The following is a 272,004-nucleotide window of genomic DNA, read 5'->3' as shown; positions in this document are numbered from 1 at the left end:
CTTTTGGGGGTGCAGAGCTCTCTTTTGGGGCAGAGCTCTCTTTCGGGGGCACAGAGCTCTCTTTTGGGGGCACAGAGCTCTCTTTGGGGGTGCAGAGCTCTCTTTTGGGGGTGCAGAGCCACCTTTTCGGGGGCACAGAGCTCTCTTTTGTGGGCACAGAGCTCTCTTTTGGGGGTGCAGATCCACCATTTGGGGTTCAAAGTTGCCTTTTCGGGGGCACAGAGCTCTCTTTTGGGGGTGCAGAGCTCTCTTTTGGGGGCACAGAGCTCTCTTTTGGGGGTGCAGAGCAGCCTTTTTGGGGGTCAGAGCCACCATTTGGGGCGCAGAATTGCCCTTTTGGGGGCACAGAGCTCTCTTTTGGGGGTGCAGCGCCACCGTTTGGGGATACAGAACTCTCTTTTGGGGCTCAGAGCCCTCTTTTGGCAATGCAGAGTGGCCTTTTGGGGTGCAGAGCCCTCCTTTTTGGGGTGCAGAGCCCTGGTTTGGGGATACAGAGCTCTCTTTTGGGGTTACAGAGCTCTCTTTTGGGGTTCAGAGTTGCCTTTTTGGGGTTCAGAGCCCTCTTTTTGGGGCACAGCCTCTTTTTGTGGGCACAGAGCTGTCTTTTGTGGGTGCAGAGCCACCTTTTTGGGGTGCAGAGCCACCGTTTGGGGTTCAAAGTTGCCTTTTTTGGGGCGCAGAGCTCTCTTTTGGGGGTGCAGAGCCACCTTTTTGTGGGTGCAGATCCACCATTTGGGGTTCAGAGTTGCCCTTTTGGGGGCACAGAGCTCTCTTTTTGGGGTGCAGAGCCACCTTTTTGGGGTGCAGATCCACCATTTGGGGTTCAAAGTTGCCCTTTTGAGGGCGCAGAGCTCTCTTTTGGGGCACAGAGCTCTCTTTTGGGGGGGCAGAGCTCTCTTTTGGGGGTGCAGAGCTCTCTTTTGAGGGCACAGAGCTCTCTTTCGGGGGCGCAGAGCTCTCTTTTGGGGGCGCAGAGCTCTCTTTTGGGGGCACAGAGCTCTCTTTCGGGGGCACAGAGCTCTCTTTTTGGGGCACAGAGCTCTCTTTTTGGGGCACAGAGCTCTCTTTTGGAGGTGCAGAGCTCTCTTTTGGGGGCACAGAGCTCTCTTTTGGGGGCACAGAGCTCTCTTTTGGAGGTGCAGAGCTCTCTTTTGGGGGCACAGAGCTCTCTTTTGGGGGCACAGAGCTCTCTTTTGGGGCACAGAGCTCTCTTTTGTGGGTGCAGAGCCACCTTTTTGGGGGTCAGAGCCACCGTTTGGGGTTCAAAGTTGCCTTTTCGGGGGCGCAGAGCTCTCTTTTTGGGGGTGCAGAGCTCTCTTTTGGGGGCACAGAGCTCTCTTTTCGGGGGCACAGAGCTCTCTTTTGGGGCACAGAGCTCTCTTTTGGGGGGGCAGAGCTCTCTTTTGGGGGTGCAGAGCTCTCTTTTGAGGGCACAGAGCTCTCTTTTGGGGGTGCAGAGCTCTCTTTTGGGGGTGCAGAGCTCTCTTTTGGGGCACAGAGCTCTCTTTTGGGGGTGCAGAGCTCTCTTTTGGGGCAGAGCTCTCTTTCGGGGGCACAGAGCTCTCTTTTGGGGGCGCAGAGCTCTCTTTGGGGGTGCAGAGCTCTCTTTTGGGGGTGCAGAGCCACCTTTTTGGGGTGCAGAGCTCTCTTTTCGGGGGCACAGAGCTCTCTTTTGTGGGCACAGAGCTCTCTTTTGGGGGTGCAGATCCACCATTTGGGGTTCAAAGTTGCCTTTTCGGGGGCACAGAGCTCTCTTTTGGGGGTGCAGAGCTCTCTTTTGGGGGCACAGAGCTCTCTTTTGGGGGTGCAGAGCAGCCTTTTTGGGGGTCAGAGCCACCATTTGGGGTGCAGAGTTGCCTTTTGGGGTGCAGAGTTGCCCTTTTGGGGGCACAGAGCTCTCTTTCGTGGGTGCAGATCCACCGTTTGGGGTTCAAAGTTGCCTTTTCGGGGGCACAGAGCTCTCTTTTGGGGGTGCAGAGCTCTCTTTTCGGGGGCACAGAGCTCTCTTTTGGGGGTGCAGAGCTCTCTTTTGGGGGCACAGAACTCTCTTTCGGGGGCACAGAGCTCTCTTTTTGGGGGCACAGAGCTCTCTTTTGAGGGCACAGAGCTCTCTTTTGGGGGTGCAGAGCCACCTTTTTAGGGGTGCAGATCCACCATTTGGGGTTCAAAGTTGCCTTTTCGGGGGCACAGAGCTCTCTTTTGGGGGCACAGAGCTCTCTTTTGTGGGTGCAGAGCCACCTTTTTGGGGTGCAGATCCACCATTTGGGGTTCGAAGTTGCCTTTTCGGGGGCACAGAGCTCTCTTTTGGGGGCGCAGAGCTCTCTTTTGGGGGTGCAGAGCCACCTTTTTGGGGTGCAGAGCCACCGTTTGGGGTGCAGAGTTGCCTTTTCGGAGGCACAGAGCTCTCTTTTGGGGGCGCAGAGCTCTCTTTTGGGGGCACAGAGCTCTCTTTTGGGGGTGCAGAGCCACCTTTTTGGGGTGCAGATCCACCGTTTGGGGTTCAAAGTTGCCTTTTCGGGGGCACAGAGCTCTCTTTTGGGGTTCAGAGCTGCCTTTTTGGGGTTCAGAGCCCTCTTTTTGGGGCACAGCCTCTTCTTATGGGTGCAGAGCCCTTCTTTGCCGGTGCAGAGCCACATTGTCATGGGTGCAGATCCACCTTTTTGGGGTTCAGATCCACCGTTTGGGGTTCAGAGTTGCCCTTTGGGGGCACAGAGCTCTCTTTTGGGGGTGCAGAGCCACCTTTTTGGGGTGCAGATCCACCATTTGGGGTTCAGAGTTGCCCTTTTGGGGGCACAGAGCTCTCTTTTGGGGTGCAGAGCCGCCTTTTTTTGGGGTGCAGATCCACCGTTTGGGGTTCAAAGTTGCCTTTTTGGGGGCACAGAGCTCTCTTTTGGGGGCGCAGAGCTCTCTTTTGGGGCACAGAGCTCTCTTTTTGGGGGCACAGAGCTCTCTTTTGGGGCACAGAGCTCTCTTTTGGGGGTGCAGAGCCACCTTTTTGGGGTGCAGATCCACCATTTGGGGTTCAAAGTTGCCTTTTGGGGGCACAGAGCTCTCTTTTTGGGGCACAGAGCTCTCTTTTGGGGCACAGAGCTCTCTTTTGGGGGTGCAGAGCTCTCTTTTGGGGGCTCAGAGCTCTCTTTTCGGGGGCACAGAGCCCTCTTTTGGGGGCGCAGAGCTCTCTTTTGGGGGTGCAGAGCTCTCTTTTTGAGGCACAGAGCTCTCTTTCGGGGGCACAGAGCTCTCTTTTGGGGGTGCAGAGCTCTTTTGTGGGGGCACAGAGCTCTCTTTCGGGGGCACAGAGCTCTCTTTTGGGGGTGCAGAGCCACCTTTTTGGGGTTCAGAGCCATCATTTGGGGTTCAGAGTTGCCCTTTTGGGGGCACAGAGCTCTCTTTTTGGGGTGCAGAGCCACCTTTTTGGGGTGCAGATCCACTATTTGGGGTTCAAAGTTGCCTTTTCGGGGGCACAGAGCTCTCTTTCGGGGGTGCAGAGCCACCCTTTTGGGGTGCAGATCCACCATTTGGGGTTCAAAGTTGCCTTTTCGGGGGCACAGACCTCTCTTTTGGGGGCGCAGAGCTCTCTTTCGGGGGCACAGAGCTCTCTTTTGGGGGCACAGAGCTCTCTTTTGGGGGTGCAGATCCACCATTTGGGGTTCAAAGTTGCCTTTTTTGGGGCGCAGAGCTCTCTTTTGGGGGTGCAGAGCTGCCTTTTTTCGGGGTGCAGAGCTGCCAGGACCCCCGCCCCTCTCCGTTTCGCGCAGGGCGCCTCGGATGGCGTTGGCGCGCGGCGTGGGAAGGGCAGGAAGAAGGGCAAAGGCAACCGCAAGGCCAAGAAGAGGAGGAACAAAGACCTCCTGGAGCACCACGAAGCCTCCGAGGTGGTGGTGGACAACCAGGTGGGGAGCGCCACTGACTTAATCCGGATTAACCCGGAGCCTAAATCCCACTTAAAAAACGGAGCTGCTCCGGTTTGGTTTCTTTCTTGGATGGAGCCCGGAGCTCGCGGCGTTCCACTCGTTTGTATCCGAAGGCTATTGGGGTTCCCTTGGGTGGAGATGGGGTTCCCTTGGGTGGAGATGGGGTTCTTGGCTCTTCCTAAAGTGCTCCAGGAGCTATTGGGGTTCTCTTGGGTGGAGATGGGGTTCCCTTTGGTGGAGATGGGGTTCTTGGCTCTTCCTAAAGTGCTCCAGGAGCTGTTGGGGTTCCCTTGGGTGGAGATGGGGTTCTTGGCTCTTCCTAATGTGTTCCAGGAGCTACTGGGGTTCTCTTGGGTGGAGATGGGGTTCTTGGCTCTTCCTAACACATTCCAGAAGCTATTGGGGTTCCTTTGGGTGGAGATGGGGTTCCTGGCTCTTCCTAATGTGTTCCAGGAGCTATTGGGGTTCCCTTGGGTGGAGATGGGGTTCCCTTGGGTGGAGATGGGGTTCTTGGCTCTTCCTGAAGTGCTCCAGAAGCTATTGGGGTTCTCTTGGGTGGAGATGGGGTTCCCTTGGGTGGAGATGGGGTTCCTGGCTCTTCCTAACACGTTCCAAGAGCTATTGGGGTTCTCTTGGGTGGAGATGGGGTTCCTGGCTCTTCCTAACACGTTCCAGAAGCTATTGGGGTTCCCTTGGGTGGAGATGGGGTTCTTGGCTCTTCCTAACGCATTCCAGGAGCTGTTGGGGTTCCCTTGGGTGGAGATGGGGTTCCTGGCTCTTCCTAACACGTTCCAGAAGCTATTGGGGTTCCCTTGGATGGAGATGGGGTTCCTGGCTCTTCCTGAAGTGCTCCAGAAGCTATTGGGGTTCCCTTGGGTGGAGATGGGGTTCTTGGCTCTTCCTAATGTGTTCCAGGAGCTATTGGGGTTCTCTTGGGTGGAGATGGGGTTCCTGGCTCTTCCTAATGCGTTCCAGAAGCTATTGGGGTTCCTTTGGGTGGAGATGGGGTTCTTGGCTCTTCCTAACACGTTCCAGGAGCTATTGGGGTTCTCTTGGGTGGAGATGGGGTTCTTGGCTCTTCCTAACACGTTCCAAGAGCTATTGGGGTTCTCTTGGGTGGAGATGGAGTTCTTGGCTCTTCCTAACGCGTTCCAAGAGCTGTTGGGGTTCCCTTGGGTGGAGACGGGGCAGGAGGCGCCTCCCCACCTCTGCCTTCGTCCTCCTTGGCTCGAGGAATGGTTGGCGGCTGCCGCCGATGAGTCAACCTCGGCTGATCCGGACGGGAGAGCCCCGGCGAGGGGTGGCCGTGCTCCGCTTGGGATGGGATAACACAGCCGCCCCCGCGCTTGGGAGCTGCAGCTGCCGAGCTCTGCTTCGCCTTCCCTTCCGCTGCGAGTCCGCGCGGTGGCTTATCCCGGAAAATGAAAACGGCTTTGGTGTCCCCAAAAGCCAAGTGGTGGGATGGGGACATCCCGAGTCCACCAACAGCAGAGCGTCCCCATCCCCAAGACCCCCATCAAGACTTTTGGGGCCAATCCTGGGTCCCTTTCTCACCCCGCGCCCTTTTCCACCTCTCCCAAGGCCACCGCGCCCACCCCGCCGTCCACAGAGGAGATCTTCCCATCGTTGGTCCCCACCACCGTCAGCGTCTCCCTCAATGGCACCGACCCCTTCGAGGTAGCGCCGGGGCTGGGGCAAGCGGGGAAGGTCCCTCAGCTTCATCCCCTCAGCTTCTCCCCATCCTTTAGGACGCCGGGGAGGAGCTCATCCTTGATCCGGAGGAGGATGGAGTCGCTGGGGTTGGAAGGATGGAGCTGCCGGGCTACGAGGACTACGACGATACGGATCCCGCCAGCCACGAGCGCTTTGGCCCTGCTGAGCGGGAGGAGATGGCGATCCAGGCTCCCCAGGTAGCGCTGGAGGTGAGGATGGGGACCGGGATTGAGCTGGGACCGTGATAGAAGGTCCAGGAACCATGGTTTGGGCTCCAGGAGCCACCACGGAGATGGTTGGGAGCTCATCCCATCCCGGTTCTCCGCTTGTTTTCCCCACCCTGGTGCTTCGCAGGAGCTCGGATTGAAGGGGGAGAAGGGCGAAGCGGCCGTGGTGGAGCCGGTGAGTGGGACGCGGCCCCCGTGGGGACGCGCGATCCCTTGGCCCACCCACCCGAGGTGGCTCACGGGACGGTTCTCCTATAGGGTCGGCGATTCCAGGGGCCACCGGGACCTCCAGGCCCTGCGGTGAGGAGCGAGGAGCTGCTGTTGGGAGGAGGGATTGGGAGCTGCCGAAGCCTTTAATGCGCTCTCTGTCTTCTACGCAGGGGGAAATGGGTCCTCTGGGACCACCAGGGCTTCCAGGGCTGCCTGGAGATCCTGGAGATGAGGTATGGAAGAGACGGAGAAGGTGACGGTGAGGCCAGAGGTGCCCCAGGGGCATGGCGGTGATCGTGTTGCCGCACGCCGGCGGCGCGATGAAGCTGCAAGCTCTGACCTGACAGCTCGGCTTCTGCTGACGTGATGACAGCTTCAATCCTTCTTCTCCCTCCTCCACCAGGGTCCTGCGGGACGGCCGGGACTGCCGGGAGCCGACGGGATCCGGGGCCCGGCTGGGACGGTGATCATGTTGCCCGTAAGTGCTGGAGAAGGGGCTTTGGAGATCCTCTGAGGTGACGTGGAGCTGGTTCTCCTCGAAACTACGGTCTGGTGGCTCCTCATCCCTCACCCATCCACCTCTCCTCCGTCACTCAACGCCTTTCCCGCAGTTCCAGTTCGGAGGAGACTCCCTCAAAGGTCCCACCGTCTCTTTCCAAGAAGCCCAAGCCCAAGCGATCCTTCAACAGGCGAAGGTGAGGACCCCACCACCCCCTCTGCCCAACCTCTCCTCTCCATCTCATCCCTCTCTTTCCTTCTCTTCCCAGCTTGCTATGAAGGGTCCCCCAGGTCCCATGGGGTTGACCGGTCGCCCAGGTCCTCTGGTGAGTCTGGTTGACGTGGAGGATCTGACGTGAGGTGGTCGCCCATCTTCACATGGCAGTGAACCCTCCGTGGTGGGCTCTCCACGCTCTTCTTGGTCTTTGTAGGGTCTACCTGGACATCCAGGCTTGAAAGGAGACGCCGGGGACATGGGGCCACGGGTGAGTCGGGGTTGGGGTTCTCCTGGGAAGTGGTGACATCTTCATCCCTAGAGGGCTTCAAAACGCATGGAGATGGGACACTTGGGGACGTGGTTGAGCAGTGTTGGGTTGATGGTTGGACTGGAAGAGCTGGGAGCGCTTTTCCAGCCTCAACGATTCCGTGAGACTCGAGCGGCGTAGGAGCAGAAGATCTTTTCCAACCTTGATGATTCCACGTGGGACGATGCTCTTGGGAGGCTTCTGCCTGTCCTGACTCCTTGCTCTTCTCCATCAGGGTCCCCAGGGGATACAGGGACCTCCAGGACCTCCAGGGAAGCTTGGCAGGCGGGTGAGCACTCGGGGTCCACTGGTGAACGCCAGGTTCTCCTTTCCCATCCTTGTCTCGAGGAGGATCCCTTCCCACCCTTCGGATTCCCTTGCAGGGTCGCTCTGGAGCAGACGGTGCTCGAGGTCTTCCAGGAGACACCGGACCCAAGGTCTCCTGCGTGAGAGAGGGTGGGAGGGTAGGACATCCAAGGTCCTGGTGTGGTTTGAGGAGGACTTGGGTTCATCCTGACCTTCTGTCCTGCCCCAACAGGGGGACAGAGGCTTCGATGGACTGCCGGGGCTGCCGGGCGAGAAGGGCCACAGGGTAAGGAGGACCACGCCACGTCCCCTCCTGCCACCACCATCCTGCACCCCTTTCACCTTCTTCCTCCCTCAGGGTGACGTGGGGAAGCCAGGGCCACCGGGTCCTCCTGGGGAGAAAGGCACCAAGGTGAGGAACGTGGGGAGGGCTGGAGAAGGATCGCACCCTGCTGCCGGTGGTGGGATGTCCTCAGCTCCGCTCTGTCTTCTCCAAGGGCTCCGATGGCCTCCCAGGACCTCGGGGGCAACCTGGAGAACCCGTAAGTACCTGCTGGTGGCCCAACTTCACCCCTTGCCCCAACGCGGGGGGCAAAGGTGGCTCATGGCTTCCTCCTGGTGGCTTTTCGGAGGAGAAATGTGGGCTCTGGACCCCTCCAGATGGGGTCAGTGCTGCTGTCTGAGCCCCCACCGACCCCTTTTGTCCTTGATTTTAGGGTACGCGAGGCCTCATCGGCTCACGTGGCTCTCCTGGACCTCCTGGGCCACCGGTATGGGACCCTTACTCCTGCCTGTCTGTCTGTCCGTCCATCTCCACCATCTCTGTCACCCATCAAACCCGGTCAACGGCGTCACCTCGGGAGGCGGCGTTGCCCTCAACCTCCTTTTCCGTCCTCCGTAGGGCGCCGGCGGCATCGATGGAGCACCGGGACCCAAAGGCAACGTGGTGGGTGTCCATCAAAGTGTCCCCTCTGAGAACATCCAGTCCCAAAGCAACCAGTGAGAGACCGGGGTGCTCCAGGGATGGGGAGACAGGAGAGCTTCTGGGTGGCCTGGTGGGATGGAGGGCCTGGGATGAAGAAGTGGGAGATCTTGGGGTCAAAGGAGGTGGTTTTGGTGAACTCCTGGACTTTCTTGCCTCCTCTCCAGGGAATCCAAGGGGAACCAGGACCTCCGGGACAACAAGGGAACCCTGGTCCACAGGTATGGTTCAACGAGGGAAAGGAGAACATCCGACACCAGGGTTGGGACAATCCCAAACCCAAATCCAGACTCGGTGGAGAAGAGGAGGATTTGGTGGAGGAGAAGCTCCACAGGAGCCGGCGAAGTGCGCTCACAGCCTGGGAAGCCCAAGCAGATCCTGGGCTGCATCCAAAGCCGTGGGATCAGGAGGGACGGAGGGGATTCTGCCCCTCTGCTCCGCTCTGGGGAGACCAAACCTGGAGCCCCACGTCCAGTTCTGGAGTCCTCAGCTCAGGAAGGACGTGGAGATGGTGGAGCGAGGCCAGAGGAGGCCACGGAGATGATGTGAGGGCTGAAGAACCTCCTGTGTGAGGAGATGATTGGAGAGTTGGGGTTGTTCAGCCTGGAGAAGGCTCCAAGGAGACCTTAGGGCACCTTCCAGGATGGAAAGGGGCTCCAGGAAAGCTGGGAGGGGCTCAGCGATAGGATGAGGGGAATGGTTTGGAGCTGAAAGATGGAGATTGAGGTGAGATCTTGGGGAGAAATGTTCTCCTGTGAGGGTGCGGAGGCCCAGGTTGCCCCGAGCAGTGGTGGCTGCTCCATCCCTGGAGGTGTTGAAGGCCAGGTTGGATGGACCTTGGAGCCCCTGATCCAGCAGGAGGTGTCCCTGCCCATGGCACAGGGTTGGACCTGGATGGGCTTTGAGGTCCCTTCCAACCCAACCCGTTCCATTGTTCTCTCTGGAGAGAGGTGAAAGGGTCCAACCTGGTGTCTCCACAACGCCGAGTGCTTGGTTGCTCCCTCAATCCTTTCCCAACGTCCTCCTCTGTTGTCCAACAGGGTCTGCCCGGCCCCCAGGGCCCCGTTGGGCTTCCAGGGGAGAAGGTGAGTCCAAGACCCAGCATGGATGGAAGGATCCAGAGCTGCCCTCGCTCGGAGCGGTGGAGACTCTGTTTCTCCTGCATCTCCAAATGTCTTCTTCTTGCCCAGGGCCCACCAGGAAAGCCGGGAATCCAGGGAGTGGCTGGGGCTGATGGTCCCCCGGTGAGTATCGAGGTCCAACCCCGGCAGAGCCAGGACCTCAGGGCAACGTCACCGTCCCGGCTTGGAGCTCACATCTCGTGCATCTCTGCAGGGTCATCCAGGTCGAGAAGGTCCAGCTGGAGAGAAGGGCCTCCAGGTAAGGAGCCGATCCCTCCTTCGTGCTCTTCTTATGGGATGAGGTCTTCTTTCCATGACGATGATCCCTGCTGTCCCCAGGGCCCTGTGGGTGCTCCTGGTCCCGTTGGCTACCCAGGACCCCGCGGGGTGAAGGTAAGAACATCTCCTTGCTCCTCTGGGTTCTGCCCAGGTAGGATGTGAGGCTCACGGGATGTCCCCAGGGCTGAGGTCTCCTCTCCAACCTCTCTGTGTCTCCACAGGGAGCTTTTGGCGTGCGGGGCCTGAAGGGCAGCAAAGGGGAGAAGGTAAGAGGTGTTGGGATGGGGTTCCTCAAAGAGCTGGAGAACCTCAGGCTGGGAGGGTTGGGGTTGTTCAGCCTGGAGAAGGCTCCAAGGAGAACTTAGAGCACCTTCCAGGATGGAAAGGGGCTCCAGGAAAGCTGGGGAGGGGCTGTGGATCAGCGATAGGATGAGGGGAACGGTTTGGAGCTGAAAGATGGAGATTGAGGTGAGATCTTGGGGAGAAATGTTCTCCTGTGAGGGTGGGGAGGTCCAGGTTGTCCCGAGAAGTGATGACTGCTCCATCCCTGGAGGTGTTGAAGGCCACGTTGGATGGGGCTTGGAGCAACCTGGTCCGGTGGGAGGTGTCCCCATGGCAGGGGGTGGAACTGGATGGGCTTTGAGGTCCCTTCCAACCCAACCCCATCCACGATTCCATGAAACCATGGCTGTTATTCAGGGAGAAGACGGATTTCCCGGCTTCAAGGGGGACATGGGCCCCAAGGGCGATAGGGTAAGTGGGGCTGTGGGTTGTCTTCTCACGGGGGTTGCGTGGGGTGGCTCCAGCACTTGGGATGGGGTGGGGAGGTTCTCCTCACACCTCTCCGTTACCCTTCCAGGGTGACCAAGGCCGGCTGGGTCCCCGCGGCGAGGACGGACCCGAAGGGCTGAAGGGACAGATGGGTCTCCTGGGGGAACCGGGTGCTCCTGGTCCTGCAGGAGAGAAGGTGAAGGTCCAGCCCCGTGTCCTACTGTCCCCGTGTCCCTCATAACCCAACGTTCAGCTCTTCTCTCTCTCTCTCTTTTCCAGGGCAAACTGGGTGTCCCAGGTCTTCCGGGCTATCCCGGCCGCCAGGGACCCAAGGTAAGCCCAGAAGAACCTTCGTGGTGTCCTCAGGACCCCGAGTGCCTCCTCAGCCCTGGATTGTCTCCTTTCTTCTCAGGGTTCCACCGGCTTCCAAGGTCCCACGGGGCTGATGGGGGAGAAAGGCAAGAGGGTGAGTCAACGCTGTCCCATCCCACCAGGCTGTCCCCCACATCCTGCTCTCCTCTGACCTCTGAGAGGTCGCAGTCAACCGCTCCGTGTCCAGATGGAGCTCGGTGATGAGTAGTGTCCCTCAGAGGTCCATACTTGGTTAATATCTTCTTCAACCGCAAAGCCGGTGAGGTCGAGGGCACCCGCGGCGTGTTTGGAGGTGACACCGAGCTGAGCAGGTGTGGTTGATGCTCCTGAAGGATGGGATGGTATCCCAAGGGAAGGGATGGTGTCATCCAGAGGGACCTGGATGGGCTGGAGAGGTGGAACCATGTGAACCTCAGAAGGTTCAACGAGGATGTGAGCCACCAAGGTTGGATTTCTATCCAATGAGATCCTGGGCTGCATCCAAAGCCGTGGGACCAGAAGGACCAGGGAGGGGATTCTGCCCCTCTGCTCCGCTCTGGGGAGACCAAACCTGGAGCCCCACGTCCAGTTCTGGAGTCCTCAACCCAGGAAGGACATAGAGATGGTGGAGCGAGGCCGGAGGAGGCCACGGAGATGATGTGAGGGCTGAAGAACCTCCTGTATGAGAGGCTGGGAGAGCTGGGGTTGTTCAGCCTGGAGAAGGCTCCAAGGAGACCTTAGAGCAGCCTATGGAGAAGCGGTGGCTGCTCCATCCCTGGAGGTGTTGAAGGCCACGTTGGATGGGGCTTGGAGCAACCTCACCCCGTGGGAGGTGTCCTCCTGGCGAGGGGTGGATCTCAATGGGCTTTGAGGTCCCTTCCAACCCAACCCATCCCATGGGTCGATGGTTCTTGGGGTTGGAGGGGACTCCCCACCGCTTTGGGTGGGTTGGGGACCGCCCTTCCCACCACCTCCCTTCGTTCCTCCAGGGCAAAGCCGGTCCCACCGGGCAGACGGGACAACGCGGACCCCCGGTGAGGGACCACAGGGTCCACCGGGACCTCATTCCGTGCCCCACATCTCCTCATCCCACACCTCCTCATCTCATTCCCTGCCCCACATCTCCTCATCCCATCCTCCTCATCTCATTCCGTGCCCCACATCTCCTCATCCCATCCTCCTCATCTCATTCCCTGCCCCACATCTCCTCATCCCATCCTCCTCATCTCATTCCGTGCCCCACATCTCCTCACCCCACACCTCCTCATCTCATTCCGTGCCCCACATCTCCTCACCCCACACCTCCTCATCTCATTCCCTGCCCCACATCTCCTCATCCCACACCTCCTCATCTCATTCCCTGCCCCACATCTCCTCATCCCACACCTCCTCATCTCATTCCCTGCCCCACATCTCCTCATCCCACACCTCCTCATCCCATTCCGTGCCCCACATCTCCTCATCCCACACCTCCTCATCTCATTCCCTGCCCCACATCTCCTCATCCCACACCTCCTCATCTCATTCCCTGCCCCACATCTCCTCATCCCATCCTCCTCATCTCATTCCGTGCCCCACATCTCCTCATCCCATCCTCCTCATCTCATTCCCTGCCCCACATCTCCTCATCCCATCCTCCTCATCTCATTCCGTGCCCCACATCTCCTCATCCCATCCTCCTCATCTCATTCTCTGCCCCACATCTCCTCATCCCACACCTCCTCATCTCATTCCCTGCCCCACATCTCCTCATCCCATCCTCCTCATCTCATTCCCTGCCCCACATCTCCTCATCCCACACCTCCTCATCTCATTCCCTGCCCCACATCTCCTCATCCCACACCTCCTCATCTCATTCCCTGCCCCACATCTCCTCATCCCACACCTCCTCATCTCATTCCGTGCCCCACATCTCCTCATCCCATCCTCCTCATCTCATTCCGTGCCCCACATCTCCTCATCCCATCCTCCTCATCCCATTCCCTGCCCCACATCTCCTCATCCCATCCCCCTCATCTCATTCCCTGCCCCACATCTCCTCATCCCACACCTCCTCATCTCATTCCCTGCCCCACATCTCCTCATCCCATCCTCCTCATCTCATTCCGTGCCCCACATCTCCTCATCCCATCCTCCTCATCTCATTCCCTGCCCCACATCTCCTCATCCCATCCTCCTCATCTCATTCCGTGCCCCACATCTCCTCATCCCACACCTCCTCATCTCATTCCCTGCCCCACATCTCCTCATCCCACACCTCCTCATCTCATTCCCTGCCCCACATCTCCTCATCCCATCCTCCTCATCTCATTCCCTGCCCCACATCTCCTCATCCCACACCTCCTCATCTCATTCCGTGCCCCACATCTCCTCATCCCATCCTCCTCATCTCATTCCCTGCCCCACATCTCCTCATCCCATCCTCCTCATCTCATTCCGTGCCCCACATCTCCTCATCCCATCCTCCTCATCTCATTCCCTGCCCCACATCTCCTCATCCCATCCTCCTCATCTCATTCCCTGCCCCACATCTCCTCATCCCATCCTCCTCATCTCATTCCGTGCCCCACATCTCCTCATCCCATCCTCCTCATCTCATTCCCTGCCCCACATCTCCTCATCCCATCCTCCTCATCTCATTCCGTGCCCCACATCTCCTCATCCCATCCTCCTCATCTCATTCCCTGCCCCACATCTCCTCATCCCATCCTCCTCATCTCATTCCGTGCCCCACATCTCCTCATCCCATCCTCCTCATCTCATTCCCTGCCCCACATCTCCTCATCCCATCCTCCTCATCTCATTCCCTGCCCCACATCTCCTCATCCCATCCTCCTCATCTCATTCCCTGCCCCACATCTCCTCATCCCATCCTCCTCATCTCATTCCGTGCCCCACATCTCCTCATCCCATCCTCCTCATCTCATTCCCTGCCCCACATCTCCTCATCCCATCCTCCTCATCTCATTCCCTGCCCCACATCTCCTCATCCCATCCTCCTCATCTCATTCCCTGCCCCACATCTCCTCATCCCACACCTCCTCATCTCATTCCGTGCCCCACATCTCCTCATCCCATCCTCCTCATCTCATTCCGTGCCCCACATCTCCTCATCCCACACCTCCTCATCTCATTCCCTGCCCCACATCTCCTCATCCCATCCTCCTCATCTCATTCCGTGCCCCACATCTCCTCATCCCATCCTCCTCATCCCATTCCCTGCCCCACATCTCCTCATCCCACACCTCCTCATCTCATTCCCTGCCCCACATCTCCTCATCCCATCCTCCTCATCTCATTCCGTGCCCCACATCTCCTCATCCCATCCTCCTCATCTCATTCCCTGCCCCACATCTCCTCATCCCATCCTCCTCATCTCATTCCCTGCCCCACATCTCCTCATCCCATCCTCCTCATCTCATTCCGTGCCCCACATCTCCTCATCCCATCCTCCTCATCTCATTCCCTGCCCCACATCTCCTCATCCCATCCTCCTCATCTCATTCCGTGCCCCACATCTCCTCATCCCATCCTCCTCATCTCATTCCCTGCCCCACATCTCCTCATCCCATCCTCCTCATCTCATTCCTGCCCCACATCTCCTCATCCCATCCTCCTCATCTCATTCCCTGCCCCACATCTCCTCATCCCACACCTCCTCATCTCATTCCCTGCCCCACATCTCCTCATCCCATCCTCCTCATCTCATTCCCTGCCCCACATCTCCTCATCCCACACCTCCTCATCTCATTCCCTGCCCCACATCTCCTCATCCCATCCTCCTCATCTCATTCCGTGCCCCACATCTCCTCATCCCATCCTCCTCATCTCATTCCCTGCCCCACATCTCCTCATCCCATCCTCCTCATCTCATTCCCTGCCCCACATCTCCTCATCCCATCCTCCTCATCTCATTCCGTGCCCCACATCTCCTCATCCCATCCTCCTCATCTCATTCCCTGCCCCACATCTCCTCATCCCATCCTCCTCATCTCATTCCCTGCCCCACATCTCCTCATCCCATCCTCCTCATCCCATTCCGTGCCCCACATCTCCTCATCCCACACCTCCTCATCTCATTCCGTGCCCCACATCTCCTCATCCCATCCTCCTCATCTCATTCCCTGCCCCACATCTCCTCATCCCATCCTCCTCATCTCATTCCCTGCCCCACATCTCCTCATCCCACACCTCCTCATCTCATTCCCTGCCCCACATCTCCTCATCCCATCCTCCTCATCTCATTCCCTGCCCCACATCTCCTCATCCCATCCTCCTCATCTCATTCCCTGCCCCACATCTCCTCACCCCACACCTCCTCATCTCATTCCCTGCCCCACATCTCCTCATCCCACACCTCCTCATCTCATTCCCTGCCCCACATCTCCTCACCCCACACCTCCTCATCTCATTCCGTGCCCCACATCTCCTCATCCCATCCTCCTCATCTCATTCCCTGCCCCACATCTCCTCATCCCATCCTCCTCATCTCATTCCCTGCCCCACATCTCCTCATCCCATCCTCCTCATCTCATTCCGTGCCCCACATCTCCTCATCCCACACCTCCTCATCTCATTCCCTGCCCCACATCTCCTCATCCCATCCTCCTCATCTCATTCCCTGCCCCACATCTCCTCATCCCACACCTCCTCATCTCATTCCGTGCCCCACATCTCCTCATCCCACACCTCCTCATCTCATTCCGTGCCCCACATCTCCTCATCCCATCCTCCTCATCCCATTCCCTGCCCCACATCTCCTCATCCCACACCTCCTCATCTCATTCCCTGCCCCACATCTCCTCATCCCATCCTCCTCATCTCATTCCGTGCCCCACATCTCCTCATCCCATCCTCCTCATCTCATTCCCTGCCCCACATCTCCTCATCCCATCCTCCTCATCTCATTCCCTGCCCCACATCTCCTTATCCCATCCTCCTCATCTCATTCCCTGCCCCACATCTCCTCATCCCATCCTCCTCATCCCATTCCCTGCCCCACATCTCCTCATCCCATCCTCCTCATCTCATTCCCTGCCCCACATCTCCTCATCCCATCCTCCTCATCCCATTCCGTGCCCCACATCTCCTCATCCCACACCTCCTCATCTCATTCCCTGCCCCACATCTCCTCATCCCACACCTCCTCATCTCATTCCCTGCCCCACATCTCCTCATCCCACACCTCCTCATCTCATTCCCTGCCCCACATCTCCTCATCCCATCCTCCTCATCTCATTCCGTGCCCCACATCTCCTCATCCCACATCTCCTCATCCCATTCTCTGCCCCACATCTCCTCACCCCTCTCTCTGCCCCACACCTTCTCACCCCCCTCTTCCCCTCCCGCCTCCGCAGGGTCTCCCAGGAGAGCGAGGTCTTCCTGGTCCCACCGGGCAGCCTGGTCCGAAGGTAGGTGAGAACCTCCAAGGTGGGTCTCTGCTGTCCTTCATCTCCCCACATCCCCGCTGGACTCGGTGCCCCACGGCCGTGGGTGCTGATGATGTGGGGTGGTGGAGAGGGGGTCTTTGCTGTGGTCCTCAGCCCCGTTCCCACCTCCCCAGGGAGATCCTGGCCACGATGGAGCTCCTGGAGCGGTGGGAGAGAAGGTGAGATGGAGGTGGTCCATGCACAGAGGAACGTCGCCCTGCGGCGGCGCTTGGAGAACCTGAGAATCATGGAATCATTCGGGTTGCGACAGCCCTTGAAGCTCATCCAGTCCAACCATCAGCCCACCACCTCCAGCCCACCAAACCGTGTCCCCAAGAGCCACATCTCCATGCTTTTTGGAGCCCTCCAGGGATCCCTCTGTAGACCCTTCCTGCTCTCCAACTGATGGATCCACCTTGTCCCGATCCCTCTGTAGACCCTTCCTGCTCTCCAACTGATGGATCCACCTTGTCCCGATCCCTCTGTAGATCCTTCCTGCTCTCCAACCGATGGATCCACCTTGTCCCAATCCCTCTGTAGATCCTTCCTGATCTCCAACTGATGGTTCCACCTTGTCCCAATCCCTCTGTAGACCCTTCCTGCTCTCCAACTGATGGTTCCACCTTGTCCCAATCCCTCTGTAGATCCTTCCTGCTCTCCAACTGATGGTTCCACCATGTCCCAATCCCTCTGTAGACCCTTCCTGCTCTCCAACTGATGGTTCCACCATGTCCCAATCCCTCTGTAGACCCTTCCTGCTCTCCAACTGATGGTTCCACCATGTCCCAATCCCTCTGTAGACCCTTCCTGCTCTCCAACTCATGGATCCACCTTGTCCCAATCCCTCTGTAGATCCTTCCTGCTCTCCAACTGATGGATCCACCATGTCCCGATCCCTCTGTAGATCCTTCCTGCTCTCCAACTGATGGTTCCACCTTATCCCAATCCCTCTGTAGACCCTTCCTGCTCTCCAACTGATGGTTCCACCTTGTCCCAATCCCTCTGTAGATCCTTCCTGCTCTCCATCCATGGTTCCACCTTGTCCCAATCCCTCTGTAGATCCTTCCTGCTCTCCAACCGATGGTTCCACCGTGTCCCGATCCCCCTGTAGACCTTTCCTGCTCTCCAACTCATGGATCCACCTTGTCCCAATTCCTCTATAGACCCTTCCTGATCTCCAACTGATGGATCCACCTTGTCCCAATCCCTCTGTAGACCCTTCCTGCTCTCCAACTCATGGTTCCACCATGTCCCGATCCCTCTGTAGACCCTTCCTGCTCTCCAACTCATGGATCCACCTTGTCCCAATCCCTCTGTAGACCCTTCCTGCTCTCCAACTCATGGATCCACCTTGTCCCAATCCCCCTGTAGATCCTTCCTGCTCTCCAACTGATGGATCCACCTTGTCCCGATCCCTCTGTAGATCCTTCCTGCTCTCCAACTGATGGATCCACCTTGTCCCAATCCCTCTGTAGATCCTTCCTGCTCTCCAACTGATGGTTCCACCTTGTCCCAATCCCTCTGTAGATCCTTCCTGCTCTCCAACTGATGGATCCACCTTGTCCCAATCCCTCTGTAGATCCTTCCTGCTCTCCAACTGATGGTTCCACCTTGTCCCAATCCCTCTGTAGACCCTTCCTGCTCTCCAACTCATGGATCCACCTTGTCCCAATCCCTCTGTAGACCCTTCCTGCTCTCCAACTCATGGATCCACCTTGTCCCAATCCCTCTGTAGACCTTTCCTGCTCTCCAACTCATGGATCCACCTTGTCCCAATCCCTCTGTAGACCCTTCCTGCTCTCCAACTCATGGATCCACCTTGTCCCAATCCCTCTGTAGACCCTTCCTGCTCTCCAACTCATGGATCCACCTTGTCCCAATCCCTCTGTAGACCTTTCCTGCTCTCCAACTCATGGATCCACCTTGTCCCAATCCCTCTGTAGACCCTTCCTGCTCTCCAACTCATGGATCCACCTTGTCCCAATCCCTCTGTAGACCCTTCCTGCTCTCCAACTGATGGTTCCACCTTGTCCCAATCCCTCTGTAGACCTTTCCTGCTCTCCAACTCATGGATCCACCTTGTCCCAATCCCTCTGTAGACCCTTCCTGCTCTCCAACTCATGGATCCACCTTGTCCCAATCCCTCTGTAGACCCTTCCTGCTCTCCAACTGATGGATCCACCTTGTCCCAATCCCTCTGTAGACCCTTCCTGCTCTCCAACTCATGGATCCACCTTATCCCAATCCCTCTGTAGACCCTTCCTGCTCTCCAACGGATGGTTCCACCTTGTCCCGATCCCTCTGTAGATCCTTCCTGCTCTCCAACTCATGGATCCACCTTGTCCCGATCCCTCTGTAGATCCTTCCTGCTCTCCAACTGATGGATCCACCTCGTCCCAATCCCTCTGCAGAGCTTTCCCACCCTCCAACACTTCCACCCTCCCACCCACTTGGTTGTCCTCTCCCAACTCCCTAAGGAAGCGCTCGACCTCCTCCTCCAGATGGTGGATAAAGAGATTAAACGGGACTGACCCCAACGCTGATCCCTGGGGAAGGGATGGAGCGCGGAGAAAACGAGACGCTGGCCATGGGGAGAAGGTCTGGGTCCTCTGGGGCCGTGGGAAAAGCCCTTCTTCCACTCACAGCGGATTTTTCTCTCCCTCCCGCAGGGTCCCCGAGGTCCTCAGGGTCCCAACGGCCACCCAGGAGCGAAAGGACCCCCTGTGAGTGGTGATGGATTTGTTTTGGGGGGCAGAACCTCCTCCTCTGGTGGGACGTGGGCAGTGGAGCAGAGAACTGAGCGTGTTCCTCACCCCGTTCCTCCTGCCCCAGGGTCCCGTCGGGAAGGACGGTTTGCCGGGACATCCAGGACAGCGTGGTGAGCCGGTGGGTCTTCTCTTTGCCTTTTCCTGGGATGGGGACGCCGGGCAGTTCCCAGCATTGATCTCTCTCTTCTCCGCAGGGATTTCATGGCAAAACCGGACCTCCTGGTCCCACGGGAGTGGTGGGACCTCAAGTGAGTGGTGGGCACGGAAGCAGGAGGGGTTTGTGTGGATAGGAGCTTGGTGGGACCCCCAAAAGAAACATCTCCTGGTCTTCCTCCTGCAGGGGAAATCTGGTGAGACGGGACCCGTGGGAGAAAGGGGGCACCCAGGTCCCCCTGGTCCTCCTGGAGAACAGGGCTTGCCTGGAGCTGCTGGCCGAGAAGGAGCCAAGGTAGGAGGTTCTTCAAGGGTCTGAGTGCTCACCGGGACCACCAAAAGCCTGAGCCAAGCGCGATGGGGACCCTTTGGAGCTCCTTGGGGCGCGAGGGCTCTCCTGGGCTTGGTAGGGCTGAAGGAGAACCGCCTTCTTGGTTCTTTGCACCTCGCAGGGTGACCCTGGTCCTGCTGGAATCCCTGGAAAGAACGGCCCACCAGGTGTCCATGGCTTTCCCGGCACCCGAGGAGCACCTGGAGAGACGGTCGGTGCTCATCCAGCCTTGAAACCACCCTCTTATGAACCTGGGAGAGAGGAGTAAGGTCCTTCCTAACCCTTTTCCCTACTTTCCAACAGGGTCCACCTGGGCTGAAAGGTGGGGAAGGTCCTCCTGGTCCTCCTGGACCCACGGTGAGTACGAAGCATGGTGACGTTTGTGGGGTGACCTGGAGTTTTGGGGCCTCCCTTGGAATATTTCTGCTCATCCTGCTTAAAGTTCTGGTTGATAGAGGTTACTTCTGGGAGAAGGAAGTCCACCAGGGCCTTCTTCATTCCTCTGCTTTCTTCTCTCCATCCCATCTCTCTCTCTTCTCCCCAGGGTTCTCCTGGAGAGCGAGGCCCCACGGGAGCTGCTGGAAGCATCGGATTGCCAGGACGGGGGGGTGCACAGGGTCCCCCCGGTCCTGCTGGTGAGAAAGGCTCCCCGGTAGGTGCCGAGAAGATGTGTGGGGTGAAGCAGGAGGTGTGGGGCACCTCTGTGACCCCTTGTTTCTCCTGTGGGTCCCGGCCAACCCCGTTTTCACCTCCTTCCCACAGGGTGAACAAGGTCCTATGGGTCCAGCTGGGCAGGATGGGATCCAAGGTCCTGGGGGGCTGCCGGGTCCCACCGGTCCTCCTGGTCCTGCTGGAGAAGATGGGGACAAGGTAAATCAGAAGGACCCAAACCATCTTCAGCCGTGCCTCCTTGTTGCTCCACTCCCAACAACCCAAGGAATGCCCCCTGGGATGGGTGGTGGAGATGAATCTCCTCGTAGAGGACATGTTCCAAGGCTTTGAGACCTCCAGGATGGGTGGTGGGGACGAATCTCCTCGTAGAGGGCATGTTCCAAGGCTTTGAGACCTCTGGGATGGGTGGTGGGAACGACTCTCCTCGTAGAGAGATTGGTTCCACCTTGTCCCAATCCCTCTGTAGACCCTTCCTGCTCTCCAACCCATGGATCCACCTTGTCCCAATCCCTCTGTAGATCCTTCCTGCTCTCCAACCCATGGATCCACCTTGTCCCAATCCCTCTGTAGATCCTTCCTGCTCTCCAACTGATGGATCCACCTTGTCCCAATCCCTCTGTAGATCCTTCCTGCTCTCCAACTGACGGTTCCACCTTGTCCCAATCCCTCTGTAGATCCTTCCTGCTCTCCAACTGATGGATCCACCTTGTCCCAATCCCTCTGTAGATCCTTCATGCTCTCCAACTGATGGATACACCTTGTCCCAATCCCTCTGTAGATCCTCCCTGCTCTCCAACTGATGGTTCCACCTTGTCCCAATCCCTCTGTAGATCCTTCCTGCTCTCCAACTGATGGTTCCACCTTATCCCAATCCCTCTGTAGATCCTTCCTGCTTTCCAACTGATGGTTCCACCTTGTCCCAATCCCTCTGTAGACCCTTCCTGCTCTCCAACCCATGGTTCCACCTTATCCCAATCCCTCTGTAGATCCTTCCTGCTTTCCAACTGATGGTTCCACCTTGTCCCAATCCCTCTGTAGACCCTTCCTGCTCTCCAACTGATGGTTCCACCTTGTCCCAATCCCTCTGTAGATCCTTCCTGCTCTCCAACCGATGGATCCACCTTGTCCCAATCCCTCTGTAGATCCTTCCTGCTCTCCAACCGATGGATCCACCTTGTCCCAATCCCTCTGTAGATCCTTCCTGCTCTCCAGCCCATGGATCCACCTTGTCCCAATCCCTCTGTAGATCCTTCCTGCTCTCCAACTCATGGATCCACCTTGTCCCAATCCCTCTGTAGATCCTTCCTGCTCTCCAACTCATGGATCCACCTTGTCACAATCCCTCTGTAGATCCTTCCTGCTCTCCAACTCATGGATCCACCTTGTCCCAATCCCTCTGTAGATCCTTCCTGCTCTCCAACTCATGGATCCACCTTGTCCCGATCCCTCTGTAGACCCTTCCTGCTCTCCAACTGATGGTTCCACCTTGTCCCGATCCCTCTGTAGATCCTTCCTGCTCTCCAACTGATGGTTCCACCTTGTCCCAATCCCTCTGTAGATCCTTCCTGCTCTCCAACCCATGGATCCACCTTGTCCCAATCCCTCTGTAGATCCTTCCTGCTCTCCAACTGATGGTTCCACCTTGTCCCAATCCCTCTGTAGATCCTTCCTGCTCTCCAACTCATGGTTCCACCTTGTCCCAATCCCTCTGTAGATCCTTCCTGCTCTCCAACTCATGGAGAGCATGAACGATTCTCCTCGTAGAGAGCACGTTCCGAGGCTTTGAGACCTCCAGGATGGGTGGTTTTCCCCTCTGGCCTCCTGGGACGGGGGATTCGTGGTTGGCCGCAGGCTGTTGGGTCTGGCAGAGTTCCTTGGCACCATGTCCAAGGTGGTGGCAGCTTGGTGGTTGCTTGGCCGGTGGTTTCCAAGCGGTGGTTTCCAAGCGGTGGCAGCTTTTCCCGACCGCCGGCGTTCCCTCCTCTCTCAGCGCTTTCCCTTTGCTGCAGGGTGAGATGGGAATTCCCGGCCAGAAAGGCAGCAAAGGCGACAAAGGCGATGCGGTGAGTGCCCAGGAGATGCTCTGCTTGGGGCAGGGGTCGTAGAATCACCAGGTTGGAGAAGACCTCTTGGGTCATCGAGTCCAAGCATTCCTATCTGCCACTAAACCGTGTCCCTGAGCGCCTTCCGAGCGGCAGAGCAGCTCTGGATGCAACAGGAAGGAGGTGGGAGATGTTGGTAACACCATGATGAGTGGTGTAGTCACCACAGCAGAAGGATGGAATGTCATCCAGAGGGACCTCTGGATGGAGAAGTGGGGCTGGAGAACCTCAGGAGGTTCCTCAAGGCCACGGGCAAGGTCCTACCCCTGGGTCGGGGCGGTTTCCATCCAGGATGGGGGATGATGGGATGGAGAGCAGCCCTGAGGAGAAGGACTTGGGGTGGGACGAGGAGAAGCTCGACGTGAGGCGACAACGAGCGCTCGCGGCCCAGAACCCCCCCGTGTCCCGGGCTGCATCCAGAGCCACGTGGGGATCTGCCCCTCTGGTCCTCTTGGTGAGACCTCATCTGGAGGGTTGGGTCCAGGTCTGGAATCCTCACCCGAAGAAGGAGATGGAGCTGTTGGAACGGACCCAGAGGAGGCTCCAAGGATGATCCGAGGGCTGCAGAACCTCCCGCCCGAGGCCGGGCTGAGAGTTGGGCTCGGTCAGCCTGGAGAAGGCTCCCAGGAGACCTTATAGAGACCTTCCAGTAGTTGAAGGGTCTCCAAGAAAGCTGGAGAAGGGCTGTTCCCAAAGGCTTGGAGTGATGGGATGAAGGGGAACGGGTGTAAACTGGAGAGGGGCAGATTTAGGCTGGACATTAGGAAGAATTTCACCATGAGGGAGGTGAGACACCGCAACAGGTTGTCCAAGGAAGCTGTGGCTGCCCCATCCCTGGAGGTGTTGAAGGCCAGGTTGGATGGGGCTTTGAGTTCCTGATCCAATGGGAGGTGTCCCCACGGCAGGAGGTGGAACTGGATGAGCTTTAAGGTCCCTTCCAACCCAAACCATTCTCTGATTGTTTGGGAGCTGCTCTGACCCTCAGGGTTCTCCTGTCCCACACAGGGCCCCCCAGGACCAACAGGAATCCAGGGACCCATCGGGCACCCCGGCCCTGCGGTGAGGACCTTCTGAGTGCCCTTCCCACCTCATTTCACTCCTTCTCCTGCACTTCCACCCCAAGGCTTTGGGGTCTTTGTGGGGCAGGAGGTGCTGATCCCAACCCCTTCGTTCGCAGGGAGCCGACGGGGAGCCGGGACGCCGCGGGCAGCAGGGAATGTTTGGGCAGAAAGGAGATGAAGGATCACGGGGTCACCTTGGCCTCAGTGGCCCCCCTGGGCTGCAGGTAAGGTGGGATGGGATCCGATGGGACAGGAGGAAACAAATCCCACCAAACGAACCTCGACGGACCTTGGGCAGCCCGATCCAGTGGGATGTCCCTGCCCGTGGAAGGGGGGTTGGAACGAGGTGATTTCTAAGGTCCCTTCCAACCCAAACTATTCTATGGTTCCATGGTTCTAACCCGAGCGCCTTCTACAACAAGGTGACACCTTTACTGGAGGTGGGAAAGGCTGTGGATGGAGTCTTCTTGGACTTCAGGAAAGCCTTTGGCACTGTTGAGAGAGGGGGATTCTGCCCCTCTATTCCTCTCTGGTGAGACCCTATCTGGAAGACTGCGTCCAGTTCTGGAATCCTCAACGTAAGGAGGAGATGGAGCTGTTGGAACGGGTCCAGAGGAGGCTACGAAGATGATCGGAGGGTTGAAGAACCTCCCGTATGAGGACAGGCTGAGAGAGTTGGGGTTGTTCAGCCTGGAGAAGGCCCCGAGGAGACCTCAGAGCGACCTTCCAGTACCTGAAAGGGCTCCAAAAAAGCAGGAGAAGGGCTGTTCGTAAAGGCTCGTGGCCTCCAGCTGGAGGCCCACCACCGGTGGTGTCCTCAGGGCTCAGTGCTGGGTCCTCTTCAATATCTTTATCAATGACCTGGATGAAGGCTTTGAGTGCACCCTCAGCAAGTTTGCAGATGACACTAAGCTGGGAGGAAGTGTCAATCTGCTGAAGGGTAGGGGGGCTCTGCAAAGGGACCTGAACAGGCTGGATTGATGGGCTGAGGTCAGTGGGATGAGGTTCAACCAGGCCAAACGCCGGGTCCTGCATTTGGGGCACAACAACCCTGTGCAGCTACAGACTAGGGGAAGAGTGGCTAGAAAGCTCCTGGAGGAGAAGGGCCTGGGGGCGTTGATTGATACCCAATTGAATGTGAATCATAGATTCACCAGGTTGGAAAAGACCTCTTGGATCATCGTGTCCATCCATAGTCAGCCATCAATGTGGCCAAGAAGGCCAATGGCATCTTGGCTTGGATCAGGAACAGCATGGCCAGCAGGTCCAGGGAGGTTCTTCTGCCCCTGGACTCGGCACTGGTGAGACCGCACCTTGAATACTGTATTCAGTTTTGGGTCCTTCACTCCAAGAAGGATGTTGAGGCTCTGGAGTGTGTCCAGAGAAGAGCAACGAAGCTGGTGAGGGGCTGGAGAACGTCTGACGAGGAGCGGCTGAGAGAGCTGGGGGTGTTCAGCCTGGAGAAGAGGAGGCTGAGGGGAGACCTTATTGCTCTCTACAAACACCTGAAAGGAGGTTGTTGGTGAGTGCTGACCTCTTCTCCCAAGTGATAGGAGAAGGGGGAATGGCCTCAAGCCGCACCAGAGGAGGTTCAAACTGGACATCAGGATGAAATTCTTCACCAAAAGGGTCATCAGGCCCTGGCAGAGGCCACCCAGGGAGGTGGTGGAGTCGCCATCCCTGGAGGTGTTCAAGAGATGGGTAGAGGAGGTGCTCAGGTTTAGAGGCAGATAGGAATGGTTGGACTCAATGATCCAAGAGGTCTTCTCCAACCTGGTGATTCTATGATTCCCGCAGGGCATGCCGGGCCCACCGGGCGAGAAGGGCGAGAACGGAGACGTTGGCCCCATGGTAAGGAAATCTTGCAGTTCTTCCCTCCCAAAGCTCCTCCTCCGCCTCTTCCTGCTCCACCTCCAGCTTCCCACAGTCTTCTTCTCCCATGGGAGCCGCCTTGTCCACACTGACCCCTCTCCGTGCTTCCCACAGGGTCCTCCCGGCGCTCCAGGACCTCGTGGACCGCAGGGACCCAGTGGTGCTGAGGTGAGAACATCCCCGGGGGTTCTCAGCGGGGGCTTCTGAGGAGCACGAGCTGCCCAAAACCTTAGTGCCCCCCATCTTCTTCTCTTTAGGGCCCCCCAGGAATGCCGGGTGGTGTGGGACAACCAGGACCCGTGGGAGAAAAGGTGAGAACGCATTTGGGAGGGCACCGTGGGGCTCAGTTTGGATTCTGGGGCTGGCGCAGAGCTGCTCGCACCGCTCAGCACCCGACAGCATCTGCCCCGTTGCTTTCTTCTCGCCCAGGGTGAACCAGGAGAAGCAGGAGATCCTGGAGACCCAGGGGAGCCTGGACCACCCGTGAGTGTCGCAGAGGGGAACTTTAGGGGCAAGAAAAAGAGAGAGGGGCCAAATCCTGCAGAAAGCATGGGCAGAGGTCCTGGGGAGCCGGAGAAACACGCTCAGAGCCCAGAAATCCAACATCATCCTGGGCTTCACTCAAAGCCGTGGGACCAGCAGGTGATGGAGGGGATTCTGCCCCTCTGGTGGGAACAAACTTGGACCCTGCGTCCAGTTCTGGAGTCCTCAACACGGGAAGGACACGGAGCTGTTGGAGTGAAGCCAGAGGAGGCCACGGAGATGATGTGAGGGCTGGAGAACCTCCCGTCCAAGGAGAGGCTGAGAGTTGGGGTTGTTCAACCTGGAGAAGAGAAGGCTCCGAGGAGACCTTAGAGCAGCTTCCAGCATGGAAAGGGGCTCCAGGAAAGCTGGGGAGGGGATTTTGATCAAGGAGTGCAGGGATAGGATGCGGGGAACGGTTTTAAGGTGAAAGAGGGGAGATTGAGATGAGATCTTGGGGAGAAACGTTCTCCTGTGAGGGTGGGGAAGCCCTGGACCCGATTGCCCAGAGAAGTGGTGGCTTCCCCATCCCTGGAGGGGTTGAAGGCCAGGTTGGATGGGGCTTGGAGCCCCTGATCCGGTGGGAGGTGTCCCTGCCCATGGCAGGAGGTGGAACTGGATGGGCTTTGAGGTCCCTTCCAACCCAACCCATTCCATGATTCCTCTGCAGGGTGTGAAGGGAGACATGGGGGAGAAAGGAGACGCGGGTCAGCCGGGAACAGCTGGACCCCCTGGCAAGAAGGGTCCTCCAGGAGACGATGGAGCCAAAGGCAACTTGGTAAGAGGAGGATCGAGCCCGGAGCGGTGGGAGGACTCTGCCTTGAGCCCCACCTTATCCCCCTGCCTCTGCTTTCCCACCACGCAGAAGGTCTGGGGCTCCTTCTCCATCCCACGCTCATGTTCACCTCTCTCTGCAGGGTCCCATTGGCTTCCCTGGTGACCCTGGTCCTCCTGGAGACCCCGGCATGCCGGTGAGTAGTCCCTGCTCACCCCTCACCCACCCCACGTGCCCCAGTGTCACCCTGGGGTGGTGGTGATGGGCTTGGGAAGCGCCAAGATGCTATGATTGTCTTCCTCCTCCACCTCACCGGTCCTTCCCGGTGTCCTGAGGGTGGGTTGAGGGTCCCATTAGGTGGTTGCTCACCCTTCTGTGTGTCACAGGGTCTGGATGGAGCTGCTGGAGAGAAAGGTGACAGTGGGGATCCCGGATTGCCGGTGAGTGGAGCAGTTGGGAGGCTCTTTCCTGGTGGGACCTCGCTGGGATGGTGGGTTTGAGGAGGTTGAGCGGCGTCCTGGTGCTCTTACACGTCCCTTGCCCTCCACGCTTCCCTCAGTCCTGGCTGTGGGACTCTTTCCTCATCCCAGACTCCCACTGAGTTCCTTTCAGGGTCCACCAGGAGCATCAGGGGAACCGGGTCCTCCAGGTCCCCCCGGCCGGAGGGTGAGTAGGGAAAGGACGATGATGGGATGGAAAGGGACAACATAGGGTGAAGAAAAGAGGCTCCAGGAAAGCTGTGGATCAGGGAGGACTGGGATTGGATGAGGAGGATGGTTTTGAGCTGGAAGAGGGGAGATCGAGATGAGATCTTGGGGAGAAATGTTCCCCTGTGAGGGTGGGGAGGCCCTGGCCCAGGGCAATGGTGGCTGCTCCATCCCTGGAGGTGTTGAAGGCCACGTTGGATGGGGTTTGGAGCCCCTGATCCAGTGGGAGGTGTCCCTGCCCATGGCAGGAGGTTGGACCTGGGTGGGCTTTGAGGTCCCTTCCAACCCAACCATTCCATGGTTCTATAAGTCGGACTGGCGATGAGACCAACACACATCTCCTGATATCTCTGTCTTCTCCTCCAGGGACCTGTGGGACTGATGGGACGTGAGGGACGTCAGGGTGAGAAAGGTGCCAAGGTGAGCAGTGGTTGGGATTCCCCAAAGCACTTCTCCCTCCAGAAGCCTCCGCCAGGATCACGATCCACCCCCAGAGAGGTGGGACCACATCCTGAGGAGCACCAGCCTCAGCCCTCCCTGTCCTCCTGTCCTCAGGGACAACCTGGCACGGAGGGGCCACCTGGAAAGATGGGACCTGTTGGGGCACAGGGACCACCGGGACAGCCGGGCTCCGAAGGACTGCGTGGGATTCCCGGCCCTGCGGTAAGTTGGAGGCTCCGGGAAGGATGTTCCCATTCTTCATGAGGTTCAACAAGGCCAAGGTCCTGCACCAGGATTGGGGCAATCCCAAGCGTTGGGTGGAGAATGGACTGGGAGAAGCCCTGAGGAGGAGGACTTGAGGGATGAGGAGCTGGACAGGAGGTGGCACAATGTGCTCACAGCCTGGAAAATCCAACCGTGTCCTGAGCTGCATCCAAAGCCGTGGGACCAGCGGGTGGTGGAGGGGATTCTGCCCCTCTGCTCCGCTTTGGGGGAGACCAAACCTGGAGCCCCACGTCCAGTTCTGGAGTTCTCAGCAGAGGGAGGACATGGAGCTGGTGGAGCGAGGCCAAACGAGGCCACGGAGATGATGCGAGGGCTGGAGAACCTCCCATCCAAGGACAAGGCTGGGAGAGTGGGGGCTGCTCAACTGGAGAAGGCTCTGGGAAGACCTTCCAGCAGCTTCCAGGATGGAAGGGGCTCCAGGAAAGCTAAGGAGGGACGTTTTGCCGTGGTGACAGGATGAGAGGAACGGTTTTGGGCTGAAAGAGAAGAGGTTGAGATGAGATCTTGGAGAGAAATGTTCTCCTGTGAGGGTGGGGAGGCCCAGGTTGTCCCGAGAAGCGGTGGCTGCTCCATCCCTGGAGGTGTTGAAGGCCACGTTGGATGGGGCTTGGAGCCCCTGATCCAGTGGGAGGTGTCCCTGCCCATGGCAGAGGGTGGAACTGGATGGGCTTTGAGGCCCCTTCCCACCCAACCATTCCATGATTCTACGCTGGTGTGGGGCTCCTTGTGTCCTCGAAGCCGGATGGGGTTCATACCCTCGGTCTCCATGGCTGTAGCTTGAGGTGTCACAGCCTCAGAGCCTCCCCTGAAGTGTTTTAGGGGGGCTGAACCCCAGATCCTTCTTCCACACTGAGTCTCTTCCAGGGTGAACAAGGTCTCCTGGGGGCTCCAGGCCAAGCGGGACCACCCGGTCCCATGGTAAGTCAAGATGAGCAAGCCCTGGGTGATCCAAGCTGGGAATGGCTTGGGATGTGTGATGCCCTCTTGGCCTCTTGCAGGGTCCTCTGGGTTTGCCCGGCCTCAAGGGAGACCCCGGCCACAAGGGAGATAAGGTGAGATGAGGTCCAAGACGCTGGAGTCCCTCACCCTAAAGTCATCGCCAAAAGCATCTCCCTGATGGTGTCCTTCAACCCCCAGGGCCACGCTGGACTCATTGGGCTCATTGGACCTCCAGGAGAGATGGGAGAGAAAGGAGACCAGGGTCTCCCAGGCATCCAAGGCCCCCCAGGACCCAAAGGAGACCCTGTGAGTGTTTGGGGTCTCCCCTGAGCTCAGGGGTTGGGTGAACGTCGGGGGAGATGAGGTAGAAGGGTTCTTCAAGCGTGGGGTTGATGATGTCTCTACCGACAGGGTCCGGCTGGTCCCATGGGCCCCACTGGTCCTCCTGGTCCTCCCGGGCTCTCGGTGAGTATCTAAGGATCTTCTGCCCACCCACAGCTCACTTGGAGCCCCCCCAGGAGAGTGAGAGGGGCAGGGGGGGACCCTGAGCCCCACGGAGGGGTTGGGTGTAGGAGCTGTGGGATCACCACGTGCCTGGTGAGCATCCCACTCCTCTCTTCTCTTCCTCACAGGGACCCTTGGGCCAGAAGGGCTCCAAAGGTTCACCGGTGAGTGCTGCGGTGGGGTGAGAATGGGGGGCAGCCCCCGGTGTGCTCCCAGGGGAGAACCTGGAGGGGTCCAGAAGGGACCTGGAGAGGTGGAACCACGAGAAACTCATGAGGTTCAACAACAGCAAAGTCCTGCAGCTGGGTCAGGGGAAACCTAAACAGATACAGATGGAGCAGAGGATGGATTGGGAGCAGCCCTGAGGAGAAGGACTTGGGGTGCTGAGGGAGGAGAAGCTCCACAGGAGCCACCAAAGTGCACTCGCAGCCCAGAAAGCCCAAACGTATCCTGAGCTGCATCCAAAGCCGTGGGACCAGAAGGACAAGGGAGGGATTTTGCCTCTCTGTTCCATTCTGGAGAGACCAAACCCGGAGCCCTGGGTCCAATTCTGGAGTCCTCAGCAGAGGGAGGACATGGAGATGGTGGAGTGAGGCCAGAGGAGGCCATGGAGATGATGGGAGAGCTGGAGAACCTCCTGTACGAGGAGAGGCTGAGCGTTGGGTTGTTCAGCCTGGAGAAGGCTCCAAGGAGACCTTAGAGCAGCTTCCAGGATGGAAAGGAGCTCCAGGGAAGCTGGGGAGGGGCTCTGGATCAGGGAGTGCAGGGATAGGACGAGGGGAACGATTTTGAGCTGAAAGATGGAGATTGAGATGAGATCTTCAGGAGAAATGTTCTCCTGTGAGGGTGGGGAGGCTCAGGTTGCCCAGAGCAGTGGTGGCTGCTCCATCCCTGGAGGTGTTCAAAGCCAGGTTGGATGGGGCTTGGAGCAACCACATCCAGTGGGAGGTGTCCCTGCCCATGGCAGAGGTGGAACTGAATGGGTTTTGAGGTCCCTTCCAACCCAAACCATTCCAGGATTCTCTGCACCCAGCGCAGGCGGTGGCGCTGAGTCATCTTCTTTTGCAGGGCGCTCTGGGTCCTCGAGGTGACACAGGGCCCCCTGGTCCCCCAGGGCCACCGGTGAGTAAGGGATGCTCTGCATGGACATCAGTCATGTCCTCTTCCACAAGGGCTCCGGTGTCCCCAGGCCCCCACTTCTTGCTGCTCTCACCCTTCCATCCCTCTCCCTCCCTTCCATCCCTTCCATCCCTCTCCATTCCTGCCATCCTTCTCCATCCCTTCCATCCCTCTCCATCCCTCTCCATCCCTCTCCATCCCTTCCATCCCTCTCCATTCCTGCCATCCCTTCCATCCCTCTCCATCCTTCTCCATCCCTCTCCATCCCTTCCATCCCTCTCCATCCCCCTCCATCCTTCTCCATCCCTCTCCATCCCTTCCATCCTTCTCCATCCTTTCCATCCCTTCCATCCCTCTCCACACCCCTCCATCCCTTTCCATCTCTCTCCATCCCTCTCCATCTCTCTCCATCCTCCTCCATCCCTTCCATCTCTCCGTTCCTCTCCGTTCCTCTCCATCCCTCTCCATCTCTCTCCATCCCTCTCCATCTCTCTCCATCCCTTCCATCCCTCTCCATCCCTTCCATCCCTCTCCATCCCTTCTATCCCTCTCCATCCCTCTCCATCCCTCTCCATCCTTCTCCATCCCTTCCATCCCTCTCCACACCTCTCCATCTCTCTCCATCCCTCTCCATCCCCCTCTACCCCTCTCTGTTCCTCTCCATCCTCCTCCATCCCTTCCATCCCTCTCCACCCCTCTCCATCCCTCTCCATCTCTCTCCATCCTTCTCCATTCCTCTCCATCTCTCCATTCCTCTCCGTTCCTCTCCATCTCTCTCCATCCCTCTCCATCCCTTCCATCTCTCCGTTCCTCTCCATCTCTCCGTTCCTCTCCGTTCCTCTCCATCTCTCTCCATCCTCCTCCATCCCTTCCATCTCTCCATCCCTCTCCACACCCCTCCATCCCTCTCCATCTCTCTCCATCCTCCTCCATCCCTTCCATCTCTCCGTTCCTCTCCGTTCCTCTCCATCTCTCTCCATCCCTCTCCATCCCTTCCATCTCTCCGTTCCTCTCCATCTCTCCGTTCCTCTCCGTTCCTCTCCATCTCTCTCCATCCTCCTCCATCCCTTCCATCTCTCCATCCCTCTCCACACCCCTCCATCTCTCTCCATCTCTCTCCATCCTCCTCCATCCCTTCCATCTCTCCGTTCCTCTCCGTTCCTCTCCGTTCCTCTCCATCTCTCTCCATCCCTCTCCATCCCTCTCCATCCCTTCCATCTCTCCGTTCCTCTCCGTTCCTCTCCATCTCTCTCCATCCCTCTCCATCCCTTCCATCTCTCCGTTCCTCTCCGTTCCTCTCCATCTCTCTCCATCCTCCTCCATCCCTTCCATCTCTCCGTTCCTCTCCGTTCCTCTCCATCCCTCTCCGTCCCAGGGCCGCCCGGCTGAGCTGCTGGAGCCGCTGCCCTCCAGCCGGACCGGGAGACACCGCCGGGCACTGTCAGAAGCTTTGGGGGCACAGGGACCCCCCCGAGATTACGAAGGCCTCGAAGAAGTGTACGCATCGCTCAGCTCTCTGCGCACTGAGGTGGAGCAGCTGAGGCGGCCGCTGGGAACCCCGGAGAGCCCCGCGCGGGTCTGCAAAGAGCTGCAGCTTTGCCACCCGCACCTCCAGGACGGTGAGGGCTTTGGGGAGCAGTGGGAGGGAGAGGAGACCCCAAACCCCACCTCTGAGGGACGGAGGGGGGACTTCACATCCCACCTGGCAGCACCCATGTGGCGTTTCCTTGGCCGAGCCAGGAGGGAGATGGAGTGTTGTCTGTCTGTCTGTCCTTCCTGCCCTCCTTCCCAGGTGAGTACTGGATTGATCCCAACCAGGGATGCTCCCGAGATGCCTTCCGGGTCTTCTGCAACTTCACAGCCGGTGGGGAAACCTGTCTCTTCCCGGAGAAGAAGTTTGAGGCTGTGAGTTCGAGCGGACACAGAAAGGATCTGAGCATCCAAACCCAGCGGGAATGTGATGGGGTTGGTGGGATCTCGCTGGTCCCCCCTGCTCCGTGGGGTCAAGGCTTGGAAGAAGCTTCACGCCAACACCATCTCCATCACCCCCAGGTCCGCCTGGCTGCTTGGAACAGGGAGAAACCCGGAACGTGGTACAGCACCTTCAAACGGGGCAAGAAGGTGGGAGCTGCTCATGCTTCGGAGAGGCAGAACTTCTGCTCCGTGTCTGTGTCTCAGCCCTTGTCCTCTCCTCTACCCCCCAACAGTTCTCCTACGTGGATGTGGACGGGAACGCTGTGCCGGTGACCCAAGTGACCTTCCTGCGTCTCCTGAGCGCCAGCGCCCGACAGAACTTTACGCTCAACTGCCAGAACGCGGCTGCCTGGTACGATTCGGGCAGCGGCACCTTCGCCCGTGCCCTACGCTTCCGTGGGGCCAACGAGGAGGAGTTGGGGCACAACCACACGGCTTCTCCTGTCCGTGCCCTCCACGATGGCTGCCAGGTGAGTCCCCAAGCCACGAGGACCCCAAATCTTCTTCTGCAACGCCTGCATCCCCCCTCAGGAGGTTCCTCAAGGGCGAGGTTCTACACTCGGGTCGGGGCAGTTTCAATCCAGGATGGGGGATGATGGGATGGAGAGCAGCCCTGAGGAGAAGGACTTGGGGTGGTGGTTGATGAGAAGCTCGACGTGAGGCGGCAACGAGCGCTCGCGGCCCAGAACCTCCCCGTGTCCTGGGCTGCATCCAGAGCCGCGTGGGGATCTGCCCCTCTGCTCCTCTTGGTGAGACCTCATCTGGAGGGTTGGGTCCAGGGTGGAATCCTCACCAGAAGAAGGAGATGGAGCTGTTGGAATGGGTCCAGAGGAGGCTCCAAGGATGATCCGAGGGCTGGAGAACCTTCCCTATGAGGCCAGGCTGAGAGTTGGTGCTCGTTCAGCCTGGAGAAGAGAAGGTTCTGAGGAGACCATATAGCGACCTTCCAGTACTTCAAGGGGCTCCAAGAAACCTGGAGAGGGGCTGTTCCCAAAGGCTTGGAGTGATGGGAAGAGAGGGAATGGGTGTAAACTGGAGAGCGGCAGATTTAGGCTTGACCTAAGGAAGAATTTCTTCACTATGACACTGGGGAGACACTGGAGGTTGTCCAAGGAAGTTGTGTCCGCCCCATCCCTGGAGGTGTTGAAGGCCAGGTTGGATGGGCTTTGGAGCAACCTGATCCGACGGGAGGTGGAAATGGATGATCTTTAAGGTCTCTTCCAACCCAAAGTGTTCTATAATTCCATGATTCTACCGTACTCCCCGTTTGCCTCCTTCCCTCAGGAACGCCACGGCCAGGAGCGGACGGTGCTGGAGGTGACCTCCTCGCGCCTTGAGTGGCTGCCGCTGGTGGATGTGGCCGTGGTTGACTTTGGAGACGCCAACCAGAAGTTTGGCTTTGAGCTGGGACCCATCTGCTTCAAGGGCTGAAGCCGCGGCCCCAAAAAGGGACAGTTTGGGGTCGTGGGGTTTGTTTTTTGGGGGTGGGGTCTTTGCTCCCTTTGCCGTTCCCTACGCCAAGAAGAGCGCCCCAAAGCTGCTCTGCCATCCTCAGGACTCGCGGCTGCCGCGGTGCCGTCGGCTCCTGCCCGCTTGGAGCTGCCATGGTGCCATCCCTTCCTCTTATTTATACCGCCAGTGGGGAAAAATAGGGTACGGCCCCCCCAGATTGGTGTAGAGAGGGGGGGTCGGAGCCAACCCCCACCCTATGGTGCTACAACGCTCCCCAAGAACCCCTTTAGTGAAGCACTGGACGTGCCCTCGGCACGGCAAACACCGCGAGCCCCATCCCAGTGTCCGCGGGGTCCGGATCGTGCCAGGGTAGGGAGGTGTTAAATCTCCTCTTTTGCCCACCCCCCTCAAACTTGGGGGGGCGAGGGGAGCCCCCCAGCACCTGGGCAGCAGAGGGGATGCGGTGAGGTTGGGGCAAGGCTGTACGATAAACCGACTGTATCGAAGCCGTCCCCCACCCCAAATCCTTGCTGGTTTCCATGGAAATGCGCAGCTTTGGTAAGTGGGGGCTGTGTCCGTGTGTCCCCCCCAAAAAAACTGGGGGTTCGTTGCGCCCTGAGCCCTCGTGTCCTCATTTGCACGAGGCCGGTTGTGCGCGTGGATTTGGTTGGAGCAAATCCCATCGCTGCCGGCACCTCGTGCGCCCCAAATCCCGGAGGGGACTCATGGCTGCATCCCCGTGGGACAGTTTGGGGGGGACCGGGGAGGGTCCCCCAGGGCGGCTGCGAGGGGAGGATGGGGAGCTGTGCGTGGAGCATCGGTGGCAGCTGGACCTGAGCCCAGCAGGATCCTGGCTGCATCCCGCGCCCCAAAGCTCCATCCTTGGGGACAGGAGAGGGGATCCGGGATGGGAGAGGGGATCCGGGATGGGAGAGGGGATCTGGGATAGGAGAGGGGATCTGGGATAGGAGAGGGGATGTGGGATAGGAGAGGGGATCCGGGATGGGAGAGGGGATCTGGGATAGGAGAGGGGATCTGGGATGGGAGAGGGGATCTGGGATAGGAGAGGGGATCTGGGATGGGAGAGGGGATCTGGGATGGGAGAGGGGAATGGGGACAGGAGAGGGAATCTGGGATAGGAGAGGGGATCCGGGATAGGAGAGGGGATCCGGGATGGGAGAGGGGATCCGGGATAGGAGAGGGGATCTGGGATGGGAGAGGGAATCTGGGATAGGAGAGGCGATCTGGGATAGGAGAGGCGATCTGGGATAGGAGAGGGGATCTGGGATAGGAGAGGGGAACCGGGATGGGAGAGGGGAACCGGGATAGGAGAGGGGATCTGGGATAGGAGAGGGGATCTGGGATAGGAGAGGGGATCGGGGATAGGAGAGGGGATCGGGGATAGGAGAGGGGATCTGGAATAGGAGAGGGGATCTGGGATAGGAGAGGGGATCAAGGACAGGGAGAGGGGATCTGAGACAAGAAAGGGGATGGGGTACAGGAGAGGGGACTGGAAAACAGGGAGAGGGGACCCGGGAACAGGGAGAAGGGGACCAGAGACAAGAGAGGGGACAGGAGAGGGGACTGGGGGGTGGGAATCCGGGACAGGAGAGGGGATGGGGGGTGGGAATCCAGGACAGGAGAGGGGATGGGGACCAGGGGGGGGGCCGGGGACAGGAGCGAGGACCCGGGCACCCCGTGGATGGCACCGAGCATCCCTTCGGGTCCCCGGCTTAGGGTGGGAGGAAGGATGCTCGGCCGCCTCCCCCGTTCCCTCCCGCCCCATCTGGCTCTTTCCCGGTTCGGTTCCGCCCCGGCCGGTCCCGCGGCCGCTGTCGGTAGAGCGGGGACAAAGGCGGGGAAGGATGCGGCTGCGGCGGCGCTGAGCGCCTGCGGCTCCGGTGCCGGCAATTCCGGCGGGATCCGAGGCTGCAGGATGCGCTTCTTCCCCGGCCTCCTCCTCTTCCTCCTCTCCTCCGGTTCCCCCGGGATGCAGGTGAGGGCGAGGGGGGGCGCCGAGGAGCTGCGGAGGGGGGGTTGGGGGGGGATTCGGTCTGGGGAGGAAAGGGGGGGTGGGGGGATGGGGAAAGGGAAGTGCCTTCGGGATCCCACGGGGATGGAACCGGGATTTCAGGAGCTGCCCTGGGTGTGTTCCAACCCTGGGGATGCTGGGACACCGAGGTGGCCCGGGTGGGGACAATGGCAACACGAGGTGCCCAGGGTGGGGACAATGGGACCATAAGGTACCCAGGGTGGGGACAGCAGGGACCCCAAGGTACCCAGGATGGGGACACTGGGGCCATAAGGTACCCAGGGTGGGGACACGGAGACACCAATGTACTCAGGATGGGGACAGCAGGGACCCCAATGTACACAGGATGGGGACAAAAGGAACCCCAAGGTACTCAGGATGGGGACACTGGGATTCCAAGGAACCCACAATGGGGACAACATGAACCCCAAGGTACCCAGGGTGGGGACACTGAGACACCATGGTGCCCAGGGTGGGGACAAAAGGAACCCCAATGTACCCAGGATGGGGACACTGGGACTCCAAGGAACCCACGATGGGGACAACATGAACCCCAAGGTACCCAGGATGGGGACAAAAGGACCCCCAATGTACTCAGGATGGGGACAGCAGGGACCCCAAGGTACCCAGGGTGGGGGACACTGAGACACCAATGAACTCAGGATGGGGACAGCAGGGACCCCAAGGTACCCAGGGTGGGGGACACTGAGACACCAATGAACTCAGGATGGGGACAGCAGGGACCCCAAGGTACTCAGGGTGGGGGACACTGAGACACCAAAGTACTCAGGATGGGGACAAAAGGAACCCCAAGGTACTCAGGGTGGGGACACTGAGACACCATGGTGCCCAGGGTGGGGACAAAAGGAACCCCAAGGAACCCAGGATGGGGACACTGGGACCATAAGGTACCCAGGGTGGGGACAATAGGGACCCCAAGGTACCCAGGATGGGGACACTGGGGCCACAGGGTACCCAGGGTGGGGACATGGAGACACCAATGTACCCAGGATGGGGACAAAAGGAACCCCAAGGTACCCAGGGTGGGGACACTGAGACACCGAGGTGCCCAGGATGGGGACAATAGGAACACAAGATGCCCAGGATGGGGGCACTGGGACCACAAGGTACCCAGGATGGGGACAGAAAGAACCCCAAGGTACCCAGAATGGGGACACTGGGACCATAAGGTACCCAGGGTGGGGACAAAAGGAACCTCAAGGTACTCAGGGTGGGGACACGGAGACACCAATGTACTCAGGATGGGGACAGCAGGGACCCCAAAGTACCCAGGGTGGGGACACTGAGACACCATGGTACCCAGGATGGGGACAATAGGAACACAAGATGCCCAGGATGGGGGCACTGAGACCACAAGGTACCCAGGGTGGGGACAAAAAGAACCCCAAGGTACCCAGGGTGGGGACACTGGGACTCCAAGGAACCTACGATGGGGACAACATGAACCCCAAAGTACCCAGGGTGGGGACAATGAGATACCAAGGCACCCAGGATGGGGAAAGTGAGGTGCCACCGTACCCAGGATGGGGACAAGAGGAACCCTAAGGTACCCAGAGTGGGGACACTGGGACCACAAGATGCCCAGGATGGGGACAAAAGGAACCTCAAGGTACTCAGGGGGGGGACACGGAGACACCAAGGTACTCAGGATGGGGACAGCAGGGACCCCAAGGTACCCAGGGTGGGGACACTGAGACACTGAGGTGCCCAGGATGGGGACAAAAGGAACCCCAAGGTACTCAGGGTGGGAACACGGAGACACCAAGGTACTCAGGATGGGGACAGCAGGGACCCCAAGGTACCCAGGATGGGGAAAGTGAGGTGCCACAGTACCCAGGATGGGGACAAGAGGAACCCCAAGGTACCCAAGGTGGGGACAGGAGGAACCCCAAGGTACTCAGGGTGGGGACACTGGGACCACAAGACGCCCAGGATGGGGACAAGAGGAACCCCAAGGTACCCAGGGTGGGGACAAAAGGAACCTCAAGGTACCCAGGGTGGGGACATGGAGACACCAATGTACTCAGGATGGGGACAGCAGGGACCCCAAGGTACCCAGGGTGGGGACACTGGGACCATAAGGTACCAGGGTGGGGACAAAAGGAACCCCAAGGAACCCAGGGTGGGGACACTGGGACACCATAGTGCCCAGGATGGGGACAGCAGGGACCCCAAGGTACCCAGGATGGGGACAAAAGGAACCCCAAGGTACTCAGGGTGGGGACACTGAGACACCGTGATGCCCAGGGTGGGGACAGCAGGGACCCCAAGGTACCCAGGATGAGGACACTGGGACTCAAAGGTACCCAGGATGGGGACACTGAGAACCCCAAAGTACCCAGGATGGGGACACTGAGAACCCGAGGTACCCAGGATGGGGACACTGGGACCCCGAGGCACCCAGGATGGGGACAAGGGGACTCCAAGGTACCTGGGATGGGGATAAAAAGAACCTCAAGGTGCCCAGGATGGGGACAGTGACACTGCAAGGTACCCAGGATGGGGACAAGAGGAACCCCAAGGCACCCAGGATGGGGACACTGGGACCCCGAGGTGTCCAGAATGGGGACAGTTTTGGTGCTGGGCTTCACTTCAGTGTCCCACCACCCTCCCACCCATGGGGGTCCGGGGCTACCGGTGGCCACATAGATATGGGGGTGGTGGCATCTCCCCTCCCAGGGCATCCCTAGGATGGAGGTGGGGGTCCTGGAGACCTCATGGTGGTGAGGACACGTGGCTGTGGTTGGGATGGGACAGAAGCACCTTCACATGTGGAGGATCCAACCCTCCTCATCGGTGCCGCAGGATGTGGTGCACACATGGATGTGGGGTGCCGGCACCCATGGGTGCACCCTGGTGGGGGGACAGATGAGTGACTCAGGTCCCCGAGAGCAGCTACTGAGAGGAACCAAACTCCTCCTTGGTGCCAGATGTTCTCCAGCTGTGGCCGGGGTGGTGGCAGCTGCGTGCGCAGTGCTGAGGTGGGTGTTGCCGATCGTGTCCCAGCGGGGTTGGGGACAACGTGGCTCCATCACCCCATGATGGCACCATCCCAGCACCCATCCTTGTGCCGGGGTGAAGGTGACGAGGCAGGAAGGCCCCAAGGGGGGAGACCACAAGGACGTGGCCCCATGTCCACGTGTCCCTCCATCCTCCAACCTTCTCAGCACATCCCTGGAGTCCATGGGAGGTCAAACCACCACGGATGCCACAACGTCCCCATCATCTCCATGCGACTGAGCCATGATGCCGGGCCTGGTCCTTTGCAATTAAGAGCTTCGTTATTAACAGCCCGGCCCTAATGAATATTCAAGTGGCGGCGGTGCAGCCTGTTGAATATTCATGAGCTGGCCTGGCTGGGTTTTCCCTGCAGTTGCTTCCCAGGAGAAGGTCTTACAGGATGCTGGTGGTGAACTGGGACGGGTTTGAAGCAGGAATTACATCCCCAGGGGTGATGGGGTTGGTGTAGGACCCCAAACCAACCTCCTTGAGGAGATGGTTCCTCATCCCAAGGTGGGATGAGTGGGATGTGGGGATCTGAACGGGGTTGGAGGAGGTCCAGGAAGCTCTTGGTGTTCTCAGCCATGTCCACATCTTCTCCTTTAGCCCCCAAACCAACTGCTCTGCCCCCAACACCCCAGTGGGTGAGAGGTTGGTCCCATCTTCATCTCATTCCCCAGCGTCCTGCCCAGGTTCACCTAACGAGACGGAGTTAATTAGCTCCTGGCAGGTCCAGGGTGAAAGAGAGGGTTACCATGGAGGAACGAAGAGGTGAGGAGGAGGTTTGGGAGCCAAGGAAGGAGTTTCTCTTTTCCTCCAAGGGGTGACGCTGCTCGTGCTGTGGATGTCCACACGGGAGCATATGGAGTGGGTTGGAGTTGGGGGGCTCTGGAAGCCGTGCCCTGTGATTGTGGGGTCACCAGACCCCAACAAAGCCGCATCCCCAGAGGATGGAGACACTCACCTCTTGGGCACCCAACAATGATGCCCCGTGGGGCCAAATGCCCATTTTGGAGGATCCCTGGGTTGAACATGAGCCAGCGGTGGCCCAGGTGGCCAAGAAGGCCACCAGCACCCATGCTTGGATCAGCCATGGGGTGGCCAGCAGGAGCAGGGAAGGGATTGTCCCACTGGACTTGGAGCTGGTGAGGCCACACCTGGAATTCTGGGTTCAGTTTTGGGCTCCTCACTCCAAGAGGGACATTGAGGGGCTGGAGAACATCTGGAGAAGGAAACGGAGCTGGGAAGGGTCTGGAGCCCAGGGGTTCTGGGAGCGGCTGAGGAACCTGGGGCTGTTTATCCTGGAGAAGAAGAGGCTGAGGGGAGACCTCATCGCTCTGAGCAGCTCCAGAAAGGAGGTTGTGGTGAGATGGGTCCTGGGCTCTTCTCCCAAGTGACGGGATGAGAGGAAATGGTCTCAGGCTGCATCAGGGGAGGTTTAGGTTGGATATTGGGAAAGATTCCTTCATGGAAAGAGTGGTGAAGCCTTGAAAGTGGTGGCACAGGGACGTGGTGGGGTCTCCATCCCTGGAGGGGTTCAAAACACGTGGAGATGTGGCTCTTGGGGACCGGGTTTGCTGGTGTTGGGCTGACGGTGGGGACGTGGTTTGGGGGTGGTTGGGCTGATGGTTGCACCGGATGACCTTAGAGAACTTTTCTAACCTTAATGATGGACTTTCCAACCCCGGGGATGCTGTCCTATCCCTTCCATGGGAGTGATGTGGAGTAGGAGCCCCCTGAAACCCATGGGTGGGGGCATCATGGGGTGGGTGGAGGCTCTCGACGTGATGTTCGTGTTTGTGTCCACGCGGTGGAGCTGTGAGACCACACGATGGGGTTTGGGGAGGAGGGGGGGATGCTCTGGGGGGGTCCCATGGGGTGGAGTGGGGGCTCAAGGTGGGCACCCAGAGGTGTTGAGATGGTTTGAGGAGGGACCCCAAGGTGGTCGTTGCTGTGGGGATGAAGGAACCAACAAGATGAGAGGATGCTCGGGGTTCTCGGTGCACCCAATGGGTCAGGGGTCCCATGGGGTGGGGTGGGGGCTCAAGGTGGGCACCCAGAGGTGTTGAGATGGTTTGAGGGGGGACCCCAAGGTGGTCATTGCTGTGGAGATGAAGGAACCAACAAGATGAGAGGATGCTCGGGGTTCTCGGTGCACCCAATGGGTCAGGGGTCCCATGGGGTGGGGTGGGGGCTCAAGGTGGGCACCCAGAGGTGTTGAGATGGTTTGAAGGGGAACCCCAAGGTGGTCATTGCTGTGGGGATGGGGGAACCAACAGGGTGATGATGCTTGGGGGTCTCATTGCACCCCGTGGGTCAGGGGTCCCATGAGGTGGGGGCTCAAGGTGGGCACCCAGAGCTGCTGAGATAGTTTGGGGTCCTGCACCCTCAAACCAGGGGTCTCCAGGGGTCCTGTTCCCCCAAACAGAGGGTTTCAGGGGATCTCTGGGGGTCCTGGTCCCCCAAACAGGAGGTGTTCAGGGGTCCTGGTCCCCCAAACTGAGGTTCTCACAGGGTCTCTGTGGGTCCTGGTCCCCCAAACCGAGGGTCCCTGGGGGTCCTGCTCCCCCAAACCAGGGGTCTCTGGGGTTCTGCTCCCCCAAACTGGAGGGGTCCAGGGGCTTCCTGGTGTCGTGCTCCCCCAAATCGAGGGTGTGTGAGGTCCCTGCTCCCCCAAACCGGGGATCTCCAGGGTTCCTGCTCCCCCAAACCGAGGGTTTCAGGGGTTCTCTGGGGTTCTGCTCTTCCAAACTGAGGGTGTCTGGGGGTCCTGCTCCCCCAAACCAGGAATCTATGGGGTTCTGCTCCCCCAAATCAGTGATCACTGGGGTCCTGCTCCCCCAAACCAAGGGTTTCAGAGGACCTTTGGGGTTCTGCTCCCCCAAACTGGGGGTGTTGGGGGGTTCTGCTCCCCTAAACCAGGGATCTCTGGGGTTCTGCTCCTCCAAACCGGGAGCGTCCAGGGGTCTCCAGGGTTCCTGATCCTCCAAATCAAGGGCTTCAGGGGGTCTCTGGGGGTCCCGCTCCCCCAAATCAGGAATCTATAGGGTTCTGCTCCCCCAAACTGGGGCTCTCCAGAGGTCCTGATCCCCCAAACCAGGGATCTCTGGGGTCCTGCTCCCCCAAACCGAAGGTTTCAGAGGACCTCTGGCGTTCTGCTCCCCCAAACTGAGGGTGTCTGGGAGTCCTGCTCCCCCAAACCAGTGGTCTCCAGGGTTCCTGCTCCCCTAAACTGGGGGTGTCTGGGGTTCTGCTCCCCTAAACTGAGGGTGTCTGGGAGTCCTGCTCCCCCAAACCAGTGGTCTCCAGGGTTCCTGCTCCCCTAAACTGGGGGTGTCTGGGGTTCTGCTCCCACAAACTGAGGGTGTCTGGGCGTCCTGCTCCCCCAAACCAGTGGTCTCCAGGGTTCCTGCTCCCCTAAACTGGAGGTGTCTGGGGTTCTGCTCCCCCAGACTGGGGGTGTCTGGGATTCTGCTCTCCTAAACTGGGGGTGTCTGGGCATCCTGCTCCCCCAAACTGAGGGTGTCTGGGCGTCCTGCTCCCCCAAACCAGTGGTCTCCAGGGTTCCTGCTCCCCTAAACTGGGGGTGTCTGGGGTTCTGCTCCCCTAAACTGAGGGTGTCTGGGCATCCTGCTCCCCCAAACTAGTGGTCTCCAGGGTTCCTGCTCCCCTAAACTGGGGGTGTCTGGGGTCCTGCTCCCCTAAAGTGGGAGTGTCTGGCGTTCTGCTCCCCTAAACCAGGGACCTCTGGGGTCCTGCTCCCCCAAACCGACGGCTTCAGGGGGGTTCTGGGGGTCCTTGCTCTCCCAAACCGGGTGTTCCTGGGGGATCCCCGCTTTTCCTCGCCCCCCCAAGACCGGGGGTCCCCGAGTGGTCCTACCCCCCCCACCCTTCCCCATTGCATCCCTGCCGGGGGATGCTGTGCGGTGCCGGGTGGATGCTGAGCCGGGCACAGCGGGCGGGGGTGTGGGGTGATGATGATGATGATGGAGATAAGGGGGGGCTGGGGGGAGGGCAGGGGGGGGGGCTAAGGCTGCCGACGTCACCCAGGAGCGGCTCTGGCCCCGTTATAAAGGGGAGATCGCGGTGCGGAGGCTCCGCAGGCAGCGGATACGGTAACGGGGGGTGGCGGAGAGAAGAAGAAGAGGAGGAAAAAAAAGGGGGGGTTCGAGGGGGGGTTGGGGGGGGTTGGGGATGGGCATGAGGCGGCGACGGCGGCGAAATGACGGTGCCGCTGCTGAAGATCGGGGCCGTGCTGAGCACCATGGCCATGGTCACCAATTGGATGTCCCAGACGTTGCCTTCTCTGGTGGGGCTCAACGGGACCACCGTGTCCCGAGTCGGTACCTCCGAGAAGATCGTGAGTCGGACCGGTATTGGGGTGGGGGAGTAGCGGGGAGGGGGGGGGTATGGGGGTGGGGAGGGGGGGGGGGAAATGAGAAAGGGGGGAGATGATGCTCGGGATGCAGCGTGGGAGCTGCTCCAGGGGGATCGGTACCCGCAGGGTTTGGGGTGGTGCCGGGATGTGGTGCAATGGGACCCCCCCTTTCCATCCTCCCGGGGATGAGGACCCCCCCTCTGACTCCTTCTGGACACCCCCTGTTCATAAACAATCCCCCCCCACACCTCCTCCCTTCCCTTCTCTCCATCCTCCCTTCTCTCCATCCTCTCTTCATCCCGGGCAGAGAACACCAGGACCCCCCCCTTCCCCACCTCAGGCATGGGGACCCCCCCTCTGCCTCCTCCTGGGCACCCCCCCACCCCCTTCCCTCCATCCTCCCTTCATCCAGGGCAGAACACACTGGGACACCCCCTTTCTCCCACCCCAGGCATGGGGACCCCCCCTCTGCCTCCCCTCCTGCACCCCAGTTCATGTGGACCCCCCCCATCACACTGGGATCCCCCCTCTCCCCACCCCAGGCATGGGGACCCCCCCTTTGCACCCCTCTGCACCCGCAATTCATGGGGACCCCCCCATCACACTGGGATCCCCCCCTCTCCCCACCTCAGGCATGGGGACCCCCCCTTTGCACCCCCCTGCACCTGCAATTCATGGGGACCCCCCCATCACAATGGGATCCCCCCTCTCCCCACCTCAGGCATGGGGACCCCCCCCTTTGCACCCCCCTGCACCCGCAATTCATGGGGACCCCCCATCTTCCCATCCCAGTTCATGTGGACCCCCCCCATCACACTGGGATCCCCCCCCTCTCCCCACCTCAGGCATGGGGACCCCCCCTTTGCACCCCCCTGCACCCGCAATTCATGGGGACCCCCCCCATCTTCCCATCCCAGTTCATGTGGACCCCCCCCATCACACTGGGATCCCCCCCTCTCCCCACCTCAGGCATGGGGACCCCCCCTTTGCACCCCCCTGCACCTGCAATTCATGGGGACCCCCCCATCACACTGGGATCCCCCCTCTCCCCACCTCAGGCATGGGGACCCCCCCCCTTTGCACCCCTCTGCACCCACAATTCATGGGGACCCCCCATCTTCCCATCCCAGTTCATGTGGACCCCCCCATCACACTGGGATCCCCCCTCTCCCCACCCCAGGCATGGGGACCCCCCGTTTGCACCCCCCTGCACCCGCAATTCATGGGGACCCCCCATCTTCCCATCCCCGTTCATGTGGACCCCCCCCATCACACTGGGATCCCCCCTCTCCCCACTCCAGGCAGGGGGACCCCCTCTTTACCCCCCCCCTGCATCCCCAGTTCATGGGGACCCCCATCTCCCCCCCCTAGTTCATAGGGACCCCCCCATCACACTGGGATCCCCCCTCTCCCCACCCCAGGCATAGGGACCCCCCCTCTGCCTTCCCCCCTGCACCCCCAGTTCACGCAGACCCCCCCATCACACCGGGGACCCCCCCTCTCTCTCCCCTCCCAGGCATGGGGATTCCCCCTCCTCATTAATGGGGACCCCCTGCAAGACCCTTCCCCCCCTCCTCAAGACAGGGACCCCCCCCTGATTTCCCTTGACCCCCCCGCTCAGGGCAGACCCCCCCTCAAATTTCCCTTGACCCCCCCCTTTCAGGGCAGACCCCCCCCCGATTTCCCCTGACCGCCCCCCTCCTCAAGACAAGGAGCTCCCCAAATTTCCCCTGACCCCCCCTCTCAGGACAGGAACCCCCTCAAATTCCCCCTGACCCCCCCCCTCAGGACAGGGACCCCCTCAAATTCCCCCTGACCCCCCCTTCTCGAGTTAGAGACCCCCCCCCCCAAATTTCCCATGTGGGTCTTGGGGTATCCAAGGCATCACCCATACAATGAGAGCGGGGCTGGAGGTGCAATTTGGGGGGCTGGGGGTGCAATTTGGGGGGCTGGGGGTGCAATTTGGGGGGCTGGGGGTGCAATCTGAGGGGAACGGATGGGCAATTTGGGGGGGGGGGGTGGGGGCTGTTTTTGGGGGGGCTGCAGCGGTGCCACCAGGTTTTGGCTCTGGCTGGTGGCCAACGGATCCGGTAATACCGGAGCTGGGGGGGTAGTGGGGGGGGGGGAAAGACATCATAATTTGGGGGGGTCCACATCCTCTCGGCATGAGAAAACCCCTCCGGGAGCTGTAATTTTCCAGTGTGGGATTGGACGCCCCGTTTTGGGGAGGAATCTTCCCAATATGGGTGTTTTGTGCCACCGTCATCGCCAGTTTTGGGGGGGGGTGATTTTGATTCTTGGGGGGGTGATTTTGGTTGCAAGAGGGGTGATGATCCAGTTGGGGGGGTGATGATCCTGATTTGGGGGGTGATGATCCAATTTGGGGGGGATGATCTGATTTGGGGGGGGGATGATCTGATTTTGGGGGTGATGATCCGGTATGGGGGGTGATGATCCAGTTTTGGGGGTGATGATCTGATTTGGGGGGGTGATGATCCAGTTTGGGGGGTGATGATCCAGTTTTGGGGGTGATGATCCGATTTGGGGGGTGATGATCTGATTTGGGGGGTGATGATCCTGTATGGGGGGTGATGATCCGATTTGGGGGGGGAAGATCTGATTTGGGGGGGGGATGATCTGATTTTGGGGGTGATGATCTGATTTGGGGGGGGGACTTGATTTGGGGGGGTGATGATCCAGTTTTGGGGGTGATGATCCAGTATGGGGGGTGATGATCCAGTTTTGGGGGTGATGATCTGATTTGGGGGGTGATGATCCGGTTTGGGGGGTGATGATCTGATTTGGGGGGGATGATCCAGTTTTGGGGGGTGATGATCCGGTTTGGGGGGTGATGATCCTGTATGGGGGGTGATGATCCGATTTGGGGGGGTGATGATCCGGTATGGGGGGTGATGATCCAGTTTTGGGGGGTGATGATCCAATTTGGGGGGTGATGATCCAGTTTTGGGGTGATGATCCGATTTGGGGGGGTGATGATCCGGTATGGGGGGTGATGATCTGATTTGGGGGGTGATGATCCAGTTTCGGGGGTGATGATCCAATTTGGGGGGGTGATGATCCGGTATGGGGGGTGATGATCCTGTATGGGGGGTGATGATCCGATTTGGGGGGGTGATGATCCTGTATGGGGGGTGATGATCTGATTTGGGGGGTGATGATCCGGTTTCGGGGGTGATGATCCAATTTGGGGGGGTGATGATCCTGTATGGGGGGTGATGATCTGATTTGGGGGGTGATGATCCAGTTTTGGGGGTGATGATCCTGTATGGGGGGGATGATCTGATTTTGGGGGTGATGATCCGGTATGGGGGGTGATGATCCAGTTTTGGGGGTGATGATCCTGTATGGGGGGTGATGATCCGATTTGGGGGGGGAAGATCTGATTTGGGGGGGGATGATCTGATTTGGGGGGGGAAGATCTGATTTGGGGGGGTGATGATCCGATTTGGAGGGTGATGATCCGATTTGGGGGTGATGATCTGATTTGGGGGGTGATGATCTGATTTTTGGGGGGGATGATCTGATTTGGGGGGGATGATCCGATTTGGGGGGTGATGATCCGGTATGGGGGGTGATGATCCGATTTGGGAGGTGATGATCTGATTTTTGGGGGGGATGATCTGATTTGGGGGGTGATGATCTGATTTTGGGGGTGATGATCTGATTTGGGGGTTATGATCCAGTTTGGGGGGGGTTGGAGGAAGGCGTTGGCACGGCCGATTGACCCCGTGTGCCCCCCAACTCCCGGCAGTGATTGCTCCCATCCTCCCGGAGCCACATTGGGGGTCCCCAAGGTGCTCCCCCCGACCTGGGCTGATGCAGACCCACCCCCAAGGGTCTTTCCCTGCATCCCTCAATCCATCGGGAACCCTGGGATGGGTGCCATTCCCTCAATCCATTGGGATCTCCAGCGATGGGTGCCATTCCCTCGATCCATTGGGATCTCCATGGATGGGTGCCATTCCCTCAATCCATTGGGATCTCCAGGGATGGGTGCCGTTCCCTCAATCCATTGGGATCTCCAGGGATGAGTGCCATTCCCTCGATCCATTGGGATCTCCAGGGATGGGTGCCATTCCCTTGATCCATTGGGATCTCCAGGGATGGGTGCCATTCCCTCAATCCATTGGGATCTCCAGGGATGGGTGCCATTCCCTCAATCCATCGGGATCTCCAGGGATGGATGCCATTCCCTCAATCCATTGGGATCTCCAGGGATGGGTGCCATTCCCTCAATCCATTGGGATCTCCAGGGATGGATGCCATTCCCTCAATCCATCGGGATCTCCAGGGATGGATGCCATTCCCTCAATCCATTGGGATCTCCAGGGATGGATGCCATTCCCTCAATCCATTGGGATCTCCAGGGATGGATGCCATTCCCTCAATCCATCGGGATCTCCAGGGATGGATGCCATTCCCTCAATCCATTGGGATCTCCAGGGATGGGTGCCATTCCCTCAATCCATTGGGATCTCCAGGGATGGATGCCATTCCCTCAATCCATTGGGATCTCCAGGGATGGGTGCCATTCCCTCAATCCATTGGGATCTCCAGGGATGGATGCCATTCCCTCAATCCATTGGGATCTCCATGGATGGGTGCCATTCCCTCGATCCATTGGGATCTCCATGGATGGGTGCCATTCCCTCAATCCATTGGGATCTCCAGGGATGGGTGCCATTCCCTCAATCCATTGGGATCTCCAGGGATGGGTGCCCTTCCCTCGATCCATTGGGAACCCTGGGATGGGTGCCCTTCCCTCGATCCATTGGGATCTCCAGGGATGGGTGCCATTCCCTCAATCCATTGGGATCTCCAGGGATGGGTGCCGTTCCCTCAATCCATTGGGATCTCCAGGGATGGATGCCATTCCCTCAATCCATTGGGATCTCCAGGGATGGGTGCCATTCCCTCAATCCATTGGGATCTCCAGGGATGGGTGCCATTCCCTCAATCCATTGGGATCTCCAGGGATGGGTGCCATTCCCTCAATCCATTGGGATCTCCAGGGATGGATGCCATTCCCTCAATCCATTGGGATCTCCAGGGATGGGTGCCATTCCCTCGATCCATTGGGATCTCCATGGATGGGTGCCATTCCCTCAGTCCATTGGGATATCCAGGGATGGGTGCTGTTCCCTCGATCCGTTGGGATCTCCAGGGATGGGTGCCGTTCCCTCAATCCATTGGGATCTCCAGGGATGGGTGCCATTCCCTCAATCCATTGGGATCTCCAGGGATGGGTGCTGTTCCCTCGATCCGTTGGGATCTCCATGGATGGGTGCCATTCCCTCAATCCATTGGGATCTCCAGGGATGGGTGCCATTCCCTTGATCCATTGGGAACTCCAGGGATGGGTGCCATTCGCTCAATCCATTGGGATCTCCAGGGATGGGTGCCATTCCCTCAATCCATTGGGATGTCCAGGGATGGATGCCATTCCCTCAATCCATTGGGATTGGCGGTCGATGTCAAACCATTAATCATTGAGAAGGATCCTCGTTAATGTGTCTCTAACGGATCGGCGCAACCGCTGCCGCCACAAAAACTGGGGGTCCCAGTACCCCCTGTCCGGGAGGATGTGGGGTCCCCATAAACTGGGGTCCCAGTAACCCCTGTCTGGGAGGACGTGGGGTCCCCATAAACTGGGGGTCCCGGTATCCCCTGTCTGGGAGGATGTGGGGTCCCCATAAACTGGGGGTCCCAGTACCCCCTGTCTGGGAGGATGTGGGGTCCCCATAAACTGGGGGTCCCAGTATCCCCTGTCTGGGAGGATGTGGGGTCCCCATAAACTGGGGGTCCCAGTATCCCCTGTCTGGGAGGATGTGGGGTCCCCATAAACTGGGGGTCCCAGTACCCCCTGTCTGGGAGAATGTGGGGTCCCCATAAACTGGGGGTCCCCAGTATCCCCTGTCTGGGAGGATGGGGTTCCCCGTGAGTGGAAGGTCCCCAATATCCCCTGTTTGGGAGATGGGGGTCCCCACCCATGACTTTTTTGCTTATAAATAGGGCTGAGGGGGGACCCCCAGGTGCTTGGGGACCCCCGTGCCCCCCACCCATGACTTCTTAGCTCATAAATGGCTCTGAGTGGGGACCCCCGGGTGCTTGGGGACCCCCGTGCCCCCCACCCATGACTGCTTTGCTGATAAATGGGGACCCCCGGGTGCTTGGGGACCCCCGTGTCCCGGCTCGGGGTGCTCTGACGGCTCCTCCTTTCCGGCGGCTCCGGCAGCTTTCCCAGGGAGCTCTAATTAATAACCCCGTGACGGATCGCACAGCCCACGTTTGACCTCAGCGCGCCGGCAGCCTCCAGCCCGCGGAGCTGCAGCAGGAGAGCATCTTCCCAGGATCTGGGTCTCCCCCATGGATGCTCAGATCCCATCTTCCCAGGCTGTGGCTCTCCCTCATGGATGCTCAGATCCCACATTCCCAAGGTCTTCTGTCTCTTGCCCATGGATTCTTGGAGAGCATCTTTCCAGCATCTGGCTCTCCCCTATGGATGCTCAGATCCCATCTTCCCAGGGTCTTCTGTCTTTAGCCCATGGATTCTTGGAGAGCATCTTCCCAGGCTGTGGCTGTTGCCCACAGATGCTCAGATCCCATCTTCCCAGGCTGTGCCTCTCCCCCATGGATACTCACGTCCCACATTCCCAAGGTCTTCTTTCTCTTGCCCATGGATGCTTGGAGAGCATCTTTCCAGCATCTGGCTCTCCCCCATGGATGCTCAGATCCCATCATCATCCCAGGCTGTGGCTCTCCGTCATGGATGCTCAGATCCCACATTCCCAAGGTCTTCTGTCTCTTGCCTATGGATGCTTGGAGAGCATCTTTCCAGCATCTGGCTCTCCCCCATGGATGCTCAGATCCCATCTTCCCAGGATCTGGCTCTCCCTCGTGGATGCTCAGATCCCACATTCCCAAGGTCTTCTGTCTCTTGCCCATGGATTCTTGGAGAGCATCTTCCCAGGCTGTGGCTGTTGCCCACAGTTGCTCAGATCCCATCTTCCCAGGCTGTGGCTCTCCCCCATGGATGCTCGGATCCCACCTTCTCAGGATCTGTCTCTTACCCACAGATGCTCAGATTCCACCTTCTCAGGATCTGATTTTCACTCATGGATGCTCAGATCCCATCTTCACAGGATCTTCTATCTCTCAGACCCCATCTTTTCAGGATCTGGGTTTAACCCATGGATGCTCAAATCCCATCTTCCCAAGATCTGGCTGTCACCCGTGGATGCTCTGATCCCATCTTCCTAGAATCTGGTTCTCATCCATGGGTGGTCAGATCCCTTCTTCTCAGGATCTGGATCTTGACCATGGATGCTCAGATCCCATCTTAGGATATCTCTCTTACCCATGGATGCTTGGAGAGCATCTTCCCAGGATGTGGCTCTTGCCTGTGAATGCTCAGTTCCCATCTTCCCAGGATCTGGCCCTCCCCCATGGATGCTCAGATCCCATCATCCCAGGCTGTGGCTCTCCCCCATGGATGCTCACATCCTATCTTCTCAGGATCTGGCTCTCACCCATGGATGCTCAGATCCCATCTTCCCAGGATGTGGCTCTCGCACATGGACGCTCATATCCCATCTTCCCAAGGTCTTCTGTCTTTCACCCATGGATGCTTGGAGAGCATCTTCCCAGGCTGTGGCTCTCCCCCACGGATGCTCAGATCCCATCTTCCCAGGCTGTGCCTCTCCCCCATGGATGCTCACGTCCCACATTCTCAAGGTCTTCTGTCTCTTGCCTATGGATGCTTGGAGAGCATCTTCCCAGCATCTGGCCCTCCCCTATGGATGCTCAGATCCCATCTTCCCAGGGTCTTCTGTCTTTCGCCCATGGATGCTTGGAGAGTATCTTCCCAGGATCTGGCTCTCCCCCATGGATGCTCAGATCCCATCTTCCCAAGGTCTTCTGTCTTTCACCCATGGATGCTTGGAGAGCATCTTCCCAGGCTGTGGCTGTTGCCCACAGTTGCTCAGATCCCATCTTCCCAGGCTGTGGCTCTCCCCCATGGATGCTCAGATCCCATCTTCTCAGGATCTGATTTTCACTCACGGATGCTCAGATCCCATCTTCCCAAAGTCTTCTGTCTTTTGTTCATGGATGCTCACATCCCATCTTCCCAGGATCTGGCTTTCACCCATGGATGCTCAGATCCCATCTTCTCAAGTTCAGGCTCTCCCCCATGGATGCTCAGATCCCATCTTCCCACATTCTGGCTCTCTCCCACGGTTGCTCAGGTTCCATCCTCCCCGGATCTGGCTCTCCATGCATCCCAAGGCCGCTCGCGGTGACCCCTGGGGTTTCGACGCTGCCCGAATCCCAATCTGGAAGGCGAAGGAGCTCTGCCGGCTTCCAAACTGGTGGCTCCGAGCACCGCCTGCGCACATCCTGCCTGACATTAATTATTCATTACCCCTCTATAAAGTATTTATGCTCTGCCACGGCCCGGAGGGTCCTGAGCAGAGCCGAATGGTTCCTCGGTGACTGCAGATGCTTTGCCGGCGTTTGCTTTGGGCTCTTTCATTTCAGGAGGATTTTGGGGGTGAGAAACTGAAGGTTTTGGTGCGCAGGATGTTCCCAGCATCCTGGAGGGGTGGGAGATCGGATGGTGCCTGTGCCTATGGGTGCCCGGAGAACCTGGATGGACCCATCCTGCCATGGAATCCCAATTTTTGCTTTGGTCTCTTTCCTTTCAGTGGGGTTTTGGGGCAAGAGTGGAAGGTTTTGGGGCAAGAATTGAAGCTTTTGGTGCACAGGATGTTCCCAGCATCCCGGGGGTGGGAGATCGGATGCCGTTTGTGCCTATGGGTGCCTGGAGAATCTGGATGGACCCATCCTGCCATGGAATCCCAATTTTTGCTTTGATCTCTTTCGTTTCAGTGGGGTTTTGGGGCAAGAGTTGAAGGTTTTGGGGCAAGAGTGGAAGGTTTTGGGGCAAGAATTGAAGCTTTTGGTGCGCAGGATGTTCCCAGCATCCCGGGGGTGGGAGATCGGATGCCGATTGTGCCGTGGGTGCCCGGAGAAGCTGGATGGACCCATCCAGCCATGGAATCCCAATTTTTGCTTTGGTTTCTTTTATTTCAGTGGGGTTTTGGGGCAAGAAATGAAGCTTTTGGGGCAAGAGTTGAAGGTTTTGGGGCAATAGTTGAAGGTTTTGGTGCACAGGATGTTCCCAGCATCCCGGGGGTGGGAGATCGGATGCTGCTTGTGCCTATGGGTGCCCGGAGAAGCTGGGGGGACCCATCCTGCCATGGAATCCCAATTTTTGCTTTGGTTTCTTTCGTTTCAGTGGGGTTTTGGGGCAAGAGTAAAAGGTTTTGGGGCAAGAGTTGAAGCTTTTGGTGCACAGGATGTTCCCAGCATCCCGGGGGTGGGAGATTGGATGGCGCCTGTGCCTATGGGTACTTGTGCCGTGGGTGCCCGGAGAAGTTGGATGGACCCATCCTGCCATTGAATCCCAATTTTTGCTTTGATCTCTTTCGTTTCAGTGGGGTTTTGGGGCAAGAGTGGAAGGTTTTGGGGCAAGAACTGAAGCTTTTGGTGCGCAGGATGTTCCCAGCATCCTGGGGGTGGGAGATCGGATGCCGCTTGTGCCATGGGTGCCCGGAGAAGCTGGGGGGACCCATCCTGCCATGGAATCCCAATTTTTGCTTTGGTCTCTTTCGTTTCAGTGTGGTTTTGGGGCAAGAAATGAAGCTTTTGGGGCAAGAGTTGAAGGTTTTGGGGCAAGAATTGAAGCTTTTGGTCCACAGGATATTCCCAGCATCCCGGGGGTGGGAGATCGGATGCCTCTTGTGCCATGGGTGCCCGGAGAAGCTGTGGGTACCCATCCTGCCACGGAATCCCAATTTTTGCTTTGGTTTCTTTCCTTTCAGTGGGGTTTTGGGGCAAGAAATGAAGCTTTTGGGGCAAGAGTTGAAGGTTCTGGGGCAAGAGTTGAAGGTTTTGGTGCACAGGATGTTCCCAGCATCCCGGGGGTGGGAGATCGGATGCCGCTTGTGCCTATGGGTGCCTGGAAAAGCTGGGGGGACCCATCCTGCCATGGAAACCCAATGTTTGCTTTGGTCTCTTTCGTTTCAGTGGGGTTTTGGGGCAAGAAATGAAGCTTTTGAGGCAAGAGTTGAAGGTTTTGGGGCAAGAGTTGAAGGTTTTGGGCCAAGAGTTGAAGCTTTTGGTGCGCAGGATGTTCCCAGCATCCTGGGGGTGGGAGATCGGATGGTGCCCATGGATGCCTGTGCCGTGGGTACCAGCCCTGCCCCATGCTCAGAGCATCCGGGGACCCCCATCCTGCCGCGGGGACCCGAATTTTGGGTGGATGTCAGTGCGCAGCACCGTGAATTGAGCCTTTCCCAACGTGTTTATCTGATAATCACACACTATATTAACTCCCCTGCCGGAGGAGCCAGCACGATGCCATCCACCATCGCCTTCCTAAGGGCTCGTTATCCCAGGATGTGGCTCATCATCATCATCCCAGGGTGTTGCCCATCACCAGCCAGAGCTGCCGAGGGCTCCAACCCCATCCAACCTCTATCTCGGCTGCACTGGGTGGAATAAATCCTCTTATTTACCTCCCCCCTTGCAATAACTCAGGAATTTAAGGGCGAATTTTACGCCGTCGTCAGTTAATTTATTCTCGTTGCGCTGGAGGTTGGAGAACGGCGTTCAGCCACGGCCGTGTCCAATAAATCCCTTCCGCTCTGGAACACGAAGTTAAAAGCCGCTGCCGTGTGAAGTAAAGGATCGTCCCTGCCTTGTTACGGGGGAACGGGTCGTTTATCTTCGCCCGGTGCCGCGCGGAGAGGCGCTCGGAGAGCGATGAGTTTGCTCTTGATTTTCATAATTAATAATTATGAATTACCCATGAAATGCTAAATGGCCCCAGCGCAAAAAAAATGCCGGCGTATGGCATGAATAAATCAGGGGAAGCGGAGGAAGGAGCGGGGATGCAGCGGTGGCTCCGCTCGCTTTGTTTTTGGGGTGAGCATCGTGGGAAATAGGAGGGCGATGAGAGCCTGCGGTGGTCACCCTCCTCCTCACTGCTTTGGGGGCTGAAAGGAAAGCCCGGATTTAGTTGGAAAAGGCACATCCGGCTGCAAAAAATCAGCTTTGCGAGGGTGGGATGCATTGTTGCCCACCCGGGTGCTCATAATTCCCCATGGTGGTCAAAAAGACGCGGAATTCAAAGGGAAGGAATGAGTGCGTTGTGCTCTGCTCCCGTCCAAGGGTAAGACGGCCACAGTGGAGGAAATTCCTGCTTTGTCGACGCTGTTAGTGGGAAAGAACCTCAGGCTGAGTCTGCTGGAGGAAGAGGAGGAGGGATGCGGTGGGATGAAGAGCCTGACCTCGTCGCTCCCTCCCATCCTGCTGGCGTTTCGCAGCCGGCGCGGGAGCTGAATTGTCCCTATTTGGAGCAGATTACTGTGATGAAATGAGTCTCGGAGAAGGGAACAAAAAAACCAACCCCAAACCCACGGATGAAATGACCCGGATAAAAAAGCTGAAAGAAAAATGCTAAATGGCTCAGATCCACCGGGATGAGCGTCAGGAAAGCGCGCGGGCAGGGATGTGGGTCTGCACCGGGATGGGATGTGCTCATCATCACATGGGCATCATCATGGGCTTCGCCGGCACCGCGTGGGGATGGGGATTGGGATGGACATGGGGATGGAGATGGAACTGAAGATGAGGATGATTGAGAAGGGTTTGGTGGGCTCATCCTGACCCATCGCATGTCGCTCCCTCGCTTGTTCCCAGGGAGGCATCAAGCGGGAAGGATGCTCCAAGACGATACCCTGCGGTGTTTAGGGAAGCCCGGACGTGCGTGGAGAGCCTGGATAAGGCAGCCAAGCGGCTCTGGCATCCTTTGGAGCCCTGACATCTCCCTTCTTCTCTCCCACAGACCCTTTTCCAGAGTCCGGATGAGGGCTGGCAGGTTTACACCTCGGCGCAAGCCCCTGATGGCAAATGCCTCTGCACAGCCGTCATCCCCGTCCAGGGCACTTGTTCCCGCGACCTGCGCAGCCACCAGCTCCGACAGCTCATGGAGAAGGTGAGCATTGGTCGACCCGGCCAATTAATTAATGAAAGAGGTTAATTTGTGGGTGGGAGGGGGCACAGCCTTGCTCAGCAGCGTGGATCTCAGTGGTGGAGGAACCCCTTCCAGCGTTGGTGCACCCTACTGGAGGGTGTGATGGGTTTGTCCCCTTCCTGGTGGCATCTTGATACCCTCATCTCCTTCCCTGTGGAATATCGGCGTGCAGAGCATCCTTAACGCTCCCGCATCCCTCTGCAAAGAGGAGTGGTCACATTAGGCCATTAGGAAGGCTGGAAGGATGTCACCATGTCACCACCCATTCCTGGTGCCACCACCACCGCCCAAACCAGGGCTGAGATTTATCTGCAGGGATGAAATCAGCCCGGAGATAAATCCCAAGGATGCAACCCTGTGAGCCAAATGAGGGGAGGGATGGTATCCAGAGGGACCTGGACAGGCTGGAGAAGTGGGGCTGTGTGTACCTCACGAGGTTCAACAAGAGTGAGGTCCTGCACTTGGGTTGGGGCAATCCCAAGCACAGCCGCAGGTTGGATGGAGAATGAGTTGGGAGCAGCCCTGAGGAGAAGGACTCGGAGTGCTGGGGGAGGAGAAGCTTGACTTAGAGCCTGCAAAGCCAACCAGATCCTGGGCTGCATCCGAAGCTGTGGGACCAGCAGGGTGAGGGAGGGGATTCTGCCCCTCTGCTCCACTCTGGGGACACCAAACCTGGAGCCCCACGTCCAGTTCTGGAGTCCTCAGCACAGGAAGGACATGGAGCTGGTGGAGCGAGGCCAGAGGAGACCACGGAGAAGATCTGAGGGCTGGAGAACCTCCCGTCCAAGGACAGGCTGAGAGTTGGGGTCGTTCAGTGTGAAGAAGAGGCTCTGGGGAGAGTTTAGAGCAGCTTCCAGGGTGGAAAGGGGCTCCAGGAAAGGTGGGGAGGGGCTCTTGATCAGGGAGAGCAGGGATAGGATGAGGGAAACGGTTTAAAGCTGCAAAAGGGGAGATTGAGATGAGATCTTAGGGAGAAATGTTCTCCTCTGAGGGTGAGGAGGCCCAGGTTGCCCCAAAAAGTGGCGTCTGCCCCATCCCTGGAGATGTTGAAGGCCGGGTTGGATGGGGCTTGGAGCAACCTGATCCAGTGGGAGATACCCCACGGGCAGGGGTTGGAACCGGATGGGCTTTGAGGTCCCTTCCAACCCAACCATTCCATGAATCGATGTTTCATGGAGCCTGGGCTGTTCCCCCATGTGCAATGTTTGGTTTCCCACAATGAGATCAACGCTCCCCACCCCTTTTCCATGGGCGATGCCGGCAGAAACCGTTCCCTTTCTCCTCCCCGTGTGCCTGAGCTGAGGCTCACTTAATTTCCCCCTGGTTTTCACACGTCCGCACGGGCGGGCAGACTGCAAACCCGATTAAACTTTTATTACAACGCGCTGCAAAAAAAAAACGGCCTCTTAAGCAACTCCTTTCCGAGGCAGCGACGGCGCCGTAAATACCAGCGGGGCTGTTGCTAATAAATAAATAACAGTTTGAGGATCGCGGCCACGTTCGCATCATTTGAAAGCATGGAAATGAAATAACTTTGCCGGCTGCGGCAGATGGAATTAAAGAATGAAAGCTCATGGAGCAGTGGGAAATGTGCGCTCGGGTGGTTTAAAAAAACAAATAACAGCTGAAGAAGGATGAGTAAACTGCATTATTTTATACATTAAAGCTGCAGGGGGAAGAGTTTTCTTGCAAGCATTTGCATAAACGAGCAGGGAGCAGCTCGTCCTGTGGCTTCCTGGGGGTGGGAAGAGCGGGATGGGGTCTTCCAGGGCTCAAGGGGGTGGATTGGGTGGCTGAGCATCCTTGTGGTGGGCGAGGGATTGAGTGTTTGGGTGGTGGTCCTGGAGATGAGCATCGCTGGGGTGGTCCTAAAGATGAGCATCCCTGGGGTGGTCCTAGAGATGAGCATCGCTGGGGTGGTCCCAGAGATGAGCATCGCTGGGGTGGTCCTAAAGATGAGCATCACTGGGGTGGTCCTAGAGATGAGCATCCCTGGGGTGGTCCTAGAGATGAGCATCCCTGGGGTGGTCCCAGAGATGAGCATCGCTGGGGTGGTCCTAAAGATGAGCATCGCTGGGGTGGTCCTAGAGATGAGCATCGCTGGGGTGGTCCTAGAGATGAGCATCCCTGGGGTGGTCCTAAAGATGAGCATCCCTGGGGTGGTCCTAAAGATGAGCATCCCTGGGGTGGTCCAAGAGCTGAGCATCACTGGGGTGTTCCTAGAGATGAGCATCCCTGGGGTGGTCCTAAAGATGAGCATCCCTGGGGTGGTCCAAGAGCTGAGCATCGCTGGGGTGGTCCTAGAGATGAGCATCGCTGGGGTGGTCCTGGAGATGAGCATCGCTGGGGTGGTCCTAGAGATGAGCATCGCTGGGGTGGTCCCAGAGATGAGCATCGCTGGGGTGGTCCTAGAGATGAGCATCCCTGGGGTGGTCCTGGAGATGAGCATCGCTGGGGTGGTCCAAGAGATGAGCATCGCTGGGGTGGTCCTAGAGATGAGCATCCCTGGGGTGGTCCAAGAGATGAGCATCGCTGGGGTGGTCCAAGAGATGAGCATCGCTGGGGTGGTCCTAGAGATGAGCATCCCTGGGGTGGTCCTAGAGATGAGCATCGCTGGGGTGGTCCAAGAGATGAGCATCGCTGGGGTGGTCCAAGAGCTGAGCATCACTGGGGTGGTCCTAGAGATGAGCATCGCTGGGGTGGTCCTAGAGATGAGCATCGCTGGGGTGGTCCAAGAGATGAGCATCCCTGGGGTGGTCCAAGAGATGAGCATCGCTGGGGTGGTCCTAGAGATGAGCATCGCTGGGGTGGTCCTAAAGATGAGCATCCCTGGGGTGGTCCTAGAGATGAGCATTGCTGGGGTGGTCCTAGAGATGAGCATCACTGGGGTGGTCCTAGAGATGAGCATCCCTGGGGTGGTCCTAGAGATGAGCATCACTGGGGTGGTCCTAGAGATGAGCATCCCTGGGGTGGTCCTAAAGATGAGCATCCCTGGGGTGGTCCAAGAGCTGAGCATCGCTGGGGTGGTCCCAGAGATGAGCATCGCTGGGGTGGTCCTAGAGATGAGCATCGCTGGGGTGGTCCAAGAGATAAGCATCGCTGGGGTGGTCCTAGAGATGAGCATCCCTGGGGTGGTCCTAGAGATGAGCATCGCTGGGGTGGTCCTAGAGATGAGCATCCCTGGGGTGGTCCTAGAGATGAGCATCGCTGGGGTGGTCCCAGAGATGAGCATCGCTGGGGTGGTCCTAAAGATGAGCATCGCTGGGGTGGTCCCAGAGATGAGCATCGCTGGGGTGGTCCTAAAGATGAGCATCGCTGGGGTGGTCCTAGAGATGAGCATCCCTGGGGTGGTCCTAGAGATGAGCATCCCTGGGGTGGTCCTAGAGTTGAGCATCCCTGGGGTGGTCATGGAGGCTACTCTGCCTTCCCCATCCCCTCTCTTCCTCCGCAATCCAATTTCCCCTGACTTAGGCCTCTTCATTAGCAGCAGGGGGTTGTGTTAATTCGACCAAAGGCTTTATCACCCCACCTTCCTATCCCACCATGCAGGTGCAGAACATCTCCCAGTCAATGGAGGTGTTGGACCTCCGGACCTACCGGGATCTCCAGTACGTGCGCAACACCGAGTCCTTGATGAGGGGCTTGGACTCCAGGCTGAAGGTGGCTGCTGAGAGCCAGAAGAGCCTCAACGCCAGGAGCTTCCAGGTGAGCTTGTGCCCCTCGATGTCTCTTGCACCCCATGGGACCGGTGGCCAGGTTTGGCAGCCCACCCCGAGCCCGTGGTGTTGCCAGGAGCTACAACATGGATGGGCAACCTGGGGAGGGTTCTGCTTTCGGTGGTCTGGGTGTCCAAGGATGCCTGCAGTGGTCCAGGATGTGGTGGTCCAGATGTCCAAGGATGCCTGTGGTGGTCCCAGGGATGAGCATCCCTGTGGTGGTCCAGATATCCAAGGATCCCTGTGGTGGTCTGGGTGTCCAAGCATCCCTGTGGTGGTCCAGGAGCTGAGCATCTCTCTGTGGTGGTCCAGGTGTCCAGGGATCCCTGTGGTGGTCTGGGTGTCCAAGCATCCCTGCGGTGGTCTGGGTGTCCAAGGATCCTTGTGGTGGTCTGGGTGTCCAAGCATCCCTGTGGTGGTCTGGGTATCCAGGGATCCCTGTGGTGGTCCCAGGGCTGAGCATCCCTGCAGTGATCCAGGATCTGAGCATCCCTCTGGTGGTCCAGATGTCCAAGCATCCCTGTGGTGGTCTGGGAGCTGAGCATCCCTGTGGTGGTCTGGGTGTCCAGGGATCTCTGTGGTGGTCCCAGGGCTGAGCATCCCTGCAGTGATCCAGGATCTGAGCATCCCTGTGGTGGTCCAGATGTCCAAGGATCCATGTGGTGATTTGGGTGTCCAAGCATCCCTGTGGTGGTCCAGGAGCTGAGCATCCCTGTGGTGCTCTGGGAGCTGAGCATCCCTGTGGTGGTCTGGATGTCCAAGCATCCCTGTGGTGGTCTGGATGTCCAAGCATCCCTGTGGTGGTCCCAGGTTTGAGCATCCTTGCAGTGGTCCAGGGACTGAGCATCAGGAGAGAGCTTCCAGCCACGATGGGCACTCAGAGAACGCACAAGGCAATCCTCCCACCCCCCAGGGCCGCATCCTGCTGCCTCCCCACACGCTGGGGGAGGGAGCTGTGCCATGGCAGCAGCAATGGCCAATTCCCAGCCCCATCTGGCTGCAAATCAACACCTTTAATTAAACAAAACACAACTCTTCCCAGCAAAGCCACGATTTCCCCCTGATGGGTGGCAGCCTCCGATCGATGCAGCCTCCAAGTCGATGCTGCGGCAGCTCTGCACCCCCAAGAAATCCCATTACCCACCGCCCCCGCCGGGGCTGTAGTTTATTTTAGGAGCCTTTAGGCTCCATCCTGACAGCTGAAGAGCGTTTCTGTCTTGGGAGCGTATGGTTCTTGGCACAGAAACAGGTTGGAGGATGCCGGGGTGGACGCTGAGCGCTGACAGAGACGAGACATTGATTAAACATCTGAGCTGCAGCAAATGCCTCGGCTGCTTTAATCATAGCAGGAGGTGCTGAGCCCTGCGAGCAGGATGCAATCCCACCGAGACATGGGAACCTGGACCGCTATTGTCGCCCTGACGTGAAAAGTGGAGAGGAAGGAAAGGAGCTGAGTTTGTTTCCCGGCAAACCGGCAGAGCTGTGGGGTGGCGAGGGGCCCCTTGGAGTGGGATGGAGGTGCTGGGTCTGGATTTACAGCGTCCTTGAGTGAAGGAGACTCAGCAGAGCAGCTTTGCAGCCAGGGCCAAATCGCTGTTGCACTTCCCACCGCTGCTTCCTCGCCGTGCAGACGTGGGGGCTGGCAGGATCGGGCACAACTCATGGGGGCTGAGCATCCCTTTGGGTGTCCTGGGGCTGAGCACCCCTGCAGTGATCCCGAGTCTGAGCATCCCTGAGGGGTTCCAAGAGCTGAGCATCCCTGTGGGGGTCCCAAAGCTGAGCACCCTTCGGTGATCCTGGGTCTGAGCATCCCTGTGGGGGTCCCAGAGCTGAGCACCCCTGCAGTGATCCCAGAGCTGAGCATCCCTGTGGGGGTCCCAGAGCTGAGCACCCCTGCAGTGATCCCGAGTCTGAGCATCCCTGTGGGGTTCCAAGGGCTGAGCACCCTTCGGTGATCCTGGTTCTGAGCATCCCTGTGGGGGTCCCAGAGCTGAGCACCCCTTTGGGTGTCCTGGGGCTGAGCATCCCTGCAGTGATCCTGGGTCTGAGCATCCCTGTGGGGGTCCCAGAGCTGAGCACCCCTTTGGGTGTCCTGGGGCTGAGCATCCCTGCAGTGATCCCGAGTCTGAGCATCCCTGTGGGGTTCTGAGAGCTGAGCATCCCTGTGGGGGTCCCAAAGCTGAGCACCCCTGCAGTGATCCTGGGTCTGAGCATCCCTGTGGGGGTCCCAGAGCTGAGCACCCCTGTGGGGGTCCCAGAGCTGAGCATCCCTGCAGTGATCCTGGGTCTGAGCATCCCTGTGGGGGTCCCAGAGCTGAGCACCCTTCGGTGATCCTGGGTCTGAGCATCCCTGTGGGGGTCCCAAAGCTGAGCATCCCTGCAGTGATCCCAGAGCTGAGCATCCCTGTGGGGGTCCCAGAGCTGAGCACCCCTGTGGGGGTCCCAGAGCTGAGCACCCTTCGGTGATCCTGGGTCTGAGCATCCCTGTGGGGGTCCCAAAGCTGAGCATCCTTCGGTGATCCTGGGTCTGAGCATCGTGTGGGGGTCCCAGAGCTGAGCACCCCTGCAGTGATCCTGGGTCTGAGCATCCCTGTGGGGGTCCCAGAGCTGAGCATCCCTGCAGTGATCCTGGGTCTGAGCATCCCTGTGGGGGTCCCAGAGCTGAGCACCCCTGCAGTGATCCTGGGTCTGAGCATCGTGTAGGGGTCCCAGAGCTGAGCACCCCTGCAGTGATCCCAGAGCTGAGCATCCCTGTGGGGGTCCCAGAGCTGAGCACCCCTGCAGTGATCCCAGAGCTGAGCATCCCTGTGGGGTACCGAGGGCTGAGCACCCCTGCAGTGATCCTGTATCTGAGCATCGTGTGGGGGTCCCAGAGCTGAGCATCACTGTGGAGTTCCAGAGCTGAGCACCCCTGCAGTGATCCTGGGTCTGAGCATCCCTGTGGGGGTCCCAAAGCTGAGCACCCCTGCAGTGATCCCAGAGCTGAGCACCCTTCAGTGATCCTGGGTCTGGGCATCGTGTGGGGGTCCCAGAGCTGAGCACCCCTGCAGTGATCCTGGGTCTGAGCATCCCTGTGGGGGTCCCAGAGCTGAGCATCCCTGTGGGGGTCCCAGAGCTGAGCACCCCTGCAGTGATCCCAGAGCTGAGCATCCCTGTGGGGGTCCCAGAGCTGAGCACCCCTGCAGTGATCCCAGAGCTGAGCATCCCTGTGGGGGTCCCAGAGCTGAGCACCCCTGCAGTGATCCCAGAGCTGAGCATCCCTGTGGGGGTCCCAGAGCTGAGCACCCCTGCAGTGATCCCAGAGCTGAGCATCCCTGTGGGGGTCCCAGAGCTGAGCATCCCTGTGGGTATCCTGGAGCTGAGCATCCTTATGGGGTTCCAGAGCTGAGCATCCCTGTGGAGTTCCAGAGCTGAGCACCCCCACGGTGCGCAGGATGCTGGGTGCTCACACACCTTCTCCCTGGAGGTGTCACCAATTCCTGGCATCCCCACCCCATAATTGCACCCCATTTCCGTGTCGGCTGCTGGGTACCTGTTCAGCTATTGCCTAAATCCTTCCAGACAGAGGCAAAAAATGCCTCTTAACCCTCTCCTTGGAGACTTTTAAACCCTGGACCTGACGTATGACTCTTCCCGTCGCTCTCATTTCTCCCCATCACTGCATCCTCCTGCATCCCTCCCGTGCAAAACATCGGTACGCAGCCACCCCGCTGCTCCAGGCTGGCCAGGGAAGGGGGATTTCACCCAGGGAGGTGTGGATTTCATCCAGAGAGGGGCCAGATCCTGCCAGGTTCCTGCTCTGCGGAGCGAGACGATAGCATCATCCGCAGCAGATTCATTAGCTACTGCTCCCCAAGCGCCTGGAAGATGCAAAGCCTTGTAATTGTTATTAATTACCAACCCAGGGAATAGAGCTAATCTCCGGTGTGCTAACAAGGATGCGCTCCGCTATCCGTGTGGGAAGGCAGATGGACAGACAGACGGCAGGCACAGAGATAAACACCAGCAGGCTCCAGGCAGGGGGGTTAACTTAAAGGGCGGTTGGTTCTTTTCTTCCTTGCACCCCTTCAACAGGAGCTCAAGGACAAGATGACGGAGCTGCTGCCTCTGATGCCGGTCCTGGATCAGTACAAGTCAGACACTCGGCTGATCGTGCACCTGAAGGAGGAGGTGAGGAACCTCTCCGGGAGCTTGCTGGCCATCCAGGAGGAGATGGGTGCCTACGACTACGAGGAGCTGCAGCAACGGGTGCTGATGCTGGAGGCACGGCTGCACGCCTGCATGCAGAAACTGGGTACGATCCCCTCGGCTCCCGTGTGGGTGGGCACCCAGGTCCTCCTGCTCGCAGCAGCCTCGGGAAGCCTTGGGCTCCCTCCATCCCAGAAGATGCTGCCTCCTCTTTTGGAGAACCCAAGCCTGCAGCTGCCGTGTGCTCTGCCCACGTGCTGGAGCCTCCTGTTTTGCTGCACTGCTGATATCTCCCGAATAATAATATCATCACCGGTACGTGCCGATAGGGCATCGCTGGTGCGGCTGGACCCCACGCAAGAGTCGCCTTTCCTTGCTCTGGAATAGCTCCCAGAGCCCTGCAATGCCTTTGCCTTAAGCATCCTCCCTCCTGCTGCCCTGTCCTTTGAGATATCCCTGGAGAGAAGGGGAGCCCTGGTTCCTCCTGGCATCCCCCATCCTGATGCCCTGTGCCCTGACACATCCCTGGGGTGAAGGGGAGCCCTGGTTGCTCCTGGCATCCCCCATCCTGATGCTCAGCCTCCCAAGAAAGCCTTGGGGTGAAGCAGAGCCCTCGTTCCTCCTGGCACCCCCATCCTCCTGCCCTGTCCCCTGAGACGTCCCTGGAGAGAAGGGGAGCCCTGGTTCCTCCTTGCATTCCTTATCCTGATGCTCAGTCTCCAAAGGCTTTTCTGGGGTGAAGGGGAGCCCTGGTTCCTCCTCACATCCCACATCCTCCTGCCCTGTCCCCTGAGATATCCCTGGGGTGAAGGGGAGCCCTGATTCCTCCTGGCATCCCCCATCCTGACTCCCTGTGCCCCAACACATCCCTGGGGTGAAGGGGAGCCCTGATTCCTCCTGGCATCCCCCATCCTGATGCCTCGTGCCCCAACACATCCCTGGGGTGAAGGGGAGCCCTGATTCCTCCTGACATCCCCCATCCTGACTCCCTCTGCCCCAACACACCCCTGGGGTGAAGGGGAGCCCTGATTCCTCCTGTCATCCCCCATACTGACTCCCTGTGCCCCAACACATCCCTGGGGTGAAGAGGAGCCCTGGTTCCTCCTGGCATCCCCCATCCTGACTCCCTGTGCCCCAACACATCCCTGGGGTGAAGGGGAGCCCTGGTTCCTCCTGGCATCCCCCATCCTGACTCCCTGTGCCCCAACACATCCCTGGGGTGAAGGGGAGCCCTGATTCCTCCTGACATCCCCCATCCTGACTCCCTGTGTCCCAACACACCCCTGGGGTGAAGGGGAGCCCTGATTCCTCCTGACATCCCCCATCCTGATGCCCTGTGCCCCAACACATCCCTGGGGTGAAGGGGAGCCCTGATTCCTCCTGGCATCCCCCATCCTGACTCCCTGTGCCCCAACACATCCCTGGGGTGAAGGGGAGCCCTGGTTGCTCCTGGCGTCCCCCATCCTGATGCTCAGCCTCCCAAGAAAGCCTTGGGGTGAAGCAGAGCCCTCGTTCCTCCTGGCACCCCCATCCTCCTGCCCTGTCCCCTGAGACGTCCCTGGAGAGAAGGGGAGCCCTGGTTCCTCCTTGCATTCCTTATCCTGATGCTCAGTCTCCAAAGGCTTTTCTGGGGTGAAGGGGAGCCCTGATTCCTCCTGGCATCCCCCACCCTGATGCCCTGTGCCCCAACACATCCCTGGGGTGAAGGGGAGCCCTGATTCCTCCTGGCATCCCCCATCCTGACTCCCTGTGCCCCAACACATCCCTGGGGTGAAGGGGAGCCCTGGTTCCTCCTGGCATCCCCCATCCTGACTCCCTGTGTCCCAACACATCCCTGGGGTGAAGAGGAGCCCTGGTTCCTCCTGGCATCCCCCATCCTGACTCCCTGTGCCCCGAGATGCCCCTGGTCTGAAAGGGAATCCCTGGTTCCTCCTCGCTCAGTGCGTGATGCCCATGGGATCAGAGGGACTTGGGTGATGTCATGGTCCTGGGTGCCCCCCTCTAACTCCAAATTCTTTTCCCCCCTCTCCTCCCAGGCTGCGGGAAGCTGACGGGTGTCAGCAATCCCATCACCATCCGAGCATCGGGTTCCCGCTTCGGGTCGTGGATGACAGACACGATGACGCCCAGTGCTGACAGCCGGGTGAGTGGCGCGGACACCTGCGGGGATGGGGGACACATCTGGGCTTCCCGTGCCTCCTGTGAGGCTCTTTTGTGGGTGTTTTCCCTATAAACCCTCCCAGGCCAGAGCAGAGGGGAATTTTGCGGGTGGCATCGCCCCTCTTGGCATCTCCGGCTCTGCGTTTTGGCAAAACTGCAGCACTCCTCGGACTCTGTATCGCCGACAGCTTTCCTGGCTCATGGTGCTGTGTCCCTCCTGGCTGTGCCTCCACAGGACATATCCCTGGGGTGCACCCTGGCCACGCGTGATCCTTGGGGTCCATGCGCCACGGTGCACGCTCCCAGGGGATGCATCCTGCCTGGACACGCTGTATAGGGTCTGTGCATCCCAGTACGTGCTCCCCTGGGGTGCACGCTGCCCATGCACGCTGCCCAGGGTCCATGCATGGCAGTGCATGCTCCTCAGAGTGCATCCTGCCTTTGGATACTCCCTGGGATGCACATTAGCCATGCATGCATGATCCCCAGGGTGCACACTGCTCGTACATGCTCCCTGGGCTGCACGTTGCTTTTGGATGCTGCCTGTGCATGCGCCCTGGGGTCCATGCACCTTGCTGCGTGCTCCCTGGGGCGTATCCTGCCTTTGGATACTCCCTGGGATGCACATTAACCATGCATGCATGATCCCCAGGGTGCACGCTGCTCGTACATGCTCCCTGGGCTGCACGTTCCTTTTGGATGCTGCCCGTGCATGCGCCCTGCAGTCCATGCACCTTGCTGCGTGCTCCCTGGGGTGCATCCTGCCTTTGGATTCTCCCTGGGATGCACATTAACCATGCATGCATGATCCCCAGGGTGCACGCTGCTCATACATGGATGCTGCCCGTGCATGCTCCCTGCGGTCCATGCACCTTGCTGCATGCTCGCTGGGGTGCATCCTGCCTTTGGATACTCCCTGGGATGCACATTAACCATGCATGCATGATCCCCAGGGTGCACGCTACTCGTACATGGAGACTGCCCATGCATGTGCCCTGGGGTCCATGCATGTTGCTGCATGCTCGCTGGGGTGCATCCTGCCTTTGGATACTCCCTGGGGTGCACACTGCCCATGCACGCTGTTTAGAGTCCATGCACCTCATTGCATGCTCCCTGCGGTGAATACTGCCCATGCATGCGCCCTGGGGTCCATGCACCTTGCTGTGTGCTCCCTGGGGTGCATCCTGCCTTTGGATACTCCCTGGGCTGCACGCTGCCCATGCACGCTGTCTGGGGTCCATGCACGTCGGTGCACGCTCCTTGGAGTGCGCGCTGCCCTTGGATGCTCCCTGGGCTGCACGTTAGCCATGCATGCATGATCCCTAGGGTGCCCGCTGCCCATGCATGGATGCTGCCCGTGCATGTGCCCTGGGGTCCATGCACCTCAGTAAATGCTCCCTGGGGTCCATGCACCTCAGTAAATGCTCCCTGGGGTCCACGCAGCTTGGTCTACGCATTCTGGGACGCATCCTGCCCATGCAGCCGGAGTGCCTGTGTACACACTCATAGAACCCTGGAACGGTTTGTGTTGGAAGGGACCTCAAAGCCCATCCAGTTCCAACCCCCTGCCATGGGCAGGGACACCTCCCGCTGGATCAAATTGCTCCAAATCCCATCCAACCTGGCCTTCAACACCTCCAGGGTGCCAACCCTCTGCTGTGTTGCGCGTGGAGCACGTCCTGCCTCCGTGGAGCTCTGCCAAGTGCTCATGATGGAAACCGGGCTGCTGTGGTGGGAGGCAGGGCAGGAACTCCCTCAGAGGGTCTGCAGGCTGAGAGCTTGGGCGTTCCTAACGAAGTACAGCCTCTAATTAAAAATTAGCCAAGCTTTTGGTCTTCAGAAAGAGCAGAAAAAAAGAAGGGGAAGCCCGAAAATTGTTGCGTCCGCACACGCGGCAGCAGCGTAAATGGTTGCATGTGCTGGGGGAGGCTGTGCACGACACGGGTGATGCCTCATGTCCATCTGTCCTGGGAGCTGATCTTGCCGGGGACCTTATTTTGGCCTTGGCATCCTTAACCTGGGCCCACTGCAGGTGTGGTACATGGACGGTTATTACAAGGGTCGTCGCGTCTTGGAGTTTCGGACCTTGAACGACTTCGTGACGGGGCAGAACTTTGTGCAGCACCTCCTGCCGCACCCGTGGGCCGGCACCGGCCACGTGGTCTTCAACGGATCCCTCTACTACAACAAATACCAGAGTAACATCGCGGTGAAGTACCATTTCCGCTCCCGTAGCGTCTTGGTGCAGCGCAGCCTGGCCGGCGCCGGCTATAACAACACCTTCCCTTATTCTTGGGGTGGTTTCTCCGACATCGACTTCATGGTGGATGAGAGTGGGCTGTGGGCCGTCTACACCACCAACCAAAACGCCGGCAACATCGTGGTGAGCCGGGTGGACCCCCAAACACTGGAGGTCCTGCATTCCTGGGACACGGGGTACCCCAAACGAAGCGCCGGGGAGTCCTTCATGATCTGCGGCACGCTCTACGTCACCAACTCCCACCTTGCCGGTGCCAAGATCTACTTTGCCTACTACACAAACACTTCCAGCTATGAATACACGGATATTCCCTTCCACAACCAGTATTCCCACATATCCATGCTGGACTACAACCCGCGGGAGAGGGTGCTCTACACCTGGAACAACGGCCACCAGGTCATCTACAATGTCACGCTCTTCCACGTCATAAAGACGTCAGGAGAGCTGTGACCCCGCGACGGACTCCTCTCTGCTCTCCTTCCTCAGCTCTTTATTTTTCTACACTTCAGCCTCAGCCGTTCTCTCTCTCTCGCGCGAGAGGATGGAGCCTTCCTCCTCTTCCTCCTCCTCCTCTTTGATGTCTATTTTTTTGATATCCTTGGTTTCTCCCCGTGGTTCGGCGCATGGATCTCTTCTGCCTTCATTTGAGCTGCCTTTGGTTGGGGTTTTTTGTTTTGGGTTTCCTTCTCAATGCCCATCTTTATTTCGATGGCAAAATAAAAACCAATCTCTCTGATGTTGGATGGGGCTCACGCTGATATATTTTCGTGTCACTTGGTGGATTGTTTTCCCCCTTCCTCTTCCTCCATCCCTTCTGCTGGTGGATGCCAGGAGGTGGCTGTCACCTCCTCTCCTTCAGCTGCGCGCCGGCAGTCAGCGGTGTTGTTTATGGTTATGTTTAATGCATGCGGGTGCAGCGCTGGGGAAATTACAGCAGAGGAGGGAGGAAGGGAAGGGAAATTATAGCGCAGCTGCGGCGAGGAAGGGGGGAGCGGAGCCTGCAAAGGGGGGGAAGAGAGGCTGAACGGTGGGGGCTCGCTCCAAAATGAGCACCCAACGAGGCTGGGATAGCGCGATCCTGGCCCTGGGGGGAAGAAGGATGAGAGGAGGGATGGAGGAGATGGAAGAAATAGAGGCGATATAGATGGATGGATGGATGGATGGATGGATGGATGGAGGGATGAGAAGTGGAGTTGGTAAAGAAGATAAACGGAGGAGATGTGGAGGGGCTCTAGAAGGTGTAGAGGAGGTGGAAGGGGTGGAGGAGATGTGGGTGGGTGGGTGGATGGATGGATGGATGGATGGATGGATGAGAGGTGGAGTTGGTAAAGAAGATAAACGGAGGAGATGTGGAGGGGCTCTAGAAGGTGTAGAGGACGTGGAAGGGGTGGAGGAGATGTGGGTGTGGGTAAGTGTGTGGATGGATGGATGGATGAGAGGTGGAGGAGGTAGAGAAAATAGATGGAGGAGATGTGAAGGAGCTCTAGAAGGCGTGGAGGAGGTGGAAGGGGTGGAGGAAATGTGTGGGTGGGGTGGGTGGGTGGATGGATGGATGGATAAGAAGTGGAGTTGGTAAAGAAGATAAACAGAGGAGATGTGGAGGGGCTCTAGAAGGTGTAGAGGAGGTGGAAGGGGTGGAGGAGATGTGGGTGGGTGGGTGGGTGGATGGATGGATGGATGGATGGGTGGATGAGAGGTGGAGGAGGTAGAGAAAATAGATGGAGGAGATGTGAAGGAGCTCTAGAAGGTGTGGAGGAGGTGGAAGGGGTGGAGGAGATGTGGGTGGGTGGGTGGATGGATGGATGGATGGATGGATGGGAGGTGGAGGAGGTAGAGAAAATAGATGGAGGAGATGTGAAGGACCTCTAGAAGGTGTGGAGGAGGTGGAAGGGGTGGAGGAGATGTGGGTGTGGGTGAGTGTGTGGATGGATGGATGGATGGATGGATGGATGGATGGATGAGAAGTGGAGTGGGTAAAGACAATAGATGGAGGAGATGTGGAGGGGATCTAGAAGGGGTGGAGGAAATGTGTGGGTGGGGTGGGTGGATGGATGGATGGATGGATGGATGAGAGGTGGAGTTGATAAAGAAGATAAACGGAGGAGATGTGGAGGGGCTCTAGAAGGTGTAGAGGAGGTGGAAGGGGTGGAGGAGATGTGGGTGGGTGGGTGGATGGATGGATGGATGGATGAGAGGTGGAGTAGGTAAAGAAAATAGATGGAGGAGATGTGGAGGGGCTCTAGAAGGGGTGGAGGAAATGTGTGTGTGGGGTGGGTGGGTGGATGGATGGATGGATGGATGGATGGATGGATGAGAGGTGGAGGAGGTAGAGAAAATAGAGGGAGGAGATGTGAAGGAGCTCTAGAAGGTGTGGAGGAGGTGGAAGGGGTGGAGGAGATGTGGGTGGGTGAATGGATGGATGGATGGATGGATGGATGGATGGATGAGAAGTGGAGTAGGTAAAGAAAATAGATGGAGGAGATGTGGAGGGGCTCTAGAAGGGGTGGAGGAAATGTGTGTGTGGGGTGGATGGATGGATGGATGGATGGATGGATGGATGGATGAGAGGTGGAGGAGGTAGAGAAGATAGAGGAGATGTGGAGAGGATATAGAAGGGGTGGAGGCAGTGGAAGAGATGAAGGAAATGGAGAAGATGGAGCAGGGGTGGAGGCGATGTGGAAGGGATGGAGGAGAGGTGGGGGGTTTATAGGAGCTGTGGAGGAGATGAAAGGGATGGAGAAGTGGTGGAGGGGATCTAGAAGTAGTGGAGAAGCGGAAAGAATGAAGGAGGTGGGATGAAGGATATGGGGGGAGATGTGGAGGAGAAGGGAAGAACGGAGGAGATGCGGATGGGGGTGGAAGGGATGAAGAGGATATGGAGGCGATGGAGGAGATGAGATAAAGGGATGTGAAGGAAATGGAAGGGGTGGAGGAAGCAGAGGGACTGGTGCTGCCCGGGGCTTGGCGGGCAGCTTTGCCACTCGGACAAACCTCAGGAGAGCACAGTCAGGTGTAATAAATCCCTGGAACCCCTATCCCCACTGCAAGGATGGGATTGTGGAGCTGCTGCCTGGGTGAAGAGCATGAAATCCAAGTGGGAAGCACCTTGTCACGTGGATTCTCCTCTCCAAAGAGGAGTGGGGGACAAGAGGATAATCCCTGCTAATCCCATCGGTGGCTTGTGAGCTAGAGGAGCAGGTTCAGAGCGCCGCAGCGATGCTGGATCTCAGCAGCATCCTTATTCCGCCTCATCTGGTGGGTTTTGGGGTGCAGGGAAACTGAGGTCTCCCCGGTGAGGAACCAGCGGGGCTGGGAGATCATCGACAGGGCCTGGGGGAGAAGACCATTGCGTGGCCCCTCTGCAGAGCATCATCCTGCCCTCTGAGGAGCACCTTGGCCCCAACACCACCTGAGTGATGGGGTTGCGTTGGGAGTGCTGCTGAGTGCTGGGCTCCCACCCTGCTCCGGCAGCATCTTCTGAAGCCCATCCTTAGTTTTCTACCTTCATTCCCAAATCTTAGCAGGATTGTGACCCCAGGAAGGCGTTTAATCCCCACACTACGAGCTCCGTCGGGCGCGGTTCTGCCCCTGCAAGTGGGACGCCAAGGGCGAGCGCAGCCAAGCCCCCGCCGACCGCTTTTCACGCCGTGGCTTGAGGCTCGCTCACGCAGCGAGTTTAATTTGCTGGCGGACGCGCGTGCGGGATGACGGCCAAGAGCAGTCATCGGCACTGGCACCTGGCTTGGAGCGGAGAGGACGCTTCTTGAGCAAAGCCAGGTGAGGAGGAGGATGGAGGGCTTTGCATCCTCTGCAAGGGGCGAGCGATGGGCAGTCGCACCCCTGCGGGCTCCGGGCAGCGTCTGGCAACCTCCCCGCAGCCGTTCTTTAGGAATTAATGCTGGAGCAAGGCTCCCCAGCTCGGCAGAGCCCGTTTCCAAGCCACTTGTGGATTGAGATATTAATCCAGGCTCAGCCCACAGCACGGATGCTGCTGGCCTGCGAGGAGGGCTTGGTTCTCACCCTGTGGCTTCCAGCAAGGCGAGGGGTGGGATTTGTCCACCCTGGCTGTAGGTGACCACGGCTGGAGGCACGGAGAGGGTGTTGGCTGCTGCACTGCAAGGGGCTGGGAGTGGGAGGGCACTCCTTTTTCCTCAACCCCATCCCATCCCCATCTTCATCCCCATCAAATCCCACCCGCGCCTCCTTCCCCATCGAATCCCATCTCCGCCTCCTTCCCTATCTCCATCCCGATCCCATCTCCTTGCCTCTCATCTCCTCACCACTGCATGCCCCATCCCCTTCCAGTCCTATCTTCATCCTCATCTCCATCCCCTTCCATTCCAATCCCCATCCCATTCTCCAACTCCATTTCCATCCCATCCCCTTCCATTCCAATCCCCATCCCATTCTCCAACTCCATTTCCATCCCATCCCCTCCCATTCCAATCCCCATCCCATTCTCCAACTCCATTTCCATCCCATCCCCTCCCATTCCAATCCCCATCCCATTCTCCAACTCCATTTCCATCCCATCCCCTCCCATTCCAATCCCCATCCCATTCTCCAACTCCATTTCCATCCCATCCCCTCCCATTCCAATCCCCATCCAATCCCTCAACCCCATCCCAACCCCCATCCCACTCCCTTCCCTTCCAATCCCAACACATCCCACCTCCACCCTACGCTACCCCATCCTCTCCCATCCCCATCGTATTCCCTCCCATCCCAACCTCCATCCCCACCCCACCCCAAAGTGTTCCACCCATGACACACAGCTGTGCCAAGGCCACAAGAATGGGCACCAAGAGGGTCTCCAAAAGGAGCCCCCTGGACCTCAGCGTCCTACAGCATCTCCATACGGGAGGTCCTGGTGCCACACTGCCCATTCCCAATGCCAGAGGTTCCGCACCTCTCACTCCATGGCCACCCCACGCTGACACAGAGCTGCAGGGGTGACCGTCCTCAACCAACCCCTCCACCTCAAGCTCTGCCCCACAGCTCCTCTCCAAGCTTCTTCCCACTTTTCCCCCATCCCTTGGTGCTGACAACTGCCCCCCACATCCAACTTCAGCCTTAATTCATCATCACGGGCTCAGGGACGAAGATTAAGGGGTTTGGGTTAAAGCTTTGGGAGAAGTCTTGTGGGGAAGGGGAACACCGGAATATGGATGATGCCATCAAGTCCCACCTTGGTCACCTTCCCTGCAACCCTAAACCTCCGGATGGAGACCCAGGATGGATGTGGAGCCCCTGCTGAGGCGCTGCAGTGAGTGCTGCAGTGCAGCTGCAGTTGGAGGCACATTTGGTCCGAGCCGACAGTTGGGGAAAAGAAGACAAATGGTGCTTTTCCCTCCATGCCGCTATTTATTAGGCTACAAAAGGAAGAAGAGGGGGTGGGAAAAAATAACCCAGGGCACTTAATAACCTTACACATGTCGAAACTCTTCTGGAAAACAGCTTTGCCCGGAATCACTCATCCTGCAGGCTGGGTTTTTCCAGCTTATTGTAATTCACACGAAGGCTCAACCCTAACAGGAGGCGAATTGGTTATTCAGCTCCGATCCCGGCTGGGGATGGAGCCAGAGCGTGGGAGGAGGAGGGGATGCGGGGCTGGAGATGGGGGTGCTGGTGGCTGCAGAACACTCGGATTGAGTTAAAAGAAGGAGATTCTGGAATAATTAGGGATGTTCCCAACATCTGGGATGCCCAGGTCCTCCGGAAAGCGATGATGGACCCGGTGCTGGGTTCCCAGATTGATGCGGGATCTGCTTCATCCCAGACCTCCCATTAATAACTCTTGGGATGCAGGGCTTGAGCTGGGGATGCTGGTGGCTGCAGCTCGTTCAGATGTAGTTAAAAAGGGGTTTTCCACAATATTTGGGGTGTTCCCAATGCCTGGGGTGCCCAGGTCCTCCAGAAGGCTATGATGGACCTGGTGCTGGTTGCGCAGCCCGGTGGGATCTGTCTGGTCCCAGCTCTCCCATTAATAATTCCGGGATGCAGCACTTGAGCTGGAAATGCTGGTGGCTGCAGCTCATTCAGATGGGGTTAAAAAGGAGTTTTCCACAATATTTGGGGTGTTCCCAATGCCTGGGATGCCCAGGTCCTCCAGAAGGCTATGATGGACCTGGTGCTGGTTGCCCAGCCCGGTGGGATCTGTCTGGTCCCAGCTCTCCCATTAATAATTCCAGGATGCAGCACAAGAGCTGGAAATGCTGGTGGCTGCAGCTCATTCAGATGGGGTTAAAAAGGGGTTTTCCACAATATTTGGGGTGTTCCCAGTGCTTGGGATGCCCAGGTCCTCCAGAAGGCTATGATGGACCTGGTGCTGGTTGCCCAGCCTGGTGGGATCTGTCTGGTCCCAGCTCTCCCATTAATAATTCCGGGATGCAGCACAAGAGCTGGAAATGCTGGTGGCTGCAGCTCATTCAGATGGGGTTAAAAAGGGGGTTTCCACAATATTTGGGGTGTTCCCAGTGCTTGGGATGCCCAGGTCCTCCAGAAGGCTATGATGGACCTGGTGCTGGTTGCCCAGCCTGGTGGGATCTGTCTGGTCCCAGCTCTCCCATTAATAATTCCGGGATGCAGCACAAGAGCTGGAAATGCTGGTGGCTGCAGCTCGTTCAGATGGGGTTAAAAAGGAGTTTTCCACAATATTTGGGGTGTTCCCAATGCCTGGGATGCCCAGGTCCTCCAGAAGGCTATGATGGACCTGGTGCTGGTTGCCCAGCCTGGTGGGATCTGTCTGGTCCCAGCTCTCCCATTAATAATTCCGGGATGCAGCACAAGAGCTGGAAATGCTGGTGGCTGCAGCTAGTTCAGATGGGGTTAAAAAGGGGTTTTCCACAATATTTGGGGTGTTCCCAATGCCTGGGGTGCCCAGGTCCTTCAGAAGGCTATGATGGACCTGGTGCTGGTTGCCCAGCCTGGTGGGATCTGCTTGGTCCCAGCCTTTCCATTAATAATCGGGGGATGCAGCACTGGAGCTGGAGATGCTGGTGGCTGCAAATTGCTCATATTGCGTTAAAAAAGAAGATTTTGGACTATTAGGGATGTCCCCAATGCCTGGGATGCCCAGGTCCTCCAGAAGGCTATGATGGACCTGGTGCTGGTTGCCCAGCCCGGTGGGATCTGTCTGGTCTAAGCTCTCCCATTAATAATTCCGGGATGCAGCACTGGAGCTGGGGATGCTGGTGGCTGCAGCTCGTTCAGATGGGGTTAAAAAGGGGTTTTCCACAATATTTGGGGTGTTCCCAATGCCTGGGGTGCCCAGGTCCTCCAGAAGGCTGTGATGGACCTGGTGCTGGTTGCCCAACCTGGTGGGATCTGCTTGGTCCCAGCTCTCCCATTAATAATTCCAGGATGCAGCACAAGAGCTGGAAATGCTGGTGGCTGCAGCTCATTCAGATGGGGTTAAAAAGGGGTTTTCCACAATATTTGGGGTGTTCCCAATGCCTGGGGTGCCCAGGTCCTCCAGAAGGCTGTGATGGACCTGGTGCTGGTTGCCCAACCTGGTGGGATCTGCTTGGTCCCAGCTCTCCCATTAATAATTCCAGGATGCAGCACAAGAGCTGGAAATGCTGGTGGCTGCAGCTCATTCAGATGGGGTTAAAAAGGGGTTTTCCACAATATTTGGGGTGTTCCCAATGCCTGGGATGCCCAGGTCCTCCAGAAGGCTATGATGGACCTGGTGCTGGTTGCCCAGCCCAGTGGGATCTGTCTGGTCCCAGCTCTCCCATTAATAATTCCGGGATGCAGCACTAGAGCTGGAAATGCTGGTGGCTGCAGCTCGTTCAGATGGGGTTAAAAAGGGGTTTTCCACAATATTTGGGGTGTTCCCAATGCTTGGGATGCCCAGGTCCTCCAGAAGGCTATGATGGACCTGGTGCTGGTTGCCCAGCCTGGTGGGATCTGTCTGGTCCCAACCTTTCCATTAATAATCGAGGGATGCAGCACTGGAGCTGGAGATGCTGTTGGCTGCAAATCGCTCGTATTGGGTTAAAAAAAGAGAAGATTTTGGACTATTAGGGATGTCCCCAATGCCTGGGATGCCCAGGTCCTCCAGAAGGCTGTGATGGACCTGATTCTGGCTTCTCATCTCAGTGGAATCCCGGTGGGACCTTTCTGCTGGCTCGTTAAGCCCCGTCCCTCTCGTTAATAACTCGCTTCGTCATTAAGCGTCAGCAATTCCACCCCCGCGCTCGCCGGAGCTGGGAATAAGGCACGAATCCTGTTTACTGCAGCGCCGAATCGTTGCCTTCTCAGCCGTCACAGCCCGCTGGGGACTTTCCCCCTAACGAAAAAGAACAGCGGGAGCTCAATAATTGAGGCTTATTTATGGAAGGAAAGCTAAAATAGGCTGGGAAAGGGGAAAAAAATGGGATTCCAGCCCTGTTAGTGGCTTTAATATACAAAACTCTTATCTATTATATACAAATATAAGCTCTTGTATACATAAATCTCTTCTATAATATATATATTCGCTATAATATATAGGAATCTTGGCTTTAATATTTGCATATTCGCTATAATATATAGGAATCTTGGCTTTAATATTTGCATATTCGCTATAATATATAGGAATCTTTAATATTTGCATATTCACTATAATATGTAGGAATCTTGCCTTTAATATTTGCATATTCGCTATAATATATAGGAATTTTGCCTTTAATATTTGCATATCCGCTATAATATATAGGAATCTTATCTCTAATAGATGCACATCAGCTATAGCATATAGAAACCTTATCGATCAAGTACATATTGGCTATAATATATAAAAATATTAACTATAATGTAGAAATATTAGCTATGGCATATAGAAATAATCCTTCATATACAAGTATTGGCTGTAATAGGTAGAAATTATAGCTATAAGATAGCAATATTAGGTATAATATACAGAAATCTTATCTATAAGATAGCAATATTAGGTATAATATACAGAAATCTTATCTATAAGATAGCAATATTAGGTATAATATACAGAAATCTTATCTATAACATAGCTATAAGAGCAATATTAGGTATAATATACAGAAATCTTATCTATAACGTATACCTATTGGCTACAATAGGGACAAATCTTATCTATCATATAGAAATATTGGCTACAACAGAGAAAAATCTTATTGATCGTATAGAAATATTGGCTACAATAGAGGAAAATCTTATATGGAATATAGAAATATTGGCTATGATAGAGAACAATCTTATCTATAATATAGAAATAGTGGCTATAGTAGATAAGAATCTTATCTGTAATGTATGTTATCAGCTGCAATATGTAGAAATCTTGTCTATAATATAGAAATATTGGCCTGAATACATAAAAGTCATATCTATAATGTATAAATACTATAGATAGATAAAAATCTTATCTATCATATAGAAATCTTAGCTACAATATAAGAATATTGGCTAAAATATATATATATATGTGATATTTAGACATACTTTACATCTCCCTCAGCTCGGGGAGCACTGAGTTTAGGGGTGCTGGGGTCAAGTCGAGCATCTTCAAGCGCCCAGAAGAGGTGAAGACCCCCAACCCCACTCCATGTCCTCCAGGGCTGGGGCTGAGATTCCCAGTTTAGTATGGAATTACAGCTAAATCATAGAATAGTTTGGGTTGGAAGGGATCTTGAAGATCGTCCAGTTCCAGCCCCTGCCACGGGCAGGGACACCTCCCATTGGATCACGTTGCTCTAAGCACCATCCATCCTGGCCTTCAACACCTCCAGGGATGGGGCAGCCACAATATCCTTGGACAATATCCTGTTCCAGGGCCTCCCCACTGTCGTGGTGAAGAGATTCTTCCTTATGTCCAGTCTGAATCTGCCCCTCTCCGGTTTATACCCATTGCCCCTCTTCCCATCACTCCAAGACTTTGTGAACAACACCTCTCCAGGTTTCTTGGAGCCCCTTCAGGCACTGGAAGGTCGCTATAAGGTCTCCTTGGAGCCTTCTCTTCTCCAGGCTGAACAAGCCCAACTCTCTCAGCCTGGCCTCATAGGGAAGGTTCTCCAGCCCTCGGATCATCCTTGGAGCCTCCTCTGGACCCATTCCAGCAGCTCCATCTCCTTCATATGTTGAGGATTCCAGAACTGGACTCAACCCTCCAGATGAGGTCTCACCGAGAGGAGCAGAGGGGCAGAATCCCCTCCCTCCCTGCTGCCCACGCGGCTCTGGATGGAGCCCAGGACACGGTTGGTTTCTGGGCTGTGGGCACATGTTGCCAGGTCACGTCGAGTTTCTCATCAACCAGCACCTCAAGCTCTTCTCCTCAGGCTACCCTCCATCCCGTCACCCCCATCTGGGATTGAAACTGCCCCGACCCAGGTATAGGACCTTGCCTTTGGTCTTGTTGAACTTCATGAGGTTCTCACAGCCCCACTTCTCCAGCCTGTCCAGGTCTCTCTGGGTGACATCCCGACCTTGAACTCTTGCCCAGGTCCCTCTGGATGCCACCCCATCCTTCTGGTTTGGCAACCGCCCCACTCAGCTTGGTGTCACCTCCAAAATTCCTAAGGGTGCCCTCGATCTCGCTATCTATAACGTTGATGAAGATACTGAACGGCACCAGTCCCACCTGAGGGACACCTGAGGGACACCGCCTGTCACGGATCTCCATCTGGACTTTGAGCCAGATAGGAAGGTTGGACTTGATGACCCAAGAGGTCTTTTCCAACCTGGTGATTCCATGATTCTATGACCACTACTCTTCAAATACACCATCCAAACAGTTTCTTATCCACTGAATGGTCCACCCATCTAATCCACATCTCTCCAATTTAGAGAGAAGGATCAATCGAGGGGGGAACTTTGATTTTTTTCCTCCCCCCTTTTTAATCTGCACAAACGGAGCCCCGACTAAAGCTCCGCTTGGGTAAGAGAAGCTTTATTTATGAGCGGATTTTGTTTCGCGAGAGCCTGGAGGTGCAAGGTGGGAATACAGATGAGATCTTCCAGCAGGCTGAGCTGGAAAAGCTGGAGGAATCAATTTTACCTCTTTTATCCCAGCTCCGTGCCCGCATTTTGTTTGTATTTCACCTGATTTAGCTTATTCCAGCAATATTTGCTCTCCGTCTCAGGGGCTCCTCACGGATGCTCCGATCAGGCAAACGCAACCCCAACGTGGCCGCAGAACGACATCGGCTACGAAACTCAGCTATAAAAACACTCAACCCAAGCAAACCTCATTTTATTCGTCTTTAATTCATTATCTCATGCTAATGAAAGCATCCATGACGACCCCGGGGTGACCGAGCCCGGCCCAGCATCGCGGCGACAGTTGGAAATTAAACCAATAAATAATAGATGCTCAACCGTTAACCAATTAATTTAAACTGGAGATTTTTAATGGGGATTTTTCAACCTGCATCTTTTGCCGCTTGCCTGGGAGCAGAAATAAATCGTCGAGCATTGATTGATTCCTTTTATTAACAAATTGAGGGTCGCTTTCATATTTATCGGTTTATTGTTGAGAAATCACCTGGAAGGATGATTTCCTCCCCTTCTCCAGGAAATTTCACTCTGAATCCCATGCAAACTTTCCAGATTCAATTAATTATCAATTAATAATGGCTTCTAATGACTCCTTTGCACAGCTGGAATAGAGATTCCTGATGGGATTTTCCAAGTCGGTAGGAAACGTGGCTGAGGGATTTGGGTTTTTTAATGGCAAAGTCATAGAGATAATGGGAAAATCCGGTCAAGAGCGGCTGAACACGAACCAGCAGTGGCCCAGGTGGCCAAGAAGGCCACCAGCATCCTGGCTTGGATCTGCTATAGGGTGGCCAGCAGGAGCAGGGCATGGATTGTCCCTCTGGACTGGGAGCTGGTGAGGCCACACCTGGAATTCTGGGTTCAGTTTTGGGCTCCTCACTTCAAGAGGGACATTGAGGGGCTGGAGAGCATCTGGAGAAGGAAACGGAGCTGGGAAGGGTCTGGAGCCCAGGGGTTCTGGGAGCAGCTGAGGAACCTGGGGCTGTTTATCCTGGAGAAGAGGAGGCTGAGGGGAGACCTCATCGCTCTGAGCAGCTCCCAGAAAGGAGGTTGTGGTGAGGCTGGGCTCTGCTCCCAAGGCACAAGGGATGGGACGAGAGGAAATGGCCTCAAGTTGCACCAGGAGAGGTTATTGGGAAAGATTCCTTCATGGAAAGAGTGGTGAAGCCTTGGAAGTGGCTTTGCATGGACGTGATGGAGTCTCCATCCCTGGAGGAGCTCGAAACACGTGGAGCTGTGGCACTTGGGGACATGGTCTGGGGGTGTTGGGCTGATGGTTGGGCCATGATGAGCTGAGAGGGCTTCTCCAACCTCAATGATTCCACAATTCTACCCCTTGGTTCACCGGCAGGGTACCGGCTGCACGCCGACGCCGGGTGAACCGTCCCAGCGATGAGACGATGCCGTAGATTTGACCATAATTGATGTTCTGAGGTGGCTCTCACAGTGGCAATAACTCTGCCGCCACCGGAGAAGCCAATCCAAGAGCATTTGCCCCCTCCTGCCCCATCCCATCCTTCTCCCTCTCCACCCTGGAAGGGTGAGCGATGGGGGATAACCCCAATATATCCACCCCACCCGGATTGGGTCCGCGCTGCGGGCGCTGCCGCTTCCCCGCGGCGATTGGCATGCGTTATCCTGACAGTTTAATTCCTGCGCTATCTCCGCTTTGATTTAACGCGGGGCGGATGTCAGGTGGGATCCATAAAGCTGCCGAGAAGCCGCCTCATTCGCATGCTGCAGGTATTTTTCACGCCACGTCAATTCCCTGGGTCACGGAGAGAGAAGCGGCTTTGGAAAACAAATTAGCCCCCATTACGCCAATTAGAACCCATTTGTCTTTATATATATATATATTTTTCCCCCTTCATTTTTCTTCCTGAGCCGCTCAAACGCGTTCTCCACGCTCCCAACCCTCTGCCACCTCGGAAAAGAGAGGAGGTAAAAGCAGCTCAGCTCATTTAATGATGCCAAAGACTGAAATTAGCTTCATTGAAATGCACTTTTTGGCATCGTAGGTCCTTTTGGGCTGCAGCTGCTGGAGGAGAGGGACGGTTCTGGAGGAGATGCTGCCTCGCTGAGCATCCCGGGTGCATCCCTAGAGGTGTTCAAGGCCAGGTTGCCTTAAAAAGCAATAATTCCCTGCGCACCAGCCCAGGCAGCACGGGGAGAAATCAAAGTGCATTTAAAACCTGCTGAGGGACATGGAGAGGACACTCTGGACTGGCATCGAACCCACTGTGCTCACACCGAGTCCCATCCCCGGGAAGAAGAATCATAGAAGATGAATCCACTTCATTGATCAAAGCTGGTAGGAAAATGAAGTCGGGTGGGAAAACGAAGGGTTTTCAATCACCGATCCCTTCTGATGGGACCAGGATTCAGCATCGCTTCTCTCCGGTGCGAGACACCCAACAGCACCTACAGGGGTGAGGGTGGGAGCTAGGACACGGGCAAGCGCTCCTCAAAAGGAGTGAACCCCCAGTTCTTCTTCTTCTTCCTCTTCTTCTTCTTCTTCTTCTTCCTCTTCTTCTTCTTCTTCCTCTCCTTCTTCTTCTTCTTCTTCCTCTCCTTCTTCTTCTTCCTCTCCTTCTTCTTCTTCTTCTTCCTCTCCTTCTTCTTCTTCCTCTCCTTCCTCTTCTTCTTCTTCTTCTTCCTCTTCTTCTTCTTCTTCCTCTTCTTCTTCTTCTTCTTCCTCTTCCTCTTCTTCTTCTTCTTCTTCTTCCTCTTCTTCTTCTTCTTCCTCTTCTTCTTCTTCTTCTTCCTCTTCCTCTTCTTCTTCTTCCTCCTCTCCTCTCCCTCCCCTCTCCTCTCCCTTCCCTCTCCTTTCATAGAATCATGGAATGGTTTGGGTTGGAAGGGACCTCAAAGCTCATCCAGTCCCACCCCCTGCCATGGGCAGGGACACCTCCCACTGGATCAGGGGCTCCAAGCCCCATCCAACCTGGCCTTCAACACCTCCAGGGATGGGGCAGCCACCACATCTTTGGGCAACCTGGGCCAGGACCTCCCCACCCTCACAGAACATTTCTCCCCAAGATCTCATCTCGATGTCCTTCTTGCAGCTCAAAACCATTTCCCTCATCCTATCCCTGCACTCCCCGACCAAGAGCCCCTCCCCAGATTTCCTGGAGCCCCTTTCCATACTGGAAGCTGCTCTAAGGTCTACCTGGAGCCTTCTCCTCCACGCTCAACAATCCCATCTCTCTCAGCCTCTTCTCCCCATCCCAGCATCCTGCTGAGACCTTCCAGCTCCTCCCAGCCCAGGTGGGTCAGGATGACCCTATATTAGGAGCTCTGCAGGCAGAAGCTCCTCAAGGCTGGGCTCAGGGAGGACGTTCTGGTTGTATCTTGAGCTTTCTCCTCCTTCTTCCAGAAGATGCAGCCATGCGACGGCAGCTCTCGCCCATTCAAGCAGAGGAAAAGCCTCGGTGAGTTGCTGGGGGTGAGGGGAGTGGGGACAGGGGACACGGTCAAAGACAGCAGAGTGGTTGGAGTTGGAAGGGACCTTAAAGATCATCCAGTTCCAACCCCACTGCCATGGGCATCTCCCACTAGATGGGGTCAGCTGAGCTTATTGCTCTTTCTTTTCTCTTCCACAGCCACCAGGATGCACGAAGTGACAGAGATCCGGATAAAATATCCCAACAAGATCCCGGTAAGGGCTGCATCCGCTCTCTTTGTGGCCACCTGGAAGGCAGGCTTTGAGAGTCCTTGCTCAAGGCTTTGTGGCTCAACTCTGAAGACCACAGTTCTGCTTCTCTAGATAAGAGAACCTAAAGTGTCCCAGTCCCTGTGTCTCACCTTCCGGAACCTTCTCCCTGCTGCAGGTGGTTGTAGAGCGCTACCAGAAGGAGAAGACCTTACCCCCCTTGAACAGGACCAAATTCCTGGTCTCCCAGGATCTGCCCCTCTCCCAGTTTGTTGTCACCCTGAGGTAGGTGGGTCAGGACGGGATGGGGCCAAGGCTTGGATCCACAGCCCTGGATCGGTGCAAAATCCCAGCCTGGGTTGGGAAACACTTGGAAGCCCATTTGACTGCTCTAACGTGCCAGTGATTAGCCTTAATGCAATTAGCCCTTGCAATTAGCTCGCTGATGCATGGGGTGCCTTAGAGCCTCCTCCTCCTCCCTTGGCTCCTTCCCCAGGGTCCGGCAGCTCAGGTCAATTGCTAATTAGGGATAGGTGATTAACAGGCCTGCAAACGAGCAGCAGGGTTGCTGTCGATTCTGAAACCTTTGTGCTCTGGGGTCCGCTTGGAAGCCCTCCCAGCGACCAATGTGTCCCAGAAGGAAGGGTTCTGGATGGATGGAGAGGTTGTGGGTGGTCTTTATGGGTGTTTTTGGCTGTGTCCTAGCAGCCGCCTTGATGCCTGTGGGAGGTGATCACAGAATCCCGGAGTGGTTGGGTGGGAAGGGCCCTCTTGAGCTCCGCCAGTCCCACCTAAGTTAATATGATTCTATGAACGGATTGCACCGATGGCTCTTGGGCAGCATCGCTGGAGCACAGCGTAGGCACCAAAGATGCTTTTGCAGGAGGTGATGTCTTCAACCGGATGAGGCTTGGAGCTCCAGTGGAAGGTCTCCCTTCCCATGGCAGGGGAGTTGGAACTGGATGGGCTTTGAGGTCCCTTCCAACCCAACCCATTCCATGATTCTATGGTGTCCAAAGCTTTGCTGAAGTCACGATAGGCAACATCCACTGCTCTTCCCTCATCTACCCAGCCAGTTACACCATCAAAGCATAGTTTGATCCCTTGAGGAGGAGCCACTAAACATCTCCATGTTCCCATGGATGGGTTTAGGGAGCTTCTCTGAGAGCCACATTGCCCGGTGCTGGGCAGTCCTCACCCACCCACGTCTTCACCTTCCTCTCTGCAGGACAAGGCTCTGCCTGGCCTCCTCCCAGACCTTCTATCTGCTGGTGAACAACAAAGGGCTGCCAAACATGGCCATCACCATGCAGGAGCTGTACCAAGACAACAAGGATGAGGATGGCTTTCTCTACTTGACCTACGCCTCCCAGGAGATGTTCGGCAGTGAGCCCGCAGCTGCTTGACCGCGAGCTTTGCCACCACTGTGTCCTTGTGGCTCCTCATCTCAGAACTCCAACGCTGATGAGGTTGGGGACGTATCCATTCAAAGTTGGCTTCAAACCTGTGTGGAGCCCCAAATTGTGGCTGGATCGAACCTCATCTTCTCTCTGGCTGCAGCTTGACAGGCTCGGTCTTAAAACTGATGCTCAACGCCCTCTTCATCCGTTGGCTTTAGCTACAAATTACTCTCCCACTGCAGCAGATGGTGTTGGTTTACTCTGATCAACGGGAAGGTTCTTCTAACAGGCTCTTCAAAAGGGCTTTACAGGCTGTCCTCCCTCCTCGGAGGAACATAGGCTCCTTTTAAACGCTCCTCCTAACAGGATTGAGGATGGGGAGCCGCAGGGTTTGAGGAGGTTTGTGTTAAGCCGCGTGTCCGTCCTCGCTGCTACAGAAGCATCAGTGCTTTTGAGATGTGGAATAAAGGAAATTCTGGCTGATGCCTCTGGTTGCAGCTCATCCCTCGGATGCGAAACCACCTTTAACCTCAGGGCTTTGTCCCTGGCTTTGCTGAGCTGGGATCTAAGGGAGAAAAAACCCATAGAGGGGGAAAAGACTTTGCTCCTCTTATGGCAAAAAGAACCTGGGAGAGACCCTTCTGCAGAAAAGCCATCTCCCCATCTCGTTCCCCTCTGAAGAATTAGGGGGTGACCCTCCTCAACAATTCCAACCAACCCCGGACGGAGAGGGCACGCAGCGAAAAGCCGCAGCGGAGGTTTAGCTGAGCTCAAACGTGAGTCAAACAGAAACGCTCCTGAAATATTTAAGGCTTCCCTCGCCAACAAATGCGTGGCCACACTGGGGGAATATTTCAGGCACGTTTCATCTTAAAATGTTAATAAATAAGCTCTAAAATTAGCTGCCACGGGAGCTGAGTGCCTGATGGGGAGAGATGAGAGCCTCCTCCTGCAAAGAGGTGGAGAATGGGACCTGGGGGCTGTGCTGGACCCCCCCCGGCCGGATGCAACCCCCAAATTGTGGAGGAGCAGGTTTGTTCTTGAGGCTTTGAGAGGGGTTTTCAGGAGGAGATGATGGCTCTGTGCCTGCTGAAAACCCCTCTTCTGCACAGGGATGGAGAATGAGAGCTGGGGGCTGCGCTGGACCCCCCGTCCGGATGCAGCCCCCAAATTGTGGAGGAGAGGGTTTGTTCTTGAGGCTTTGAGAGGGGTTTTCAGGAGGATACAATGGCTCTGTGCCTGCTGAAAGCCCCTCTTCTGCACGGGGATGGAGAGTGGGTGCTGGGGGCTGTGCTGGAGCCTCCTGGCTGGATGCAGCCCCCAAATTCTGCAGGAGAGGGTTTCTTCTGGAGGCTTTGGGGTGGCTCCAGGCTGAGCTGGAGCACTGGGGGTGCTGGGGAGGGGGCTGACATCTCCATGCCTGTTGATTGTTGGAGACCAGGAATGAGTCCTAGTGATGGGGAGCCTGGCTTGGCACCTCGGGGTGCAGCGGGTGCTCTGCTCCTGGTGACCCACGTGGCTCTGGGGCTGCTGGAAGAGGGGAAAAACCAGCAGAGTTGCCCTTTCCCAAGCCAGGGAACAGCTGGAAATGCTGATGGGTGCTCTGAAACCTGCCCAGAGGTGCAACCCTTACAGTGAAGAGCAGAGCAGGGTTGGTGCAGAGCAGAGGATCCACAGCCCTACTTCCCCCAAGGAAAGGAGATTAAAAGAAACCCTTCTGGCACCGCTGTGCTCTGCTTTTGTTAGTTGAGCGCTGCAGACAGGGAGAGCGCCGCCGCCTGCTCCATCATGGAATCCTGGAATGGTTTGGGTTGGAAGGGACCTCAAAGCCCATCCAGTTCCACCCCCTGCCATGGGCAGGGACACCTTCCAATGGATCAGGGGCTCCAAGCCCCATCCAACCTGGCCTGGAACACCTCCAGGGATGGAGCAGCCACCACTGCTCTGGGCAACCCGGGCCAGGGGCTCCCCACCCTCACAGGAAAACACTTCTCCCCAAGATCTCATCTCAATTTCCCCTCTTGCAGCTCAAAACCATTCCTCTCATCCTATCCCTGCACTCCCTGATCAAAAGCCCCTCCCCAGCTTTTCTGGAGCCCCTTTCCATACTGAAGCTGCTCTAAGGTCTCCCTGGAGCCTTCTCTTCTTGAGGCTGAACAACCCCAACTCTCCCAGCCTCTCCTTGGACAGGAGGTTCTCCAGCCCTTGGATCATCTCCATGTCCTCCTCTGGCCTCGCTCCACCAGCTCCATGTCCTCCCTGTGCTGAGGACTCCAGAAATGGATCCAGGGCTCCAGGTTTGGTCTCCCCAGAGCAGAGGGGCAGAATCCCCTCCCTCGCCCTTCTGGTCCTGCAGCTTTGGATGCAGCCCAGGATCTGATTCCCTTCCCCCCAGCTCCATCCCTCCATCCTTTTTTTCCCCCCATCTGTTATCCCAAGCGCAGCGTTTCCCTCTGCAACCACCAGAGCTTCCCAGGCAGATGCTGGGAGGCAGTGCTCCCGCACAGACACCTTCCTGCTTGGGTGGTTGTTTTCTTTAAACCCCTATATTTAACTTTGTCAGCCCGCAGCTGATCTGCAAATACTTAAACCCATCTCTTCCCCCACTGGAAAGGGGCTGCCACGCCTCGGTGTTTGCACACTCACAGCCTCCACGCTCCTCTTACCTCCAGGCATCCTGTAATTAAAACTGGGAGCTCTTCAGGGCAAGGACACAGTTCTCCGTGTGGATATTGGTTATCAGGTTCCCTGCAGCTCATAAGCTGGAGAGAAGCAGCCTGGACCTCTTTCAGCTGAAAACCGTTCCCCTCGTCCTATCTCTGCCCACCCTGATCAATGCGCTCCCAGCTTTCCCGGAGCCCCTTCCCATAGTGGAATCTGCTCTAAGGTCTCCCTGGAGCCTTCTCTTCTCTGGGCTGTTGGTTTTCTTGGCCACCTGGGTCACTGCTGGCTCGTGTTCAGCTGCCGTCAACCATCCTCCCCAGGTCCTTTCTCCTGGGCAGCTTTCCAGCGGCTCTTCCCCAAGCCTGGAGTGTTGCCTGGGGCTGTTGTGACCCAAGGGCAGGGCTGAGCTTGGCTGAACCCCATCCTGTTGGCCTTGGCCCATGGATCCAGCCTGTCCTGATCCCTCTGCAGACCCTTCCCACCCTCCATCCATGGATCCAGCCTGTCCTGATCCCTCTGCAGACCCTTCCCACCCTCCATCCATGGATCCAGCCTGTCCTGACCCCTCTGCAGACCCTTCCCACCCTCCATCCATGGATCCACCCTGTCCTGCTCCCTCTGCAGACCCTTCCTGCCCTCCATCCATGGATCCACCCTGTCCTGCTCCCTCTGCAGACCCTTCCTGCCCTCCATCCATGGATCCAGCCTGTCCTGATCCCTCTGCAGACCCTTCCCACCCTCCATCCATGGATCCACCCTGTCCTGATCCCTCTGCAGACCCTTCCCACCCTCCATCCATGGATCCAGCCTGTCCTGCTCCCTCTGCAGACCCTTCCTGCCCTCCATCCATGGATCCAGCCTGTCCTGCTCCCTCTGCAGACCCTTCCCACCCTCCATCCATGGATCCAGCCTGTCCTGATCCCTCTGCAGACCCTTCCTGCCCTCCATCCATGGATCCAGCCTGTCCTGCTCCCTCTGCAGACCCTTCCCACCCTCCATCCATGGATCCAGCCTGTCCTGACCCCTCTGCAGACCCTTCCCACCCTCCATCCATGGATCCACCCTGTCCTGATCCCTCTGCAGACCCTTCCCACCCTCCATCCCATGGATCCAGCCTGTCCTGACCCCTCTGCAGACCCTTCCCACCCTCCATCCATGGATCCAGCCTGTCCTGATCCCTCTGCGGACCCTTCCCACCCTCCATCCATGGATCCAGCCTGTCCTGACCCCTCTGCAGACCCTTCCTGCCCTCCATCCATGGATCCAGCCTGTCCTGACCCCTCTGCAGACCCTTCCCGCCCTCCATCCATGGATCCAGCCTGTCCTGACCCCTCTGCAGACCCTTCCCACCCTCCAATCCATGGATCCAGCCTGTCCCGACCCCTCTGCTGTCTCAATCCCTTTCCATCCTGAATTACCTCAATGTACGCATGTTTGCATACATTATTTTTCCATGCGCATCCTCTGGATACCAGAAAACTGCCCGGAAGCCCATAGTCTTTCGGAAGCGAAACAGAGAAGCACCGCACATTGCAGGGGGAGGGGGGGAGACCTCCATCCATCCATCCATCCTGGCCCAAGCTCGTGTCGGAGCAGGATGGATGGGACTGGCATTTTGTTAGATGAAAGCATATTTTTCACTACCGCGGGAGAATTGCTTCTGCATTCCAAAGGAGAGGAGTGGAAGCGAGAAGAACCCAATTAGACTCGCAGCCGCGCTCCCCCATGAAAGCTTTTGCCGCTCACAGCATCACCCGTCTGCTTCTTGGAGAAGGATGGGGTGGTTTGCAATGCCAGGAAAGCAAAAAAAAAAGTCTTATTTATAGGTTGAATTAACGCTGAAGGCTCCCAGGGCTGTGAGATGCGGCACCTTGAGGGTTCAGAGCTGGTTCAACTCCTTAATTAACTCCCAGCGAGGAAGAAGGTATGAAAACAAAGGGGTCTGGAACGGAGTTGTGGGGGTAAAGAAGGCAGAATGCAGCCCTGGTTTCATCTATCCCATCCCTGTCCTCTGCCCATTTCCTTTTGTCACCAGGAAGGAGGTAGAACCCAAAAAGCTGTTTCCTTGTAGACCTCAGGTCTTACTCCATGAGGATGAATCTGATGGGGAAGGCTGTGTTCAAGCATGAAGCGTGAAGGGTTTCCCATCACTTGGCCCATTTCAGTGGGACTGGGAGAGTTGGGATTGTTCAGCCTGGAGAAGAAAAGGCTCTGCGGAGATCCCAACATGGCTAGAGCTCCACAAATTGTTGTCCCTCTGCTCTGGGGAGATCTCATCTGGAGCCCCGCATCCAGTTCTGGAGTTTTCAGCACAGGAAGGACGTGGAGTGAGTCCACAGGGGTCCACAGAGATGATCCAAGGGCTGGAGAACCTCCTGTACAAATCTGGGGGAGTTGGTGTTGTTCAACCTGGAGAAGGGAAAGCTCTGGGGATACCTTAGAGGAGCTTCCAGTATGGAAAGGGGCCTCCAGGAAAGCTGGGGAGGGGCTCTTGATCAGGGAGGGCAGGGATAGGATGGGGGGAATGGTTTTGAGCTGAAAGAGGGAACATTGAGATGAGATCTTAGGGAGAAATGTTCTCCTGTGAGGGTGGGGAGGCCCTGGTTGCTCCAAGAAGATGTGGCTGCCCCATCCCTGGAGGTGTTGAAGACCAGGTTGGATGGAGCTTGGAACACCCTGATCCATTGGAAGGTGTCCTTACCCATGGCAGGGGGTGGAACTGGATGGACTTTGAGGTCCCTTCCAACTCATTCCATCATTCCAAGCGCCAGCAGTGAAACCTCCAGGTGCAGGAGGAACAAAACTGTGATGCAAATCAACGCCGGACACTTTATGTGACAAGCCACAAAATATCTGATGGGTACAAAAAGCCTCCAGAGGATTGGAGGGCTTAATCACCTCCATCTAGAGGTGGTTCATTATCGCGGCTGTCATGGATTCAGGTCTTCAAGGGCTGGAGGAAAGGAACCGAGCGTAATCAGGAGCCGGTTTGCGTCTCCCAGCATCTTCAGAGATAAAAGAACAATTTACCGAACGAAAGCGAGGCAATTCTTCCATCCCATAAAGAGCCCCACAATAGATATTTAACTGCTAATGAAGACACAAACCGAATCTGAAGGGAATCTTAATGAGGAGCGGGGAGGTGAAATCCTGTCCGGCAGCACCTGGAGAGAAGAATTGGGTGCAGGGTTCCCTTTGGTGGCTCTGGAGATTAACGGAGCGACGTAGGGTGAGAAAGAAACGGGGGAGAAAACGGCTCAGAACCTCCTTTACATCCAAATATTTCACGCCCCTGCTGAGGAAATTAGTTGCTGTATAATTAACTGAGAATTATATTGGCAATAAATATGTAATTATATTTGTCCTGGCGCGGGCGGCTCGTGATTCCAAATGGCATTTAGCGAAATAAATGAAGCGGCAAAAAGTCCATCGGCATCCCGTAAACGTTGTGTGGCATTTGTCGAACCGATTTAGCAGAAGAAATGAGAGACGCGAAGATCGACCTTCAGCATCTCCGTATCTGGGGTGGGGGAGAGGGGCTCCTGGTCTGCCCAGGTTGGGTTGTGTGGGTTCAGCGGCTCGTTTTGGGAATCGGGGAGTTGTTTGGAGTCTGAGGAGGATCCACATCTTGGGGAGCACCGTGCTGGTACTGGGACGAAGCCTGGAGATTATGATCCAGGGGATGAGGCAAAGCTGGTGTCCTGTCTTGAAGAAGTGGGACCCTAAGGGAGCTGGAGCCAGGTTCTCCAGCACTCTGATGTGTCCTGCCTGGCTGCTGGATCATGGAATCATGGAAGAGGTTGGGAAAGACCTCCAAGCTCATCCAGTCCAACACCTCCAGACCGCTAAACCACGTCCCCAAGTGCCGCATTCCCAAGTGTTTTGAACCCCTCCAGAGATGGAGGTGTCACCACTGCCCTGCAGAGACACCTCCAAGGCTTCACCACTCTTTCCATGAAGGATTCTTTCCCAATATCCAACCTAAGCCTCTCCTGAGGTGCAACTTGAGGCCGTTTCCTCTCATCCCATCCTTCCTTGGGAGAAGAGCCCAGCACCCACCTCACCACAACCTCCTTTCTGGGAGCTGCTCAGAGGGATGAGGTCTCCCCTCAGCCTCCTCTTCTCCAGGTTAAACAGATCCATGTCCCTCAGCTGCTCCCGCAGCCCTTGCTCTCCAGACCCTTCCCAGCTCCGTTCCCTTCTCCAGATGTTCTCCAGCCCCTCAATGTCCCTCTTGGAGTGAGGAGCCCAAACCTGATCCCAGGATTCCAGGTGCAGCGCTGAGTCCAGGGGGACGATCCCTTCCCTGCTCCTGCTGGCCACCCCATGGCTGATCCAAGCCAGGATGCTGGTGGCCTCCTTGGCCACCTGGGCCACCGCTGGCTCACGTTCAGCTGCTGTCAACCAAATCATCTGTAGGACTTTGCCATAATTCTATGATTTTATGAAGTTTTTCATCTATTGAGGGTCAGGCACTCATCTCCTGCCCTTCCAAGGCTCCAACCATGCCCATGAAGAGCAGCCCGGCCAGCAGAGCCCCTTTCCCCTGCCCTGTGAGCCCAGCCCTGATGTTCTCTCCTCTTCAGAGCCATTTATTCACCTTTATTTATTCTGGGATCCCCCAAGGCTCTTTAATTTCAGAGCTAAATCCCAGTTGATCCAACAGCCGTGATATTTCCTGCCCGCATTCCTCCTCTTCTCATTACTTTATATTAAAAGCGATTTCACTTGCAGTCACATCTCACGCTATTTATAACCTACAAGAGGGGATAGTTTATAGCAGAGCGGGTACTCGAGGTTCTGACTCCCACCCTGGAGCTCGGACCAGGACCATGTGGGCCTGAGGAGCATCAAATCCCAGAGCATCCCTCCGGAGGGTCCAGAGTATCATCATTGGAAAGGGATTTATCCTTATCCCATGAAGGTCTTGGAGCAAGAACCCACGCTTGAGTGCCCTCACGTATCTTCAGGACCCACATCTATCCAGGACCTCCCACCACCTTGAAGCCCCAGCATGGGAAAGGCAGGATTATGTTTTGCCTGGTGCTGGTTTCTCCCAGTTGAAGGAGTAAGGAACAGCTTGGGAATGACTCACCTTCCTCATCAGGCAATTAGCAGCAGATTTGCAGCTAATGAGCTGTCCTGGGCAGAGGTAGGAGATTTGTTTAAAGAGATCTTGAAAATAAAACACCTCCTCCCACCGCATCGCAGGGTATTTTTAAAGCACAGCTTAATTATCCAGATGGGAAAGCGCTGGGATGAGCGGAGCCGGATGCCCAAGGGGCAGGAGGACCCACACATGGTCCCAGCATCATCCATCAGCTCCAAGAAGGAGCAGATGAGAGAGACAGCTGAAGACATCAGCTCCTCTGAAAGCGTCTGGGTGCCTACGCTGAGCTCCAGCGGTGGTGTCCAAGAGCCGTTGGCACAGTCTGTCCATAGAACCAAAGAATTATGGAATGGTTTGGGTTGGAAGGGACATCAAAGCCCATCCAGTTCCACCCCCTGCCATGGGCAGGGACACCTCCCTCTGGATTCGGTTGCTCCAAGCCCCATCCAACCTGGCCTTCATCCAGGGATGGAGCAGCCACCACCACTCTGGGCAACCTGGGCCTCCCCACCCTCACAGGAGAACGTTTCTCCCTAAGATCTCATCTCAATCTCCCCTCTTGCAGCTCAAAACCGTTCCCCTTGTCCTCTCCCTGCACTCCCTAATCAAGAGCCCCTCCCCAGATTTCCTGGAGCCCCTTTCCATACTGAAGCTTCTCCAAGGTCTCCCTGGAGCCTTCTCTTCTCCAGGCTGAACAATTGCAACTGTCAGCCTGTCCTTGGACGGGAGGTTCTCCAGCCCTCACACCATCTCCGTGGCCTCCTCTGGCCTCGCTCCACCAGCTCCATGTCCTTCCTGTGCTGAGGACTCCAGAACTGGACACAGGGCTCCACGTTTGGTCTTCCCAGAGCAGAGTGGAGGGTCAGAATCCCCACCCTTGTCCTGCTGGTCCCACGGCTTTGGATGCAGCTCAGGATCTGGTTGGGTTTTCCGTGCTGTGAGCGCGCTTTGACGGCTCCTGTGGAGCTTCTCCTCCCCCAGCACCCCAAGTCCTTCTCCTCAGGGCAGAATCATTCTCATCTGGAACTCATATAATGAACTTTTCTAATTGATGCTCGTGATGAGTAGAAACCTTCTAGGAATCCAGCATCGTCTCCGCTGGTTCATTGATGATTAATGGCAGGCTGCCTTCCCAAATAAAGCCTTCAGATGTGATTTAGGGGTGGGGGGATGCACCTCCTCAGCTCACACGGGTTCTTCTTGCTGCTGAAAGCGAGAAATGAGAGGTGAGGGGAAAAAAAAAGCCAAGGGGGGATCGGCTCCAAATTGCTCCGTTAACGCTGCTACTAATTGCGTTCCTGCTGCTCAACACAGCAGCAGCCAAAAAGAAAGAAGAAGAAAAATTCAAGGATTGCTCCTTGAATCTGCAGCTCCAGCGCAGTCAGTGGAGGGAGGAGGAGTCAGAGAGCACCAAAGCCATCACAATACCATCAAATCTGGGATGGGGACGAGGGCAAACCCAGCAGTAAAGAGAGGAAATGAGCAGCGGGAAGTGGGTTGGAAGAAATGACCGTCAAGAATAATGACCGTGGAGAAGGGTGGATGGGGACAGCCTGGGGGGAGGCAGGGAGAAGGGGTGAGAAGAGCTTGGGCTTGTGCTGAGCTGCTCTGAGCTCAGGCTCTGTCCATCCATCTCCTCTTGCAGAGCGCTCACCAGCAGCACGTTGGAGGAGGACATGGAGCTCGAGCTGTCCTGCTGCCTGGGTGGATGAGAAGAGGAAGACAAAGCTGGAAGGATGCTTCTCCGGCTGCAAACCTCTGTTGGATTTATCCCTGACTTTACTCTCAATCCCACAAACCCATCGCTCTCACCCTCAGTGTCCTTCACACCCACCTGGTCCATTCAGTGGGGACCTTGTGGGCTCCTTTCACCACCCCTGGCATTTTGATCAGAAGTTTGAAGTGAGCACCACTCCAGATCTTTGCAAAGGCTGAATGGGATCATTGGTGGTGAGGACTGTAAAACATCTGGTAGAATCATGGCATGGTTTGGAAGGGACCTCAAAGCCCATCCAGTCCCACCCCCAACACCTCCCACTGGATCAGGGGCTCCAGGCCCCCATCCAACCTGGCCTTCAACACCTCCAGGGATGGGGAAGCCACCACTGCTCTGGGACACCAGGGCCTCCCCACCCTCAGAGGAGAACTTTTCTCCCCAAGATCTCATCTCAATCTCCCCTCTTTCAGCTCAAAACCGTTCCCCTCGTCCTGTCCCTGCACTCCCTGACCAAGAGCCCCTCCCCAACTTTCTTGGAGGCCCTTTTCCATACTGGAAGGCTGCTAGAAGGTTTCTTTGGAGACTGCTCTTCTTCAGGCTGAACAACCCCAACTCTCCCATCCTCTCATACAGGACGTTCTTCAGCCCTCACATCATCTCTCCATGGGAGAAAGGTCTCCCCAGAGCCTTCTCTTCTCCAGCTTGAACAACTGCAGCTCTCCCAGCCTGTCCTTGTGCAGGTTCTCCAGCCTTTGGATCATCTCTGTGGCCTCCTGTGGACTCACTCCACCAGCTCCATGTTCTTCCCGTGCTGAGGACTCCAGAACTGGATCCAGGGCTCCAGGTTTGGTCTCCCCAGAGTGGAGCAGAGGGGCAGCTTCTACCTCAACCCAGCTTGGATGACATTTACCTTGACTTGGGTGTCCCTGCAGGACGTTGGCACTAGATGGGTTTTGAGGTCCTTTCCAACCCAACCCACCCCATCATTCCATGATCCCACCCCAGGGGCTCATCCTGACGGAGCGAGCGCACTCATTCTGCATGAGGAGCACATTCCTTAGAAGTAATAAAAGCCCCTCAGGTCATTAATATGGAAATGTATTCCTGCTCCACCGCAGTGAGATGTTTGTGCAGATTGGAAGCAGCTTGCTGAGATTTGCTTCTCAATGTGTGGACATTAAAGGCTCCCATTACAATGTTGATGATTTCTTCCCTTTTTTTTGATGAATAGTCTGCCATAAATAGACTCTGATTAATTGCGGCTGCACTCGGAGGGGCTGGAAATGCATCATTTGCTGCTATGGATTGGGATAATGGTCATCATCTGCCTTTGAGAGCCATTCAGCTCTGCCTGGTGGAGCCAGGTGGCTCCTCGCACGTCTGTGCGCCAGGCAGAGTCCTCTTCGCACACGCGGCTCCAAAGAAAGGGGCTCGGGGGCCTCGCTGCGAGCTAATCGCCAGTTCTCCCTCATTTCTCATCTTCAGAAGAGCTGGAAGGAAGTAGAGGTGGGCCAAGTATCCCAACGGGACCGGTGGGTTTAAAGAAGTGAGTTGCGGGGAGGAAGGAGATGTGCACGGAATCATGGAATCATGGCACGGTTTGGGTTGAAAGGGACCTCAAAGCCCAACCAGTTCCACCCCCTGCCATGGGCAGGGACACCTCCCACTGGATCAGGTTGCTCCAAGCCACATCCAACCTGGGCTTGAACACCTCCAGGGATGGGGCAGCCACCACTGCTCTGGGACACCAGGGCCTCCCCACCCTCACAGGAGAACATTCCTCCCCAAGATCTCATCTCAATCTCCCCTCTTTCAGCTCAAAACTGTTCCCCTCATCCTATCCCTGCCCTCCCTGATCAAGAGCCCCTCCCTAGCTTTTCCTGGAGCCCCTGCCCATACTGGAAGGCTGCTAGAAGGTCTCCCTGGAGCTCCTTCTCCTTCTCCTTCTCCTTCTCCTTCTCCTTCTCCTTCTCCTTCTCCTTCTCCTTCTCCTTCTCCTTCTCCTTCTCCTTCTCCTCTCTTCCTTCTCCTTCTCCTTCTCCTTCTCCTTCTCCTTCTCCTTCTCCTTCTCCTTCTCCTCTCTTCCTTCTCCTTCTCCTTCTCCTTCTCCTTCTCCTTCTCCTTCCTTCTCCTTCTCCTTCTCCTTCTCCTTCTCCTTCTCCTTCTCCTTCTCCTTCTCCTTCTCCTTCTCCTTCTCCTTCTCCACTCTTCCTTCTCCTTCTCCTTCTCCTTCCCCTTCTCCTTCTCCTTCTCCTTCTCCTTCTCCTCTCTTCCTTCTCCTTCTCCTTCTCCTTCTCCTTCTCCTTCTCCTTCTCCTTCTCCTTCTCCTTCTCCTTCTCCTTCTCCTTCCTTCCTTCTCCTTCTCCTTCTCCTTCTCCTTCTCCTTCTCCTTCTCCTTCTCCTTCTCCTTCTCCTTCTCCTCTCTTCCTTCTCCTTCTCCTTCCTTCCTTCTCCTTCTCCTTCTCCTTCTCCTTCTCCTTCTCCTTCTCCTTCTCCTTCTCCTTCTCCTTCTCCTTCTCCTCTCTTCCTTCTCCTTCTCCACTCTTCCTTCTCCTTCTCCTTCTCCTTCCTTCCTTCTCCTTCTCCTTCTCCTTCTCCTTCTCCTCTCTTCCTTCTCCTTCCTTCCTCCTCCTCCTCCTCCTCCTCCTCCTCCTCCTCCTTCTCCTCCTCCTCCTCCTCCTCCTCCTCCTCCTCCTCCTCCTCCTCCTCCTCCTCCTCCTCCTCCTCCTCCTCCTCCTCCTCCTCCTCCTCCTCCTCCTTCTCCTTCTCCTTCTCCTTCTCTTCTCAACATCCCCAACACTCCTACCCTGGGTTCAAAGACTTTGGGCCATGGTCTGGTGATGTTAGGTTGATGGTTGGACTGGATGAACTCAGAGGGCTTTTCCAACCTTAATGATTCCACGATTCTAAGTACTTGAGCCATCTAAAGGACAAGGCACGCCACCCCACCACGCTGAAGCCTTAGTCTCTGGACATTCCAGCTGTGGATACTTTTGGATGTCCTTCATCACATCCTCATTATGAGCATCACATCCTCATTATGTCCAAGCACTGCGACCAAATTCCCCCCATCCACCATCCCAGAGGGCTCTTAGAAATGCGTATAAAGTCATATATAAATATAATATCATAGATGAATAAATACATATAAACAAAGCCCAATATTTGGGTACATTGAGGAGCTGCTGAGTCCTCCCCGAGCTCAGGCAGGGCCGGCAGAGGAGGGACAGATCTCCACAGCGTGGATGCTCCAGGAGTTGCCATGGAAACCTCAGAGCTGTGGGATGCAGCTGAGCATCATTGAGGGATGGGACAACCTGCCAGGCTGTGCTGGGTGGTCAATGGGGCTCAGAGGGCTCTGTCTCTCTCCTCAAGAGGAACCCGTGGTACCTTTGCTCCTGGCTAGCTGGAGGAAACCATTCCTTTCCTCATCCACCCAGTTTATTCACTTTCCAGTTTGTTTAAGGGACTGAAACGCTCCACAAATGGATTTGGGCATAAATAAATTGGTGGGGAGGCCCTGGCACACGTTGCCCAGTGAAGGTGTGGCTGCTCCATCCCTGGAGGTGTTGAAGGCCAGGTTGGACGGGGCTTGGAGCAACCTGATCCATTGGGAGGTGTCCCTGCCCATGGCAGGGGGTGGAACTGGATGGGCTTTGAGGTCCCTTCCAACCCAATCCATTCCGTGATTCTATGACATCTGCAGAGACATGAGGTGGCGTAGGGCCAGGATTGGTGACCACAAACACGTCCCAAGGAGCCGAACATCTCCCACCTGTCAGATATACCCCGGGTCTCCTCATCCTGCCCATCCCAACCCCTCTGAGCTGTCTGAAGCATCACCTGAAGTTCATTTTGGAGAGGAAAACCAGGAAGAAATGACTATCTAAGAAGAGAAGCAGCAGTGGATGCAAATAATCCTGGATGATCCTAGGCAAAGAGCCCTTTTCCAACAAATCCCTTCATCATCCAGGCGCTGTTAATCTCCAGGAAGAAGAAAACGAGCCCACCACATCGAGTTTTCCGGAGCAAAAAAAGCTGAGGGAAAGTTCCCATTGCTCATCTCTAAGGGATGAGAAGGGTTTAAACAGCTCCTTAAAGAGTGGCTCCTCTTTTATCTCCCTGAGGGTCAGCAGGGTCTAAGCCTCCAGGCGGTTTCATGGACTTCAAAGCCAGCAGATGCCAGCGCATCTCCCTGCTCCGGCACAGCCCCGGCACAATTTGGACTCAGATGATCTCAGAGATCTTTTCCAGCCTCAATGATTCTATAATTATCCAACCAGCCTCATCAACAGCCACTGGCTGAGCTAGGATGTGTATCCGAGGAGGAAACACACAGCAGAGAAGGCACGGAAAGCCTCCCCTTGCCTTTTGGGAAGCTTTTTCCATCCAAAGCAGTGGTGTTGAACATCTTCTTTGCTGACGTGGATGGTGGGATTGAAGGCAACCTCAGCACGTTTGCTGACGACACCAAGCAGTGTGATGTAGTCAACACGATGGAGGGAAGGGATGGATCCAGAGGGAAGAGATGGGTCCAGAGGGACCTGGATAGGCTGGAGAGGTGGGATCATGTGAACATCATGAGGTTCAACAAAGGCAAAGTCCTGCACCAGGGTAGGGCAATCACAAGCACGAATCCAGGCTGGATGGAGAATGGATTGGGAGCAGCCCCGAGGAGAAGGATCTGGGTGCCCAGGGAGAAGATGCACATGAACCAGCAAAGTGCATTCACATCCTGGAGAGCCAACCTGATCCTGGGCTGCATCCGAAGCTGTGGGATCAGCAGGACAAGGGAGGGGATTCTGCCCATCTGCTCCACCCTGGGGAGACCAAATCTGGAGCCCTGGGTCCAGTTCTGGAGTCCTCAGCATGGGAAAGACGTGGAGCGAGGCCAGAGGAGGCCACAGAGACGATGTGAGAGCTGGAGAACCTCTGCTATGAGGACAGGCTGGGAGAGTCGGGGTTGTTCAGCCTGGAGAAGAGAAGGCTCCGGGGAGAACTTAGAGCAGCCTATGGAGAAGTGGCAGCTGCCCCATCCCTGGAGACATTCAAGGCCAGGTTGGAAGGGACTCGGAGCAACCTGATCCAGTGGGAGGTGTCCCTGCCCATGGCAGGGGGTGGAACTGGATGGGCTTTAAGGTCCTTTCCAACACAAACCCTTTTATAATTTCTCTTGCTTAAAGCTTCCAGTCCTTGCGTCTCACCCCGGCTTTTCCCTACCGGAGTCAGAGATGTGAGCACCCCTCCCAGAAGAACCTGACACCAGGCAGAGATGCAGGAGAAGCCTCCAATCCCCTTAAAAAAACCCGGAACAATCCTTTCCAGGGTGTTTTTCCAATGCTGTAGAGTTGGAAATATTTGTTTGGAGCTGGTGGGTTTAATGGGTGAACCGAAAGCCATAAACCCAGGCATTAATTGGCTCAGGGAAAAAATGAAACAGGCTGAGCTCTGACTCTGGATGTTCTGCAGCTCCCATCAGCTCACCGGGGCTGACGAGGACGTGGAATGTGCAGAGCGAGTGGTGATTAATCATTACGGTCGGTACTTTAGGAGGAAGGGAAAATAAGCAAACAACCCACTAGGAAAAAATGGGTTGGCAGCTGGGAAAATGTATAACTTCTCTGTAATGAGGAGGACTGGAGGGTTCGGTGCTGCAGAGGGGGAAGAGCAGCAGGCAGCTCCTTTCCTGGACATCTCCAAGCTGGTCCTGCATCCCAGGGCTGCTTCCATGCTGCTGCATCGCCTGCCGCGGCTGGATTGCTTCCAGGAGGGAGCTCGGACCTGGCGTCCTCAGGGACAGGGACCAGCAGAGCCCAGCTGGTGCCGGTGCCCAAAGCAGATGGAAGCCAAACCTTGAGGACAGCAACCACCTTTGGAAAGAAGAAGGTTTAATTCAGGTGTCTGAGCATTCTTTCCCTCTGGCAGGAGAAGCCGGGAGCGCTGGGGCTGCTCAGCAGGAACCAAGCGCCGGAGCCAGGCAGCGCTTGTGCTTCTACACTGAACCAACACGAGCAGTTTTCTAAGCCTTCCGTCCATCCCAGGGCCTTTCTCCTCCATCCCAGAGCTTCCTCCTCCATCCAACTGCCTCCCAGCTCCATCCCAGAGCCTTTCTCCTCCACCCTAGAGCTTCCTCCTCCATCCAGCTGCCTCCCAGCTCCATCCCAGAGCCTTTCTCCTCCACCCCAGAGCTTCCTCCTCCATCCAACTGCCTCCCAGCTCCATCCCAGAGCCTTTCTCCTCCACCCCAGAGCTTCCTCCTCCATCCAACTGCCTCCCAGATCCATCCCAGGGCCTTTCTCCTCCATCCCAGAGCTTCCTCCTCCATCCAACTGCCTCCCAGATCCATCCCAGGGCCTTTCTCCTCCATCCCAGAGCTTCCTCCTCCATCCAACTGCCTTTCCATCCCATCCCAGGGCCTTTCTCCTCCACCCCAGAGCTTCCTCCTCCATCCAACTGCCTCCCAGATCCATCCCAGGGCCTTTCTCCTCCACCCCAGAGCTTCCTCCTCCATCCAACTGCCTCCCAGCTCCATCCCAGGGCTTCCTCCTCCATCCAACTGCCTTTCCATCCCATCCCAGGGCCTTTCTCCTCTACCCCAGAGCTTCCTCCTCCATCCAACTGCCTCCCAGATCCATCCCAGAGCTTCCTCCTCCATCCAACTGCCTCCTAGATCCATCCCAGAGCCTTTCTCCTTCACCCCAGAGCTTCCTCCTCCATCCAACTGCCTCCCAGATCCATCCCAGAGCTTCCTCCTCCATCCAACTGCCTCCCAGCTCCATCCCAGAGCCTTTCTCCTCCACCCCAGAGCTTCCTCCTCCATCCAACCGCCTCCCAGCTCCATCCCAGGGCCTTTCTCCCCCACCCCAGAGCTTCCTCCTCCATCCAACTGCCTCCCAGATCCATCCCAGAGCTTCCTCCTCCATCCAACCGCCTCCCAGCTCCATCCCAGGGCCTTTCTCCCCCACCCCAGAGCTTCCTCCTCCATCCAACTGCCTCCCAGATCCATCCCAGAGCTTCCTCCTCCATCCAACTGCCTCCTAGATCCATCCCAGAGCCTTTCTCCTTCACCCCAGAGCTTCCTCCTCCATCCAACTGCCTCCCAGATCCATCCCAGAGCTTCCTCCTCCATCCAACTGCCTCCCAGCTCCATCCCAGAGCCTTTCTCCTCCACCCCAGAGCTTCCTCCTCCATCCAACCGCCTCCCAGCTCCATCCCAGGGCCTTTCTCCCCCACCCCAGAGCTTCCTCCTCCATCCAACTGCCTCCCAGATCCATCCCAGAGCTTCCTCCTCCATCCAACTGCCTCCCAGCTCCATCCCAGGGCCTTTCTCCCCCACCCCAGAGCTTCCTCCTCCATCCAACTGCCTCCCAGCTCCACCCCAGAGCTTCCTCCTCCATCCAACTGCCTCCCAGATCCATCCCAGGGCCTTTCTCCTCCACCCCAGAGCTTCCTCCTCCATCCAACTGCCTCCCAGCTCCGTCCCAGGGCCTTTCTCCTCCATCCCAGAGCTTCCTCCTCCATCCAACTGCCTCCCAGCTCCGTCCCAGGGCCTTTCTCCTCCATCCCAGAGCTTCCTCCTCCATCCAACTGCCTCCCAGCTCCATCCCAGAGCCTTTCTCCCCCACCCCAGAGCTTCCACCTCCATCCAACTGCCTCCCAGGTCCATCCCAGAGCTTCCTCCTCCATCCAACTGCCTCCCAGCTCCATCCCAGGGCCTTTCTCCTCCATCCCACTGCCTCCTCACCCCATCCCATCCCAGATCCATCCCCACCAGGCAAGCTTCCAGCCTGGCTGGGAGCAGCACGGAGCCTGTGGACGGTGAATGCCCACCACCCTTCTCTTTTCCACCTTCAAAGCAACCAGGGATGAAGGCAGGAGGCTGGATCAGAATTAGGGTAACGATCTCCCCGTTAGTATTTCCCTCCTCATGTCCTGTTAGAAGCAGAACGACACGCAGGAAGGCGGCTGCGATGCATTCGGGACAGAAAAGCAGCCGCTTTCAAATAACGAGAGTAATAAAATAACGTTGGAAAGCAAAGTTGGCGAATTTTGTGACCTAGCAAGAACAAAAGGTGCTTTAGAATCCCCCGTGGGGGCTGCTGTCAGGACAAGGGCTGCCAACCCCCGAGCATCCGGATAAAGAAGGAAAGGCAGGAGCAGTGACGAGGGGGGAGAAGGAAACCTCGCTCGGCTGAAGCGAAGGCCACCGGAATCTTCGTCCCATTTAAATGTTCTTTGAGACCTTTGATGGAAATAACGACCTAAATACCAGCCAGCGCTGGTGAAGATGAATAAATCATGGTTCCCCATCTATTATAGAGCAGCCGTCGGGCACACGGCACCCCAGGCTCCCTGCTCAGGTCCTGCTCCCACCGCTCACGTGGGCAAAGAGCAGAGGTGGCAAACGCCTGGAGGAACTCAGCTGTATTGCTGAGCCGATATTTCTCTTCCCTGTTTTTACGTCTCCGAGTCCGCGGGAGCTCCTGTGAATTGCTCAATTCAGCATTGGTGGAGACTGGAAAGCATCCAACACGGCTCGGTCGTGCCGTGGGTGGTTTGTTATGGGGATAAAGCTGCGGCATCGAGACAGACATCGCCGAGACAGACAGACAGCCCTGGGACAGACAGACAGCCCCGGGACAGACAGACAGCCCTGGCCACGGGGCAGCTCACCAACTGGGAACGGACCCGGGAAAGAGAAGCGAAGTCAGGAGCTGAGCTGGGAAGGGACAAGGGAAAGAGAAGCAAAGTTGTTCAACGCGGAGAAGGCTCCAAGAAGACCTTAGAGCAGCCTCCAGCATGGAAAGGGGCTCCAAGAAAGCTGGGGAGAGGCTCTTGATCAAGGAGTGCTGGGATGAGGGGAACGGTTTGGGGCTGAAAAAGGAGAGATTGAGGTGAGATCTTTGGGAGAACTGTTCTCCTTTGAGGGTGGGGAGCCCTGGCGCCGGCGGCATCATCCCTGGAGGTGTTGAAGGCCAGGTTGGATGGGACTTGGAGCAACCTGATCCAGTGGGAGGTGTCCTTGCCCCATGGCAGGGGGTGGAACTGGATGGGCTTTGAGGTCCCTTCCAACCCAAACCGTTCCAGGATTCTGTGATTCTCAGGCAAACCCAGCACGTTGCAAACATTGGGCTCGAGCATCCCAACCCCTCTAAGCACATGTGGGGCTTTCCGGCAGCCCCTCTGCTGTGCAGACTCAGCTCCCAACCCTGCAGCAAACGCGCTACACCCTTCCAAGCCCAGGAAAAGCCAAAACACAGTGGAACAAGAAAATCCATCCCATCTCCAAGAAAGAACCTCACCCAAACCATCACTTCCCTCCCCAAAGCCTCCAGGATGCACAGAGCCCGCGGAGACGCAGAAGCCCAGGTCGTAGCAGCCAACCCTCGCTCTTCTTTAAGCTGGGAGTGCTGTAAACTAATTAGCAGGAAAGTTCATTACAAGCAGAGCTTAAACGCTCCAGCATCATCCTTGGAAGCTGCCAGCAGCTCTCCTGCAGCTGGCGGTGCCGTGCACGCCGATGGTTTGCCCAGACCCGGTAATGAAACGTGGGGTGGGGAGGGGGGGGGAAAACTCGGCAAATTAGATCCAGTTGATGATCCAATTAAGGTTATGTTTGGAGAAGGATTGGACGCAAACGACAGTCCCTGGGCAGATGGCACGCTGAGAGGCAGCGCGCACAAAATGGCCCTGCAGGGAGCGCGGGGGGTTGGGGAGATGCGTGTGGTTCCGTCTTTGTACAACAGCTCAAGAGCTACATCTAGAGGTCCAGGAGCCTTTCAAAGTGGGACCTGCAAAGGGCTTAATGAGGGATATCGCCCTTAGAATCATAGAACCATTAATGAGGGATATCGCTTCTCAGAATCCTAGAATCGTGGAATACTTTGGCTTGGAAGAAACTTCAAAGCTCATCCAGTTCCGCCCCAGGAACACCTCCCTCTGGATCAGGTTGCTCCAAGCCTCATCCAACCTGGCCTTGAAGACCTCCAAAGCACATTTTATCTTAACACAACGGCTTAAATGATCACAACGGCTGCTGCTGGTCAAGTGGTCGCCCTTTGCTTTCTGCTGCTGAACCCTCATTTTAAGGTGAACGGCTGCAGTTTGGCCAAAAATCCTCATGGCTTGAGAAACACAGTGACCTCGTGTCTCACTGGTTAGAGAGAAATAGGGTGGATTCATAGAATCATAGACTGGTTCGGGTTGGAAGGGACCTCAAAACCTATCCAGTTCCACCTCCTGCCATGGGCAGGGTCACCTCCCACTGGATCAGGTTGCTCCAAGCCCCATCCAACCTGGCCTTCAACACCTTCAGGGATGGAGCAGCCACCACTTCTCCAGGCAACCCATGCCAGAGCCTCTCCACCCTCACAGGAGAACATTTCTCCCCAAGATCTCCTATCAATCTCCCCTCTCGCAGCTCAAAACCGTTCCCCTCGTCGTGTGCCTGCACTCCTTGACCAAAAGCCCCTCCCCAGCTTTCCTGGAGCCCCTTTCCTACTGGAAGCTTCTCTAAGGTCTCCCTGGAGCCTTTTCTTCTCCAAGCTGAACAACCCCAACTCTCCCAGCCTGTCCTCATAGCAGAGGTTCTCCAGCCCTCGCATCATCTCCATGGCCTCCTCTGGACTCGCTCCAACGGCTCCATGTCCTTCCTGGGCTGAGGACTCCAGAACTGGATGCAGGGCTCCGGGTTTGGTCTCTCCAGAACGGAGCAGAGGGGCAGAACCCCCTCCCTCACCGTGCTGGTCCCACAGCTTTGGATGCAGCCCAGGATCTGGTTGGCTGTGAGTGCACCTTTCTGGCTCGTGGAGCTTTGTTCCCTGCTCCACCGGAAGCTTTTTCCCCTCCAATGAAAAAAAAAACTTGTGTTTTTTTCTGGGGTAGAAATGACAACTACGAGCACTCTGTGTCCTCCTGAGCTCACCTTTCCACATGGAGCCCCAGCACCTTCTTCAAAGCCCGTCCAGACCCACCTGTGCACCCAAGCTTCCTTGTTTCCTCCACATAAACCTCTCAGTTGGTGCCAGAGATACATTTTTAATGGGACCGACACTGCTCCGATCCCTTCCCCAGGCTGAAAATGGGGAGCTGCTGCGTCACCAGCTCGAGGACAGGACTCTGGAGTCCCACCACGCCGCTTTAATAAGGCCGTTTGACAGAGATGGATGTGATTTCCTGCACCACGGTGATCACCAGCTGGCGCGGGCTGCCCTCTCCGTGGGCACAGAAAACATTCCATGGATTTGGCAGGCAGAAAATGAGATGAGCTCGGTCTTGGGGAAGCAGCAAGGGGGCTTCCCCATCCCTGCCTCCCTCGTGCCTTCAGCCTCCTTGATCCCACATGATTCCAGGCAGAGAGAGCTGGAATAAAGCATCCCTCTTCCATGCCTGCCTCCAACCCGGTTCCTGATCTCCTGGGATGCGACAGCCTCTTCCTCAGGCTCTGGAGAAGAACCAGAAGACATCCCTTAAATGATGCTTCTGAAGAAGTGAAGGCTTCAAACGCACTACAGTCAAAAGTGGTTACTGTTAGTGTCACGGCTCCAGCAACGTGTCCAAGGGTTGACACTTGCTTGGAGGACCCACGCCAGGGTTCCCTGCAGGAACGGGGTTAGATGGAGCTGCTCCATGACTCACACCAGGAATGACACTGGGATGTGAAGGCGAGCCGTGATGGCACGCCAAATCAGGTTATGATGGCACAGATGCTCACTGAGGGCAGCAACAAGCTCGTGTTCCCTGAGGAAAGGGCACGAGTCCAGAGCAGTTCACGGTTCAGGACCTTTGCAAAGCGATAAAGAACCCAAATCCTGAGACAACCAACACCAACGGGATGAGAGACCTGGCTCTGCTGAGGATGAGGGGAGACCTCATTGCTCTCCCCAGGAATAAGCGATGGGATAAGAGGAAATGGCCCCGAGTTGCGCTAGGAGAGGTTTAGGTTGGATATTGGGAAAAATATCCCAAGAAGATACTGGTGGTGAAGAGTGGTGAAGCATTGGAAGCAGCTGCACAGGGCAGTGGTGCAGTCTCCATTCCTGGAGTGGTTCAAACCATGTGGAACTGTGGCACCTGGGGACACGGTTTGGTGGTGTTGAGTTGATAGTTGGACTGGATGAGCTTGGAGGGCTTTTCCAACCTTGATTCCGTGATTCCAAGCTATGCACAGAGCCATGGGAGAAGCTCCCATCCTCCTTGCTCTGCTGAGTGTTTCAGCAAGATCTTGCTGCCAGGAGATGGAAGGGCCAAGCCAAAATGGCATCACCAAAGACCTAACTACCCCGGCGTAGCTCTCCTCGGCACAGAAAAGGTCTGGATGTGGCCAATTCACAACAACACTGAGACCCGAGAGCCTCTAAGCTGACTTACTACACAAATTCCACCTTTAATGCCACTGGCAGGGTATTCCAAGGGCATTTATTCTTCCCTGGGGGGTTGCTTGGACCCCAAGATAGCCAGAACCCCACAAACTGTTGCCTCTCTGCTCTGGGAGACCTCAGCTGGAGCCCTGCATCCAGTTCTGGAGTTCTCAGTAGAGGAAGGACATTGAGTTGTTGGAGTCTAGAGAAGGCCATGGAGATGATGTGCGGGCTGGAGAATGAGTCTGGGAGAGTTGGGGTTGTTCAGCCGGGAGAAGAGAAGGCTCCAAAGGAGATCTTAAAGCAGCTTCTTTTACGGAAGAGGGGCTCCAGGAAAGCTGGAGAGGGGCTCTTGATCAGGGAGTGCAGGGATAGGACAAGGGGAACAGTTTTGAGCTGCGAGAGGGGAGATTGAGATGAGATCTTAGGGAGAAATGTTCTCCTGTGAGGGTGGGGAGGCCCTGGCCCAGGTTGCCCAGAGCAGTGGTGGCTGCCCCATCCCTGGAGGTGTTGAAGACCACGTTGTACGGGGCTTGGAGCAACTGGGTCCAGTGGAAGGTATCCCTGCCCATGGCAGGGGGTGGAACTGGATGGGCTTTGAGGTCCTTTCCAACCCAAACCATTCCGGGATTCTGTGAATTGTCATGTTTTAGGGTGCTTGCAACCATCGTAAACGTCCCAACCATAGTCAAAGACCTTTTTGAAGCCAGCGCCTTCCCACAAGCTCCTCATCCATTCCAAGCCTACAGCAGTAAAAGAAAATCCCCAGTAGCATCTTAACGTCCACCATCGTGATTTTTCCTGGCCACAGACATCTCCTCAACCCTTCACTCCCTGCCCTGCAACGAGGCTCCAAACCAGCACCAGGATCACCTCGACGCAGCACGAACGTCGAAGAAGCAAAATCCCTGCAGCCATAAAATTCCACTCACCTGCCGCTGCTTTTGCTGCATCACCACATCTCCAGGCAGAGATGACATCTTCGCTTCCCTTGGTTTCCCTTTGATCCCGCTTTCCTGATACCACGCAGCTATTTGAAGTAATTTCTCTTTTTGAAGTTCTCACCTGCTTGTCACCCTGAGCTGGATATTTCTCATTTGAGTTTATTTTATTGTTTTAAATCGATGCGTAGCTATGGAAACCAACTTTTAGCCGATGCACGGGAGCTTTCTGTCTTCCCCAGCACAGCCAGTGAAAAGCAGAACTGCAAACGATAGTTATTTTGGTGTCAATGAGCACAGGAATTGGAGAGAGGATGGAGATGCTGCCTTTTCCAGCTCCAAGATGGGAGTTTTTAGGGCAAAAAAAAAAGTTAGGAGCCACTCACCGTAATGGTTGATTTCATACCAGGAACACCTGAATCTGGAGAAGTGAGAAGAGGGAGGAAGCACCTATTAAATCACAGTGGAGTCATTGTGGGTGGAGAACGGATTGGGAGCAGCCCTGAGGAGAAGGACTTGGGATGCTGGGGGAGGAAAAGCTTCACATGAGCCAAAGTGCACTCACAGCCCAAAAAGCACAACCAGATCCTGGGCTGCATCCAAAGCAGCCCCAAAGTGGGACCAACAGGAGATTCTTCCCCTCTGCTCCGCTCTGGAGAGACCAAACCTGGAGGTCCGCATCCAGTTCTGGAGACCTCAGCATGGGAAGGACATGGAGCTGGTGGAGCGAGACCAGAGGTGACCATGGAGATGATGCGAGGGCGGGAGAACCTCACCCCTATGAGGACAGGCTGAGAGAGTTGGGATTGTTCAGCCTGGAGAAGGCTTTGAGGGGACCTCAGAGCAGCTTCCATTATGGAAAGAGGCCTCTAGGAAAGCTGGGGAAGGGCTCTTGATCAGGGAGTGCAGGGATAGGATGAGGGGGAATGATCTTCAGCTGTAAGAGGGGAGATTGAGATGACACCTTAGGGAGAAATGGTTCACCACGAGGTTGGGGAGGCACAGATTGCCTTGAGAAGTGGTGGCGGCCCCATCCCTGGAGGTGTTGAAGGCCAGGTTGGATTAGGCTTGAGCAACCTGACCCAGTAGAAGGTGTCCCTGCCCACGGTAGGGGTTGGAACTGGACAGGCTTTGAGGTCCCTTCCAACCGAAACCACTGCCATGATTCTGTTTCCATGATTCTGTTTTACCTTTTCTGCAGTAGCGCCTCGTCCTGGGATTGAAACGACTCTCATGAAACAAGGCGTCACCTTGATAAAGCACCACAACCAAGAATAAAAACATCAGCTTAAGACCAAGTTGCAGATGTTTTTTTGTAACGCATTTCCATTTTGGGACTTCAAATTAAACCCCTCGCAAGCCCCAACTCAGCACAAACCACAGAGGGTTTTGTCTGTTCCAATAGAAGCAACGAGATCTCTGCAGGCAAAGGAAGAGAAATAATCAATACTGGAGCTCTTGAAATGTTTAACTGGAGAGGGCTTTATTTTCTGCTTAAGAGAATCAGAACTCGACAGCTGGGTTGCACTGGACCAAAGCTGGGATTTGGGTTTTCCCTGTTTTTGTATTTCGCTAAACAGAAGCAATGCGGTGAAACCAGAAAACAACAACTTTACAGTGCTTAAACCACGAGCGGATTGAGAGGAGCTTGAGAACAAAAGAAAAAGAGCCTTCTAGCTACAACTGAAAATCCACAACACAGCCCGCCCTACGGAATGGCACCGCCGTGGCTTAAGAATGGAGTGGTTTCGGGCTGGGATGGGAAGCACACAGCATCTTACGTACCGCTACGCAGCTCAGGGCTGGCTACCGCTCTTCCTGCAGTGGGAACTACTGGCCATTAGCCTCTCGCGTTTCGGAATCAGAACCAAAAGGCATCTTCAAGTTTTCAAGTCAATGGCAGGAGCAGAGAAAGCTCCTGGTGCCACTGCGGGAGGGGACGGAGGGAGGATCCTTGCGAAGACAGCTGCATTACGGAAGCTACGGACGGAGAGCGAGCCTCACGCTAAGCTGGCTCACCCTTTGATATCTTAACGGTCAATTTGTGGATGGCTTTGATAAATCAGTTCTACAAACGGAGCAGAGCGGGCTGCAGAGCAAACGCCGTCCCATGGGGTTAAGCAAACATGCAGAGGGAGGGGGGAGTTCATTCCACCGTAGCGCCGGAGTTCTCCAGTCGGCTTCGCTGCAATAAATACTCGGCGTCTCTACCGGGGGTGGATGTGGGAAGCGCTGAGGGGTGACCTTTAGCATCGACGATTCCTCGGCTTCGAAGCCGCGTCAGTATAACTCAAGCAGCTGTGGCATGCCAGAAACGTCGGGTTTGAACATTCTCTCTGCCGATGAAAGATGTTGCTGTCTTAATTTCGATTGCATTCTCACCCTCGGCTACGCATCTCTGCAGGTGACAAACACGGTGTCGGGTGCCACAGAACAGACTGAGATATGAAATGAGCTTGGTGTTTAAACTGGATATGAAGTTCACTTGGGAGAATGTAGGGTTGGAGTAGGTTTTGTGTTTCGTTTCCTTTTCTTCCCCTCGCCCTTTCCTTTCGACGTGGCACCAAGGCACTTCACTCTGTGCGTAGGATGATGTGGATCCCTGATTCTGTGAAAACCGGTCCGCTCATCTCGCCAGCCCTCAGTGCAAATGAGGCATCTTCAAAAGGTTTCTGCATCTGACCTGCAGAGAGCAGACAGCACACAGTTCAATTAAAGCCCCGCAACGAATAGAAGAGCTTTTGGAGCAAAGCCTCAAACGAAGGCAGCTTCCAGGCAAACAACAAAGTCACCAATTAATAACTCGCAGGGGGCGTTTGTTTTCATCAGCTACCAGAAGATGATTCAAAACAACTCATTCACACATGCACGTACACAGAGCTTTTAAACAGGGGGTGCGGGGTGGTTGACAGGCTGCAGGGAAGGGATGGAATCCAGACGGAAGGGATGGATCCAGAGGGAAGGGATGGAATCCAGAAGGAAGGGATGGAATCCAGATGGAAGGGATGAATCCAGACGGAAGGGATGAATCCAGAAGGAAGGGATGGAATCCAGAAGGAAGGGATGGAATGGAATATAGAGGGAAGGGATGGAATCCAGAGGGACCCGGACAGGCTGGAGAAGTGGGAATGTGTGAACATCACAAAGTTCAACAAGGCCAAGTGCAAGGTCATACACTGGTGTCAGGACAATCCCAAGAACAAATCCAGGCTGGGTGCAGAATGCATTCGGAGCAGCCCTGAGGAGAAGGACTTGGGGTGCTGGGGGAGGAAAAGCTCCACAGGGGACCTTAGAGCAGCTTCCAGTATGGAAAGGGGCTCCAGGAAAGCTGGGCAGGGGCTCTTGATCAGGAAGTGCACGGACAGAATGAGGGGAATGGTTTTCAGCAGAAAGAGGGGAGATTGATATGAGATCTCATGGAGAAATGTTCTCCTGTGAGGGTGGGGAGGCCCTGGCACAGGTTAACCAGAGAAGTCATGGATGTCCCATCCCTGGTGGTGTTGAAGACCAGGTTGGATGGGGCTTGGAGCAACCTGATCCACTGGCAGGTGTCCCTGCCCAGGGACCCTGGAGGGTGGAACTGGATGGGCTTTCAGGTCCCTTCCACCCCAAAGCATTCTACGACTCAGATCTCACAGCCATCGACGCAGCAAGGAAAGGCACTTGGAGAGCTGCAGACCCAAAAGGCAGAGGAGATCTGCTCTGCAGCCTCGCTGGCACAAGCGAATGTTTGTCTTCCAGGCTCCTGTGCCCTCCAGGTTGGCAGGGGGAATGGATGCGGTGTGCATTACAAGCTGTGCTAAATAATTGACAAGGCACATGCGGATAATGTCATGACCCAGATAAGAATCGCTTTCAAGGTTCCAGTCTCCAAGTCAGGAGGTTTAATAATCCAGGCTCAGGAAAGCCAGAAGAGCTCAGGGGAAGGACCCTGCACAGGGATCGAGAAGCGGAACTACTGCAGCTCTGCGGCAGGAGGAATATGTGGCACAAGCCTCAGCCAGAATAATTCAAGTCAATAGGACACCAGCAAGCAGAGAGGGGCTCAAGGGGGATGGTATTTCTGCCCTGTTTCCTGGGACAGAAATGAAAGCAGAGAAACCAGACAAAATCATCATAGAATCATGACATGGTTTGGGTGGGAAGGGACCTCAAAGCCCATCCGGTTCCACCCCCTGCCATGGGCAGGGACACTTCCCACTGGATCAGGGGCTCCAAGCTCCATCCAACCTGGCCTTGAACTCCTCCAGGGATGGAGCAGCCACCACTGCTCTGGGCAACCTGGGCCAGGGCCTCCCCACCCTCAAAGGAAAAAATTATCCCTAAGATCTCACCTCAACATCTTCTCTTTCAGCTGAAAACTATTCCTCTCATCTTACCTTTGCACTCCCTGATCAAGAGCACCTCCACAACTTTCCTGGATCCCCTTTCCACACTGGAAGCTGCTCTAAGGTCTCCCCGCAGCCTTCTCTTCTTGAGGCTGAACAACCCCAAGTCTCCCAGACTCGTACAGGAGGCTCTCCAGCCCTCGGATCATCCCCGTGGCCTCCTCTGGACTCGCTCCACCAGCTCCATGTCCTTCCTGTGCTGAGGATTCCAGAAGTGGACACAGGGTAATAAGGTTTTACTGTTCCACACAGGTCTCAGTGCCACCAGGGAACTCTCAGAGGGAGATGATGCCTGTGAGAGAAGGCCAGGAGGTGAAGGAACCCAGAACAGAGGGAACCTTCACTCTCTGCTCCTAGCACCACCCACGCTTGCAAAGCTTGCTTCGAGACACCAGAGAAGATGTTCAGCCAAAACCACACCATCCTGTAAGTTGATGACACTGTCTCCAAGCTCCGAGGCAGTGCGGTAGCTTCACCCTCTGCAGCACATTAGGAAAGGGCTGCAGGAAGATTCCCGACAGCCTGATCAGCAACAGATTGCAATGATATCCTCATCTCTCTGCAAACTAAACCTTCCCAATCCCTCTAACAACCAGAAATCCCAGCAGCAGCTCCAGAATTTATGCTTTCTTTCAGGCCCTCCAACCATCCGTGCCCTGCTCGAGGCAGCTGGATGCCTCAAAGCCATTTAGGTCCTCTTTCAGGATCAATCACAGCTTCAGCTCGGGATCTTCCCCCTTCCAGAAGTGTTTTATTACTGATGCATTCGGCTTTGCAGAGTTTCTCTTCTCTCACTTCAGCATTTTGATTAATTACGAGGTGACACAGGCAGCTTGCCTGGCTCCCAAGCTCCAAGTTACAAAGCCACCGTCATTCATTTGTCAGGTAGCCCTGAATTTTTGGGTTATTTTCCACTAGGACCTGAAATCTTTCCTTCAGCTGAGGGAACAGCCTCCCCGCTGCGCCACCATGGTCCTCCTTGAGCAGAAACATGACTTATGTGAAGGGTTTCAAGAAGACAAATTGAAATGTTTTAATAACTTCAGCTCCAACGTACCCAGAGCACCAAGTTCTAAAAAATTAGATTTTCAGCCTAGGATTATAAAACCCAAAAAGGGAGGAAGGGAGGGAGGGGGATGGAGCAAGAACTTGGATTTTGGCCACTGCGCAGGGTGTCAATGCCATCTAGTGGAACCCACTTCTGGCAATATTTTGGAGGAAAAAACTGAATCTTTCTGTTTATCTGCATAGAGCTCAAAGAGCTGAGCATCTGCTGAAGCCCAACCAGCAGATGTGGCACCCCAGGATTAAAGCTTCGTTACCTACGAATCCATAAATCGTTCCTGTTCAGCCCTGTCTGAGAGAATCTGTGAGGCAGCAACTGCTGAATAATAGATTCAGTTGGGTTGGAAGGGACCTCAAAGCCCATTCAGTTCCAATTCCATGGGCAGAGACACTTCCCACTGAATCAGGTTGCTCCAAGCTCCGTCCAACCTGGCCTTCAACACCTCCAGGGATGGGAGCAGTGATTAAAAACAGTAGCTTGGAGGTAGAAAATCACCCCAAAATACATTCCTGAATGCAGCTTCTCCTATCAAAGTCAGGTGGACTTCAGGTAACAGAACATGAAAGAACAACTCAGGAGCACAACGGTTCTGGGAGCGGCTGAGGGCCCTGGGGTTGTTTAGCCTGGAGAAGAGGAGGCTGAAGGGAGACCTCATTGCTCTGAGCAGCTCCCAGAAAGGAGGCTGCGGTGAGGCTGGGCTCTTCTCCCAAGGAAGAAGCGATGGGATGAGAGGAAATGGCCTCAAGTTGCGCCAGGGGAGCTTTAGGTTGGATATTGGGGGAAAATTCCTTTACCAGAAGAGCGATGAAGCCTTGGAAGTGGCTGCGCAGGGCAGTGGTGGAGTCTCCATCGCTGGAGGGGTTCCAAACTTATGAAGAAGTGGCACCTGGGGACATGGTTTAGTGGTATTGAGCTGATGGCTGGACTGGATGAGCTGACCGGTTCCAACCTCACTGATTCCATGACTGTATAACTCAGAAGCCCCTTCCGTGACTCCATCTGCAGCGAGCCTCACAGAACTCTATTTCTGAGTGTTTTCAACATCCCCAGGATATCCTACACAGGAGAAGAGCCCGGCACGGCGAGGGGGCTATGCCAACCCTCCTGCACAGGGTGGGAGCCTGAGAGGAGCTTCCAAATGCTTCTGTCCATGAACTGTGAGCGCAGGAACGATAATTCCTCTACAATAACACGCCAGGCTGCTGCTCACCCTTTCTGATGTCGCAGCTCTTCCTACAGATCTTCCTCTGGGACTGCTGCCAGCCCTAATAGCTTTGGAGCATGGATTAGAACAATAAATACGGCATTTTCTCTCCCTGGCAAGAACCTTTCTTGCCCATCTCCAAATAAAATATGCATGGGACACTCCCGCTATAAAGAGATTTGGGGCTGTTCTTTCGATATTGCAGCTGCACTCATGACATCGTTGCTTTAGATTTTCCTCCTGGTGGAAATGACTGCAAAAAGCAGCCAGAAGATCAAGCAAATGAGGTTTCAGCGATACGTATTCGCAGCCCCAAAGCTTCTCCAACAAATCTCATTAATGAGGACGCACCAATGAGCTTTTTGTTGTCACTCCAATCAATAATCCTGTAACAAAATCCTTCACTGACACCGTTATTGCAGCACGCTGCGGATCATTCCCGCTTCCACAATGTGTTAATAGCTTTCTCATCAAAGATTCCAATGTCAAATCATTTCTCTGACGTTAGACTTACCCGCTCCTTCCTTATTCACGGCTCATTATGCTGGGCAGCTGGATTGTCATTCAGTGTTGCTGGAAAATCCTTTTCCAGAGGGAAAAGCCAATTTCACGAAGGGCTTTTGCACAACATCTCCTCCCTGCCTAAGATAATATTATGGTTGCATTCCTAATCGGTTTAACTTCTCGGCATCAAGCTACATTTCCCGCACAGCGGGCTGCCTAGCACATCAATCCCATTTCCACGTTGATTCCTGAAGCAGTGGGGTGCATTCTTCAAGCCCTCCCCTGCCAAGATGATCAGCATCATCCCTGTAATCTCGATCCGGTGTTCACGCCACTTGGCCGAGCTCCACTTACCTCTTCCAAATGCACCGAGATCGCCTCCTGCTTTTGCCGAGCTGCAGTCACTGAACTGGGAAGCCAGGGATTCAAAATCCTCCTCTCCTGATTTTATCTTCTGGATGTAGCCTGTAAATAGAGGGAATAATTCAGTTAGGGGGAAGCAAAATGGGGAACGTCTCCCTGAAAAGCCTCATGTTAACCTTCACATCCGACATGAAGAATCATGGAACCACTGAAGTTGGAAAAGACCTTCAAGCTCATCCAGTCCAACTTTCAGCCCAATACCACCAAAACCTGTCCCCAAGTGCCGTGTCTCTTGTGTTTTGAGCCCCTGCAGGGATGGAGACTCCACCACTACCCTGCAGAGACACTTTCAAGGCTTGGCAACTCTTTCAGTGAAGGAATATTTCCCAATATCCAACGTAAACCTCCTCTGGCACAACTTGAGGCCACTTCCTCTCACCTCATCACTTGTTCTTTGGGAGCAAAGCCCAGGACCCACCTCACCACAACCTCCTTTCTGGAGCTGCTCAGAGCGATGAGGTCTCCCCTCAGCCTCCTCTTCTCCAGGATAAACAGCCCCAGGTTCCCCAGCCGCTCCCACAACCCTGGGCTCCAGACCCCTGCCAGCTCCGTCCCCCTACTTCTCCAGATGCTTTCCAGCCCCCAGTGTCCCTCTTGGAATGAGAGGCTCAAAACTGAACCCAGGATTCCAGGTGTGACCTCACAAGCTTCAAGACCAGGGGACAATCCCTTCCCTGCTCCTGCTGGCCAAGCCATGGCTGATCCAAGCCAGGATGCTGGTGGCCACCTTGGCCACCCAGGCCACTGCTCGTTCATGTTCAGAAAGGCACGAACAGCCACAGATCAAGGCTTCCAAACCTTTGGACTGATGGCAGAGCCAAAACTAAACCTCCACAACACCAAAAAGCACTTGTCCTGGGTTTGTTTTTCCATCTTTGCATCGTGGTGCAGTTCTACTTAAGATTCTATTAAATAAAAAAAATTGATTCCACCTCCCCCTGAAGCATGGGAATTCGTTATTGGGCTGGAAAATAGATGAGTTTTGATATCAGAAGGGCTCTCACCTTGGCAGAAGAATCCCCAAGGAGGGAATTATTTGTCAAGAGAGCTTTTTAAAAGGTCAGTGAAGAAATATTCATAGTCTTAACCAAGAGCTCTGGTTCTTTCCGGACTAGGGGAAACCTCCCTGAACCAGAAATCTGAAGACATGGATCAGATTTTCTAGCCAAAAGCTCACTATCGCTATTACAGAACCATTAATTACAGAAGAAAAGCCTCCTCCACAAAGTGGCATTCCAGCTTCCAACCCAAAGCAATTCTCCATCCCAAGTGAAATCCAGCTGAGCTTGGTTCTCACTCCAGATTTAAAGAGTCTTTGCTAAATAAACCTCAGCATGGGAAGGACACGGAGCTGGTGGAGCGAGGCCAGAGGAGGCCACGGAAATGATGTGAGGGCTGGAGAACCTCCCATCCAAGGGGAGACTGGGAGAGTTAGCCTGGAGAAGAGAAGGCTCCGAGGAGACCTTAGAGCAGCTTCCAGTATGGAAAGGGGCTTCAGTAAAGCTGGGGAGGTTGTCTTGATCAGGGATTGCAGGGATAGCATGAGGGGAACGGTTTTGAAGTGGAAGAGGGAAGATTGATGAGATCTTGGGGAGAAATGTCCTCCTGTGAAGGCAGGAAGGCCCTGGCCCAGGTTGCCTGGAGAAGTGGTGGCTGCCCCATCCCTGGAGGTGTTCCAGGCCACGTAGGATGGGGCTTGGAGCAACCTGATCAAGTGGGAGGTGTCCTCGCCCATGGCAGGGGGTAGAACTGGATGGGCTTTGAGGTCTGTTCCAACCTCAACCATCCCATGATTGCCTGATTCTATGAATCCATTCCATTTCACTTCAACTGGTGAAATACAAAGTCACGGTGTTTCTCAAACCATGGATGTTTTGGCCAAACTGCAGCCGTTCACCTTAACATGAGACTCCGGCCGCAAAGCAAAAGGTGACCACTGGACCAACAGCAGCGTTTTTATGCCATGAAGATCATTTAAGTCGTCACGTTAAGATAAAACTTCATATCCCAAACCCTGATCCCACCAGCTCGTTCCATAAGGGCACAGAGCAAACCAGTCACCTCCACGCCGGGTTATTAAAGACTCCGAATTTTATGTTAGCGAGCAGCCCGAGAGGAAAATACGCCTGTCAGTTGGATGAGGGTTTCCTTGGATAAAGCCTGAGGTGGCTGTTTCAAGGCATTTTCACCAGCATCTCACATCAAAACTTCAGTTCTGCAAAGTGGGATTAATGAGCCTTAACAATCTCAGCCACTTGGAACAAATTACGCGGATCAGGTGGTGTCCAGGTTTTAATAAACCACCCCTAAAAACGCTCCAGGGATAAGCAAAACAGAATAAGGGACGATTAGTGCCAAGAGGAAGAACGGATTGCACTGAAATGGGGAATTCTGGGGAAAAAGAACTTTCCAGGATTGAATTTTGGGATGAATCCCGCATAATTCTGCACCAAGGAACAGCAGGAAGATGCCGCAAGATGCTGATAACAAGCTGGAAGGCAGGGAAGTGCTGTGGGCAGGAAGGTGGATTGGAGGATTATAGGAGACCTGAATGCCAAGCAAGATCCGAGAACTCCAGGAGAAGGAACACAAGGATTCACAAAGCAATCTGCTTTAGCAGGAAGCGGAAGATGTAAAGGCGGAGTAATAACTCCAAAACAGGCTGTGTGGCTTTTAAATGAAGGAATGTGGCTCTGAAGTTGTGGAACTCTCTGCAGAGAGGAGAGCAGGGGTAGATGCCACCGGGGAAGGCGCTGCCGGGAACCAATCTGTACGATCAGACATCAGAACAAACTCAGGCTGGAGGAAGATTAATCGGAACTGAAGTGCAAAGGAGGGATGGAAACAGCAAAAGAGCTGACCTACATTCCAGATACTAAAAACCAGCATGCAAAGATGGACTGGTGAGGAGCAGGGCTCTCCAAGTGCACCGAGGGGTCAGCATCAATGAGACATTTCATGTAATTCCAAAATTAAAAGGGGGTCCAGGAAAGCTGGGGATGGGTCTTGATCAGGGAGTGCAGGGATAGGACAAGGGGAACGGGTTTGAGCTGAAAGAGGGGAGATTGAGATGAGAGCTTGGGGAGAAATGGTTCCTTGTGAGGGTGGAGAGGCCCTGGCCCAGGTTGCCCAGAGAAGTGGAGGCTGCCTCATCCCTGGAGGTGTTCAAGGCCAGGTTGGATGGGGCTTGGAGCAACCTGATCCAGTGCAAGGTGTCCCCACCCATGGCAGGGGGTGGAACTGGATGGGCTTTGAGGTCCCTTCCACCCAAACCATTCCCAGATTCCACAAATGCATCCTGTTTAACTGGTGACACACAAGGCCACCATCTTTCTCAAACCACGAATTCTTTGGAGGAACTGTGGCCATTCGCCTTAAAAATCAGACTCCAGTGGCAAAGCAAAGGGTGTCTGCTTGACCAACAGCAGGTTTTCTACACCATGAAGATCATTTAAGCCAACATATTAAGACAAAATGTGTGTTGGAGGTGTTCAAAGCCAGGCTGGATGGGGCTTGGAGCACCCTGATCCAGTGGGAGGTGTCCCTGTCCATAGAACTGGATGGGCTTTGAGGTTCTTTCCAATTCAAACCATTCCACGATTCTATGAATAAAACACTAACATAAGAAAGGACAGAAAGAGATCATAAGCATTATGTAGCTGGAAACTGGGTTTGTACGTGTCAGAGTAGAAATGGTTTGAAGTAACCTTCACAGGAAATTCAGGCAGAGTCCTCTCTGCCTCTTTAATTTCCAACGGATTAACAGTTATCCACAGATACCGAAGCCTTCCAGCCCTCCTGACTCGCTCCCCTTATTACCAGAGAAAAGCCAAAGGGAATATTTGACATCAGTCATGTTCACCTACGAAACCCATTTGTTTTTAGCATCATCTCCTTTCCTGTGGGAAGAAAGCACTCCCTGATCCAATTTCTTCCTTGGATTTTTATTGCACAGAGCATCAACACCAGAAATCTTGGACATAACCTATCGCCAAACACAACACGAACCGTGTAGTTTCAGCTGAAAACTGTCCCACTCATCCTACAACAATCTGATTCATTAAAAGAAATGAGAGAGAAAGGAGACAGACAGGGAATTCACAGCTCGAATCACAGAATCATTAAGGTTGGAAAAGAGCTCTCAGTGCATCCAGTCAAACCATCAACCCAACACCACCAAACCCTGTCCCCAAGTGCCACGGCTCCACGCTCTTTGAAACCCTCCAAGGACGGAGACACCACCGCTGCCCTGCGAAGCCACTTCCAAGGCTTTACCACTCTTCTAGGAAAGGAATGTTTCCCAATATCCAACCTAAACCTCCCCTGGTGCAACTTGAGGCCATTTCCTTCCATCCCATCGCTTGTTCCTTGGGAGAAAAGCCCAGCAACCCACCTCACCACAACTTCCTTTCCGGGAGCCACTTAGAGTGATGAAGTCTCCCCTCAGCCTCCTTTTCTCCAGACTAAAACCTCACATTCTACATCTCTCAGCTGTTCCCAGAACTCCTGTGCTCCAGATCCTTTCCGTTCTCTGGACGTGCTCGGACCCCTCAATGTCCCTCTTGGAGCGAGTGGCCCAAAACTCAATCCTGGATTCAAGGTGCTGAGCACAAGAGGACGATCCCTTCCCTACTGCTGGCCACACCATGGCTGATCCAAGCCACACCTCCCTCTATTTATCTCCACGCCAGTCTCAACTCCCTCCGCACAGCTCTCAGCTCCAAGCGTGCGTTCCGCTTTATCGCCTCCACTCACACCTTCTCAGCCACCCTAACCTGAAGGAGACAATTCCCAAAGACAATTCCCGTCTTCGCCAGTGAATTCAGTCAGAAGGTGGAAGCAGATACCACCTGCTGGCCACTGCCTTGCTGCTCCAAGTTATTTAGCAAAGACTTTTTCCTTCCCAGGGCTTCCAAACAAGGATTTATTGTTGTTTGGGACCGAGGGAAGGGCCAAAATACCCTCCCAATCTTTTCTCTCATCGCTGAAGCCATAAAAGATTCCCAGCCTGTATCCGCGTGCTCACAGCCAGCCTCGCTGCTGGAAAAGCTAGAGCTGCCTGCTTAAAATGGTCTCAGTTTCATCAACTCATCACTGGAAACGATTTAAACCTCACCCTAAACTCCTAAATTCTGCAATCCCAAGAAGTCAAAGACAGCAGGAAGAGCTGGAACTCACTTCCCCAAGATCAAAACTGACACTGACTCAATCCGACTGCTGGAGCTGTGAGGAGAAATCCAGGCTGCAGTTTCACCACCGCCTACTGTGAAGGTTCCTGACCTAGAACGCATAGGAAAAATCCAGAGCCGATCCCCTCTACAGCCTCCTGCGAGGATGGAAACATCAAGCAACTCAATTTGAAGCAGATGTTTAATTAGCACTGAACCTAAGCAGCTATTAGGGCAAGGAGGTGTGACATTAAATAAAAAGAAATGGTTAAAGATTTGATTTTAGCTTTAAATTATTTTATTTTCGATATAAAATACACATTTACAAATAGAAATACAAACAAACCTCAGATCACATCACAAATGGCCCCAAAAGGGATGACAGATGGGCTGGGACCTACCTTGAGTCAGTTAAAATCATTTATTCGAGTGGCTGGGCCACAGAGAATTCCAAGTTTAAACCACTTGGCTCAAAATCTATGCTCTAAACAAACCAAATTGCTCATACTGGGCACTAATTCCAGCCTCAAAATGCCTTTTCCCCCTTCAAAAGCCTCATCTCCTCTCTCTCTCCTGTATTTACTTGCCATTTATAAGCTCCAGCGCCTCATCTTTGGTCCGTGTGATCTTTTCCTGCCTCCAGGACGAGGGTCTCCTGGACTGGTTGTGTTTCACCAGGAGATGGGAACACCGCACTTTGCTGGGCTCCCCTTGCCCGTTCTTCCCGCTCCCGCTGGGCCGTTCCCACTGGCTGGCATTCGTGATGTGGTTGAAGTAATAAACCCGGCCTGTGGACAGAGAGAGGCAGCCGGGGTTAAAACAGCTCCTGGCAGACCCCCAAAATCAGTTTCTGACCCCTCCTCGTCCCCCTGAACCAGTTCATGACACCCAGAGTTCATTTCTAACCACAAGAATCAGCTTCTTAACACCACAATCACTTTCTGACACTGAGAATCTGCTTCTCAACCCCCAGAATCCATTTCTTAATGCCTAAAATCAATTTCTGACCCCGAGAAGCAGCTCCCCAGCCCCCCAAAGCAGCTTCTGACTCTCAAAACCAGCTCCCTGAGCCCCCAAACTAGTTTCTAAACCTGAGAATCAGATCCTCATTCCCCAGAATCAGTTTTTCACCTTGCAGATATGCTCTCCACCTCCAGAATCAGTTTCTGACCCTGAGAATCTCCTCCCTGGCCCCTAGAATCACTTTCTGAACCCCAGAATCTGCTTCTTGACCGCCAGAATCTACTTCTTGACTCCAATAATCAGTTTCCCAGCTGCATAAGTATAGATTTCTGCTCATCCTGGGCTGCATCCACATGATCGACTCAAACACACAAGGAAGGAAACACAACTTTACAACCTCACATAACTTCCTACGCAAGCGTTTCCATCGAGAAGGGCCTTTATTCACAGCAACAGCCCCAGCTGCCCTTCACCATATCGGTGTAAGCGGCGGCAAAATCCCCACTGACACAGCCAGAAACCACAAACAACCCCATGCAACCCCTGGCCATGGCCAAGAAGATGGAGAGTTGAGGGATTTCAGCACAAGGATAAGATTGTATTATCCTCCAGCCCAAATCCGAAGAGAAAAATAGTGTAAAGACTCTCTGAAGCACATCCGACAGCAAACAGAGAATCCTGGATTGGTTTGGGTTGGAAGGGACCTCAAAGCCCATTCAGTTCCAGCCCCTGCCATGGGCAGGGACACCTCCCACTGGATTCGGTTGCTCCAAGCCCCATCCAACCTGGCCTTCAACACCCCCAGGGATGGAGCAGCCACTACTTCTCGGGGCAACCCAGGCCAGGGCCTCCCCACCCTCACAGGAGAACGTTTCTCCCTAAGATCTCATCTCAATCTCCCCTCTTGCAGCTCAAAACTGTTCCCCTCGTCCTATCCCTGCACTCCTTGATCAAAAGTCCCTCCCCAGCTTTCCTGGAGCCCTTTTCCATACTGGAAGCTGCTCTAAGGTCTCCTCGCAGCCTCCTCTTCTCCAGGCTGAACAACCCCAACTCTCCCAGCCTGTCCTTGTATGGGAGGTGCTGCAGGCCCCCACCCCAGCCCCACAGATCCCACTAAGGCCCAGGACCGGGACCCCACTGGCCTCACTCGCAGCCCCCACTGAGGGCCAGAAGCCACCCCCCAGGTCCTGGGTCCCATTCACAGTCCCTCAGATCTCAATTGCAGCACCTCAGACCCCTCCTGACATCCAGCAACCCCCCCCAGCCCAACTTGCAGCCATTCAGACCCTGCTGAGCCCCAGACTGAGCCCACTCTGCTGTCCCCCTGCCCCACGCACAGCCCCTCAGACTCCACTGAGCCCCAGACCAAGCCCACCCTGCTGCCCCACAGCCCTACTCCCAGCCCCTCAGGCCCCACTAAGGCCCAGAAGCCACCCTGTAGCCCCACTCGCCACCCCACATTAGCCCTCCCATCCTGCTGCCCAACAGCCCTGTTCACAGCCCCCAAGGCCCCACAAAGTCCCAGATCACACCTCCTCAGCACCCCTTTGCAGCCCCCAGACCCCACTGAGCCCCAGATCAAGCCCACCCTGCTGCCCCCCAGTCCCACTCGCAGCCCCCCCAGGCCCACTGAAGCCCACTCTGCTGCCCCCCAGGCCCACTCGCAGCCCCCCCAGGCCCACTGAAGCCCCTCAAACGCCACTGAGCCCTAGACTGAGGCCACCCTGCTACCCCCCAGCCCCACTCCCAACCCCCCAGGCCCCACTGAGCCACAGACCGAGCCCTCCCCACCGCCCCCCGGCCCCATCTGCAGCCCCCCCGGCCCCACAGAGACCCAGACGGGGTTCATTCCGCCGCCCTCCCAGGCCCACAGGCCCCATTGAAGCCCAGAAGCTGCCTCCCATCCTCACTTGCAGCCCCCCCAGCCCCCCAAAAGGCCCAAATTACACCCCACCATCACCTTCCCCCACCCCACTCGCAGCCCCCTAGGCCCCACCGAGGCCCCACCGAGGCCCAGACCGGGCCCATCCCGCCACCCCCCGCCCTCGGCCACGCTCGCGTTCCCTGCAAGGCCCCAGGCCGGGCCCTCCCCGCCGCCCCCAGCCCCACTCGCAGCCTCCCAGGCCCCACCAAGCCACCGCTCGGTCCCTCACAGCCCCTCGTACCGGAGCTGCGGCTCATGCGCTTCTCCCAGCCCGCGGGCAGCTTCTCCTCCTCCGCCATCTTGCCTCGCCTGCACCGCCCGCCCTCGGCCCGGCCCTTAGTGGCGCTGGAGTGGGAGGGGCTAAAAACGCCGTTCCCGGCTTTCATTGGTTGCTGAGGAGGCAACGCCCACGCGTCTCGCATTTCTATTGGCTGAAACGCCTGCCCGTCAGGGGCAGCGCGAGGGCTGCCCGCACGTGACGCAGAAGCGGACGGTGGCCGCGGGTGGACAAAAGTCGTCGAGGAACAGCGCAGCGTTGCTCCAGTCCCGTTTACTGGCTCCTCGCTCCCCCGCGGACTCACAAAACGTGGAAAAACACCTTTATTATAAACCAGTTCAAGGCTCCAGCGTCACTCTTGCAGTGTTACAACCTCAACATGACTCCAGCTTGGCCATACCCACAGATAACAGGAACCTGAGCCCTCCAGCACCAGTTCTCCCAGCCTAGTTTGTTTTAACAATGTAATAATTGATGAACTTTTCCCTTCTGTGTTTTTTTCCAAGGCTTCTCGATGCAGCTGGGATTTTGTCCTTTGTTTCCATGCCTCAAATGCCCCTTGGGGTAAAATGTGGTCTCCTGGAAGCTGCCATGCACGTTCCCTCCCAGTTGCCTGTTCCCACTCCCCACAGAGCCACACAACAATCAGAGCCTGGAAAAACACCTTTATTATAAACCAACTCAACACTCCAGGGTCACTACTGCACATTTAGAGCTTCTGCTGCACGTTTAGAGCTTCAACATTGCTCCAGCTTGGACATAACGGGATTTAGCAGTGGATAACAGGGATTTCAGGATGTGGGGTGGGGGTGGGGGGTTCCCCATGATTCACCAGAACAAACTGGGAGCCGTTACTGGTAGTAGAGCTCCAGGTTCATCCCATCATGGATCTCATCTGGAGGAGGGAGTTAAGAAAAAAGTAAGGAAATGGATGGGGTGAGGGTTTGTGGGGAGAAACACCTGCTTGGAGAAGGATACAGTCGCCAAGAGTGACGTGATCCTTGAAAATGGTGTACCTGTACGAATGGAAAACATAGTTGTGAAGGTTCCAAGACAGATTCCAGCACCCTGAGATGATGGAGGGGGTCCCAACAGACCTGGATGGGGCCACTGTCCCCTCCCATCATCCCAGGACAGAGGCTTTTTCTACCTGTTGTCTCCACTCACCACTTCTTGAGCACAATTTTATCCCAACGGGTTCCAGTTTGCGCTGCTATCAGCTTCTTCAGATCCCGGATGGAATCCTCAGTGCTAACAGAGCCGTTAAGGAAAACCAGGAGAGGAAGAAACCAGGAGGAGCCCCTCTAACCTCCCCCCAAGTCCCCAAACATCCCGATTCCCAGTGGATACTTGCATTTCACCCGCACTTTCTTGCCCAGTCGATCGTTGCAGACGACTTCAATCATGGTTGCCTGAGAGAGGAGACAGTGAGGCTTAACAGGGAGGGTAGAATCCTCCCCAGCTCCATTCCCTTTCTCCGGACACACTCCAGCCCCTCAAAGTCCCTCAGCCCATGGATCCAGTCTGTCTTCATCGCTCCGCAGAGCCCTCCTGCCCTCCAGCCCAAGGATCCAGCCTGCCCCAAGCCTTCTGCGGAGCCTTCTTGCTCTCCAGCCCATGGATCCAGCCTGCCCCAAGCCTTCTGCGGAGCCTTCTTGCTCTCCAGCCCATGGATCCAGCCTGTCCCGATCCCTCTGCGGAGCCTTCTTGCTCTCCAGCAGATCCATACTCCCTCTCAGTTTAGTGTCATCCGCAAAGGGGACAATAAGGGAGGGGGGAGAGGGACGTGAGGGGAGAGGGGAAACGGGACGCGAGGGGGGGAGGGGGGAAAGGGACGCGGGGGGCAGGGAAGGGACGCGAGGGGAGGGGGGAAACGGGACGAGAGGGGAGGGGGAGGAAACGGGACGCGAGGGGAGGGGGGGAAACGGGACGAGAGGGGAGGGGGGGAAACGGGACGAGAGGGGAGGGGGGGAACGGGACGAGAGGGGAGGGGGAAACGGGACGCGAGGGGAGGGGGGAAACGGGACGAGAGGGGAGGGGGGGAAACGGGACGAGAGGGGAGGGGGGAAACGGGACGAGAGGGGAGGGGGGGAACGGGACGAGAGGGGAGGGGGGGGAAACGGGACGAGAGGGGAGGGGGGGAAACGGGACGCGAGGGGAGGGGGGGAACGGGACGCGAGGGGAGGGGGGGAACGGGACGAGAGGGGAGGGGGGGAAAGGGGACGCGAGGGGAGGGGGGGAACGGGGACGAGAGGGGAGGGGGGGAAACGGGACGAGAGGGGAGGGGGGAAACGGGACGAGAGGGGAGGGGGGGAAAGGGCCCAGAGGGAAGAGGGAAACGAGTCAAGGAGGGAGGGGAACCGGAAAGCGGAGGGAAGAGGCGCCAAGAAGGAAGTGGCGGAGAAAGGGGCGCTGGGAAAGGGTGGAGAGAAGGAATTGGATGGGTTTGGGCCCCCCCGAGGTCCCCCAGCGCCCACCGAGCTCTGCGCGCTCCGCCACAGCCGGAACCGGAAGTGCCCGGAAGTTCCGGGTGCCTAAACCGGAAGTGGCGCTCCCCCATCCGGGCAGGATGGTGGCGGCAGTGGCGGCTCTGCCCGATTCGGTGTTGGTGCGGATCCTGACGCTGTTGCCGTTGAAGGAGCGGCTGAGAGCGGCGAGGTGAGAGTTGTGAGGGGGAAAAGGAGAGGGAAAGAGGAGAGGGAAAGGGGAGAGGGAGCCGCCATGACCTCTTCCGGCCTCTCCTCAGCGTCTGCAGGCGGTGGCACCGGTTGGCGCTGGACCGGGAGGTGTGGAGGGACGTGGATGTGAGCCCGCACCGGGTACGGGGGTGCTGCGAAGGTGGGGGGGGGTGCTGCGAAGGTGGGGGCGTGCTGCGAAGGTGGGGGGGGGTGCTGCGAAGGTGGGGGAGGGCTGCGAAGGTGGGGGGGTGCTGCGAAGGTGGGGGAGGGCTGCGAAGGTGGGGGAGGGGACGAGGGGAAGGAGGGGAGGCGGCCGAGAAGGAGGGGGAAGATGAGAATGGGGAGCTGAAATGGGGTGGCGGGGGCTGAGAAGAAGGGAGGGGATGAGAAGGGGAGAGAGAGGAAGGGGGGCCTGAGAAATGGGGGGGGGTGGGCTGAGATGTGTGGGGAGGGGTCTGAGGAGGAGGAGGAGGAGGGGCTGAGGAGGTTTGAGGGGGGCCTGGGAAGGGAAGGGGGCGTGGGGATGGGGGGGCTGGGAGGTGGAGAAGGGGCTGAGAAAGGGGTGGGGCTGAGAAGGGTGTAAGGGCTGAGGAGGAGGGGGGGCTGAGAAGAGGAGGAGGTGAGGAGGCTGAGAAGGAGGGGAGGGGGCTGAGGAGGAGGAGGGGATGAGGAGGTTTGAGGGGGGCCTGGGAAGGGGGCATGGGCATGGGGATGGGGGGGCTGGGAGGTGGAGAGGGGACTGAGAAAGTGGTGGGGCTGAGAAGGGTATAAGGGCTGGGGGGGGTGGGGGGGCTGAGAAGGAGAGGAGGTGAGGAGGCTGAGAAGGAGGGGAGGGGCTGAGGGAGGGAGGGGCTGAGAGGAGGAGGAGGAGGGGGGATGAAAGGGGGGGGATGAGAAGAGGGGCTGAGATGGAAGAGTGGGGGCACTGACGTGTGAGGAAGGGGCTGAGATGGGGAGAAGGGGAAGGAGGGGTTCAGGGTGAGGAAGGGGCTGAGGAGGATGGGGGGCTGAGAAGGAGGAGGGGGGGGCTGAGGAGGAGGAGGGGATGAGATGGGGAGAGGGGGCTGAGATGTAGGGGTCACTGAGAAGGGGAAGAGAGGCTGAGGAGGAGGATGAAGGAGGGGGCTGAGAAGTAGGGGAGGGAGTTGAGGAGGAGGAAGCGGGGCCTGAGAAGGAAGAGGAAGGGGGGGTCTGAGTTGGAGGGGAGCGAGCAGGGGACTCGATGGGGTTTCCCCCACTGTGGGCAGGCTCTGGGGGTGCCCCTGCCACCCCCTAACAGCCCCTTTTCCCCCAGCTCAGCTCGCGCTCCCTGTGGCACCTTTTACGCCGGCGCTTCCAGCCCAGCATGCGGTCGCTCCGGCTGCGAGGGACACTGCGCTCTGCTCTCAAGCCACGTCTCCTCTCCCCTGCGCTGCTGGCCGCCCTCGGAAAGCGCTGCCCCGAGCTCCACCGCCTCTGCCTGGTGGAGACAGATCTCCGCTTCATTCCCTACGGCAGCATCCCTGCTTCCCTCACTGTGCTGGAGCTGAGCTGTTGCGAAATCCCTTCTGCCTGGTTCTCCGCCGCCCTTCCCCACCTCCGGCACCTCGTTATCCGCGACGTCCCAGCTTTTTCCGATCGCCATCTGCTGAACGTCTCATCCTGGAGCCGCTTGAAGACGCTGAGCGTTTTTGGTGCCTACCGCCTAACGGACGCCGGGATTTGCCAAGCGGCTCCGCGTCTGGAAGAGCTCGAATGCCTGAGGCTGTGCCAGTGCGGCATCGGCGACTCGGCCGCTGGCTCCATCGGGCGCTACATGGAACGCTTGCGCATCCTGGAGATTGGTGAGGATCACGCGCTGACAGAAGCGGGTCTGAATTCCTTGGGATCCCTGCGGAGCCTGGAGATGCTCAGCCTCAACCTTTACCGTACGGTTTCTCCCAGCGCCGTTATCGCTTTGTGCCGAGCACTGCCCGGGCTGAGGAGCCTCCAGCTGCACGGGGTTCGCTTTGAGGATGGAATCATGGATGAAATCCAGGCGGATTTTCCCTTCTGTAGCTTTTCCGAGGCTCCTTGACATGCAGCGAGGTACAGCAGGGATTTTGATCTTCGTTTACATGCCTTAAGTGCCCTTTTTGTGGTAAATTCTGCTTTCTGGGAGGCTCCATGCATATCCTGGGAGCCACGGTGTCTGCTTTTGGGACAGAATTTCCGTAGAGGCTAAAGCAGCAATCTTGTCACACAAAATGGTTTGTCGGAAACTTGGGTTTTGTAGGATCCACCATGGATCTGGGCAGTCAGAAAGCTGGGGAGCACCCAGCTTTGAGAACAGAGTCACTCCTCAGAAGGATATTGGCGAGGATGTTTTTAAACCAAATATTGCCTTTATTTAATAAAAAACACTGTCTAATTCTGTTTCCTCATACTGCAGCGTTTTAATTGAATGAAGATTTTCCTTCAACTGTCTCAATGCTTTATATTACGACCCCTCGGGTGTTGGAGACTGTGGAGTCGATGGCCTGAGGCCACGGAGTCAGCGCCAGAGCCAGGCTGCAGTGATCCAGAGCGTGGATTTCTCTCCTGATTTCACCCTTCGGTCCTAGCAAGGCTTTTCCCTTAGGCAGGAAAGCTGGGGAGGGGCATTTAATCAGTGAGGGCAGGGATGGGATGAGGGGAATGGTTTCAAGCTGAAAGAGGAGAGTTTGAGGTGAGATATTGAGAAGAAATGGTTTCCCATGAGGGTGAGGAGGTCCAGGTTGCCCCGAGAAGCGGTCGCTGCCCCATCCCTGGAGGTGTTGAGGGCCAGGTTGGATGGGGCTTGGAGCACCCTGATGCAGTGGGATGCTCTAAGTCTGCTAATTTGCTCCCAGTCATTCAATATTTCCAGCTCCCCTCCTGCTTCCAGACCTGCAAAGCCCCTTTGGTGCTGCAGGAGCTCGGAATCACCTCTTCTGTGTTTAGCAATCAGGTGCTCCTGGAGCAAACTGCTCAGTTGGGACCATCAGATATGGAATCGCCTTGGTCGGAAGGCTGTGCCACCGGTCTTGCTGCTGTTCCACTGGGAACGCTGAGGTTCTTCCCCATGTTGAGCGACGTCTTGGCTGTCTGATGGGTTTTTAATTGGTTTAGTGTTATACCTTCGCTCTCCAAGCCTGGAGGGCGCTGGGAGAGACAGCGCTTGGAGTTTTAATATCACTAATTACCGCAGCGTAAATCCCTGAGCCAGTTGTTATTAAGCCAGCAGCCTTGGGATGAGTTCCAAAGCCGAGCTGGGACATTTATCCCTTGTTTATTTGCCCTAAAGCTCCTGAGATTGTGTGTAGGAGCGGAAAGGAGGTCAGGGCACAAAGACCGGTTGCTAGCGAGGTGCAGAGCAACGAGGGTTTCGTCAGGTGCGGGGTCACTGCCACCCAGGTCTGTCCGAAACCCAGCGGTGATTGCAAAAGCGGAGTAGAGGGCGGGGGGAAAAGAGCTTCATCCAGAGGCAGACCCAGAAACGGCTCAGCTGAGACATTAATCCTCTCAGGGGAACGCTCTGGTCTGAAGGGAGGGAGAAAAACCCAATGAGGAAGGGTAGGGAACATCAGGTTGCATCTGGGGTGGTCTGGGGAAGTGGAAGAGTCTCTTGAGGAGTGTTAGGAGGATCCAGGAGTTAGAGAGTTTCATAATTCGAATCCTGGAATGATGGAATAGTTTGGGTTGCAAGGGGCTTCGAAGATCACCTGCCATGGGCAGGGGCACCTTCCACTGGGCCAGGTTGCTCCTGGCCTTGAACACCTCCAACACACGTTTTATCTCAACGTGATGGTTTAAGTGATCTTCATGGCACAAAATTGCTGCCGTTGGTCAAGTGGTCGCCCTTTGCTTTGCTGCTGGAGTCTTGTTTGGCAAAAAAAATTCATTGTTTGAGAAATGTAGTGGAGCTTCTCACCAGCACCTCCAAATCCTTCTCCTTAGGGCTGCTTCCAATCCGTTCTCCGTCCAGGCTGGATTTATGCTTGGGTTTGCCCCAACCCCAGTGCAGGACCTTGCAATGATTGTGTTGAACTCCATGAGGTTCACATGGTCCCGCTTCTCCAGCCTGTTCAGATCCCTCTTTGCCCAGCTCTGTTTTCATGGATGAGCACTTCTGTTGGGTCTCTCCTTGTGCCTTCAGCTTTGGTTTCCGAATGAAAGACCATTCCCTATTTTCCTGACCTGCTCGTTCCTGCGTTTGGAGGAAACGCCTTCAAAATTTGAGAATTTGCCCCTTTTTAATGCAAAGGGATGGGGGAAAGTCATAAACGAAGAGGGCGTGTGGGGAAAACTTCTGGACTGATGAATTACTGGAGGTGGACACAACCCAAGCTGCTATTTTGAGAGGACAAACCAATAGGACCCGGCTTCAAAAACTGCTTGGTTAAATTATAACCTTTGGGTTGACCATCCCTAGAGGTATTGCAAATCCTCTATTCCAGAGATCTGGGTGAAAAAGCAGCTGCTGGCTCAGTCGGAAGCTTCATCCCCCCCACTTCCCCAACCACAGCTTTCCAGGATGGATGAGGAACATCTTCACGATGATCTGCATGTGTTTAAAGGTAAAGGTCAGCCACACCAGCCCTTCATCCCATCAGCTTGGGGAGAGAGGGGAACGAGGCAGAAGCTTGTGGCATGGTCTTCTACCAACTTGCTTGTTTTCTGAGGGAGAGGAGGGTCCATGCTCTTCTTCCTCCTCAGCTTAGGCAGCTTGGCTACTCCAGGATCGATGGGTTAGGATGGAGAACCCAACCCTAGCGAGCCAGGAAGGGAAAGGGACGTTCCCGTAGGTGTGGGTCATCACTGAGGATTGCTGGTGACGTGAAGCGGATGGTCCCCAACCAGCAGCACCGGGGAGGGTTCAGCCTTGGAAGTATCTTGGACCGGAGTAAAATTAGGTTCTTCTGAAGCTTTCGCAAGTTGATCTCCACAAACCAGGTGGTCCTTGCGGAACCCAAGGGCATTTCCAAGACCGAACCGTAGAATCCAAGGGCATTTTGCAAGGTTCAGCCCTTCCGAGAAGTGCGCTTGAGCCCTTCAAAGAGCCCTCCAGGTTGTGGGCTGTCACCTGGGGGGCCATATACCTTTTGGGAAGGGGAACGAGGAAGCCAGGAGGATTTAGAAACGCAACACAGCCTAAAAAATGGGACAAAACCTTCTCATTCCTGTTTATTTTGCTGATGTGGTGGCTGAGATCACCCGCCTTGTCCCTGAGCAAGGCCACTCAGCTGCTAACGCAACGTGTGGTGTGACGGCGGTGTTTGGGTTGGGGTGTCTGAACAAGAGGGACCATCGATGTTTTGGCTTCTGTAGCAAATAGTTAACTATTAGGGGTTATTGATTAACCCTTCTATAAATGGAACCACAGAAACCATGATAAATATCCCGGTGACCTGAGGGAAATTGGGAACCTGGAGAAGAGAAGGCTCTGGAGACACTTTAGAGCAGCTTCCGGCATGGAAAGGGGCTCCAGGAAAGCTGGGGAGGGGCTTTAGATCAGGGACAGGACGAGGGGAAGGGTTTTGAGCTGTAAGAGGGGAGGTTGAGATGAGATCTCGGGGAGAAATGTTCTCTGAGGATGGAGAGACCCAGGTTGCCCAGCGAAGTGGTGGCTGGAGGTGTTGAAGGCCAGGTTGGATGGGGCTTGGAGCAACCTGATCCAGTGGGGGCTGTCCCTGCCCATGGCAGGAGGTGGAACTGGATGGGCTTTGAGATCCCTTCCAACCCAACCCATTCTACGACTTGATAAATATTGTCACATCCCTTTTGTTTTGTTTTCAAGACAGAAACGTCTTCCAGCAGAAGATGAGATCCTTTTCCACCGTCTACCTGCTACTGGCCCTCTCCTTGCTCCTGACCATCATCCTCTTCGCTGTGTCCCTTTCCAGAGGTACTGGGTCATCTTTGAACTCATTAATTAAGCAGGGAGGACCAAGAGAGACGTGAGGTCGAAGTGCATGAGGTCCCCCTCAGGCTCTAGGGGACATTATAAGACCTAATTCCACAGGACAGGAGGACCAGAGGAGCTCCCAGACTGTCCCATGTAGTGACCACTGATGTCCATGCCACCGTCCAGCTATGAAACATAAATAAATGTGCTAAATATTTAAGATGTCGTAGAAAAATATATCAAAAATATATAAGTACATAAGGGTGGATGAAGAATTGATTGGATGGTCGCATCCAGAGGGTACCAAGCAATGGTTTGATGTCCAGATTGGGATCAGTGATGAGTTTGTGTCCCTTAGGGGTCAGTACTGGGACCAGTGCTGGTTAATAGTGTCACCAACAACACAGACAGCGAGATCAAGGGCACCCTGAGCGAGCTTGGAGATGACATCAAGCTGAATGGTGTCCCTCCAGAAGGATGGGATGGCATCCAGAGGGAAGGGACACCATCCAAATGGTTGAGGTGTCGGTCAGTGAGACCTGGACAGGCTGGAGAGGTGGGACCATCAAACCTCATGAGGTTCAACAAGGGCAAGGTCCTGCACCGGGGTTGGGGCAATCCCAAGGACAAACACAAGCTGGTTGGAGAATGGATTAGGAGCAACCCTGAGGAGAAGAACTTGGGGTACTGGGGGTGGAGAAGCTCTACAGGAGCCACCAAAGTGTGCTCGCAGCCTAGAAAGCCCAACCAGATCCTGGGCTGCATCCAACGCTGTGGGACCAGCAGGGAGAGGGAGGGATTCTGCCCCTCTGCTCCGCTCTGGGGAGACCAAACCTGGAGCCCTGCATCCAGTTCTGGAGTCCTCAGCACAGGAAGGACATGGAGCTGGTGGAGCGAGGTCAGAGGAGGCCACGGAGATGATCCGAGGTCTGAAGAACCTCCTGAATGAGGAGAGGCTGAGAGAGTTGGGGTTGTTCAGCCTGGAGAAGAGAAGGCTGCGGGGAGACCTTAGGGCAACTTCCAGTATGGAAAGGGGCTCCAGGAAAGCTGGGGAGGGGCTCTGGATCAGGGAGTGCAGGGATAGGATGAGGGAAATGGTTTTGAGCTTCAAGAGGGGAGATTGAGATGAGATCTTAGGGAGAGATGTTTTCCTGTGAGGGTGAGGGCACACAGGTTGCCCCGAGAAGTGGTGGCTGCCCCATCCCTGGAGGTGTTCCAGACCAGGTTGGATGGGGCTTGGAGCACCCTGATCCAGTGGGAGATGTCCCTGCCCATGGCAGGGGGTGGAACTGGACGGAGGTTGAGGTCCCTTCCAACCCAACCCATTCCATTCCTCAATGATTCTATGAAATCTCTCTGTAGATATCTAAATATGTAAATATATGCACATATAAATATATAAAATACGAGATGAGCTCTGAGTTTTAGGTTTCCTGGGATTTCTTTGCTGGAAACGTTCATCCCAAAGCCAGAAGAAGCCCACTTTTAGCCTTGTCGGGTGAGGTCCCTGCAGGCGATTGCTGCCCAACCACTAACCCAACATCTCTCCCTTCCTCCTAACAGTTTCAGCTGTTTCTTCTAAACTCCACGAACTGCACTCGGAACGGAAACAGAACTTTTCTGGCAGGGATTTTCTCCGTAAGTCCTGGCTTCTGCCCAAACCCATGAGCTTTCCTCCCCCTTTGGACGGTCCCTAAGTTGTTCCCGCTCTGGATTTTGCTGCTGAGCATCCATCCCCATCTGGGTTTGCTGCTCTGCCCTTTGTTCTTTAGGAAAATCCATTTTTTTTCCATGTTGGAGAGGTTTTTCTGAGTGCAAGTCGCCAACTTTGTGGCATCCCAACATCTAGCAAGCTTCCCAGTCATGCCGTTGTCTTTCCCAGTTTGGCACAGAGCGCTGCTGGGAAAACCCTCCTGCTCCATCCAGAACCATCCTGGTTGCCTCCAACTCCCCTGACCTCCTCTCCCTCTTCCTTTTGCCAGTGTTTCCCTGCGGAGCCGGATCCAGGGAATGGGAATACTTCGACGGGAAATGTTACTACTTCTCCCTGACCAGAATGAGTTGGCACAAGGCGAAGGCTCAGTGCGAAGAGATGCACTCGCACTTGGCGATCGTTAACAGCTACGCCAAGCAGGTAAAGATCCCAGCAGGAAAACCCAGGCTTCCCGAATCCTGAATCTTATCCCAACCTCCCGCAGGGAAGCTCAGGCTTCCCAAATCTTATCCCAACCTCCTACAGGAAAGCCAAGGTTTCCCAAATCCTGAATCCTAGCCCAGGCTTCCCATATCATCTCCAAACCTCCCGCAGGGAAGCTCAGGCTTCCCAAATCCTATCCCAACCTCCTGCAAGAAAGCTCAGGCTCCCCAAATCCTGAATCCTATTCCAACCTCCTACAGGAAAGCTCAGGCTCCCCAAATCCTCTCCCAGCCTTCTGCAGGAAAGCTCAGGCTTCCCAAATCCTGAATCCTATTCCAACCTCCTGCAGGAAAGCTCAGGCTTCCCAAATCCTGAATCCTCTCCCAGCCTCCAGCAAGGAAACCCAGGCTTCCCAAATTGTGAATCCTATTCCAACCTCCTACAGGAAAGCTCAGGCTTCCCAAATCCTCTCCCAGCCTTCTGCAGGAAAGCCCAGGCTTCCCAAATCCTGAATCCTATTCCAACCTCCTGCAGGAAAGCTCAGGCTTCCCAAATCCTGAATCCTATCCCAACCTCCTACACGAAATCTCAGGCTTCCCAAATCCTCTCCCAACTTCCTGCAGGAAAGCCCAGGCTTCCCAAATCCTGAATCCTATTCCATCCTCCTGCAGGAAAGCTCAGGCTTCCCAAATCCTGAATCCTATTCCATCCTCCTGCAGGAAAGCTCAGGCTTCCCAAATCCTGAATCCTATTCCATCCTCCTGCAGGAAAGCCCAGGCTTCCCAAATCCTGAATCCTATTCCAACCTCCTGCAGGAAAGCTCAGGCTTCCCAAATCCTGAATCCTATCCCAACCTCCTACACGAAATCTCAGGCTTCCCAAATCCTCTCCCAACTTCCTGCAGGAAAGCCCAGGCTTCCCAAATCCTGAATCCTATCCCAACCTCCTGCAGGAAAGCCCAGGCTTCCCAAATCCTCTCCCAAGTCCTCCCTGCTCCCATCCTGCCACCCCCGAGCCTCGCTGGGAGCCGGTGCTGTTATCCTTTGGATCAGCCAGCAGAGAGCAGGCGCTCCCTGCATCCCTGCATCCCTGCATCCCTGCATCCCCTGCCCGTGTGCGGGATGCTCCGGGCACAGCACCAGCACCTATCCTGCACCTCCGCCGGGTGGATAAATCCCCACCTATGGAATTGTGCCCCTCCGGCTCCTCCACTATGCAAAGCTTTGCCCCCGAGGAGCCTTTTCCTGGTGCTTTTCCCTCCTGATCCCTCTCCCCGCTGCAGAATTTTATCATGTTCAGGACAAGGAATGAGCGGTTCTGGATCGGGCTGACGGATGAGAACTCCGAAGGGGAATGGGAATGGATTGATGGCACCGACTATAAAACCACCTTCACGTGAGTGAAGCATCTAAATCCATGTAAAATCAGACAGGTTTAGTGAATCCAGGGAAAGCTGCTCTGCTCAGCCACCCTCTCTCAATTCCCTCCTTCTCTGCCCAGATTTTGGAAGGAGGGAGAACCCAACAACAGCGGCAACAATGAGGATTGTGCCCACGTTTGGACCTCCGGGAAGTGGAACGACGTCTATTGCACCTACGAGTGCTACTACGTCTGCGAAAAGCCTTTGCCCAACTGAGCGAAGCCCCGCGTGGAGATGACGGACGATGCTCTGGCATCGCAAATGGTCCTTTTTCTTCTTAATTTATACTATCCAAGTGCCCACGCCCTGCTCTCCCTCTCCACCTTCCTCTCCCTCTCCACCTTCCTCTCCCTCTCCACTTTCCTCTCCCTCTCCAAGAGCAGGGATGGATTTCGATGGTCCTAAGCGAAGGGATCCAGGTTCTCCCTGGGGAGCTCAGCCTAATAAAGGACAATTATTGCTCTGCTTAACGAAGCTTCTGCCTGGGAAGGGGTGAGGGGGAGCTGGAGTGGTTCAGCTGGGATGCTGGGAGCAGGTTGGGGCTGGGTGGGGGCTTTGCTGCCCAACGGTGCAACCACCGGAGCGAGATGGGATCGTCTGTAGGATCAGGAAAGGGAGGCTTGGGTGGGCTAGAGCAGAGCTGAGCCGCATCCGAGAGGGTTTGGCGTCTCTGCTGGGAGATCTCCTGCTCCTAAAGAGGTTTGGTGCTAAGGATGGGGCTTCATCCCTATGGGCATCCCCGCTGGATCCCTAAAAGCAGCCTCTTTGCATCCCCAAATGCAGCCCCTCTGCATCCCTAAGAACAACCCCTCTGCGTCCCTAAAAGCATCCCCTCTGCGTCCCTAAAAGCAGCCTCTTTGCACCCCTAAAAGCAGCCTCTTTGCACCCCTAAAAGCAGCCTCTTTGCACCCCTAAACCAGCTTCTTTGCATCCCTAAAAGCATCCCCTTTGCACCCCTAACAGCATCCCCTCTGCACCCCTAACAGCATCCCCTCTGCACCCCTAAAAGCAGCCTCTTTGCATCCCTAAAAGCATTCCCTTTGCATCCCTAAAGCAGCTTCTTTGCATCCCTAAAAGCATCCCCTCTGCACCCCTAAAAGCAGCCTCTTTGCACCCCTAAAGCATCCCCTTTGCACCCCTAAAAGCATCCCCTCTGCACCCCTAAAAGCAGCCTCTTTGCTCCCCTAAAGCAGCTTCTTTGCATCCCTAAAAGCATCCCCTTTGCACCCCTAAAGCAGCTTCTTTGCATCCCTAAAAGCATCCCCTTTGCACCCCTAAAAGCATCCCCTCTGCACCCCTAAAGCAGCTTCTTTGCACCCCAAAAGCAGCTTCTTTGCTCCCCTAAAAGCACCCCCTCTGCACCCCTAAAAGCAGCCTCTTTGCTCCCCTAAAGCAGCTTCTTTGCATCCCTAAAAGCATCCCCTTTGCACCCCTAAAGCAGCTTCTTTGCATCCCTAAAAGCATCCCCTCTGCACCCCTAAAAGCAGCCTCTTTGCTCCCTTAAAAGCAGCCCCTCTGCACCCCTAAAAGCAGCCTCTTTGCTCCCCTAAAGCAGCTTCTTTGCACCCCTAAAGCAGCTTCTTTGCACCCCTAAAAGCAACCTCTTTGCTCCCCTAAAGCAGCTTCTTTGCTCCCCTAAAGCAGCTTCTTTGCATCCCTGAAAGCATCCCCTTTGCACCCCTAAAAGCAGCCCCTTTGCACCCCTAAAAGCATCCCCCCTGCACCCCTAAAAGCAGCCCCTTTGCCCCCCTGCTGCTCCCATCTCTACCACCGAGCACAGAACCCACATTAAGCAGCTCCAGGACACCGACAAACACAATGTGTGTGTGCCCTGCAAGGGGTGTGTGTGCCCTGCAAGGGGTGTGTGAGCCCTGCAAGGAGTGTGTGTGCCCTGCAAGGTGTGTGTGAGCCCTGCAAGGGGTGTGTGAGCACTGCAAGGGGTGTGTGTGCCCTGCAAGGGGTGTGTGAGCCCTGCAAGGGGTGTGTGTGCCCTGCAAGGGGTGTGTGCCCTGCAAGGGGTGTGTGAGCACTGCAAGGGGTGTGTGCCCTGCAAGGGGTGTGTGAGCACTGCAAGGGGTGTGTGTGCCCTGCAAGGGGTGTGTGAGCACTGCAAGGGGTGTGTGTGCCCTGCAAGGGGTGTGTGCCCTGCAAGGTGTGTGTGAGCCCTGCAAGGGGTGTGTGAGCACTGCAAGGGGTGTGTGTGCCCTGCAAGGGGTGTGTGAGCACTGCAAGGGGTGTGTGTGCCCTGCAAGGGGTGTGTGAGCACTGCAAGGGGTGTGTGAGCACTGCAAGGGGTGTGTGTGCCCTGCAAGGGGTGTGTGAGCACTGCAAGGGGTGTGTGTGCCCTGCAAGGGGTGTGTGAGCACTGCAAGGGGTGTGTGTGCCCTGCAAGGGGTGTGTGTGCCCTGCAAGGGGTGTGTGAGCGCTCTAAGGTGTGTGTGTGCCCTGCAAGGGGGGTGTGTGCCCTGCAAGGTGTGTGTGTGCCCTGCAAGGGGTGTGCACTGCTGGTGTGCACAGAGCTGTGCATGGGCTGCAAGGGGTGTGTGTTGCAGGAGCAGATGTGCCCATACGTGTGTGCACAGCGCAAGATGTGTATGTGCACAGCAGGGAGCCGTTTTGCACACGCGTGTGCCTGAATTAGAAGGGGGGGGGTGTGCGCATTGGTGTGCCCACACCTATGCACGCACACGGAAAGGATGTGTGCACACTGCAAGGGCTGCGTGTGCAATGCAAAGAGGGGTTGTGCAAGGCAGGGAGCAGGCGTGCACACGCATGTGCATTCCCTGCAAGGTGTGCATGTGCACTGCTGGTGTGCACGGAGCTCTGCATGGGCTGAAAGGGGAGTGTGTTGCAGGAGCAGACGTGCCCATATGTGTGTGCACAGCGCAAGATGTGTATGTGCAGAGCAGGGAGCCATTTTGCACACGCGTGTGCCTGAATTAGAAGGGGGGTGTGTGCACATTGGTGTGCCCACACCTGTGCACGCACACGGAAAGGATGTGTGCACACTGCAAGGGCTGCGTGTGCAATGCAAAGAGGGGTTGTGCAAGGCAGGGAGCCGTTTTGCACACGCGTGTGCATGCCCTGCAAGGCGTGCGTGTGCCCTTCAGGGAGCTGCTGTGCACACGCGTGCACGTGTGTACTGGGAATATGTGTGCACATTGCATTTCCCCCTATGCCCCCCCCTTGGTTATCCCAATTCCCCCCTTTTCCCTCAGTCCCCCCCCGTTCCTCCCATTCTCCCCCAATTCCCCCCTTTTCCCTCAGTCCTCTCCCGTTTCTCCCATTCCCCCCCGTTCCTTTGTTTCCCTCAATTTCCCCCCGTTTTCACCATTCCCCCCCAATTTGCTCCGTCTCCCCCGGTTCTTCCACTCCCCGTAGTCCCCCCCGTTTTCCACATTTCCTCCCAATTCCCCCCGTTTCCCCGTTTCCCTCGGAACTCCCCCATCCTCCCCTGTTCTCCCATTCCCCCCCAATCCCTCCCGTTTTCCCGGTTCCCCCCTCTCCCCCAATTCCCCCCCTCTCCCCCAATTCCCCCCCTCTCCCCCAATTCCCCCCGTTTCCCCCAATTCCCCCCATTTCCCCCGTTTCCCCCAATTCCCCCCATTTCCCCCGTTTCCCCCCCTCTCCCCCAATTCCCCCCCTCTCCCCCAATTCCCCCCGTTTCCCCCCCTCTCCCCCAATTCCCCCCATCTCCCCCAATTCCCCCTCTCTCCCCCAATTCCCCCCGTTTCCCCCGTTTCCCCCCGTTTCCCCCCGTTTCCTCCGGTCCCCCCGCTTCTCCCATTCCCCCCCGCTCACTCCCCTCCCCGTTTTCCCTCTTTCTCCCCAATTCCCCCCAATTCTCCCGTTTCCCCCGGTCCTCCCATTCCCTCCAGCCCCCCCCCCCCCCGTTTTCCCCGTTTCCCCCCCGTTTCCCTCCACTCCTCCCCTGTTCTCCCATTCCCCCCGTTTTCTCCCAGTTCCTCTCGTTTCCCACATTCCCACCGTTTCCCCCCGTTTCCCTCCGGTTCTCCCAGCCCCCCCCATTTTCCCTCTTCCCTCACCACCTCCCCCCGTTTTCCCCGTTTCCCCCGTTTTTCCCATTTCCCGCAGTTCTCCCCGTTTTCCCCCAATTTCCCCCCTTTCCCTCGGTCACTCCCGGTTCTCCCATTCCCCTCAGTTCTCCCCGTTTCCCCCTAATTTCCCCCTCTCCCCCCCACCCCCCCGTTTTCCCATTCCCCCCCATTCCCCCCCGTTTCCCCCAATCCCCCCCCGTTTTCCCCCAATTCCCCCCTTTTCCTCTCATTCCCCCCCTTTCCCTCGGTCATCCCCGGTTCTCCCATTTCCCCCAATCCCCCCCGTTTCCCCCAATTCCCCCCTTTTCCTCTCATTTCCCCCCTTTCCCTCGGTCACCCCCGGTTCTCCCATTCCCCCAATCCCCCCCGTTTCCCACCAATTCTCCCCATTTTCCCCCAATTCCCCCCTTTTCCTCTCATTCCCCCCTTTCCCTCGGTCACCCCCGGTTCTCCCATTCCCCAAATCCCCCCCGTTTCCCCTCAACTCCCCCCGTTTCCCCCCAATTCCCCCCTTTTCCTCTCACTCCCCCCCTTTCCCTCGGTCACCCCCGGTTCTCCCATTTCCCCAATCCCCCCCCTTTCCCCTCAACTCTCCCCGTTTCCCCCCAATTCCCCCCTTTTCCTCTCATTCCCCCCTTTCCCTCGGTCACCCTCGGTTCTCCCCTTTCCCCCAATCCCCCCCGTTTCCCCCCAATTCCCCCCTTTTCCTCTCATCCCCCCCTTTCCCTCGGTCACCCCCGGTTCTCCCATTTCCCCAATCCCCCCCCTTTCCCCTCAACTCTCCCCGTTTCCCCCCAATTCCCCCCTTTTCCTCTCATTCCCCCCCTTTCTCTCGGTCACCCCCGGTTCTCCCATTCCCCCAATCCCCCCCGTTTCCCCCCAATTCCCCCCTTTTCCTCTCATCCCCCCCTTTCCCTCGGTCACCCCCGGTTCTCCCATTTCCCCAATCCCCCCCTTTCCCCTCAACTCCCCCCGTTTCCCCCCAATTCCCCCCTTTTCCTCTCATTCCCCCCCTTTCTCTCGGTCACCCCCGGTTCTCCCATTCCCCCAATCCCCCCCGTTTCCCACCAATTCTCCCCATTTTCCCCCAGTTCCCCCCTTTTCCTCTCATTCCCCCCTTTCCCTCGGTACCCCCCGGTTCTCCCATTCCCCCTCTTTTCCCCCTATTCCTCCCGTTTCCCCCGTCCCGGGAGGCGAACGGAGCCCGAGCATCCCCGACGGCGCCCGAACGCGCCTCCTCCTGCCCTGTCGGCGACACACCTGTCGCGACAGGGCCCGGCGAGCGGCAAACCAGAGCCTAATGAACAAACCCGGTGGCTCTGAGCCTCTCCCCCCCTCTCCCCTCCCTACGGGACGGACCCCGGGGCCGCGACAGCCGCGAGGGGCGCAGCCTCTGTCGCGACAGCCGCTGCCGTCGGGGTCGCCTCTTCGGGGCTCCCCAATCCGGATCGGGCTTTAGAAGGGGGGGTTCGCAGCCTGGATGGGGTCCTCGGCGCGTTCCCGGTCCAGGCGCGCTCCCGGGGGAGGCGGGGAGCGCGCACGGGCGGGGGCTGCGCGTTCCATCGCGCCCCTCTGCTTTGCTTCGCTCTCCCCTCCTTCCCGGGAGCGCTGTCGGGAGAGGCATCCCGGTAAGTGCTCCGTGCGTGGGCGAGCGAGGGGATGCGGGGCTGGGAAGGACCGGGAAGGGTGTTTGGGAGTTTGGGGGGGGATACACATGTGTGTGCGCCCCGTCTGTCACCGGAGACACCGACACCGACACCGACACCGACACCGACACGAGCAGCCGCACCGACAGTGGAGGGATGGGGAACAGAGTGGTTGGGATGCTCGGGATGTGTGTGTGTGTGGACACCCACGCGTGTGTGCCCCGTCTGTGACCGGAGACACCGACACGAGCAGCCGCACCGAGAGCAGAGGGATGGGGAACAGAGTGGTTGGGATGCTCGGGATGTGGGGGTGTGTGTGTGTGTGGACGCCCACGCGTGTGCGCCCCGTCTGTGACCGGAGACACCGACACCGACACCGACACCGACACGAGCAGCCGCACCGAGAGCAGAGGGATGGGGAACAGAGTGGTTGGGATGCTCGGGATGTGTGTGTGTGTGGACACCCACGCGTGTGTGCCCCGACTGTGACCAGAGACACCAACACCGACACGAGCAGCTGCACCGAGAGCAAAGGGATGGGGAACAGAGAGGTTGGGATGCTCGGGATGTGTGTGTGTGCGGACACCCACGCGTGTGCGCCCCGACTGTGACCGGAGACACCGACACTGACACCGACACCGACAGAAGCAGCCGCACCGACAGTGGAGGGATGGGGAACAGAGCGGTTGGGATGCTCGGGATTGTGTGTGTGTGGACACCCACGCGTGTGCACCCCGTCTGTGAGCGGAGACACCGACACCGACACAAACAGCCGCACTGAGAGCAAAAGGATGGGGAACAGAGCGGTTGGGATGCTCGGGATGTGTGTGTGTGTGGACACCCACGCGTGTGCGTGTGTCTGTGAGCGGAGACACCGACACCGACACAGGCAGCTGCACAGAGGGCAGAGGGACGGGGAACAGAGTGGTTGGGATGCTCGGGATGTGTGTGTGTGTGGACACCCACGCGTGTGTGCCCCGTCTGTCACCAGCGACACCAACACCGACAGCAGAGGGACAGGGAACCGAGTGGTTGGGATACTCGGGATATGTGTGGAGAGGGGGGGGATACCCACGTGTGTGTGCCCTGTCTGTGACCAGAGACACCAACACCAACACAGACAGCCGCACCGACAGCGGAGGGACTGGGAACCGAGTGGTTGGGATGCTCCAGATGTGTGTGTGTGGACACCCACGCGTGTGCGCCCCATCTGTGTCCGGAGATCCCAGCAGTGCAAGGACCCTTCGAGCTCCGTGTCCCAACAGGACAGGATGGGGAGGGGGAAACACAGCAGTCGTAGACCCCAACGTGGGCTCCGGTGATGCCGTGGGCAAATTTGGTCCTAACCCCAAAGGGATGGTGGGGAGTGAAGTGGGTGGATGCCGCCACCTCCGTGATTTCGTTGCCGTTCGTTAAGCAGAGCTCCGGGACGCGGCAAACGAGCAACCCTGACTCACTGGGAGGGTTCTGGTCCTTAACGCTCCTCTCCGTCTGCAGCCACCGGGATGAAGACGGAAGAGGCTCCGTCCTGCTTGCAGCAGGCAACGCCGGTGCTGGGATTCGGTGAGTGCGGGAGGGACTGGGAAGGGGTGCCGGGCACCGGGAAGCAGGGACCCCCTCAATCCCCCCCAGCCTGGGCTGCTCAGACTCCATCCATGGTTGTCTTCCTCTTATCCTCTCCGAGCTGCTCTGAGGGTCTCGGTGCATCCGCAAGTTGCAGCGGGACCAACGGACCCTGCTTGCACTTCCCATTTTTCCCCTATCCGTGTGATCCCATCTGCCGTAAGCAACGCTCCCGGCTTCCCTGCAGTGTTTATTCCTCCCTCGGGAAGGAGATTCCTTCCCTCCTGGATGGTTGGGGTGAACGGGGAGAGGAAGGGCTCCCTTGCTTTTTCTGGCTCTGTGGATTTAGAGGCAGTGGGATGCTGGCACGCTGCACAATTCCAACTTGTGATCCCAAAGCAGCTTCTCCGTGGGTTGAGGTTGTTCCTAGCGGCATTTAGCAAGGAGCCAGGAAGGGACAGGGACACAAGCATCCATCCATCCATCCATCCATCCATCCATCCATCCATCCATCCATCTTTTTTGTGCCCCGACTTGGATAAATCCCTTTGGTGCCGTAGTTTATCCCGGTCCTTCGCTGATTTTAGGGAGCTTCCCAGGGCCAGGCTGTGGCTGCGTAGCCCTTGGCCATCCCAGCCGCAGCCGATACCCGGCTTCCCACCCCTGGATTTGAAAGCACAGCAAGGATATCAACCCAGGAGACCCAACGGGGAATTCCTGTGCCGTGGGAGGACCTGGATACGCGGGGGTGATTTGGGATAAGGCTGGGATGAAGCACCCGGAGCTGCCTCCTAGGTGCCAGGCTCTCTGGATTGCATCCTCCTTGTTTTCCCTTTTCGCGGAGAAACCCTGGTGGGTTGGGATTGCTCTTCGTTAATGTAATTGTGGGTCCAAACTGTTGTGGTTTTATGGTGTCTTTAAGTCCAGGATCTCCTGTACTTTCAGTTTTGCTTCTTTCTCCCCGGCTGATGGGGAATTCGGGGAAGCCAACAGCTTTCCCGGGGATTTTCACGTTCCCTTTTTTCCCCTCCAGAGTTGGGGATCCTTCCCGTTGTGTCCTGGTATCACTATATTTGTGGGGAGCAAAACTCGGGTGTGATTTATTGCCGGGCACTTCCCTCTGTATCCAGAGCTGCGACGTGGGCAGGATTCTGCCTCCAGCATCCCAAATCCCTGATATCCTCGCTGGGACAAACATCCCCGGGGCTGAAGTTTGGGGTCTCTCTCTAAGCCCACATTCCTGGAGCTCCCGGCAGATTTAACTCCCTGCTCTCAGATTAATTCACTCTTAGACCCATTTCCCGCTTTTCCTCCTTAAATTAAAAAAGAGGTGGGAATTTTTAATTCCAGATGCCTGTAACCCCCTGGAGGTTTGGCCTCGATGACCTCTGTGGGTCCATTCCAACTCAGGACATTCTGACATGGAGCCCATGGGGCCAAAGCCAAGAAGGGTGAAAATATTTGATGGCAGAAGTTAATAATAGAGGAAAAAATGAGACGGGGGGAGAGCTCAATGTGGGATAAATATCCATGGAAAACCTCTGCGTGAGCCCACAGCCCCTGGGATGAGGTTGCTTAGTGCCTTAGTTATCCATGTGGTGTTCCAGAGCTGCGCTGTTACAGCTCTGCTCCGGGACCACCACCCCTACGTGCATGGCACACAAATTGTCCTCTTTTGGGGCTGAAAAAAGACCTCAGAGCAGCTTCCAGTATGGAAAGAGGCTTCCAGGAAAGCTGCGGAGGGGCTCTTGATGAGGGGGTGCAGGGATAGGATGAGAGGAATGGTTTTTAGCTGAAAGAGGGGAGATTGAGATGAGATCTTGGGGAGGAACGTTCTCCTGTGAAGGTGGGGAGGTCCTGGACTGGGTTGCCTGGAGAATGCCCCATCCTGGAGGTGTTGAAGGCCAGGTTGGATGGGGTTTGGAGCAACCAAATCCAGAGGGAGGTGTCCCCGCCCATGGCAGGGGGTGGAACTGGATGATCTTTGAGGTCCCTTCCAACCCAACCCATTCCAGGATTCTACGAGAGGCATTGGGAAGCTGGAGAGGACAGGGAGGAAGGCTCGTAAAACGCGAGGAGCTTGGCAGAGCGGAGGCTGTGGACAGTGGAGAGGGTGCCGCTGCCTGGCTCAGCCCGCAGCCCAGATCCAGCGCACCAGATAGGGCGTTTATTACTCCCTCCTTTACCTCCGAGTTATCGCGACAAAGCCTTTGAAGAGCAGCCATAGATTTCCACGTCGATAGCACCAAGGAGGAGAAAAAAAAAAACCCATCCCAAAGCTCTGAAGTCTTTTCCAGCAGCTCTCAGCCCCAAATCTGGCGTGAAACTGGAATAAATCCAGGCACAGGTCCGGGCTCTGACCTGGACCAAGGTTACCGAGAAGCTTGGCACCTTCCTGCCCAGAAGGACATATGTTTGCTCTCCCATTTTCCACGTCCCACGGGGGGAAAGGAGGGGAACGTGGGAAACAGGAGAACAGGGGGAAATGTGATTTAAATGCAGGCAGAGCCGTGGGCTTGGGGTTCACCTGGGATTCACCACCTGCAAAACCCAGAAGGTTGCTTTTGGAGGGCCAGCTTGGACATTTATGGTCAAGGTTGTGGTAAGCAAGTCCATGCTGAGCCTCCTGTCCCCCTTTTCTACTCCGATGCTTCAAAAAGGAAAGGAAAAACCAGCAGCAGGCTATTGCAGGGAGTGATGTGAGGGTGAGCATCACCCCCAAAAAGGAAATCGAGTCATAGAAGGGTTGGATGGGACCTCCAAGCCCACCCAGTTCCACCCCCTGCCATGGGCAGGGACACCTCCTACTCAATCAGGTTGCTCCAAGCCCCATCCAACCTGGCCTTGAACATCGTGGGGCATCCGCAATGTCTCTGATCAACCCGTGCCCGTGGTCATGGTCCCCATCCCCAGCAAAGGAGAACTTCTCGTGCGTCTTTTCCCCGCTGCGCAGGTTCAGACTCCAAGATGCGGGAGGTGTGCGCTGGCTGCGAGACCCCTATCTCCGACCGGTTCCTCCTGCGAGTCAACGACCGCTCTTGGCATGAAGGTTGTGTGAAGTGCACCGTCTGCCTCCAGCTTCTCTCTGGGACCTGTTACTGTCGCAACCGGCAGCTCTACTGCAAACACGACTACGAGAAGTAAGTGCCCACCGGTGTTCTTTGACTTTACTTCCCCTCTCCACTCATTTTTGACTGTGTTGGTGGGAGTCTGGAAGGGTGGATTGGGAAAGGACATCGTGGTGTCGGTGTCACATAGGTTGGTGAGGTCCAGGTGGGATGAGGACACCAAAGAGGTGTCCTGCGATGCGATGCTGTCCAAATGGAGCTTGGATTTAAGATGGTGACGTGTCAGGGAGGAGGAGGAAGAAGGGATGAGCTGTTGGTTGAAGAGGCAGAACGGAACTGTTGGCTGTTAGGATGTGTTTTCAACAAATGAGGGACATCTAGGAGATGACAGCACTCCATCCCTTGTCCTTCTGGGACGCGTGGGCCGGTAGATTGAACCCGAGGATCTTTGCTTTGCAGAGTAGGTCCTGCTCATGGGGTGAACAACAGATCAGACGAGGACAGGAACAAGCTCGCTGTCCCCAAACCGTGACACCGGGAGCTGCTCTCTCTTGCGTTGTGGTGACCCTTCTTCTTCGGTGTGAAGGAGCCCACGTCCGTGGTTGCGCCGTGGGGCTGTGGTGGGCTTTGCTGTGGTCAGGTTGCTGGGCTCCGCTCTGCTTGTGGTGGCAACCCTGTGCCTTCAGGAATGGGAATAGAACGGAACGGATCAGAGTACGATAGGATGGGAGAGGAGAAGCTCCGCAGGAGCCAGCAATGTGTCCTCACAGCCCAGAAATCCAACCAGATCCTGGGCTGCATCCGAAGCTGTGGGACCAGCAGGGTGAGGGAGGGGATTCTGCCCCCTCTGTTCCACTCTGTGGAGACCAAACCTGGAGCCCCGGGTCCAGTTCTGGAGTCCTCAGCACAGGAAGGACATGGAACTGTTGGAGTGAGACCAGAGGAGACCATGGAGATGATGCAATGGCTGGAAGGATTGGGAAAGGCTGGATCCATGGGATGAAGGGCAGGAAGGGTCCACAGAGGGGTCAGGAGAGGCTGGATCCATGGGCTGGAGGGTAGGAAGGGTCCACAGAGGGATCAGGAGAGGCTGGATCCATGGGCTGGAGGGAAGGAAGGGTCCACAGAGGGGTCAGGAGAGGCTGGATCCATGGGCTGGAGGGCAGGAAGGGTCCACAGAGGGGTCAGGAGAGGCTGGATCCATGAGCTGGAGGGCAGGAAGGATTCACAGAGGGGTCAGGAGAGGCTGGATCCATGGGCTGGAGGGCAGGAAGGATTCACAGAGGGGTCAGGAGAGGCTGGATCCATGGGCTGGAGGGCAGGAAGGGTGCACAGAGGGGTCAGGAGAGGCTGGATCCATGAGCTGGAGGGCAGGAAGGGTCCACAGAGGGGTCAGGAGAGGCTGGATCCATGGGCTGGAGGGCAGGAAGGGTCCACAGAGGGATCAGGAGAGGCTGGATCCATGGGCTGGAGGGTAGGAAGGGTCCATAGAGGGATCAGGACAGGCTGGATCCATGGATGGAGGGCAGGAAGGGTCCACAGAGGGATCAGGAGAGGCTGGATCCATGGGCTGGAGGGCAGGAAGGGTCCACAGAGGGATCAGGAGAGGCTGGATCCATGGGCTGGAGGGCAGGAAGGGTCCACAGAGGGATCAGGAGAGGCTGGATCCATGGGCTGGAGGGCAGGAAGGGTCCACAGAGGGATCAGGAGAGGCTGGATCCATGGGCTGGAGGGCAGGAAGGGTCCACAGAGGGATCAGGAGAGGCTGGATCCATGGGCTGGAGGGCAGGAAGGGTCCACAGAGGGGTCAGGAGAGGCTGGATCCATGGGCTGGAGGGCAGGAAGGGTCCACAGAGGGGTCAGGAGAGGCTGGATCCATGGGCTGGAGGGCAGGAAGGGTCCACAGAGGGATCAGGACAGGCTGGATCCATGGGCTGGAGGGCAGGAAGGGTCCACAGAGGGATCAGGAGAGGCTGGATCCATGGGCTGGAGGGCAGGAAGGGTCCACAGAGGGGTCAGGAGAGGCTGGATCCATGGGCTGGAGGGCAGGAAGGGTCCACAGAGGGGTCAGGAGAGGCTGGATCCACGGGCTGGAGGGCAGGAAGGCTCCACAGAGGTATTGAGACAGGGTGGATTCATGGACTGAGGTCAATTGTATGAGATTCAACAAGACCAAGTGCTGAATTTTGCTCCTTGGTCACAGCCGCCTCGTACAATGCTCCAGGCTTGGGGAAGAAAGGCTGTGACCTCTAAGCCCATGTCAAGTTTTGCCCTCCAAGCCCATGTCAGGTTGTGTCTTCCAAGCCCGTGTCTTGTTGTGACCTCCAAGCCCATATCTGGTCGTGACCCCCTGTGGCTGGTGCTGCTGGGAAGAGCTGGTGACACGCAGCCATCCAAGGATGCTGGGAAGATGCTCCTCAGGTTTAGCAGCATCCACTAAAGACTTAAGGCTCCATTCTTATCTTCCCCACGCTTCATAAAGGAGAGCGCAGCCTCCGCCCGGCCACTGACGCAAGCGCTTGGCAACGATGGGAATGGGATTATAAATACCAGGGCTTGCCCACTTCTCCAGCGTGGCTGGGAGAGGCAGGGACAAGGAGCTGAGCATTGTCCCACCAAGGGGTGAGGGTCATCGGGAAGCTTTGAAGCAAAGGGTGAGGACCTCCAGATGGTTTTGACTTTGGTCGCTGAGCTGCTAGAATGGAGCCAGGTTTTGGAGGGGGTTAACCACCATGGTTAAGAGTAACCAGATAAAAACGTGTTTGCAAAACCATAAGGAGCATCATCTCCTCCTCCAGGCAGTTGAGTCCTTGACCGGAGGCCAACGATGACATTCCCGCATGGAGAGATCTCAACCTCCAGCACTGCTTTTTACGCTGTTGATTTTGGGGCAGGATTGTGCGGCCGTGCTCTTCTCCCGAGCACCGTGCTCTGCTCATCCGTGGAGCTGCAGATCCCCGGGTTTGCTCCACCTCGCTTCCACTCTCCAAAGTATCTCAGCTGCTTTCAAAACCACCCCATAGCGTTTCCAGCTCCTGAAGTGCTTTTGAAGGCATCTCCGCTCAGCACCTTTGTGCTTCCAGCATGGGAATTTGCAGGGAGGCAAACTCTCAGTCCCGCTGTTTGGAAATCTCATCCCCCCCAGAGGATTCATTCTTGGCCTTGACTTCCCAAAGTCCGTCTTTTTGGCCCAGCGATGAATCTCAAACGGCAGAACCCAGCGTCGCCCTCGCGCTGCGGCGTAGCCCAGGGCTTGCGGCGCGGTGACCTGGAGGGGAGAACCCATCTGGCATTTTATTCCTCCTCTCCGCGAAACTGCGCAATAAGAGGAAAATGCTTTAATGGAGAGATAAGCCGGCAGCTGCAGCTGAACGTGGGGGAAGGAACGGGCTGTTGATCTAGAGATGAAATGTTAAGCCTGAAGATGGATGTTGTTCTGCGGTCCCTATCGTATAAAAACCATAAGCTGAAGGCTCTTGTGAAGTTCTCCTCTTCCCCCTTCTCCCTGGGGCCCTGCCAGCTCTCCTGGGCTTCGCTCAGGCACCTGCCCTGTAAATCCAGCTCGGGGAAACGCGACGGCTCGGGAGAAAGGAGGGGGGGTGAGGGGAAAGCGAAATCCTCCTGGACGATGATAGAGTGGCTGCAACGGCGCTTTGTTTACTTTGAAGTTTGTTTTGTGGAATGACAGGCGCTGTGGGGGCTGTTGGGGAGTTGTCAGGAGGGATCTGAACCGCAGCCGTGCGCTGGCAGCCTTCCCCCTCTCCTCCACACTCTCCTTTTTGCCCATGTGGAGATGATTTGCTCGTCCTCTCTAAAGATACGGGGTGAACTCGGCTCGAACCTGCCTTGTAGCTTCTCCATCGCCCAGCAGCACGTGACCGGCACAGCTGAGCACAGACCGAGTCCTCCGAGTGCCCTCGCGGTCCCCGGTCTTTGCCTGAATCCAGGGGTTTCTCCATCTGGTTGTAGGAGAGCCTTGAAGAGGGGTTGGCCAGCACAATCCCAGCCATCTGCATCCCTTTTGGGGTCCTTTTGGAGCTATTCCTTGCTGGGTGAGATGTGCGGAACCAACATGCCCTGGGATAATATTCCCAGCTATGAGGGTTTTGAAAGGGTGGCGAAGGTTGAGGGAGATCCTTCTCAACCGGGAGCAGCAATTATGGCTTTTGGAACCCACCACAGATAACCTCACCTCGGAGCCCTGCATGCAGTTCTGGAGTCCTCAGCACAGGAAGGACACGGAGATGGTGGAGCGAGTCCAGAGGAAGCCACGAAGATGATCCAAGGGCCGGAGGATCTTCTGTCCAAGGACAGGCTGGGAGAGTTGGGATTCTTCAGCCTGGAGAAGAGAAGGCTGCAGGGAGACCTTAGGGCAGCTTCCAGCAAGGAAAGGGGTCTCCAAGAAAGCTGGGGAGGGGCAGGGATAGAATGAGGGGAGACAGTTTTGAGCTGCAAGAAGAAGATTGAGATGAGATCTTGGGGAGAATGTTCTCCTGGGAGAGTGGGGAGGTCCAGGTTGCCCGGAGAAGTGGTGGCTGCCCCATCCCTGGAGGTGTTGAAGGCCATGGTGGATGGGGCTTGGAGCAACCGGATCCGGTGAGAGGCGTCCCTGCCCATGGCAGAGGGTGGAACTGGATGGGCTTTTTGGTCCCTTCCAACCCAAACCATTCCAGGATTCTATGATACGAATGGAGTTGCCTAAGAAATAAGAGTGAGCAGGTTAGAGGTCCGGGCACCGCTGGGATGTGGACAAGGGACTAAAAGTCTCTTGTGCATCCAGAGAATCAGTGTTGGGCAGCCAAGGAGAAGCCGGGACCGCGGTCCTCCCCGCAGGGAGCGAGGTAGGACTCTCCCTGCCTGAACATCGGAGCCTGAGCCAACCCGAGCGCTTTGGCAACTCTTCTGAGCGAGCTGGTTAATGTTTAAAACCATGTGGGAGGGCTCCTCGTCCGAGCAAAGATCTCCCGGGTAGGAGAATCCAGGATAGGAGTTGGACGAGAGTGAGCTCAGACGCTGTGTGCAAACCCCATCGCATTCCAGGAGCAGGAGTCAGGCTCTAAAAAGGATGAACTTGGGGTTGAAACCAGAAGGGTTTGGGATTTTCTTTTTTCCTCATGGTAGGATTGTTTTGGGGGTTTTTTTAAGCCTAAGAGCGTCTCCTTCCCCTTTGCTGCCATCGGGACTTTTGGTGGCAGTCAGCTCGGGAATTCTCAGAGCCATTCCTAGGTGCGAGGGTGGGAAAACGTGAAGCTTGAGATGTCTTTGTAACCCAAAAACAGAGAATTGAGGACAAATCGGTGCTCAAATGTGATGGATCGCAGGAGCTGATGGTGGCTACTGGTCTTAAAAAGGGGCCTTTGGTTGCCCACCCAGCCCTGCTCTACCAAGAGCTGCTGGTCTGGCAGTGATGGACATCCCGGTCCTCTGGTGTTGAAGGCAGCAGGAAGGGATCCATGCAGGATCTCCAAGCAACAGGGTTCCCCCCTCAAGTCATGTCTTCTCCAGGCCCTCCTTCCCTGCTGGGCTGGAGGAAGGTAATGAAAAGTGACAGCGACCTGGAAAGGGAGCAAATAAATGAGATAATGTGCGCCCTTGACGAGGCAGTGATGGATGGAGCCCACGTGTCCGCCTAACGGACCCTGCGGGGACCTCCACAAGGAGAGCAATGCGAGGTGAGGGAAGGGGAGGTGGGAAGGAAAGAGCCCGCGACTCGTTCCGGGCTGGGTGGTGGGACCAACTCCAGATGCCCTTTGGGAGTGCCCATTAGCAGGGGGAGTTGTGCTTATTGCTGGTCCTCCAAGGAACATCTGAAGCTCTTGAGATACGTTGCTCCTCCAAACTGGGGAGGTCATCCCTGCTCCACTGGTGGGACCTGTGGGACCTCAATAGTGCAGAAAGTAGGAGATGACTGCAGCCACCCCGGCTCTATTGGTGGGACCTGTGGGATCTCAGTAGTGCAGAAAGTAGGAGATGACTGCAGCCACCCCGGCTCTATTGGTGGGACCTGTGGGACCTCAGTAGTGCAGAAAGTAGGAGATGACTGCAGCCACCCCGGCTCCACCGGTGAGACCTGTGGGACTTCAGTAGTGCAGAAAGTAGGAGATGACTGCAGCCACCCCGGCTCCACTGGTGAGGACCTGTGGGACCTCAGTAGTGCAGAAGGAGGTGACTGCAACCACCCTTGCTCCACCGGTGGGACCTCACTGATGGAACCTGGGCAGCCTGAACCTGGGAAGAAACCTGGTCTCCTCTTTTTAGGGCAGGCCTGGTGGGTTTGCACCTTTACATCCCTGTTGGACATCCAGGATCGCCACCACAGAGCAGGATCCGTTCCCAAATCTGCACCAAACAACCCGACCGCAGAAACTCATCCCTTTTTTACCCACCCCAAATATCTCCTCCTTCTCCACCGGGTGGGCGGTTGAGCCCCATCTCCCACTGCAAGCGAAGCCCGCCTGATGATTAACGACGTTAATTACACAAAGCCATTCCTACCCCAGTTCTCCTCGTTCCCTCGCCTTGGTTTGTTCACGCGGCCCCGGAAATTAAACACTAACTCTATAATCACTGTGAAATGAAGGAGATATGCAGATGCGCCTTGAGCGTGATTAAGATCCAGCCACCACGTGCTGTCTGCTCCCCATCGCTCTCGGGCTGTGGTTGTTTTTTCTAATGCGGAGGGGTGAATTCATGGGGGAAGACGAACTTTTTCTTTATATGCCGCACATTATTTTTTTTTAGTTTAATTAAATGTCATTTACTTCGATAGAGATTCTTTCTTTTCGGGGCTGGTTTTGGGTTTTTTTTGCAGTCCGTGTTTTGTGTCCCATGGCTTTGAGCTTCTCCTGGACCCCACATCACTAAGGTTCATTACTGGGCAGAGCTTTCTCACCCCGCAGTTCCTGGAGCTCTGTGGTCGTAGTGCGATATCAGCTGTTATCAAAAACAAAGCATCAGATGGTGCCCCACATGACGTTCTGATCTCTAAATTGGAGAGACACGGATTTGATGGATGGACCACTTGGTGGATAAGAAGTTGGCTGGGTGGACACACTTTAAGAGTTGTGGTCAATAGCTCAATGTCCGAGTTGTGGTCGATAGCTCAATGTCCAGGTGGAGACTGATGATTAGTGGTATTCCTTAGGGGTCGTTATTGGGACTGGTGTTGTTGAACGTCTTTGTTGGAAGCATGGACAGTGGGATTGAGGGCACCTGCAGAAAGTTTGCCGATGACACCAAGCTGTGTGATGTAGTAGACGCGCTAGAGGGAAGGGATGGCATCTAGAGGGAAGAGATGGCATCTAGAGGGAAGGGATGGCATCTAGAGGGAAGGGATGGCATCTAGAGGGAAGGGATGGCATCTAGAGGGAAGAGATGGCATCTAGAGGGAAGAAATGGCATCTAGAGGGAAGGGATGGCATCTAGAGGGAAGGGATGGCATCTAGAGGGAAGGGATGGCATCCAGAGGGAAGGGATGGCATCCAGAGGGAAGGGACACCATCCAGACAGAAAGGATGCCACGCACAGGGCTGTGGACAGGCTGGAGAGGGGCCTCTGTGAACATCATGCAGTTCAAGAAGGCCAAGTGCAAGGTCCTGAACATGGGTCAGGGCAATCCCCAGCCCTGGAGGTGTTAAAGGCAAAGGTTGGATGGGGCTTGGAGCAACCTGATCCAGTGGAAGGTGTCGCTGCACATGGGGGTCTTTAAGCCCACTGGGTGGGCTTTGAGGTGTCTTCGCACCCAAACCATTCCATGGTTCCTTGATTCTTTGCATGCCTGCGGACATAATTTGCTTTCTGTTCTGATGAAGATAAGGAAACTATGAACCCCAAAAGACTCAGATATCAGAGTAAACACCCATAATCCAAGCTATCGTCTCCCCCCAACCAGGGGACACAGATGTACTTGAACAAAAGAGTTGTTGTGAACGTTTTGGATGCTCAACCCTTCCAGTGAAAGACATTTCTTCTTCCCGCCAGGCTGCAGGTGACTTTATGGGCACACAGCAGGGATTTTTGCCCTTTGAGGATGCTCCCAGCTGGCACCTGGGTTCAGGGAGGTGGACATGGTCCAGCGGGATGCAGTCTTGGAGCAGGACGGGGTTGGGACAGGTTGTTCTTCAGCGCTGAGCTCATTAACGGGGCGCTGACAGACGTACAACAGAGCTGCCTTTCCGTGTGCACGGCCTCGCGGAGCTGGTGCTGGGCTTGGACACGGTTCGCTGGGCTGGGGAAGGAGGAGGGACATTCTTCTTGGATCCGTGGTGGCTGGAAGGGCGAGGATTTGCACTGGACAGGATACCTGGCTGTGTTCTGACGGTGTGACGGTGTCCCCGAGACCAGTTTGGTTTATCATAGAATCATGGAATGGGTGGGAAGGGACCTCAAAGCCCATCCAGTCCCACCCCCTGCCATGGGCAGGGACACCTTCCAATGGATCGGGTTGCTCCAAGCTCCATCCAACCTGGCCTTGAACCCCTCCAGGGATGGGGCAGCCACCACTTCTCCAGGCAACCTGGGCCAGGACCTCCCCGCCCTCACACAAGAACATTTCTCCCCAAGATCTCATCTCAATCTCCCCTCTCGCAGCTCAAAACCGTTCCCTTCATCCTATCCCTGTACTCCCTGACCAAGCCCCTCCCCAGCTTTCCTGGAGCCCCTTTCCATACTGGAAGGCTGCTAGAAGGTTTATTTGGAGCCTGCTCATCTCCAGGCTGAAGAACCCCAACTCTCCCACCCTGTCCTTGGTGCTCCAGCCCTCACATCATCTCTGTGTCCTCCTCTGGCCTCGCTCCACCAGCTCCATGTCCTCCCTTTGCTCCAGAACTGGACGTGGGGCTCCAGGTTTGGTCTCCTCAAAGTGGAGCAGAGAGGCAGAATTCCTCCCTCTCCCTGGTCCCACAGCTTTGGGTGCAGGTTTAGATCCAGCACAACCCCAGCTGGCCTTGGGGGTTCCTAGTGGTGTCTGGGCAAGGAGCAGGGTTAAAACTCCAGCTGTGGATGCTCTTCTCATCCCAGCACCTCCGTTACCCTCTCCACGCCTGCAGCACCACTCGTCCCTTGCAGCGGTGGGGTCTGGATGTTCTCCTCATGCTCCGAGCGCTGCAGCTCGTGGGCAGGAGAAGCGCCGCCCCACTCTCTTGGCTCCAACCTTAGGAAAAGCTCTGGGACACAGCCTGATGGTTTGGAAGGAACCAAAGGCTTGGAGGCTGTCCCATGCTCCTGCTTCTGGCCACAGCATCTCTCTCTGTCCAGAGCCAGGAACCAGCAGAGGGCAGCCGCGAAGGCAAAGGTGCCAGAAATAAACTCCCGAGAGCCAATTTCCAGCAGTGCCAGGGACTGCGGAGCTGGAAAAAGCCATCAGAGAGGCAGCAGGAGCCGTTCCCATGAGTATTGGCAGGCAAAGGGGAGCCCTGAGAGCTCGTGCTTCAAGAAACCACTTTTATTATCCCAGATGAGAGGATTCCTGGCATATGGCAAGGAGACGTCAGCCCCCGTTCTCCTCTCTCATAAGAGGGCATCCAGGAAAGCTGGAGCTCCCTGAGCTGCATCCAAAGCCGTGGGACCAGCAGGGTGAGAGAAGGATTCTGCCCCTCTGCTCCTCTCTGTAGAGACCAAACCTGGAGCCCTGGGTCCCGTCCTGGAGTCCTCAGCACAGGAAGGACATGGAGATGGTGGAGCGAGGCCAGAGGAGGCCACGGAGATGATGTGAGGGCTGGAGAACCTCCTGTATGAGAGGCTGGGAGAGTTGGGGTTCTTCAGCCTGGAGAAGAGAAGGCTGCAGGGAGACCTTAGAGCAGCTTCCAGTATGGAAAGGAGCTCCAGGAAAGCTGGGGAGGGGCCGTTGATCAGGGAGTGCAGGGATAGGATGAGGAGAATGGGTTTGAGCTGCAAGAGGGGAGACTGAGGTGAGATCTTGGGGAGAAATGTTCTCCTGTGAGGGTGGAGGCCCTGGCCCAGGTTGCCCCATCCCTGGAGGTGTTGAAGGCCAGGTTGGATGGGGCTTGGAGCAACCTGATCCGGTGGGAGGTGTCCCTATCCGATGCAGAGAGTGGATCTGGAGGTCCCTTCTACCCAACCCATTCTGTCACTCTACCCTCTTATAATTCCTTTATTTCTGATTCTGCCGAGCTCTGCAGGTGTAGCTCTTACAATCCATCACTCAGTTTCTCCATCCCATATTTCCTTCTTGGCAAAGTCTGTGTGAGATCAGAAGCTCACCAACGCGCCGTCAATGCTGAACTGACGCAGCACCCTGAAAATGTGACCTTTGCTCCCAGGCACCCGGCGGGCGTGAAATTCCTCTTTCTTCCATTTTCCCCACAAGGTCTTTTCCTGCTTTCACGCTCTCTCTCCCCTTTTCCTCCGCTGTCTCTGCACCCTCGGGACTCCCGGCTGCCCCACGCCTGCACCGTTGCCAACGCGCTGCCGGAGAATGTGGCCCCGTCTTGTGAAGCTGCTACACAAATTGAATTAGAAGCCTGATCCATAATCTGCTTCTAGCTTTCATTCCACTCCCTAACCCCCCCTACCCCCCCGGTCTTAATGCAATTAAGCTTAAATGAGGTTAATTACAGTTTATCCTAACTATCTTGGTGGCGGCTTCACACATCTTTGATTGCTCACATGGGTTTCTCTGTTAGTGGGGTCTCGCTGCAGTCAAATCAGAGCCTGGCGTGAGGAAGCACCATCCCAAATCCCTTTACTGATGCTGTGATGTCGGAAAGAGGAGAGATGGAGATGAGGTCTTAGGAAGAAATGTTCTTCTGTGAGGGTGGGGAGGCTCTGGCCCAGGTTGCCCCATCCTTGGAGGTGTTGAAGGCCAGGTTGGATGGGGCTTGGAGGAACCTGACCCAGTGGGAGGTGTCCCTGCCCGTGGCACAGGGTCAGAACTGGATGGGCTTTGAGGTCCCTTCCAACCCAAACCAACCCATGATTCTATGAATCCATCCCGTTTCGCTTGAAGTGGTGACACCCAAGGTCCCCGTGTTTCTCCAACCATGAATTCTTTGGCCAAACTGTGACCATTCGCTTTAAAATGAGAATCCAGCAGCAAAGCAGAGAGCAACCGCTTGACCAACGGCAGCACTTCTGTATTGTGAAGATCATCTAAGTCATCCCATCAAGATAAAACATTTGGTGGAGGTGTTCAGGGCTACTGGTTTTGGGTCATGCTTTGCTTGCCTACAGCTGGCCAGTGGTTCTGTGGGCCAGGAGAGCCTACGCCGCTGTTTGTGACCTGGTCCCCGAGGCTTTGGTTGCTTTTTTTCCCCTCTTCTTTTCTTTCTTGTCTTAACTTCCCTTCTCTTTACCCCTATCCGCTCCACCCCAAGCCAGGCTGCTCCATAAGTGGTGTCCCTCAGCGGTGAGACAGACGGTTCCTCCAGTTAAACAGGCAGGTTCCTACGAAGCGACAGCTTAACAGCTTTCCCCCCACTTAACAAATCTCTTTAAATCTGGATTATATTTCACCGATTCCTGCTTTAAGAGCATCCCCGCAGAGGGACGCAGGAGCTGCCTGCGTGGATCGCTCATCAAAGTCCACCAAGCCACGGTGAGGGACCACACTTTCTCATCCCAAGTTGCTGATCAGCTCATCCCCCAGCGATGCCCAACTCAACCTTGGCTGCAGAGCTCTGAAACGTTCCAGACAGGGGGTAGTGGAGGTGTTTTGCCCAGAAACGTTGGCTTTGCTCTCCCCGACACTAGGGTAGGATGGAGCTAAATGTCAACCCGAGCAGTCGGAGCAGCTCTGCTGCTCCCAAACCATCCCTTGTGCCACCACACGCCCCATCCCTCCTTTAAAACTGCGCGAAGAGGGCGAGAGCGCAGAGTTTAATTTAAATCACAGCTCCCCAGCTTGTTCTTTTCTCAATCAATATTGCTTTTTACATCATATCTAATCTCTTTTTTTTTTTTCCTTCTCCTTCCCCCCCCCCTTTTTCCAAAGTAAAATTTAATTAAATAATTCTAATGAATGTTTAATGACGTTCTTTTGTCATTATTAAATCTGTAATAAAAGTGTCGGCGGCCCTTCTACCGCCCTCCCCCTCGCTTCCCCCGTTAATACCCCCTCCGCCAGCCGTGCACACACTGTCCCGCTGTCTCCCTTTCTCCCTGCCTTCCCCCCCTCGCGCTGCGACAACGCCGGCATTCAGACCCGCAAACAGGAAATGAGAAACGGAGAAACAGGATATTGAGTTGGGATACTTATCAGGATGGGTAATATCACCCCTAGCTACTGAGCAAAAAGAAGCCTTCTCCTGCCAGGCATACTAATGGAGATGAGGAGGCTTCTCGGAGCCGGGCAATAAGGCAAAGATGAAATCAATATGAGTTGAGAACTCCCATCTCGAAACCCGCCGACCCCAAGCGAGCGTTCGGTTTGCGTCTTCTTAAGTAGAAACGGGGCAAATCGTAGCATCACACGATGGGTTGGGTCGGAAGGGACCGCAAAGCCCATCCAGTTCCACCCCCTGCCATGGGAAGGGGCATCTCCCACTGGATCAGGTTGCTCCAAGCCCCATCCAACCTGGCCTTCAACACCTCCAACACACGTTATGTCTTTATGTGACAGCTTAAATGATCTTCACAGCATAGAAACACTGCTGTTGTTTAAGTGGTCGCCTTTTGCTTTGCTGCTGGAGTCTGATTTTAAGGTGATTGGCCACAGTTTGGCCAAAAAAATCATGATTTGAGAAAAGCAGTGACTGTCTGTGTGACCAGTGAAGGTTAAACAGGATGAATTCATAGAATCATGGAATGGTTTGGGTTGGAAGGGACCTCAAAGCCCATCCAGTTCCAACCCCTGCCATGGGCAGGGAGACCTCCCACTGGATCAGGTTGCTCCAAGCCCCATCCAACCTGGCCTTCAACTCCTCCAGGGAAGGGGCAGCCACCACTGCTCTGGGCATTCTTTGTCTTTACTCTGTTGTCCCCTCCAAGATCTCCATAATTGTGACAGGAACTTTGCGTGGGCAGGTGTGGTCCTGCCATGCTCTTTCATCACTGGAGAAGTCCCATGGCAAGGGTTGTCCTGCCATGCTCTTTCCATCATTGGAGAAGCTCCCTGCAAAGCATGGTCCTGCCATGCTCTTTCCATCATTGGAGAAGCTCCCTGCAGAGCATGGTCCTGCCATGCTCTTTCCATCATTGCAGAAGCTCCCTGCAGAGCATGGTCCTGCCATGCTCTTTCCATCATTGGAGAAGCTCCCTGGAAAGCATGGTCCTGCCATGCTCTTTCCATCATTGGAGAAGCTCCCTGCAAAGCATGGTCCTGCCATGCTCTTTCCATCATTGGAGAAGCTCCCTGCAAAGCATGGTCCTGCCATGCTCTTTCCATCATTGGAGAAGCTCCCTGCAAAGCATGGTCCTGCCATGCTCTTTCCATCATTGGAGAAGCCCCCTGGAAAGCATGGTCCTGCCATGCTCTTTCCATCATTGGAGAAGCTCCCTGGAGAGCATGGTCCTGCCATGCTCTTTCCATCATTGGAGAAGCTCCCTGGAGAGCATGGTCCTGCCATGCTCTTTCCATCATTGCAGAAGCTCCCTGCAGAGCATGGTCCTGCCATGCTCTTTCTGCCACTGCCATCCAGAAGGACCTGGACAGGCTGGAGAAGGACCTGTGTGAACCTCACGTAGTTTAGCAAGGCCAAGGTTCTGCATCGGGGTTGGGGCAATCCCAAGGACAAACTCAGGTTGGGCAGAGAATGGATTGGTAGTGGTCCTGAGGAGAAAGACTGGGGTGCTGGGGGAGGAGAAGCTCCACATGAGTGTGTTCACAGCCAGGAAATCCAACCATATCCTGGGCTGCATCCAAAGTTGTGGGGCCAGCAGGGCAAGGGAGGGGATTCTACCCCTCTGCTCCACTCTGGGGAGACCAAACCTGGAGCCCCATGTCCAGTTCTGGAGTCCTCAGCACAGGAAGGACATGGAGCTGGTGGAGCGAGTCCAGAGGAGGACACAGAGATGATGTGAGGGCTGAAGAACCTCCTGTATGAGAGGCTGGGAGAGTTGGGGTTGTTCAGCCTGAAGAAGAGCAGTCTCCAAAGAAACCTTCTAGCAGCCTTCCAGTATGGAAAAGGGCCTCCAAGAAAGTTGGGGAGGGGCTCTTGATCAGGGAGTGCAGAGATAGGACGAAGGGAATGGTTTTGAGCTGAAAGAGGGGAGATTGAGATGAGATCTTGGGGAGAAAAGTTCTTGTGTGAGGGTGGGGAGGCCCTGGCCCAGGTTGCCTGGAAAAATGGTGGCTGCTCCATCCCTGGAGGTGTTGAAGGCCAGGTTGGATGGGGCTTGGAGCAACCAGATCCATTGGAAGGTGTCCCTGCCCATGGCAGGGGTTGGAACTGGATGGGCTTTGAGGTCCCTTCCAACCCAAACCATCCCATGATTCTGTGCTTCCAAGTCCCTTTCCTGTGGATTTATGGGATTTGGGAAGGGCTGCTCCTCTAGGAGAGAAAGCATCTGGGGGTACAGACAGATAAAACTTATTTTTGGGGACCTGTTTTCCCCACCGCTGAGCTGTGTCTGCACGGAGCAGCTGTGGGATGTGAAAGGAGATGCCTTGAGGGGCTCCAAAAGTCCTTGGAAAGGGACACAACTCCCTTTTCCCACTGTCTTATAGCTGGTAGCATCCATCCCACCTCTCCTTCACCTGGAAGAAACACAGCAGCACCATCCCTTCCCTGGCAGTACTTGGTGAAAAAAAGTGTGGGGAGGAGGGATGTGTGAAAGAAAACCCAACCCCACATTTTTGTGTTAGCATTCACGGCGATATGACAGTCGCCCGTGGAATGCCGGGAGATTTTAATAAAGAAGACAGGCCTGTGAAATTTAATAAAAGAGTTCATCAGATTATATGGTGATGGCTCGGTGCCACCGCGCTGGCGGTAATATCCTCGCCGTGGGGGGGGTTAACCCCTTGAGGGACAGAGCAGCAGCGCGGTATTAAATCTTTCAGTAGCGTTTCACTCGTGTCACTTTAATATTTATGAAGCTCTGGCTTTGGGAACCTCTTTGGTGTTGTTTTTGCTTTTTTTTTCTGATGGTTGATGAGAAGCTCGACGTGAGCTGGTGATGTGCGCTCGTAGACCACAAACCAACCCTGTCCTGGGCTGCATCAAAAGACAGGGAAGCAGGGAGGAAGGGGATTCTGCCCCTCTATTCCTCTCTTGCGAGACCTCATCTGGAGGGTTGTGTCCAGTTCTGGAACCCTCAACATAAGAAGGAGATGGAGCTGTTGGAATGGGTCCAGAGGAGGCTCCAAGGATGATCCGAGGGCTGGAGAACCTTCCCTATGAGGCCAGGCTGAGAGAGTTGGGCTCGTTCAGCTTGGAGAAGAGAAGGCTCCGAGGAGACCTTATAGCGACCTTCCAGTACTTGAAGGGGCTCCAAGAAACCTGGAGAGGGGCTGCTCACAAAGTCTTGGAGTGATGGGAAGAGGGGGAATGGGTATAAACTGGAGAGGGGCAGATTTAGGCTTGACATAAGGAAGAACTTTCTGATGAGGGAGGGGAGGCACTGGAACAGGTTGTCCAAGGATATTGTGGCTGCTCCATCCCTGGAGGTGTTGAAGGCCAGGTTAGAAGGGGCTTGGAGCAACCTGATCCAGTGGGAGGCATCCCTGCCCATGGCAGGGGGTGGAACTGGATGGTCTTTAAGGTCCTTTCCAACCCAAACTATTCTATGATTCTAAGTCAGAAATGAAGAAGGATGGAATTTGTTCTCCTCAGTCCCCCAGTGTCGCGGAACTGGGAAGCGACGGCTGCCGCTGCAGGGAATGAAAGAGCAGATTGTGCTGCGGCTGCCTCCTCCTTTCCCTTGGGTGTCCCCTTCTCCATCACCACCCTCGCTCCCAGCCCAAAAGCCGGCAAGAGGCTTTGCAAGCTCCACTTCAATATTTCAGGTGGCTACAATGGATTTTGCAGCTCAGTGTTAAGTCAACAGACCTTGCTTGAGCCTGGACTGCTTCATTTTGGCTAAACCCTAACTAAATAAGCTCGTTTCGTGAAGCGCAGCCCTCCCAGCTTACTCCTTGCTTCATTAACACCTTTTAATCCCATCAGGACAATCGTGTACCCCTCAAATTACCCTTCCCAGGCCTGGGTCAGCGTCTTCTCTGTGCCACGGGAGGTCAGAGAGGTTCTCAAATAACTCGTTGCTCTGCTTATCCCCATCTGGAGAGCTGGGCTGAGCTTCTCCTCCAGAGCTGCTGGCAGAGCTGGGACAGAGCTCTGCAAGGATTAACGGAGAGTTGGACCTTGGGGTGATTCGCCACTGCTAAAATCTGATCAAGGAAGTCCATGAAATCATAGAATCATGGAGGGGTTTGTGTTGGAAGGGACCTTAAAGCCCACCTAGCTCCACCCCCGCCTCTGGCAGGGACACCTTCCACTGGACCGGGTTGCTCCAAGCCCCATTCAACCTTGAACGACTCCAAGCTGGGGCTTGAAGAAACCTCATCCAGCAGGAGGTGTCCCCGCCCATGGCAGGGGGTGGAACTGGATGGGCTTTGAGGTCTCTTCCAACCGACCCATTCCATGATTCTATGAGTGTCCACCAGTATGAAGAACCTGCTGCCAGAAACTCTCCCTGTCACCTCAAACCTCTCGCGTGATGTTCCTCTTGCTCCAGAACTGCTGCTCTTGCAACTCCCAAAGCTGTCCACACTTACAAGCCCACTTCCCTTCCTGCTGCTGACACTTTTTCCATCAAGTGGAGCCCTTCTCCAGCAGGAAAACAAAATCCTATCATTTGCCAAGGCAATTAATTTGCGGCAAGTGGGTGAGAAGGATGTCAGATATGGATCTGTCTCTGCTGCCACCAGCATCCTGGCTTGGATCAGCCATGGGGTGGCCAGCAGGAGCAGGGAAGGCATCACCTCCCTGGACTCAATGCTGGTGAGGCTGCACCTCAAATCCTGGGTTCAAGTTTGGGCCCCCCACTCCAAGAGGGACATCGAGGGGCTGGAGAGCATCTGGAGAAGAAAGGGAACTGAGCTGGGAAGGGTCTGGAGTCCAGGGGTTGTGGGAGCAGCTGAGGGACCTGGGGCTGTTTATCCTGGAGAAGAGGAGGCTGAGGGGAGACCTCATCGCTCTGAGAGGCTCCTGGAAAGGAGGTTGTGGTGAGGTGGGTGCTGGGTTCTTCTCCCAAGGAACAAGCGATGGGGTGAGAAGAAATGGCCTCAGGTTGCTCCAGGGAAGGTTTAGGTTGGATATTGGGAAGAAAGAGCGGTGAAGTGGCTGCGCAGTGCAGCGGTGGAGTCTCCATCCCTGGAGATCAAAACACGTGGAGCCGTGGTACTTGGGGAAATGGTTTAGTGGGCTGGGGGTGGTGGACTCATGGACTTGATGAATTTGGAGGTCTTGGGCTGATTGAACTTGATGATCTTAGAGATCTTTTCCAACGTTAATGATTCCGTGATCCTCCGAGGCTCAGGCTGCTTAGGAACAGAAGTGGGATGTTGTTGTCATGAGTCATTTAGACGCGGTCCTGCTGCTGCTGAAGATCTGCTTATCTCCAGATTCACCTGAAGATCACTGCCGTTCCTAATTGCGCTTTTCACCACGAGCCTGGGAGCGTGTTTATTTTCCAGACCATCCCTCCGTGTAATTTCTGCCGCTCCTCGACATCCCGGAGCTGCGACCTCGGCGCATCCTCCCAAACCTCCTCGCAACCCACTGCCGGCACCGGGGATGCATTTTGTTCCTATGGCAACCCAAACAATATTACCTTGACTTAAACGGATTCAGGCAATATTAAAACCAGCCTCTTTAGGAATTCCTGGTGTTGGAGGGGGCTGAGAATTTTAATTTTGTGTAATGCGAGCTGACACCGTGTTTATGAGCTCCTTGCTGAATGTTTTCTTCAATTAGTACAAAGCAGAGTGGATTTGTTTTCGGGGCTTAGTGAGGAGATGGGAGGGTGCAGACCTTGCAGTGCCCAAAGCGTTATTGAGTTACGCAGCACGAACGGCGCTTCCCTCACCTGAAAGCTGCAAAAAAAAAAAAAGCCTTTTTTTAGGGCAAACTGGCACATGGCAGAGGCTTTAACTAAGGTTGCTCACTGCCTCGTCCCAGCTGTGGCCGGGGAGACCTCAGAGCAGCTTCCAGGATGGAAAGGGGCTCCAGGAAAGCTGGGGAGGGGCTCTTGATTGGGGAGCACACGGATAGGAGAGAGGGAACAGTTTTGAGTTCAAAGAGGGGAGATTGAGATGAGATCTTGGGGAGGAACGTTCTCCTGTGAAGGTGGGGAGGTCCTGGACCGGGTTGCCTGGAGGATGCCCCATCTTGGAGGTGTTGAAGGCCAGGTTGGACGGGTTTTGGAGCCCTTGATCCAGTGGGAACTGGATGGGCTTTGAGGTCCCTTCCAACCATTCCATCATTCTATGTTTAGGAATATGTCCCACGTTCCTGTCTGATCCCAGACAGCCGTGATCATGGACTGACCCAGCCATCGGTTCTTTTTAATTGTCTTTCCTATTCAAACTCTGCTGTAAGAGAAGGGGTGGCCTCGTTAGGAAAGTCCTTGTTGGACTTAGCCCAGATTTGGACTGGGATTGCTCCTAGAACACGCTCCCAGTTCGCTCCTCCGTGAGACATTGCGGTGCAAAGGCTGCTCTTCCCAGTTTTTCATTATTCAATGATTATTTTCCGAGTACGACCTACGGAAAGACAAAGAAGAAAGCGGGGCGAGAAGGAGAGACGGGGAGGGAGGGGTGAACACGCAAACACGCTCACACAAAAGAGAGCAAAATCCCACCCCATTCCAGTTGGAATGTCCCAGACACTTCACCAAAAGCCACTGCGCAGCACAAATCCATGGTGGTATTTGGAAGGGATGAGCCCACCCCTGTAAGCCTCTTCATCCTGCTCCACAGAGTTTGCCAGGAGGATTAACCCAGTCTTGTTCTCAATCCCAGTTTATGAGTTCCCTGCTGGTGGGGAAGATCCTGTGTGTTTAAACAACAGCCTAATTAATCCCTATTTTATTACTTTCTCTTGTCAAGTGGCTAAATAGAAGCTGTCAGCCGGCAGCCACCGCTGCTCACATTTGTTTAGATCCCAAATTACTTCATCAGAACCATCTGCTCGCTACGCGGGGCGCTCAGTAGTTGTTTGTTTCTCTCTCTGGACACGGTGTGGGGCACAAACAGCCTCCGCCGTGGGACTGTCAGCGTGAGGCTCCTCCAAGTCCTGGGGAAGGTCCAGGAGGGGTACATAAAGCTCTTTCACCTAACAAAGCCAGACAGCGAAGAGCTCTAGAGAAGAAGAGGGGACGTAGACCTCTGTCCTGTTGGATCAAGCAAGTTCTTGTTGCTTCCCGGGGCTAAAGAAGGGCAGAAAGCCCCAAAGCCCAGTTGGGACAAACATGTGTGGTGAACGGAGTTCAATCCAGTTGGTGGCCGGTCCCAAGTGGTGTCCCTACAGCTCAATGATGGGGCTGATTCTGCTTAATCTCTTTATCCATGACCTGGATGAGGGGATTGAGTGTTCCCTCAGTGAGTTTGGAGATGACACCAAGCTAGGTGAGAGTGAGGGCAGGAAGGCTCTACAGAGGGATCAGGACAGGCTGGATCCATGGGTGGGAAGGGTCTGCAAAGGGACCGGGATGGGCTGGATTTATGGGCTGAAGAGCAGGCAGCCCAGGGCAGTGGTGGGATCTCCACCCCTGGAGGGGTTCAAACACTGTGGAGCCATTTGGGGACACAGCTTAGTAGGCCAAGGGTGTTAGGCTGATGTTGAGCTGAGAGGTTTTTTCCAACCTCAGTGATTTTGTGATCCTATGATTCTTGCTGGGACGTTCTAGCACAGCTCCAACCATCCATCCCTTTCTTCCCTTGGCGTCCCAAGCCTCAGGACAGGGCTGGTCTTCCCTGCCCAACTCTCTAACCACCAGGACCTTCTTTGCAGGCTGTTCCAGACCAAGTGCAGCAGCTGCTTGAAGGCTATCGCCCCATCTGAGCTCATCATGCGGGTGCTGGAGAACGTCTACCACGTTCACTGCTTCTACTGCTGCGAGTGTGAGCGGCGCCTGCAGCGGGGAGATGAGTTTGTGCTCAAGGAGGGGCAGCTGCTGTGCCGCAGCGACTATGAGAAGGAGAAGGAGATGCTAAGTGCCATCAGCCCTGCGCCCACTGAGTCTGGTGAGAACCTGGGACCATACCGAGGGTGGGGAACCAGGGTGAACTTTGTAGAGAGCAGGTATTTAGTCCCTAATTAACTGTGGGCAAGGTGGCAGAGGGAGGAGATGTAGGTAGGTGGATGTTGTGGCATCTTTTCCTCTTGGTGATAGGGAGCCAAGGGGGTACAAGGCTGCGGAGATCCACTTGGCTGATCTGGAGAGGTTTGGGTGGGCTGAATGGATGATACGGGGCCAAGGTGGCCTTGCAGCTCTGTCTCTGAGTTGACAGCGTTCCTTGGAGCCACAGCTCAGTCCAGGAGCTTTGCTGGCTTCGTTCTGTGCTCCTGCTCTAAATTTCACCTTGGAAGAAGCAGAACTTGGACAAGTTCCTCTGAATCCTTGCCCTGGGAGATGGTCCAGAGAAGCTGTTCTCTGCTGAATCACCACTCCTGATATTCCATTGCAGTGAAAAGTGAGGATGAGGATGGCAGCCACTCGCACGGCAAAGGCAGCGAGGACAGCAAAGACCACAAGCGCTCCAAGCGCCCACGCACCATCCTGACCACGCAGCAGCGTCGGGCGTTCAAGGCCTCCTTCGAGGTGTCCTCAAAACCTTGCAGAAAGGTATAAAGGAGGTCACTCAGCACAACTGCTGGCTTGGATCCTTTCAAAGTGCAACTTAAGTTCTGATTCAGCTCTCTGGGTTTTGAGGACAGGTAAGAGAGACCCTGGCAGCTGAGACGGGCTTGACGGTGCGGGTGGTACAGGTCTGGTTCCAGAACCAAAGAGCCAAGGTGAGTGGTGGTTCTTGTGCTATCGGTGGGGTCTGGATTCCTGCGGGATAGCTCGCTCGTTCAGTCAAAAGGAAACATGCAATAGCTTTGAAAAGGAGGAAAAAGTGAGAAAAACGGCTATGCAGGACCGTACTATGGGTCCACCTTGTCCTACCACGTGTATCCAGTAGCAAAAGCGTAAAAAGAAATGCAAAAACCAATTAATTATTGATGTTTTCAGGACTGAACATATTTCACATCGGGCTTTTTGTGTTGATTTCTCTTTTTCCACTTGCTTTCTCCCTTTTTATTTTCTTGAAAGACAAGAAGGATGAGGCTATGAGCAACCACTCTATGATTTCATAGACTCATGGAATGGGTTGGGTTGGAAGGGACCTCAAAGCCCATCCAGTTCCACCCTCTGCCATGGGCAGGGACATCTCCCACTGGATCCGGTTGCTCCAAGCCTCATCCAACTTGGCCTTCAACACCTCCAGGGAGGTGGGTCAGCCCCATGTATCTCCAGCAGAGAATGTTGACTGCAGAGGAGTCGCCCACAGAAGTCTGAGTAGGGTTCTGTGGTGGCACTGCTCGATCCCTGTGAAAGGCAGGCAGCAGCTGTCCTCTGCTGGGTTAAATGCAACCCATTCCCATCCTTTCTCAGTCAGAACCTCAAATCCAGGCTCTCAATCTCCTTGCAGATGAAGAAGATCGCTCGTAGGCAACAGCAACAGCAGCAGCAACAGCAGGAGCAGGACCAGCTGGGCAACCCTCGCTTGGGGAGCGGGAGAGGGACCGGGCGCAACAGCAGGCAGAGCAACGATGATAGCGAAGGTGAGGAACTGCTGTGGACAATGACAGCACCAGGGACAGCTGGGTGGGATGGAGAGGATGGACTTGGATGGGTTTGAGAGAGAATGGGGTCAGGAAGAGATCAGAAAAAGCACAGAGAAATAGATTCTTAGAATGCTTGGGTTTGGAAGGGACTTTTGGAGGTCATCCAACCTTCCTGCAGGAGCAGGGACATCTTTAACCAGATCAGGTTGCTCATGAGTTGCAACTGAATTGGTATGGAGATGGGGTAACCACCGGCTGGAAGAACTAGGTGATGTTCAGCGAGACCCGTGGGTACTTGGGACACGGGATGTATCTCTTTTTGAGGAGATGATGGTTCTTTTATGTTGAATATAAGCCCTGAGCCCAGTACCGAGTGGTCCAGAGTCTGTAGAATCAGAGAACTGCTTATATTGGAAAAGGCCTTTAAGATCATGGAGTCCAGCCCTTAACCCAACACTGCCAATTCCACCACTAAACCAGGTCCCTAAGCACCACATCACTACGGCTTTCATACCCCTCCAAGGATGGAGACTCCACCACTGCCCCGCACAGCCACTTCCAATGCTTGGCAACTCTTTAAAGGAAGGAATTTTTCCTAATATCCAACCTAAACCTCCCCTGGATCATGGAATCATTAAAGCTGGAAAAGACCTCTAAGATCATCAAATCCATCAGTCCAACACCCCCAGCCCACCAAACCATGTCCCCAAGTACCATGGCTCCATGTGTTTTGAAGCCTTCCAGGGGTGGAGATTCCACCACTGCCTTGCGCAGCTGCTTCTCTTTCTTCCCAATATCCAACCTAAACCTTCTCACATGCAACTTGAGGCCATTTCTTCTCATCTCATCGCTTGTTCCTTGGGAGAAGTCCAACACCTACCTCACCACAACCTCCTTTCTGGAGCTGCGGAGAGCAATAAGGTCTCCCTCATCCTCCTCCAGGCTAAACAGCCCCAAGGCCCTTAGTTGCTTCCAGGACCTCTGTGCTCCAACCCCTTCGCAGCTCCGTTCCCCCTCTCTGGACACGCTCCAGCAGATACCAAGTTAGCCCATCAAATATCACTGCAGTGATGTCCATAACATTATGGCAACAGTTCTGCTGCGCATCCTTTGCTTCAACCCATCCCACCGGTTGTGTCTTTAGACGGTGCCAGCGTTCATGGCCTGGATGGGCTCATGGTTCCCTACCCCAGGATCCCCCAGCAGCAGCTGCTGCCCCTGGATCAGAACGGCTACAGCACGGACTTGTACAGACAAGGGCTGACGCCGCCCCAGCTGCCTGGAGACCATCTGCATCCCTATGGTAGGAGATCACCTGCATCTCTACGGTAGGAGAGCTCTGTGGAGGTTGTCCTGTCTCTGCACCGAAGCTGCAGGTAGCAGTCCAAGATGGGAAAAGCCAACTCTGCCATGACTGCTGAGGTGCTCCACAGGACTTGGCTTTGTGCTAAGCCCTTCTCAGATGTTTGGTGGGGCCAGAGTCATAGAATCATGGAATGTTTTGGGTTGGAAGGGACTTTAAAGCCCATCCAGTTCCAACCCCATGCCACGGGCAGGGACACCTTCCACTGGATCAGGTTGCTCTAAGTCCCATCCAACCTGGCCTTCAACACCTCCAACACAAACATTATCTTAATGTGATGGCTTAAATGATCTTCACGGCATAGAAACGCCGTCATTGTTCAAGTGGTCCCCCTTTGCTTTGTCACTGGAGTCTCATTTTAAAGCAAACAGACACATTCTGGCCAAAAAATTCATGGTTTGAGAAACATTGTGACCAGTTAAAGTTAAATTTGATGGATTCATAGAATTATAGAATCATTGAATGGTTTGGGTTGGAAGGGACCTCAAAGTCTATCCAGTTTCAGTCCCTGCCGTGGGCAGGGACACTTCCCAATGGATGGAGATGCTCCAAGCCCCATCCAACCTGGCCTTCAACACCTCCAGGGATGGGGCAGCCACCACTGCTCTGGGCAACCTGGGCCAGGGTCTCCCCACCCTCACAGCAAAACGTTTCTTCCCAAGATCTCTTCTCAATCTCCCCTCTTTCAGGTCAAAACCGTTCCCCTCGTCCTTTTCCTGCACTCCCTGATCGAGAGCCCCTCCCCAGCTTTGAGGTCCCAAGCCTGAGCTCTGCTTGGGGCCAGAGAGCAAGCCTGGGGTCTTCCCTCCATCCAACATGAAATATTTGGGTTAGGGAGGAACAAGTTATGCCTAAAGCTGGTTCCATGTGTGGGGCTCACCTTGTACCAGGCCTGTGGGCCACCAGGTGAAACATGACCCTGGTGTCACCTGCAGCTCCCTGTGGGACGTACTTTTGTCCCACTCTTTTCCTTCCTCTTCCAGATTCCGAAGGAGTTTTTCACGACATGGACAGTGACAGCATCAGCCACCTGGGAGACTGCCTGCTGTCAACGGCTGAAGCCAACCTCCTCCAAGCCCGCGTGGGCAACCCCATTGACCGACTCTACTCCATGCAGAGCTCCTACTTCACCTCCTGACCATAGCAAAGCTCCCAGCTCTTCACGAGCATCTTGGATGGATACCGCTTCGAAGTCAGAATGAGGGTGAGGGAGAAAAAACAAAGCCTGAGACCTTCAGAGACGTTCCTCGAGCGCTGCACAATGGAGGAGGCAACTAACCTATGGAGCATTAACCCATGGAGACCTTTCCCAGCCCGAAGGACTTTGGATTGCCTCTCTCCTTTTTTCTAGTCACCAGTAGAGCGATCGTATGATGTTGTTTAGCTGTAACTTTAGCAGTTTGTCCAGTGTTTAAGCTTTTGAGCATTATGTCCCGCAAAACAAAGACTGGCCAAGTTAAGCAGAGCCACCCCTGGAAGCAGGAGGTGCCCTTCCCACAAGAACTCTGTTTATTTAAGTTCTGGTCGCAGCCACGCCACTCGCTGGGCTGGTTTTGCCTCATTTCCCACTCCCAATACAGGCTTCATGGGACAAGGTTAACATTCAACAGTGAAATCCAAGCTCATGAGGCATCTCAGGATGCTACTTTGGAGATTCTCTATGTGGTTGTGGATCAGTTGGACCAGGATAGGTTTTTTAACATTTGATGTTTCAGAAGTGCCCATCAGTTTGGTCCTTAGTTGAAACGGCCACACTCATGTATCTGCTTCAAGAAACCACGGAACACATTCCCTGTCACGTTGAGGGAAGCGCAACGCACCCAGTGACTTCTCCACCACCTTTATGCCTGTCGCTCTGGAAAAGGTCAGTTTTACTCCCTGTACAGACACAATAAAGACGTGTTCTCACAAAATCATGGAATCATTTGGTTGGAAAAGACCTTTGAGATCATCGAGCCCAACTGTACCTGCCCACTACTAAACCATCTCTCCGAGCACCTAATCTGCTTTTAGATACCTCCGTGGATTGGGACTCAATCCCTTCTCTGTGCCGGCCACACTAATTCCTCTTTGTTTCTTCTTTAGAGCAGCAAAGTGAAATGCTTTGACTCTAAACACGTTCCTGCTAGAAAGCCCTTTTTCGGTAGCTCCATCCGCAGGATTTCCCACCTGACTACGTCCTCCCAGCACCTCACTTCCCACCAAGTGAGGAGAGAAAGGAACCGGATTGCAATCACAACGCATCCCTGCTGAGTCACTTAACTCCATTTGGGTTTTGAGAGCAACCCAGGACTCAGCCAAGGGAAAAGCACATCCCTGCCACAGACAGAAAGGAATAATCCAAGTTCTCCACCCATCCTCCTGCCATGAGGCAGTGAGTTACGAGAAGCAGTTGGGCACCTACACAAGAGGCAAGAAAGAGAGGAGAGAACAGAAATCTGGGTTCTTACCAAAGGGAAACGTTATTCTCCTGCCTAGGACCCAGCTCCGTGGTTTGGTTCTTCATAAAAGCGATGGAGACCATGGAAAGGTCCATTTTTCCCTGCTAACGGCCGAAGGAACGTGGTCCTCCAGAACCGACCTGCTCACGTCTGGCTGAACTGAACAACGGGAAGACAACTCTGCAATGGAAATAACGACTGCTTTTTAAACCTCAGAGCTCTGGGAGTCCCAGGACCAGGCTGATTGGTGTCTCTGTAGACGGTGTTTCACTTCTAAGCCTCTTTAGGCTTGTCAGTCAGATTTGAAAGGCGTGTAGACTCCCAAAAAAGAAAGAAAAAAGTTTATTTTTGTTGTTCGCAGTTCCCTGGAACCACACAATCCTGGATTTGGAGAGGAAAGGAGATGCAGTCCTAATCCGTTTTGCTTTTTATCAGGACTTTTTCACCTTCTTGACTACTTCTAGAGAATGAGGAACGCCGGGCGACAGAACCACAGCCTGTTTAAAGTTCACTCCACACTTCTTCACCTTCAATAAAGCTGTGTGAAGGCGACCTGTGCTGATGTGCAGTCACTTCTCCCGGTGTCCTCAGTGCCAGCTTCTGGAGCTGGACTTCCCTTTGCTCTCCGATGATGACGGTAGCCACACACAGAGTTTACAGACACTTTGACCTTTCTTTTGAAGAGGGAAGGGGAAGCCTTTTGCAGGAACAGCTCTTTATGACGTGTGCGCCCAGGTAGATAAGTCCTAGACTGAGGTGCTGCAGCTGGTTGATTCCACCTTGGTGGGACAGTCACCCAAACCACAACAGATCAACTCCTCGAGCTCTTGCACTAGAGACGGGCTCGGTTTAGATTAAGTTTTAAGACAATGTGACGATGAACTCTGTGCAAATTGATGTTTCTCCCGACTCTCGGAGCCAGCTTCCCGCACTGAACCCCCTTCCTTTCCTTCCTCGTGACCCCGTGCTGTGATGTGCCAATGGTTTATTATTTTTTTTTTTCATTGCATGTACATTTGGAAATAAAAAAGAAAAAAAAGAAGTAAATTAAGTGGAAATGTGAAGTTTGCCTCAGCACAGCCCGCACGCACCAGCAGGCAGCTGGCTCCCTGCACGTCCTCATCGGGACAGCCCATCCCTTTCCCAGGAACTGGGTCTCCTGGAGCAAAGGAGCAAGTGGTGTTGGTGGCTGGCAAACTCAACAGGGTCAGTTGCAAAAGGAACAAGAATCCCAATGGGAATCAATAAACTGCAAAGCGTATCCAGAGCTGCGCCCAAAGCTGTGGGACCAGCAGGGGAAGGGAGAGATTCTGCCCCTCTGCTTTGCTCTGGGGAGAACCAACCTGGAGCCCTGCATCCAGTTCTGGAGTTCACAGCACAGGAAAAAGATGGAGCTGTAGGATTGAGGCCAAAGGAGGCCACGGAGAAGATGCGAGAGCTGGAGAACCTCCTGTATGAGAGGCTGGGAGAGTTGGGGTTCTTCAGCCTGGAGGAGGCTGAAAGGACACCTTAGAGCAGCTTCCAGTGTGGAAAGGGGCTCCAGGAAAGCTGGGGAGGGGTTCTTGATCAGGGAGTGCAGGGACAGGGTGAGGGGAAGGGTTTTGAGCTGAAAGAGGGGAGACGGAGATGAGATCTTGGGGAGAAATGTTTTGCTGTGAGGGTGGAGAGGCCCTGGCCCAGAATGCCCAAAGCAGCAGTGGCTGCTCCATCCCTGGAGGTGTTGAAGGCCAGGTTGGATGGGGCTTGGAGCAACCTGATCCAGTGGGAGGTGTCCCTGCCCATGGCAGGGGGTGGAACTGGATGGGCTTTGAGGTCCCTTCCCACCCAAACCATTCCATGACTCTGGAGCCAATCATGAGCACAAGGAAAACGGTGTGGGCAGAGGGAAGTGTTTTGCATCTTTTTGGTCACTCTGTGATCACTTCAGCATAAAACACCTTCTTCTCCCCCTCCAGCTTTCCTGGAGCCCCTTTCCATACTGGAAGCTGCTCTAAGATCTGTCCAGAACCTTTTCTTCTCCAGGCTGAAGAACCCCAACTCTCTCAGCCTGTGCTCATAGGGGAGGTTCTCCATCCCACTGATCATCTCTGTGACCTCCTCTGGCCTCGCTCCATCAGCTCCATGTCCTTCCCAAGCTGAGACCTCCAGAACTGGACCCAGCGCTCCAGGTTTGTTCTCCTCAGAGCAGAGCAGAGCAGAATCCCCTCCCTCGCCCTGCAGGTCCCATGGCTTGGGATGCAGCCCAGGACACGGCTGGCTTTCTGGACTGCGAGCGCGCTTTGCCGATCACCTGGACAGGAGCCAAGCAAAGCAGCCGTGTGTGGGGATGGAATGTGGCTCCGCACAGTGCTCTGCCCTCGGCAGTTGCCCGTTTCAGACCCGGCTCTGCCAGCAGCACTAAATCTGTCCCTGTGACTGCAAAGACCAAAGGAAAAACGCTGATTTATGGTTCCTTTAAGTAAGAGAAGCAGAGTGTAAAACAAGACTATTTTCTGGATGAAAAATTAAAGAGATGGTTTTGTTAGTTCCTCATTCTAAGATCGTGTGTAATTTACCTGATTCGTTTTCAAGTTCCACTTGAAAGAAAAAGTGACATCAACAGGAGTTACAGCAACAGGCTGAACAAAGTCCTGCCACAGTTCACTTCTGGAGATCCAAACCACACAGAAATGGAGGAAAAACAAAGACAAGAATTAACCAACCTCATACACATGGTTTGGGTTGGGAGGGACCTCAAAGCCCATCCAGTTTCACCCCCTGCCACGGACAGGGACACCTCCACTGGATCAGGTTGATCCAAGCCCCATCCAACCTGACCCTCAACATCCCCAACACATATTTTATCTTAACGTGATGGCCGAAATGATCTTCACATCATAGAAACGCTGCTGTTCGTCAAGCGGTTGCCCTTTGCTTTGCCTCCGGAGTCGCATTTTAAGGTGAATGGCCAGTTTGGTCAAAAAAATGCACGTTTTGAGAAACACAGTGACCTTGTGTGTCATCAGCTCATGATGACCACAGCGAGAACCTGGCAGCTCCGTGGTTAATGTGTCAGAGCAAGGAATAACAAGGGAGAGGCAAAACTGGGCTTAAGAGGGGGGCCCAGGGCACCTTAAATGTAATGAGAAATGGCTTTGCTGCCGACAGGCTGACGTTTCAATCCAATGTCAACATGTAGAGCAACTTCGCCCTTGTCTCGCGGCATCCTCGATAAAGCCATCCCCACCACAGCCCTTTCTGACTAACGGGACTGCCTAGTTTCCATAAAACTCCAAAAACTCCCTAAAAATAGAGTTCTCCCCCTTTTCCTGTAGCATTTGGCCTCTCCAAATTCATTTTGAAGCAACCCTCAGCTTTTTCCCCCCAATTTTTCTACCAGAAAACTGCTCTTGATGTTTAAAATGCATTTGATAAAGGGAAATAAAGAGTTTTCTGCATGCTTGTGTGTGTTTTCTTAGCTGTCCACATGCATCCCCGTCACTGCTGAAACGCAGCCAGTCCTGCGAGACACCAGCTTGGTGATTCCGGCTCTGTTGGAAGCTGGAACAGATCAGCTTGAATCTGCTGCAGAGTTAAAACTCTGCCCAACTGCAAAATGCCAAGCACTGCTTGCCAGCCCCAAGGCTCAAAGGCGAAGGCTTGGACTTGTGCCTGGCTGGAACACCAGGAAGGATTAACGCATCCCAGGAAGGGGGTAGGAACCCCTGGGAACCAGGTCCAAGGCAAGTCGCCCTGTCCTCACCCTCTCTCAGAGGTATAAAACACCCTCAGGCACGCAGCAAAGCCATGCTGAACTTCCAGCCAAATACTCTGGTGCTGTACCCACAATTTTCGTGTCATTTCCTCCCTTTTGAGGGTTTAGTTCCCTGGAACTTTTCTGGGAGAGCAAATTCCTGCTTCAAAGAGCAGTAAAGTCGTCACACCGAAGCTGCATTTGTATAATGAGGCGATAGCAGCTCCTTTCTCCCTCCTCAAAACTGGTCTTCAGTGCCCCGAAGGACTCTCCAAGGTTAAACTATTGTTTCTTGTACTGGTTTTTAACTGTTTCCCAGTAGCTACAGCCCCTAAACGCCCTCTTTTTGGAGCTGGGGGTCTGTTCCCCTGTGGGAGAAGCACAGATATACCTCCCACCCTCCTGCTCTGTGGACAGGACGCTCAGTGTGCTGAGGTCAGCAGTTTTCCTGCCGGTGGGAAGACTCCCTCTGCTGTTCTAAACCAGGAGAAGACCTGAACCTATGAACCTCTCCGAGCAACCTCAAAACTGAGATGTTTTCAACCAAAACAAAGTCCCTGTGGTGGGTCCAGCTCTGAGAGCAGCTTCCATCCTCAGTGGGAAAAGCCTGAGCTTCTCTGGGCAACCTGGGCCCCCCCACCCTCACAGAGGAACATTTCTTCCCAAGATTTCTTCTCAATCTCTCCTCTTGCAGCTCAAAATCATTCCCCTCATCCTATCCCTGCCCTCCCCGACCAACAGCCCTTCCCCAGCTTGCCTGGAGGCCCTTTCCAATACTGGAAGCTGCTCTGAGGTCTCCCTGGAGCCTTCTCTTCTCCAGGCTGAACAACCCCAACTCTCCCAGCCTCTCCTCAGACAAGAGGTTTCCTGCCCTCACATCATCTCCGTGGCCTCCTCTGTATCTTCCAAAGTGGTTTGTTTATTGGGATAATAAATATTTTGCTTAATTACCAAAGGAGCTGTTGAAGAAAAGATTGCAGAAGAGAGGTAAGGGTTGATTTTAGCTTTGGACTCCTGGCCGAGCAGGTTGTTGCTGATCCTTTGGTGTCACTTCAACACAGTCTTGTGATTTATTTACTCATAAACGTTTTTAGATGGACAAAACCCAGCGTCATCAACGCATGAGTGAAGAGCGAACGCTCTGACATCTAGCGAGAGCCCTGCTGTCCACTGAAGCTGAGCATAGTGTGATCAGAACCCCACAGGGGCAGCGTTTAGTTTGTCAGCGGAGCGAAAACCCACCCAATCGAGCACAGGATGGATCCTCCTGAATCCAGAAAGGCTTCTCCTTCCCCTCTGAAGATGGATTTATCATTCCAAGGCTCCTCTATGGAAAAAAGAGCACAAATAAAAGCATCAGATAGGCTCCACGCACGCGCAACACCCTCGTTACGATGCGCAGTAGGTTACTACATGCTTAGGAGCACAACATTCTCTTTAACATCGCTCCACAGGCATTTACAGGATCATTATCCAAGCGCTGCAAGCTGATCTATGCTAACAAAACCACTCTATGCAATTACAGCAGGATTGCTTCCAGCCTAGAGCCTTTTCTCACAGGGAATTGGTTTAGCCTGACCTGGATAACAACCAACTCTGTGGCATTCCCATCCACCATGGCCACACATTTATAGCTGCGGACAATTCATGCCACTAAATTCCCACCGTTTTAGCTTAGATAAACTTCCTGGCTGTGCTCTGGGTTCTCCTGAGATGAGAAGGGAGGGCGGGTAGGGGAAAAATGAAGGTTGGTATCTATTCCAGGCTGTATTATTCCATTCCAGCCATTTAAATGAGCTGCTGTGGGACACAGGAGGGCTCTGGAATGCAGGACTAGGAAGAAAGCAGCCCTGCTCGGCATTTGGACACTCACCTCATGTGGAGAGCTTCACCTGGTCGGCACAGAGCAGGAAGGCGTTGACGTGGTCGCTGCAGTTCATGACGGAGGTTTGGTTTTCCTTCAGGCACTGCTCGAAGGCGGTGAACGGCTCCGCACAGTCCTGACGGATCTGCCGTATGATCGGGCTGGGGGATGACAGCAGGATCTCAGCTCCTGGGAACTGCATGTCCTGAAACACCCTGAGCTGACCCTGAAACATCTAGATCTGCACCACCGGGCCCCAAAGCGACCCAGAGAGCCCCCACCGGGCCCCAAAGCGACCCAGAGAGCCCCCACCGGGCCCCAAAGCGACACAGAGAGCCCCCACCGGGCCCCAAAGCGACACAGAGAGCCCCCACCGGAACACAAAGCGACCCAGAGAGCCCCCACCGGGCCCCAAAGCGACACAGAGAGCCCCCACCGGAACACAAAGCGACCCAAAGAGCCCCTACCGGGCCCCAAAGCGACCCAGAGAGTCCCCACCGGGCCCTAAAGCGACACAGAGAGCCCCCACCGGGCCCCAAAGCGACCCAGAGAGTCTCCACCGGGCTCCAAAGCGACACAGAGAGCCCCCACCGGAACACAAAGCGACCCAGAGAGCCCCCACCGGGCCCCAAAGCGACACAGAGAGCCCCCACCGGGCCCCAAAGCGACACAGAGAGCCCCCACCGGGCCCCAAAGCGACCCAGAGAGTCCCCACCGGGCCCCAAAGCGACCCAGAGAGTCCCCACCGGGCCCCAAAGCGACCCAGAGAGCCCCCACCGGGCCCCAAAAGCCACCCGGGCGGCCCCCACCGGGCCCCGACGGGATTCGGGAGGCCCAGCCCGGCCCCAGGCCGCCCGCTCCGCACTCACTGCGCCGCCGCACACCGGGAGATCCCGAGCCGCAGCCGGTGGCAGTCGCTCTGCCAGGTAGCTGGGCTAGCAGCCACGCAGCGCCCGTATTCCTCCATCTCCTGACGGCAGTAGCGGGCCGTGATCTCCAGGGCCGCTTCCCTGCGAGGAGACACCAACGTTAACCGGGGGCAGCGCTCAGTGCAGCCTGGCCCGGTGTCCGCACCACCCGGTACTCACATGCTGCTATTGCACTGGGCTCCCGCACCGCTGTGCGCATGCGCAAGCCGCTTCCGTACGGCTGAGACCATCCGTGCGGCTCTGCGCGTGCGCAAACCCTACCCACATACTCCCCTTCTGGTTCTGCGCATGCGCAAACACCGCCCATATGGCTTTGCGCAGGCAGGGACACCTGGGCCTATGCGCACAGACCATATGGCTCTGCGCATGCGCAATGGTATACGTACGTCTCTGCAGGGACACGGACGGCAGGGCTATCGGCGCCCGTGCACTGCATGAACACGGCCTGTAAGGCTTTGCGCATGCGCAGTGCACCGCTCATGCACACCACCCCCCCTCCTTCCTCCCCCCGGAAGCGGAAGTGTCTCGTTGCCGTCTGTCGGAAGATGGCGGCGGCCGGGCCGGCTGCGGCTCCCTCGGACGAGCTGGTCTCGTCGGTGACGCTTTACCGGCGGCGGCCGCGGCTCCTTCACGGCACCGTGCTGCCCTTCGTGGCGGGGCTCTACCCGGCCTGGCTGTGGCTGTGGGGGCCGCGGGTGTGGGCGGCGTGGTGGGAAACGGCGGCGGCGGCGGAGGAAGAGGAGGCCGCGGGCCCGGGCCCGGCGCCGCCCGAGGCCGCGTTCCTGGCGCTGGCAGCGATCGGTGCGGTCCATCTGCTTACGGCGCTGTCGGGGCTGTGGTCGGTGCACGCTCATTGCGCCCTTACCTGCGTCAGGGTGAGTTCCCGGGGCTGCCGGTACCGCGAGGCCACCCATACATAGAGCCATAGAATGGTTTGGGTTGGAAGGGAGCTCAAAGCCCATCCAGTTTCACCCCCTGCCATGGGCAGGGACGCCTCCCACTGGATCGGGTTGCTCCAAGCCCCATCCAACCTGGCCTTCAACACCTCCAGGGATGGAGCAGCCACGACTTCCCTGGACAACCTGCTCCAGTGCTTCACCATTCTAATGTGAAGAAATTCTTCCTTATGTCAAGCCTAAATCTGCCCCTTTTTGGTTTATTCCTGTTTCCCATTGTCTTTTCACCACAAGCCTTTGAGAGCAGTCCCTCCCCAGCTTTCCTGTAGTTAATGGAAGGTTGCTCTAAGGTCTCCTTGGAGCCTTCTCCAGACTGAACAAGCCCAACTCTCTCAGCCTGTGCTCATATGGGAGGTGCTCCAGCCCCCCAGTCATCTTTGTGGCCTCCTCTGGACCTGTTCTGACAGCTCCATCTCCTTCTTATGTTGAGGGTTCCAGAACTGGGGACAGTCCTCTGGATGAGGTCTCACAAGAGAGGAATAGAGGGGCAGAATGCCCTCCCTCGCCCTGCTGGCCACGCTGCTTTGGATGCAGCCCAGGACAGGGTTGTTTTCTGGGCTGCAACTGAATGTTGCCAGCTCATAGAATTATAGAATCACTAGGTTGGAAAGGACCCACTGGATCATCGAGTCCACTATTCCTAATACTCCCTAAACCATGTCCCTCAGCACCTCATCCACTGTCCCTTAAACACCTCCAGGGAAGGTGACTCAACCACCTCCCTGGGCAGCTGTTCCAGTGCCCAGTGACCCTTTCTGTGAAAAATTTCTTCCTGATGTTCGGCCTGAACCTCCCCTGGCGGAGCTTGATGCCGTTCCCTCTTGTCCTGTCCCCTGTCACTTGGGAGAAGAGGCCAGCTCCCTCCTCTCCACAACCTCCTTTCAGGTAGTTGTAGAGAGTAGTAAGGTCTCCCCTCAGTCTCCTCTTCTCCAGGCTAAACAACCCCAGCTCTCTCAGCCGCTCCTCGTAAGACTTGTTCTCCAGCCCTTTCACCAGCTTCGTTGCTCTTCTCTGGACACGTTCCAGAGCCTCAACATCCTTCTTGTGGTGAGGGGCCCTTAACTGAACACAGTACTCAAGGTGCGGTCTCACCAGTGCCGAGTACAGAGGGAAAATAGTCTGTAGCACTGCACAGGGTTGTTGTGCCTCAAGTGCAGGACCCGGCATTTGGCCTTGTTAAACCTCATCCCATTGGTCTCGGCCCAGCAGTCCAGCCTGTTCAGATCCCTCTGCAGAGCCTCCCTACCGTCCAGTAGATCCACGCTTCCACCCAGCTTAGTGTCATCTGCAAACTTGCTGAGGGTGCACTCAATGCCTTCATCCAGGTCATTGATAAAGACATTGAACAGGCTGAGCTCTGAGGAACTCCACTTGTGACCGGCCTCCAGCTGGAGTTAACTCCATTGACCACCACTCGCTGGGCCCGGTCATCCAACCAGTTTTCAACCCAGGAGTGTGTGCGCCCATCCAGGCCAGAGACAGACAGTTTCTGAAACAGAATGGTGTGAGAAACTGTGTCAAAGGCTTTACTGAAGTCCAAGAAGACTCCATCCACAGCCTTTCCCTCGTCTAGTAGTCGAGTCACTTTGTCATAGAAGGCGATTAAGTTAGTTTGGCAAGACCTGCCTTTCATGAATTCATGTTGACTGGGCCTGATCACCCCGTTCTCTTGCATGTGCTTCATGATAGCACTCAAGATCTCCTGTTCCATGACTTTCCCTGGCACTGAGGTCAGACTGATAGGCCTGTAGTTCCCCGGATCCTCCCTGCAACCCTTCTTGTAGATGGGCACAACACCAGCCAGCCTCCAGTCCAGTGGAAATGTCGAGCTTCTCATCCATCAGCACTCCCAGGTCCTTCTCTGCAGGGCAGCTCTCAATCATATCATCCCCTGTCGTGTATTGAAGTTGGGGATTGCCCCAACTCAGGTGTAGGATCTTGCCCTCGGCCTTGTTGAACCTCCTGAGGTTCTCACAGCCCGACTTCTCCAGCCTATCCAGGTCTCTCTGGATGATATCCCGTCCTTCCGGTGTGGAAGGACACACCAGGGACCCGCACGCAGGGAGGCTCCTCCTGCTGCCCATTGGCTTTGATGATGAAGGCACAAGGGTTTCGGTTTCAATGGTGCTTTTTGCGATGTGGCAGAAACAGTCCGGGGGGGAAGGGGGCAAAGCTTTTCCGGGGAAACACTTCTCCCTTTAGTGGGGATCAGGCAGTGGCTGCTGCTGGTGGGGGTGGAGTGGCAGAGGTTCTTATTCCACCTCCCACTGTATCTGGTTGCTCCAAGCCTCATCCAACCTGGCCTTCAACACCTCCAGGGATGGGGCAGCCACTACTTCTCTGGGAACCTCGTTTAGGGCCTCCTCACCCTCACAAGAAAACATTTCTCCCTAAGATGTCATCTCAATCTCTTCTCTTTCAGCTCAAAACCATTCCCCTCGTCCTGTCCCTGCCCTCCCTGATCAAGAGCCCCTCCCCAGCTTTCCCAGACTCCCATTCCATACTGGAAGCTGCTCTAAGGTCTCCCTGGAGCCTTCTCCAGGCTGAACAACCCCAACTCTCCCAGCCTGTCCTCAGGCGGAAGGCTCTCCAGCACTCGCATCATCTCCGTGGCCTCTTCTGGCCTCTCTGCACCTGTTCCATGTCCTCCCTCTGCTGAGAACTCCAGAACTGCACGTGGGGCTCCAGGTTTGGTCTCCCCAGAGCGGAGCAGAGGGGTAGAATCCCCTCCCTGACCCTGCTGGTCTCAGCTTTTGGTGCAGCTCAGGATCTGGTTGGGCTTTCCAAGCTGGGAGCCCACTTTGCTGGCTCCTGTGGAGCTTCTCTCCCCCCACCAGCATCCCAAATCCTTCTCTCTGGAGGTGTTGAAGGCCAGGTTGGCTGAGGCATTGAGTAACATGATCCAGTGGGAGGTGTCCCTGCTCATGGCAGGGGATTGGATCTGGATCATCTTTAAGGTTCTTTCCAACCCATTCCATGATTCTATAATCAGAATGACTTCCATTCTCACAACGGCTCCACAAAGCACTCAGCTGCCAAGCGCTCTTTTCTCCAGGTGCGATCCGGCCGGGATTCCTCCCACCTTGTTGAAATCCAGGCTCTGTGACTGTTTTCTGAACCGTGTCTCGTTTGTATTGCAGGAACCTTGCCCGAAGAAAGCCACATTGGCTAAAGTTGTGCCAACCCCCAATAATGGATCAGTTGAACTGGTTCCGCTCCACAGAGACTGGGTAAGGATGTGGCTGTCGGGAGCAAAGCGATGTTTATCCCACTCTAGGGAATGCTACGAGCCTGCAGTTTATTCCCTTTTAACTTCAGTAATTCTGGAAGAACCAGTTGCAGGCAGTCAGAAGCGGGGGTGTTAAAAATTCAGTGGCATTTCCCGGTCATGGATCACAAGCAGAATCCATACCATAATGAAAGATATGAGGGACTGGGGTTCCTTCCCCTCTTCGATCCAGGTGATGCGCGGAACAAAGCCTTCAGAGCGTGCTCAACTGGTTATTTTTCCCACTTTCCATAGGATGAGGATGGGCAGGAGGCTCTTTCCTTTGAATTCCAGAAAATCAAATACTCCTATGAGATAAATGGCAAGAAACAGTTCCTCCCTGTAGCTTTTCCTGTGGAACATCCCCTTTCCTACTACCAGAACGCCCGCGGTTATCAAGAGGACAAAGACATCCGGGTGGCTGAGAAGAAATACGGCACAAACAAGTAAGTTTTCCCGATGCGGGTCTCTCCCTGATGGAATATCCCAGAGTGAGGAACAATGGTGTAGAACTGCAGTCCTGGTCCTGCTTTTCACATCTCATTTACTCCCAGGGCTTCATTCAAATTCCTTTCAGGAGGGCAGTCTTGGATCAAGGGGGTTTCTCTGGAAGGGGATTATAGGTGGGAATGAATTGCATATTGCAAATTAACTGGATCAAAGGAATTGAAAATAGGAATATTGTGGAGTACAGCCTGGTCTGACAGCAGACCTGCAGGTGGGTTTTGGGCTGGGCTTTTGCTGAGAATCTGAACTGTTTAGGTTAGTAAGGATTCTGTTCTTTCCCAGGGCGGAGATGGTGGTGCCGGAGTTCTTAGAGCTCTTTAAAGAAAGAGCTACAGCTCCATTCTTCGTCTTTCAGGTAAAACAAAGAAACAAAAAGAGCTGTAGATGCTTTTCCCTGCTAAAAATGGGAGAATCCCTGTCTTGAGAGGCAGAAATACATGGGCAGCATTCAAAAACTGGGACCAGGGGGTGTCCTTGTGCTGCAAGATTGATTTTATTGCTGGGAGTGACCCTGTTTCTCCCTGATGAGTTCCTGGGATTTTCTGTTTTCATGGCTGTTTTCTGTTTTCTGATATATTCAGTGTATCCCAAAAACTCCCAAGAAATGGAAGGCTGTTATTTTTAGAGTGGGATAGAAATAACTTCCATGTTCTGCTCTCCTGCAGGTGTTCTGTGTGGGTTTGTGGTGTCTAGATGAGTACTGGTATTACAGCGTTTTCACCCTCTCCATGTTGGTGGCATTTGAAGCTTCGCTGGTCCAGCAGCAAATGAGGAACATGTCGGAGATCCGCAAAATGGGCAACAAGCCGTACATGATCCAGGTAATCAGAACCAGAGGGGATTGTGCATGGAATCATAGAATCAACAAATGGTTTGAGTTGGAAGGGACCTCAAAGCCCATCCAGTTCCAACACCTCATCCCATCCCTGTGCTTCCTGATCAATAGCCCCTCCCCAGCTTTCCTGGAGACCCCTTTCCATACTGGAAGCTGCTCTAAAGTCTGCCTGGAGCCTTCTGCAGGCTGAACAACCCCAGCTCCAGCCTCTGCTAGCTGATTTGCTGTTCCTTGTTCCCATCCTTTTCCTCTCATCCTTTTCTGATGCACACAGCGATTCTTAAAGTGGTTTTTTTTTCCGTTCACAGGTTTACAGGAACCGCAAGTGGCGCCCCATTTCCAGCGATGAGATTATCCCAGGGGATATTGTTTCAATAGGTAAAGATGGCTGTAATCAAAAGCTTGTTCAAATCAGATTTGTTCCAGTGCACTGAGTTTCCTGGTGAATTGAATGAGGCACAGCAATCTAACGGCCACGGTTGGCTGCTGTTGAGGACTTTGGTTCCTACGTATCACAATGCAAGGGTCCAAGAGATTAATGTGTGGGCTGGATCTCTCAGACCTGCCTGAAGGAAAGGATAAATTGGCCTGATATCTTTCAGCTTAGGACTGTGAGGATGAAGACTTCCCTTCCTCCTGATAACATCGTCCTAGAAGAGAAAGGGCAGATCTCTCTCTTAACCCTGCTCTCCTGTTTAAGCTGGTGATCCCAGGCCTGGACAGTAATGAGAACGATGGTTTTAAGCTTTCCAGCTCCCAACAGAGACCTAAATACTGTGAAACGCTCTTGGTTCTCAGCAGTGCCAAGTGTGTATGTGCTGCAGAGGTGGGTTTGCAGCCCAGAGGGGGTTTGAAGATTTAGGAGTCTCCTTTCTCTCAGCTAAACTGAGGGAGAGCTGTGCCCTGCCAGACAAACAGCAAACAACAATCACTAAGAACCATAGAATCATGGAATGCTTTGGTTGGAAGGGATCTCAAAGCCCATCCAGTTCTACCCTCTGCCATGAGCAGGGAAACCTCCCACTGGATCAGCTTGCTCCGAGCCCCATCCAACCTGGCCTTCAACACTTCCAGGGATGGGGCAGCCACTATTTCTCTGGGAGCCTGGGCCAGGGCCACCTCACCTTCACAGGAGAACATTTCTCCCGAAGATCTCATCTCCAACTCCTCTCTTTCAACTGAAAACCATTCTCTCTCATCCTGTCCTTGTAGTCCCTGATCAAGAGCCGCTCCCCAGCTCTCCTGGAGGCTCCTTTCCATACTGGAAGCTGCTCCAAGGTTTCTCTGGAGCTGTCTGTTCTCTTCCCTCCTGTCTCTGACTTTCTTCTCAGTGTTAATATATTTATTACAGGCCGATCTCCACATGAAAACCTCGTGCCGTGCGACGTGCTGCTGCTACGTGGGAGGTGCATTGTGGATGAAGCCATGCTGACAGGAGAATCCGTGCCGCAGATGAAGGTCTGTGTGACACGTTCTCTGCATTGTTGCTCTCTTTCAGCTTGGAAAAGTAAAGAACATTCAAACCAATGCAGTATTTCTGAGGGCAACTTACCTTTTTTTGTGTGAATGCTGGCCCAGGCAACCCGGTCTGTTCGTTATCGGCTCCCTGTTGGTGATTGATGGTCTCTGGTAAATGAGAAACAGAAATATCTGTTTTGTCTGGCAGTGTCTCTGGCCTCTAGGTCTGAACCGCATCATGCGGGCACGGCATTGCCCTCCTACACATTCCCCAGTCTGGATTCCTTTGGCTGGAGAGTGATGTGAGGAGGAACAAGTATAAAGAACCTCAAACCCCTGAATATTCCTTCTTTTTGTGCCAGTCGGGGACTTAAAAATGATCAAGTAGTGCTTGCAGAGCCTTCCTTGCCGAGTTCAGCGTTCCAAAGAGTGAACTAACCCAAAAATCAGAATTCCAGGAAGCAGTCGTGGTGCCAAGCCTGACAATATTCCGGAAGCATTTGGAAAACACCCTCAAATAGATGTGGTGAATTTTGGGGTTCTCCTGTGCAGGGACAGGAGTTGAACACGATGATCCTTGTGGGTTCATCCAACTCAGGACATTCTATGATACTATGACTATTCCCCAAAACCGAAATAACAAGGCCAAATGAGTCCCCCAAAAGCCACAATGCCAAGGCCAAGTGAGTCCCCCCAAACCCACAATTCTAAGTCAAAACAAGTTCCCCAAAACCACAATTCTGAGAGTGAACGAGTCCCCCAAAACCAGAATTCCCACAGATTCCAGGCCTTAAGCCCGGGCTGCTCCGGAGCTGAATGGCGAGTTAAGGTCTTGATTCAGTTCAGACACATCAAGAGCATCTTGTGTGATAGGAATGGAGAGGAACACTTAAAATTTACTTGTTGATAGCTGTGAATCCGAGACCTGGATGTTGTCCTGTAGGAGCCCGTGGAGGATCTAAGCCCAGAGCACGTCTTGGATATGCAGACAGATTCCCGCCTCCACATCATATTTGGGGGAACCAAAGTGGTGCAGCACATCCCGCCCCAGAAAGCCAGCACGGGACTGAAACGTAGGTACCTGTGTAAATTCTCTGAGAGACGGCACGTCGTATGCTCACTGCTTGATGCGATCAAGTCGTTCTCCCTCACTAATGGTTTACATTGATAATAATGCTGCTGTCAGACTATTAAAGCTGACAGGATCCCCTTGTAAGCGAGAGAAGGGTGTAGCTCCTGTGTTTTCTGTCTGATAAGCCTATAAAAGATCTACATTGAGCTTTCTGTCTTCGTTGCAGCGGTCGATAATGGGTGCGTGGCGTACGCCCTGAGGACCGGCTTCAACACGTCTCAGGTAAGACGTGAACGTGCCCTCTTACCACTGTCCTGTCTGTGGTGCTGGTTCTGTCGTTCAGCGCTTCGCTGTAAGGAAATCCTTGTGAAAGGTTTGATCATAGGTGGTCTAAAGCCTGGAGTATCTCCCTTCTGAGGACAGACTGGGAGAGTTTGAGTTGTTGAGCCTGGAGGAGGACACAGGGAGAATTTAGAGCAGCTTCCAGTATGGAAAGGGGCTCCAGGAAAGCTGTTGAGGGACGTTTGATCAAGAAGTGCAGGAGATAGGACAAGGGAAACAGTTTTGAGCTGAAAGAGGGGAGATTGAGATGAGATCTTGGGGAGAAATGTTCGTATGTGAGAGTGGGGAGGCCCTGGCCCAGGTTGCCCAGAGCAGTGGTGGCTGCTCCATCCCTGGAGGTGTTGAAGGCCAAGTTGGATGGGACTTGGAGCAACCAGATCCAGTGGGAGGTATCTCTGTCCATGGCAGGGGGTGGAACTGGGTGGACTTCATGGTCCCTTCCAAACCAAACTGTTCCATGATTCTGTGAAATACAGCAGTGGGAAAATATAAATCAGGGCATCAAAGTTCCCTGTTTTGTTTGGAAGAGGAATGAATAGGTTGGTCTCTGTGTGTCAAATAAGTAATCTGGTGTTTGATGGAGAAGCCTGGGAGTCAGGATTCAGAGTTTCTGTTGTGACTGACCACACCACACACACTTCAGCTCCTTGTGATCCCTGATTCTGTGATGATAATTGTTGGGAAGGGGCACTTGAGAGTGTTCATAGGGACTGAAGGTCGGAAGGGGAGCTTTTCCAATTGAAAATTGAAGATTGCTTCAAAGAAGTCATCGGCTTGAGTGACTTGAGTTTGAGGTTTTTAGTAGCTTAATTATAGAATCATTAAGGTTGGAAAAGACCTCTAAGCCCATCCAGTCCAACTGTCAGCTCAACACCCTCCAGCCCACTAAACCACATCCCCAAGTGCCACGTCTCCGTGCTTTTTGAACCTCTCAGGGAAGGAGACTCTACAGCTTCCCTGGGCAAAGTGATTCTAGGGTGCTTCCCTCAGTGACTCCAGGCTGCTGCCTGTTAAGAGGATACAGAAGTGAGAATCGTTTTCAGACTCTGGCACTAAAACACCAGAGTGTGATTTGAAAACTGGGGTTCATAGATCTTTGTAACAAATTGCTGCTGAGAGAACTTCTTGCACTGAAGGCCCTTCTTCCCAGGGGAAATTGCTACGTACAATCCTCTTTGGGGTGAAGAGAGTGACAGCCAATAACTTAGAGACCTTCATTTTCATCCTCTTCCTGCTGGTCTTTGCCATCGCTGCTGCAGCATATGTCTGGATCGAAGGTGAGTTTCCTTCTTGCCTCTTCCAGGACACATTCCAAAGCTTATGGGGAGCAGAGTTGGAATGCTTTGAGTTATAATATCCAGTTTGGGTTGTGCTGGTATTTCAGTGTAGGGGCTTATGCTGCGTTCGGGATGCTTTTCTTGTCCTTCCTGGGTAGCTGAGCTGCTTTGAGGGACTCGGTTCCAGGGGTTGCACAGTCTGAGGCTGAGGAGGTACATGGATTTCCCATATCATTCCACAGGCACCAGGGATCCCAGCAGGAACCGTTACAAGCTCTTCCTGGAGTGTACTTTAATCCTGACATCAGTTGTTCCACCTGAACTTCCCATCGAGCTCTCCCTGGCTGTCAACACCTCCCTCATCGCCTTGGCCAAGCTCTGTAAGTCCCGAGCCTGAACACAGACACAAAACCGGGGCTTGCTGCGTCTGGGAAGATAGGAGGGAAGATACTCGTATGAAAGTCTGCTCGTTCGACAGTCCTGCAGTGAGCAGGTTCCTATACACACGGGCTGAGTGGAAAATAGATTGGGAGCAGGCCTGAAGAGAAGGACCTGGGGTGTGCTGGGGGAGGAGAAGCTCAGTATCAGCCAGCAAAGTGTGCTTGCTGCCCAGAAAACCAACCGTGTCTTGCTAAAACTCCAGAGAGACCTTAAAGTAGCTTCCAGTATGGAAAGGGGCCTCCAGGAATGCAGGGGAGGGGCTGTTGATTAGGGACTGCAGGGATGAGATGAGGGGAATGGTTTTGAGCTGAAAAAGCAGAGGTGAAATCATAGGGAGAAATGTTTTCCTGTGAAGGCAGGAAGGCCCTGGCCCAGATTGCCCAGAGCAGTGGTGGCTGCCCCATTCCTGGAGGTGTTGAAGGCCAGGTTGGATGGGGCTTGGAGCAACCTGGTCCAGTGGGACATGTCCCTGCCCATGGCAGGGGATGGAACTGGATGAGCTTTGAGGTTTCTTCCAACCCAAACCATTGCATGGTTCCGTGCGGAATAGGGAGGTCATCAGGGAGGTCATCGACTTCAGGGTCGGACAGCCTCACTGCTACCACCTGGTGTCCATGTTTCAAATGCTGGGAGAATGCAGAACTGGGAGGTTTGGGTTCATTAACTCCAAGATCTGTGTCAGTAGCTCCTGTTTTATGATTAAAGCCCCTCAAGATCCTGCTCTGGCTTTGTTGCAGCTGCTCTCTCACGAATTCCCTCTTCTCTATTCCAGACGTGTACTGCACGGAGCCTTTCCGTATCCCCTTTGCTGGCAAAGTTCAAGTTTGCTGTTTTGACAAAACTGGCACCTTAACCAGCGATCACCTCGTGGTGAGAGGAGTGGCCGGGCTTGGGTAGGTCCTGGGGGATGTTTTGTACACGGTTTTCTGGCTTTTGGCACTGTGGGGATTCCTCAGGCAGAAGCAAAACCACATTCTGGTGGGGAAGAGAAGGTAATCAGAGATTCTGAAACTGGAAGAAGTGGGTTGAGCTGGAAGGAGAGAGGGTTTTGGTCTCTGGCAGTGACTCTGGACTCAGAATTGTGAATGTAATTGTCCAGGGGGGTTTCTTCCCCAGGGATTTTATGTGACTGAGATCTCTGCTGCTCCATGCAGTAGGATCCTGCCTTTTCCTGCCACCGAGTCATGTTTGAGGGCTGGATGGCACAGCAGAAATGCATTCGAATCCTTTGATTCTGCAATAACTCCAGTGCGTTCATTCCAGCCCAGACTTTGGGTGTTCTATTTGAATCAAGAGTCAAAAATTAAGGGCTTTGGCATTGTTTGCAGTTGAGATGGTGCCAGATTTCCTAAGGCTTTGATCTTGCCATGAGAAGCTCCGGTGTTTACTGTGTTAGAGCAGGAATTTTTCACTGGGAAGAATTCCAGAGCTTATCTGCGATAACGTGAATGGGTCTGTTAACACGGACAGTCTTTTTTTTGTGCCGCAGGGATGGGAAGGAAGTGACCCCGGTATCTGACATCCCCGTAGAAACCCACCGAGCCATTGCTACTTGCCACTCGCTGGTCCAGCTGGATGATGGGACTCTGGTGGGAGATCCGTTGGAGAAGGCCATGTTGATGGCTGTGGACTGGACCCTGACCAAAGGTAAAACCGGCTTCCAGTTCCTCCTTGGCTGATTCCTGAGCGTCATTCACATTCACTCTGGGTTTTTTTGAACACCGATTTTCTCAATTCTGAGCATGAAATTATCTCGACTATGGAGACTTCCTGTGCCCTGAGTCAGCCGGTGTGGGTTTTCCTTCTGGATTTTTACCTGTATCATGGAATGGTTTGGATTGGAAGAGACCTCAAAGCCCATCCAGTTCCAATCTCCTGCCATGGGCAGGGACGCCTCCCACTGGATGTGGTTGCTCCAAGCCCCATCCAGCCTGGCCTTCAACACCTCCAGGGATGGGGCAGCCACCACTGCTCTGGGCAACCTGGGCCAGGGCCTCCCCACCCTCACAGGAGAACATTTCTTCCTAATATCCCGTCTTAATCTCCCCTCTTTCAGCTCAAAACCATTCCCCTTGTCCTATCCCTGCACTCCCTGATCAAGAGCCCCTTCCCATCTTTCCTGGAGCCCCTTTCCATACTGGAAGCTGCTCTAAGGCCTCCCCGCAGCCTTGTCTTCTCCAGGCTGAACAACCCCAACTCTCAGCCTTTCCTTGGACGGGAGATGCTCCAGCCCTCACATCATCTCCGTGGCCTTCTCTGGCCTCGCTCCAGCAGCTTCATGTCCTTCCATGCCATTCATGCTACAAATGCCCCTTCAACCATTCATAACAATGCAAATAGGTTATTCTGATCAATTATATCCCTTAATTCTTGGCACTGGAATTTCTACCTCTGTGTCTTTGTGTCTAGGGAGAGGGAATTCCGCTGATCTCAGTGGCTTCCTTTGGGACCCAAAGGGAGGGATGTTGCTTTTCATACCAAGAAACCTTTCAGGATTTCCTGATCTGTTTGTTTCCAGATGAGAAAGTTTTCCCCAGAAGTATTAAAACTCAGGGACTGAAAATTCACCAGCGCTTTCATTTTGCCAGTGCCCTGAAAAGAATGTCTGTCTTGGCGTCCTACGAGAAGATCGGCTCCACTGATCTCTGTTACATTGCAGCTGTGAAAGGGGCCCCGGAGACGCTGCACAAAATGGTGAGCGCGTCTCTAGGTGAGGAAGGACTCCTCCAGCATGCGTGCTCGGCCCCTTCCACCTCTTCTCCCTCTCTGGAAAACCTGGATGATGTAGAGATCATCATAGAATCGTGGAATGGTTTAGGTTGGAAGGGACTTCAAAGCCCATCCAGTTCCACCCCTCTCTGGGCAGGGACACCTTGCACTGGATCTGGTTGTTCCAAGCCCCATCCAACCTGGCCTTCAACACCTCCAGGGATGGAGCAACCATCATTTCACTGGACAACCTGTGACAATGCCTCCCCACCCTCAAAGGAAAACATTTCTCCCTAAGATCTTACCTCAATCTCCCCTCTTTCAGCTCAAAACCGTTCCCCTTGTCCTATCCCTGCACTCCTTGATCAAGAGCCCCTCCGCAGCTTTCCTGGATGCCCTTCCCATCCTGGAAGCTGCTCTAAGGTCTCCCCAAAGCCTTCTCGTCTCCATGGTGAACAACCCCTAGTTAACCAGTGCCTGAAAAACTCCGCCTGGGAGTTTCAGTCTGATCCCAGTGGAGACTGAATGTGCCTTCCTGGTGTTGTTGCTTTTCCTGACAGCAGAGGGCCCAATCTTTAGGATCTCCTCCTTTATGGTGAAGGACCCTTTCAAAGGCTCCTCTTTCCTCCCATCCACATATTTAATGCGAGATGTGCTATGGAATTGTGTTTAGAACTGCGTTAATATGCTGCGTTTCCTTATACCTTCTCCAGTTGTCCCAGTGCCCAAGCAACTACCACTCTGTCCACACGGAAATTTCACATGAGGGAGCAAGAGTGCTGGCCCTTGGCTACAAAGAACTGGGACACCTCACTCACCAGCAGGTAAGTGTGTCTATTTAGTCCTTGTAATTCAGCACCTATAAAGGAAATGGAGGTGGGGAGAACAGGGAAGAGGAGTGGGACTCTTTTGGGATGTGGTTGTCCAAAGCTGCTGAAATCGTGGTGTTGCGATCAGGATCTTCTGGGAAGATCGCAGGCTCTGTATTGTGCTCCCAGCTTTGAATTCTGGTGAATCGTAGAATCCTGGAATGCTTTGGGTTGGAAGGGACCTCAAAGCCCATCCAGTTCCACCCCCTGCCATGGGCAGGGACACCTCCCACTGGATCAGATTGCTCCAAGCCCCATCCAACCTGGCCTTCAACCCCTCCAGGGATGGGGAAGCCACCACTGCTCTGGGCAAGCTGGGCCAGGGCCTTCCTGCCTTCACAGGAAAACATTTCTCCCTAAGATCTCATCTCAATCTCCTCGTCCTATCCCTGCCCTCCCTGATCAAGAGCCCCTCCCCATCCTTCCTGGAGCCCCTTTCCATCCTGGAAGTGGCTCTGAGGTCTCGACAGAGCTTCTCGAGGCTGAACAGCCCCAACCTGTCCTCATATAGGAAATCCTCTCCCACAGTGAGTGGTTCTTAAATCTCCCAGTTCCTGCCTTTGCCCTCTGCGTTGTTGAGCAATGCTTCTGTTTCCCTGCTCATAAAGCAGGCTCAGCTCTTCCGTGTAGGAATTGAGAGTCTCGACGCTGAGGTTCTCAGTTGTGAATCTGTTTTTCTGTGAGGATGAGCATATGTAACTATTCTTGGGGCTGTCTCTGCGGAGCTTTGTGCCAAAGAAGTCTTTCTTCTAGAGCAGCCAGGCCTTTCCAGGGTTGCTCCGTGGATCTCGGAGCACCGGTTCTGTTCCTAGCGATTCTTTGTGATTGCAAGAAACCATCCTGGAAAGCACGATTGCTGCTATGGAGCATCAGGTAACTCTGTTTGCTGATTTGCTTTGGCAGGTGAGAGAGATGAAACGTGAAGCTTTGGAGTGCGATCTTCGATTTGTGGGATTCATTGTGGTTTCCTGTCCTCTCAAAGCTGATTCCAAAGCTGTCATCAGGGAGATCCAGAACGCATCCCACCACGTAAGCATCAGCAGCATCCAAGTGTTTAGGATGTGGAATTCCAGTACCTTTGCAAAGTGAGGGCTTTCCTAGGGAGAACTGTGGACAGGATGTGATTTTTGTGGTGGAATTTGCCTCGATGCAGAGGGAAACCATTCCTCTGGGTGCTGCTCAGAGCTCCCTTCTTGTAGGGAACATCACCGGCGTCCATGCTCAGCAGAAATCTTTCCAGTGTGAATAAGACTCGCTGAGAAGCACTGTTTATCTCCCGGCGCTGATTTTTGACCCCTTTTACTTCCCCTTCAGGTAGTGATGATAACAGGAGACAATCCTCTCACCGCCTGCCACGTGGCGCGGGAGCTGCACTTCCTCCAGAAGGAGCACACCCTCATTCTGCAGCCTCCTGTCAGCGAAGGTAAGCGATGCTGTGCAGGAAATGCCTCTATTTTGGAGGACAGCAGCCAAAGCGGTGACCATTGTGTCCGTAATAGTAGAATCATAGAAGAGTTTGGATTGGAATGGACTTTAAAGATCATGTAGTTCCAACCCCGCTGCCGTGGGCAGGGACATCCCACTAAATCAGGCTGCCTGATGGCGAGGGGCTGCGAATACCGGAGTCAACATCCGTCGAGTGGCTGGGAGGGTTCTCACAGGTGTGCTCCGGCCAAGCCCGTGCTTGTCTTTCCAGATTCCAGCTGGCAGTGGCGATCCATCGACGGCGCCATCGTGCTCCCAGCCTTGCCATCCTCTTTGCGAGAGCTGACGCAGCGATATGACCTGTGCGTAACTGGGGAGGGGCTCTCTCACCTCCAGTCTGTGGACAAACAGCAGCTGCTGAAGCTCATTCCACATATCCAGGTGTTTGCCAGAGTGGTGCCGAAGCAGAAGGTGAGAAACGCCACAGAAATGCCTTCAGGAAAGCTGGGATGGGGCTTTTGATCAGGGAGGGCAGGGATAGGACGAGGAGAATGATTTTAAGATGAAGGGAAGGAGATTTACATGAAATCTGAGGAAGAAATGTGGGTGCAGAGGGCCTGGCTGTGATTGCCTCGAGAAGTTGTGGCTGCCCCATCCCTGGAGGTGTTGAAGGACACGTTGGGTGGGGCTTGGAGCAACCAGATCCAGTGGGAGGTGTTCCTGCCCATGGCAGGGAGTTGAAACTGGATGGGCCTTGAGGTCCCTTCCAGCTCAAACCATTCCATAGTTCAATGACCAAGCCCAGAACATGGTGCCTTTTAGATTCTTACGACACCTTTATTTTCGCAGGAGTTTGTCATCACTGCTTTGAAGAGCCTGGACTACATCACGCTGATGTGTGGGGATGGCACCAACGATGTTGGAGCTTTGAAACACGCGGATGTGGGTGAGTCAGCGTGCAGGACTCCATCACGTTGCCTCTGCCTAAGTTTAGCTCTAAACACAAAACCAGGGTTGGTTTCTCTGTTGGTTTTGGGGCCGGGACCTATCTGACCAACATCCTATGGTGACATAAAGCAATGTAAAGTAGATTCTCTGTGTCAGTGGAATACCTGGTGGGTGTACACCAGCAGGATTTCAGCTGAAAACAGTTTCCCTCATGCTATCCCTGCACTCCCTGATCAAGAGCCCCTCCCCAGCTTTCGTGGAGCCCCTTTCCATACTGGAAGCTGCTGTAATATCTCCCTGAAGCCTTCTCTTCTCCAGGCTGAACAACCCCAACTCTCCCAGCCTCTCCTCAGATGAGAGGTTCTCCAGCCTTTGTGGCCTCTTCTGGACTCGCTCTAACAATGTTTTTGTGCTCCTGCAGGAGTAGCACTGCTGGCAAATGCTCCCGAGAGACTGCCCGAACGGAAAAAGAAAGCTCGAGATGGCCCCAGCGATGGAAGGCCGGCCCTGCCATCGATGGGGAGTGGGTCGGTGAAGCCCACATCCCGTGGTGCCAAGCACAGAGTCCTGTCCCAAAGAGAGGAACAGCTGGCCATCCATAGGGTTGGTATCAAGATGTTGAGAAGCCCATTAACCTATTCTTGCTCTTCATTTACTGCTAACTCACGAGGACTGGGAATGGCAGGATATATTGGGAAAAGACCATCCTGAGGTGGCAGAATGGATTTGAGCAGGGATGTTGAAGCTTTTCCAGCCAGCTCTCAAGCTAACGCTGCAGCCTCACCTTGTAACAGGGACGTAGGAGAGAATAACATGAGATCGGCTGTGGTTCTGGTGAGGAGGTGAACGTTTGAGTCTCTTTTATTCTCCCGCAGGAGCGGCTCAGTCAGGTCCTGAAGGATTTGGAAGAGGAGCGCGTGCCGGTCGTGAAGCTGGGCGACGCCAGCATCGCGGCTCCATTTACCTCCAAACTCTCTTCCATTCAGTGCAGTAAGTGCCTGGTGGGAACCAAACACTTGGGGTGGGTGGATCGCATCGTGTCCTTGTTCCCAAGGGGGATAGCTCTGGATTCAAAATAATCATGGAATAGTTTGGGTTGGATGGGACCTCAGTGCCCGTCCAGTTCCACCCCTCTGCCATGGGTAGGGACACCTTCCTCTGGATCAGAGGATTGGTCTCTCTCCGCGGCGAGAGAGAATTCTCTCTGCCCTCCTGCTTAGTGGCAACTGGAGAAAGGAGAAGTCATAGCCGCCTCATCCCTGGAGGTGTTGAAGGTCAGGTTGGATGGATCCTTGGATCCCTGAATGGGTCCTGGGTGTCCCTTGAGGAGACCTGGGTGTCCCTAGAGGGGTCCTGAGGAGCCCTAGAAGGGCACTGGGGGTCCCTAGAGGGGTCCTGGGGGCTCTATATGGGTCATGGGGGTCCCTAGAAGAGTCTTGGTGTCCCTAAAGAGGTTCTGGAGATCCTTAGAAGAGTCCTGGGAGGCTCCAAAGGGGTCCTGAGGATCCCTAGAGCATCCTGGTGTCCCTGGAAGGGTCTTGGGGAGGCTCCAAAGGGGTCCTAGAGAGCTCCTGGGGTCATGGAGGGCATGGAGTGGTGAGAAACGTCCCCAAATGCATGGCTTTGGCAGCTTTTTGTGTGGAGCAGCCGTGTGGGGGTTTCTTGGATGGGGTCACAAGCAGTGATGGGTTAACTTCACTTTGTCCTGCTTTGGAAAAGGAGGGGGCCTGAGGAACAGAGCCCCGGAGCCTGGTCTGTTCCCTTCCCAAACGCTGCTTCCTCTTGCTCCGTAGTCTGCCACGTGATCAAGCAAGGTCGTTGCACGCTAGTGACCACCCTCCAAATGTTCAAGATCCTCGCCCTGAACGCCCTGATCCTTGCTTACAGCCAGAGCGTCCTCTACTTGGAAGGGGTGAAGTTCAGTGATTTTCAGGCCACTCTGCAGGGGCTGCTCTTGGCCGGCTGCTTCCTTTTCATCTCCAGGTCCAAGGTAAGGGGTGGGAACTGCGTTGGAAAGGTGGCTGCTCCATGTTGGTCACATCAGGATGATTGAGGGAGCGTCTGTCTCCAAGAAAAGCCATTTATTTTAAGAAGTTAACAATCCACAGTGCTGGATGGGGTGGGATTTTTGTGTTCCCTGGGATTTGGGAGCCTCTTGTGATTGCAGGTGGCTTTGTTGAGGCTACAGAAAAAGCTGGAATAGGGGTTTGTGCTCCCTGGGATTTGGAAGCCTCTTGCGATTGCATGCAGCTTTGTTCAGGTTACTGGAAGAGCAGATGGAAGAGCTGGGAAGTGTAAAGGGTTCCGTTGAGGCTGTTCCTTGCTCCAGCCAAGGGTCTCCTGTGCGCCTGAAGCAGAATTCCTGCAGGCATCTCCCAAGCAACAAAAATATTAGTTAGATTCTGCTGGAAAACTCCCTGGAGATGCTCAAAACCCTTCATGTTTGCTTTTCTCTTCCAGCCTTTGAAGACTCTTTCCAAGGAGCGCCCACTGCCAAACATCTTTAACCTCTACACGGTCCTGACGGTGCTGCTGCAGTTCCTCGTGCACTTCCTCAGCCTTGTTTACCTGTACCGTGGCGCCCAGGCACGCAGCGATCCCAAGTAAGTGTCTGATCTTCCAGCAGTGGAATAGTTTAGAATCATGGAATGATTTGGGTCGAAAGGGACCTCAAAGCCCATCCAGTTCCACCCCCTGCCATGGGTGGGGACACCTCCCACTGGATTGGGTTGCCCCGTCCAACCTGGCCTTGAACACCTCCAGGGATGGGACAGCTGCGACTTCACTTTTCTCCAGTTGCTGCTGAACGGGAGGGCAGAGAGAGTTCTCTCTCGCAGAATTCTTTCTGCGAGCACCAGGCGTCAGGAGTTTAACGTATTAGACACATCCAGAAAAAGCTTCTCCAAACTATCCAAGCGTGTTGGCAAGGATGTGATGGAACTGGGTGGGAATACTGCGATACGTTCCGTTTCTGACATCTGCTGTCCCCACATGGCCATGCGAGGGAAGCTGAACGTTCCCGGTGATTGGGAGCCAAATCCACTGATCTCCAGCTTTGTTTTCTCTCAGACAGGAGGAGTTTGTGGATCTGTACAAGGAATTTGAGCCCAGCCTGGTGAACAGCACCGTCTACATCATGTCGATGGCGATGCAGATGGCCACGTTCGCCATCAACTACAAGGCAAGCCTTCTTTAAATCCCATCTCCAGCAGCACCGGAGAAGCTATTTATGTAATTAAGGCACAATGATGCAAAACAGTGCTCTTCTCTAATCACAAACTACATTTTTGGCAGTGCTCTGTGGGGAAAAACTCCCTCTTTTTGCTCTGTTGGAATGAGCCAAACTGTGTCCCGATGGCTTAGACAGGCGCGTGCCTCGCTAGGTAAAATCTGCTTGGATGTCTGAGCCCAGAGAGCGGTGGGGACTGGAGCTGAATGCCGCTGTCAGTGTCCCCAGGGATCAGTGTTGGGGCTGCTTCTGTTTAATGTCTTTATCCACGATCTGGATGAGGGGATTGAGTGCTCCCTCAGTGAGTTTGGAGATGACAACAAATTCGGTGCGAGTGTGGATCTGTTGGAGGCAGGAAGGGTCTGCAGAGGGATGGAGACAGGCTGGATCCGTAGATGGAGGGCAGGAAGGATCTGCAGAGGGATGGGGACAGGCTGGATCCGTAGATGGAGGGCAGGAAGGATCTGCAGAGGGATCAGGACAGGCTGGATCCATGGGCTGGAGGGCAGGAAAGGTTTGCGGAGGGATCAGGACAGGCTGGATCCGTGAGCAGGGGTATCAGATTCAACCAGGCCAAGTGCCGGGTCCTGGCCTTGGGTCACAACAACCCCAGGCAACGCTGCAGGTGTGGGGAAGAGCATCTGGAAAGATGCCTGGTGGAAAGGTACCTGGGGGTGCTGGTCATGAGCCAGCAGTGGCCTGGGTGGCCAAGGTGGCCACCAGCATCCTGGCTTGGATCAGCCATGGAGTGGCCAGCAGGAGCAGGGAAGGGATTGTCCCCCCGGTCTCAATGCTGGTGAGGCCGCACCTGGAATTCTGGGTTCAATTTTGGGCTCCTCTCTCCAAGAAGGACTTCAAGGGGCTGGAGAGCATCTGGAGAAGAAGAGGAATGGAGCTGGGGAGGGCCTGGAGCCCAGGGGTTCTGGGAGCAGCTGAGGAACCTGGGGCTGTTTATCCTGGACGAGAGAAGGCTGAGGGGAGACCTCATCGCTCTGAGCAGCTCCCAGAAAGGAGGTTGTGTTCAAAACAAACGGAGGCATGGCACTTCAGGACATGGTTTAGTAGGCTGGACTGACAGTTGGCCTGGATCTTAGAGGGCTTTTCCAACCTTAGTGATTCTACGATTCTACAAATTGCTCCACATCCCCTGTCTGAAGGAGCACAGCCTCACCTCTGCTCACTGTTTCTCCCTGCTGTGTTCCAGGGCCATCCGTTCATGGAGAGCCTCCAGGAGAACAAGCCATTGCTGTGGAGCATTGTCCTCTCGGGATTTGCCATCGTGGGTCTCCTCACAGGCTCCTCTCCGGAGTTCAACGAACAGTTTGGCTTGGTAGAGATCCCCACCGAGGTGAGCAGACAGCGTCTCTCTGCGCCTGCTACTCTTGTGCCGTTTTGCCTGGCATGACAGGACTCGGCCTGGGGAATCTTAAGGTTTTAGGAGAACGTCAGGCAGGTGGTGACTCACCATAGCTTTAAGGGAGAGGATGTGGTGGTGTTTCCTGGGGTACCAACACAGGAGAATGGATCAGGAGCAGCCCTGAGGAGAAAAACTTGGAGTCGTGGAGGAGTAGAAGCTCCAAAGGAGCCGGCAAAGTGGGTTCGCAGCACAGAAATCCAACCAGATCCTGGGCTGCATCCAAAGCCGTGGGACCAGCAGGGCGAGGGAGGGGATTCTGCCCCTCTGCTCCACTCTGGGGAGACCAAACCTGGAGCCTTGTGTCCAGTTCTGGAGTCCTCAACACAAGGACATGGAGCTGGTGGAGCGAGGCCAGAAGAGGCCACAGAGAAGGTGCAAGGGCTGGAGAACCTCCTGTACAAGGAGAGGCTGAGATCTGGAATTGTTAAGCCTGGAGAAGAGAAGGCTCCAGGGAGACCTTGGAGCAGCTTCTTGTGTGGAAAGAGGCCTCCAGAAAAGCTGGGGAGGGGCTTATCATTAGAGAGTGCAGGGACAGGACAAGGGGAACGGTTTTGAGCTGAAAGAGGGGAGATTGAGATGAGATCTTGGGGAGAAATGTTCTGTGAGGGTGGGGAGGCCCTGGCCCACATTGCCTGGAGAAGTGGTGGCTGCCCCATCCCTGGAGGTGCTGAAGGCCAAGTTGGATGGGGCTTGGAGCAACCTGATCCAGTGGGAGGTGTCCCTGCCCATGGCGGGGTTTGGAACTGGATGGGCTTTGTGGTCCCTTCCAACCCAAACCATTCCATGATTGTGTGGGGACTGTTACGGAAGAGAGGGAGGAGCGGGACTAAGGTGTTGCATTTCCTTCCCCAGTTCAAGATGGTCATCACGCAGGTGCTGCTGGCCGACTTCTTCCTCGCTTTGTTAGCGGATCGGATCCTTCAGTTTCTGCTGGGGAGCGCGAAACTTAAAGTGCCTTCCTGAATGGAATTGTGAGGTCCTCACCCCCAGCACCGTGCCGGGAACGGCAGCACCCAGCGCTGCGTTCCACCGCCACAAGACTCCTCCTTAATTCTCTTGACAATAACTGATCCCGTTGGGAAACGGGCGTGGGGAAGCTTTCCTCCAAATCATATGGAAACCAAGCACCTCTCTGAAGAAAGATTTGACTTTTTAATGTTTCCAGGATGAACCGCCAACTGCCGGGAGTTTTGTATCGCCCCAATGCTTAAGGAAACGTTTTGGTAACTAAAAAGCAGAATCGGTGTCTTTTGAAACACGTTTGGGGCTGAAAGATTTGTGATGTGCGAGCGCGTGCAGGAGAACAGCAACAACGCAAAGGGGATTCCGAGGGGCCGGAGCTCTCCCACAACAGGAATCCCTGTGGGAGGGAACATTTGGGAATAAAGAAGCGTAGAGTGACCAAGCATAGGACAAACACTGCCACAACACCTGTAGCGTGCACTGCTGTCCTGCCAACCCTGTGTTTCAAATTCATTTCAAGGCAGGTGAGAAGAGAAATACATTTATTTTTTGCCCTAAGCAATTCCTGGAAGCATTATTGTCGGGATTTCTTCAGGCACAGCGGAATTTAATCAAGGAAAGAGGGGAGAGCCCAGCCCAGCCGGGTGTTTGGCTGCAGTTTCGATCCTCTAGGTAGGCTCCACCGCTAACAAACGCTGGGAGGGAGCCGAGCAGCAGCCGTTCTTTCCACTACAAAAGCATAATGGTACTGGAAACAAAACATAATCCAGTCAGGAGTGAGGTACTGGGATGTGGGAAAGTCAGAATGCGACTGCTCTCTGCCCCAAAAGAGGCGCAGGAGCAAAGCCGCTGAGCTCGCTCACCTCTCTCTCGATGTCAGCAAGCGACTTCACAGTCAGGTCTGCAAGGAGAGCCTAGAAAAGAGAAAGTTTTCCGAGTTAGGGATAATCCAGAGGTTGGATTGAGGAGGGGGAAACGGGAAAACTCACGGTGCTGCCAGGACTGAGCCTGCTCTCAAATCTGGGGTGCAGGGTGAAAGGCACACCATCCATGGCTGGAAGGGAAGTGAGAGAGGCGTTAGGGAGAGCAAAGAGTGGAGTAATTAGTCGCTGCCTGAGGGAGCTGAGTGGAAGGGATGGGCCTGAGCTTCGTCAGGAACATCTTTAATTGTTGAACCATTGAGGTTAGAAGAGCCCTTCGAGCTCAACACCTCCAAACCCTGTCCCCAAGTGTCTCCATGTGTTTTGAACCCCTCCAGGGATGGAGACTCCACCACTGCCCTCTGCAGCCGCTTCCAATGCTTGGCAACCCTTTCCATGAAGGAATCTTTCCCAACATCCAACCTAACCACCCCAGCACAACCTAAGGCCATTTCCTCTCATCCCATTGCTTGTTCCTTGGGAGAAGAGCCCAGCACCCACCTCACCACAACCTCCTTTCTGGAGCCACTCAGAGCAATTGAGGTCTCCCCTCAGCTTTCTCCAGGCTAAACAGCTTCAGGTCCCTCAGCCGCTCCCAGAACCCCTGGGCTCCAGACCCTTCCCAGCTCCGTTCCCTTCTCCGGATGCGCTCCAGCCCCTCAATGTCCCTTTTGGAGTGAGGGGCCCAAAATTGAACCCAGGATTTGAGGTGCAGCCCCACCACTGGCGCTTCAACCCAAACAAGGAGTAACTTTCAGGAAGGGAGAAGCCTTGAGGAAAGCCCTCCTCTAAAATTTCCATTCCAGTCTAAAGGGAAAAACTGGGCAGAAATCTGGTGTGTGAGCCCACTTTTTTTGGTTGTAAAGGACCCCTTAAACACGGATGTGCTTGCTTTGTGCCGCTTCCGCCTCTGATTCCTGATGGATAAATGCTTCTTTACCTGAGAGGCCGTAGATGCCAGTGCTGTCATACAAGGATCCAGTCTGAGGTGCACGTTTCAGGCTGCCGTGAGCAGCAGGTACCCTGTAGCAATCACAATTAACTCACAGCTGATAATGAGCCCCGGGGCCAGGGAAACAGAAGCAGGATTTATTCCCACTCCTGGACTATTCCAGGTAGGATAGGGAACACAACTCGGCTCCTACGTACTGCTGGGGTGAGTCAGGAGTGTGGAGCGAGAGCTGCTGCAGGCCAGTGCTGAGCATCTGCGGCTCGGCGAGGGGCTGGGGACCGCGGCACGCAACCGGCCCCTTCTTACACCAGATGGCAAAGCCTCCAATTTCCCTGGGGAAAGAACCCAGAGGGAGTTTGGCGAGAGAGATGGGAGTGGAAGGTGGGAGCAGGGGGTGCGGGCAGGGCCCTCTACCCTATTTTCATGTAGTGCGGGAGGGCTCTGTTCTTGGCACTGAGCTGGATATCGAACACAGCCGTCTCAGCGGCTTCCCGGGGCTGCAGCCTCACGTAGATCCGCTTCTTCCGGGAAACAGCGGTCCCTGTGGAGGGAAAACGGGAGATGGGACCGGGAAACAAGGGGCTGGAAACCAGGGAAAGAAATTCCCGGTTCTGGGGGGGGGGTCACTTCCCACTGTTGAGGTGGCACTTCCCGGTCTCAGGGGGGAGCAATTCCTGGGATAGGGGGATCTTCCTGGAGTCGGGTACTTACGAGGCTCTGGGAACTCGGAAGCGTGGGTGTAGCCGGCAGGTTGGGGGCTCCGGTCGCTCAGCACCTGCACATCGGTGACCACAGGAGCCACCTGGACAGGACAGGGACCTCGGTACCAGGAGAGGACCTTGGGACTGGGATGGGGACCTCAGGACTGGGATGGGGACCTTGGTAGAGGAATGGGACCGTGCTACCAGGATGAAGTCTCGGGACTGGCACCTTGATATCGAGACAGGATCTCAGCACCATGCTGGGAACCTTGGTACCAGGATGGGGCCTCAGTACCAGGACCTCGGTATCAGGACAGAACGTCAGTACCAGGATGGAATCTCAGTATTGGGGTGGGACCTCAGTACTGGTGTAGAGACTCCATAGCAGGACAGGGCCCTTGGTACAGGGATGGAGAAGTTGCTACTGCGATGGGACCTTGGTACCAGGATAGGGCCTCGGTGCTGCAATGGGACCTTGGTACCGGGACAGGGACTCCACAGCTGGATGGGGCCCCATTACCGGATCAGGCCCTTGGTACCGGTCTGGGCCGTGTGCCCCCCTGTTTCCTCGCACCTGGGCTCCACCGGTTCTCACGCACAGGTACCCGCTGCCCTTGTGCCCGAAGCCCTTGCCCAGGCCGGCGGCCGCACCCTCCACAGTAGCGGTGATCTGCGGGCACAGGGAGCGTCAGGCTGCCACTGAACCAGAACCGGATGGCACAACCAGGCGGGAGGGGGCTCTGACACGCTTACCGCAGTCCAGCCGGGGGGGACCGCTGACAGCCCGTTGGCCCAACCCACACCGGTGAGCGGGGCCCCCTCTGCCGCCGCCATGGCTGCCGTTTCCAACCAGGAAGTGGCGGAGCCCAGCCAATGAGCAGCCATTGGGTGGCGATTGGTTTGCACCCTGAGCGACGCGAGCAGCAACCAACACGCAGCGACCGACGGTGTGGAGCGCGTTCAAACATGGAAGCGCGGAGCCCATACCGGGTGCTCATTGCCTTTTATTGCCCGCAGCAGTGCGGCTGCAGCCCCCAACCCCTCAGCCCTCCGGCGGATCCCTCGGCGGGGCGGCGAGTAGTTTGCGCACAGGGGAGTTCTCCAGCTGCCGAAAAGTCCTGGAGGCTGGAGGGGAGGAAAAACACTAGTTAATCTCCATTAACGATCCCGGTGGAGGCTCCCATTCCCCACCACTGAGGGCTTCCCACTCACCGAGCTGCTCGGACAGGTGCCGCAGGTACAGCCTGCTGTCCTCGCTGAAGGCCTGCAGCAGCCGCACTGCCTGCTGGAGCTCATCTAGCTGCAAAACCAAAAGATCATGGAATGGGTTGGAAAGGACCTCAAAGTTCACCCAGTTCCACCCCCTGCCATGGGGAGGGACACCTTTCACTGGATCAGGTTGCTTGAACACCTCCAGGTACCGGACAGCCACCACTGCTCTGGGCAACCTGGGCCTCCCCACCCTCAGAGATCATCTCATCTCATCTCATCTCATCTCATCTCATCTCATCTCATCTCATCTCATCTCATCTCATCTCATCTCATCTCATCTCATCTCATCTCATCTCATCTCATCTCATCTCATCTCATCTCAATCTCCCCTCTTGCAGCTCAAAACCATTCCCCTCATCCTGTTCCTGCACTCCCTGATCAAGAGTCCCTCCCCAGCTTTCCTGGAGCCCCTTCCATACTGGAAGCTGCTCTAAGGTCTCCCCGCAGCCTTCTCTTCTCGAGGCTGAACAACCCCAACTCTCAGCCTTTCCTTGGATGGGAGATGCTCCAGCCCTCAGATCATCTCCGTGGCCTTCTCTCGACTCATTCCACCATCTCTGTGTCCTTCCTGGGCTGAGAACTCCAGAACTGGAACCCCAGAGTGGAGCAGAGGGGCAGAATCTCCTCCCTCTCCCTGCTGGTCCCACGGCTTTGGATGAAGCCCAGGATACCATTTGCTTTCTGGGCTGCAAGTGCACTTTGCTGACTCCTGTGGAGCTTCTCCTTCCCCAGCACCCCCAGTCCTTCTCCTCAGGGCTGATCCAAATCCATTCTCTGCCCAGCCTCAATTTGGGATTGCCCCAACCCTGGTGCAGAACTTTGCACCTGGCCTTGTTGAACTTCATGAGGTTCGCATGATCCCACCTCCCCACGTCCCTCTGGATGCCATCCCTTCCCTCCAGCGTGTCGACCTAGCTTAGTGCCGTCTGCAACCTTGCTGGGGGTGCCCTCAATCTCACTTTTTGTGTCTCCAACAAAGATGTTAACACTGGTCTGGATGGAAAACCACCAGATCTGCTCTGGGAATGGGATGTTTTTTTGCTTCCACAGCTGCAACCAACTCACCACAAGCTCCATGCAGCTCAAGACCTCCTCCTGGTCATCCAGGATCTGCTGGTAGTTGGGTTTGCTGCTGAGGACTGCGGCCTGCGAGGTCTGCAGGTAACCCAGGGGTGCTGCCTGCCCTCCGTTCTGGCGGCATTCCTCCAGCTGCCTGCAGAACAGAGCACATTTACCCATCAGGATTGGCATCATTCCATGTTCTTTCCAAATACCATGGCAGTAACAATCCCCACCTGGACATCTCTTCAGCACTGGCCTGGTAGTGCAGCAAGAGCTGATCCCAGGATTGGGATTCGGCAGCGAACCTGTGGAACGGGAAGAGAAAGCGGGCCTGTATCCGAGTGTTCCCTGTGCAAAGCTCAGTAACAGTGCAGGAAAAACTCCTCAAAAGCATTAAATATTCCCCAAATCCCCCTGAGGAAAGGGTGTCTGAGCCCGTACCAGTGTCAGGAGCTGCAGCCGGTCTTACCTGGCAATGTATTCCTTAATCTGCGCCACCGATTCATCCAAAGCAGAGTCCAGCAAGATCCTAAAGCAGAGACATGGCATCAGTGGGATACAGGGATACTGATGCACTCCAGACACCACTGCATGGGGCTCTGCTCAGTGCTGATGCACTGCGAAGGCTCTGAATTCCAGAAAATAACTATACCCACAGGGATATCTTTACAGATTTAAGGACTGGGCAGGTTTTAAAAGACCCCCCTTCCCCAAAAATGAAGGTTTATTCTCTAATGGTTGCATTTGGCAATTCCCTACCCATTGGGATCTTCCACACAGCTCTTGAGTGTTCCATCCAGTTTCAGCTTCTGCACGTATCGCTTCAGGTCTTCTGCAACGGAATGCACTGTGGGCAAAGGGAAACCACACTGGGATAAACCCCACAGTAGGACAAAACCCATGCCAGGATAAACTAAACCAGGATAGAACACACTAGGATAAATCCTCACCGGGATAAACGAACACTTGTACCCACTGCCTGTGAAAATACCAAGAAATGAAGCCATTTCCCAGCCTGCAGCCACTGCTCCGATTCCCAGAATCACAAGCTGGTGGGGTGGGAAGGGCCCCTAGTCCCACCTGTGCAGGGTCACCTGCTGCAGCAGGGCACATCCAGGTGGGTTTGGATCCCTCCGGAGAAGGAGACCCCGCACCCTGCCCGGGCAGCCTGGCTCTAGGCTCCCTCATCCGCACAGCAAAGTTTCTCCTCGTGCTCAGGTGGAACTTCCTGGACTCCAGTTTGTGCCCAGCGCCCCTTGTCCTGGTGCTGGGTGCTGAGCAGAGTCCGGCTCCCTCCTTCTGCCCTCAGCCCCTTGGAAATGGATCAGCACAAACAGGATCCTCTCTCCGGCGTAAGCAGCCCCAGCCCTCCTGGCCTTTCCTCCAGAGGGAGATGCTCCAGCCCCTCCTCATCTCTGTGCTCTCCATTGGGCTCTCTCCAGTGATTCTCGGTCCTTCTGGAGCTGGGGAGCCCAGAGCCGGACCCAGACTCCAGCTGGGGCCTCTTTAGAGCCAACAAGACGGGGAGGAGAACCCTTCCTCACCTGTTCCCCACGCAGGGCCCAGGTGGGACTCTGTGCCCACAGGACTCCTTGCTGGAAGGCGTTCCAGTGATTCCATACACCGTTTCTAACAGAATACCTCATCCCTATGCCCAAATTTTACTTCAACATCTCCATGTCTTCTGTCCCAGCAGATGCACCCACCCCTCTGGAAGCAGCTGGATTTGGATGCTGGGGAAAGATCCCTATTTTATATTCGGGATCACCCTTGCATGCTGGATGCACATGGAGCAACTCACCGTTGGCTCTGAATGCCTCAGGGCTAAAGCCATCAGTTTCCTTCAAGATGTGTTCAAACTTCTGCGCAGAAAACTACAGGAAGACAGGAAAGGTCTTGGCAGCCTTTCCTGAGGTGTTGGGAAAGCCAAAGGATCTGTTACAGGAGAACGGATTCCCTCCTGCCCCAGCCCACACTCCACAACTTCATCACACAAATCATTTACATTTAGTGGTAGAAGAAAGACAAGAGGAAAACAATTCCATTTTAAAGGAGTGGCTCATACCTGGAAGCTGGATAACAACAGCATGCAAAGCCTGTCCATCTCTGGCAGATCCAGGTTGATCGATTTGCATAATTCTGAAAAATCAGAAACAAATTGTTTATGAACAGTTAAATTCCCACCAAGCTGCAAAAGGCTGAAATGCTCCCAAAGGACTAAAAGTGAGGAGATGGAAAGAGCAGGGAAAAGAGGGAGAAATTGAGGTTCTAAGAAGGGAAGAACAGGCTTAGGGCTCAATGATGGAAAAAAAAAGGCAGAGACAGCAAAGCACCGGTACTTGGACCTCTGAGATCATGGATATCAGCGGCTCCTAGTCTGGAATAAAGGACTCTGGCTGTGACGAGTGTAAAGATCCTGCCCTGAAACCAGATTACAACTTGCCACCCTAGAGGTTTCTCTTGGAGTGCAACAGAGGGAGGATGTGGAAGACACACCGGTGACGTCTTGGTGCACAGGAGGTAAGGATTTTCGGCGCTTTGTCCCCTTCAGGTTGGAACGGCACCAGGAGCGACGCTTGGATCGAGGAGTGGGGACGAATGGTCTCGGGGAGAAGTTAAAGGAGCTCAGGCTGTGGTCGTTCCTGGAACTACTTCTCCAGGGAGACAGTCTCACAGGACTAGGTCCAGAGGGGCTTTTCCTGAGGCTGGGACTCTGTTGGGATCTTCTCCTCCGAGCTGGTCTGCTTGTTACATGGGGACTAATGATCTTCTTGTTCACTGCAGTTACGTCAGGTAGCTTCTGGAATTGCTCAGGATCCGCCTCCTTCCCTCCAGGGTCAGGATCTGAGGAAACCAGATGATAAACAGAGAGGAAAGGGCATTTCCCATGGATTCAGGGGCACTAAACCTATTTTTTGTGCTTTGCTTTCCAGCTTGGAAGAAGCAATGGCTGCATCAAAGCTCTGCAGCCTCCTGAGACTCCTGCTGCCTCTGCTTTTCCCTTCCAACTCTTTCTTCTGCAAGCCCATGGATCCATCCTGTACTGATCCCTCTCTAGACCCTTCCCTCCTCCAGGCCATGGATCCAGCCTGACCCAATCCTCCGCAGAGCCTTCCCACCCTCCAGCCAATGGATCCAGCCTGTCCTGATCCCTCTCCAGACCCTTCCCGCCCTCCAGCCCACAGATCCTGCCTTTCCCCATCCCTCTGTAGACCCTTCCCACCCTCCAGCCCATGCATCCACCTTGTCCCAGTCCCTCTCCAGACCCTTCCTGCCCTCCAGCCCATGGATCCAGCCTGTCCTGATCCCTCTGCAGATCCTTCCCACCCTCCAGCCCATGGAACCAGCCTGTTCTGATCTTCTGTAGACCCTTCCTGCCCTCCAGCCCATGGATCCAGCCTGTCCCCATCCCTCTGCAGATCCTTCCCCCCCTCCAGCCCACACTCCCACCCAATTCAGGAACAACCCCGAGGTTCCTGGCTCGTTACCGTCCACCCCTCCTCTCTCCCACTCCCCTCTCTTACCTGACACTGCACCTTCAGCCACAGTGCAGGCTCCGTGGGGAGAACGCTAAGGGAAGAAACATAGAATCACTACGTTAGAAAAGACCTCTTAGATCATCGAATCCAACCATTCCTATCTGCCACTAAACTATGTCCCTGAGCACCTCATCTACCTGTATTTTAAATACCTCCAGGGATGGTGACTCCACCACTTCCCTGGGCAGCCTGTTCCAGTGCCCTTTAGATGAAAAATTTTCTCCTGACATCCAGTCTGAACCTCTCCTGGTGCAGCTTGAGGCCATTCCCCCTTCTCCTATCACCTGTCACTTGGGAGAACAGGCCAGCTCCCTCCTCTCTACAATCTCCTTTCAGGTATTTGTAGAGAGCAATAAGGTCTCCCCTCAGCCTCCTCTTCTCCAGGCTAAACAACCCCAGCTCTCTCAGCCGCTCCTTGTAAGACTTGTTCTCCAGCCCCTTCCCCAGCTTCGTTGCTCTTCTCTGGACACACTCCAGAGCTTCAACATCCTTCCTGGAGTGAAGGACCCAAAACTGAATACAGTATTCAAGGTGCGGTCTCACCAGTGCCGAGTCCAGGGGCAGAAGAACCTCCCTGGACCTGCTGGCCATGCTGTTCCTGATCCAAGCCAAGATGCCATTGGCCTTCTTGGCCACCTGGACACACTGATGGCTGATTATAGTTGGACATGATGATCCAAGAGGTGAATCTATGATTCACGTTCAATTGGGTATCAATCAACGCCCCCAGGCCTTTCTCCTCCAGGAGCTTTCTAGCCACTCTTCCCCTAGTCTGTAGCTGCACAGGGTTGTTGTGCCCCAAATGCAGGACCCGGTGTTTGGCCTGGTTGAACTTCATCCCACTGACCTCAGCCCATCAATCCAGCCTGTTCAGGTCCCTTTGCAGAGCCCCCCTACCCTTCAGCAGATTGACACTTCCTCCCAGCTTAGTGTCATCTGCAAACTTGCTAAGGGTGCACTCAAAGCCTTCATCCAGGTCATTGATAAAGATATTGAACAGGACCCAGCACTGAGCCCTGAGGACACCACTGGTGACGGGCCTCCAGCTGGAGTTAGCTCCATTTACAACAACATCTAACCAGTTTTCCATTCAGGAGAGGGTGCGTCTGTCTAGGCCAGAGGCTGACAGTTTCTGAAGCAGAATGCTGTGAGAAACCATGTCAAAGACTTTACTGAAGTCCAAGAAGACTACAGCCACAGCCTTTCCCTCATCCAGTAGTTGAGTCACCTTGTCATTGAAGACGATCAGGTCAGTTTGGCAGGACCTGCCTTCCATGAACCCATGTTGACTGGGCCTGATCACCCAGTTATCTTGCATGTACTATATGATAGCACTCAAGATCACCTGTTCCATGATTTTCCAAGGCACTCAGGTCAGGCTGACAGGCCTGCAGCTCCCCGGATCCTCCCTGCAACCCTTCTTGTAGATGGGCACAACATTAGCCAGCCTCCAGTCTAGTGGAACTTCCCCAGTCAGCCAGGACCGCTGGTAGATGATAGAAAGGCAAGCATATCCACCAGCTCCCTCAATACCCTCAGGTGGATCCCATCCAGCCCCAGACTGGTGAGTGTCTAAATGGCCAAGCAAGTCTCTAACCACCTTCTCTCGGATTGCAGGAACTTTGTTCTGCTCCTCTAGCTCCTGGGGATGTACAAACAGGGAACAAATTTCCTTACCATTAAAGACTGAGGCAAAGAAGGCATTAAGTACCTCAACCTTGCCCTCATTCTCCCTGGTCCATCTTTTACTATTGATGTATTTATAGAAAGACTTTTTTATTACCTTTCACCGAATTGGTCAGTCTGAGTTCTAGTTGGGCTTTAGCCCTCCTCATTTTTCCTCTGCATGATCTCACTTCCTCCCTGTAGTCTACCCAAGACCCACGTCCCTTCTTCCAAAGGCCACAGACGTTCCTCTTCTTTTTGATGTCCACCCCCATCTCCCTGCTCAACCAAGCTGTTTTATTTCCCTGCCAGCTGGCACATGGGGACAGCTTACTTCTGCGCTGCAGGATTTCCTTCTTGAAGAGCACCCAGACCTCTCGGGCTCCCTTGACCTTAAGGGCTGTCTCCCACGGGACTTAAATCAATCAGCTTTCTGAACCGTCCAAAGTCTGCCCTCCGGAAGCCTAAGGTGGCCCTTCTGCTAACTCCCCTCCTCCCCTAGAACTGAGAATTCTACCATCTCACAATCGCCTTAACCCAAGCATCCTCACCTCTTCCCCTGGTCCGCAGGGCCCCTCCTCAGCCGCTACCGCCGCCGCCATGACAGCGCCTCCACAGCCGTTGGGGCGCGGGGGATGCCGGGAAGAGGCGTTTCCCGCCCTTTTCTCCGCCCCTCAGGGTTTCCCGCCTTTTTGCCCCCCTCCCTTCTTCCCCCAGAAAACTGAGAGGAAAAAAAGACTTTATACATCGTTTATCTTCGATAATAATCTCGATTAAAAACGGTGCCCTCTGTGCTGAAGCTGAAAAGCTGCTTTGCACCCTCAGGGAGCCTCTGGCTTCCCCTCACAAGCCTTCCCCCAGGAAAACTGAGAGAAAAAGGGGAAAAAAAAAGGCTTTGGAAGTTTATTATCTTTGATAATAATCTCGACTGAAAGCGGTGGACTCCATGTTAATGTACAAAAAGTGATGATGCATGGAATTCAGGCTTTTTTTTGTTGCTGTTTTTCACTAGACGTTAAATTAGAGTTACAGGGTAGGGAATCAAGGACTGCAGGGTTATAAACGAATCCATGGAAGTGCTCATCTTAGAAGAGCCAGAGGTGAAAAGCTACCTCCTGCCCTTTCCTGCCTTTTTGCCCTGTCCTTAGGGCTTCCCACCTTCCCTTCAGGGAGACCCCGGCCTGGAAAACTGAGAGGAAAAGGGGGAAGAAAAAAAAAAAGGCTTTGGAAGTTTATTATCTTTGATAAAATCTCACCTGGAAGGGGTGGACTCTGTGTTAATGCACAAAAACTGATTATCCATGGAATTCAGGTGGGTTTTGTTGGTTTGTTGTTTTCTTTTTCTTTTTTCATTAGACATTAAATTACGTGGAATGACACAGGATGGAAGATCCGACCCGAGAGCAAAGTCCAGTGAGAGGTTTGGTAAAGCAAGGTTCTGATTAATTAGCTCAGAATGAAGTCTAATTAAGAAAAGCTGATTTTCCTATACAAAATTACCATACAGAGAACGCATACAATTACAATACAGGGGGCTTAACTGTTAGTAGCTATCACCTAGAACAGAAATTTCATCGTAAAAAACTTCATGGAAATTAAAATAAGTCAATTCTTTCACACTGTAAAACTTGAGACAAATGCCAAGTTCTAGAAGAGACGCTTTTTTCCGCTTCTTACCATAAAATCCATAGTTTAAAAAAATTTAATTTGGTTAGGAAAATGAAGCAAGTTCTTTTAAACCAATTTCACATCATAAGGAAAAAAAGAACTTGACTGCGTGAGGCTGAGAGGTAGAGAGGTATCGGCGCGCTCACAATCTTCTCTTGGCTCCAGGGAGGGGTTTCTGAGGTATCAGCTGTGTGTCAAGTTGTACAAACAATAGTATTGACAAATTATACCAACGACCTCTTTCCTCTCATCAATAGGTCCTAAAAACTTAATTAGACGCATCTGAATTAACGCTTCCAGGGTCTCCAGCAGGTGAAGTGATTGATGAAGGGGTAGTAGCATCCTGCCAGCTGCCATTAGCCTGCAGGGAGAATAAATATTTCCTTTAATTAAACCTTTATGAAACCACTTGCAGAAACCACAAACGCCTTTATAGATTCGCACCTTACAAGTGAGGGTGCTTTTGAAAGAAAATAACTGCACATCTGCTCTGGTAAGGCTCATGAATATCATCATCGTCATCACAGAATCACCATACAACGGGTTTGGGGCAGAAGGGACCTCAAAAGCCCATCCAGTTCCACCCCCTGCCATGGGCAGGGAGACCTTCCATTGGATCAGGTTGTTCCAAGCCCCATCTAACCTAGCCTTCAGCACCTCCAAGGATGGGCATCCACAACTTCTCTGGGCCTCCTCCCCGCCGAGATTTTATGGTGTTACTCTTATTCCTTATAGCAAGGATTAACCTAACTGCACCCATTTTCTGCGGGGCAAAGCCACAATTTTAAATCCAATCTCCAGGAGGAAAAGCCTGGTGCATTAAACTACATCTTTTCCAGCTTTTTCCCGTCCCCAGGAGACGACAGGAAATAGAAGCTCAACTTTTATTCACAGATCATTAACCAATTTCAGCAGAATCTGTGTTCCTAGTGTCACACTCATCTTACATCTATGCGTTGCGTCGTGTACAACGGATTCCCCACAATTGTGTCGTATCTTCCCGTCTGGTGTATGACGTGATGTAAGGAATCCATCTGGAACAAGATCCCGCAGAACAAGAAGGGTAAGGATAAAAAGTGAAGTTAAAGAACCGCAGTACTACGTGGTATGGATCAATTGGGCCAAAATATTTTCAAATAAAGGGTGAGTTTTCTTGCAAAAAGTTTTCTTTACAGGTTCTTGTTATTTACCCAGCTAGGTCATTATCAAGCAAAATCAGAACTTTGCGCCCATAGCTTTTATGAGAAAGGAACAGATTCAATGCAGTTTGTGCTAAAACAGAATCAGTTTTCCACCTTTTCAGCTAAGCCTCACTTAAGTAACTTCATTTTCTGAAAGTTAACTGCAGGTTTTTCAGGCAGTTTCTCTCTATGAGTGATCACAGAATCACCAGGTTGGAAAGGACCCACTGGATCATCGAGTCCAACCATTCCTAACACTCCCTTAAACCATGTCCCTAAGCACAGTCTATTTTTTATTTCCTCACTGACCTGGGACTGCACATTGGCTCCCACCGGGGAACTCTGGTAAGAAGTCAATGACTGCAGGTTTACAAATGAATCACTGGAATTTGTCATCTTGAAAGAGCCAGAGGAAGCTGAAACGAAAAAAGAACACGTTTTAGTAAGAAATAAAACCCACCCAAAAGTGGTTCTTCGCTGCATATTCCATAAGTTTGAAAGAAAAAGAAAACCTATGACTGCTTCAAACACTGGTATTAATCCTCACAAGAAATAACCAGACCCTCCAAAGCAGCCAGCTCTTTCCCATCACTCCTACTCACCCGAATTTGGTGTAGATGGAGAATTCGCCTGGTTGCTTTGAGCCACGACGTTGGTAGCATCCACTGCTGTTTTTGCAGCATAAATATTAGCTTCTTCCTGAAACTTCCCCATGTTCTTTTTGTATCGAATTCTTTTGTTACCAAACCAGTTGGAAACCTGGAGACAAACAGGGCTGTTAGATTGGATCAAATTATCCCACTATTTTTGGAAGTTACCAGCAAAGGAGATCACAGAATCCTGGAATGGTTTAGGTTGGAAAGGACCTCAAAGCCCATCTAATTCCAACCCTGTGACACGGGCAGGGACACCTCCCACTGGATCAGGTTGCTCCAAGCCCCATCCAGCCTGGCCTCCAACACCTTCAGGTATAGGGTAGCCACCACTTCTCTGGGCAACCTGGGCCAGGGCTTCCCCACCCTCACACAAAAAAGCACAAGTCCAGGTAGATGATGTCTGTTACTCCGCCCTTATCCACCAACACTGTAGCCCCACTGTCTGGCCACCAAATTTGTCCAGAAAGATGTTTTAAAGTAGGCTTAAAGCAGAAAACACCTACTCCTAAACCCTTCTGAATAACCTAAATCCTATATAAAGCCGCAGTGACAGGAGCCTGTTGTTAATTATGGGGGGGCGGTGGGAATTCTAAACCATTTTTTGAGGAAAAATCAGCCTTGAATTCTGGAGAAAACACTCTGTACCTGTGAAACTGTGATGCCGCCTTTCTTTGCGAGCTCTTCTTTGGCCTCTTCACTGGGGTAAGGATTACTCAGATGTGAATAAAAATACTCATTCAGCACTTCTGTTGCCTGTTTGCTGAAGTTGCGCCTTTTACGCCTAAAAAACAGCAGTTATTCCTGATTATAAAGCTGTGGAGTGGAGCGGACAAAGCACAAAGTTGGCTTTTCTCCCTCTAAAATATATTTATTCTGGAGGAGAATGTAAGAATTGAGTGGAATTCAACCGATATTGATATCGGAGCAAGAAAATCAGACCTGAATTCTTAAAATTTGAACTAGATTGACACTGGGAGCAGCGGATATGAGGTTTCTTACGCAATCACTGTGCTTTTTGCAGTACCTCGCATCGAGGAAGCGTGAGCGCAGGATCATCACGGCCTCACACGTACTCTGTTTCAGCTGCATCTGGATGGTGCTGAATTTGCCATGGATTATATTCACCATGCGCTCGATTTCTTTTGGTGAGATGGGTCGGGTTCTACTCTGCTCCCTAAGCAGGTTCATAACGTGGGTGGTGAACTCGCTGCAGGCCTGAAGAGACATAGATTGGTATCGACAAATAAAACACCTTGGGGTTCCTTGCCCAACAAGAATATATCCCATAAAGTTCAGGAGTTTCCATGCTTCAGCTTTACTCTATTTCATAATCATGGGATCATTTAGGTTGGAAGGGACCTCAAAGCCCATTGAGTTTCCCCCTCCCCTACCATGGGCAGGAACATCTTCCACTGGATCAGGTTGCTCCAAACCACATCCAAGCTGGCCTTCAACACCTCCAGGGATGGGGCAGCCACAACTCTGGGCAACCTCAGCCAGTGCATCACCACCCTCACAGGAACATTTCTTCCTAATATCTCAACGAAGTTTCCCCTCTTTCAGCTGAAAATTGTTCCCCTTATCCTATCCTTGTGCTCCCTGATCAAGCGCCCCACCCTAGCTTGGGTTCCCTCACTCTACCTACAGCTTCACACTCTCTTTTTACCATTAACAATTTGCTTTTCTTTTAATAACAAAAATCATAGAATAATGAAATCATAGAATCATAGGATGGTTTGGGTTGGAAGGGACCTCAAAGCCCATCCAGTTCCACCCCCTGCCATGGGCAGGAACACCTTCTACTGGGTCAGGTTCCTCCAAGCCCCATCCAACCAGGCCTTCAACACCTCCAGGGATGGGGCTGCCACCACTGCTCTGGGCATTTACTCTTAAACACTTCCACCAAAGATAAACGAGACATTTATTAATTTGATATCCGGTCCCTCTATCTTCACCTTCCTTCTGTAACACCGAGATACGTTTCCAACCAGACTTGACATCCTCGCGAATTCATTACACTGCCTGTTCCGTTCTCAAACCGACAGCGAAGGAAAAAAGGGTTATTTTGAATGGAGATGATAAAAACTCTTCCATGCAGAAAGATCACCTGTTCATATTTCTCTAGCTCAGAGTGGTAAATCTGTCGGATCTGTGACAGCTTGGCCCTGTAGTCAGAGTGCTCAATGCTATTGTCATTTGGACAGCCACCTGATGTTGCTGCTACAGCCATTGGTCCTCCTCTTCCTCTTTTCTCGGGCCCGGAGACGCCCTCTGCCAGCAACATGTTATCTAGTCTCATTAGCTGGGCATCTGGGGGGTCTTCTTCCTGAATACCACGAATACTTAACACTAGAGAAATACAAAGAGGGAAGAAAAAGGTTATTTCTGAAACAGGAAAGAACATCCACTTCCATTCCAGCAAAGCATTTCAATGCTTTGATGTCTGAGCACGTCTTGAGCTCAAGGGAAAGCCGTGAGACAACACATCCAAACAAAGAGGTTGAGAAACATCAAAAGATAAGGTATGTTTTGAAATGGGTGCAGATAAGACAGCTCTTCTGGGTCATCCTGGTTTCTATATCATTCCCAAATCATTGCAGCAGCCTATTAAAATTAGAAGAGGTTCTTACATAGATTCAGAGAACGGTTTAGGTGGAAAGGGACCTTAAAGCCCATCCAGTTCCACCTCTTGCCACGGGCAGGGACACCTCCCACTGGATTCAGTTGCTCCAAGCCCCACCCAACCTGGCCTTCAACACCTCCAGGGATGGGGTGGCCACCACTCCTCTGGGCAACCTGGGCCAGGGCCTTCCCACCCTCACAGGAGGACATTTGTCCCTAAGATCTCACCTCAATCTCCCCTCTTACAGCTCAATAATATTCCTCTCATCCTATCTCTGCACTCCCTGATCAAAAGCCCCTCCCCAGCTTTCCTGGAGCCCCTTTCCGTACTGGAAGGCTGGACAGAGGCCACGTACAGAGGCATTAAACACACATTTATAACCACTTTTAGCATTTTATAGGCAAAAAAAAAAGCTCATCTGAAAAAAACTAATAAGATTTTGAACACGCAAGCAGCCTAAACTTACAATCACATCCCTGAACCTAATATTTTGCAGACTCTACAGAAACTGGCACCCAGTCCTGAAGGAAAGCAGAGTGGCACAGACCCTGATTCCCTCTGTCACAGCACTCCAGGTCTCCTCCAGCACACACAAGTGGAAAAAGGGAAGGCAGAGGGAGCTGTAACGGAGCACGTGGGTAACTGTGAACTCAGCTATGAGGAAATGGTTTGTTATTTTCATAGTTAATGGCTTTTATAACTCATTATGCAATTAAGATTAATACCTTTTCAGAAAACCATCACAACATCTACCACAATGTTGCCAGAAATGAAACAAAAAGGGGTTTTAAATTTATCGGTGGGGTTTTGTTTTTATAAATCCCCAATTCTCCTTTTTTTTTTTCCATAGAAGAGCCAGCAGAGACTTTGCCAGCAGCCATTTGCTCTTCATCTTTTTGCCAAAATTCATATTATTGACCCAGACTGGCAAGCGGAAATTCAGCGGAACAGATATTTTGGTGTCACCTTCTCATCTGAAGGTGCTGCTGCCAACATCTTTGTATGCAGACGTTGCTGCACATCAGAGCACCTCGTGTTGAAGTCAAGCTCCCAGCTGCAGCTTAATTTTATGTCACTTGTCTAATTATGGCAATTAGACATTAGTTATCATCAATTACATGTAAGCTTATCTCAAGCTGACTGCTGAAAAGCTTGTCTAATGCTCCTTCCTAATATGGTGGGAAGAACCTAGCTGGCAGGGTCAGGGGAGAAACTGGACAGGATTGAACCATCGTGATGCTTAGTAAATAGTATTTCCAACTGAGTGGTTCAAACTTTCCTTTAGTGACCTCTCTCAAGGGTGAGAAAACCAAAACCATCATAGAATTATGGAACGATTTGGGTGGGAAGGGACCTCAAAGCCCATCCAGTTCCAACCTCCTGCCATGGGTAGGGACACCTCCCACTGGACCAGGGTGCTCCAAGCCCCATTCAACCTGGCCTTCGACACCTCCAGGGATGGAGCAGCCACCACTTCTCGGGGCAACCTGGGCCAGTGCCTCCCCACCCTCACAGGAGAACATTTCTCCCCAAGATCTCACCTCAATCTCCCCTCTTTCAGCTCAAAACCGGTCCCCTTGTCCTCTCCCTGCACTCCTTGATCAAAATCTGGTCTCCAGCTTTCCTGGAAGCCCCCTTCCATACCGGAAGATTCTCTAAGGTCTCCCCACAGCCTTCTCTTCTCTAGGCTGAACAACCCCAACTCTCAGCCTCTTCTTGGATGGGAGGTTCTCCAGCCCTTGCATAATTTCCATGGCCTCCTCTCGACTCATTCCACCAGCATGTCCTTGCTGTGCTGAAGACTCCAGAACTGGAGACAGGGCTCTTGGTGTGGTCCCACCAGAGTGGAGCAGATGGGCAGAATCCCTCCCTCGTCCTACTGGTCCCATGGCTTTGGATGCAGCCCAGGATCTGTTTGGCAATTTATTGATTCCCATTGGGATTCTCATTCCTCTTGCAACTAGCCCTGACCCTGTCGACTTTACTGATCCCATTAGGGTACAAACGGCTGCCTACACACATGGAGCTTCTCCTCCCTCAGCACCCCAAGTACTTCTCCTCAGGGCTGTTCTCAGTCCATTCTCCTTCCAGCCTCTACATAAAGTTACGACAACCGAAAAAGTCTCTCGGTCAACACCAACGTCTTCATGTGCCTCTTCTGACCCTCCTGGCTGATGACACTTCAAGGAGAACACTTCTCTGGAGCACCCGCCTTTCTTAGTATTCTTTTGGCCACCAAATATTTGACATTTCCAGAGTAGCTGAAGAACAAATTACAACTCTATCAACGACCAAGGCTTTGAGTCGAGATGCTGAGACTGGAGTTATGGCAGAGTTAGTGTTTTAAGTGCAGTTTAGAAAGCCCTTGCGTAATGGTAAAATCCTTCACCCTTAAATCCTCCATAATCCATCACTCTTATGGATTAAGGAACCCCTGCACTGGCTCAGGAAGCTGGAATAGAAGCTCCTGCCCAAGTACGGACACGATACTGTGTTCTCTAGTACATCACCTCCTCGAATCCATCAAAGACATGTAATAATTATACTAAGCAAAATGAAATAATTTCTAATTAATCTTTAATTAAACTACATCAGAACCTAAGGTGCTGCAGCTTCACTCAGTATGCAAATGCAATCACTACAATATATTTACATCTCATTAATTAAAGATTTGCAGTTCTGTAATGAACTGTACGAGCTCCCTGGTACAAAAATAAGTGAAGCAGACTTTGCTTAGACTCACTTTCCTTCCCATATTTCCCTTCATGGAGTGCATAACACAGAAGAGCAGGATGAACGACGGAATACAAAGTTAGACCCAAACCTGCCATGTTTGGGCCCAAAATGCACAGCCACACCGTAGGAAGTAGAAAATTCCTACGGAGAGTGTGAGGAAGTGGGCAGGTGGGTCCTTGTTTTTCAAGTGATCCTACCCAGTGTTATCCATGCCAATCTTTATCCTGTAATTCAGGCAAACTCCTGACTCTACATGAGACTGCAAAGGGTGCTCATAGCTCAGAAAGCCAAGCATGTCCTGGGCTGCATCCAACACCGTGGGACCAGCAGGGAGAGGGAGGGGATTCTGCCCCTCTGCTCTGGGGAAACCTCACCTGGAGCCCTGTGTCCAGTTCTGGAGTCCTCAACACAGCAAGGACATGGAGCTGGTGGAGCGAGTCCAGAAGAGGCATGGAGATGATGCAAGGGCTGGAGCACCTCCTGTACGAGGACAGGTAGGGAGATTTGGGGTTGTTCATCCTGGAGAAGAGAAGGTTCCAGGGAGACCTTAGAGAAGCTTCCAGTAGGAAAAGGGCTCCAGGAAAGCTGGGAGGGGGTCTTGATCAGGGAGTGCAGAGATAGGATGAGAGGAACAGTTTTGAGCTGAAAGAGGTGAGATTGAGGTGAGATCTTAGGGAGAAATGTCCTTCTGTGATAGTGGGGAGGCCGTGGCCCAGGTTGCCCCTAGAAGTGGTGGCTGCTCCATCCCTGGAGATGTTGAAGGCCAGGTTGGATGGGGCTTGGAGCAAATGGATCTAGTGGGAGGTGTCCCTGCCCATGGCAGGGTGTGGAAACACATGGGCTTTGAGGTCCCTTCTGACCCAATCCATTCCATGATTCTGTTTTATTCCAACAGGATTTGGCAGCCCACAAATCCAGCTCTTTGGTGAGAAGACAGGAGCGTGGTTTTTAACGTCACGTCACCTAAACGAATCGTGAACCCCTCCAGAACCAAACCACCCCTTTCGTGTAGCACCAAGCAGTTTTTCAGCCTCCTTGGAGACACCAACCTCCCCAGCATTCCACTCGGAGAACAACATCACCATGGGTTCTGCTGCTCTCAAAGCCTGCTCACAGCTATCCCCAGTTCCGAGGGAGTCTTGGACACTCACAAAGCAAATGCAACCCGAAGACAAAAGCCAGCAGGGTTCTGAGTGCTGAGGATCACAAGTCAGAACATGAACAAACTCAGCAACAAAGAGAAATCGCGTTCTCCAGCCACACTCCTTCTCAAGTTTTATATTAGGGTGAAAAGGTACCCAGGGAATTAAAGGCATTAAAGATGGGATAAGGGGCTGCAGCCAGAAGCGATGGGAAACAATAGGGAACAGCGCTCCGTGTTACAATGCTGTGATTAATACAGCCCAGAAACATGGAATCAGACTCCAGACCATGCAGCGCAATCCACAATTGTGGGTGGAAATAGATATTTCCCTGCCCCAAAGGGGATGGGGCAGACTGAGGGACAGGGACCTCAAGGATGGGCATGGGGGGAGATGGAGGACAGAGACCCCAAGGATGGGGATGGGAGGAGCTCAGGGGGAAGGGAGGAGCCCCCCATACCCTGGATCCCCTTGGGCTGCAGCTGGAGGCAGGCAAACTCCATCAGGACGGTGCAGCTCGGGGAGGGGATGTGGGGTCACAGGCCCTGTGAAGTGGGTTGCAGCACCCCCCGAGCCCCACCCTGTCCTAGCAGGATCCCCCTGAACCCTCTTTGACCTCCTGGGACAAGTCAAACCCCCTCCCACAAACCCTCTCCCAGCCCACCACAGAGTGGTTTTTCCCTCGCATCCATAAGGAACGGAGAAAAAAAAGCCTGGAATTTAATATTCAGCACCAAAGTTCGTTTACCACTACGGATGTTTAATTCTGATTTATGCCATGTTTGGATTCACACAGCTCAAAAATATCTGAAATGGAACTCAATCTGCAAAAACCCTGCTGCAAGGGTTAAAAATGCTCCAAATGCTTCTCTGAGTTCCCGAAAAACCTATTGGATTAGACACCTCTTCCGATAGCTCCTTGTACTCCAGGCAAGTGTTGAAAAAGGTTTGAAATAAGAGAAATTAAAACCATTTTGGGACTCACACAAAACACTAAACGTGGCAAACCTATTTTTTTTCATTAATTAACATCATCAGGGAGGAATTTCCATCCCCTTTCGGCCGGCTGCTCGTCGCACGGCTTATCCCAAGCTATTGTGACCGATTGGAGCGCTCCAACAAAGAGGCAAAGGAAAATGGGAGGGGGAATGTATTTTAAACCCATTTCCGAGCCAGGGAAGCTGCTTGTGTGCCTGGGTCACAAAGAAATCCCAAACCTTGGGCTCCAGCACCTCCAGGCTTTTGTTTGCTCCGAGCCGGAACATCTGCTCCCCGTAATTTAAATAAGGAATAGACAGAGCATCAGACATTCAAAAACCTACAGGACCAAAACAAATCCAGCGTCACCGCGACAGCGGAGCCCGTTCCCGCAGTGCATTTCGCGCGGAGAAGTAGCAGCTTCCATCAATAAAACACAGGAGCCGCTTCCGATGAAGAAAAGCAGAGGGAAGCTCTTCTTTAAGAGCAACAATCCTCAGATAGAAAAGCCCACCCAGACAGCACAGACGCTGCCATAACAGCTTTCTCCGGAAGCAAACTGCTCTCCACAGAGCGCAAAGTATCCGTGAAGGAGCAAGCCATGCCTGTCTCCACGCTGCCTTCAAGGGAACCGCTTGGTCCCCCACCTGAGGGCAACCCAGTTTCCATACACTTTTAGGAAACGGAACACAAACGCAAGTTCAGGCTGTTAAATAGAACTGAAAAATAAGGAAAACGCCACCGTTTTAGTAAGGGATAATTAGTTATTCCCTAAAAGCACCCCAAAATTCACTTGGTATATACAAATGAGATATTCAAGCAACGACACTTAGGTGTTCACATGTGAGCATCTGCTGAGTGACTCAAACTCGAAATCCATTGCCCTCGGAGATCCTGCTCCTCAGAGGAAGCTGTGGGATTCCCGATCCCATTCCCTGCTCTTTCTGCATTTCCCAGTCTCATCTGGGCGTTCTCCTTCTCCACAACAGTTACTCGTCTACTCTGACCTCTTTCTACCATCACAGTCCATAAAGGGAGAAAAGAGCACCGCACCACAGCAGGATTATCCAGGATTCTCCAGGAATCCAGACAGACATCAAAATCCCAACCCATGGATTCTCCACGTACACAAACAAGCAGCACTGCTTTCTCCAAATCTGCATTATAAAATGCGTTTCCAGCTTACAGAAGAATTCCAGCTTAATCCAAATCAAATAGCCTTAAATTGTAGAATCTATCTGGGAAACACAGATTGGGATAAATGAGAGCAGAGCAGGAGGCAGAACATGGGGTTCCAGGAAAGCCGAGGGCAGCGGAGGCACTGCCGTACCTGTTTTCTCCTTGATCTCGCAGAGCACGCTGAAAAGAGCCGGCTTCATCCGGTGGCAGTTCAAGGCGTGTTTCCTGCAACGGGAGAAGGAAGAGGGAGTGAACGTCAGCAGAGAAGACTTATGGAGAACCGGACTGCGCCTTGGTGGGATCTGGAATGAAAGGCCTGGTGCTGTATTTCATTTCCAATCACCACCAGAGACGACTGTTGTAGAGACGCTGGCCTTAAAACCCAGAATTCTACTTCTGGAAACTGTCAGCACCTTTGGTTCTTCCCAAAGAAGATACAGGAGATGTAGGTTTTGGATACATGAGGATAAAAAGTTCCTGCTGGAGTCAGGTTGCATCTACAAAATCCATCCAAAAGGCAGCAAACCTCAGTGGTTTTAGAGCAAAAGGAACAACATGGGATACAAACACTCCTCATAGGCTCATCCTGCTTTACCAGCTGGCGGCCCCTGATCCAACTGCATTTAACGGTATCACAATGTGAGTTTTACCACCGAATTTTACCTTTTTGAAGATCTTCCGCTGTTTCCCGCCTTCCCTCCCCCCTCTTTCTCCACAGGAATAGACAGCAGAAGCACAGAAGCCACCCTAATGTCTAATTCCAACAGGGAATTACACTCCAGCTGAGCTGGAAACCCACTCCTCCAGAATGTACAAAGCAGAGCTGAGCTTTCCCAGAGCAGTGTTTTCCTCAGCCGTCACCCATTTCCAAGGGCAGCCAGCAGCAAGGAGCCCAACTTCCACTGGGATTCAGCAGAAAAGAGCATCTGGCTGCCTCAAAAAAGCCTCGTTTGCCACTTGTCACCCCTTTTATAATTCAGAATTAATATTTAAATCGCATTTATAGCTCAGTTTCAAGACGGATTTTATATTAAAACAAACTGATAGCTTCTCCAGCTTTTGGGAATGACAGGAACACAAGCGCTTGGCTTCCTCGTAACCCCGAAAGCTCCCAGCGAACATAGGAACACAAGCTTTGAATAAAAACCTCAGCAGCTGAATTCCATCGGCCGCTTCCCTTCAGGACACGGCTGCGGCGTTATCGGAGATGTCCGATAACACCGACCCCAAGCCAAGCAGCCAGAGAACAAAGGCAGCTGTGAAGACAGAGAGTGGAGTCTATTGTCCTTGCCTGATGAGGGAAAGAACAGGAAGAGAGAAGGAAAGAGGGAATGAATTCTGAGCCTCCAGACTATGCTCCCCATCTGGGTCTAAACCGCGGTGTTTAGGTTCGTGGCAGCACTGATACCAAACCCAGAGGCAACTGCAGAATTAATCCAACCACGAGCTCTTGTGGAGACCAAGTTGATGATGTTAACGCCTTTAAGCGCAGCATTAAACTCATCCTTGCTGGACTTGTTTCCTTTCCATGGAACTTCCACTCAAGTTTTCAACTTGTACCTAACAATTCGCATCATGGGTGCTGGAAGAACCCTCCAGCGCTAAAATGATACATAAAAACCACCTAAAAGTGCATTTTTAGTATGAAATAATAAAGTTAAGTCCAAACAAACACCAGTCTGAGCCGTACCAGCCCTATCTACGGCCCCACGTCACTTGTGGGATGGGTGAGATTTTCCTTTCTCAGCAGCATCTTCTCCCAAAGATGACTCCAGAAAGCCAACAAACTTCTTCTCCAGGGGACAAAAGTTCGTTTTATGCAGATACACATGAAAGTAACACCAAAAGGGCCTCCTTTTGGTGTTACAAGGGGGTCTCCAAAGCCTGTGGTGCTCCTGGTGGAACTTCAATGTTAAAGGTATTCAAGACCAGGTTGAGGGAGGCTTGGAGCAAGCTGATCCAGTGGGAGGTGTCCCTGCCCATGGCAGGGGGTTGGAACTGGATGAGCTTTGAGGTCCCTTCCAACCCAAACCATTCCATGATTCTATGAATTCATGCTGTTTAACCTTAACTGGTCACACAGAAGGTCGCCGTGTTTCTCAAACCATGATTCTTATGGCCAAACTGTGGCCAATCACCTTAATATCAGACTCCAGCGGCAAAGCAAAAGGCAACCACTTAAACAACAGCTGTGTTTCTATGCTATGAAGATCATTTAAGCTGACACAAAGATATAACATGTGTTGGAGGTGTTGAAGGCCAGGTTGGATGGGGCTTGGAGCAACCTGATCCAGTGGGAGATGCCCCTTCCCATGGCAGGGGGTGGAACTGGATGGGCTTTGAGGTCCCTTCCAACCCAAACCATTCTATGACTCTATGAAAGTCACTTAAGCCATGAGCAGTCCATTTTCCAAAGCCCATTCCTCAACTCTTGCTCAAAACTGAAGCTCCTGACAAATTTATTCTGCTCAAAACAACCTTAAAAATGAGGTTGGGAGAGAAAACTGCAACACACAGGGAAATCCGTGCCTCTGAAATCTACATCAGAGCTGCAGGTGGTTATTTTGGAGCCAAGAAGGAAGGGATAACCCAAGTTTTGGGCAGCAGAAATCACTGCAAGAGATCAGGACACAGGCAGGGAGCGGTGCCCAAAAAAGAGCAATGCCAGAACAGCAAAAAAAAAGGCCAAACCCCCATTTTGCCGATGTTTATGAACCCACTCCGTGAGTCTTCACCTTCTCCATAAGCACTTCGTGGGGTGAGCTTCCCCTCTCTGAGCCACGCGTGTTAATTATGTGTAATTAACCCACCCCAATCAGGGCTGGACACAAGAACGCATGAGAGGATGCTGAACCCTGTTGACTTCCAAGCTGGTTTTGCCATGTTTACATCCCAACGGAGTCAACGAGATGGGGAAGAACAATTGGAATACATTTTTTCCTGGAAATATGATTATGGAGAATCTCCCTGATGGCAGGGAAAGCCTTCAGAGCCCCTCACAACCATTCTGAGGGGCTCCAGGGATCTCCAGCTCAAATCACTTTCCAACTGGACTCAATAATGGCTCTCAATAGCAAGTGGGTTTCCCATTCCCAGTGCCCTCAGGCAGGACAATCCCACTTCCACCAGCATAACAGCTGGAATTGCCATCTTCCCATCACATTCCTTAAAGAAGGACAGATGCTTGGAAAATTAAATTCCAGCAGCCTGGGTGCCTTCCCAGTGCTGGATACTGGGACCAGTGGGCACCCGAGGATGCAGAGCCACAGGAAAATTGGGATACAGGCAAGGAATGGGGAACTTCATGCCTCTGGAAGGCGATTTCCCACCAAACCCCGCTTGCTTTTGCCATGTTTACATCATGATGAAGTCAATGACACAGGGAAAGAATGAATGGAATGCTTTTTCCTTGAAATGTGATTACGGAGAAACTTCCTGATGGCAGGGGAAAAACCTTTGGAGCCCCTCACATCCGAGCTGAGGGGCTTCAGGGATCTCCAACTCCTCTTGCTTTCGCTTTGGAGCAAACTCCGGCCCTCAACGTCAGCCACTTCTCCCATTCCCAGTGCCCTCAATGGCAGTTGTTGCTCTGGTTTTCCCATTCCCAGCAGCATCAGGCAGGACAATCCCACTTCCACTGGGATAATAGTTGGAATTGCTGCCTTCCCATCACATTCCTTCATAAAGGAGGTGCACGAAACAAAATCCCAGTAGCCTGGGCATCCGCCCGGTGCTGGACACCAGTACGGGTGTGCACCCCGGGATATGAAGAGATGGGAAAACCGGGATACAGGGAAACTTTCACCTCCGGAGAGGTGATTTCCCACCTCTTGTCTCATGGAATAGACGGCACAGGAGGCTCACAGCCCCTCTCCCCCACTCATCACAGCCCTGGGGGGTGGAGGGGGGGAACTGAGCCCCCGGGATTCATGATGGGGAGGAGGGGGGGCAACTGAGCCCCCGGGGTTGATTTGATGGAGGGGGGCAACTGAGCCCCCGGGGTTGATTTGATGGAGGGGGGCAACTGAGCCCCCGGGGTTGATGGTGTAGGGGGAGGAGGGGGGCAACTGAGTCCCCGGGGTTCATAGGGGGAGGAGGGGGGCAACTGAGCCCCCGGGGTTGATGGTGTAGGGGGAGGAGGGGGGCAACTGAGCCCCCGGGGTTGATGGTGTAGGGGGAGGAAGGGGGGCAACTGAGCCCCCGGGGTTGATGGTGTAGGGGGAGGAGGGGGGCAACTGAGCCCCCGGGGCTGATGGGGGGCGGGGAGGGAGGAGGGGGGCAACTGAGTCCCCGGGGTTGATGGAGGGCGGGGAGGGAGGGGGGCAACTGAGCCCCTGGGGTTGATGGTGTAGGGGGAGGAGGGGGGCAACTGAGCCCCCGGGGCTGATGGGGGGCCGGGAGGGAGGAGGGGGGCAACTGAGTCCCCGGGGCTGATGGGGGGCGGTGAGGGAGGAGGGGGGCAACTGAGCCCCCGGGGTTGATGGTGTAGGGGGAGGAGGGGGGCAACTGAGCCCCCGGGGTGCATGGGGGGGAGGAGGGGGGCAACTGAGCCCCCGGGGTTCATGGAGGGGAGGAGGGGGGCAACTGAGCCCCCGGGGTTCATGGTGTAGGGGGAGGAGGGGGGCAACTGAGCCCCCGGCGTTCATGGGGGGGAGGAGGGGGGCAACTGAGCCCCCGGGGTTGATGGTGTAGGGGGAGGAGGGGGGCAACTGAGCCCCCGGGGTTGATGGTGTAGGGGGAGGAGGGGGGCAACTGAGCCCCCGGGGTTCATGGTGTAGGGGGAGGAGCGGGGCAACTGAGCCCCCGGGGTTGATGGAGGGCAGGGAGGAAGGAGGGGGGCAACTGAGCCCCCGGGGTTAATGGCGTAGGGGGAGGAGGGGGGCAACTGAGCCCCCGGGGTTAATGGCGTAGGGGGAGGAGGGGGGCAACTGAGCCCCCGGGGTTGATGGTGTAGGGGGAGGAGGGGGGCAACTGAGCCCCCGGGGTTCATGGGGGGCAGGGAGGGAGGAGGGGGGCAACTGAGCCCCCGGGGTTGGTTTGATGGAGGGGGGCTACTGAGCCCCCAGGGCTGCTGGGGGGGGGGGAAAGACAACTGAGTCCCGTTTCCCTCCTATTCCCGCAAGGAGCTGAGTCACGGCGACCGGTACCGAGCTCCCCCCCCAGCCCCAGTACCTGGCCTGAGCCTCATCCAGGCTCTGGTCGGTGATAGCCATGATCTGCTGCAGGACATCGCCCGTGTCGTGGTGTCCGGGAGGAGGCGGCGGCGGCCCCGGCGGTGGAGCAGCAGCAACCGGATCCCCAGCAGCTGGAGGAGGCGGGATCCCGCCAGGCAGGGGCACCGCGGCGCCGTGCAGCCGGGACGGGTCCTCCATGGCCGGGGGTGGGGGGAGCGGCGGGGCCGGTCCTGGAGGCCGCGGCACCAGCGCCTCCAAACACAACAGGGCCCGGGTCCCCCGAGCCCCCCTCCGCGCCGCCGCCCGCCGCGCCCCCGGCACGTGACCTGCCCGCAAGCCGCGCCTCTTATAGCCACGCCCCACGTGACCCGCCAACAAGCCACGCCCCCTTATAAAAGCACGCCCCTTGCAGCCAGGCCCCTTACAGCCGGGCCCCTAGCCAAGCCCCCAGAACCACGCCCCCTTACAGCCAGACACCCTCATAGCCACGCCCCTTACAGCCAGGCCCCCTCATAGCCACGCCCACACACTTGACCACCTCTTCAAGCCACGCAATTTACAGCCACAGCAGTCACGTGAACAGCCGACAAGCCACGCCCCCGTATAGCCACGCCCCCAGGTACCAAACTACGCTCTTTATGGCCACAGCCTCCCCACGTGACACGCCCACAAGCCACGCCCCCACATCCACGCTCCCTATAGCCCACGCCCCTACACCGTGTTGTGCCCCATCAAGTGACTTTCCTCGTAAGCCACGCCCCCTTCCGAGCCAGCCGATACTGCTAAGCCACACCCCTTGATCCGCGATAAACCACGCCCCATCCGCTAAGCCACGCCCCCGCACCAAGGACACAGGCCACGCCCCCTCCAACACCCCCGCCTATAGCCACGCCCTCATTGTATCTGGCCACTCCCCCACAGCAGTGCAGGGAGAGACTCTCCCCAAACAGGCTACACCCCCTGCCATTAGACCACGCCCCCAAGGGACCCACTCCCCATCACAGAGCCACGCCTCATATCCCACTAAGTCACGCCCCCTTCGCCTATAGCCACACCCCCATCGGCTATAGCCACTGCCCCCTGCAGCCGGGACTCAGACCACGCCCCCTGCGATGTGCACTCCGCCTATAGCCACGCCCTCATTATACCTGGCCACGCCCCCACCAAATGCAGTGGGTGACAGACCACGCCCCCTTTTCCTTAGACCACGCCCCCATCACGGAGACACACATCATACCCAGGTAAGTCATGCCCCATCCCACTAAGCCACCCCCCACCGGGGGCCAAGCCACACCTCCATTGTATCTGACCACGCCCCCTGCCCTTAGACCACGCCCCACCCTGGGAGCTCTCCCGTGGGCTCTCCCTTGTGCCCCCAGCTGAGCAGGAGCTGGGAAGGGTCTGGAGCTCAGCGGTTCTGGGAGCATCTAAGGGACATGGGGCTTCCAGCAGCTCCTGGAAGGGAGGTTGTGGTGGGTGCGGGGCGCTTCTCCCCAGAAACAAGCAAATGTAGGAGAGGAAACAGCCTCAAGTTGCGTCGGGGGGAGGCTTAGGTTGGATATTGGGGGAAATTCCTTTATGGAAAGAGCGGTGAAGCTTTGGAAGCAGCTGCGCAGGGCAGAGGTGGAGTCACCATTGCTTGTGGGGTTGAAAAACTGTGGAGCTGTGGGGTTTTGGACTGGTGGTTGGCCTGGATGTGCTGAGCGGTCTTTTCCAGCCTCAATGATTCCATAATACTGAGCCCTTGAAGCCCCCAAAGGCAACAAACACAGCTCCTGTCCATCATTTTCCCATCTCATGCAGCTCAACAACCCCAACCCCATAACTCTAGGAATGCTGATGGATGAGATACGGAGCGATCCTCACCGAACAGAAGCTGTAGAGCTCAGCCATTCACTAAAACGATTAATAAACCATCTCTTTTTTTTTTTGCCTTCCCAGCCTGGAAAGGAAGCTGGATTAACGGATGACAAGGAATTAAATTGTCTTGCAAGCATTCTTGCTGATGCAGCCGAGGGACTGGGAGAGCTGTCTCCAGCGCCCTGATAAATGGACCCACTGGAAACGGACTGGGGTATAATTAGCAAGTGAATTCTCTTCCGTCAGCACAAAAAAAAAAGGGGGGAGGCGAGGGGGAAAAGCTCATTTAAAAACATATTCAGGGCTTCAGCTGCCAACTGACAAGTTCCAACCTGAGCCTGAAGCTCGGAGCATGAACGCAGAGGGAGATGCACCTCGACGTCGTTGTTCCTCGTCTCTCGGCAGCTCAGAGAGGAGTTTGTGCTGTGATGGGGTTAAGGGAGATGAAATTAGATTAAATCCAATCATGACGAAGCCCACAACCTCTGCTTTTGGGGTAGCACAGAGACGATGAGCTCCAAACATGAAGCTCATCTTCACCAGCTGCATCCTCATCTTCATCTGGACCAACAGCTCTGGATTTGTGTTCGCCCTCAACCCAGGGGCAATTAATTATTCCTCAATCTCACTGTACGCAGCAATTTAGCTCAAAGTAGAAGCCCTCAGCATTTGGGAACGCTGATGAACCCCAAATACAAAGGCCAAAGCCGGAGCATCCCATCAGAAACGGCGTGGCCGGCAGGTCCAGAGAGGTTCTTCTGGCACTGGTGGGACCACACCTCGAATCCAGGGTTCAATTCTGGGCTCCAAGAAGGATGTTGAGGCTCTGGAGTTGCTCTTCATGGATGGGTTCATGGTTCTCTTCCAGAGAAGAGCAACGAAGCTGGTGAGGGGCTGGAGAAGAAGTCTTACGAGGAGCGGCTGAGAGAGCTGGGGTTGTTTAGCCTGGAGAAGAGGAGGCTGAGGGGAGACCTTATTGCTCTCCACAACTGCCTGAAAGGAGGTTGTGGAGAGGAGGGAGCTGGGCTCTTCTCCCAAGTGACAGGTGATAGGACAAGGGGAATGGTCTCAAGCTGCACCAGGGGAGCTTCAGACTGGATGTCAGGAAAATTTATTTCACAGAAAGGGTCATCGGGCACTGGCGGAGGGTGACTGGGGAGGTGGTGGAGTCCCCATCCCTGGAGGTATCTAAAAGACGGGTAGATGAGGTGCTCGGGGACATGGTTTAGTGGCAGATACAAATGTTTGGTCTCCACGATCCAATCACTTTCCTAAGCTAGCGATTCTATGGTTCCATGCAGATGGGGAACCCTCAGGGTGTTAGTGGTGGGACCTGGGTGAACTGGGCAGTTGTCTTCATCTGCTCAAACAGCGCTTGGTGTTCCTGAGGCTGCATCGGCAACTCAATGCTGGAGCTGCATGAGCCACCCCAAACTCAAGTCAGGAGCAGCGTGACTGCACAACGTGATGGGATGCAGCTCCCCGGAGAGCTCACCAAGTGGAGCTTTGAGATGGTGAGCGTACGCTTCTCCTCGGAAGCAGCCCACCAGTCCCGTCACTGGCAGAAGCAGCTTGGCAGATGGGGGAAGCTGTCGTGTTGTCCTTCCCTGGGAGGCACCACAAGCCAAGCTTTCCTTCCCCATAGGTTTCCCTGCTCTTCACAGGAGGCTTCAAGCACCCTCAGCCACCTCTCCTGTTGGCACTTTAATGCTCGTGGACACTTTCCATGCTCTGGGAGGGGCTGTCCCACCCATGCCGTCAACCTTGGAGTTGGGTGACGTTAATTGTAGCAGTGGAGCCGGTTTCTTACAATTTCCCTGTTAATCTCAGGGCTGAGCCAAGACTTGGATGGAGCCACAAAACCAAGGTGATGCTCCCACCACCGGCGATGGTCACAGCTCGGTGAGCAAGGCAAGCGTTCCTTATCAGATGGATGAAGGGGCAGGGATTTCACATACGTACGTAGAATTTAGACATCTTATGGACTTGGGGTGTTGGAGGAGAAGCTCCACAGGAGCCCCCAAAGTGCGCTGCAGCCCAGCAATCCAATGGACATGGGAACAGCAGGGTGAAGGAGGAGATTCTGCCCCTCTGCTCTGGAGAGAACTCACCCGGAGCCCTGGGTCCAGTTCTGGAGTCCTCAGCACATGGGGGACGTGGAGCTCTTGGAGAGAGTCCAGAGGAGGCCACGGAGATGATCTGAGGTCTGGAGCACCTCCTGACTGAGGACAGGCTGAGAGCGTTGGGGTTGTTCAGCCTGAAGAAGAGAAGGCTCTGGAGAGACTTTCTAGCAACTTCCAGTATGGAAAGGGGCTCCAAGAAATCTGGGGAAGGGAACTCATGATCAGGGAGTGCAGGGACAGGATGAGCTCAGAGAGGGGAGATGAGATCTTGGGGAGAAATGTTTTGTTGTGAGGGTGGGGAGGCCCTGGCCCAGGTTGCCCAGAGCAGTGGTGGCTGCTCCATCCCTGGAGATGTTGAAGACCAGGTTGGATGGGGCTTGGAGCAAATGGATCCAGTGGGAGGTGTCCCTGCCCATGGCAGGGGGTGGAACTGGATGGACTTTAAGGTCCCTTATAGCCCAAACCACTCTATGATGACTCTATGAAATGTGGCTCAGCCAATTCTTTCTCCATCCCCGGTTAAATCCCCCACACATGGGAGGATTTAACGTCCTTTTGGAGTCTCCCACCCCTCCGGACACATATGGACAGTCCTGTAGGATGCTCTCAAGGCAACCTATGGAGAAGGCAGAGCAGCAGCAGGGCAACTGTAGAGCAAGTCATGATGATGCAGGCACAAAGCTGGTATCCCTCCCTCCCAGTATCCATCCCTCCCTCCGAGTATCCATCCCTCCTTCCCAGTATCCATCCCTCCCTCCCAGCACCCACCCTCACCTCCAAGTCTCTATTCCTCTCTCCCAACATCCCTCCTCACCTCCCAGTATCCCTTCCTCCTTCCCAGCATCCTTCCTCACTTCCCGGTATCTATCCATCCCACATCCGGGGAAGTTCACTCTTCCCAGCTCCTCGGAGTCGGGAGACAGAGGACAAATTCCAAACCATCTTTTCTAAAACCCAGGCCAGAATATTTATTCAACAAGTCGCCGGGAGCCGGAGATGGGACCCTCATTCCAAGCCTCGTTTAGTCAATCCAGGAGATTCTTACCTTAACCCGACCATGTTTTTCAAGACCAAGTCCATGCACGCATTTGAGTAACAAAGCCTCCAGGTAGTTGTCTTCTCAGGTGGTGACCACGCAGGAGCTGATCATGGTCAGAACAGGGCTGGTTTATTTATAAACCCCCTAAAACTATAAATTTAGATGATAAATCAGACCCTGCCTTCTGGCAGCCTCTCTCTGCAAGAGAGAGCCACTAAACTTTGGATTTTGGATCAACATAGCCACGTTTGCTGTGAAAACAGAACACCCTGAAGGTGAAGGAGGAGGACTTACAGTTGAATTCTTCCACCTGCAGAGCATCCATCCCCCAGTCGTGGCCTCACCCATCACGAGGGCCATTTACACTGCACATCCCATGCAGCAAATGGGACTTCATCAGAAAACTACCCCCTTCATGCGTGAATATTAATTAATATTGCTAATTTATCACACCGTGCAGCGCAAAAGACGACATTTGAAGAGACTTGATACTCGAAATCACGTCTTAAGGTACAAACTGCACATTAAAACCTAAGGCAAAATAGTGCTTCGCCTTGGAATCCACCCTAAACCTATCCCAAAGGGAGGAGAGCGATGGTTTAATGGGAACATGACTCATTCCACATGTATGAATAAGCACGGAACTTGCAAAGCCCACATGGTATCGCTTAGCGGAACGCAAACACCACGGCAGTCACAGCACCGCTCTCCACGGCCGGAAAGAATCCTGTGCTCTACAACATCCTCCAAAAGCTCGGAGCACTTTGAACAGCCGCTTAGGAAAGCTGGAATCGGCTTCTCAGGAAGCAATTCAGATTCCTCCTGGAAAAGAGCCTTTATGACTTCTGGGGCAGGTGGAACACAACCTGAATAAGACTCCCTGGGGGGACACCACAGCTCTGGTTAGGAAGCGACCACGTAAAGCTGCGGAGCTCGGGCTCTTTGAAGTGTGCTACCCTGGGAACAACTATTCCTGAAGGCATTAATACTGAAGGACCAGGAAAACACTTTGCTCATCGAGAGATCGCACCAGATTCCCATCACGCATCGCAAACTTCTAGGTGCTAAATGAAATCGACTTTGCATTGGAAACAGGAGTCTTTAATGAGACTACGACTCAAAGTATGGTTGTCCCAAGTAACTGCACCATCCTTAAAAGCATCTTGTCCGTCATCGGTGACAAGGATTGTATGGAAATATTCGTGGTTGAGCTCATAACGGGAGTCTGTGCTGCTTTAGGAGGTCACTCTTAGCCTCTGCCTTTCTGCTCGGATCAACCCCAAGCTCCTCTCGCCAAGCGAGAGCTCAAATTGAGGAATCCACCGTGAAATGCCCGTTCTGAGACAGCGTTCTGCGGTCGGTGGTGTTCAACTTCACCACCGTCGGGGTGTATTTGGAATTCCTATAACAGACAAAGCAGAGAATCCTCCGGAAGGTGTTGCGCATCTCATTGTCCCTGTAAGAGTAGACAATAGCGTTGATCAACGAATTGATCTCGGCCAGCAAAAGGACGTATTTTTCCACTGCCAGAACGTTGCAGCTCTTGCAGCCCAAGCCATCCAGGAGGAGCACAACTTGACCCGGAGTCCAGCAGATGACAAAAGCACCTGGGGAGAGAAGAAGCTATGTTAGAGAAAGTAAGTTCCTGGCTCTCCCCCATCTGCTCACTCAGTGGAATCACTGATCCTCTTGTGAAAAACACCTGAAAGGGGTAGGAAAAACCTAATTTCACTCCAGCACCCACCTCCACAACCTCCTTTCCAGGAGCTGCGGAGAGCTACAAGGTCTCCCCTCAGCCACCTCTTCTCCAACTAAACAATCCCAGGGCCCTCAGCTGCTCTTCGAGCAGAATAATCTCTCCGGTCCATATAATTTATGGGAGCTTTAGTTGAGACGAGGAGTTTAGAAGAGCGTGGAGAAGTTTCCCTCACAGAGCTCTAAGCTGAGCAGAAAAGAGCCAAGCCAACACAAGTTGGCCAACACAAGGACCGAGCTGGACAGGTTCCATCACTGATTCACTCTGAGTTCTGGCCACCACCTGCAAAGCTTGTTGGCACAAGGATAATTGCTGTTTTGCATGATGGAGTGGGAGGCGCCTGCTCCTCCTAAACCTCTTTTTACGCTTGTGATTTTACAGCTGACGTAAGTGGAGCACTCGCCCATCAGTGCTCCTGGAGGTCAGGCTTTAGGTTGGATCTTAGAGCACAGGAGCTGTACCCTGAAAGGTCTTCTGGGAAGCGGTGGAAGAAAACAGACTGGCTGGGAACTTTCAATGTACGACCTTGACTGAAAACCATCTGGCAGCCAGAGAAGCTGCCCAAAACTGAGAGTAAAGCTGGTGTCGAGCAAAACACCGCACCGGTGAAGAGTCTCCCGGGTTCTCCTGGGCTTCTGGCAGCGTTCCCCGCTGGTTCTAGGCCACTGCGTCATGTAACCATTATATTGAGGCAACTCATCCTCCCAGGTGCTCAGTGCTGCAGCCACCAGACCTGGGACAGGCAGCTTCCCCGCACTTGCAGACGTGGGGTTGCCCCCTTTAAGTTCAGCAGATGCAGAAAACCAGACTCTTGGTTGCCACGAGGAAGGTCTGACACCTCCATCCGGAGTGAGCCTGCAGGAAAGGGACCTCCTGATTTAGTGACGTAACTTCATAGAACCACGGAATGGTTTGGGTTGGAAAGGACCTCAAAGCCCATCCAGTTCCACCCCTGCCATGGGCAGGGACACTTCCCACTGGATCAGGGGCTCCAAGCCCCATCCAACATGGCCTTCAACACCTCCAGGGATGGGGCAGCCACCACTTCTCAGGGCAACCTGGGCGAGGGCCTCCCCACCCTCACAGGAGAACATTTCTCCCTAAGATCTCACCTCAATCTCCCCCTTTGCAGCTCAAAACTGTTCCCCTCCGTCTGTCCCTGCACTCCTTGATCAAAAGTCCTTCCCCAGCTTTCCTGGATGCCCCTTTCCATACTGGAAGCTGCTCTAAGGTCTCCTCAGAGCCTTCTCCAGGCTGAACAACTCTGACTCTCCCAGCCTGACCTTGGACGGGAGGTGCTCCAGCCCTTGGATCATCTTCATTACTCAACTGGTCTGTGGGAACAATTAATACTGGTTTTCAAATGTACTTTGGACTTATTATTGTTTCCAACTCCGTTCCTAGACCTGTTCTTAACACCCTGGACCTGCAGGATTATCTACAGCAGAAACCTCGCCTTGCAACGCGACCCACGGCTCCTACCGCACCCTCTGCTTCCTCGCATGCTCCCCAGCAGCTACGCCCTATGATGCATAAGGCGCAAAGTATTCCTCTGTGCGGAGTCCAAGTTTGCAGAGGGCTGAGGAACAAGGGCGGGGAAGGAATTACACCAGGCCTTTCAGAGGGAGGGGGGGAAAAAAAACCCTCTGCAGACTCAACTTTCCGTATGAAGAGTCCAAAATGGACAGTATTTTCCCCAAGTTGAGCAATTCTTCCCCCCCTTTTTCCCTCCTGTGCAAGGAACCTGCACAACCTGCTGCTCCTCTCCAATACTGCCCTGCAGAGGAAGGGAAAAATTCCTTGGGTTACAAGAGTCCCAAAGTCCTAATGAACCCTTGAGGTTCCTCCCCACTCTGTCCATGCACCGACACGAGCCCCAACCCCTGTGAAACCCCAGCAGCTCTTCAGAGCCTCCTCTGATCCAAGCTTCTCCCACCTTTGAGGCAGAAGCAAGAAGGCTGAGCTGGTGGGGGGCTGACACCGAGGGGAGAAGGATCACAGAATCACGGAATGGTTTGGGTGGGAAGAGATCTCAAAGCCCATCCAATCCCAACCCCTGCCATGGGCAGGGACACCTTCCATGGATCCAGTTGCTCCAAAAGTCTCATTCATACACCAAGCTTGAGCTGCATTTTCCCTCTCGGCCAGCATCCATCCTGCCAACCCTCTCCCAGTTGACGTGGTGAAATCCCATGAGATGCAGCAGCCCTGCTGACCCCATGGCATCACCCTCCAATACGAATCAGGAAGGACAGGGGGAACAAAGCCACCTCTCTGCTGTACACTGGGCAAAACCATAGAATGGGTTGGAAGGGACCTCAAAGCCCATCCAATTCCACCCCTTGCCATGGGCAAGGACACCTCCCACTGATTCAGGTTGCTCCAAGCCCCATCCAACCTGGCTTTGAACACCTCCAGCGAAGCCACCACTTCTCTGGGCAACCTCACAGGAGAGCACTGCTCCCCAAGATCTCATCTCAATCTTCCCTCTTTCAGCTTTCACCTAAAGTCAACCACCCTTCATCCCAACCCCTCTGAGGCAGTAATGAACACCAAGAAACCGAGAGGCTGCAAGGCAGGGAAGAAGACCTCACAGGAATGGCAGGAACGGGCAGAAGACTCCAGGTTTGACACTCACAAGTTGGAACAGGATCCAGCAAGCGTGCTGTGAGCTGGGCTGCACCCAGCAGCCCCCCCACCCTGCCGAGCCAGCCAGTTCCCAAGGCAGGAGTCTTTGTTTGCAGCTCCAAGGTTTCCCTGACGGAGCAAATTCTGGGCTTATCAGGAAAGATTTGCAAGCAAGGGGTTGTGACCGTAAGCCCAGAGTGGAGAGCTGGGCTGCGGCAGATCTGAGCACGTTCAAAAGGAGGTTGTTAGAGCATGAAAGGCAAAACCAGATTAAAGCAATCACAGAGTGAGAGGTTGTTGAAAGCACAACGCGTGGAGCAGCCTCTGCTCTTCCATGCCCAGCACATATTAAAGTTAAATCAGATATCCTGGAGAAGCAGACCCCCCCCAGCAACCGCTTGCAGTCCTTGATCTGCTCCCGTTTGCGCTGCCGGCGGCAGATCAGACAGACTGACAGGCACTTAGCACCCAGCTGGAGATCCTGTTCCCCCCCAGAGAGCAGCTCCAACCGAGAGCTTCCAGAGAGCCATTTACCCAAGGAGATGAGACTCGGTACAGAGCTGCTCAAAGAGAGCAGAGTTCAGGGCTTTGTCCCAGTAAACATGGAGAAATTTGGATGCAGCTCCCTGGAATCATGGAAAGGTTTGGGTTGGAAGGGTCTTCAAAACCCATTCAGTTCCATCTCCGTGCCATGGGCAGGGATACCTCCCACTGGATCAGGGGCTCCAAGCCCCATCCAACATGGCCTTGAACACCTCCAGGGATGGGGCAACCACCACTGCTCTGGGCAACCTGGGCCAGGGCCTCCCCACCCTCAGGAGAACCTAAGATCTCACCTCAATCTCCCCTCCTGCAGCCCAAAACTGTTCCCCTCGTCCTGTCCCTGCACTCCCTGATCAAGAGTCCCTTCCCAGCTTTCCTGGAGGCCCTTTCCATACTGGAAGCCGCTCTAAGGTCTCCCTGGAGCCTTCTCTTCCCCCATCACCTGCCTCAAACCTCTCTCTTTGATGCACCAAGTGGTGCTTCTTGATTAAGGCCCAATTACAGCTTTTAATTGGATGCTTCTCTTCTATGAGGGAAGCATGGAGCACGTAGAACGACCTTCTTGCCCAAAGCACCTTCAGCAGTCCGATATTACCAAGTCACATTTATAGCAGCCCCCGTGTCCCTGTGACCCAGAGGAGCAGCCACGCCAGAGGTGAAGACATTGAGGAGCTGCTTCTCCTCCCCCACCACGTTGCTGAGACTACAGAACTAAACACAGGGCTCCAGGTGAGGTCTCACCAGAGCGGAGTAGAGGAGCAGAATGAGGAGCAGAGCTCCTATTACAGTTCATGCCAAGACCTGAAACCATTGAGTTCCTCCACAACCAAACCAATCCATCACTCCAGGATCTTCAGAGAACAGGAAAGCAGAAAGTCACTTCCTGGTCCTCCCTGTTGTCCCAAACACCTCTCCAGCCCCACACAACCCGGGATCAAAGCATCCTTTAGATTGACCACAGCAAGCAAACTTACTTAGGATAATGGTGACTGTCTTGACCAGGCTGATCATGGTCTCCCTGTAGCGAGGGTGGAAGCTAGTGTGCTTGGACATCCGTGTCATCTTCCTTTTGACGTAGATAAAGATGTGTGTGTACACAACCACCATGATCAGGAAGATGACCAGGTTGGAGATGGCCCAGAAGGTCAGGTAGCTCCTGCTGTAGAGCGGTGCCATGCTGGAACACTTCTCCAGGGCACAGAGACAGTGCCAACCATAGGATGGGATGAGCCCCAGGAGCAGCGCCGTGACCCAAATACAGAAGATGAGGATCATCACACGCTGGTTGGACATCTTGCTGTGTAACTGCATAGTGAACACTGTCTGGTGCCTCTCTACAGCAATGGCCAGCAGGTTGACCACAGAGGCTGTCAAACTGGTGTCCAGCAGGCTCTGACGGATGAACCAGGTCTTCAGGGAGAGCTCTGCTGTCCTTGGCCCCGTGTGGAACATGAGGAACATATATGCGATGCCAGCAAAGAGGTCGGCAGCTGCCAAGTTCCCCAGCAGGTAGTAGATGGGGTAGTGGAAACGCCGGTTGATGATGATAGCGGTGATGACCAGCAAGTTGGTCAGGAGCACAATGACGCTCACCGTCAAGCCCAAGGCAACCACCAAGACATCCTTTGTCCTCCAGTACGTGGTCAGCTCTTTGCGGCTGTTGTTGTAGAAGAACCCCACGGTCTCATTGTAAAAGCAGTGCTTCATCGCTGCTGTCCTAAAGAGGGACAAGAGTATCGTTAGCTCCTCATGTCCATGCACACAACTACTGCAAGCTGGGGAGATACTGAGCGACACGATAATGCCTTTGCCACAGGCGGAGGCTGGGAGGAGCTTGAAACCCACAGAGAGAACCACACAAGCAACAGGAAACCACTTCGAAGCAGAGCTACCCATCTTGCAGGCTTTGTCCTCATCTGTCCTCAAAGCCATACTGAGGATGCAGGAAGACCTTGAACATTCATTGGAGGAGGAAAGGTTTGCCAGATCTGATAAGGGATTCTCCCCATCCGGCCCACGCAGCTTCACGGGGACGTCAGACTAAATTGTTTCTGTTGTCCCAAATGTCCGATGTAAGGAATGTGAAAACAAAGCAGGGTTATCAGGGAATCACTAAACACCACTTGGATGAAGACCGGGAGCCTCCGTGGCTGCTGTGAACCCCAGCAGGGCTGCTTCTGGTTCCATGAGCACATCACTCATCTGTCCTAAGTAGTTTTAGTGCTTAAAGGCTGCTTCTGAGCACTGCTCCACGCACAGTGCTGGGTAACCCTTCCAAACCAGATGAGCACTTCCCAAACTATACCAAAAGCATGAAGAGCTGGGGAGAAACCAAGTCCTCGGCCTTGAAAAGTCACCACCAGCAACGTCAGCATGTACAACCATGGAGCTGGATTGTCCCCAACCCTTGTGGCACTACCACAGTACACAACAGCAATGAGGCAGGACCCACGCACCACTTTCAGCTTCGGAGAACCAGCCAGGAAGTCAAGGAATCCTGGAATGGTTTGGGTTGGAAGGGACCTCATAGCTCAACCAGTTACACCCCTGCTGTCGGCAGGGACACCTCCCACTGGATCAGGTTGCTCCAAGCCCCATCCAACCTGGCCTTCAACACCTCCAGGGATGGGGCAGCCACCACTTCTGTGGGCAACCTGGGCCTCCCCACCCTCACAGTGGTGTCACCTTTGCAACGGAGCATGCAACCTGCTTCTTCCCTTCCAGGTCTGGAACCTGGCTGCAATCCAAAACTCATTGAGCTTGATGGAAAAAAAGCAGAGGGAACAACAGGGTGAGTGAGGGAATACACCCACCTCTGTTCAGTGGGCTCACCTGGAGCCCCGCGTCCAGTTCTGGAGTCCTCAGCACAGGAAGGACATGACTCTGTTGGAGCGAGGCCAGAGGAGGCCACGGAGATGATGCAAGGGCTGGAGAACCTCCTGTCCAAGGACAGGCTGGGAGAGTTGAGGTTGTTCAACCTGGAGAAGGCTGTGGGGAGACCTTAGAGAAGCTTCCAGTATGGAAAGCTGGGGAGGGGCTCTTGATCAAGGAGTGCAGGGATAGGAGGAGAAGAATGGTTTTGAGCTGAAAGAGGGGATGTCGAGATGAGATCTTGCGGAGAAATGTTCTCCTGTGAGAGCGGGGAGGCCCTGACCCAGGTTGCCCAGAGCAGTGGTGGCTGCTCCATCCCTGGAGGTGTTGAAGGCCAAGTTGGATGGGGCTTGGAGCAACCAGATCCAGTGGTAGGGGGGTGGAGCTGGATGGGTTTTGAGGTCCCTTCCAACCCAAACCATTCCATAATTCTACAAAAAGCTTAATAAGAAGAGATGTTTGAGTCCCAAGAAGGACTTTTCGTGTTTCTTTGACACCCCAGGCACCGCAGGGAGCAAGACCAGACACGCAGTCATCTGCATCATAATGTTAAGTATTTCTTTTCAAAGCCCCGGTACTATAACAACACTGCAACAACTTCCTGACCCATGGGCAGCCCAACGTGAAGCTCAAGGACTCTTGCAGAGTCATAACTTCAACCCAGTAATTGATGCTTGTGTTACTCATCCATAAAAAAATACACCATAACCAAATCCAAGGAATGAGAAGAAGCCAAATCATCGCATCCCCCCAGCAAATCTTTGTGTTCCCTTCCTATCCAAGAGCTTGGAAGTCTCAAGCCAGGGCTGGCGGCGGTCCCCGCTGGGATGGGTCAGCATGGAGCCTTGAGGCACCAAAGTGCTGACAAGTGACACAGTTTTTCCTTCCCCTGGTGTGTCCTGCACATGAAGTCATTGGTTCTCCGGTTCCTCTGAACTCAGCCACCACCCTTTAGAGAGCGCTCAATGCCGACCATGCAGGACAAGAGGGAGAAACCCACAGCACCTGACCCACCTCTCACCTTCATCATCCTCAAAACCAAAACACAGCTCAGGGGCCCTAAAAGAATCACGGAATCAAGGTTGGAAAAGCCCTGTAAGCTCATCCAGTCCAACTGCCAGCCCAACACCACCAAACCCTGTCAGCGAGTGCCACGGCTCCACATGTTTTGAACCGCCTGGAGTCTCCAGGGATGGAGATGCCACCACTGCCCTGTGCAGCCACTTTCAAGGCTTCACCGCTCTTCCAGGAAAGGTGGTGTTCCCAATACCCAACGTAAACCTCCCCTGGCAAATCGTGAGGCCATTTCCTCTCGTCCCATCGCTCGTTCCTTGGGAGAGGAGCACAGCACCCACCTCACCACAACCTCCCCTGCAGGCGCTGCAGAGAGTGATGAGGTCCCCCCTCAGCCTCTTCTTCTCCAGGCTAAACAGCTCCATGTCCCTCAGCTGCTCCCAGAACCCCTGGGCTCCAGACCCTTCCCAGCTCTATTCCCGTTCTCTGGACACTCTCCAGCCCCTCAATGTCCCTCTTGGAGTGAGGGGCCCAAAACTGAACCCAGGATTCGAGGTGCAGCCTCACCAGTGCCGAGTCTGGGGGGGATGATCCCTTCCCTGCTCCTGCTGGCCACACCACGGCTGATCCAAGCCAGAACGCTGGTGGCCTTCTTGGCCACCTGGGCCACTCTTGGCCCATGTTCAGCCGCTGTTGACCAGCGCCCCGAGGTTCCTTTCCACCAGGCAGCTTTCCAGCCGCTGTTCCCCTCGCCTGAAGCATTGCTGGGGTTGTTGTGACCCAAGGGGACAGCCCGGCTCTTGGCCTGGTTGAGTCCCATCCTGTTCACCTTGGCCCATGGATCCTGCCTCACTTTCCTCTGTCTGCCCTCCAGGCAACATCTCTGTTTTCCAGGACCCTTCAGCAGGAGCTCATGGCATAGCAGCAAGGTTGCTGTTGGCAACAGGAAGACCGGCTTGTTATCTATCACCTGCACCACACCCACACCAAAGTTGTGCAAACAGGACTCTCGAGTTGGGGAAACCCCATAGCTGCAGCTGAACTTTTGATCTCTGTTGCCTAATGGGCTCCATCAACCTCCTCCATCAACCACAGGGTTGTCTTCATCGAGGGGCCAAAAAGCCACAACTGAACTAAGCCACTCTAAGTCAATAAATCACTGCAGCCAAAGCTGTGGGACCAGCAGGACGAGGGAGGGATTCTGCTCTGGGGAGACCAAACCTGGAGCCCTGCATCCAATTACTGGAGTCCTCAGCACAGGGAGGACATGGAGCTGGTAGAGCAAGTCCAGAGGAGGCCACGGAGATGATGTGAGGGCTGGAGAATCTCCCGTACAAGGCCAGGCTGGAATCACTAAAGTTGGAAAAGCCCTCTAAGTTCATCCAGCCCCACATCTCCAGCCCACCAAACCATGTCCCCAAGTGCCACATCTACACAACTTTCGAACCCCTCCAGGGACGGAGGCTCCATCACTGCCCTGCACAGCCAATTCCAAGGCTTCACTGCTCTTCTGATAAAAGCATTTTCCCCAACAGCCAACCTAAACCTCCTCTGGCACAACTTGAGGCCGTTTCCTCTCATCCCATCACTTGTTGCTTGGGAGAAGACATCAGCACCCACTCCAACACAACCTGCTTTTAGCTACTCGTAGGGAGCAATAAGGTCTCTCCTCAGCCTCCTCCAGGCTAAACAGCCCCAGGTTCCTCAGCCACTCCCACAACCCCTGGGCTCCAGACCCTTCCCAGCTCCGTTCCCTTCTTCAGATGCTCTCCAGCCCCTCAATGTCCCTCTTGGAGTGAGGAGCCCAAACCTGAACCCAGGATTCAAGGTGCAGCCTCATGAACACAGAACACGGGTGGACAGTCCCTTCTCCACCCCTCCTGGCCACACCGTTTTTGCTCTCAACTCGCTGCTAAGTTGTGGTGACCAAACTGATTTTGTTTGCAAATGAAGATCCCACAGCTCTGAAAGCTCAAACCTCCTCTGCACGTTCTCTCGAACTCGCTTCCACGCGTTACGCCAGCCTGCGTGCATTTACAGCAGAAGGGCTTGGAGTTTGGGATTAATCCTCATCCCAGCTGCTTCTCTAGGCAAGACCCAGACAGAGCACAGAGAGGAGTTTGGGAGCTGCCAAACCCTTGGAAAGGTGCAGAGGTGACAAACTAAATCCGTGCAATCTGGGTGGGACTGACAGTTTGTGGCTCCTCCTGGGAGCCACTTCCCGGCTATCCCGCTGTGGGAAAACTGACCTTGGAGCTCAGCATCAAGGGCAGACAATGCCACAAATCGGGATTTAACAAGGGAAGAGAAACTCTGCCCGCAGCGGATCCAGAGCCATGATGCACAAAGGAGGCGAGGAGTCTATTGTTCAGGATTCAAGCAGCCCCTTCCGTGGCCTTCCAGGATCATACGGGATTTTTCCTTACTGGCACTGTTTACTTGTTAAAACAAGACTTGTGCTACAGCAACTCTGTGGCCCCGTTCCTCACAGGACGGCAAACACTGACTCTCCTCTGATAGCGCTCCCCCAAACTCTTCTCAAGTCTCTCCCTTAAAACCGAGCTCGGTCGGATCTACCACACGGAATGAGCGCAGGATGCGTCCTTCCAGCCTTATCCATTCGCCTCCACCACCTCCCCTCTCCCTCAGTTATTCCTATCCCAGGTTCCCAGGAAGTTGAGTCCTTTGGCACAGAGAGGGAAAGGTAGAAGCGTTCCTCCCTCCTCTCTGTTCCCTCTTCCTTAAGGTGGAAAATGCTCGTCAGCTCCTTGGGATCTGGGAAGCCATTCAGCTCTTTGCAATCCAGGAAGGTGTTCAGCGCTGGAGCAGGGATGAATGGCTGTATTTATGCTCCCACTAATTAGCACAGTGTTGATTAAGGCAGAACAATGGATCTAGAAAGGCTCCCAGATCCAACCTGGTTTATCCATGCCCACCACAAATGGATTCCCACGGCCACGCATCCAAACCAGCAATGAATTTAAGCCCTGAACAATCCAAGGCTTTACTCCAAGGGGCAGCATCCTTACCTGGAGCCACAAGCACCGCATCCAAACCCAACCTCAGCATCGCTCTCCCAATCCCAGGAAGCCAGGGCAGCTCTGCAGCCAGGAGATCCCCATCTCCAGAGGGAGGAGGTGTTCTCCAAGCAAGGGAAAAGCCAAAAGAGAAGGTTCAGAAGAGTGTCTCAGCCCCGGAGCGCTCGGAATCCCTGGGAAGTTTGGGATTCGGGAGGGTGCGGAGCCCGTCCCGCCCCGGATCCTCCCCTAGGCGGGTCCTGGTGGAGCTGTAACCCGAATCCTTCTCTCTTCCAGGAAAGCCAAAGAAAGCACCTTTAAACCCCTCCGGTTCTGGCTGGAAGGAGGCAGCTCCATTCCGCAGCATCATCCTGCTCAGCTGGATCCGGCACTCTTGGTCCCAGCACCCCCGGGTTTCTCCTCAACCGCTGCCCCACAGCAGGGGAAAAGAGAATCCCCTTCCCAAGGACCAGGAAAGGTCCCATCCTGGAGGAGCTGCCTCCTCTGGGCACCAGAAGGGTCTGTTCCCAGCCTGGAGGTCCAGCACCCACATCTCCAGGGGACCCTGGGGTCAGGATCTGGCCCCACACACTCACACTGGACCCATGTGGGTCAGGATCCGGCCCCGCATCCCCTATCCCATCCACACCAGCGCAGTATGGTCAGGATCCGGCCCCACCTCCCCTATCCCATCCACACCAGCACAGTATGGTCAGGATCCGGCCCCACCTCCCCTATCCCATCCACACCAGCACAGTATGGTCAGGATCCGGCCCCACATCCCCTATCCCATCCACACCAGCCCAGTATGGTCAGGATCCGGCCCCACATCCCCTATCCCATCCACACCAGCACAGTACAGTCAGGATCCGGCCCCACATCCCCTATCCCATCCACACCAGGAGTCCTGCAATGGGCAAGAAGCAAGGAGAAGATGTCATTAGACACAAGGGAAACTGAGGCACGGACTGGAAAGGGTTTTCCTTCTCCACCTTCATGTAAGCCTGTGTCCCTTGTAGAAAAACCTCCTGTTTCTGTCAAGCTCATCCTTGACACCTCAAAGGTTATCTCACCTGTGCAAACACCCCCAGCGCCCTCGATGTTAACAGGACAGATCTGTATCAATTATGAAGGAAAAAAACCTTTTGCACCATCCATTCGGTGGATGTAAAGGCCCCAGTGGTTCCCAGTTACCTCCAGTTTCCCATTCTCCCGGCCTCCTCCTGCCATCAGCTGCTCCCCGAGGAACAATGTTATCACCACCACCACTCTAATCTGTGCCAGGAGACCCAACCAGAGCCGAGTAACGTCACGTCAATGAGGCTGGAGATTGATGCAACACAAAGAGGGAAGAGATAGAGGCAAAGATCCGAGGAGAATGGATTGGGAGCAGCCCTGGGTAGAAGGACTTGGGGTGCTGGGAGAAGAGAAGCTTCACATGAGCCATCAAAACGCACTCATAACCCAGAAAGACAGTGGTATGCGGGGTTGCATCCAGAGCCATGGGACCAACAGGGCGAGGGAGGGGATTCTGCCCCTCTCCTCTGCTCCAAGGAGACCAAACCTGGAGCTCTGGGTCCAGTTCTGGAGTCCTCAGCACAGGAAGGACATGGAGCTGTTGGAGTGAGTCCGGAGGAGGCCACGGAGATTATATGAGGGCTGGAGAACCTCCCATCTGAGGGGAGGCTGAGAGAGTTAGGGTTGTTCAGCAGTTTTGAGGTACCCCTCTATCTCAGCCCACCCCACTCATCCATCTCTCCGTCGGCACGCATCCCCACTGCTCCACTTACATTAACAAAGGAAGATGGCGAATAAATGCGTCATTGACACAGTTTGAGTTGGAAGGGAGCTCAAAGCCCATCCAGTTCCACCCCCTGCCATGGGCAGGGACACCTTCCACTGGACCCATTTGCTCCGAGCCCCATCCAACCTGGCCTTCAACACCTCCAGGGATGGGGCAGCCACCACTTCCCGGGGCAACCTGTTCCAATGAACACCACCCTCATCGTGAAGAAGGCCACACCAGGTAATGATATCTTAAAGACCAAAGCCTCTTCCAACAGGGACGCTTCTGGGGTGGAGCAGCAGCTGCTGAGCACCAGAAGACCACAGAGAGCAGAGACCCATGGCATCAGCCTCTCTGCCTCCCTCCAGGTTCTCAGTGAGCTTTCCCAGTTCAGAAGGGGCTCAGAGGGCGCTGGGCAGCGCTGTTCCCCAGTCACCAAGTGGCTGGAGCTCGATGCAGACGGCAGATCCCACCACATTCCGGTGCCCAGCAGAGAACGGTAGGGAAACATTTCCAAAGACAACAGACTTTCTCTTCCCCTTTTACACTTCTATTTCTCAATGTGATATTAAGCGTTTCAATACATTTTGCATTTTCTAACACATCTAAAGCCAATATTTTTCCTTCCAGCTAGGACGAATCCCATGGATGACAACCTGAAGGGGGTTTATTTTTGCTGCGACCCTCTCCTGGAATCCTAGGAATGTTACGAACCTCCTGGAAGGAGTCATGTCACCATCTCCCCCCCCCTTAAATTTCTGCAGAGAACCAGTTGTTCCGATTAATTCTTCCCAAGTCCCAGCTGGCCCAGCGATTCCCAAGCCCTGGTGAGGAGCACTCCCCTCGAGTACAAACAGCCCCACAGCACTGCTCTTGCAGCCAAGGCTTCCTTAAAAATGCAAGAATTCCATAACACCCACTGCTCCCGAACCCCAGGCGGTGCCAAGGTGGAGGAGAGCCCTTGTTTGCAAGCCTACGGCATCAAAGAATACTTCCCAACAAAGAGGTAGGGAAGAAATCCATGCCTTCTGCTGCCTTGCCTACAATAGGAATTTTCTTTTCCAGCAAGTTAGCAACGAATTGCTCCTGAATAAATCAAAGAACCTGGAAAATTCCTTTCCCCTTCCCAAGATTCTGCATTTGGACGCCTCGAATTAAAGCAATTCCCTATGGTAGGCGTTAAATCGAAGTGGGGAGACCACAGAGGCAAAGCATTGGATCTTGTCACCTGGAGACAAGATGGAAAACCAGCTGAGAGAGAGTATTCCAGGATATTCCCTCAAACGCAGCTGGGTCTTGGCGAAACAACACTCTTACCTTCCCCCAGGTAACTATTCCGGACACGGAATGGGGTGGGCTACCTCCCCTCTGCACGGTTCCTGCCTATTCCGGCCCTCTCCAAGATGCAACCATTTGTTCTGCAGCAGCGGAGAGAAAGCAGGGGAGGGGAGGGAAGCGAGGGTTCTTCGTAGCGGTGTTTTCTTTGGAGTCGGGATGGTCTGGGGGGCCCCTCCGCTGCTGCTCCTCCTAATTCACACAGGAAGGAGGAGATTACCCTGCGCGGAGCCGAGCAACGCCGAAGGCAGAAGCGGAGCAAGAAGAGCTTGGCCCCTGCATGATGTCACACAATCAAAAGCCACGGCGAGGTTAAAATCCAGTCGGGATGCTGTGTTTACCAAGCGGGACTCAACCTCGGCTTCACCCAAAGACAATTTCATCTGGCACCTCACGCTATTGTCAATAAAAACAAAGGCGGGTGGAAATTCCCTCCCTGCCAGCCACATGCAGGCGGCTCTCCGCTCAAGGCTCCCTTTGGAAGGCGGCTGCACGCTGCCCTGCTCCGAACTCCTCCGGTCCTGGCTGGCACCCAGCAAGATGAAGTCTCCCTGTTCCGTTGGCAAGGGAAGTCAGGGAACTTCACAGGCATTTGAGCTCTGCATGCCTTAGCTTTTGCTTTTATAGGGATTATTACTAAAAACCCACTTCCCCCGTGTCTCTGTTGGGTTTCATGGCAGCCGCCTGCAGCTCGGGGCTGGAGAGTCATAAAAAGCATTTAACATGCCTTTCTGCTTAAGTCTAGAGCGAAAAAAACAAAGCCAAGGCAGAAAAGCCTCCAGCTACAGCGTAAGCAGATGCAACACAACTACAGCTTTATCCCGAGTCGAGGATCGATGCACAGCAGCTCTCCCCGAGTGAGAAGAGTGAAGATCATAGAAGCACAGAACAGTTTGGGTTGGAAGGGACCGCGAAGGTCATCCAGTCCAACCTCCCTACGGTGAGCAGGGGGTTGAATATCTGTCCCTTCCAAGGAATGTGACTTCCTCCAGAGTTTGCCTTTGTGGTGGTTTGGGCAAGCAAAGCTTGTGCTTTTTCACAGTTGGGTGAAGATGAGCCAGCAACACGCTCTCACAGCCCAGAAAGCCAAACGTATCCTGAGCTGCATCCAACGGGACCAGCAGGGTGAGGGGTTGATGGATTCAGCCTGGCCCATAACCTTCAAGACTTCCATTCCAAATGGTCTTTTCTATTTTCCTTTGCTTAATTCCTGAACTTCTGATCATTTTTGGTGATGCTTTAACAACTTCCTAAAGCCTTGAGTGGAAAAAACCTCCTTCAGATGCCTTCTTCTGCTGGAAGGCTCTCGCTCCTTCTGAAGATAAATGTTTCCTTTACTAAGATGTTCTTGTAAAGGGCGTGGAAGTCTACGTGTTCATTTATTAAATTGATTTATACTGACAAATACGACTCTCAAACCCTGTTGATAGGTAGCTATTATAGATACCTACAGAACCAACCATTGCCATGGTCCTGGGTGCCAAATTTCTCAAAGCTGCTGCCTAAGCAAAGCTTGAATTACAGCTCTGCACAGCTTTTTTTAACGTTAATGATAGAGGAGAGCAGCCAGCGCCCTGAAAGCCTTCCAGCCACAAGCTGTGGTCCCAAGCATGTGGACATGGACATTTCACCGAGTTCATTCCAGACTTCCCTTCACAAATGTTTTTCTTGAATGCCCTGAGGTGCTCAACATTGGGATATGAATGGAAGGATGGAAGCATAGATTCCATGCCTTCATGGTCAGGGCAATCCCAAGTACAAATCCAAGCTGAGTGGGGAATGGATTAAGAGCAGCCGTGAGGACTTGGGGAGCCAGAGGAGGAGAAGCTCAGTGTTGGCCATTGTGCTCACAGCCCAGAAATCCAATTGTGTCCTGGGCTGCATCCAAAGCTGTGGGACCAGCAGGGCGAGGGAGGGGATTCTGCTCCTCTGCACCGCTCTGAGGATACCAAACCTGCAGCCCTGCATGCAGTTCTGGAGTCCTCAGCATGGGAAGGACTTGGAGCTGGTGGAGCGAGTCCAGAGGAGGACACGCAAATGATGTGAGGGGCTGGAGAGCCTCCTGTACGTGGACAGGCTGGGAGAGTTGGGGTTGTTCAGCCTGGGGAAAAGAAGGCTCCAGGGAGACCTTAGAGCAGCTTCCAGGATAGAAAGGGGCTCTGGGAAAGCTGGGGAGGGGCTCTTGGTCAGGCAGTGCAGGGATAGGATGATGGAAACACTTTGGAGCTGAAAGAGGGGAGACTGAGATGAGATCTTGGGGAGAAATACTTTGCTGTGAGGGTGGGGAGGCCCTGGCCTGGGTTGTCCAAAGCAGTGGTGGCTGCTCCATCCCTGGAGGTATTGAAGGCCAGGCTGGATGGGGCTTGGAGCAACCTGTTCCAGTGGGAGGTGTCCCCATGGCAGGGGGTGGAACTGGATGGGCTTTAAGATCCCTTCCAACCCAACCATTCAAGGATTCTGTGATCTTTAACAAAACCGAGCCGAGCTAAGGGTTTTCTCCATCTCAGATGCAGGGGTTTGGCTGATGGCAAATTCATCCTCCTGGTTGACTCGCTCTCCCTCTCCCCTACCGTTATAGGTACCATCACCCCCCGTGTGCACAAAGCCAAGACTACAAAACGCGCTGGGGCAGGAAGGGAGAGGAGAAGAAAACAAAAGCTGTTTGTCTGCAGCAGCGTGAACTCCCAGCAAGACGCGCAGAGAAGCTCACTTTTCACTGCCTCATCTGATCTGCTGATTGAGCGTCGGGAGACGGCTTTCAAAATAAAACAAACCAGGAATGTGAGAATACTGATGGAGTTGACACACTGTGGTATTCCAGATGTGTTCAAGCCAGTGGACAAGGTAGGGGTAGGAATCATCTCCAACACCACACACAGCTGCTGAGCCACCCGCTATGGTGCGGGAGAACCAAACAGCTCAGGAGAAGGAATAGAAGTAAGTTTGAAGCCTACAGGTAGGATGGTGAGGTAGAACCCAACAACCTGAGCTGGTCCTCAGTGATAACCAAAGAAGGAAGATCCTACAGAAGGGAACATTAGTGCCGCTCACTCGTAGGGCTGGAACCTTCCAGAAAGTTGTGTCTAAGCCTCAAGAAGACAATGTTTATGGTTTATAAACCCATTCTTGACTCAGAGAAAGGCTGTTCCTACCTGCTCGCATACATCCAGGAACCCCTTGCTCCTCACGAGCACTGCTCTAAGGTGTGCTTGCATCCACGCTACGCAGAGCTTGGCTCCCCGTGAGCACAGATGTCCCAGGGGTTCCTCAAGGCCATGGACACCCTGAGAGGCTCCTCAAAGCAGGTGGCAGGTAACTCCTAAAGGGGCCCCTGATCTACGAAACAACTTCTGGCCACGCTACTTGAAGTTTGGATTGGTTTTAATGACAAACACAGACTCCACCACATCTCCCAAAGCACAGCCAGACAACTGAAGATTTCTTACCTTTAAGAAGATGGAGCGTGCAAGACATAAAGGCTCCTAGAAAAAGCCTACGCTTGGGAAAGCAGCAATAATACCACCAAAGACCCATATTCATCCACCAAAGCCTCAGGTGATCCTGGCTGCTCACCCCCACCTTCCACCAGGTGGAAGTGTATTCCAGGGGTGCTGGTCCAAAGGTGAAGGAAGAAGAAGTGCTAATGGTTCAAAAGGAAACACCTGGGAATAATTCCCTTTCCAGCTGGTAAATAGCCTGAAGTCTCGTTTTCTTGCAAGGGCTCAGTCTGGGGCCTGTTCTAAGGAATACCCATCAGGTATGTTTTAATCTCCTCGCTTACCTTCTCCAGTTTGCTAATAAATAACAGCATGGGCCAAACCTGACACAGATTGCCCAGAGAAGTCATGGATGTCCTGTCCCAGGGGGTGTTGAAGGCCAGGTTGGATGGGGCTTGGAGCAACCTGATTCAGTGGGAGGTGTCCCTGCCCATGGCAGGGGGTGGAACTGGATGGGCTTTGAGGTCCCTTCCAACCCAAACCATCCTATGATTTGTTCTCTGTAGTTTGCTCTAAGGTCTCTCTGCAGTGTACTCTTCTCTAGGCTGAACAACCCCAACTCTCCCGGCTTGTCCTCAGACGAGAGGTTCTCCTGCCCTTGGATCATCTCCGTGGCCTCCTTTGGACTCGCTCCAATAGCTCCACGTCCTTCCTGTGCTGAGGACTCCAGAACTGGACCCAGAATCCTTTCCCTTGTCCTGCTCATCCCATGGTTTTGGATGCATTTCAGATTATGGTTTGGCTTCCTGGGCTGCGAGAACAATGTTGCCGACTCCTGTGGAGCTTCTCCTCCCCCAGCACCCCAGGTCCTTCTCTCCAGGGCTATTCCCAATCCATTTAATTCCTGTGAGCAAGGGTTACCTTTGCTTTAGAGAGACCCGAGTGCACTTTGTTCTTCTAATAACAGCCTGGCAGTGTTTACTTAAGGCTTCCCTATTCACATGCCGCAAATACAGGAGAAGCTCATAATTAAACACCCAGTAATTTATTACAGATGTAAAAGATAATTTAGTATTCAAGAACTCAAAGCGCCACATTAACAATTATACATTGCTCCAGAGATGTGAATTCCCTTTAGCCTGAACTGTACAAGGGCTAAGATTGAATCCTTAGCATTTCTTCGACAACTTTATCTTTTGGTCCTCTTCCTTAGACGAGACAGAAAATATTTGTGACATCGGTAGTTGAAGCTGATTGGGGAAAAGGGTTTTCTTTTAGCGTTTAACTCTGGCGCCTTCATGTGTCTCCCAGTGTCTCTGCAGCTGCTGGCAACCACTGCAATCTGCCCTAATCCAGAGGATTTTATGCCATCGGCTGAATTTCATGCCGTATCCACTACCAAACACCAAGGAAAGGTCACCTGGAAAAGTCGTGGCTGCCTCATCCCTGGAGCTGTGCAAAGCTGGGTTTGATGGGGTTTGGAGCAACCTGATCCCGCGGGAGGTGTCCCTGCCCATGGCTGGGGGTTGGAGCTGGATGGGCCTTCCAACCCAAACCATTCCATGATTTCTCCAACTCAAGAAGTGAATTGTATCTACCCTGGTGACTTTATTTCTTCCACCTCCTTGTGGGTTTGTTAATGAATGAAAAGCAACTTCTGGGTTAGCTCAGAGCCTGCAGGGAGTTCCCAGCAGGTGCCTGTGCTCCAGCCTGCATGGTGGGGATGGGATTCTTACTCCACCGCTATTCCTTTGTCCAGCAGGGTGGGATTTCTGTCCTATCTCCCTTCCCATTGCCATTATCTGGTTCATTCCAGGGGGTTCTATAAATACGTCCCTGGGCTGAGGTCCTCTGCTTTCTCAGCAGATCCTGCGCTCTCCAGAGAAGGCTCAAGGGATGCAGAAGCATCATCAACTTTAAACTTTGAGACAATCCTGGCAGTTTCCTGAGTGATCTCAAAATGTTTGAGCTGCTGCCTCCCTCCCACGCGCTGCCTGAGGGTGCCAGTGTCGGTCAAGCTGTTCCTGCTCCGAGAGCTCTCCTCCAGGCCATCCTTCATCGTGGAGCTGCTGTCGGTAGCGTTGCCTTCTGCACCAGCCTCAGTTGCCACATTGGCTAAAGCGGTAGTCCTCAAGGGCAAATTGGGAGACCTGGGAATGACTGGTTTTGGTTTCGCCTGTATCCGAATGTATTTTACGGGCTGTCGGCTGAAATGGGATCTCGGCTGGGTTCTTGAGATTGTGTCGGAATCGCCATCTGCCTGTTCCTGCACAGAGTCCTCCAGGTCCTCTCCCTCAGAGCTGATGCTCGTAGTCTTCTCTGAATGAAAAAATCAGTTATCTTAGAACAGCGAGACAATTACAACAAATTATTTTGGCCGCTGACTTCTTTTCATAGGTCATAGAATGGTTTAGGTTGAAAAGGTCTTTAAAGATCATCCAGTTCCAACCCTCTATCATGTTTTGGTTTTTTGGGGTTTTTTTTTTCCGTTAGAAAGGATTGGGAAACCCTCCTGCATTCACAAACTAAACAACCTCCCTCCAACAGCTTCGTTAATCAAGAACCATCACAAGATGTACATAAGATGCCCCATCCCTGGAGGTTGGATGGGGCTTGGAGCAACCTGATCCAGGGAGAGGTGTCCCTACCCATGGCAAGGGGTGGAACTGGATGGGCTTTGAAGTCCCTTCCAACCCAAACCATTCCATGATTCTATATGGATTTGAAAGAGGTATAAGATATCAATCAAGCTTATATTTTTAAAGCTGTCCTTAAAATTAAAGCCAGAAGAGCCGGTAGGGGACTGTGGACCCAAGAGCTGAGGTGGCAGTGGGGAGAAGCCCTTCCTGAGAACAGCAGACAATGTTCTCAAGCTTTCACGTGAGCTATGTAGTGGTTGCTCCACGATAGGTTAGTGCAGAAACACCAAGCAGAGACACCAAGAGGGCCCAGCAGAGCTTCCTCTGACGCCTAATGGAGAGGCAGGAGGTGTGAAAACCAGCAAACACGGTGCAAGAGAACCTACACCACCATCCCATCACCGCTTTATTTACCTAAAGTCGCTGCTCTTAGCAGGCTGTGGGCTCCCTCCAGAGGCGACTCGTTGGTGGCTTCCCTGGAAGATGAGTTATCAGACACGCATTCCACATTTAAACTGTGCTTGGAGGAGAAACTCTGTGGGAAAAAGGCACGAGCGTGTTTAGATAGGGCTGTTATTTGACATAAAAATACCTTCAACTCCCACTTTACTCCAACCTCTGTTGGAGCCAATGGATGGAGGCGATGGCTGGAGCTGAAACAAACTGGATTTGTCTTAGATGAACCCTTGGGGGATGGAGAAGGAATTTCCAGAAGGAAAACACGGGGCAGAAAATTATAGTTCAGGATCTGCCAACATCCATGCTGGAAGATGACAAGCATCACAAATGACCGGGAATAGCTCCCCTGTGAGGACAGGTTGGGAGAATCGGGGTTGTTCAGCCTGGAGAAGAGAAGGCTGCAAGGAGACCTCAGAGCAGCTTCCAGTATGGAAAGGGGCTCCAGGAAAGCTGGGGAGGGGCTCTTGATCAGGGAGGGCAGGGATAGGATAAGGGAATGGTTTTGAGCTGAAAGAGGGGAGATTGAGATGAGATCTTGGGGGGAAATGTTTTGTTGTGAGGGTGGGGAGGCCCTGGCCCAGGGTTGCCTGGAGAAGTGGTGGCTGCTCCATCCCTGGAGGTGTTGAAGGCCAGGTTGGATGGGGTTTGGAGCAACCTGATCCTGTGGGAGATGTCGCTGCCCATGGCAGGGGGTGGAACTGGATGGGCTTTGAGGTCCATTCCAACCCAAACCATTCCATGATTCCATGAATCCATCCCATTTGTTAACTGGTCACACACAAGGCCACTGTGTTTCTCAAACCATGAGATTTTTAGCCAAACTGCAGTTGTTTGTCTTAAAATGAGGCTCCAGCAGCAAAAGCAAAGGGTGACCACTCAACCAACGGCACCGTTCCTACGCTATGAAGATCATTTAAGCCATCATGTTAAGATAAAATGTGTGCTGGAGGTGTTCGAGCCCAGGCTGGATGGAGCTTGGAGCAACCTGATCCAGTGGAAGAGGGGTGGAACTGGGTGGGCTTTGAGGTCCCTTCCAACTGAAACCATTTCATGGTTTCTGCACATAGGAAGTGACTTTATTTCAACTTTAACTATAGTTATTCCAAGTCCTGCTTCCTCGGCAAGGTGGGCCCATAGATACAGTGACTGCAGACCAAGTCTTGCGCAGAATACCCCAAAACAGGAGGCTTTTGAGTATTCTGAGTCCATGAACACAGATCTCACTCCCTTTGGCTTAACTTTAGGGAAGTTGTTTCCTCTTTTTTGCTCAACAAACTGCCAGGAAAGGGAAAAATAACCCACCATGACCCAGATCAGGGATACTACGCACATTTCTGTCTTTAAAGTGATGTAAAATAGGTGGTGGAATGTTAGAGGAAAGAGCCATGAGGGTTGGGAAGGGTGTAGAATTGGGAAGGATGCAGAACAGGGAAGGACATAGAATTTGGAAGGATGCAGAACTGGAAATGACGCACAACCGGGAAGGATGCACAGCCAGGAAGAACGCAGAGCGCTCAGCAGCAGGAGCAGGAAAAACAGGATCCATGGCTAGTGCTCATGGATCCAGCAGAGCCCCGTGGGGTTGCACTGAGGGATCTGCTGGGGTGTAAGGGGACAAAGCTGCTTCCAACGTTGTAGAGCTCTTTATGGAGAGAAACAGCCGCATCCCAAGGGATTCAGTCTGGAGAACCCACAATTCTTCAGATCTAAACCATGGAGCAAACCCCCTACCCGAGTGGGCTGAGAAGCTGCTGGGTCATCTGTAGCTTCTCATTTTGTCCTGTTTCTCCCACTCCAGCAGGGTCTCTGCTCCTTCCTCTTGGAATAACCCTCTGATAGGAAACAGGTTTATCTGTGCAAGTTCTCTTTAATAGCTACTCCACCTTCCTCTCTACAGCAGTGTCAGTAAGCCCAGATCAGCGTCTGGGACCTCTACCTCTAGCATTATGGTCTGGGCTGGGTTTGGGCTTTGAAGTCCTTCATCTTCCTCTGGTGATGCTTCTTGCGAAGGATTTTCACATCCGAGGGATAAGGATGAAGGGAGGTCATCCATCCCAAAGACCCTTTCGTAGTTTTGAATGAGAAACTCCACCAGCTGGGCTTGATACCCAGAGTCAACAAGGCAGGACATCGAGACATCGCTCCCTGAGCCTGGCCGGATCAGAGTTGGCCCAAATATTATGCCCAAGTTGTTTGGGGACATCTTGTTCTCTTCGTATTTCTCTGCCACCCTGGGGGAGGGAAACAGGACTGTTAAGGTCTTCCCAAACGCATTGGATACACTGATGGAACACAGGAAACCCCCACTTCCCAGTGGAGAGAAAGTCCATTGTTCACGCGGAAGAGAGCTCTGGTCTGTGCAGGGAAACTCGGGATGGTGCGGCCCTGGTGGAGGTGGCTGTTGGTGGTGACCTGCCTTCAGTGCTGGGTGAAAGAGGCTCAATTCTTTTGATTTATGGAATCATTTAGGTTGGAAAAGACCTTTGAGATCATCGAGTCCAACTCTTAACCCAACACTGCCAATTCTACCACCAAACCAGGCCCCGCCGCATCTCCAGTGCTTTTAAATCCCTCCAGGGATGGGGTCTCAACCCCTTCCCTGTACAGCTGCTTCCAATACTTGACAAGCCTTTCCATGAAGGAATTCTTCCTGATATCCAACCTAAACTTCCCCTGGGACAACTTCAGGCCATTTCCTCTCATGCCATTGCTTGTTCCTTGGGAGAAGAGCCCACCATAACCTCCTTTCTGGGAGCTGAGCAGAGCAATGAGGTCTCCCCTCAGCCTCCTCTTCTCCAGGATAAACGGCCCCAGGACTGTCAGCTGTCCCCACAACCCCTTTCCAGCTCCATTCCCCTTCTCTGGACACTCTCCAGCCCCTTAATGTCTTGGCCTCTTGCTCTGCACTTTATGAAGCGTTAACGGTAAGGACCTTCTGGTCTTTCTTTGTCATTAAGGCTTTCTCTTAAGTGCTGCAAGATTGTCCATTCCATCAATGATTTTTTCACCCTCCTCAACTGCCTGCTGGGTTCTCCCATGTCCAGGAACCCCCGATGCTCTTCCTGACGCACACAGTGCTTCACCAGCTGCTCCTCCAGCAGTGAGGTCCCAACAGGGACCTCCTGGGATTGGACCTGACACAAACCAGCATGACAATCGGCGCGCTCCTCACCTGTACAAGTGGGCAATAAGGTGCCGCAAGGTGTTGTAGTTGCTTCCAGGCAGTTTGCTCAGCAAGTCCTTCATGCTCTGGATGGGATCAGAAGGGAAACCTGCACAGTCTGACTTTTCATCCCCAGGTTTCTGTAAATCTTTGGCAAGCGCGATGAGGTCATTATAGAGGTGGGACAGCATCACCGGTGCCAAAAGCTGCAGAAAGAGAGGAGGGAAACAGCAAGTTACTTCATCCTGTTGACCGAGGACCAAGGAATGATCTCCCAGCAGAGATTTGGGACCCACCTCCTTCAGGAAATGCTTCAGGACCCCAGTGATGTCATGCGGGGAGTGCTCAGAGAGCTCCACCAGGCTCCTTCCATTCTCGAAAGCCTGGCACAGCTTTTCCACGCGGGCTTTGGATCCACTTATCCGATAGATCCCCTGCGTGGGTCAGAAGAGGAGAGGTCAGTTGAGATACAGGGAAGACCAAATCCAGAATAATTGACTTCTCACCTGCACTCCAAGGGCACGGGCTTCAATTTCCGATGTGCATTTCACCACTATGAAGGGAACTTCCTCTGGGAAGTCTCGAGGGACCTGGGTGAAGTCAATGCCAAAAAGAGGTACTCGGTTCGGCAGCTTCTTGTGGCCGCAGGTGATGAGCAGGTTCTCAAGACATTTCTTGTGGCAGGCCAGGCAGCACTGAAACAGTAGAACTGCCCCAGTTATGGTCTGGTTGTGGTCCAGCACTGTGGCTGTGGCTGAATTTGGAGAACTTCTCCTGTTCCCTCAACCACCAAAGTCCCACCAATCCCAAGAATCATAGAATCATGGAACCATTTAGGTTGGAAAAGACCTCTAAGCTTATCCAGTCCAGCTGTCAGCCCACGAAACCATGTCCCCAAATGCCACAGCTCCATGTTTTTTGAATCCTTCCAGCGATGGAGATTCCACCACTGCCCTGAGCAGCTGCTTCCAAGGCTTCACCACACTTTCAGGAGAGGAATGTTTCCCAATATCCAACCTAAACCTCACTTGGCACAGCTTGAAGTCATTTCCTCTTATCCTGTGACTCATTCTTCAGGAAACAAGCATAGCACCCACCTCACCACAATATCCTTCCCGGGAGATGCTCAGAGCGATGAGATCTGCCCTCAGCTTCCTCTTCTCCAGGCTAAACAGCCCCAGGGCCCTCAGATGCTCCCAGAGCCCCTGAGCTCCAGACCCTTCCCGGCTCCATTCCTTCCTCTGAATGTGCTCCAGCCCCTCAATGTCCCTCTTGGAGTGAGGAACCCAATACTGAACACCAGTGCTGAGTCTAATGGGATCATCCTTTCCCTACTCCTGCTGGCCACCATGGCTGATCCAAGCCAAGATGTTGTTGACCTTCTTGGCCACTTGAGTGTGGTTTCAGGCAAGTGGTGGCTGGTGGTTTGCTCAAGGACAGAAAACCATGCTCCATGTAATGCAGAGGGGGGACAGAAAGCACAGGAGTTTGCAGTGGAGCCCCTCATTCCCGTAGACCTTAAGTGAGATGACAGTCACTCCAGACTCCCATCTGCAACGACATCTTCTAACCCTCACCTCCTCACACTCAAAACCGCTGACCATGAAGGTGTCACATTCCCTGCATTTGGATGGTCCTCGCAGCTTCCAAAGCCGGTGGGTCTGTGCTGCACTGGAGAGGAGGATGTTCTTAAAGTGTTGCTGGGAGGTACTGTTTTCTGCAGAAACAGCATTAAAATATGAAAAGAGACCAATACGTAAGCACGGTTTCCACCTTACGAGTTAAGTACGACTGGGGCTCACCGGTCTCAAAAGTTTGCAAGGAATCTCTCTCTTCAAAATCATCTGAGGAGGACATGGTGCCAGTGGATGGAGCCTTCAACAATTTCCTATCAGAGTGTCCTTGGGAAGAGAGAAAATATAAATCGCTGTTCTTGTCCTCGTGATGCACAATGTGGGTTAGTGTAGAATTTATTTCCATGTTAGGCTTCTTGATGATGTTAGGAAAGAGTTTCTGGAGTCTCACCTGGGCTAGAAGTGGGAGAGTCCAGGGACCGGGATTCACAGCTCCCTCCAAGGCTTTCAGTGTCACTGCAGAAGGATTTGTTTGCACCTAGAATCATTTGGAAAAGACCTTTGGGGTCATTGAATCCAACCGTATCTGCCACTGCTAAACCATATCCTTGAGCACCTCATCCACCCATCTTTTAAATCCTTCAAGGGATGATGACTCAACCGCATCCCTGGGCAGCCTCTGCCAGTGTCTGACAAACTTTTCAGTGAAGACTTTGTTCCTGATGTCTATTCTAAACCTCCCCTGGCATGACCTTAGGCCATTCTCCACCTGTAGAAAGTAGAGACAGTGACAGACCTTCCTGAGCACTCTTGGGTTGCTTCAGCACGGGGTTGAGCTCCAAACTGAGCTCCCAATCCATAAATACTCGCCAATATCTTCTCTGAGGCTGAGTAAAGCCTCAAGCATTGCCCTAAGACTTGGAGAACTTCATCCACCTCATTGGCTCCTACTCTAAATGCCTGATTGAGGGAGGTGTTCAAGACCAGGTTGGATGGTAACCTGATCCAATGGAAGGTGCCCCTTCCAGTTCCATGGCAGGGAGGTGGAACTGGATGGGCTTTGAGGTCCTTTCCAAAACAAACCATTTTGTGATTCATTAAATTCAGTGTACTCTGTTCACCATTCATGGAGAACTGCTTTCTGGATGTCTCCTCTGGAGTGTTCCCATCCTGTGCTGTGGAAGATGGTCCAGTGTAATGCAAAGCCATCTTCTTCTTGCTGCTTGGAGGGGATCTGAGATGGGATTGCAAAGAATTTTCCGTCAGAGAAGAATAAGGGACAATATTGCATCACAGAGGGGCATACGGGTACCTGAGACAAAGCATCAGGTAGCTTGCGAGTGTAAAGTGGGTTCTCAAAGAGGCTAATAAATACCTGCACAAAACTAGGAAAAAGAGGATTTATTCAATAGAATTCCACTCTTTCTGTCCACAGGAGATAAGAGTGACCAAATCTTTGGCAAATTATAGAAAGAACGACAGGGATATGGTGCAAATCTTCTACCGTGCTTCTCATAGAATCATGGAATGGATTGGGTTGGAAGGGACATCAAAGCCCATCCATTTCCAACCCCTTGCCATGGGCAGGGACACCTCCCACTGGATCAGGGGCTCCAAGCCCCATCCAACCAGGTCTTCAACACCTCCAGGGATGGGTAAGCCACCACTTCTCTGGGCAACCTGGGCCAGAGCTTCACCAGCCTCACAGGAAAACATTTCTCCCCAAGATCTCACATCAATCTCCCCTCTTCCAGCTCAAAACTGTTCCCCTCGTCCTATCTCTGCCCTCCCTGATCAACAGCCCCTCCCAGCTTTCCTGGAGCCCCTTTCCTACTGGAAGCTGCTCTAAGGTTTCCCTGGAGCCTTTTCTTCTCCGGGCTGAACAACGCTAACTTTCTCAGCCTCTCCTTGGACAGGCGGTTCTCCAGCCCATGGATCATCTCTGTGGCCTTCTCCGGCCTCACTCCACCAGCTCCCTGTCCTTCTTGTGCTGAGGACTCCAGAACTGGACCCAAGGCTCCAGATTTGGTCTCCCCAGAGCAGAGCAGAGGGGCAGAATCCCCTCCCTCACTCTGCTGATCCTGCTGCTTTGGATGCAGCCCATTATCTGATTCCCTTCCCCCCAGCTCCTTCACTCCATCTTTTTTCCCCATCTGTTATCCCAACTGCAGTGTTTCCCTCTGCAACTGCCAGAGCTCCCCAGGCAGATGTTTCTCCAGCCCTTGGATCATCTTCATGGCATCCTCTGGACTCCATGTCCTTTGTTTTCCTGATGTTCCACGCTGGCACAGGCTGCCAACAGAAGTCATGGCTGTCCCATCCCTGGAGGCGTTCAAGGCCAGGTTGAATGGGGCTTGGAGCAACCACATCCAGTGGGAGGTGTCCCTGCCTCTGGCATGGGGTTGGAACTGGATGATCTTTAAAGTCACTTCTGACCCAAACCATTCCATGATTCTGTGTTGGTCCTGTGCTCAGTAGAAGGAGCTGAGCGCATCGTTAGGGATCTGTACTTCATTAACGGAACTACCCAGAGAGAAAATATCTTGACACCCTCCAGTGGTGGCTTTGCAGGTGTTCACAACCAGAACGCTGCAGCGTTGTCAATCACATCATCGCTGTGTGTTAAGCATTTTCGTTCTCTGCGCTCTTTAACTCTGACCTTTCAGCTAGGGTGGAAACTTTCTACTTTCTAATTTTACCTCTGCCCTCCGGTAGCGAACGGCTCAAATTCAAACACTTCCATAGGGATGTCTTTCTTCTGCAGAGCCTGAATGAACTCCAGGTACCTCTCACCCGCTTTGTAGGGCTTGCAGACCTCTGACAGGTACTGGTATCCCACTGGGACCTGTTCTGACTGGGTCTGGCGTTGCTTGAACATCCTTAACGTGACCTTACAGGGAAAGAAAAAAGACAAGAATCATCACTGGTGAAAGCCCAGGTGCTTTTTCCGACCTTGGATCTCAGAGGTCTTCACCAATCCAGGTTTCGTGTTACTCAAACTCAGTTTGACTGAGTTAAAGCCCAGGTTGGAAGGGGCTTCGAGCAACCTGATCCAGTGGGAGGTGTCCCTGCCCATGGCAGGGGAGGTGGAACCGGACGGGCTTTGAGGTCCCTTCCAACACAAACCGTTCCATGATCTTATGATTTTTCTTTCCTCCCCAGACTTTCTCTATGGATATCTCTGTCCTCAAAGCAGTCGTACAGGCTCAGAGAAGAGCGGCTGGAAAGATGCTTTACAGAAGAGGACCCGGGACTGTTGGTCAACAGATGCTGAACATGAGCCAGCAGTGGCCCAGGTGGCCAAAAAGGCCGATGGTACCCTGGCTTGGATCAGCCATTGTGTGGCCAACAGGAGTAGGGAATGGATTGTCCCCCTCTGCTTGGCACTGGTAAGGCTGCACCTTGAATTCCAGGTTCGGTTTTGGGTCCATCACTCCAAGAGGGACATTGAAGTGCTGGAGCTCATCCGGAGAAGGGAACGGAGCTGCGAAGGGTCTGGAGCCCAGGGGTTCTGAGAGCAGCTGAGGGCCCTGAGGCTGTTTAGTCTGGAGAAGAAGAAGCTGAGTGGAGACTTTATTGCTCTGAGCATCTCCCAGGAAGGAGTTTGTGGTAAGGTGGGTGCTGGGCTCTTCTCCCAAGGAACAAGCAACGGGACAAGAGGAGATGGCCTCAAGTTTTGCCATGGAAGGTTTAGGTTGGATATTGTGGAAAATTCCTTCACTGACAGAGTGGTGAAGCCTTGGGAGCAGCTGCGCAGGGAAGTGGTAGAGTCTCCTTCCCTGGAGGGCTTCAAAGAATGTGGAGTTGTGGCACTCGGGAACATGGTTTGGGGATGCTGGGCTGGTGGTTGGACAGAATGAGCTTAAAGGTCTTTTCCAACCTGAATGATTCTGTGATTATATGATAATTGAAAATAGACTTAAACATCTGTAAGGTGTTGATAGCAAAGCAATGTCTAAGTTCGGCTGCTTGAGAAGAGTCTGTTCGTGTTCAGCCATGAAATGGTGAAGAGCCTGGAGGTCTTATCCATGCAAAAGGGTTTAGAGGACAAATTAAAGATTACACATACCCACGTCAGGACCTCATCCCCTTGGTAAATGAGCTTCCTAATATGGGAGACGATCCGTGCTCGCACTTTCTCCAGTTCTTGTCGCCGAAAGTTGGCGTCATTGATGCACATCTTGTACAAAGCTTCTGCTTCCTGAGCCTGTGCATGGTCAGAAATGGAACAAAGGAGGAGAAAGTCACATGGGGAAGTGTGGCTGGAAAGTTACCTGGTTGAAAAGGACCTGGTCAACAGCTGCTGAACGTGAGCCAGCAGTGGCCAAGGTGGCCAAGAAGGCCAACAGCATCCTGGCTTGAATCAGCCATGGAGGTGGCCAGCAGGAGTAGGGAAGGGATTGTCTCCCTGGAGTCAGCACTGGTGAGGCTGCACCTGGAATCCCGGGTTCCGTTTTGGGCCCCAAGAGGGACATTGAGGGGCTGGAGCATGTCTGGAGAGGGGAACGGAGCTGGGAAGGGTCTGGAGCCCAGGGGTTCTGGGAGCAGCTGAGGGATGTGAGGCTGGTGAAGAAGAGGCTGAGGGAAGATCTCATTGCTCTCCACAACTACCAAAAAGGAGATTGTGGTGAGGTAGATGCTGGGCTCTTCTCCCAAGGAACAAGTGATGGGACAAGAGGAAATGGACTCAAGTTGTGCTAGGGGAGGTTTAAGTTGGCTGTTGGGGAAAAGGCTCGTATTGGAAGAGTGGTGAAGCCTTGGAAGTGGCTGTGCAGGGCAGTGGTGGAGTCTCCGTCCCTGGAAGGCTTCAAAAACTGTGGAGGTGTGGCACTTGGGGACATTGTTTAGTAGACATGGTGGTATTGTGTTGATAGTTGGAGAGAATGATCTTAAAGGTCTTTTCCAACCTCTACGATCCCATGGTCCTATGAACCTAGGCTATCGCTGAGAAGATATGGTAACACAGCATGTGGGGTTGGCTGCCTTTTCCAAACTCATCACCTTGGCTTGTGCCTCCTCACAGGACCGGCGTCTCTTCTCCAGCTGCTTGTTGGCACTGCCGGGGTTGGTGATGGCAATGCTCTGGTATTCATCCTCAGCCTTGGCACTCAAGTGCTTTGCTTTCTCCAGCTCCTCGCAGCGCTGGATGTATTGCAGGCGAGACTTGCGCAGGGATGACAAGGATTCATTCTGGAATAGGAAAAGGAACAGGTTTTGGAGGCTTGGTGAGGCAGCAGGAGGAACAAGTCACAGCAGTGCTCTGTTTGGGAGGAAAGTTTGCGGCCATGGCACTTCAAGACATGGTTTGATGGGCTGGGGTTGTTGGGCTGACGGTTGGACTAGATGATCCGAGAGGTCTTTTCCAACTGTAATGATTCCATGATCCTATGATTCCACGAAAGCACCTGGCTTCCGGTTCCAATGGATATTATCATCCAAAGGGACATCGTATCTTTTGTCCCACTCTCCCCAAAGTTCAGAAGCTCTAAGAGATCGTTATCCTCCTCTGGACATGCTCCAGCAGCTCAATTTCTGTCTTGTACTGAAATTCAATGCTAGGACGCCTATTATATTTCCTAAACATTTCCTTTCTGTGTTGCAAGCCATGAGCAGTGTGAAGGTCAAGCCCATCTGTTGACCACTCACCATCCTCTTTTGCTCCTTTGTCCACTGATCCTTGAATTCTTTCCTCCATTTCTCAATTTCATTCTTCTTGGCTGCCAGAGGCTGTAGAGTAAGAAAAGTTAGGGGCAGCAGCAGTTCCTCAGGAGGCAGGAAAGGGTATCTGACAGATGAGGGCATAGAATTAAGAGAGCAAATCTTGCAAGATCCCTCCTTTTCCTTGAAATGTGTTGTGTGTGTTTCCCTTCTCTCTTCCCTTCCACCCCCTCAGACCAAGATAAATCCTTCCTTTTAGATCTCTGTGATGTCCAGCCCAGTACCTGGTAGAATTCCTTTTGTTGGAGCAATGCTACAGTCTCAGTAGCTGAATTCCCAACCTTTATGTCGTGTTCCAGAACCATTGTGTAGAGTGCCCGAAGAGGCATGTTGTGCTGCAGAGACCAAAAAAGCTGATATAGAATCATAGAATCGTGGAGTGGTTTGGGTTGGAAGGGATCTTAAAGCCCATCTGGTTGCAACCCCCTGCTACGGTCAGGGACACCTTCCACTGGATTAGGGTGCTCCAAGCCCCATCCAACCTGGCCTTCAGCACCTCTAGAGATGGGATTTAGGGTATTCTGGCTGACAGCAAGCTGACCACGAGCCAACAGTGTGCCCTGGTAGCCAACCATGTCCTGGGGTGCACCCAGCAGAGCATTGCCAGCCAGTCAAGGGAAGGGATTGTCCTACTCTGCTACGCACTGGTGCTGCCCCACCTTGACCACTGGGTGTAGCTTTGGACAAAAAGGACCTAAAGCTACTGGAAAATGTCCAGAGGTGGGCACAAAGTTAGTGAAGACCTTAGAGAGGAAGCCATATAAGGAGTGGCTGAAATCACCTGCTCTTTTCAGCCTGGAGAAGAAGAGACTGAGGGGAGACCTCATTGCGATCTACAGCTTTCTTACACAGGGAGGAAGAGGAGTTGACGCTAAGCTCTTCTCTCTGGACCCAAGGGAATGGCAGGAAGATGTATCAGGACAGGGTCAAATTGGACAATAGGTAAAGATCCTTCACCCAGAGAGTGGTGGAGCACTGGAACAGCTCCCCAGGGAAGCATTCAGGGTGCCAAGCCTGACAATATTCAAGAAGCACTTCGCTAACGCCCTTAGACACACGCTGTGAATGTTGGGGTTGTCCTGTGCAGGGACAGGAGTTGGCTTGATGATCCTTGTAGGTCCCTTCCAACTAAGGACATTCTATGATTCCCTCCTTCTCCTCCAGAGGGAACCCCATGCAGTGAGGTGAGAACATCGCTGGGATCCGCACCTGTTGGCAGATGGCATTTCGTCCTGATTCTGCGATCTTCATCATCCCTTTGGCAAACTCCGTCTCTGGAAAAGAGCAGGGGAGATTGGACACCAGAGTCATGGTTGCAGAGGTGGGTTTGTCAAAGCCTGAGCCTGTTCCGGTCACTTAGGATCACCCAGGGAAGGAAATCTGACTCCATGTCTTTATCTTTGGGCAAAAGCAACAAATAGCATTGGTGTTTGGTCACTTTTTTTGCTCACAACTGTTTGGTTTTGGGTAAGATTGAAATAAAAGAGCTACAGAAAAGTGGGTGCCCTGCTGGTTCAGAGCCTGGACTCATAGAGTTGTGGGATGATGGAATGGTTTTTGTTGGAAGGGACCCCAAAGCCCATCCAGTTCCAACTCCTGCCATGGGTAGGGACATCTCCCACTGGATCAGGTTGCTCCAAGCCCCATCCAGCCTGGCCTTCAACACCTCCAGGGATGAAGTAGCCACCACTGCTCTGGGCAACCTGGGCCAGGACCTCCCTGCTCTCACAGGAGAACATTTCTCCAAAAGATCTCACCTCAATCCGCCCCCTTTCAGCTCAAAACCATTCCCCTTGTCCTGTCCCTGCACTCCCTGGTCAAGAGCCCCTCCCAGCTTTCCTGGAGCCCTTTTCCTACTGGAACCTTCTCTAAGGTCTCCCTAAGGTCTCCCTGGAGCCTTTTCTTCTCCAGGCTGAATAATCTCAACTCTCTCAGCCTGTCCTCATACAGGAGGTGCTCCAGCCCTCGTATCATCTCCATGCCACTTCTGGACTCGCTCCACCAGCTCCATGTCCTTTCTGTGCTGAGGACTCCAGAAGTGGACCACCTCTCCAGCCCGTCCAGGTCCAGATGACTCACCGTAACTCAGGCGCTTTTCAATCCAGCTGAGCAGCTCTTTGACGTATTTACACCACATTTTGGCATATTCAAGGGCTGCATCGATGCCACCTTCACATTTTATCAGCATTTCATCTGCCTCCTGAGCTACAACAGAATAAATTCAGATGCAGATCAGCTCTGGATGATGGGTAGAGGCTCCCCAGGGGCAAAATTTGAGTCTCAAGGGCTGGTGCTATGAAATATTTGGATAACAGCCACAAATAAGGTCTTTCACTGGACAACGTCATTGATGTCTCCTTCATGGTGACCCCATGCTGTCCTACCCATGGAACTACACAACCTCCAGGCAAATTCTACCTCTATACTCCTCCAACACCCCATTTTAATTAAACATTTATGTTTAATTGGTTTTGAAAACCAAAAGTGAGGACCTGTTGGGTTTCTGGGGAGTTGCAGGAAGGATTCTTGCTCCTTGCTGGAACCTAATACAGATCCATTGCACTGCAGTGAGTCCAGTCCAACCCTTAACCCAACACTGCCAACTCCACCACCTAACAAGGTCCCTCAGCCCCACATCTCCATGACTTCTAAAAGCCTACAGGGATGGGCACTCAGCTCCCTCCCTGGGCAACCAGTTCCAGCACTTGGCAACCCTTTGGGCAAAGGAATTTTTCCCCGTATCCAATCTAAACCTCTCCTGGTGCAACTTGAGGCCATTTTGTCTTGAGAAAGATGTTAAACAGAAGAAGACCCAACACTGAGCCCTGGAGAACACCACTTGTGCCCAGCTGCCGATGAGATGGAAGTTCATTCCCCACCACTCTTTGGGCCCAGCCATCCAGCCAGCTCATCCGTGTCCCTGGGAGGCTGCCAGGACCATTCACAGGTGATAGACCAAGTGTCCTCATGTCACCTTCTCAATCTATAATTAGTGGTGTTACCTGTTAGCTCTGCCTGTGCTTGCTTGTCCGAGCTCGTTTTGCTCTTACAGAAACTTTCGTTCAACTGTGGGGCAAAGAAGAGGAAAATGGTGAAGGAAAACTGAGAAATTGGGAGAGTTTTTAACAATGACCAAGCGGAGCCCTGGTTTTGGCCAGGAAAGCAACCTAGTGCAAATAAATCATGGAATCACAGAATGGTTTGGGTTGGAAGGGACCTCAAAGCCCATCTCGTTCCACCCCCTGCCATGGGCAGGGACACCTCCCACTGGATCAGGTTGCTCCAAGCCCCATCCAACCTGGCCTTCAACACCTCCAGGGATGGGGCAGCCACCACTGCTTTCAACAACCTGGGCCAGGGCCTCCCCACCCTCACAGGAAAAGATTCCTCCCTAAAATCTCATCTCAATCTCCCCTCTTTCAGCTCAAAACCGTTCCCCTCGTCCTGTCCCTGCACTCCCTGATCAAAAGTCCCTCCCCAGCTTTCCTGGAGCCCCTTTCCATACTGGAAGCTGCTCTAAGATCTCCCTTCAGCCTTCTCTTCTCCAGGCTGAACACCCCCAACTCTCCCAGCCTCTCCTCAGATGGGAGGTGCATCAGCCCTCGCATCATCTCCGTGGCCTCCTCTGGCCTTGCTCCAACAACTCCATGTTCTTCCTCTGCTCAGGTCTACAGAGGTGGATGTGGGGCTCCAGGTTTGGTCTCTCCAGAGCACAGCAGAGGGGCAGAATCCCCTCCCTTGTCCTGCTGGTCTCACTGGTTTGGATGCAGCCCTGGATAACGTTGGCTCTTGTATCCTGAGATTTATCGGAGTGACATGGCATAGAATCTTCCAGAGGCAGAAACGGGGAAGGAATGCGGCCATCAAGCAGAGAGATCAAGGCTGGGAAAAGGCTGCAAGCCTGAATGCTGGCAGCTCTCATTTTTCTACATCACCCAATACCCAACTTTATGACATAGAATTTAATAATATGAACTCAAGCTCTTACATTTTGGTCATGGACATCAATAATTTCTTTCTTTCCTATCGGAACGACCTCTCTTTCTGCAGGTAGGTCTGGGTTGTCCGTGCTATCAGCATCCCCAATGAACATATCAACCATCCTGGGTAATGAAAAAGAACACAGTTAAAGAAATGAGGGAGAAGACCCAGGAAAGCTCTGCCCCATTTCTCTACGTACGCATTTCCAATTGAGATTTCTATGGCATCCAGGCTCCGGAATATCTCACTGTATCGTTTCCGGTTCTCAGGTGTCCTCTCTTGATTGTTGAGACCTGGAAACATCATAGAATCATCACAGAATCATTTAAGTTGGAAGAGACCTTTATGATCATCAAATCCAACCCTCAACCCAACACTGCCAACTCCACCATCAAACCGTGTCCATAAGCACCACATAGAGAATCATAGAATCATGGAATGATTTGGGTTGAAAGGGACCTCAAAGCCCATCCAGTTCCAACCCCTGCCATGGGCAGGGACACCTCCCACTGGATGTGGTTGCTCCAAGTCCCATCAAGCCTGGCCTCCAACACCTCCAGGGATGGGAGACCCACCACTGCTCTGGGTAACCTGGGCCAGGGCCTCCCCACCTTCACAGCAAAACATTCCTCCCTAAAATCTCATCCCGATCTCCCCTCTTTCAGCTCAAAACAGTTCCCCTTGCCCTGTCCCTGCACTCCCTGGTCAAGCTTTCCTCAGCTTTCCTGGAGTCTGTTTCCACCCTGGAAGCTTCTCTAAGGTCTCCCTGGAGCCTTCTCCAGGCTGAACAAGGCCAACTCTTCCATCTTGCCCTCAGACAGGAGGTGCTCCAGCCCTCACAGCATCTCCATGGCCTCTCTTGGACTTGCTCCACCAGCTCCCTGTCCTTCCTGTGCTGAGGACTCCAGAACTGGATGTGGGCCTCCAGGTTTGGTCTCCACAGAGCAGAGGAGAGGGGCAAAATCCCCTCCCTCACCCTGCTGGTCCCACAGCTTTGGATCCAGCCCAGGACACCTTTGGGCTTTCCAGGATGTGAGTGTGCTTTGCCATCTCACATGGAGCTCCCTCTCCCCCAGCACTCCCAGTCCTTCTCCTCAGGGCTGCTCCTAATCCATTCTCCACCCAGCCTGGGATTGTGCTTGGGATTGCCTTGACCCCAGTGCATGACCTTGCCCTTGGCTTTGTTGAACCTCATGAATTTCACAGTTCCACCTCTCCAGCCTGTCCGTGTCTCCCTGGATGCCATCCCTTCCCTCCAGCATGTCAACCACACCACTCCAAACTTGCTGATGGTGCCCTCCATCCCACCGTCCACATCTGTGAGAAAGATGAGTGGGCATGAGAAGTCTAACACGGGCTCGTCCCTGCTCAAGGGGCAATGCTCTCCTGCCACGCTTCTTGGCGAGATCGCAGCGTATTCTGCCCACAGTTGCAGGTGGAGTCGAGCAAATGCATTTTATATGGAGTGACCAATGCTGTGAGCCTCACTTTCCAACCCTGCAGGCGTTTGTGATTTTGGGGCTGAAACTAAAATTAACTCAGGCTGAAAGTTGCTGCGAAAAAAAAAAAAACAAAAGGAAAGATGGTTTCAAATATGAAACTGGGCACAATGGGTAAAAAATACAAAACCCAAAAGATGACTTCACTCTTCTTTGTCCTTTTGACATTCCATGAAACAGGATGTGGTTGACCTAAATCTAGAGTTGCTTCACTGGTCGTTGTGTTTTTGACAGCGAGCAGCAAGTAGACACATGTGTTGCTCAATGGTGCTTGGTAGAAAGGTCTGTTTGTATCTCTTGTAGCTATATCCAGGCCTCACAGAATCATAGAATCATGGAATGGTTTGGATCAGAAGGGACCTCAAAACCCATCCAGTTCCACCCCTGTGTCATAGGCAGGGACACCTTCCACTGGATGAGGGGCTCCAAGCCCCATCCAACCTGGCCTTCAACACCTCCAGGGGTGGGGAAGCCACCACTGCTCTGGGGAACCTGGGCCAGGGCCTCCCCACCCTCACAGCAAAACATTTCTCCCCAAGATCTTAGACCACACCACCAGGCTGGTTGGACTGAGGAAGGGATGCAACAGCACCAAGGACCCAAGCACCACTAAAGCAACCCAGCACCCATTCTGCTTAACTGTGCTAAATCAGCATTTCCCACGCAATCGGTGACCCCAACGGGGCTGTTCACCAAACATCTCATCCTGGAAGAGAGACGGGTCATTCCTAATCCAAGACAAACCCAAGACAGGCTAATTTAATTGGAATCCTAAAGACGTGGGGCAGACGGACGTCTTTCATTTCCCTTGTTTACCGCGAGCAGAGAGTTGTACAACAGGAAACAGTGACTCAACCTCAGCAGCATCGGTGGGGGTGAAGTATAATGTTCTGCTTTCCAAAGCTGCTCTTGCGAGGCACCAGGAGATAGGCAAGACCCAAACCTCAGGTTCTAGCAAGTCTTTTGCTTCATCTCACTGAGATAATATTGTATTTAATACCCATAAAGGATGGAAGGTGGAGAAATTGGACACAAAATAGTTCCCTGGCGTGGCCGTATTTGGTGGTGTCAGCAGCATGCTCGCAAATTTGAACATCTGCTTCCCCATACTCAGCCCCAGAAGGACACCCGTTTGTCCCATAGTTTTCTGAGTGGCTTTTTGGCACATGGAGGGCTGAGCCAAGTGATTTCTGTGACTCATATGTATCTCATCAAGGAAATTAATTGACAGCTGTGTCCTGGGCTTCATCCAAAGCAGTGGGACCGGCAGGGCAAGGGAGGGGATTGTGCCCCTCTGCTCCACTCTGGGGAGACCTCACCAGGAGCTCTGCATCCAGTTCTGGAGTCCTCAGCACAGGAAGGACATGGAGTTGGATCAGGTTCTTCCACTGGATAAGGTGGCTCAAAGCATCGTCCGGTCTGGCCTTGAACACCTCCAGGGATGGAGCATCCACAACTTCTCTGGGCAAGCTAAGAACCTCCAAGACATGTTTTATCTTAACCTGATGGCTTAATTGATCTTCACGGTGTAGAAATGTTGCTATTGGTCAAGCGATCGCCCTTTGCTTTGCCACTGGAATCTCATTTTAAGGTAAATAGCTGCAGTCTGGCCAAAAAAGTCATGGTTTGAGGAACGCGTTGACCTTTTGTGTCACCAGTTAAAGTGAGAGATTCATAGAATCAGGGAATGGTTTGGTTTGGGAGGAAACTTAAAGAACATCCAGTTCCATCCCTCTGCCATGGGCGGGGACACTTCCACCGGATCAGGTTGCTCATAGCCTCATCTAACCTGGTCTTGAACACCTTCAGGGGAAATAATCCAAGTTCTTTGACAACAGTTTTGGAAAACCCACGACCACCTCCCATCTATGGCTCAGCTTTCTTCTCCTCTTCCTCCTTCAGTGAAACAAAGGCCTCTGAATTGACAAATCAGCTCAGTTTCGAGGAGGTCGGAACATCTACCACCCAGTGCCATCACCCACAACTGACAGGAAACCCCACGCGAGGTCAGAGGCCTGAAATAGCAGCAGGTATTAACAGGGGGATTAACACAATGCGCCAAGGGAGGGATGGAGAATTTCCAGTTCCACATCGATTCATTCAAAAAGGAAGCGTGAAGGCTACAAACATTCCTGAGCTGTCAGAGAGCAGAAACCGACTGCAGGTGCATTGGTTTACAAGATAAAAATGAGGCGATCACCAGTGTTAGAGGAAAACATTGGTAAAAGAGACTTGACTCGATAGATAGAAGAAGCTGCAGCTCTTGCATAATAAACCTTCCTTTTTAAGGAAGAGAAGTACAGCTCCACTAAACCTCTGGCTGTTTGGTTCTTCAATATTAAGACTGAGGAACTGTTAGCAATGGTAGGAAGAATTTAGACAGGTGGTGACGCACAGCAGATCATAGAATCATGGAACGGTTTGGGATGGAAGGACCTTAAAGCCTATACATTTCCACGACACCTCCCACAAGATCTGGTTGCTCCAAGCCCTATCCAACCCTGCCTTCAACACCTCCAGGCATGGGACAGCCACCACTTCTCTGAGCACCGATGCATCAAACAATTTCATCTAGTAGAGACCTGAACCTTTGGGATCTTCACGGAAACCCCAATTTGAGGAATTTACGGCTCTTTCCTAGCACCCACATTTCCTCCGTGGCTCATGGGCTGTCCCGCATCACAGCTCACACCACGCCCGAAAGCTTTACGTGACAAAGAGTACAAAAGCTTGTTTCAAATCACATACCGCTCGGTACAGGGTCTCCCATGACGAAATCTTCAGTGATTTGGTCAGAAAGTGGCAGAATCCCAAATTACCCAGCTTGGAATCAAAGCTGAATTAGGTAGAACACAAAGTCCTGATCAGATCAGGCATGAAGGAACCATCCAGCGGTCCATGATAGCTGTGTGTGAAGGAGACCTGCCTGAAACAACCAACCGGAGCACCCAGCGATGCAGGCGGCTGCTGGAGCCAAATCTGTTTCCTGCAGACAAGCTTCCGCGACGGCAGCAGCAAGCAGCCCGCATCGGGTTGACCATGCAATTTGCATAACTCTTGGTAAATAGCAAAGACGGAGCCGTTTCTGAGTTCTCCTGGCTTCAGCACTTGCCGGCATCGCAGCAGCCCCAATGTTTTCATCCTGGAGAGCACTCTCTGCTTCCTAAGGAACACCCTTGCTTCCAAATATAGATTCATGGAATTGTTAAGGTTGGAAAAGACCTCAGTTCATCCC

The 272,004-nt window shown here is 54.4% G+C and overlaps 15 protein-coding genes and 1 non-coding gene across 23 annotated transcripts in view; 8 read left to right on the top strand and 8 right to left on the bottom strand.

Moving 5' to 3' along the window:
- The window catches only part of COL5A3 (collagen type V alpha 3 chain), a 48,465-nt gene extending 13,874 nt beyond the window's left edge, over positions 1–34,591 (top strand). The window contains exons 6-67 of the mRNA XM_054051766.1: positions 3,759–3,893; positions 5,496–5,591; positions 5,663–5,836; positions 5,982–6,029; positions 6,113–6,154; positions 6,235–6,297; positions 6,468–6,542; positions 6,676–6,759; positions 6,832–6,888; positions 6,994–7,047; positions 7,322–7,375; positions 7,470–7,523; positions 7,625–7,678; positions 7,751–7,804; positions 7,890–7,934; positions 8,109–8,162; positions 8,294–8,338; positions 8,542–8,595; positions 9,415–9,459; positions 9,565–9,618; positions 9,710–9,754; positions 9,835–9,888; positions 9,996–10,040; positions 10,474–10,527; positions 10,634–10,741; positions 10,825–10,878; positions 10,958–11,011; positions 11,886–11,930; positions 16,254–16,307; positions 16,460–16,504; positions 18,995–19,048; positions 19,158–19,211; positions 19,288–19,341; positions 19,434–19,541; positions 19,699–19,788; positions 19,881–19,934; positions 20,122–20,229; positions 20,340–20,447; positions 22,259–22,312; positions 23,357–23,410; positions 23,529–23,636; positions 25,210–25,263; positions 25,399–25,452; positions 25,542–25,595; positions 25,714–25,767; positions 26,477–26,584; positions 26,724–26,777; positions 26,968–27,021; positions 27,194–27,247; positions 27,655–27,708; positions 27,844–27,951; positions 28,879–28,932; positions 29,013–29,066; positions 29,152–29,259; positions 29,365–29,418; positions 29,586–29,621; positions 30,526–30,579; positions 31,952–32,195; positions 32,369–32,481; positions 32,629–32,697; positions 32,784–33,020; positions 33,835–34,591. Coding sequence (XP_053907741.1) covers positions 3,759–3,893; positions 5,496–5,591; positions 5,663–5,836; positions 5,982–6,029; positions 6,113–6,154; positions 6,235–6,297; positions 6,468–6,542; positions 6,676–6,759; positions 6,832–6,888; positions 6,994–7,047; positions 7,322–7,375; positions 7,470–7,523; positions 7,625–7,678; positions 7,751–7,804; positions 7,890–7,934; positions 8,109–8,162; positions 8,294–8,338; positions 8,542–8,595; positions 9,415–9,459; positions 9,565–9,618; positions 9,710–9,754; positions 9,835–9,888; positions 9,996–10,040; positions 10,474–10,527; positions 10,634–10,741; positions 10,825–10,878; positions 10,958–11,011; positions 11,886–11,930; positions 16,254–16,307; positions 16,460–16,504; positions 18,995–19,048; positions 19,158–19,211; positions 19,288–19,341; positions 19,434–19,541; positions 19,699–19,788; positions 19,881–19,934; positions 20,122–20,229; positions 20,340–20,447; positions 22,259–22,312; positions 23,357–23,410; positions 23,529–23,636; positions 25,210–25,263; positions 25,399–25,452; positions 25,542–25,595; positions 25,714–25,767; positions 26,477–26,584; positions 26,724–26,777; positions 26,968–27,021; positions 27,194–27,247; positions 27,655–27,708; positions 27,844–27,951; positions 28,879–28,932; positions 29,013–29,066; positions 29,152–29,259; positions 29,365–29,418; positions 29,586–29,621; positions 30,526–30,579; positions 31,952–32,195; positions 32,369–32,481; positions 32,629–32,697; positions 32,784–33,020; positions 33,835–33,981 — 4,563 coding nt within the window. The 3' untranslated portion in view covers positions 33,982–34,591. The remainder of the gene's footprint in view (positions 1–3,758; positions 3,894–5,495; positions 5,592–5,662; positions 5,837–5,981; positions 6,030–6,112; positions 6,155–6,234; positions 6,298–6,467; positions 6,543–6,675; positions 6,760–6,831; positions 6,889–6,993; positions 7,048–7,321; positions 7,376–7,469; positions 7,524–7,624; positions 7,679–7,750; positions 7,805–7,889; positions 7,935–8,108; positions 8,163–8,293; positions 8,339–8,541; positions 8,596–9,414; positions 9,460–9,564; positions 9,619–9,709; positions 9,755–9,834; positions 9,889–9,995; positions 10,041–10,473; positions 10,528–10,633; positions 10,742–10,824; positions 10,879–10,957; positions 11,012–11,885; positions 11,931–16,253; positions 16,308–16,459; positions 16,505–18,994; positions 19,049–19,157; positions 19,212–19,287; positions 19,342–19,433; positions 19,542–19,698; positions 19,789–19,880; positions 19,935–20,121; positions 20,230–20,339; positions 20,448–22,258; positions 22,313–23,356; positions 23,411–23,528; positions 23,637–25,209; positions 25,264–25,398; positions 25,453–25,541; positions 25,596–25,713; positions 25,768–26,476; positions 26,585–26,723; positions 26,778–26,967; positions 27,022–27,193; positions 27,248–27,654; positions 27,709–27,843; positions 27,952–28,878; positions 28,933–29,012; positions 29,067–29,151; positions 29,260–29,364; positions 29,419–29,585; positions 29,622–30,525; positions 30,580–31,951; positions 32,196–32,368; positions 32,482–32,628; positions 32,698–32,783; positions 33,021–33,834) is intronic.
- A 1,254-nt stretch (positions 34,592–35,845) lies between these two features.
- Positions 35,846–68,607, top strand: OLFM2 (olfactomedin 2). Of its 3 annotated transcripts, none has more exons than XM_054051917.1 (6): positions 35,846–35,998; positions 55,366–55,515; positions 59,104–59,259; positions 63,345–63,564; positions 65,495–65,601; positions 67,651–68,607. In XM_054051917.1, the coding sequence occupies exons 1-6, from the start codon at positions 35,939–35,941 to the stop codon at positions 68,326–68,328; spliced, it is 1,371 nt and encodes a 456-aa protein (XP_053907892.1). In that variant the 5' UTR covers positions 35,846–35,938; the 3' UTR covers positions 68,329–68,607. The 3 variants fall into 3 exon arrangements, with proteins under 3 accessions (XP_053907892.1, XP_053907893.1, XP_053907891.1); XM_054051918.1 differs by lacking the exon at positions 35,846–35,998 and adding an exon at positions 43,082–43,170; XM_054051916.1 differs by lacking the exon at positions 35,846–35,998 and adding an exon at positions 43,256–43,415.
- LOC128849571 (uncharacterized) lies at positions 49,833–53,481 on the top strand. Of its 2 annotated transcripts, none has more exons than XM_054051920.1 (2): positions 49,833–52,019; positions 53,406–53,481. In XM_054051920.1, exon 1 carries the CDS (start codon positions 50,778–50,780, stop codon positions 51,945–51,947), a length of 1,170 nt encoding a protein of 389 aa, XP_053907895.1. In that variant the 5' UTR covers positions 49,833–50,777; the 3' UTR covers positions 51,948–52,019; positions 53,406–53,481. The 2 variants fall into 2 exon arrangements, with proteins under 2 accessions (XP_053907895.1, XP_053907894.1); XM_054051919.1 differs by lacking the exon at positions 53,406–53,481 and adding an exon at positions 52,411–52,573.
- A 13,341-nt stretch (positions 68,608–81,948) lies between the features above and the next one.
- LOC104063348 (microtubule-associated proteins 1A/1B light chain 3C) lies at positions 81,949–84,498 on the top strand. Its single transcript, XM_054051851.1, has 4 exons — positions 81,949–82,319; positions 82,491–82,546; positions 82,719–82,825; positions 83,769–84,498. Exons 1-4 carry the CDS (start codon positions 82,268–82,270, stop codon positions 83,944–83,946), a joined length of 393 nt encoding a protein of 130 aa, XP_053907826.1. The 5' UTR covers positions 81,949–82,267; the 3' UTR covers positions 83,947–84,498.
- A 23,691-nt stretch (positions 84,499–108,189) lies between these two features.
- PIN1 (peptidylprolyl cis/trans isomerase, NIMA-interacting 1) lies at positions 108,190–122,745 on the bottom strand. The gene is made up of 4 exons (XM_054051863.1): positions 122,613–122,745; positions 120,072–120,272; positions 114,248–114,358; positions 108,190–109,414 (listed from the first exon to the last, which is right to left on the bottom strand). Exons 1-4 carry the CDS (start codon positions 122,668–122,670, stop codon positions 109,305–109,307), a joined length of 480 nt encoding a protein of 159 aa, XP_053907838.1. The 5' UTR covers positions 122,671–122,745; the 3' UTR covers positions 108,190–109,304.
- A 553-nt stretch (positions 122,746–123,298) lies between these two features.
- On the bottom strand, positions 123,299–125,211 carry UBL5 (ubiquitin like 5). The gene is made up of 5 exons (XM_054051865.1): positions 125,126–125,211; positions 123,999–124,060; positions 123,816–123,899; positions 123,627–123,664; positions 123,299–123,543 (listed from the first exon to the last, which is right to left on the bottom strand). Exons 2-5 carry the CDS (start codon positions 124,052–124,054, stop codon positions 123,500–123,502), a joined length of 222 nt encoding a protein of 73 aa, XP_053907840.1. The 5' UTR covers positions 124,055–124,060; positions 125,126–125,211; the 3' UTR covers positions 123,299–123,499.
- On the top strand, positions 125,174–129,589 carry FBXL12 (F-box and leucine rich repeat protein 12). Of its 2 annotated transcripts, XM_054051861.1 has the most exons (3): positions 125,174–125,306; positions 125,395–125,467; positions 126,621–129,589. In XM_054051861.1, the coding sequence occupies exons 1-3, from the start codon at positions 125,218–125,220 to the stop codon at positions 127,380–127,382; spliced, it is 924 nt and encodes a 307-aa protein (XP_053907836.1). In that variant the 5' UTR covers positions 125,174–125,217; the 3' UTR covers positions 127,383–129,589. The 2 variants fall into 2 exon arrangements, with proteins under 2 accessions (XP_053907836.1, XP_053907837.1); XM_054051862.1 differs by lacking the exon at positions 125,395–125,467 and having other exon boundaries at positions 125,194–125,306; positions 126,626–129,589.
- Positions 129,590–129,673: 84 nt separating this feature from the next.
- Positions 129,674–135,225, top strand: LOC104063254 (hepatic lectin-like). Its single transcript, XM_009565417.2, has 6 exons — positions 129,674–129,882; positions 131,103–131,210; positions 132,774–132,848; positions 133,193–133,344; positions 134,630–134,742; positions 134,848–135,225. Exons 1-6 carry the CDS (start codon positions 129,840–129,842, stop codon positions 134,981–134,983), a joined length of 627 nt encoding a protein of 208 aa, XP_009563712.1. The 5' UTR covers positions 129,674–129,839; the 3' UTR covers positions 134,984–135,225.
- Positions 135,226–141,976: 6,751 nt separating this feature from the next.
- On the top strand, positions 141,977–171,603 carry LOC104063314 (LIM homeobox transcription factor 1-alpha-like). The gene is made up of 8 exons (XM_054051944.1): positions 141,977–142,034; positions 144,988–145,174; positions 165,013–165,245; positions 165,690–165,847; positions 165,940–166,017; positions 166,698–166,830; positions 167,978–168,136; positions 169,180–171,603. The coding sequence occupies exons 1-8, from the start codon at positions 141,977–141,979 to the stop codon at positions 169,332–169,334; spliced, it is 1,161 nt and encodes a 386-aa protein (XP_053907919.1). The 3' UTR covers positions 169,335–171,603.
- A 3,666-nt stretch (positions 171,604–175,269) lies between these two features.
- CHCHD5 (coiled-coil-helix-coiled-coil-helix domain containing 5) lies at positions 175,270–177,641 on the bottom strand. The gene is made up of 4 exons (XM_054051943.1): positions 177,550–177,641; positions 177,104–177,244; positions 176,244–176,395; positions 175,270–175,697 (listed from the first exon to the last, which is right to left on the bottom strand). The coding sequence occupies exons 1-3, from the start codon at positions 177,624–177,626 to the stop codon at positions 176,245–176,247; spliced, it is 369 nt and encodes a 122-aa protein (XP_053907918.1). The 5' UTR covers positions 177,627–177,641; the 3' UTR covers positions 175,270–175,697; position 176,244.
- A 36-nt stretch (positions 177,642–177,677) lies between these two features.
- Positions 177,678–198,907, top strand: ATP13A1 (ATPase 13A1). The gene is made up of 26 exons (XM_009565406.2): positions 177,678–178,038; positions 181,260–181,349; positions 181,643–181,833; positions 182,177–182,249; positions 182,560–182,715; positions 183,038–183,107; positions 184,081–184,187; positions 185,131–185,260; positions 185,486–185,541; positions 186,752–186,878; positions 187,121–187,258; positions 188,092–188,212; positions 188,809–188,966; positions 189,838–190,013; positions 190,742–190,852; positions 191,801–191,926; positions 192,212–192,320; positions 192,594–192,793; positions 193,172–193,268; positions 193,692–193,873; positions 194,146–194,260; positions 195,064–195,260; positions 195,731–195,873; positions 196,340–196,451; positions 197,704–197,847; positions 198,769–198,907. Exons 1-26 carry the CDS (start codon positions 177,709–177,711, stop codon positions 198,877–198,879), a joined length of 3,570 nt encoding a protein of 1,189 aa, XP_009563701.2. The 5' UTR covers positions 177,678–177,708; the 3' UTR covers positions 198,880–198,907.
- A 581-nt stretch (positions 198,908–199,488) lies between these two features.
- MVB12A (multivesicular body subunit 12A) lies at positions 199,489–202,445 on the bottom strand. Its single transcript, XM_054051942.1, has 9 exons — positions 202,206–202,445; positions 202,027–202,122; positions 201,463–201,553; positions 201,166–201,292; positions 200,949–201,083; positions 200,740–200,822; positions 199,869–199,933; positions 199,743–199,793; positions 199,489–199,627 (listed from the first exon to the last, which is right to left on the bottom strand). Exons 1-9 carry the CDS (start codon positions 202,335–202,337, stop codon positions 199,565–199,567), a joined length of 843 nt encoding a protein of 280 aa, XP_053907917.1. The 5' UTR covers positions 202,338–202,445; the 3' UTR covers positions 199,489–199,564.
- A 2,162-nt stretch (positions 202,446–204,607) lies between these two features.
- Positions 204,608–206,345, bottom strand: LOC104063283 (DSN1 component of MIS12 kinetochore complex). Its single transcript, XR_008447442.1, has 4 exons — positions 206,283–206,345; positions 205,852–205,925; positions 205,588–205,695; positions 204,608–204,633 (listed from the first exon to the last, which is right to left on the bottom strand). It is a non-coding gene; the product is annotated as a DSN1 component of MIS12 kinetochore complex (transcript).
- A 149-nt stretch (positions 206,346–206,494) lies between these two features.
- On the bottom strand, positions 206,495–226,659 carry PBX4 (PBX homeobox 4). Its single transcript, XM_054051941.1, has 10 exons — positions 226,326–226,659; positions 221,305–221,378; positions 214,603–214,844; positions 213,520–213,710; positions 213,141–213,276; positions 212,442–212,598; positions 212,149–212,255; positions 211,606–211,692; positions 207,311–211,019; positions 206,495–206,630 (listed from the first exon to the last, which is right to left on the bottom strand). Exons 1-9 carry the CDS (start codon positions 226,523–226,525, stop codon positions 210,927–210,929), a joined length of 1,287 nt encoding a protein of 428 aa, XP_053907916.1. The 5' UTR covers positions 226,526–226,659; the 3' UTR covers positions 206,495–206,630; positions 207,311–210,926.
- Positions 226,660–231,278: 4,619 nt separating this feature from the next.
- LPAR2 (lysophosphatidic acid receptor 2) lies at positions 231,279–243,396 on the bottom strand. 2 transcript variants are annotated; one of them, XM_009565385.2, is made up of 3 exons: positions 243,191–243,396; positions 237,251–237,993; positions 231,279–232,956 (listed from the first exon to the last, which is right to left on the bottom strand). In XM_009565385.2, the coding sequence occupies exons 2-3, from the start codon at positions 237,981–237,983 to the stop codon at positions 232,655–232,657; spliced, it is 1,035 nt and encodes a 344-aa protein (XP_009563680.1). In that variant the 5' UTR covers positions 237,984–237,993; positions 243,191–243,396; the 3' UTR covers positions 231,279–232,654. The 2 variants fall into 2 exon arrangements, with proteins under 2 accessions (XP_009563680.1, XP_053907920.1); XM_054051945.1 differs by lacking the exon at positions 243,191–243,396 and adding an exon at positions 239,109–239,338.
- A 6,474-nt stretch (positions 243,397–249,870) lies between these two features.
- On the bottom strand, positions 249,871–271,752 carry GMIP (GEM interacting protein). Of its 3 annotated transcripts, XM_054051924.1 has the most exons (22): positions 271,696–271,751; positions 271,518–271,605; positions 267,470–267,563; positions 267,278–267,392; positions 266,292–266,355; positions 265,369–265,494; positions 264,499–264,563; positions 263,514–263,624; positions 263,218–263,298; positions 262,573–262,761; positions 261,641–261,778; positions 260,271–260,461; positions 258,693–258,805; positions 258,023–258,109; positions 257,800–257,898; positions 257,575–257,714; positions 256,504–256,692; positions 256,294–256,431; positions 256,007–256,203; positions 254,771–255,065; positions 252,790–252,910; positions 249,874–252,055 (listed from the first exon to the last, which is right to left on the bottom strand). In XM_054051924.1, exons 2-22 carry the CDS (start codon positions 271,537–271,539, stop codon positions 251,559–251,561), a joined length of 3,072 nt encoding a protein of 1,023 aa, XP_053907899.1. In that variant the 5' UTR covers positions 271,540–271,605; positions 271,696–271,751; the 3' UTR covers positions 249,874–251,558. The 3 variants fall into 3 exon arrangements, 2 of the variants coding, with proteins under 2 accessions (XP_053907900.1, XP_053907899.1); XR_008447441.1 differs by lacking the exon at positions 249,874–252,055 and having other exon boundaries at positions 254,566–255,065; positions 271,518–271,752; XM_054051925.1 differs by lacking the exons at positions 267,470–267,563; positions 271,518–271,605; positions 271,696–271,751 and having other exon boundaries at positions 249,871–252,055; positions 265,369–265,489; positions 267,278–267,340.
- Positions 271,753–272,004: the final 252 nt, after the last annotated feature.

The sequence above is a fragment of the Cuculus canorus genome, chromosome 30 (genome assembly GCF_017976375.1).
Source record: "Cuculus canorus isolate bCucCan1 chromosome 30, bCucCan1.pri, whole genome shotgun sequence".
Lineage (NCBI taxonomy): Eukaryota > Metazoa > Chordata > Aves > Cuculiformes > Cuculidae > Cuculus > Cuculus canorus.
The sequence above is the reverse complement of the archived record's forward strand: the minus strand, read 5'-3'. Positions and strand labels throughout refer to the sequence as shown.

Excerpts from the sequence above, each read along its gene's own strand:
- OLFM2 (XM_054051916.1), top strand. The coding sequence starts at position 43,278 with ATGACGGTGCCGCTGCTGAAGATCGGGGCCGTGCTGAGCACCATGGCC. Across the intron at positions 43,416-55,365 it reads TCGGTACCTCCGAGAAGATC|ACCCTTTTCCAGAGTCCGGA; the intron begins GTGAGTCGGACC and ends TCTCTCCCACAG. Across the intron at positions 65,602-67,650 it reads CGCCCAGTGCTGACAGCCGG|GTGTGGTACATGGACGGTTA; the intron begins GTGAGTGGCGCG and ends GGCCCACTGCAG.
- LOC128849571 (XM_054051920.1), top strand. The coding sequence starts at position 50,778 with ATGCTCAGATCCCATCTTAGGATATCTCTCTTACCCATGGATGCTTGG.
- LOC104063348 (XM_054051851.1), top strand. The coding sequence starts at position 82,268 with ATGCAGCCATGCGACGGCAGCTCTCGCCCATTCAAGCAGAGGAAAAGC. Across the intron at positions 82,547-82,718 it reads AATATCCCAACAAGATCCCG|GTGGTTGTAGAGCGCTACCA; the intron begins GTAAGGGCTGCA and ends TCCCTGCTGCAG. Across the intron at positions 82,826-83,768 it reads CAGTTTGTTGTCACCCTGAG|GACAAGGCTCTGCCTGGCCT; the intron begins GTAGGTGGGTCA and ends TCCTCTCTGCAG.
- PIN1 (XM_054051863.1), bottom strand. The coding sequence starts at position 122,670 with ATGGCGGAGGAGGAGAAGCTGCCCGCGGGCTGGGAGAAGCGCATGAGC. Across the intron at positions 120,273-122,612 it reads GCGCATGAGCCGCAGCTCCG|GCCGGGTTTATTACTTCAAC; the intron begins GTACGAGGGGCT and ends CTCTGTCCACAG. Across the intron at positions 109,415-114,247 it reads TCTCGGTGCATTTGGAAGAG|GTCAGATGCAGAAACCTTTT; the intron begins GTAAGTGGAGCT and ends TGCTCTCTGCAG.
- UBL5 (XM_054051865.1), bottom strand. The coding sequence starts at position 124,054 with ATGATTGAAGTCGTCTGCAACGATCGACTGGGCAAGAAAGTGCGGGTG. Across the intron at positions 123,665-123,815 it reads AAAATTGTGCTCAAGAAGTG|GTACACCATTTTCAAGGATC; the intron begins GTGAGTGGAGAC and ends CCATTCGTACAG. Across the intron at positions 123,544-123,626 it reads TCACGTCACTCTTGGCGACT|ATGAGATCCATGATGGGATG; the intron begins GTATCCTTCTCC and ends TCCCTCCTCCAG.
- FBXL12 (XM_054051861.1), top strand. The coding sequence starts at position 125,218 with ATGGTGGCGGCAGTGGCGGCTCTGCCCGATTCGGTGTTGGTGCGGATC. Across the intron at positions 125,307-125,394 it reads GAGCGGCTGAGAGCGGCGAG|CGTCTGCAGGCGGTGGCACC; the intron begins GTGAGAGTTGTG and ends GCCTCTCCTCAG. Across the intron at positions 125,468-126,620 it reads TGGATGTGAGCCCGCACCGG|CTCAGCTCGCGCTCCCTGTG; the intron begins GTACGGGGGTGC and ends CTTTTCCCCCAG.
- LOC104063254 (XM_009565417.2), top strand. The coding sequence starts at position 129,840 with ATGGATGAGGAACATCTTCACGATGATCTGCATGTGTTTAAAG. Across the intron at positions 131,211-132,773 it reads CGCTGTGTCCCTTTCCAGAG|TTTCAGCTGTTTCTTCTAAA; the intron begins GTACTGGGTCAT and ends TCCTCCTAACAG. Across the intron at positions 134,743-134,847 it reads GACTATAAAACCACCTTCAC|ATTTTGGAAGGAGGGAGAAC; the intron begins GTGAGTGAAGCA and ends TTCTCTGCCCAG.
- LOC104063314 (XM_054051944.1), top strand. The coding sequence starts at position 141,977 with ATGAAGACGGAAGAGGCTCCGTCCTGCTTGCAGCAGGCAACGCCGGTG. Across the intron at positions 142,035-144,987 it reads AACGCCGGTGCTGGGATTCG|GTTCAGACTCCAAGATGCGG; the intron begins GTGAGTGCGGGA and ends CCCGCTGCGCAG. Across the intron at positions 168,137-169,179 it reads AGACCATCTGCATCCCTATG|ATTCCGAAGGAGTTTTTCAC; the intron begins GTAGGAGATCAC and ends TTCCTCTTCCAG.
- CHCHD5 (XM_054051943.1), bottom strand. The coding sequence starts at position 177,626 with ATGCGCAAAGCCTTACAGGCCGTGTTCATGCAGTGCACGGGCGCCGAT. Across the intron at positions 177,245-177,549 it reads GTCCGTGTCCCTGCAGAGAC|GGAAGCGGCCCTGGAGATCA; the intron begins GTACGTATACCA and ends GTCTCCTCGCAG. Across the intron at positions 176,396-177,103 it reads TCCCGGTGTGCGGCGGCGCA|CCCGATCATACGGCAGATCC; the intron begins GTGAGTGCGGAG and ends GTCATCCCCCAG.
- ATP13A1 (XM_009565406.2), top strand. The coding sequence starts at position 177,709 with ATGGCGGCGGCCGGGCCGGCTGCGGCTCCCTCGGACGAGCTGGTCTCG. Across the intron at positions 191,927-192,211 it reads TCCAGAACGCATCCCACCAC|GTAGTGATGATAACAGGAGA; the intron begins GTAAGCATCAGC and ends CTTCCCCTTCAG. Across the intron at positions 193,874-194,145 it reads AACAGCTGGCCATCCATAGG|GAGCGGCTCAGTCAGGTCCT; the intron begins GTTGGTATCAAG and ends ATTCTCCCGCAG.
- MVB12A (XM_054051942.1), bottom strand. The coding sequence starts at position 202,337 with ATGGCTGCTCATTGGCTGGGCTCCGCCACTTCCTGGTTGGAAACGGCA. Across the intron at positions 201,084-201,165 it reads CCGCACTACATGAAAATAGG|GGAAATTGGAGGCTTTGCCA; the intron begins GTAGAGGGCCCT and ends TTCTTTCCCCAG. Across the intron at positions 199,794-199,868 it reads GGCTCAGTCCTGGCAGCACC|GCTCTCCTTGCAGACCTGAC; the intron begins GTGAGTTTTCCC and ends TCTCTTTTCTAG.
- PBX4 (XM_054051941.1), bottom strand. The coding sequence starts at position 226,525 with ATGGAGGACCCGTCCCGGCTGCACGGCGCCGCGGTGCCCCTGCCTGGC. Across the intron at positions 213,277-213,519 it reads TCACGCTTCCTCGATGCGAG|GCGTAAAAGGCGCAACTTCA; the intron begins GTACTGCAAAAA and ends GCTGTTTTTTAG. Across the intron at positions 211,020-211,605 it reads ACACGACGCAACGCATAGAT|GCTAATGGCAGCTGGCAGGA; the intron begins GTAAGATGAGTG and ends TTCTCCCTGCAG.
- LPAR2 (XM_009565385.2), bottom strand. The coding sequence starts at position 237,983 with ATGAAGCACTGCTTTTACAATGAGACCGTGGGGTTCTTCTACAACAAC. Across the intron at positions 232,957-237,250 it reads GACAGTCACCATTATCCTAA|GTGCTTTTGTCATCTGCTGG; the intron begins GTAAGTTTGCTT and ends TTCTCTCCCCAG.
- GMIP (XM_054051924.1), bottom strand. The coding sequence starts at position 271,539 with ATGGGAGACCCTGTACCGAGCG. Across the intron at positions 267,564-271,517 it reads GGGAGACCCTGTACCGAGCG|GTCTCAACAATCAAGAGAGG; the intron begins GTATGTGATTTG and ends TGATGTTTCCAG. Across the intron at positions 256,693-257,574 it reads GCGGTTTTGAGTGTGAGGAG|TGCTGCCTGGCCTGCCACAA; the intron begins GTGAGGGTTAGA and ends CTACTGTTTCAG.